The 236,045-nt window shown below is 36.5% G+C and overlaps 6 protein-coding genes across 6 annotated transcripts; 2 read left to right on the forward strand and 4 right to left on the reverse strand.

Annotated features, from left to right (window-relative positions):
* Positions 1–24,366: 24,366 nt before the first annotated feature.
* LOC134650479 (uncharacterized) lies at positions 24,367–190,644 on the reverse strand. The gene is made up of 51 exons (XM_063505435.1): positions 190,639–190,644; positions 61,846–61,950; positions 61,072–61,259; positions 60,047–60,379; positions 59,313–59,520; positions 56,470–56,640; positions 54,201–54,323; positions 53,347–53,646; positions 52,830–53,003; positions 51,951–52,073; positions 51,355–51,660; positions 50,724–50,897; positions 50,071–50,205; positions 49,624–49,932; positions 49,177–49,350; positions 48,372–48,506; positions 47,620–47,931; positions 47,363–47,533; positions 46,730–46,864; positions 46,343–46,654; positions 46,009–46,182; positions 45,742–45,876; positions 45,204–45,503; positions 44,954–45,127; positions 44,734–44,868; positions 44,338–44,649; positions 44,068–44,241; positions 43,118–43,252; positions 42,723–43,034; positions 41,181–41,354; positions 40,711–40,845; positions 40,322–40,633; positions 40,070–40,243; positions 39,760–39,894; positions 39,371–39,682; positions 39,119–39,292; positions 38,838–38,972; positions 38,385–38,696; positions 38,133–38,306; positions 37,912–38,049; positions 37,521–37,832; positions 37,110–37,280; positions 36,371–36,502; positions 31,860–32,015; positions 29,337–29,480; positions 27,757–27,887; positions 26,848–27,399; positions 26,270–26,464; positions 25,406–25,668; positions 25,148–25,333; positions 24,367–25,067 (listed from the first exon to the last, which is right to left on the reverse strand). Exons 2-51 carry the CDS (start codon positions 61,940–61,942, stop codon positions 24,602–24,604), a joined length of 10,614 nt encoding a protein of 3,537 aa, XP_063361505.1. The 5' UTR covers positions 61,943–61,950; positions 190,639–190,644; the 3' UTR covers positions 24,367–24,601.
* On the reverse strand, positions 65,141–71,788 carry LOC134650207 (carboxypeptidase N subunit 2-like). The gene is made up of 7 exons (XM_063505146.1): positions 71,631–71,788; positions 69,775–69,925; positions 68,969–69,112; positions 68,186–68,642; positions 67,300–67,559; positions 66,025–66,150; positions 65,141–65,423 (listed from the first exon to the last, which is right to left on the reverse strand). The coding sequence occupies exons 1-7, from the start codon at positions 71,737–71,739 to the stop codon at positions 65,171–65,173; spliced, it is 1,500 nt and encodes a 499-aa protein (XP_063361216.1). The 5' UTR covers positions 71,740–71,788; the 3' UTR covers positions 65,141–65,170.
* Positions 65,295–127,015, forward strand: LOC134650480 (neuropeptide Y receptor type 2-like). The gene is made up of 8 exons (XM_063505436.1): positions 65,295–65,386; positions 99,340–99,437; positions 103,202–103,404; positions 108,866–109,014; positions 121,191–121,312; positions 123,889–123,983; positions 125,836–125,961; positions 126,800–127,015. The coding sequence occupies exons 1-8, from the start codon at positions 65,295–65,297 to the stop codon at positions 127,013–127,015; spliced, it is 1,101 nt and encodes a 366-aa protein (XP_063361506.1).
* Positions 143,049–156,040, reverse strand: LOC134650087 (glutamine synthetase 2 cytoplasmic-like). The gene is made up of 8 exons (XM_063504916.1): positions 156,004–156,040; positions 153,315–153,488; positions 151,679–151,840; positions 151,284–151,497; positions 148,651–148,723; positions 147,516–147,700; positions 145,450–145,589; positions 143,049–143,220 (listed from the first exon to the last, which is right to left on the reverse strand). Exons 2-8 carry the CDS (start codon positions 153,478–153,480, stop codon positions 143,072–143,074), a joined length of 1,089 nt encoding a protein of 362 aa, XP_063360986.1. The 5' UTR covers positions 153,481–153,488; positions 156,004–156,040; the 3' UTR covers positions 143,049–143,071.
* Positions 156,511–167,830, forward strand: LOC134650481 (kallikrein-15-like). Its single transcript, XM_063505437.1, has 7 exons — positions 156,511–156,541; positions 160,043–160,200; positions 160,692–160,914; positions 164,992–165,121; positions 165,829–165,930; positions 166,831–166,969; positions 167,711–167,830. Exons 1-7 carry the CDS (start codon positions 156,511–156,513, stop codon positions 167,828–167,830), a joined length of 903 nt encoding a protein of 300 aa, XP_063361507.1.
* Positions 176,137–206,453, reverse strand: LOC134650211 (vitamin K-dependent protein C). The gene is made up of 11 exons (XM_063505154.1): positions 206,355–206,453; positions 205,964–206,069; positions 205,039–205,153; positions 203,257–203,308; positions 201,826–201,938; positions 195,517–195,635; positions 194,639–194,871; positions 192,365–192,567; positions 187,235–187,391; positions 183,954–184,112; positions 176,137–176,264 (listed from the first exon to the last, which is right to left on the reverse strand). Exons 1-11 carry the CDS (start codon positions 206,415–206,417, stop codon positions 176,145–176,147), a joined length of 1,440 nt encoding a protein of 479 aa, XP_063361224.1. The 5' UTR covers positions 206,418–206,453; the 3' UTR covers positions 176,137–176,144.
* Between the last annotated feature and the right edge of the window lie 29,592 nt (positions 206,454–236,045).

A 236,045-nucleotide genomic window follows, 5' to 3' on the forward strand; every position in this document is an offset into this window, starting at 1 on the left:
CATATCCCGAGAGTTTTGTTTATCTGGTATAATCCAAACCCAAGTTAAGAGGGTTCAAAAAAACGACGAAGCGCTTCGAGAAAAGGTAGGTAGTGCCCTTGCGCTTCGCTTTGCTCGTCTTGGCGGGGGCACTACCGTGCCCCCAGATAACCACCAATATACTAATCCGCGCGCACGAAGTCGCGGGCAACTGCTAGTATACTAATAGTTTCATTTTAAACTTAAATTTTAGTGGTAATTTAAGGCCGTGCATCGAAAAATAACAGGATCTTAGAAACGTGGCAGTGGCTAGCCCCGGAAACAAACAGTAGTGATTTTCGGATATATGTTTCTTGACTATATGATAAGTGATTTCGTAGTAGTCGAAACACGAATGCTTAAAATTTTCTCGATAGAAAATAAATCCAAACTTACGTGTTCATTTTTCGGTTTTAGCTTCGTGCAACTAGAAAACACATCCATATCCAGCACAATCCACCTTACAGCAAAGGTTTTAATCTCGTCTTAACTTTCAAAGAACTAAATATTAACTTATTATCCTTTACCGATGGATTTATTATCGATTTTTGATTTTATGAATTCAACAGCAAACGCCCATTTTACGCAGTTCGGTTTCTCTTTCTGTCATGCGTCAAAGTCATAAATGCATCCTTTATGCCAGTAATGTTAGATGGCCGTCGTGCCTCAAAGAGGTAAGACCTATGTCACTTCGCGCAGCGCTCCGAATTACGTAAAATTTTAATATCCAATAAACGTTGAGTCGTAACTCCATTGAGTAGTAACGGAATCGGAGGTAAACCTATGATGGTGCCTTCTTACAGGCCTATACGTTACGCATGTGTGCGTGTTTGCTTAGCTACGTCATGCTACGTCGAAACGAAATCTATACTCTTTGTCAGTTACAACGGGTTAGGAAATTTCGACAGATATTGAAATGTATCGGTAGCTGTTTGGTATTTAGCCATCAGAATCTAACCGTAACTTTTTGCTTTATTTTTGTTTGAAAATAAAATATCTATAAGAATATATTTTTTGCTTTTTTTCTATTGTAATGATAAAAATAAATCTAGTATGTTTCATGCTCAAATAATTTAAAATAATTGAATAAATATTAAAAACTAATTGATATTATTCGTTTTAATTATTATATTATTAAGTTTGTTTGAATAAAATATTTTATTTCAATAATACGAAAAGTTATTATATTTAAGTATCACTAAAAAAGATCTACTTACAAAAACTCACTTGCACGGGCCGGGGTTCGAACCCGTGACCTCCGGTTTGAAAGTCGCACGCCACTACAATTTCACATAAGTAATTTACAATGACATGATACCGTGGAAAAAGTGAATTATTACAATGTACTGTGTTACTATCATTTTATAGTTTATTTTGGCTTGACAAGGAGGAATGAGAAAAACGTGCAGAGCGAGAGGATTAAATCTCTCTGTCCCTTTCTTAAAGTAGCCAATCCTAATTATGACATCTGTTTTGATATTAATTCTTTGAACATAATTTGTCGATGTTCTTTTCATCGAGAAAGATTTTTATTAAAAAAATGTGTTGAATTTATATGTTTTATTTATGTTTTTTGGCATAAATTTCATTATTTTGACAAATTTTTATTGTGATGACAAACGATTTGATGTGATGTGTGAAACGAACGATGTGATCAACGATTTATCTAATAAAACTTCATTTAGTCGAAAAAAATTGTTGTCTACTATACCGGGTGGAAAAAAATTATGGGCCCTGGAGGGAAAGTGCCTTAAAACCTTAAGTTTGCTCATTTTACTTAAATGAAACATTATTGTTTTTTAAAGAAACAACTGCATTCAAAGATTTTTGAAGTGAAAACTTCTTTAGCGGCGCTGGGCACTTTTTGAGGTGGGGAAAAAATGATAAACCCGAGACAGCGTAAGGCCATCACGTGACCGTAAGGTTTAGATGGCCACTCATTTAGATGGCATTTAAATCAATAAAGAAAAACTCAATGACATTACATGAAAAAGGTTATAATCTTGTACGGGCTGAAATACGAGGATCTCACAGTTACATTATAACTTTATATCACTCAAATATAAATAATATAATTCAATAAAGCTACATCTTGATGAAATCGCTAATAAAAGTGAACTCTAGTACTGGTGAATAAAACTCAAAATATCATGACCAAATATTAGATGCGAGGTCTGCAAGGTAACTTTACAATTTATATTCGAATTTAAAAAAATTAACGCTACAAATTTGAATTTAGAATTTTAAACAAGCTCACTGACCAGCAATTTCGGAACTAAAGTTTTTCAATAGAAAGGAGGATGGGTCAATTAGTTATTTTAGATTACAAAATTAGCGCATCAAAAAAATCAAAGTGCATAGAAAAAAGTCTCCTGAGTCATAATAAAATTGATGTCTCTTGGGTCACCAGAAAAGTCACCAGGGATAACGATGACCCAAAACACATTTAAAAGAAAATTTAAATTTTGTGTACTACCTACGAACATTTTTCAATAAACTATGTTTTTATAACATATTAGACCCAGGATAGATCTAATACCTCTTTTCGTACCCCGGATAAAATGGTCGGCGACTAAAAAAGTAACTGAAACGTTACGTTATTAGGTTCACGATGCCGCGTTGTACCCTTGCCTTCGTTGCGATATGTTTGGTAAGTCAGGAGACTTAAAAATGAGCCATGATTTTGGGACATACTAACAAATATGTTTTTGAATATATGTATATAAATTTTAGCGGACTTCAATAATTTACCAGTTAAATTAGATGCAAATACCTTTTTAGTTAATCGTTAATATGATATATTAGTAGCAGTAAAACACTTTATTGTACAAAAAGACACATAAAACATGAAAAAACACACATCCTTCGTATATGGTAGAATATATTTTTCACACTTATAAGTAAAAACCAAAACCGATACGCGATTGGGATACATTCTTTTTGTATGGGATACAAAAAAAATTCTCCTGGGTCACCAAGAAAAATCGACATATTAAAATAATTCTGTTCGTTTTTAAGTTCTAGTCAGATTGGTTTTTTGGTTATTTGAGATAAATTACAATAACGCTTAGATTTGAAAAATATGATTTTCTATTTTGTTGCGACACGACCCGGGTAATAAAAATACTGCGAATTTGAACTTTTGTTTGTTGTCGTTGTAAAATGTATTAAAAAATTATGTAGGCACCCCTGACAATTGAAATTCAAAATTATCCAGAAAATGGGTGTTTCAAAAAGACATCCTGTATTCCTTACATAAAATAATCTCTTATTCAATAAAACATAATTACTAAACACTGATTTATTTCAAATAAATGCAAATCGATCGGATAAAAGATATTAATACCTACCTATACAATGAATACGAGTACAGTCAGCTGCAATAATATGTTACACACCGAAGGCCGTTTTGCGGTAGATCGTGTTAGATCTTATTTGTAGAGCCATAAGAGCGTGTCACATATTTTTGCGGCCGTCGAAGAGTAACTTATTATTGCAGGTGACTGTACCTATGAAAAATTCGAGGGTTAAAAAGCATTTCAACCAAAGCATTTATAATAATAACGACTATGGACGCCTGCAACCCCAGGGGTATTGTAACCTCATAACAATAAGGTTGAAATTTGCATTTAGTGACCGCAAAGTCAGGTGAGCGTAACTTAAATCTGTTTTCATCATATTTTATCAAAAATAATCTCTTTTCTGTTCTTGTGCTATTTTCTTATTATCAATACTCTTAACTTATATGCTATCTACGCTGCTGCTTCTATGCTGTTAACATCTTCCAAAAACAACAATAAATATTTAGGTTTATTAATTAATTATTTTATTGTTTGCTATTATGAACAAGTAACAACGCCATCTGTTTCTATTTTTTCCGAATATAAGTTTCTGGCCGACCGCAGCGACCGCGTATAATGGTAGTTAACTTCTGTAACGTTAGATGGTGCTAAAAGGTCACACCAACTTCACGTGCGGCGCGAAGCGTTTCCATGTGTGCGTGTTAGCGGGGAGGGAAGAACTAGCGGGCGTGGTTTACAAAGCGCCAGACGCGGCTGCAGTAGGCCCTTAATGGGTCTCCACGGTTGCTACCACGGTTATAATAAATATCTCAAATAAGCAAAATGTTGTAATCTGATGGAAAGTACCTACGTACTACGTATTGCGTAAAATCCTATTCTACTCACTGCGTATTGCAAAGTAAGTAACTCTTTCAGATCATAGGGTGGGCTCTAACATAAAAATAATTTTATTCGTTCAGTCTTCAACATTTGTCTCATCACACACACATGTGTGTTTTTTGTGTTACTTTTAACGAACGGGGAAATTTATATTTATTATTTTATTTAGAAATTTTAATCTGGCAACAAGGCCCATATTACAAATACCTTACACATGTATTTTATAAACTTAAAACTAAACACAAACGCCTACATTATTTGAAGGGTCCACGGAAAGAACATGTCTAGTCACACTAATGACATTTTGAGTAATCGCGGTTTTAAAATTTGGAACAATGTCAAAACGTATGGTAATTCCGTGACCAGGTATTATTAAACTAAAAATAAAGTTGTGTTACATTTATTATACAGTGGTAGCAAGAGATATAACTACTTAATAGTTCATTAACAGCTCTTCATTTTAAGATAAAAATCTCATTTTCCGAAAAATGTGACTAGATAATTATGTTCTTTCCGTGGACCCTTCATTTATTTATTTACGAAGTCCCGGTTACGTAGGCGGCCGAAAGGAATTTATTTATGAATACCAATAAATAAACAGAAAAAATATACTTGTAAAAAATATTCTGTTCAATACAGGACTCGTAAAGAGGATTTGTATTTCATGCAATATTTCTCATCTTTTAATGATAATATCATAATATTAAGTAAGTAGGTATCATTCAAAGATGAGAAATATTTTGCAAAGCTAAACCTTTTGAAAAAGGAATTTCCCGAAACTTCTGAGGGAAATGACGACGCATACTTGCCTGTGTAGGTAGATGCCTGATGTATGCTGGTATACTTCGACCGATTCAGGTGATAGTCCACAATTTTTTTAATGGCCGTATCGTATGATCGTAGTTACTAATGTGTTGCAGAAAGTTTTTTGACATAAATTTGTATTGCATAATGTTACTTGGCAGAAATGTCGTTTGGCAGAATTACCTTTCGCATAGTATCATTTAGCATACAATCACTTCGCAGAATTTTATAATCCAGAACCATATTTTGGCATACTGTTGATGATCATAATAGTATTTTAAACGAATATTGATTTCGCAGATAAATGTATTGCATACTATTTTGGTGGCATAAAGCCATCAAGTTTAATTAAAGGTGATGTTATAAATAGTTTTATGTAATAAGAATACAAACTAAACTAAGTACATGCATTATAAAACTAAAAATAATCTTAGAAATAAACTTATAAATAAACTTAAAAATAAACTTATAAATAAAAAATGCTCCCTAGCTCGCTGTCCTGAGTTATGGTGCCGAGAAGACTGGCAGCGTTACCTCTTTGAATGGCCAGACTGTAATGTAATTGACTTACCAATGTGCTGTAGTACCTAGTAGGTATGCTCTAACACAGCGATCGGCAACCCGCGGCCCGCGGGCCGCATGCGGCCCGTGAACCTGTCACTTGCGGCCCGCGAGCCTCCCTGGCTATTTTGTATGTAATATTGACAAACGACAATGTCTGATAAAGTCATAAATATTAACACAGTGCGGCCCGCGTCAACTTCGTTAACTACTATGTGGCCCTTGGCTGATAAAAGGTTGCCGACCGCTGCTCTAACATAATCTGTTTTTATGGCAGTTGATCTTACTTTTCTGGTAGCCGTTCGTTTTTGTAGGAGGTCGCAGCTCTAACCTAACCTAACCTATTTTTCTGACAGCCATTCGTTTTTGTAGGAGGTCACAGCTCTAACCTAACCTAACCTATTTTTCTGACAGCCATTCGTTTTTGTAGGAGGTCGCAGCTCTAACCTAACCTAACCTATTTTTCTGACAGCCATTCGTTTTTGTAGGAGGTCGCAGCTCTAACCTAACCTAACCTATTTTTCTGACAGCCATTCGTTTTTGTAGGAGGTCGCAATTCTAACCCAACCTTACCAAAGAGAGAAAAGAATTCTGGGACACGTCCAATTTTGTTGGGAGCGCAGTTCTTACTTAACTTATGCCATAATAAGAGTATGCTGCAGGATGATTATGGTACATAAAATTATGCTAAATGAAATTCGGCAACAGTAACCTTCTGCTTAATAATATGCTGCAAAATGTATTGTATGCGTAGTAAATAGTAATGCCAAGTAATAGTTATGCAAAATTATCATTCGACTAAAAGTGTTTCTGCGATACATGTTATGCGAAATGTATTTCTGACAAACAATATTATGCCAGATGAGGAACCCGTGATTTAACTTATAGACAGATGATGCCAACATATTTGTAATTGATTCATGTTACTTATCACTAATAATGAAGATGTCGATAATTTTCTCATATTTAAGTTGTCATCAAAACACCTCCCCGCTCCCCGGTGACATTCACAATAAGTATGTCATTAAACACTAGGCTGACGAGTAGCGCTATCAGCCACAGCTACAGAATAGTAGCGATATGTAGGAATTGTAGGTAGTAGCAGTCAACAGACCAGGAATGTATAATAACAAAGAAGGCTTGCTGTTATGTTGTATTGCTAAAAATATTGATGATCCTATGGTCTTTATATGAAGCATGCTCATCCTTATTTACTCCTCGTGCTGATTGGCCTTGAGTTTATTACCTTATCTTGCTTTAAGACATCTTGGATTGAAATGAAAAGTGAAGATGCTCGAAGTGGGTTGTATAATATAAGTGATATTCATAATTATACTTATTATGATTTGAAATTACTTTTATTTGTATAGTTCTTATTCTTGTAGAAATTATTAAATTACAAAAAATATAAAACATTTTATCAACCTTCTTTTCATTTACACTGTGTAATTTTTAAAACCACTCTGGCTACATGGGTACAATCACGTGTTTCTCGTTGCAAATCAACCCTCATGTCTGTTATTGTGCCGAAATTTACAAGCGTTATTGTAGAAACATTATATGAGTTGATACTGAGTGGTAGAGAGAGATCCATCGTACAACCCAACAGACAGGCTCACAACATTTCAACTGACAATTTATTACTTTGTATATATGTATATAATATATTTTGGAAACCTGTCAGTTAAGTTGTCGACGAAATCCGGCTAACAATTTAAATGACAATGACTAGGAAATATTAAATGGTAAATATTAGCAAAGGTTCTTAAGATCTATGATCTATGATATATCATTTAGGTTTTACATTATTCAGAGTTCCAATTATCAAGAGTTATTGCGTGGGATGTGTTAATAAGCAATTAGATATTTCAGATGAAATGGACACATTAAAAGGGTTTATATGCAAAAATTTATTGTTAACATTTGAGGCGCAAATGTATAACAATAAATTTTTGTATAATGTATAACAAAAAATGTCGGTACAAGGAAACACGATACCCGCGTAAAAGAAGGATTTCCATTAAAATATTTCACGGGTCTCGGGGTTAAGAGTGACATAGCGGCATGTGCGAGAATAAAACGTTATTTTTGGGCACAACTCTGCGAAGGCACCAGGAGGGCCACTAGTTTTATTCGATACATATGGAAACTTTTTTCCTCATAATCGTTTGGTTCAGTGACCGAGCTAACCGCTATTTTTTCGGGCATATGCAGATGGCGCCCTGGGTGGATAAAGTCGGATGTGTGTGTAAAGTGTGTTGTGTTACGTTGTTGTTGTTCGGTCTGCAGCAGCCGAATTCGCGTGCATGGGATGTGGTGAGAGATAAACAAACAAGTTTCATTATTGGGCCGGTGCTGCCCGGTGCACATAGTGATGTAGGTACTGAGGAAATTCCCGTCCTGAAAATATTCCCATGAATAAGCTGGTATCAAACCCCGTTATAAATGTTGCAATTCACCGAAAATAAGGGTTGCGTGCTTTTAGTAGGTAGGTTAACTGAGTATTAAATCATAAGCCCACTGTAACTTATACTAGTATTACGGGCGTTTAATAAATCAACATTTAGGATTTAGGGTAAAACCTGTCGTCTGTTCTAATAATTACAGTTCATGCAGCATTTTCGTTTTCCCAGAAGTTGCTTCTGAGAAGAAATGCTTGAAGGCTTTTCGTAAGACGAATTGATGCACTATGGAATAAAATGATTCAATTTAACGTTTATCTATACTAGCTTCTGCCCGCGAATTTGTCTGCGTGTAATGATGATGATGATTATTATTATCTAAAAACTATCCTATGTTCTTCGTCGGGACGCATAATTAATATTAAATTTCTAATGAATCGGTTCAGCGGTTTAAGCGTGAAGAGGTAACAGACAGACGGAGTTCTTTTCGAATTTATAATATTAAATAAGTATCAATTAGTATCAATATTATAATTATTTAAAATTCCTTAATATTTCCTTGGGTCGGGAAAATTTACGGCACTGGTACACCACTATTTAGTGCGGGGCGTCGATAGTGACGTCATGACATGCTTGATAATAATGCATTGCAGATCATTTGATTCCCTTATCGCGATTGCTTTTATGAATAAAGGCGATTTAAAATTGATAATCGCTGGCTATTGAGCATTCAGTATGTGACTTTGAATAAGAATTTTAATAAAATTGAATTATTTGTTTAATATAATTGCATTTTTGAAACTGTGAGGATATTTATCAACATAATATAGAGATAGTGGAAAAAGCGAATATCAAGAGCGGATCAAGTTAAATTACTATTTTATTGTGTAGGTACATAGCGTACAGTCGGCAGCAGAAGTTGCTAAGCGGGCAAGGTGTTCAAAATGATATTGACGCGACTCTATTGTTAAGAGAATAAGAGCGTGTCAAGGTAATTTTGAACACCTCGCCCGCTTAGCAATCAATCAATGTATATTTTGTATTAAGCTAAGTTCACACACGGTCATAATAGCCGCGCGCCGCTGATCATGTACTGTTAGTGCTTGAAAATGGAGAGAGAAGCTCTCCAAAGCATGACGCGCGAGTGACTCAAAATACAATAGCTAAAGTATTAATTATGTATGTAAAGCAGTCCAAAAACTTTTAAAAAGAAATCACAATGGTTACGTCTTGATATAAACCACTTGCTATTAAAAACGGACTCGTATAATATAATATAATCCTTCATGCCGATACTTTAATAGCAAATGTATTAGTACATTACATACCTAGGGAGGTGAATTCGTAAATGCTCCAGATCGCAGGTGTTTGTGGCCCGAACCGAAGGTGAGGATCTGGTGAAGGTGTGGTGGGGGGATCACCTCCCTAGGTATGTAATGTACCTACATGTTAACAGCCAAAAATAGGTAAGAAAGACCATGAGCCTGTACCCTATAATAATCTTATATCTTATTTTAAAAGCATCGAAACAGCGGAAGATCGTAAAAAAGATATATAAACCTAAAGCTTTTATCTCCTCTGCAAATACAACGGTTCCTTCGAAGGACATTTTGCAAATATCTACCGGCGTAATGCGAGGCTTGGAATGGGGACCATGTAAGACAACCGTTACAAAACAGATTGTTTATTCTGTTTGTGCAAACACCAGACCCCTGTTTCACCACGGTGACAGGTGCGATAATTGTCGACATCACTGTTACTGACGTCACATGCGTCCATAGGCTACGGTGACCGCTTACCATCGGACGGGCGGTGTGCTTGTTTGCCACCAACATTTTAATAAAAAAAAACTCCATTATATCGCCAGTAAATAAAAATACTTATTTTGCGAAGCTAATGACAATTATAACACTTTAAACTCTCGCGTTTTGTACACATATTTAATTACACAAACGGGTCTACCGCGATATAATTTCATTGTTTAATGACAATTGGTCACAAGAAACACGACAATTGTCACAAAATCCCGACACAGAACTCATTTCCTGTCAATAATTACCGAAAGTTCTTTTAAATCTTGTGACAATTGCCATCATCATCATCATAAACTTCGCAAGAGAAATACCTGTTTTTTGCCGATATAATGTTTTTTTAAATAATACAATGATAGTGGCAAACAGGAATACGGCCCACCCGATGGCAAGCGGTAACCGTAGCCCATGGATGCCTGTGAAGTCAGCAACAGTGACATTTGTCGAATTGCCGCACCTGTCACCGTGGTGAAATAGGGACCAGGTCCAAGCCTGCATCTATATCCTTTTATCTTTTTACGACTTTCATGGTTAATAAAATCCTTACAGTCGAGAAAACAGGCTGTTTAAGTTTTATAGCGGATGTTAGATATGATGTTAAAATAAGATGTACTCGTAAATTATATATTATGTTAAAATCAAAACTAGCTTCTACCCGAAATTTCGTTTGTATAGTATAACAAGTACTTCTACTAGTACCTATATATCATTTTCATACTAAATGTTACCTCCATTCATACTCCCTTAAGGGATGTTTTCCATAATAATTAATATGTTAGAAGTATGATATGGTGTGCCCTTACATTACAGGATCCATGTGAGACATTATATTTGACATCTATACTGTACCATGGTTGCAATAAAGAATTATAAATAAAATTATCCTATCGGGACTCAAACGATCTCTGTACAAAATTTCATCAAAATCATTTCAGCGTGTAAACTGAAGAAATGTTTAAGAGATAGGTAGACAGACAGATAGATACACAGAGTTACTTCGCAATTATAATATTAGTATGGTTGTGACGGTTAATTGTGTCAATAATGTTTTATATTCCTTTTTATATTATCGTTAATTTGACATCATGTTAGGCTTCCGAGTTAATAGCTCGATGTTTACTGAACATGATGTGAAGGGATCAATTGTGTATTAAACGTGAATTAAGGCTGTAAAATGACGAACGACAAGCGTAGGTGAATTTGGCATGCTAATGTTTTTGCCATGTAGTTACCACATGAAATTATCAATGTATTACGACAGTGGTATATAACTCGATTCTGTGTAGCAATAACCCAAAAGTTGTTGATGGTACACTTTTAACTAAAAATGTCCACTTACCTAAATGTCAGATGCCGCACGTAAGATTTTTTGAATTATCAATTAGACTTTAGTGTGGGCTGTGATAAATGATGTTGATGTGTATTGTAATATTTTTTGACACTGATGCATTTTGAAATGTAATACATAGAATTAGTAAAATGGCGTTTTGTGGAATAAAGTGTCTCGTGTAAAACTACTAATAATGTCTTGATATACTCAGTTTCATGTCCCTATAACTAAAAAAAAAACATTGGCGAATCAGTAAGTCACTCAGAACACACTTCTTGGATCACTTTACCATAAATACGTATGCGTTCCATTTTGCTGACGATATTCCAGCGCGTGAAGGAAATCGTCTTTTATGACTTTAGTACCTACGAGTTCTCAAAGTGCACTAAAACACCAGACTTCTGAACTTCTACTAAAATATTCGATTTTCTAGAATACACCTGACTCAAGAACATCTGAGGAAAAGTCTTTACAAAGCTCAAAGTTTCACCAATTTAGAAGTTTTATTGGCCGTATACCTAATAAATCCAGAATTGGGTAGTATTTTTTAATCTGGTCTTTTGAGAGCAAAGTTCGAGATTCTATAAGTTAATGACAATCTAAATATATTCTATCTATTTTTATAGAGTCGCAACTGTTCTGGGGGCCTAGCCAAGATGACAATCGCGCCATAGCGAATGAAACGCTAATGTCTCTCTATCAGTTCTATCACTCTACCATAGTGCGATAGAGGGAGAGAGAGAGAGAAGTTTCGTTCTCTACGGCGTAAAAGATTGTCATTTTGGCTAGGCCCCCTGATAATACTTATTAGTGATGTCTACACATCGGTAACTCGTGGCATTTAGTGATGAGCACACATCGGTAACTCGTGGCACTTAGGTAGCACTTGACAGTTTCTAACAGACTAGTGATGTGACAATGTTCTTCCTATACGAGTCGAGAAAAAGAAACCACTAAAAAAAGGAATTAATCCTTTAAGTGCTACCTAAATGCCACGAGTTACCGATGTGTAGTGATATCGTTACCGCTGCCCCTTATATCTGACACCCATCAACTTTTGCGTAGAATGATTAATGACTGAAGCAGTGACGTTGCGCCGCGCCGCCCGAATCGATCTGTCCACGATCCCATCGTGGACATTCTGCATGGGCAAGGTGGCCAGTCAAGTATAATATACATTGTTATTTCTATACGTGAATGTTAACCTGTTCCGCCCGAAGAATGTCGATATATTTTGTCACTTTTATTACAATAGATATATAATTTAAGAACATGAGTTTCCTTTGACGTGTAAGTATGTTGAATATAAAATGTTTGAAATGCAGGTAAAATTGTCAAATCCAGCTCAATTTATTTATTCCTTGCATGAACAGTGATGTTTTTGTCGTATATCGAAAGTGTTTTTGCATTTCTTTCATCGAATTTAGGATTTGTTCGCATTTTTATTTTTTCTTGTTATGCAAAGTGATTGGATAAGAGGACGTTCCTTCGCTCCGATTGTTTGTTGTCAAACACATCCAATATTCATCTCTACGGCGGTAAAATGGGAATCGAATTTACAGAGACATCTATATGTTATAATCTTATAATAATGGTGTCGATTATATCGATTGGATCAACAAAAAGCTATTTTGAGAACACTAGGGTTGATACTCGTAGCATTGTTAATTGTTTTTAGGGCTCCGTACCCAAAGGGTAAAAATGGGACCCTATTACTAAGACTCCGCTGTCCGTCCGTCCGTCTGTCATCAGGCTGTATTTCACGAACCGTGATAGCTAGACAGTTGAAATTTTCACAGATGATGTATTTCTGTTGCCGCTATAACAACAAATACTAAAAACAGAATAAAATAAAGATTTAAGTGGGGCTCCCATACAACAAACGTGATTTTTGACCGAAGTTAAGCAACATCGGGCGGGGTCAGTACTTGGATGGGTGACCGTTTGTTTGCTTGTTTTGCTCTATTTTTTGTTGATGGTGCGGAACCCTCCGTGCGCGAGTCCGACTCGCACTTGGCCGGTTTTTTATGTAGGTATATTGGCCACGTCAAATATTATATTAACATTCAGCAGGATATATATATGATGCCTAGGTATCATTGTCCTTATTTGTAAGTAGTTTTCGCTTTCGCTATCTAGCACCAAAGCCATTCATTTAATTAAAAAAGCAAATAATATAATTATATGTAATAAGTAGCTACTATTCATAAGTGCTTGTTACTAGGCCTAAATAAATAAAGTATATTTGATTGATTGATTGATTGAAAATAACCCCTAAGGCAGCGGTCGGCAACCGGCGGCCCGCGGGCCGCATGCGGCCCGTGAACCTGTCGCTTGCGGCCCGCGAGCCTCCCTGGCTATTTTGTATGTAATATTGACAAACGACGTCTGTACTGAAGTACGTCTGTACTTACCTACACATGCGCGGATATTGACGGAAATCGAAGGTGAACAGGCAGTATATATCTAAATCCATTAACACTATCTTGGATGAAGGCAACGTCACAACATACCCTCTGGAGTTCCTAAACTCATTGAGTGCTTTAGGACTCCCAGCACACACATTAACCTACATTTATTACTGTTGTTCTGTGTTTAAGCACTGACAGCCTGGACGCTTCGGTCCATCGGCCCTACGCGGAGCACGGCTTTCGGCCTTCGCACTTAGACACTTATACTATTGTTCTGTGATTAAGCACTAACATCCAGGACGCTTCGGGCCTTCGGCCCTACGCGAAGCTCGGCCTTCGGCCTTCGCATTTAGACACTTATACTATTGTTCTGTGTTTAATCACTGACATCCTGGACGCTTCGGGCCTTCGGCCCTACGCGGAGCTCAGCCTTCGGCCTTCGAATTTAGACACTGATATCATTGTTCTGTGATTAGGCACAGACATCCTGGATGCTTCGGTCCTTCGACCTTACGCGAAGCTCGGCCTTCGGCCTTCGCATTTAGACACTTATACTAATGTTCTGTGTTTAAGCACTGACAGCCTGGACACTTCGGGCCTTCGGCCCTACATGGAGCTCGGCCTTCGGCTTTCGCATTAGATATCTATACCAAAATTTCACGTAAACCATTGCGGCTGTGTCCCTAGCCTCTCTCAATTTTTTATCTATCATAAAAATTTCGCGCTCGCTACGCTCGCGTTTTTAATACGATTTTAAAGGTTAAGCCTAATTTGATAAAGGTGGCACCTCTGGGCACCCTACCGAGCGACTACTACTACGACTTAAGCACTGACATCCTGGACGCTTCGGGCCTTCGGCCTTTGCATTTAGACATACTATTGTTCTGTGTTTAAGCGCTGACAGCCTGGACGTTTCGGGCCTTCGGCCCTACATGGAGCTCGGCCTTCGGCTTTTGCATTAAACATCCACACCCAAATTTCACGTAAACCATTGCGGCTGTGTCCCTGACATAGCCTCTCTCAATTTTTTTCCTATCAAATTTCGCGTGCGGCCCGCGTCAACTTCGTAAACTACTATGTGGCCCTTGGCTGCTAAAAGGTTGCCGACCGCTGCCTAAGGGATTAAAATATTAGCTATCGATAAAAAGAAGAACGTTCCACTTAACGATAATGCTTCGTCATACGCAGTGGCATTAAAATTGGAGCAGTATTTAAATTACGCACGGGCCACGGGCCACCCAACAGTACGTCCAGGCATCTTTATGATGTCTTTAGAACCATAAATATCTTTGACCTGAACTAAGTGCTTGTACGCCCCCTATCTGAACGTTGGGTATTCTTTAAACTTGCCAAAAGTTAGCGGCAGTAACTTACTAGACAACAATAAATATGTCCTGCCCAGTCTTATTTAGGACTTCATTTTCCGAGAATTTTTGAATATAGGTAAATAAATACATCCACGAAAAATGCTTTAATTAGGGATCAGTTTTCATTGGTTACAATTGTATGTATAATAATACTTAATTGTATGTATGTTAAGCGAAGTTCACTAAACCGATTGAATTAACAAATGTGTCCACTCGTTAATACTAAACGTCGTTATCAGTGTTTGAATAAATTAATATCTTATTTTAAGTAAAATGATTCGGCGGGTCAAACGAGGGTGAACGACCCAAAACTTGTGACAGCAAACAGCTACGTGTGTCCACCTACATTGCCTATTTGCATTTTAAAACTAGCTTGGAAATGTTTGTTACGCTTGCCTTTTTATTTACGGCTCCATCTTGGTATTAAATTTCAAAACCGCAGACTCCGGAATGCTAACTGGCGGAATCTTAAGCGCGAGGCAGAATACGTAATTTGCAAGGCTTTAGAAAAAAATAATGCAATTTATTTGTCGTCCTGATTTCTCCTTGATGGCGTAAACTATTTAATTAACTTCTCTGAAACACTATGAAACTTTTTAATTAATTGAATTATATCATGCATTGTTTACGGTTAGTTATCTAAGTTATAGTTCGTTTTTTTAGCATTAGAAAGAAGGTAAGCGATCTTGACACGTCTTAATTGAAAAACGCTTTTTACAAATCAGTAACTATTACTTATGAAAGCGGAAGAATATAAATGATCGTAGTAGATTCATAATTGTTACATATTTACCATTATTTATTTATAAAACGTGTTTTTCAATAAAAAGACACGTCAAAATTGTTTACCTTATTTCTAATGCTAAAAAACGAACTATAGCAATATAGTGCCGTTCAATATTGTCCTATTCAATTACTTTGGTAACATTTTTTATGCATAATTTTCTATTTAATTTGACATCAATGTCTGGCAAACACAACTTGTCGGTCAGTAAGAACCAGGAAAATTATACTCATCCCTTTCATTTGGGTGCCAGTAGTAGCGTAAGACAAAGACAGTATGATTCTCTCTGTCTATGTTTGAAATGAGACAGTCAAACTATATCATTGCAAATGCCATGTAAAGTTAGTGGTTGTAGTAGTGCTGTGCCCTGTTTATCAAAAGCTTGTAACTTGTAATACAAGTGGAAGCCCCTTTTTGTCAGCTTTTGTTAGAAAGGGACTTCCACTTGTATTACAAGTTACAAGCTTTTGATAAACAGGGCAGGTCTGATTCTACCTACCTACTTTATTGTGTCGCAGTGACGATATAATCAAAGTAATATAATCCCTCTGCGGTGCCTTTGTGTCTAGGGAGTATCTAGATTCTAGATCGACCGCTAAAGACATGTTTTGCATGTCAGTCATTCCAAATAGGCTTCTAGATTAACTGATTTTGTTCATAAGTCTAGAAAATGTCGTGGAACGAGTAACATCGACCATAATAGACAGATAGATCAGATGCAGTAGTATAAAATAAATTATTTTTTATTTCAGTAATTAACATTTTTGGATTATTTTACAATTCGTTTGCCGTAAAAAATAGCCGTAGTCTTGTTTTCAAATTAATTTACTCTAAGGCACTGCACCTACTTAATCTTTCTGGTTTGACCCATTGGTTGACTGGTAGAGAATGCCTTAAGGCCGCCATTTGTATCTTCATGTATTGTGCAATAAAGATTAAAATAAATAAATAAATAAATGTAATAATACAAATTAGTCTGTGTGGAAAGAGAAGAGTCGTGAAATGTATGGGGTCCAATACATTCTACGACTCTTCTCTTTCCGCACAGACTCTACTTATAGTAACATTAAAACAGCATATCTACGAGTATAAGTATGTATATAAGTTAACTGTAACAAAGATGGTATAGCCTTCTAAAGGTTGGACGAACGGTGTATATAGGTCTGATAATAGTGCCGTATTTGCACCCTCCGGATAGGGAATTCTAATAGAATCGAATTAAAATTAACTGTACTTAAAAGTCCCCTTTTCGCCAAATGAGGTCAAAATATTTACGAGAAGCACTCCAAAGTATATTATCTTGTTAACAAAGAAAAGGGTTTCCTGGGTCAGGTAAGTAATGTGTGTTTATTATGCATAACTTTGCATTAACCCGGCCCTAATTATGTACAACTTTGCATCGAGCACATTGAATCCGGGTCGCAAAGTTTTGAATGTACATTTGATGAGTCATTTTAACCGAACTTTTGCTAGGCGCGTATCGTGAGGTGCATGGTAATACCATGTAAAACTCTACCTATCTAAATTTAGAGCGTCCGCCAAACCAGAAAAGTACAAAATAACCCAAATTAAGAACTTAAGTAAACAAATACGTGTACACTTAAATTTGATTAATTTGAGCAGTTAAATGTTAATGTTTAAACACAAATGACAGAAATTTGTATTTAAGAAATAAATAAATAAGCCTTAAGACTTTTCTGTTTATTACCTACATGTTAAGCCATTTAGAATATTTTATATTAAAAATAAATCTCTAAACATCATCGTATTCAGCTAAAAAACTGCCACCCTGATCAGTTCAACTCCACTGCTATTTCCATTCAACCAAGAAACCAAACCTTAAATATTAACGAATTTGTCTTTTCTATAAAACACACAGATGACATCATGACGTATTACTTTACGAGTTACTAACTACAAGCTAGACCTAATATTGCAAGACAATGGGTACTAACTGCAAAATAAACCAACACCATTAACAGTGTCCCAATTAGATAGATATTTTATAGGAATAGTACGTACATACATGTCATACATACTGGACTTCCCTCAATTATGTAACGCCAAAATCACAGATCGCTTACTTAATAGATGGTGCGATTTGCGAATAAGTTAGTTTGGAGTCACCGTTAAGCGTCCCCATACTGGCTTAGTAAGAGAGCGACTGCTGTATTCAGTTGCAACTTTTGCACATGTACTTACATACTGCTTACAAATAACAATAATATCTGTGAAAAAGGTATTAACATAAATTATTATGCATAATATACAATGTGTAGGATGCTAATGAGTTGCATACACCACTCTAATTTATTTATATGTAAAGGGCATATTGCTGTCTTTAAATATATCAGTGATGTATTTAAAAATGACGTAATTTTGTACACAGGCTGATGTTTGTATTTAAACTTCCGTGTAACGCGTCGTGTCGCACGAAGTAGGTAACAAAATAATCGGGAGTTATTCCATGAAATTTATACAAGATTCTAGTAAAGATGACATTTTAAAGCGTCTTTTTATACATAAGTAAACATACAATAGCGAAACAATTACAGGGTTAATTTATTGTTCATCTGAATGACAATGTCAGTCAAAGGCGTTATGTACTCGGCTCATTTTAAGTGACGATATCATTAAAGAGGTAATAATACCATAAATGATAAGTGGTATTTGTTTGTTGTGAAAATATTATTTGAAATCATCCTATGAGTGGTTTGACGTCATCCGCATGAATTGTTCGAGCCCTGTACATCACTCAAAATATCGAGGGGATTATAGTATTTTGTTATAAATTATTTCATAACCTGGGTACAGTGACAGCTGTCATCTCAATTATATTTTGCATTTTATGATTATAAATTGTATGGTACCTGCTGCTGTCGCCATACCCAAACTATGTGAAAAATTGACATCGCCCTTTCCCCGTTGCATGTACCTTGAAATGCTGTGCAGCAATACTTTCACAACCCGAATGTAACCTGAACAACGCTTATGACTGGACACCGCAATTCGCCAGATGCCAGGGCTCGGATACCGGTTAAATTTCCAAACCGTTATGATGTACGATGTACTTGGCGTAAAACCTTTTCTTTTCGGTTGCGTTCGTAATACCGTTATTATTCAAGCGGTTTTTAGGGGAACGCTTTCATAAAATTCTTGTCAGATTAACCGGTTTAGAACCAGAGTTACCGGCTTGTCAGATTAACAATTTAAAACGGTTTATTCCGACGGCACGGTGTCTTTTATTTTTTTGTTTGGCAGATGTTTCAAATGCGGAGTCTATGGGAGTTCGTTTATGCTAACACCAAAACGGAACTGCGGCTATGTCACAATTGTTTACGATTCGGTCGGCCTTGCCAAATCTAATAACCGCGTGTCAATTCAATTAGCGGTATTTCGATATTTCTACGTTAAAAATACTTCAAACCACATTGCATTGGTTACTGTGCAAACATTTTTTGTTATAGGGAGAACGAGTAGTTAGAATGATGTGTGATGTGATTAATTTAAATCCAAATTCCATCTGACTATTATCATTTCGCACGTTGGCTATTCATTTGAGGTACAGTCGCCTTTAGATATATGTATAGGAGCGGCCAAGGTGCACAAAAGTATCTGAAGACTAAACGTCTTGACTTCTTGAGCGTCCCCGATATAATCTGAGGGCGATTGTACGAACGTTAGCAAAATCCGTGCATTCCGTGCAACCAACATTTTTTCAATACAATTTTAGAATGCACGTTTAAAGTTAGTATTACCTATGTTATATCGATCACAATTACTTCGTACTACTACTTTTAAACGTACTACGTATGTTCTTTATATTATTATTTTGTGTTGTTATCTAAGAACTCTGTTTTTAATTACGGGGGACCTAGCCAATATGACAATCATTTGCGCCGTAGCGAACGAAAGGCTATCTGTCTCTCTGTCACTCTTTAAGGCCTCTGTCTTTTCTCTGTCTCCCTTGTCATCATGGTTAGGTATCCTAATATGATTTGACACTTGACCAGATGAGAAAGAAAATACTATTAAAACTTTTAAGTACAAACCATAAAACAGTAATTAATCACGTCTCCCCATAGGTCCCAGTTATTGTAAGTAATCGTAATATAAGTGCCTACAGTATTATAAGTACTTTAATATATTGCACCTTTAATATATCTACTTGTCGGAGAATACAGACCATCACGGAATATCGGAATTGAAATACATTTAGCCTCATATAGTAACTCTAACCACTCACGATAATGGCCATGTTTACAGAGTTAATAACGCAACCAGGATACATTGGACGATATGTTACCTAGTCATAAATGCTAATAAGTCAAGTACTGTTTTGTCATACCTCATAGTAACATGAAAAATAGTACATGCTAGCTTCTGTCCGCGACTTACGTAGTAACTATTTATTAATCTGTGCCGCGACTTCGTCTGCGTGGAATGATATAATAGAAGCCTTAGTAATCAATTTAAAGGTACCGGGTAGCCGGGTACCAACCCTATTAATTTAGTGACGGCGACTGATGTTGCATACCTTGCACTTAATTTTGTTAAAAGAGGATAAATGGATGTATTTTAATTGATTTTGTTAACAAAGTTAAAAAAAAAATCGAGAGGCGCGTGTGCCCTTCCGGAACCAAGAATAAAATAAGTAAATACCTGTTTATCACTGTTTTGTAATTTACTCCTTGACCACATTGTCAAACCACGAAAACTTTAAATGCTTATGATTCAGTAAGTTTATTCATTTATTTTGTTGAGAAAAGTTTTCATGAATCGTGAAAAGTTGATTAGGTAGGTAGTCAACTTTCGAACGAACGACTAGCGGCCCATCTCGAACTTTAAGATACGTCAAACAAAAACGTCACTTTTGACACTGACATATCTAATCCATGTCGTATCTAGACGTAATATTTGACGTATCTTAAAGTTCGAATCGGGCCGTAGGTAGTCGATAGCAGTTAATGTATACTGCATCAGTAGATATTCAAATCTGGTGGTTCCATTTTATGCTAAGAGGTATTATTTATAGCTAGATTGTGTTTCATGCGGTATTCGTTAAAAAGATTTAATTTAGATAGGAACATAGAATTTTTCATACGTGTATCTTCCAAATGACTATGAATTTGAATGCAATGCCTGTTTTTGTTACAACCTGCAGTATTCACTCTGAAGTTATGAAAATGGATTGGGTACATTTTGTTACACGCTCAGCTTTTGTTTAAGGGATTTCATTAAGATAGTTGGTATATTTCTATACCAATTGTACCCGTCCTATTCGCTAGACTCTACGGGTTGGCCTTAATTTTTTTAGCAGTCTACTTACCTATATGTTATATCTTAGAGCGAGCGAGATTGCATATAAGTTACGCAGACGCTAGCGAATATGTCAGTATCAAACTGGTGGTAGCCGTACGTGTTTTTAGATGTAGACTGTTAATTAATCCTTATTAGTCTTATTACCTACGCCAATTTAGTGAAGGAAAGGCCGGTCGAGTATTTCTTTAAGCCTTACACAGCATTTAGTAACTGGAGACGCCTTGTCTGTCATTTTCTATACAAAACAGTCTGCCAATTTCTGCGGGGGAGGGGCACGTCAAATGTATGGCTATTTGTACGTAAAATTAAATGGCCATGTCAGATAAACGTCAGTCCATACAAAAGTATGCACATTAAAATTATGCAAGGTTTTCGGCAGAGGGGTAAGCTCTTAAAACCGACTCCGGTTATTAAATGCTCTAAGCTTTGCTGAAGCAGGCATAATATAGCCGCATTTAAACGTTGTTTGTCTTCATTAAGTACAAATTAACATAATGCTGTGTCCATGTGTCTGTAACAAGTTAAGTCCTTACAAAAATCGACATAATTGCAAAATTCGGACATGTTTCAGATGTTATCAAACGACTGTGACTCGAATAATAATTTAAATGACCATTAAAACAACCGCCCGAAACGTAACTGTACTCGTCCGGTCATATGTGACGTTATCTATGAAAAGGGACCTTATTGTCGATGGCGTTTACGCCATTATTAACGAAGCTCCGATATAAATACGAGGCCGTGCGGCGGAAGCGCCATCGACAATAAGGTCCCTTTTAATGGCTAACATATTTTGTGAGATAGCGGGCGTGGCTTTAATGTCATATCCTTTAAATTTATTGAAATAGGATTCGCAAAAACTACGCTAACATTTATATAATCTTAATAATATATAGTAGCTTTACCGTTAGATAAAATAATGACGAGGGTTCTTTTTATAACAGTAACAATATAAGGAGTGGTCCGGGAAAAAAGTAGCGGCACATTATGTGGATTTTTCATTTTATTTTGTAATAATTTGTAAGCAGTTCATTTCTATAGTGATCTGTAGATACTATTCTTTACAATTAAATACACTCGTATTTAATATAAAAGGGTGAATTAGAGTTTTCGCGTTTTATACCTATACTGGGTCAACCAAATCTTGTCAGTAAATAGGAACAAAAAAACTATACTCATCCTATTCTTTTGGGTGCTAGTACTAGTGTAAGACAAAGATAGTATGATTCTCTGTGTCTATGTTTGAAATTAAACAGACCTTTGACGTACTATATTACACATGACTTTTTGAACAGTGTATTTTGAAGGAAGGAAGGAAATTATAAGGTTAAATCATACACATCGTTTTTTCTATAAGTTTGATAAGCGAATTAATACTTACATTATTAAATTATTTTTCGTTCTATATAGAACTTTTTTTATTTGACTTCACTTTGAGGTAGTTTCATGGAATTTCTACGTTTGTGTATTTGCCATTTTTACAGATACCTATTTGTCTTCCATAGAAAAACCTCTGTCATAGGTTAGATTGGAGACTTCCTAACTACCCAAGATAATTTCCAGTTTATTGGAATAGCTTATTAAAGAGTAAAGGGTTGATCCGTTGTAATTTTCTAATTTTACTGTCACTTATGTCATGTATTTACTTATGTCGTCATGTTGTATCTCTTTTTTTTGTATTAGTTGTGTAAATTGTGTGTAATTTTATTTTTCGGCTTATTTTATGTTTCTTTTTTTTTTTTTTTTGTCTGTTACCTTCCGTGATTATCCTCACTTGATGGTCTCATCGGAAGATCAGCGCTGGAAGTCGCCAGCAACATGCTGAGATGGGGCCATTTCGTGACACTTTATTTTTCACTTTGTTATTTCTATGTATGTCTTTTGTCTGTGTGTTTACGAATAAAAATTATTCTATTCTATTCTATTCTATTCTTATTCGTTAGAAGATATCTGTCCCATAAGAAAGGCTAAATTATGTCGAGGCCAATCATAGTCACATCCCAAGAGTCTGGACGGGTATGCCGAAACACTCTCGTTTGATTGGGTACGGTTTTATTGTTAGCTTATACCACAGACAAGACATCCTCTAGACTGAGCATAGTACCGCTATCCCCCTCTGCCACAAATATACGGTAGTTTTACTCCATCTTCGAGTCAAAGTGTCTTTGTGTGACGTCCGTGTCTTTGAACGGACCAATCACGGCACGGGAACTCGCTCACCTCGTCCCCCCGCACCCCAGTATTTTAGGCAGCATCGGTTTCATGAAATAATTGCTCTAAACTCCGTCTAGAGGATTCCTATTCTATGGCTTAATACTCGTGTTAGTTGGTGGTAGTGTGTGTTTTAAATAATCCATGACATCAATAATACTGTAGGTTGCTATTGCTATAAAATAAGTCAGTCCAAGCTAATTCTAAACAGACTTGAAAGTCGCACCATAAACGTCGAATTTAAGACATTTATAATGGCACTATCACACTTTATCTACTGAGACTACAGTCTATATACTTCAGTATAAAAAAATAAAAAAATAATGTACTCACATTGCGTTACGCATCCATTTTCAATTGACTTAATTATCTCATATTCCCACTCCCACATCCGCAATACCGAGTTTCTATAATGAGCTAATTAGAGATCGCGCAATGAAAGAAAACGTAATTTTTTTACCTCTTTGTCTATTTTTTGTGGTATAATTTATTTGGGTGTGGTGTGTACCTATTTCAGGAATGCCCGAAGTTAGGAAATTGTGTCAAGCGTTTTTATAATTTATGCCGAGATATTTTTGTGTCAGTATTTTATAAGACTTTCATTAAACGTGCCCTCAGCCAATAATAAAGTTGTACCAGAACTTCTCGTTCATCTGTTTGTAGTAGATTTTACAATTTTAGTCGATTTCGTATTAATCTTACTAGAATAACTGAAAAGGACTTCTTTCAAAAGCGACGCTCTAAACTACGATCACAGTTGTGAGCTCAATGATAAAAGCTCAAAAATTATTGCTAATTAGCAGATTCAGACAACTTTAGGTATCCAACATAAAAACCTACATGTACACGTATATAGGTACCTCTGATAACATTAATCTAATAAATAGATACCCTACAAGTCCCACAACCGCCAGATACAAAAAGTGGCTGAGGAAAAATGGGCCATGTATCTACTTTTGAGGTTGATTCTATCGTAAACAAATTTTGTGCGCATTGCCAGTAAGAGTTAAGAAAAGCGATTATAATTAAAATACAGAGTGTTGCATATCTACTACAGTTTTTGATATTATTTATAGGAATTTTCAGTGTGAGTCAAAGTAATAAAAAGCATAAACCTTATTGTTGACTAAATGAATTATCGATTTAAGTAAAGTAAGTAAATGATTTTATAAAAAATACAGTGTTTATTGAGATTTAATAAAAGTGATAACATCTGTTAGTCGCTGAGAGGTCGTTGGCTCGAGCTTACTCACGCTTCTGGATTTTAACAAAAGGATGTGCATACTAATGAATTTATTTAAGGAAACAGATTAAACGTTTTAATCATATTATAAAAATGGTAAAAAAAGTGTTTAATAACATTATTTACCTACATGTATTTATTTGCACTTATTGCAGCTTAAAACTTGTATATTTCTAAGTCCGATGAATTATCATCCGGAATGTCTTCTACGTGAATAATCTTTTCCACATTCTCGTTAAACGTAACTACTGATTTCCTTCGGCTCTTGTTTTTCCTTTCGCCGAATTCATCTTCCTCTCCTGAATTCTCGTCGTCTTTTAGCTTGTCTATTGATTGTATTACTATGGGAAGTGTAACTTCGGTGGCACGAGTCGGTGCCATATTTATTACTGTATCGACTGATTCTTTTGGATCTACTACTTGCGAGGTTTGGGCTTTCGGGCTAACTTCTCCTACCGGAGCGTCAAGCATTTCTTGAAGCCTCCTTTCACTTCTTTTCAACTCATCTATATTGAGCCTTGGTTTTCTCAAACTGTCAATCTTTTGGGGTGATTGCAGTGGTTCATCATGAGAGGCTAAACTATTAGCGTCACTGAACTGTTCATAATTTCGTGCCTTTCTCCTGTGAACAATGACGCGAATACGTGAGTTAGTTTAGCTATGATAACACAAGCAAATATATGTTAGTAACTGTACTCTTACCATCTGAGGAAGAACCATAAGGCAATAAGCAGCATTAGTATGAAGAGCAGGATACTCAGGACTATTGTTGCGACTAATAGACCTGTATCACGTCCTCCGCCGTATATCTCGCGGCCTTCTAGATAATCTTCCAGTGATACTGTGCTCGTGACATCAACCCCGGTTATTAAGTTGTCGGTTATGTCGCTGAAATTAAAAGGTATTTTTTAATAATGAGAACGTTTTTAGAATAGCGAATCGAATTGATTATTATCTTACTTTGTAAGCTGGTCAACGGCCACCGGTTCGCGATCAATTAAGCCGTAAACATAAAGCTGCAATGACGCTCCTTCGGTGGTGACTTCTCGTTTGCGTCTTGTATTCGCAGAATCGCTTGGGTCATCGGATATGACCGCGGAGCTGAGAACTTTGACCTCGTACCCTACAGCCGAACTCAGATTTTCCAAAATAGTTTGCTCTTGGTCTAGGAATGCGTTGCGGATAGTAACAACAGCGATATGACTCGTATCTAATAGTTTTACCTAGAATGAGAAAGTTAAATATAAGTAGTCATAGGTTTTTCCAACCCATAGCTATTGACAAGTAAATATAAAATGATTTCATTTATTTTTTCCCAGATGATTGATGAGCTAGTGTTAACTATAACAAAATTTACTATCATTAGAAATAGGTGAGCTTACAATGCTCACGCCATACATGGCTATCGTTACTTGTTAATAATAACTTGTATATTAGGAGTTATGGTAAAAGTTATTAAATAATACGTTTTGAACTCGCTTAAAACTTTATCTTACTAAAATAAATTTTCGCAAAGCTCGCTTAAAACTTATTAGGTTAGGTATAAATAGGTTTTTATCTACATATGTATGGGGTGAGCTTACTTATATTTTTTTGCTAACACGTTGCCTTTTAGTAGGTATAATACGTATATGAAGTTATTATTAAACATTTTTATCCGTTTGTCTACATCCTGCACGTTGAAAATTGCGTTAGACGTTTGCAAAAATTTAACAGAGACGTTTTATGAAAAAGGGGGTCAAATGTACGCTATTATTCAGAAAATTCACGTGTAGGGCTTTAGTTTAACATTGTCAAAATATATTATATGTAAGTAACAATTACCAGAAGTTCTATAGATGTAGTTAGACCATCTTCCCTCCCATTAAGGTCAGTGACTGACACAACGAGGCGCTGGTCTTGCGACAGGCTGGCTCCATCTCTGACATGGACGTAGCCTGTAGTTGACGCCACCGCCAAAACTTCCGACGCACTCCAGAACGACAACGCCGCGTTCTCACCCACGTCAGCGTCAGTGGCCTGAGGTAATCCAATATCCCATAAAATACATGAACATTCATCCAACTTTACTTGAGATTGGAGTCACGAAATGACGCGTGACTTTTTTGCGGGAGCATTCGCAACAGCTTAAACATTAACTCAGTGGATTCACATTTGGTATGGAAATTAGTATTTCACTCAAAGGGTAAATTCAAAGAGGAGATTTAGGTGCGTGCTGATGTCTAAGACGTAAAATCATGTAAATGCCCACCTTTGTATGTTAGGTGCGTATTTTTAATCTCACATTATTTGTTACTGAAAACGCTTAAAGTATACAGTAACGTTTAAAGAAGTATAAAGTTATGTAAAATCAAACCCATTGCTCGTATAAAATTTAATCCTAAAATAAAAGTTAACTTTACCTTTAATTCTGCCAAAGCTCGAGGGAGCACAATATCTTCAAGTTCAGGAATAGGATATCCACACACAATGGGCTCGTTTTCATTCCCGACAAATATGGGGTAGTTGTCGTTAATATCGTTAACTATCAAGTTGACGAAGCTTCTTCGAGAGTTATATAAAATTGTGTCAGTAAGTATCCATCTGTTGCTGCCGTATTCGTAGGGCCCGAGCCAGTCTAGTCTGGGGTTTACTGTGGACCGCTTAGCCCGACTCTGTGTGTCACTGGCGCATTCCAATACCAGTTCCACCTGAACTTGCGACAATGCCATGAAAGCTATTCGCGTGTCTTCTCGATCGATTGCTCTTGCATGTAGACCAGTGTTGTCAACGTAGAGCCAGTCTTGGTCGAGGGGCCAGCGGTTGGTCAGCCTGAACTGGCAACCAGCTTGAGCTTCGCTGTCGAGGACTACGAGGTTAGTGTGTGGTTCCTCTTCGTCTCTGTCCAGGATTATGAGAGGCGGAAGCGCGTGGTCGTCTCCGCATGTTGCGACGACTTCTACTGTTAGTTGTACCTGCACAGTAACAATATTAATGGCAAGAATGCTCAGAGTAAAAAAAAAACATTACACTTAAGATAAAGAAATTCAGTCTAATGGACCGGAGAGCAATGAAGCGGAACATTCTATAGAAATTTACATATAAGTGGCCAGTATTCGTTGCTATTAAATGTAGTTAGGTATAGTTTGAAAATTAACACATTGAATTTGGAACGTGGATGAAACGTATAATAGGTAACTTAAGTTTAACTAGGCAGCAGTAAAAAAATTGCCTCTTTTTTCTTTTTGGAACTAATAAATATTTATGTAATTACATAGTTTGTAATTTTTAGCTAAGCTTTTACTTATTAGATATTTTATATATTTTCTTACCGCCGTTGTAGCGTGGACTTGGGTGATAGTTGATGTAGCTATCGCTTGGAAGCTATACACGCCAGTATTTGTTGGTGCAGACAAATGTATTTCTCCAACGCTGTTAATAGAAATCCGTTCTCGGAGATGAACTGGAAACAAAGACAAGTGAATAATAAGTGTTTTTGTCGCTGCAGATAATGGTTTTAGTGGGATGAATGCTAACAATTTATTGGCCGCATTAATAACAAAGATAGGGGGATAAGGAAAAATGTTTGAGCATTTTTAAAATAAACTTTCGCGTGAGTCGCTTGATACCTAATGAGCGTGGGAGTGAGGGTCGATGAATTGTTTTTTTTTGCGAGATTCCTGTACTGTTGAATTGTGTACTGTTTGGTTCCAGAATTATATAAAATACTTCGAAACCGAATCAAATACCTATATAACTACTCACGGTTAATTACGAAATATTAGTTTTTAAATCTTTTAATTAATAATTCAATAAATAAAATCTCGTGTTAATGTTAAACTTGCAGTAGGTAGGTATTATTGCTGGATAAAGAAACATATGAAGTTGTGTTAGGTAATAATAAGGGTAAGGTAGAACAATAACTAAATTGTTGCTTTTGACCTTATCTGAGACATCGCTATTTGGGCAGTATTTAAACATATGTACATTATAACAAAATACCTTTTATGTATGCCTAATCATTTATTAGGTACCTGTGGTAATAAATGCCGTTTGTGCGATTTTGCTAACGTGTTACGACCAGGCGCTCAATTTAATCACACCGTTTTGTGTTATAAAACTTATAAACAGGTAAGTACTAGAGTAATTTTATGATCTGAATTTCATTACGATTTGAAATCTAATGTGATATGTACATTAGATTTCAAATCGTAATGAAATTCATATAGCTAATTAATCAGGATAACGTATGTCGGCTTAACTTATAAGCTTATTAGGGATGTTAATCTGATAACCATACGCTTTATAATAACATATCCTTCGGATTTACGCGTTTAACGAGACTATGTTCCACACGTTAACCTATATCTGCTTAAAATTATAACTCGTCGAGTAAAAGTTACAGGGCCATCTTTACCTCCTGATAAAGACGGCCATGTAACTCGACATAAAGGTTTGCTGCACCTCAGTTTTAGGAATTGGGATAAAAAATAATGAAGATTATTTTAGCGGTAAACATGGCCAACAATTTTAACTCGTGGTTGGAAGTGTAATCTAGGCTCAGTTTTAGACATGTTGTAAAATTGAGTGTTGGTGACCTAGCCGTGTACTGGGTTCAAAACCACCATCGGTACACGGGTACACGGGTTTTTGAAACTGTTGTACGGAACATGATTTTCGGTTGTAGAGCCTATACCATATTTCCCATCTAGATTGAAAGATCCTAGTCATGTCCGTGTAATTTCTTGGGATTAGCTTGCTAAAGCAGACCTCGGTCACCTCGCCCTAGTTTAAGATGCAACCGGGAAAAAGTTAAGATGACGAGGAGTAAGTATGAAGATTTTTAAAAATACACCCTTTTAAAAATGTTCTTCTATCCGTTCTCCGGTCTCCGATCAATGTTACTAATTACCATCATCTACAGCTAGGGAGTATGCTATACTCTCGCCGTTGCTCGCTGTTGCTTGGACCAGTCCTAGTAGTCCTGTCTGCGCCATGTCAGCGCGCAGCACATATGATGGGGACTCGAACGCTACCGTCGGTAGCTCTGGGGGTTCTGTAAATGTTTGCAAATTGAGAAATACAATCAAAACTGGTATGGTAGATTTAAATAAAAGTTACGCGTTTTCGTTCTTGACGAATGACGAATCTGGACTTCGTTTGTTTAAGTTTTTATATTCATTTTGTAGTCATACTCATTCGATAATTTTCGATTAAATAAATTGCAAAAAACTGTAATGACTTAATGAGCCTATAATTGTCGGTTTTAAAAGCAGACCATATGATATGCCACTTTCGAGGCGGTCGTTGCAACGTGGTACCTATAATAAAATACATTATGATTTTAGAAGTTGGATGAAAAAAGCGGCCAAGTGCGAGTCGGACTCGCCCATGAAGGGTTCCGTATTTAGGGGATTTATGACGTATTAAAAAAAAACTACTTACTAGATCTTGCTCAAACCAATTTTCGGTGGAAGTTTGCATGGTAATGTACATCATATATTTTTTTTAGTTTTATCATTCTCTTATTTTAGAAGTTACAGGGGGGGGGGACACACATTTTACCACTTTGGAAGTGTCTCTCGCGCAAACTATTCAGTTTAAAAAAAAATGATATTAGAAACCTCAATATCATTTTTGAAGACCTATCCATAGATACCCCACACGTATGGGTTTGATGAAAAAATTTTTTTTGAGTTTCAGTTCTAAGTATGGGGAACCCCAAAAAAAATTTTTTGTTTTTCTATTTTTGTATGAAAATCTTAATGCGGTTCACAGAATACATCTACTTACCAAGTTTCAACATTATAGTTCTTATAGTTTCGGAAAAAAGTGACTGTGACATACGGACGGACAGACAGACGGGCAGACAGACAGACATGACGAATCTATAAGGGTTCCGTTTTTTGCCATTTGGCTACGGAACCCTAAAAAGCGGCCAAGTGCGAGTCGGACTCGCCCATGAAGGGTTCCGTATTTAGGCGATTTATGACGTATAAAAAAAAAACTACTTACTAGATCTCGTTCAAACCAATTTTCGGTGGAAGTTTACATGGTAATGTACATCATATATTTTTTTTAGTTTTATCATTCTCTTATTTTAGAAGTTACAGGGGGGGGGGACACACATTTTACCACTTTGGAAGTGTCTCTCGCGCAAACTATTCAGTTTAGAAAAAAATGATATTAGAAACCTCAATATCATTTTTGAAGACCTATCCATAGATACCCCACACGTATGGGTTTGATGAAAAAAAAATTTTTGAGTTTCAGTTCGAAGTATGGGGAACCCCAAAAATTTATTGTTTTTTTTTCTATTTTTGTGTGAAAATCTTAATGCGGTTCACAGAATACATCTACTTACCAAGTTACAACAGTATAGTTCTTATAGTTTCGGAGAAAAGTGGCTGTGACATACGGACGGACAGACAGACGGACAGACAGACAGACATGACGAATATATAAGGGTTCCGTTTTTTGCCATTTGGCTACGGAACCCTAAAAAGGAGGATTGCATTAAACATGTGAACTTTGGGTTACTTACTTATTTAAAAATAGAACGCTTGACACGTGTAATCATTAACAGAACTAAACGGCGTTATTCATTAACGTCTCATCAACAACGATCATCAACTGATTTAGTTAGCAGCCGTTTTTGAATAACGCCATAAGCCAATAAGTTAGTTTGAGAGTTAGGGATGTTGAGTTACCTATTTAGTTTGACCAAGCCCACCTTTATAAGCCGTTTCAACTTAAGTAAGCCGCAAGGGTAAAAGTGTTTGCTTTTATTATTAATTGGTCCCGAAATTTCCATTTGCCTCAGTACATAGGATTAATATTGATACCCTCGTGACCCTCGAATTATTTGGGAGTGACCAATGCCAATATACTAGGCCCTAGAGCGAGATTACTGACGGACAGTTTCAGGTTTATTCGTTCCCGATTGGTAACTTTTAATGCCATTCCTTAGAGGATAAATCTGCAATATTATAACTATTATAAGTCAAGCAAGTTGACCTCAGCGTTTATTAACTAAGTAAAGAGTCGGAGTAACGGAGTTCAATAGATGAGGAAAATTGAAAATAAATGCTAATGGCCGCACTGAGCTTTTGACAGATACCACAGAATAAATAATAGTACTAAGTACAGAAGACTCACTCTCTAACAAAACGTGTCTGTTACGATCAGCACCGATATGGCCGCTAGGTGGCGACAGCGCCACGCACGGCTTATGGCTTTCCCCAAAATTGGGGCCGAACGGATGCACTTTTAGCTACCTGTAGCAAAGCGACGAAATCGCGGAGTGAGACACGCCTGCAGATGTTGTGTTGCGATGCGGATAAGGGTTGAAAATTAATCCTTCCCTTAATCTTCAGTATATCTACAGGAGAATTGTAATTACCCAACTATGGCTTGGATGCATACGTGTTCTTACCTGATTGTGTAACATCGAAAATGACTACTGCGCTTGCGCTGCCCGCTCGTAGCTCGAGCGCCACGTGTGAGACTCCCTCAGGCAGATTCAGGGTGCCAGTCGCTCCGACTACTACCGTATCTCCCGATACAGAGGCGGAAAAGAGCTCCCTGTAAACTGAAGGCAAAGTCCCAATTATCCACTTTATGGATTTCATTCATACAGCGGATATGCACTTTTGCAGCTCGCTGTAAATTGCAGATTCTGGGGCCTATTGCATAACATTTTACAACTCATAATACAAGCGGAAGTCTCTTTCTAATAATTTAATAAAAGGGAATGAAAAGAGGCGTCCGCTTGTATGAGTTGTAAAATGTTATGCAATAGGCCCCTAGTCTCATGACCATTATTTTGTGAGGTTATATTATATTACATTTATCATAAGGTTGTACTTGTAGTTATAGGAAAAAAACTCAAGTCCCTCCTCAATTTAGTAGGTAATTAATTCTTAAACTTGGTAGTAGACAACCTAGAGAGGGAAACCTCATAATTATGATTAAACTAAAACAGAAAAAGACACTGTACATAAATAATAGGCGTTAAAGCTGTAACATAATTAAAAAAAAACCTTTATTATTCTCTTAGGTCATCTATATATAACAATAAAAATCTATACATGAGTTTTCTAAGTTGTAAGCCATAAATTTGTATTTTTCTTAGTTTTCTTAAAATAACATTTTTTTTTATAAACCCAGTAGTGTGCCGAATTATGGTCTTACAATACAAGAATACTGTAGGTACTAGTTTTGTATTCAATAACGCCCTTACTCGAATATAATCATTATAAATGTAGCCGATGCAAAAAATATAACTCGACATTGATTCAAATATATTTAAGTACCTAACCCCTATTCGTACGCAATCTTCTATATATATAAATGCAAGTGTCCTGACTGACTGACTGACTGACTGATTCATCAACGCAGAGCCGAAACTACAAAAGCTAGAAAGTTGAAATTCGCACACTAGGTTGCATTTATAAAGTGTACAAGAGATAAGAAGCGATTTTGAAAAATTCAACCCCTAAGGGGGTTAAAAAGGGGATGAAAGGTTGTATGGGGTACAAGTTTTATTTTAAGCTAGGAATTTGAAACTTTGTAAAAATGTATTATATTAAAAAACAAGAAAACTAATTTCAGCGTTTTTGAAAATTCATCCCCCAAGGTGGTGAAAAAGGGGTTGAAAGTTTGTATGGAGATCAAATATTTTTGTGAGTGTGGGACTTGAAACTTTGTATATAGGGATATTATTATAAGACAGGAAAAGTAATTTCAGCGTTTTTGAAAATTCATCCCCTAACAGGGTTAAAAAGGGGTTGAAAGTTTGAATCCATTACAAATGCCTTGAAACTTCTTAGAAAGGCATAGTAGCCGATTACAAAATAAAGTAATTGCGACGTTTTTGGAAATTCAACCCCTAAGGGGGTTAAAAAGGGGATGAAAGTTCGTTTTTGGGTTCAAATTTCATTTTAAGCTAGGAACTTGAAACTTTACAAATAGATATTAAATTTAAATACAAGAAAACTAATTTCAGCGTTTTTGAAATTTCATCCCCTAAGGTGGTGAAAAAAGGGTTGAAAGTTTGTATGGACATCAAACATTTTTTCGAGCGCGGGACTTGAATCTTTGTATTTGGGGATATTATTAAAAGACAGGAAAAGTAAATTCAGCGTTTTTTAAAATTCATCCCCTAACAGGGTTAAAAAGGGGTTGAAAGTTTGTATGTGGTTCAAATTTTATTTTAAGCTAGGTACTTGAAACTTCGGAAAAAGATATATTATTAAAATACAAGAAAACTAATTTCAGCGTTTTTGAAAATTCATCCCGTAAGGTGGTGAAAAAGGGGTTGAAAGTTTGTATGGATATCAAACATTTTTTCGAACGCGGGACTTGAATCTTTGTATTTGGGGATATTATTTAAACACAGGAAAAGTAATTTCAGCGTTTTGTAAAATTCATCCCCTAACAGGGTTAAAAAGGAGTTGAAAGTTTGAATCCATAACAAATGCTTTGAAACTTCTTAGAAAGGCATAATAGCCGATTTCAAAATAAAGTAATTGCAACGTTTTTGGAAATTCAACCCCTAAGGGAGTTAAAAAGGGGATGAAAGTTCATCTTGAGTGCAAATTTTATATTAGGTAGGAACTTGTAAATTTGCAAAAAGATATTAAATTTAAACACAAGAAAACTAATTTCAGCGTTTTTGAAAATTCATCCCCCAAGGTGGTGAAAAAGGGGTTGAAAGTTTGTATGGAGATCAAATATTTTTGTGAGTGTGGGACTTGAAACTTTGTATATGGGGATATTATTATAAGACAGGAAAAGTAATTTCAGCGTTTTTGAAAATTCATACCCTAACAGGGTTAAAAAGGGGTTGAAAGTATGAATCCATTACAAATGCCTTGAAACTTCTTAGAAAGGCATAGTAGCCGATTACAAAATAAAGTAATTGCGACGTTTTTGGAAATTCAACCCCTAAGGGGGTTAAAAAGGGGATGAAAGTTCGTTTTGGGGTGCAAATTTCATTTTAAGCTAGGAACTTGAAACTTTACAAATAGATATTAAATTTAAATACAAGAAAACTAATTTCAGCGTTTTTGAAATTTCATTCCCTAAGGTGGTGAAAAAAGGGTTGAAAGTTTGTATGGACATCAAACATTTTTTCGAGCGCGGGACTTGTATCTTTGTATTTGGGGATATTATTAAAAGACAGGAAAAGTAATTTCAGCGTTTTTTAAAATTCATCCCCTAACAGGGTTAAAAAGGGGTTGAAAGTTTGTATGTGGTTCAAATTTTATTTTATGCTAGGTACTTGAAACTTCGGAAAAAATTATATTATTAAAATACAAGAAAACTAATTTCAGCGTTTATGAAAATTCATCCCGTAAGGTGGTGAAAAAGGGGTTGAAAGTTTGTATGGATATCAAACATTTTTTCGAGCGCGGGACTTGAATCTTTGTATTTGGGGATATTATTAAAAGACAGGAAAATTTATTTCAGCGTTTTGTAAAATTCATCCCCTAACAGGGTTAAAAAGGGGTTGAAAGTTTGAATCCATTACAAATGCTTTGAAACTTCTTAGAAAGGCATAATAGCCGATCACAAAATAAAGTAATTGCGACATTTTTTGGAAATTCAACCCCTAAGGGGGTTAAAAAGGGGATGAAAGTTCGTCTTGGGGTGCAAATTTCATTTTAAGCTAGGAACTTGAAACTTTGCAAATAGATATTAAATTTAAATACAAGAAAACTAATTTCAGCGTTTTTAAAAATTCATCCCCTAAGGTGGTGAAAAAAGGGTTGAAAGTTTGTATGGATATCAAACATTTTTTCGAGCGCGGGACTTGAATCTTTGTATTTGGGGATATTATTAGAAGACAATACAAGTAATTTCAGCGTTTTGTAAAATTCATCCCCTAACAGGTTTAAAAAGGGGTTGAAAGTTCGTACGGAGTTCAAATTTTATTTTAAGCTAGGAACTTGAAAATTCATAAAAAGGTATTATTTTAAAACGGAAAAAAAATAATTTCAGCGTTTTTGAAAATTTATATCTCAAGGTGGTGGTTTGTATGGAGTTCAAACATTTTTGTGAGAACGGGGCTTGAATCTTTGTACAGAGGCATATTATTAGAATACAAGAAAAGCCATTTCAGCGTTTTTAAAAATTCATCCCCTAAAATGGTTAAAAAGTTCAAATTTTATTTACTTCAAACTTCGTAAATAGGTAGTTATGTAGTAGGTTTTATTGAATAGAGGACATGAAAATCTTCTAAAGAGGTTGAGAGGGATTATGTCGAGAACAATTTTATTTAGTTAGGGGCTAGAAACTTCGTAGGTTGTGAAAGACAAGTCTCATGCGTTGTATAATATTAATAATTAACAAATGATTAACCGTCCTACTGCAATATTTTGCTGCATAATGTTCTAAGCTAATGTAGAATAACCACCAATATACAAATCCACGCGTACGAAGTCGCGGGCAACAGCTAGTATAACATAATTTTTAACATTTTATAATGAATTAATGATACCTAGGTACTTATTTCTTTCAACTCAAACCTCAAACCGGCCCACGTGGGTCGGTCCACTCGGTCCGTCGGCGCCGTGTATTCAATACCCGAACGGAGCCGATATCCGGATCCGAACGCACTACACGGGGGAACGGACTACACGGGGGAACGGACTACACGGGAACGGACTTCGACGGGTTCGGGTAGTTCGGACGCTTAGCACCGCCGGGGCTAAGAACACGGACACACGGGTTGGCGGGTAGCACGGATATCGGGAGCCCTAGTAATTATATCAAATACAAATTTGACCACCCACACATACCTACAAGAAGGGGTTTTGTAGATTGTTTCACCTATAGTGTACCTACATTTAGATTTCACAGACACACACTCATACCGTATTAACAGATTTTCTTTGTAGCGTATCTACTGGCCTAAATATAATTAATTACATCATAATTTACCTCCAAGTATTTCGATGTCGATCCCAGCAGCGTGCCCTGTGATAGTAATCGGCTCATGTTGAACCACGTTATTGTTGATGGTTCCCTCGTACAGGACTTTATCAAAAGCCTCATTTATGACGGATCCCGAATCTGTAAAATTCAAAAAAGTTAAAAAACTTAAAATGACTGTGGGATTTTCCTTAAAAACTAGATCTATAGATTAATCCTATCATTTAAGAACGAAAACCACAACTATAAATATTGTTTAATGCGTTGCTGAAAATATGAGACGATTAATGAACAAGAAGGAAAATGATCAACAAAGGATATGCTCCTTAGTAAGAGACAACTATCGATTTATGTGTAATCGGAGATGACGGGCTCGAACATAAGTAATCTCAATCCCTCCCTTGATAAGATACGACAAACAAGGTACAAGCTAAGTTTGATATCTATAATGTAAAGTGGGGAATAATTTATTGTAATCAAACGTTATCAAAAGGACACATATTTTGTGTTAATGGATAATGTAGCGAGTGACAGGAAATGAAAAGATGACATGTCATCGATAACGAAAACAAGCAATCGTCGATCTCCATTCGCTGATTATATTAGCTCTATTGTGTAGAGTACTTGTAAATCTAAATCTTTAAGAGAGAAGAAAGCATAATGTCCGAATATATTGGTCCTTGAATCTCTGATAATGTATGGAAAAGGAAATTATTAATAAAATAACGAAACTAAAATGAAGACTTACCGTCAATTATGGATATGATGATAATTGTACTCGCAGTCGTCTCTGATTTTACTGCTCTCACAATCATAATAATTTTTCGAAGATCAACCAATAATGCAGGAGGAATTGGTTGCTCCACAACTAGTGTTATCGAATTTTCAATTATGGATAACGTAAACCATTGGGAATTATCTGGAAGAATAATAAACAAGCTATGGAAACTTTCCAATTTGTAAACCCTGCATTCACTTCAAAATTGATTTACTTGCATTCACTTAAAAAAGTATATTTTAATACAAATTCTCCTAAAATACCAGTGTGCTGGTAAATGAGACAAAAAAGGCTTTACTTATAAATAACTAAAAAAATGAATCCAAACAAACAGGAAATATGTGGTAAATGAAGGAAGTTTTGTTGACGTTGGAAACTAACCACCCTCCAAGGTAAACAAAACATCGTTGTCGTAGCCAGTGTCCAGTGAGATGGCAGTTTCGAAAGCGAGGCCACCTGATTCGCTGTATTCTCCGGTGTAGTAGGCAGCAGAAAAGGCCAATTCTTCTTCAATAGCAGCCCGTTGAACCTCGATCACTAAAGTTGCCGTAGCCGGTACTGATTGGGTTGCTGATGCTCGCAACTCCAACAACAATATGCCGTTAGCGGGTAACACCTGTCCGGGGATAGTGCTCTGCAGAACGATGTTTACTGTAGCACCTTGCTGCTCGAGATTGAAGTACGAGGCCAAATCTGAAAATAATCAACGTTGAGAAATATCATGGACTACGACAAAATAGAGTTCCATAACACATGATTTCAATGTACTTACCACCAGATAGAGTAAATGTGACAGCATCCGTGTACCCCTCGTTAAGAACAATTGGTTCTACTATACTTAACGCATTATTTTCAATAGAACCAAGATAACTTGATTGTTCGAAACCGAGAATTGTTGCATCGGTATAATCTGGAATAATATAGAAAATCAAATTATTATTTCTTAATTAAAACATGTGATACATACAGCGATGTATATGATAATTTTTTTACCATCAACCAATGATATCACCATGGTTGCTCTTGCAAGATTGCTATTGTCTTTCTGTGCAGTAACACTAAATACCAATTGATGGTTGTTGACTAAAACTGAAGGTGGAATGCCACTAGACAAAGTGAGCGTCGCAGCATTGCCTTGAATTTCCAGATCAAACCATTGTGCATGTTCTGGAAGAAAGGCGTCAGTGAATATATTTGACTTGCGACGACATTTGATCAATAAGTAGGTATATAACAAATTCATACCTCCCTCCAGGCTGAATTGAACGTTTTGGTCATAGCCCACGTCTAATGAAATGGTGGCATCGAAGTCGAGGCCGCTAGTTTCACTGTACTCTCCTATATAGTAGGCAGCACTGAAGACAAGCTCTTCCACAACAGTAGTCCGCTGTGTCTCGATCACTACAGTCGTTGTAGCGGCTATTGCTTGCAGCCTTGACGCTCGCAACTCTAATAACACTATACCGTTTGCAGGTAACAATTGATCTGGGATCTCGCTCTGTAGTACGATATTGACTGTGGAATCTAGTTGCTGTAGACTAAAGTATGAGGCTAGATCTAAAAATAACAAAAATACAAATTTTCATTTCAGTTATTCAAAATATACAATTACATCGTTTACCAACCCAATAAGGAAAAACGATAACCAGCTGTTTGAACACGAATTAGAATGACTAAATATGCGCTTTCAATACTCACCACCAGAAAGTGTGAACGTTACATCATTCGTGTAACCCTCGTTGAGGACAATCGGCTCTAAGCTTAAAGCATTATTGTCAATATAACCAAGATAGTTTGCTCGCTCGAAGCCGAGAATAATTGCGTCAGTGTAATCTGAAATAAATAAAGAGGAAAAATAGAAAAGCCTATTGAATAAATATGTGAGTATTGAAAATATAATTATAATTATGTTTATTATGTGATGTGATTTCATAAGATAATATTTTTAGATACTCAGTAATGTTTCATCTGCTGCTTACCGTCTATTAATGAAATGATAACGGTTGCTCTTGCAATATTGCTATTGGATTTCAGTGCACTAACAATAAATACTAGGTGATGGTTGTTGACTAAGATCGCCGGCGGAATGGCACCGGACATAGTGAGCGTGACAGCATTGCCTTGAACTTCCAGGGCAAACCACTGTGAGTGTTCTGAAAAGAGATTAAATTATAGCAAATTTAATTGTTTACTTGCGCTGATAATGGTTACAAATTGTATGAACCACGTACCGCCTTCCAATGCGAACTGTACGTTTTGATCGTAGCCTACGTCTAGTGCCATGATAGAGTCAAACGCGAGGCCGCTGTTCTCACTGTACTCTCCAATATAGTAAGCAGCACTAAAAGCAAGTTCCTCGATATCGGCAGCTCGCTGGGCCTCGATTACTATAGTTGTCGTAGCGGCTATGGCTTGTGATGCTGACGCTCGCAACTCAAGTAACAAAATACCGTTGGTTGGTATCGTCTCTTCTGGAATGGCACTCTGTAGAACGATGTTAACCGTTGACCCCTGCTGCTGTAGATTGAAATATGAGGCCAGATCTAGAAACGAAAAACATTTCTTACTAAGTATATTTAAACAGGGACAACATTTATTTACACATTACCGATGTACTTACCACCAGAAAGCGTAAACGTAACGGCATCCGTGTACCCCTCGTTAAGCACAATTGGTTCTATAGTTAATGCATCATTTTCAATAACACCAAGATAGTTTGCTCGCTCGAAGCCGAGAATAATTGCATCAGTGTAATCTGAAATAAAGAAGAAAAATATAAAGGCAAAAGCAAAAATAAAAGGAAGGAAGAAAGAAAAAAGGCAATTATATATGTGAGTATTGAAAATATAATTATAATTATGTTTATTATGTGATGTGATTTCATAAGATAATATTTTTAGATACTCAGTAATGTTTCATCTGCTGCTTACCGTCTATTAATGAAATAATTACGGTTGCTCTTGCAATATTGCTATTGGATTTCAGTGCACTAACAATAAATACTAGGTGATGGTTGTTGACTAAGATCGCCGGCGGAATGGCACCGGACATAGTGAGCGTGACAGCATTGCCTTGAACTTCCAGGGCAAACCACTGTGAGTGTTCTGAAAAGAGATTAAATTATAACAAATTTAATTGTTTACTTGCGCTGATAATGGTTACAAATTGTATGAACCACGTACCGCCTTCCAATGCGAACTGTACGTTTTGATCGTAGCCTACGTCTAGTGCCATGATAGAGTCAAACGCGAGGCCGCTGTTCTCACTGTACTCTCCAATATAGTAAGCAGCACTAAAAGCAAGTTCCTCGATATCGGCAGGTCGCTGGGCCTCGATTATTATAGTTGTCGTAGCGGCTATGGCTTGTGATGCTGAAACTCGCAACTCAAGTAACAAAATACCGTTGGTTGGTATCGTCTCTTCCGGAATGGCACTCTGTAGAACGATGTTAACCGTTGACCCCTGCTGTTGTAGATTGAAATATGAGGCCAGATCTAGAAACGAAAAACATTTCTTACTAAGTATATTTAAACAGGGACAATATTTATTTACACATTACCGATGTACTTACCACCAGAAAGCGTAAACGTAACGGCATCCGTGTACCCCTCGTTTAGCACAATTGGTTCTATAGTTAATGCATCATTTTCCATAGAACCAAGATAGCTTGTTCGCTCGAAGCCGAGAATAATTGCATCAGTGTAATCTGAAATAAAGAAGAAATAGTACATTACGTACCTTGGGAGGTGAATTCGTGAATGCTCCTGAATCTGGGGCTTTACGAATTACCGCCCGTGGTTTGTCTAAAGCTTTACGTCTTGCCTTGGCCAGGAAGTGAGATTTTCTCCTCGCGTAGCAGCCACAAATCAACACTCCCCAAATCCCATTTACGGGCCTAGGGTGACGTAAAATATATTTAAAGGCCTAAGTAATAATATGTAAGTACCTATTGAAAATATATCATCATATTTATGATGGAATATGACTTCATTAAACAATATTTTTAGCTACCTACTCATTAGTGTTTCATTTCCTACTTACCGTCTATTAATGAAATGATTACGGTTGCTCTTGCAATATTGCTATTGGATTTCAGTGCACTAACAATAAATACTAGCTGATGGTTGTTGACTAAGATCGCCGGCGGAATGGCACCGGACATAGTGAGCATGACAGCATTGCCTTGAACTTCCAGGGCAAACCACTGTGAGTATTCTGAAAAGAGATTAACAGAAAAACATTAAGAAACATAAACATGCTGTGCCCGCCCACCGCCTCCGTAAGGTTAGTACGTCTTTCGTCGGGAACTGTACACGTTTTTATAACAAAGTTCCCACTGATATAGCGAATTTACCACTTAACAAATTTAAGTCACATTAAGCGCTCCTTGTTGAGTAAGGCGTACTACACTGTAAATGATTTTATAGATGATAGAGATGCCTTTAAGCCGGCAGCTTGATTTCGATAGTATAATAAGAGTTAATATGTATTGTTTTTCTTTTGTTTTTTTTTCTTTTCATTGTGAATTAATCATGCTAGTGTCCAGTAGAATTGACACATGAGACCATCATGTTCTCGATTAATTAGGGATATTGTTTATATTGCTTAATTTAATTTTAGTTTTTGACACTTGGAGACCTTATACATCTCTAAGTTTTAATTTTATTTTTAATTTGTTTGTACATATTTATATTTTTAATGATTCTGACACTTGAGAGACCTATACATCTCTTAGTCAATATAGGGCATTTTGCTTAGTAATTATGTGAAGATATACCGTTTTTCATGTAACATACAAGAACAAAATGTTGTGTCTCACAGCTATACGTTATTAGTGTTATTACAATTTAAATATTAATATGGCCCGGCAGCTTGAATATGTCATGCTCGCTTAAAAGTCATTGCTTACGGTGGCGTTGTTGATCGGGTCGCAACTTTCCCGAATGAAGGTTGAGAGAGGCGATGGCTGAGATACGCGTCATACTCGTGAACGGGTGCTGTTTGTGGAGACTAGTCTATTTAAGCTAACACGAGCTATTATATTTAGTAACTTTATTTTTGAGTATAATTACATGGACACACCTCATTCGGTTCTCGTATGCTATTTTATTTTTACTATAATTTTCTTTAATTTAATGAATGTTTTAATTAGGTATACAGGATTTTGACTCTTGGAGACCCTATACATCTCTAAGGATAATTTGATTAACTACAATATATTGTAATTTTTTAGTTATGATGACACTTAGAGACATTTACGTCTCTAAATAATTTTAGATTATAGTTTTTGTATCTTTGTGTTTTTTTTTTCAATACTATTGTTATTGCGTTTTTTTGTAATTCGACATTTAGAGGATTTATACATCTCTATGTTAGTTTGATTAGATATTTACGGCTTAGTTGTATTTTATAATTATTGATGTGTTTTTTTTTGCTGTATGTAAAATCGATATTGACGTGTAAAAGTGCCCTTGTGGCCTATTTGCTGAATAAATGTTGATATTTGATATTTGAGATTAAATTATAGCAAATTTAATTGTTTACTTGCGCTGATAATGGTTACAAATTGTATGAACCACGTACCGCCTTCCAATGCGAACTGTACGTTTTGATCGTAGCCTACGTCTAGTGCCATGATAGAGTCAAACGCGAGGCCGCTGTTCTCACTGTACTCTCCAATATAGTAAGCAGCACTAAAAACAAGTTCCTCGATATCAGCAGCTTGATGGGCCTCGATTACTATAGTTGTCGTAGCGGCTATGGCTTGTGGTGCTGACGCTCGCAACTCAAGTAACAAAATCCCGTTGGCAGGCCTCGTCTCTTCTGGAATGGCACTCTGTAGAACGATGTTAACAGTTGACTCTTGCTGTTGTAGATTGAAATATGAGGCCAGATCTAGAAAAGGAAAACATTTCTTACTATATTTATTATTTAAACAGGGGTCAACATTTATTTACACATATTACCTATGTACTTACCACCAGAAAGCGTAAACGTAACGGCATCCGTGTACCCCTCATTAAGCACAATTGGTTCTATAGTTAATGCATCATTTTCAATAGAACCAAGATAGTTTACTCGCTCGAAGCCGAGAATAATTGCGTCAGTGTAATCTGCATTAAATAAATAAGAAAAATACAGGGTGTCCCAAGAAGTAGTGATATACTGAAGCTGGGAGGTAGAGGACCTAGAGGGCTATCTGAATCACCCCCATGTATGTTGCGCGATTTTTCGTATTTTCGGAGTTATGATTTTTTTTAATTTTTCACCTATCGCCGAGTACGATGAGATTTTTATTTATGGTGACGTGAATTATTGCGGTAGATGCTTGATTTTTTTTGTGTGCTACGCTGATAGATAGGCCAATTCAGTATGGTAACATTTACTATCGTTAGATCTTTGAATGGAATTAAAAAAAAAATTAATGCCAAGAAAGATAAAATTACCCAGTATGTTCACAACTTCAAGGGCGCTTAGAAAAATAAAACATACTGGGTAATTTTATCTTTCTTGGCATTAATTTTTTTTTAAATTACATTCAGAGATCTAACGATAGTAAATGTTACCATACTGAATTGGCTTATCTATCAGCTTAGCACACAAAAAAAATCAAGCATCTACCGCAATAATTCACGTCACCATAAATAAAAATCTCATCGTACTCGGCGATAGGTGAAAAATTAAAAAAATCATAACTCCGAAAATACGAAAAATCGCGGAACATACATGGGGGTGATTCAGATAGCCCTCTAGGTCCTCTACCTCCCAGCTTCAGTATATCACTACTTCTTGGGACACCCTGTATAAAAGCCTAAGTAATAATATGTAAGTACCTGTTGAAAATATATAATCATATTTATGATGGGATATGACTTCATTAAACAATATTTTTAGATACCTACTCATTAGTGTTTCATTTGCTACTTACCGTCTATTAATGAAATGATAACGGTTGCTCTTGCAATATTGCTATTGGATTTCAGTGCACTAACAATAAATACTAGCTGATGGTTGTTGACTAAGATCGCCGGCGGAATGGCACCGGACATAGTGAGCGTGACAGCATTGCCTTGAACTTCCAGGGCGAACCACTGTGAGTGTTCTGAAAACGTAATAAAGTTATAGCCAATTTCATTTCGCGCTCGCATCGTTACAAACATGTTAGCTTGTATAGTTACAAACTATGAGAACCGCGTACCTCCTTCCAATGTGAATTCGACGTTTTGATCATAGCCCACGTCTAGCGAGATAATGGAGCCCAACGTGAACCCACCAGTTTCGCTATACTCTCCAACATAATACGCAGCGCTAAAAGCAAGTTCTTCCAAAGAAGCGGTCCTCTGTGTTTCAATAACAACTGTAGTCGTGGCGGTAATAGCTTGTGGTGCTGACGCTTGTAAGTCAAGTAATACTATGCCGTTAGCAGGTAACGTTTGCTCTGGAATGGCGCTCTGTATTACAATGTTAACTGTTGATCCTTGCTGCTGTAGATTGAAATATGAGGCCAGATCTAGAAACGATTAATACGTTGAAACTGTATTCAGTACTTATATTAAAACTTAACCTATTAACCACTTACTATCAATCAACTTACCACCAGAAAGTGTAAAAGTGACGGCTTCCGTATACCCTTCGTTTAGGACAATTGGTTCTATACTTAATGCATCGTTTGCAATAGAACCGAGATAGCTTGTTTGTTCAAAGCTAAGAATGGCCACGACGGTAGATTCTATAATGAACAAGAAAACGAAACATAAATATTTTATTTGGTCAGTTACGTTAATTACGCGGTTCTGTAGGTTGTAGGTGCTTACCATCAATTAATGATATCACAATGGTTGCTGTGGCGTTGTTACTTCTGAATTTCTGTGCTGTGACACTAAATACCAGTTGATGATTGTCGGCTAAGATCGTAGGTGGAATAACGCTCGTCATAATGAGGGCGACCGTGTTCCCCTGCACTTGCAGAGCGAACCATTGAGCGTTTTCTGTAAAAAATGTTAAAAGTTACAGTAGTGTGTAATTAAATTACCACTTCCGAGATTTGTAAATCAAACTTTATACCTCCTTCCAAGCTGAACTGCACATCTTGGTCGTAACCCACATCTAGCGAGATAGTGCCGAAAGTTAGGCCTTCTGTTTCGCTGTATTGTCCAATGTAGTATGCAGCACTGAAACTGAGATATTCTCCATCTGCCACCTCAAAAACTATAGTCGTAGTTGCGGAAACAGCTTGGACTGCAGTAGCTTGTAATTCAAGAACGATAATACCGTTTGCTGGTAATTCTGACGCTGGGATAGTGCTTTGTAGTACTACGTTTAGTGAAGAACCTTGTTGGTTTATGGTGAAATAGTTGGACAGATCTGGAAACGGAATTTGTGCTTAATTCGGACTCAGATACCAATTTTAATGTATTCAAATTAATACAAAATCAAATGTTATATATTAAGCCCATAAATATACCTTAATACAGACTAACATACAAACAGCAATAATACCTAATCTTAAAACTAAAAATAATTTTGGCGACCACTTTTTTATATTATTACTATTATATTACTTACTATTTAGTTTTTTATATTACTTATTAATATTATTTACCTCCTTGTAATGTGAAATAAACTTCTGAGCTGTATCCTTGGGTAAGGATTATAGGCTGCAACGTTGATGTATCACTTTCTATTGTTCCAAGGTAACTATTTCTTTCGAATCCAAGAACAGTTAAATCAGATAATTCTAGAAAAATAAATATCTCGATTATTCTTAACATGGAACTAAATGATAAAGTGTATATTATGTATTTGGTGTTATTTAAATCATATTACTCGTAATAACTAAAGCGGACACAACTATAAAATATTGTCTTACCTCCTTCTAAAGATACTACTATCGTAGCTACTGCTGTACTGCCACCAGAGTTGACTGCATTGATGGCAAATATTACTGGCTGGTTGTCAATAAATAGTTCAACTGGTAAAGGAGCAGCTAAACTTATTGTCACCATGCTTTCCGAGTGCTGAACGTTAAACCAAGCACTGTTGTCTGAAATTTTTTTTTTGGATTAAATAACATTGTTTGCAACAGCGCTGCTGGTGGACGAAAACTTTATTTAACCTTTTGTACATATTTTTTTAATTTTTGGTTTAAATTAATAAAAAAACAATAAAGTAACTTTATTACTGTTTTAAAACACTTTACCAACCTCCTGGTACAGTAAAGACTGTCTCACTATCATATCCAGTAACGACTCGCAGCTGTATATCTGCCATAAGACCAGTTGTTGCAGAAAAAGAGCCAACATAGTAAGCTTCATCAAAAGCTATCGCCTCGATTACCTCATTGCTTTTAACCAGTTCTACAATAACTGTGGCATGGGCCCTTCCATTGCCTCCATTTGCTTCAAGAGTATATACCAACATAGTATGTGCTTCAATTATTTCATTTGGAACGTTAGACACTAGCTGCAATGTGTACGTGCCGTCCTGTCCGATCAACTGGAAATATTCCACATAGTCTAAAAGAAACTAGATATTGAATTCCCGAACTAATAAAAGCTTAAGTATAGTTTTAAATAATTGACACACTTTACCTCCACTTAACGTGAGATAGACATCCGAACCGTAACCTTCTACGATGCTGATTGCTTCCATGGTCAAAACATTGTCTTCCAGTGATCCCGTGTAGTGATTACGAGAAAAGCTAATAGTTCTAGCTGTGGAGGAATCTAAGAAAATCGTATAGAACAATAAAACGCATGGTTCAACGACAGAGGCGATATTTCCGTAGAAGCGTATCGCGTTATATTAGTTATTGTGTTTGACCGTAGCTTGGATAATAAAAAAGCAACGGTGAAAACATAATAGAGTCTGTGCGGAAAGAGAAGAGTCGTGGAGTGTATGGGGCCCAATACAATCCACGACTCTTCTCTTTCCGCACAGACTCTAACATGTTCAACAATCATGCAAATTATCATAAATACGTTTAAAATTAAATAGTTTGAAGTAAGTAGCTATTATTTCCTTATTTTCTGATTACCATATTTACCTATTCTATCTACGGAATAACTTGTAATCTAAAAGCTCATGTATCTACGGAAACAATAACTACTTCTTACTACGTAGACTTTGTGGTTTTCGTTCTAATTCTTATGTTATTATTATTACTACTTACCTGGCTTATACCTTATTTTCTTAGGACAGAATCATTCAGATAACTTTCTTACCCGTGTTATGAATGACAATAGCCGCGTGGCCTGAAACACTCCCAGGCTTGCTAGCCACAACAGAAAATACAAAATGGCTAATGTTTTCTATCCCTTCTATTCCTCCTTGAGTGATGGATAGCGATAAACTATTCTGTCCAGTTTGCGTAAGGATAAACCTATCAGATCCATCTATAATAACATATAATAATAGTTTATCTTACACATAATAACGAAGTCTTGTCAATAAATTTAGATATCGGCATTGACCCACTCACCTCCGCTGAGAGTAAATGAGACAGATTCATCAAATCCCTGGATCAATCGCATCGTATGCTCAAAGAGCAATTCGCCTTGCTCTGATATCTCACCAGTATAGTAAGCTTGTTCGAATACTGGTGTTACGATAATTGGTTCTTTGACTATACTTAAAATGAGAGCTGTGTAACCGCTAACAGCGTCTGTTTTTGAAGCAATTATGTCAAGTACTATGAACTCATTGTTGGTTATTACATCTGAAGGCAGTTCATTCACAAGCTCAACGTGAACGGTGTTTGAATCACGGGTTGCAGTGAAATAAGTTGCGTAAGCTGTAACAAAAATATTTATTATACAACTAAGTGTTAAAAGTTGGCGTTGCTATTTTATTTTAATAGGACTTAAGTTACCATTTCGATTATTTTCTAGTTAGCTTAGGCTAACTAGTACTAAACCTTAGGGTTGATAGTAACCCTGTCCACTAATTATGGTTATCTCGGGTTCAAATCTATATAAAGTACAGAACTTTTTCTACAACTTCGGGTTCAAATCTAAAGGCTAAGTACACACAGTACCTACACTACTATAATGATATCGAATAATATTTTACTTGTTTCGTATCTATGTTTCGTGGGTATATTTATAATATTTATTTTGCATATAGAATTACATTGTAGGTGCTTATAAAAGTGGATAAATTTGTTAAATAACGTAATTTATATGCAGACTTAAAAGTTCGCAAAGAAGACTTAATTAAAAATACACAACTTACCTCCTGACATTGAAACTATCACGTTCTCTGTTATTTCGTTGCTCAGCGTAATTGTTGGCACTTGCAACTGAGACCCGTCTAGCTGACCCTCGTAACTGCTTTGGGCGAAGAGTAGTACTTCTTGTTGTAATAAATCTGCCATGATAAAAAAACTTAATTCATAAAATTATGCCGGTTAATGAAAGAAAAGTATTATCGTGCCCGATATTTGACTGAAATAATACTTTTTATTTATACGAAAGAGGGAGATTTAAAAATTACGAATATTGTAAAAAAATACCCCAATTTTAAGTTTCAATTAGTTCATGACCATGATCAATTAAGTTACGAAAAATGTGGCGTTTATTACTAAACTTTAATATTTATTCCATTAACAGAAATTAGTCCTTCATCAGTAACTGGCCGGCACAACAACGGGAGCTGTGGAGATCAAGGGGAGAGGCCTTTGCCCAGCAATGGGACACTATAACGGGCTATTAAAAAAAAAATAGAAATACGGCATATTTCTTGAACACATTAAAAACAAAAACAATTTACTTATAAAAATATAGTGAATCAGAAATAGACTTAATTTTGTTAACTCTCCAGGCCTGTTTACAAGACGGCATCGGTTGTATCTCAAATTAATTAATTAATTATCACGAGTTTTATTAATGGTAACAAGTAGGTACCTACGCAGCTACACAGCTACTATAAACAATATTAAATGAGCAACTAATAAAGAAACTTTACCGACAAGGGCGGTTATTTAAATACAATATAAATATTGCTGTCAATCAACCGTGTGGATGGATGAGTCATTTACCTGTAGGTAATTCGACAGAAATGGCAGCGCGTCCATTGATGGAGTTAGGTTTGTACGCCACCACAGTGAAGAGAAGCTGGTGATAGCTGTCCAGTACATCCTGTGGCAAGGGAGACGTACTCACTACAGTAACGGAATTTCCATTCCATTCCACCGCAAACCACGCTGCAGATTCTAAAATAAATAACAAAAGCTTACTCAATGTTCCGTCTAAAAACTATAAAACGCACCACGTAATTGAATATAAAAAAAACCGTTTGCCGCGTAAGCACAGGGCTGATATTACACCATTAAAAGCGGAGATTCTTTCATAAACATTGTACTGAAGTATTTTGAAGATTTTTAATGGGACCTCTTTTTATATCCGCAAAGAAATTATGCAGGATGAATCCTGACCTTGGGTTGATATTCCGTTGTGAAAGGAAATGACAAAAAAAATATGCTTACCCCCTTCTAACCCGAAAGTAACGGTTTCGTCAAAACCTTGCATGAGAGTAATAGCATCTTGGAACTGCAAAGTATTTTCCTCAGTATAAACTTCGCTGTAATATGCTTGGCTGAACACAGGCGTTATAATTTCCCCTTCGACTATGTCTATAATAATTCCAGTGACGACTGGCACCGCCCTGTCTCTACGTGCTTCTAATTCTAAAACTATAAATTTGTTATTTTCTATAACTTCGGCGGGGAGCTCACTTGTCATAGAAAGAGTTACTATGTTTTCTGTGACTGTGTGCGTAAATGATGCTGCATAGTCTGTAAAAAAAACATTACAAATCATTAATAAGTAGGTAACGGAAATATTTTTGAAATATGTTTATTTACTTTGTACAAAACGTAAAAAATTCCAGTGTTACGGTTAGTATAATTAATGATGTTTATTAATTAACATACCTCCAGAAAGATAAAACTGTGTGCCAACAGCGAACCCTGTCTCGAGAGCGATGTTTTCCAGTGCGAATTCGTTATTTTCTAAGCTTCCAATATAAGTATTTTTAGCAAACTGCATAACAGTAGACTCTATTAGGTCTGAAAAAAAGAAACATATGACGTCATTGATATCCAATCAGTCTGGATCGATATACTGAAATTGCCTGGGTATTTCAGAAAGGGAGAGCAATTTTCTTGACAAAGAGACCTAGTTAGTAAGATCGATGGCTTTCAACGCGGTATTCCAAGAGGTACAAGCAATTTTGGAGATATACATTTTTTTTAGACACGTTACGTATTTGTATTTGTATTATTTTGTATATCGATTATAAATGATGTGGCTGTAATATCGATACTTTTGTAAAGACTGTACAGGCAGGCGACAGAAATAATTTTGCGATGTCACACTATGTCGGTACTGGACAAATATGCACTGTTTATAAATAATGATTAAATATATAAAAAGTTGTTGAGCGGTTTTAATAACACATTATATGTAATTAGAGTGTCAAAAGGGGCTCTACGTGTTGGCTTCGGCTTCGCGCACGCCTCATAAATTTCTAAAACCTCATTGTTCCGTGATGGACATAATAATATGTAATAAAACATGGACAAACCTTCCGAAAATCTTACGACGATGGCGGCGTTAGCGCCTACTGTCAGTGGTTTGTCGGCGAATATGTTGAAAACAAATGCCTTTTCATGGAATATAATCTCTTCAGGAATACTTGATTGGACAGTCAATGTTACACTATTTTGGTTTTGAGTAACAGCAAAATATTCAGAGTTTTCTGTAAATAAAATAAAATTTTTGTGTCGGTCTCTATAAAATAATGGGGAACGGCTAGGTAACTCAAGTCGCTAACGACGTGTTTGTCACGTATCGGATCCACCAACGCGTGCTTAGGTTGAAGCTTCTAGATATGGAGCGAAACATGTTGAGCAATTTTCGACTTAAAAAACGTGAGTTACCTATATGTCTTTAACATGTCTGAGTCTGTCATGAGTCTGTGTATTTGGTAGGGAAAAGGAAACAAACGTCACTGAGGCAATAAAGACACGAAGTAAAATTGGAATCTTATTAATACATATTTGAATTGAATTGAATTGAAGAAAATATACTGCAAAATAAGTGACTTGCATTGTAGGTACCTAATATATTTATGTTAGATACATTTTATGGAAGTCAGGCTCTGCACGGTGTACTGTAAATCATTATGTATAATAATTTACGCGTGTTATACGTACCTCCTTGAATCCTGAACGTGACGCTGCTGTCATATCCTTGAATTAGGTTAATATTCCCCAACTCAACACCTAATGAACCTAAGTAAGTGCCATCATAAATGGGCTGGCTAAACACAGGCGTCGTTGCGTCAACTTTGATTATCTCAAGTAACACAGCAGTGGTAGTCGGCAGAGCGTTCAGTCCTTCAGCCGACAGCGTCAACATTAAGAAATTGTTTTCTAAAATAACCTCTTGAGGAAGCTGTGCTGGCATATTTATTGTCACTTGATTTTGCACGTTCGATACAGCGAATGAGGTTGAGTAATCTGGAACGGCGCCAACATTAGTTAGTTGTGGGTAAAATTGCAGACAATAACTGATAGGCGACAAATATTGAATGATACTGATCTTTATTGGAATCCGCCCGTTTATGAGGTCAGGTTTGCTTTGACAATAAAATATCAAGACTAATTAGAAGACCATAATGTCTGTTTTGGACTTTAATAAAGCTTAAAATGCTCATCAAGTCATCATGTTTTTAATCCAAATTGAAATATCGTGCCAACCATACTTTAAAGTTTCCACTTAAAATTGTATTCAAGCAAAGTTTACTCACCGCCAGAGAGGGAAAAAGTCACGTCTTCTTCGTAACCGACACTTACAATGATCGTGTCTAGTGTTAATATATTATCTTGTATCGATCCCTTGTAAGATTGAGCTTCAAATTGCATTACCCTAGCTGAAATGGATTAGCGAAGAAAAGAAAAGGAGAGTCTTAGATTAGAGAAAGGAAGTTTGCAAGAAGAAACAAAGGAAACGAAAATTAGAAGCAGCATATTACTTCCTGCAGTCTGTTTTTTCATTTGTGGTTTTCGTTCTTAATGTTTATTTTTTTATAATTAAACAGCGTGTATTTGTGATACGATCACATATTGCAAGGGTTGGTATAGACCCAAACACCGCTCCAAAAAAAATACAAACAATAATTATTGACCGTTAGCTAAGGCTAAATATATTTTTATTTGTTTCAATTTGCGGTTGTATTACAAATACACGCTGCTAAGTCATAATGCGGATATATATATGTAGCTCTTCATCAGAGAAGGGTCCTTTTATGCTTCATGTGTATAAGGATCTTTCTTTCAGAAATAAGGTACTTTTGCTCCATGTGTATAAGGACGCTTTTGTGATGGAAAGCTACATATATATTAATAAAAATACTGTAAATTCTATGTTATACTAAGTACTTTTATTATTCTCTGATCCCGGCAAAAGCAACACGGTGCTTTGTTTTAGTTCCCGCATTATTCACTTCGCAGTTCGCACATAGCTAACATTCAGCAATCGATGCAGTGCGACTATGTGAACTGTCCAGTTTCACACCACAGATTTTTGGAACATCTGTTTCCTGGATTTATTTCGGCTTCCACACTTGGACTGAAAGTTCGAATTTATAGAATGGAAGTCAACCATTAGTTTAAACTTATTATGTCACCTCCGGGTAAAGTGATGGCGACCACAGCGCTCGCGCCGACAGTGCGCGGTTTTGCGGCCTCGACGGAGAGGTGGAGGTGGCTCTGACTTAAGATATGCGAGGGCAGGCCGTCTCCGGCCACCCGGAGCGTTGACGAGGGCCCGTCACGAGTCAACTCGAAGTAACTTTCGTATTCTGAAATGTGCCAAATTAAGTGTAACGGTCTATAGACTTTCACACAATTTTGCATTTTGTGTGCATTTTGCTTCGTTTTTATAGTTTTCACTTTAATTTAATTATTTTTTTTACGTTAGGTACATGAAGTACCTACTTTACCAATATGTGAAGGTAATTTAAACGACTGCAGTATAGGTAAATGCAAGAACTCTCAGGGTTAGTTGCACCAAACTGTTTGTCATCGTTAAAGAGTTAGCTAAATTTTATTGTATGGAAAGTGATCAGTCTGTCAAGTGCGGATGGTGCAACTGGCACTTAATACTGTTAAAACATGGTAACATGTGTACATCTCCAATCTTACCTCCAGAAAGGGTTACAGTGACGGTTTCATCATATCCCCGCGCCAACAAAATTGGTTCCACCGTCAGACCAGCGGCTGCATCGTACGTTCCCGTATACAAACTCTGATCGAATACTGGAGTTGTGACGTCATCTTTCACGATCTCTAACGTGACTATAGTTGTAGCCGAGCTATAGCCTGTAGACGCGGTGACTCTCAAATTTATAAAATTATTTTCTTGAATAATGTTATCATCCAAGGGAGTCATCGACAGCGTTATTGTGTTACCAACGACCGCGACGGAAAAAAATGAGGAGTAATCTGGAAAAATGTTACTTAATTTAAGATAAAGTTCCTTTGAACACGAAGAAGAGAACAAAGCACATCAACATGTTTTATTTTCTTGCCAGTCAGCCACACAAGGCTGACTTTCGTGTTTAGCTACCGTTAAAGCTCGCTCGCAAAATTCTGAAATGAAGACAATTACCTCTTTTTATTTAGATTAGAACTCTTTTTTAGATTTAGATTAAAATTAATTATGGTTCTAATCTAAATCTAAAGAAGAGTTCTAAAGATAGGTATTTAGTAGTAACAATGAAACAAATTATTGTCGTTGTTTGCTGCAATTTCACATCAAATCTGAGAGCTTTGGTCGGAAGTTTTTTTAAGCACAGAGTTCCTCAAATTTAAACTCAAAAGACTTTTGTGTTCCTACCAACATATGTAGTATAGTAAATATGTCAAGTAGGGTCTTTTTTGTGACACAACGGATTTTCCGTAATCATTTAAAAATAAGCCAATCCAAGTGGATCTCTCACGAGCTGGTTCTTTAATGCCATTTTTACTTTAATTATTATTTAATTTTTGTATATTACCTTCGACAGTGACAGTTACAACAGATCCTTGGTATCCTTGACTTAAAACTAGTTGCGTTAACTGCAGAGTATTGTCCACAATCTCTCCTTCGTAAAGAGGCCGTTCAAATTCCAGTTGCACGACTGAAAATTAAAGTTAGGGCTAAAGTCAAAGCTGTTACACATAGGAATGCCGCGAGCGATTACACAGTTTGTTGAAAACAGAGATAAGTTAAAGATATATACAGCGACCCACCCTAGCTTCGCACGGGTAGAACCTTAATATATTATACATCTGAACCTTCCTCAAGAATCACTCTCAATAATCAGGTAAAAATCGCAACAAATTCCATTTAGTAGGTACTTGAAATTCGAGCTCTATTTCTTCGTCGTTGTTGAGATGGATACTATCTGAGTGAATTCAAATAGACGGCATTACAGTTTTAAGCAGAATAAAACACATTAACATGTGGAAACCTTTAGTCTTACCAAGAGTTTGACACTGACATATTCGCTAACGTGTAACTTACTTTCTTTACATCTCGCTCGTACTAATATGCCAGTAGGAGCGAGATGAATAGAAAGTAAGTTACGCCACGCTAGCAAATATGTCAGTATCAAGTCAGCGTAAGGTGACAATGTTGAAAACGTAACTTTTTATAGATGTTACCAGTCTTTATTACATGTTCGTCTCTAGTTGAAACTGAGCGACACAATAAAACCTACTAACAACAATGTTAGCACATTTTTTCCGGCAAACAATTTACAGCACTCGTGATCACAAATTACGATGCGAACGGGCGGTGCTGAGACAAAACACACATTTCATCCTAACAAAATTACATAACTTTGGCTGTGAATTGTGCCGCGTTGCCTCGAATGTAGTCATAAATTAATAAAAATTGTCAGAGTGGCAAAAACATTTGTACGGTCTTACAACTTATCGCGTCTGTATTTTTACATTCGTATATTGTTCTTTATATTGATCGTACACTCACCTGCAAAATTATCTTACAGAAACGAAATATCCAAAAATATATGACTCGTTCTTACGGATCTACAAGTAAGACTGTCAGATATTTCGGCGCGCTTCGTTGTTCAACATAATATACAAGTGGGTGTACGTATGGTCAAGTAAACATAATATTTTAAGCGAAATCTGAATTTAAAAGGCTCGATGTAAAAATTTAAAATAGGATCAAATTTGTGTTGTTTCAAAATCGAACAAAGCAAAACAAATTCAACTAAAAATGATTTAATTTTCATCGAACTTTATTAATACAATTAGCAAAGTGAGTCGTAGGAAGATAGGTAGGTCGCTGGTAGGCGGGTCAAAGGATAAAACTAATTAACCTCGTCAATTACTTAACTTTCTGTTGAAAGTTTCATTTCCGCCTGTACTACCTATTTCTTGCTCAGTTGTTAACCAAGTAGGTATTTACTTATTTGTAAACAATTTGAATGAGTCCAAACGATTCCATATAGGTAAGTTTAAATGGAGAAACTTTCGGTCTTCATCATTAACCACAGATCACCTCAACTATATCCTGTACATATATATATATATAGGACTTTTTTCTGAACTCAAATGTAGTGGTATTTAACTTTTTTCCCGAAACGCTAGGGTTCCTATGATATTTAACATTGCGGTAGGTACAATAATATGTAAACGACACTGTAATTTAGTCAATGGTTACTCAGATTTAATGATGGAGAAAAAAGTTACGACTACTTTTGAGGACATAAAATTTCTAATCTGAAAATATAATAAAACGGATTACACAGGAACCGCTAAGACAACCCGCGGTCAACATACATAGGCGCTCCCGTATTAATTTTAGTATTGGAGTTTATTTTAGTAGTGTCGCGTTTTATAAAGATACAAGTAACAGTTTGACAAATGCAGCAACACTGACAAAAATATGAATACTGTTGGTCATGCGTGAATTGAACGTCGTTTTGTACCTTGTAATTTGTAGTTTCATAAAATGGGGTCCAGTACCTAAATTAAATATATGTCCAAGAAAATCAGTTCCAGAATGATTATGGGCTTTTACAGTATAAAATGGTATAGGAAGCAACTCAGCAGAGCGGCTCCAATAGTGACTTCACGTTCTCCGTAAACGCTATAAATAGCGGTGTCTGATTAGTCTCAGTTTGTTACTATTAATAGTATCATTAAAATATAATATATCAAAATAACAAAGGAGCGACTTCCTTACCTTTGAGAATATTTACAATATTATCATAGAATTTATTCAGACGTACACGTATTTAAGAGAGGTCTAACCTTCAGGTAACTCCACTACAATGGGCGCGGATGCGCCGCTGGTGTACTCCCGAGAAGCCTGTACCACTAAGTAAACCCGTCCTTCTTGTAACGCTGCTGCCGGTAGCGCATTAGTGACTGACAGAGTCACTAGATTGCCGTTGACAGTAATGGCGAAATGAGTGGCGTAATCTGTCGAAAAAATTATAAAATAATTTCACTAGGGTTTTGTAGGTACTTTTAGCAAGGGTTAAAATACTTTACGTCACCCTAGGCCCGTAAGTGGGCTTTTCTTTCCGCTACGCGAGAAGAAAATCTCACTTCCTGGCCAAGGCGAGACGTAAAACTTTAGACAAACCACGGGCGGTAATTCGTAAAGCCCCGGATCGCATATTTATGGCCCTCACCTTCGGTTCGGGCCACAAACACCTGCGATCTGGAGCATTTACGAATTCACCTCCCTAGGCTCGGAATAATAAACCAACAGGAACCGCCATTAACAGGCGTTCCCCTCTGCCAAAAGTCGGCGGCCGCCGGTCAAGGAGGTTATATAAAACTAGTTGCCATACGTCATACGCCATTCAGCAAACGTCAGTCTAAGCGGAATGTTAGGAGCAGAAAATGCCGAATTGTAGCGTTTTCTCCTGTAAAAACCGATCGGACACATCTAGCGTACTTAAAGAACACGTTTCTTTTCATATGTAAGTACTATTACATGTAAATATTATCAAATAGTGCACTAATTTAGCAAAAAACTAAAAAACATTGTCAGTCTGAAAGTGATACCACTTCATGGTACTAGATCTAATTTAGGGTAATATTTAAAGAAGACTTTCTAAATATTCATTAGGTATAAACTTCTAATTTGCGTTGCTTATTATTATATAATTATATAACACATTATTTTTCTATAACACCTTATTTTTATATCAACATAATCCATTCAAAGAAATAAATAGTATAAATCATAAGTAACGTGATATTACCGATCTGGTCATTGTGCTAGTTTCCGTCCATGCTCTAGTCTCTAGTTTTCGTCCACATAACAAAATAAATAAAAAATAGCAAATTAAATATCAAATATGTTATTTGCTAATCAGCAAATAACATATTTGATATTTAATTTGCTACTTGCCAAATACATTTTTTATGTAGATAGATACTCGTATATTGTCTCGACATTAAGGATTGCTTTAAGTCCAAATTTTTGCAGCAATGTAGATTTATATTCAATTTCTTCAAGTGGACGAAAACTAACGCACCTACCCTACTACTGTTTGAAAATTCATTTTTCTCTTAGTTTCTATCGTATATTTTTTATTTTACATGTCCAAAATTTGTATTGTATTTTATTTATTTTAAGGTATTTACTGCCGTCATTTTCCATAAATAGGCACTTTTAATTTATTACTCTGGTATCACTCTACCATAGTTAGCGATGGGACACCATAAAAACCAATATCGATAAAATCTATATGAACATTATAAATATATTGTTATTTTGATTTATTTTTTTAGATTTCCAAAAGATGCAATAAATTTTAAACATAAGTAGTTTTCAGCTTACCAAGCCATCGAAAACCTAAAAATATTGCAATATCAGTCACGTTTTAAAGTTCTAAGAACTGCATAAGTAAGTTTGTAATTCCATATAAATATATGCTATTACAAAGTTACTGTTGCAGTTCCTACAAATAGTAGGTAAAGTAAAGGTACACTACGATGATAACCGACTTGTTTCACATTAGCATTACATCTCAAAACTTTTTTGTAGTAGAAGCGTTGCGAGACTTGCACCTTTTTAGGGTTCCGTACCAAAAGGGTAAAAACGGGACCCTATTACTAAGACTCCGCTGTCCGTCCGTCCGTCCGTCCGTCTGTCACCAGGCTGTATCTCACGAACCGTGATAGCTAGACAGTTGAAATTTTCACAGATGATGTATTTCTGTTGCCGCTATAACAACAAATACTAAAAGCAGAATAAAATAAAGATTTAAGTGGGGCTCCCATACAACAAACGTGATTTTTGACCGAAGTTAAGCAACGTCGGGCGGGGTCAGTACTTGGATGGGTGACCGTTTTTTTGCTTGTTTTGCTCTATTTTTTGTTGATGGTGCGGAACCCTCCGTGCGCGAGTCCGACTCGCACTTGGCCGGTTTGCACATGTAATGTTTTTGATGGTTATAAGTGACTAAAGCAGACAGTTAAAATTCAGTCAATAAAATATCGACAATATTATCGACAAGTCCCTCGCACTTTTACGTTTACTTAAAACTGACATCATCTCGTTCACGGACAGGGTTGTCTGTGTTTGTTCTTGTATTTGTGTGAATATAGTTTATGCTAGTGTTTGATAATTTTGTGGTGTGCGTGTGTAGCGACGCATGCAAAAAATGCATTAGTGTTTACATTATTTGTGTGCGTTCCTCGCCCCCCGCGCCGAAAACGGCAGAATTTTTCACATAGAAATTAGTGCGTGTCACCACTCCATATTGGATTATTCCTCCGAGTCCCTAGGTATGTAATGTACTATAAATAAAATCCTCCTCACATCAGGATGCAAATAAAATATAACAGTAAATTTTTAAATTGTTCTAACGAATGTGTCAATAATTTGTTTAGTGACTTGTAAAAGACGTGATCAAATTCGGTGGTGCTAATTTAGCTGTCTTATTTGTGGGCAAAAAAAGCGCATGTTAAATTGTGTTACTACTCTATTTGGTGAGTTGTGTGAGCGTACAAAAAATAACAACAAACTAGTCTTTATAGCACTGTGAATAAGATTTAGTTTCCATTGACATTTGCAAAGGTTTATCTGCATGCCTGTGTAGAGTTAGCAGAACAATGTTAAGAAGATGTCATACCTCCTTCCAAACTAAACTGTACGAATTCATCATAGCCTTGCTCCAACGTGATCGGTTGTTCCACAGTGACTTGGTCGTTTGCGGTATAACTTGCTAAGTAGAACGCTTGACTAAATATCGGCTCGAGGGGTAGCTCGAAGTCAGAACTACCATGTATGGTAACTGTTGTGCTTCTTGTTATAGGAGGGTCTCCAGTTTGGTCGACGTCCTGAAATTTATTTTAAAGCATGTAAATGTCGTTCCTTGTACAGACAGCTGCAAATATTCATACCCACTTTATGAATGGAATTCACTCATAAAATGTGTACGACCACAAACTAGACTAGACTAGGTATTGAAAGATATCGTGGCCATAACGGGATTCCCGATAGCGCAATTAATTACCGGGGGCTGGGTTAGGTTAGGGGTTAGGTTCAAGGATTGAAAGGAAATAAAATACAGAACATTCGAAGCCGACTATCATTATATGGTCAATGCGTTTAATCAATAAACTGCTAGGGTAACTGTTAATAGTTATTGAACACTACATAGTAATTGGCCACTCTTAATAATAAGGCTTCCTTGTTGATTTGTTAGGAGTACCCAATTACTATGTAGTGGCCAACAACTATAGCAGTCACCCTATCAATTAACCAAAATCATAAGTAGGTACCATAACACATGCAACCGTCCATTGTTAAAGATGAAAAGCCGTACTAATTTCTTAATAGTTGCAATGTATGTTTGACACTCACCGTAGCACTGATTGTCAGAATAATCGGCTCAGGAATAGATCTTATAAACGCAGTGCTCTTCAACAGGGCCTTAAACTCTTTAGCATCGGTCGAGGCCGCCTCATCATACTCGATGCCAATATATGGATTGTCCTCGATACCGAAATCGATTCTGTACGTAGTGAGATCGATATCTCGAACGATTATATCGCTGACGCAGTTGGTGATGAGGAATCCGGGCGGCACGGGCGTAGCAATGGTGAACTCATACGCTGTGGTTTCCGATGCAGCGGTGTCTGGTGTCTTCCACAACGGCGGGTTATTGTTGTTGTCGTTTATTTCTATGCGGAACGTCTGTAATAAAACAACAAGATATTTTTATAGTATCTGGCTGGCAGATTAATGTCGCTTTAAAAACTAAAGTCGTTAAATGGGCGATTACTATCGTGATTACAATAAAAATTTCTAGTGTAAACCATCAAAACCATCAAAGCATTACAACATCTCTTTACGTAGTAGCGTAATAATATTACGTAATGTATCCAAAAAATATCTACATGTTCAGAAAATTACTGTGCAACTCCTCAAAAGTTACTTTGATCAACATTAAAAATCCCCAAAATGTATTATCTGTATCTGGGTCGTTCTCTGAAAATATGTCTGCGATCGCATCTAATTGCCACGACTCATTTTATACGTTTTGTATGAAAATATATGGGTCGCGGCAATTAGACTGCAGAGATATTTTTTGAGAATGAGCCATCATAATGTCATATTTTTTAATTATATTTTTTCTTTTATTATCTTCATCGTCGTAATATGCGGTTTTTGAACGTATTATATGTAGCGGGTTTATGATACGTATTTTGATATAAACTACTTACATTATATCGCGTTGATGTATACGTGTTACTATACTATAACTATTGACACTGACTGTACAAATGGGTACCTGAACTAATAAACAAATACAGTTTATGCTACGCAACCAGGAAGTTTAAGGTTGCATAAAGAGGAAAAATTCCTTGCTTTGAAGGTTAACTTACAAGTGGAGACGACGGAGTTTGTCCGTTCGTACATGTGAAGGCGTATGTCAAGCTAATAAGGTCGGCAGTCTCGTGTTCCTCAAACAGCCTATACGCATCGTTTGTACGAAGGACAAAAGCGGAATTTTCTAGTGATGCAACGATGTATGGACCTTGGTTAAGATCACTTGACGATGTAAGGGTGAAGCCTGAAATCAATTTTAGCGATTTATTGTTTGCTGTGTGTGCTTTAATTGAAAACGTTTGTATTTTGTCATGCGACTTCAGTCAACCTCAGTAGTTTTTGTACCGAGACTGACTGAAATAGCTACACGATCGTACGTTTCCGTGAAAATAGGATGGGAAATAATTATGCACTACATCTGTACTTAGGGGTACGCTTGTGAGTAGCCAATAGTTCGAAAAGTGGAATCTTGAGCATTATTGTAAGGGAAGAGGCAAGCAAACTGCTGCCTGACGATCAAAACACAATTTTGTGACTTAAACGAGCTATCAGCTAGCGTGGGAAATAAAATTATCGTCAAATTAGGTACTTTGAAGAATTCCGGATAAAATCGACTTTTGTTTGAACGCAAAGAACAAGGAAAGCTTTTTGGAGCCAGTGAGGCGTTAATCATTTTTTCCATTGACACGGTAATAACGAAACTAAAAAGTTACACGTGTGAGATATGTGTTTTTCTTAAACATTTAGTTTCAGAAACGGTGTTGTTTTTTGTTTTTAAGATCGTGTAAGCCAGCCATAAAATCCATTGTCAATTATAACTACAATCTCACCTCCAATATCAGCAACAGTACGTTGTAAAACAATGCCCTCATGATAATCCTCGATTCGAACGGTAATCGGCAGCTGCCAAGTCGTGACATCTTCCATTGTGCAACCTGAAATTTATAAATGCGTTTTTGGTGACAATCTTACACAAATTGAACTAGTTTCTTTTAAACCCATTTAGCGCGACTCAGCTTTATTTTTTTGGTGTTTTGTTTAGCTAATTGATAATATATATAGGTACCGAAAAATCATTAACCTTTTAACCGCCAGCAATTTTTGATCGAGCGTGCTCGTGTCGCCACCGACAGTAATTGTACCACGCAGAGTTACGGGAGTTATAAATGTGCTGTAAAAACCAAATCAGATCTTTTGTCTTATTTATCAGACTGTGGCGAAATGAGCTGGATATGTAATGTCTTATATATTATATATCAGACTCTGGCGGTTAAAGGGTTAAGCATCCAGGGGTAAGTATTTTTATGGCATAAAGGCTACGGTTTCCCCTAGTTCACCTATTATAAAGGGTAACTTTACTATACTAGGGCGATTGTCGAAGTCTTGAATAGCAGAGCTTACGTGGAGCTTACTGTATTTACTAAACCCCTTTACTGACCCCGGAAGACAAGTACCTACCAAGCCTTTAAGATTTATGAGGTTTACGATTTAAGTCATGTAGAGAGACAAAGCAAGTAGAGTGTTATCGTGAAAGCCTTTCACGATAACACTCTACTTGCTTTGTGGGCTTCTACCCTGAGAAAATAGATGCCTACCTACATTGAATTACAATGAGATTATAAGGATTTGCTCCGAAAGCTATAAATTGTTCAAAAAAGTTATCCCAATGTTCATGTATTTTGGTCGTAATAGTTAACGTCAAGATATGCCTACTTTGCTCTAAAATTGGCTTCAGAATTAGAAGTTTAATTTAAAATTTTACATTAATATATTGTGGTAGATGTTGATTTATAGTAGTAGTAGTAGTAGTAGTTGGTAGCAGGCCTAGTTTACCCTCTGGGTTGAAAGGTCAGATGGCAGTCGCTTTCGTAAAAATTAGAACCTACGTCAATTCTTGGGATTAGTTTACAAGCGGACCCCAGCGGGCTCAGCACGGTTCCATTTTTATCGACTATCACTATGCCCGTCACTTTCGCATACTTTTCTTTTCATTCTTTTCTTTTCTTACATACTTGTTAGAACGTGACAAACATGGTGATAAACGATAAAAATGCTACCGTGCTACTAGGGCAGGCTCCCATGAGCCGTGGCAAATGCCGGGATAACGCGAGGAAGAAGGAAGAAAGGAGTAGTAGTTGGTAGCAAAGATAATAGAGTGTAATAAATTATCTTTGGTAGTACGTATGTGTATGCTGATACTAATACACTTACTTTACTCTTTGATTCTGATTTAAAGTAGACCATCGCTACGATCATATAGTCTAAAATGAGGTTGTGATATGTAAAATGTTCATATTTAAAATAAAACTATTGGAGCACAATTACCCAGTTTGGAGCAAAGTAGGCACATTACTTATACGGTACCCAAAATTATTACGACTACGGCTCGTTAGTTTAGCTGGTTTATGGTTTATGGTTTTGTACTTAGTCTATAAAATATAATATTAAATAAAATCAATACTTGCCATTACTGCTGTATATAGATGCCAGGAGGCACCCGATGAATAAATAATTCATCCTAAATCCCATTTTGTTTGGATTACCATTATTGGGAAACCACTTTCAATTAAAATCACACAAAACTTGATATGTAGGTCGTAGGTAAATTACTGCTTACTGATTATCCTAACTTCGGCACACGTTATATAAATCTCTCACTTTCGTATACACAGTTTTTTAAATTAAATACTATTTATTGCACAATATTAGCTGTTATTTTATAATATACACTGTTTTGTGTACGTCAACGTGTACAAAAATTTATATGGAACTAACTCCGTGTAAGATAATCATTATTATCAATCGATTGTTATCATTTAAGAGGAAGTTGAGCGATAATAAAGCGATAACATGGAAATGCGACAAAATGTGATAATTAAGTATTTGTTTTTGAATGATATGCGATGAAATAACACTTATTATATCGGATAATGGTTTTAGACGTAATGCTTTTTGAGTGTACGTACTATTGTACGTACCTATTATAAAATACGAATATTTATTTATATTATTTCATAGGTACCTAAATAAAAATACGAAACAATAAATAGCCAAGATCTAAAACATCTACAAGTAGGTAGTAGGTAAGGAAGTCGTGTCTATATCCGATTTTATTTATTTTTACTCTTAAGGGTAGAAAATATAAATCTGTCACTCCCATGCCATAACGGTATCGACAATTTACGGATTTAGCCAATGAAATCTTTACAACTACAATAACAAAAATACTTAACAACATCAAAAGCAAATACTCTTACCGATGTAGAATTGCTTTAGTTTTGCTTACACATTAGGAAAGACTTTTGTTTTTCAGCTCTGTATTTATTGAGTTGAATTAAGAGATTTTTATGTTATAATTTTTTTACTAAAATTCTTTGATGATAACGCGGTGTGACATGCGTGATAGGAATTTAGAAGTCAATTAACTTTGTTATTACCGATATCGGTGTAATTGATTTATGCAAAATGCCGCTTGATATGATACTATCGAAACTTTTATCTTAAGCAGGTTCTGCTGATAATGTATAAAGTTAAAGACGGTACTCATTAATCTGAGGTTATTTTTAGGGGAAAACCCTTTAATGAAATACGACAAAAATGTAAATTACAATGCATAATAACACTCCAAAAGCTCTTAAAAACTACGGTCCAAAATGAGTTGTGTTTAATGTTTCCGAGTTTTTATAAGAAAAACATCTGAAAAAAATTACTAGATTGATAAAAATGTATAATTAGTTTATTAGGTTTCCTTTTGTTTTAAGACCGTAATTGTTTTCCGGACAAGGATTGATTACGACGTTTAATGGATGACTTTTTTATTTTGGTTTTTCCTTGCCTATTTCTACTAATACAACTTATTTCTATGTGACAAATTTTATTAATAACACGTATATTTGTATACCTATTTTATAATTCATTTCTAAACTCCAAACCCTTGGTAGGTAGGCTCCAAATAAAAGTTGCCAAACCGATACTGTAACTCTTGTAAGAAATATATAAGCATGTTAGAAACAAAAATCCTTATTGGCGTCGAAACAAACAAGGTCATATAGTTTATCGCCTGTAAACAGCCCGTAGTTTACAGCTACAGTGCTAAATAAAATAACATATAAGTAGTCCTAAGCCGTCTTGGACAAGTGTAACGTAGAGGTCGTTTCAATGCCAAGGATCAACAGTGGTGACGTCATGATTTTGCTCCATGCTTTCCTGTGGTTTCCTGTTAACTGTGACATTGAGCGAGAGAAGTTGCTGTATCGGCAGGCGAGGGGACAGGTTCACCATGCTAGCCCATTGGCCTGAGCACAGCTCGGGAAACTTTAGCTTCCTCAGGAAATGGCCCTCCAAATACCAGGGCGACACGCAGGTCGGAGAGTAGTCCCATATTTTCATCTCGTTAAGCCGCACCCATCTGTAACGTAGGCAACGGAGTTTAACAAATATACGTGGTCTTAATTAAGGTGGTGTGTGTTTCATCAAAATGAAGCTGCATGCATAATATATGCACCTAGGTATTTTTAATCATTCGAAATTGCGCACGGTGAGTAAAAGATATAGCTAAAAAACAGTTGATTAAAGGTAGAGGCAGACAACAGGCGGTCTTATAAAGCGATCTCTTCCAGACAGCCTTATAGTAGATAATGCTATGTAGTAATTCTTCGAGAAAATCGATTGCATGAACTGATTGTACATTTAGATACGTTAAAGGATTTATTAAACTTATTAAGACAAGAACTTACATAAAAAAAAAGTTAACCACATTATATTTATAAGGACGATAAGCGATAAGTTAATACAATTACATACAATTTAGAGTTGTGTTAATGAGATTTAATATTATTTTGAGAATTATTCATTAGGTATTCGCATTGGGTCCTATTATAAATTAAATATTTAGGAGTACACAAGCAAACTTAAAAGGTTGCATATTAACATTCTCCACATTCAATGTAAAAGTGTGTTTTATAACGATTTTAAACTTATTTAAAACATGTCAAAAGTTAGATACTTACGCCGATATATACAGTGTGTGGCAGTCGCAATGCCAAGGGTTGCCCGAAAGTTTTACGATTGCTAACTTTGGCATATAGTCTAACGTGCGGGACGGCAGAGATGGGAACATGTTTCCGTCTAAGTATCTAGAATATATAATAGAATAAAATAGAAAACCTTTATTGCCCACCTCAGTAGGTAAAAGAAAACGATACAACATTTAAATATTTCTGTGTGGCTACCAGTTTGGCACTGACATTAATGCTATCGAGAACGTTACTTACTTTCTATGCATTTCGCTCGTACTCGCATATGTACCTAAGTGCGAGCGAGATGTATAGAAAGTTAATTACGCAGATATGTCAGTTTTGACACTGTCAGCGACTCATGGTATGGGTACTGACGTATATTGACAAAAGTAAGTCGTAAAGCAGTAATACTAATAACGCTGTTACGAGAGGCAAACTGAAAGTTTTTAGAATAGAGATAATTGTAGTTAATAGGCCGTAACTCTTCATTTTAATGTTTCCTTTAAATTTTCACGCATACACGGCTCCTTCTCCCAACTACAAAAGCAATTAAAATTGAAATTCTAAATGAATCTCTAAACGAGAACTAAGCTTCATTTTAAAATATAACTGAAGCTTATTATAATTCTGTTGTTGGTTGAACCTATACAGAAAATCGTATAAAAATATGACAACGAAAAAATTCTCGGGTCAAAATTGGAATAACGCACAAGATAGAATTTTCAAATTGCCAACAATTCTAAAATATAAATGATACCCGAATAATATAAACTCAAAAAATTATAAAGAGTTATATTTTAATAAATGATATGATATAGAAGCGCTGGTGGCCTAGCGGTAAGAGCGTGCGACTTCCGATCCGGAGGTCGCGGGTTCAAACCCCGGCTCGTACCAATGAGTTTTTCGGAACTTATGTACGAAATATCATTTGATATCCAGTCGCTTTTCGGTGAAGGAAAACATCGTGAGGAAACCGGACTAATCCCAATAAGGCCTAGTTTACCCTCTGGGTTGGAAGGTCAGATGGCAGTCCCTTTCGTAAAAACTAGTGCCTACGCCAATTCCTGGGATTAGTTGCCAAGCGGACCCCAGGCTCCCATGAGCCGTGGCCAAAATGCCGGGACAACGCGAGGAAGAAGAAGAAGATATTTTAATAAATGATATGCCTATTTTTTTATAATTATGATATCCAAGTGGCCCTTTCTAAGAACTTTCAGTGTTGGCTACACAAATTAAAATTAGAACTGCTTAATATTAACTACTTACAATGTTGTGAGATTCTTTAACATCGAAAAAGTTTTGAAGTGCACTTCGTACAGTTTGTTTTCCGAAAGCATAAGAGAGACCAATTTGTCTAACCCGTGAAAGCTTGTGATGTTTAAAAAGCGCATCTTGTTTTTGGATAAATCGAGCTTTTCAAGTTTTGAGCAATTAGAAAATGTGTAGTCTGGCAGAACTGTCAAAGAGTTGCCTTTCAAATCCAAGTTTCTTAAATGCTTTAGATTTTCAAATTCCACACCTGTTAGCTGAAACAATATTGAATAAAATTCTTAAGAGCACGAGTAATTGTATAATTTGTACGTAAAATTGAGTAGGATTTTCCTTCAAATATGTATATTGTAACGCGTTTAATTAAGTTTTTGCAACTCTCAAATTAATATTTAACAATACAATTTTGCATGTATTATTAGCAAGTACTCGTATGTCAAGGTATTATACAGTAAATTCTTGTTGTCGAAATTGAAATATCATTATATCAAAATCACCACAAATAAAACACTACCTTACTAGGGTCAATTTAGTAAAGATTTTATAAATAAAATAAGCAACCAAACAGGAATCAAACTACTTTAAACGAGAGATAAATATCAAACATTATAATTATAAGAAACTAACTGGCAAAAAGACTGATCGACCTCACTGGTGACCGAAGAGCTGGCAGCTTTCTCGCGCAGCGTATTAGCCTCGCTATACAGCGGGGAAATACTGCCAGCGTCTTCGGCACCATGCCAAATGGGGTCCAATTTTTTAGATTTATTTTAATTTTATTTACTTAGTATTAGTTTTTAGTTTTAATTTAGTTTTATTTAGTTAAGTTAGTTTATTTCTTTATTAATTTACAATTATCTGTTAATTTATTTATTATACTTACGCTTTGTAAGTTGTTATCCGACAAATCCAAGTAAACGAGACAGCTGAGCTTGCTAAACAACCGCTCTGGAATGTTCTCGAGATTGTTTTTATCCAGCAGCAATGTCTCTAATGAAAGGAGACTTTCGAAAGCGTTCTTAGTTATATTAACGATCCTATTTTCTGACAATTTCAAAATTACTAAGGTCTTGAGCAAAAACGTGCCGTTTTGGATTTGTTGTATTTTGTTATTAGATAAATCTAAAATGCGTAGCGATTCCAATCCTATGAAGCTGTCTGACGGGATATAAACGACTTGATTATTTGAGATGTCGACGGTTTCTAGATATGAGTTATTGGCAAATAACTTTTCAGGCAGCGTGTAGAGAAAATTGTTCGATAGATCTACATGGAATAGTTTCTTAGTGGCTCGGAAAGTTTCGCTGTCAATTTCCTCTAGAAAATTTCTTTGCAGTCGTCTGAAAAAAAAAAATTAAGTTCTTAGGTACCTACTTAATAATGTATTTGATGATGAATTTTAAATAAATATTTTAGATTTTTTTATTGGATCCAATGAAAACGGGGTTCAAATGAAGTTACTAGTTTTATGACCCTCATTTAAGTTTGTTTTTATTTTAGTAAATGTACCTGAATATAACTTTACTATTGTCACGGTAACGGAATTTATTACATACCAGTAAACTAATATAAGCTCAGTCGTTATACGGGACCGCAAGCATCGCGGATTGGAAATCATTGTAAGCAGACAATTCTACTAAGGATTCAACAAAGGGCCCATACTCACAGTATCCTCAGACTGACGAGAGAGTCAAAAATGCCGGCCGGCAGATACTCCACATGGTTATCAAACATGTCCAGTTCATTCAGCGACCTCATGCCCTTGAACGTTGTCTTGTGAAGCGTGCGCAGTTTATTTGTACCCAGATCGCTTAAATGTAAAACTAGGTACTTACTTACCATTAAACCGAAGAGAATAGAGAGTTATTGTCATATATATTTTTAAATCTGATTTCTATTACACCTTATGTGTATAATTGCATGAATTCTATAGTAATTTAAATTGTATTTCTTTTTCCTTATTTTCTCGTAATGCATGTTAATTATAAGATGTATTTTTTTTTTGAAAAGATGTGTCCCGCCGAGTTTGTTGCCGGTCCCATATTGGGATACCCTCCTCCAATTGAGGGGGGATTTAAATCTTCTCGGGGCAGAGGTGTAGGGTTGGAGCCGGTCTACCTAGCTTTATTTGACGTTCATAAGCGCATTGTAATTATGCCTACTTGAATAAACTATCTTTTATCTTTATCTTATCTTTATGGTAAATTATGTAGCCACAGTAAATTTACTGTCATCTTTCGACAGAAGATTAAAACTTTTAGAACGCCATTTGACTTTGATCCTATTATTATTTCACTAATATGTGTTACATTTGTTAAATATCAAAAAGTAACGGTATCTACTCAAGACTAGGCCAAAGGTATGGCGTCATCGCTCAAAAAGATTGATTGATTGATAAAAACCTTTTTCAACTTCAAAAAAGATAAATTAAGATATCATGCGACGACATCTACAAGAACCTTCATTACTTACATATTGACAAGGTCCGATGGGACCAGGAGGTCACTTGTGAGGGTGGTGAGGCCAGCACGCCAGCAGTTAAGGGACCGTCGGGCCACATCGCAACGGCACACGCTTTTCCCGCACTGCCGCCAGCGGGATTGAGAAACACTAATTGTCCATGCTGTGAAATTAGGGGAAAGTGAGGAGATTTGATCCCCAGTTTCACAAATATAGATAAAACGTACATATATGTTTGTGTGTTTTATAACATTCTTGATATTTCATTTGCAAATGGATTTTTAGGGTTCCGTAGCCAAATGGCAAAAAACGGAACCCTTATGGATTCGTCATGTCTGTCTGTCTGTCCGTCCGTATGTCACAGCCACTTTTTTCCGAAACTATAAGAACTATACTGTTGAAACTTGGTACGTAGATGTATTCTGTGAACCGCATTAAGATTTTCACACAAAAATAGAAAAAAAAGCAATAAATTTTGGGGGTTCCCTATACTTAGAACTGAAATTCAAAATTTTTTTTTTCATCAAACCCATACACGTGTGGGGTATCTATGGATAGGTCTTCAAAAATGATATTGAGGTTTCTAATATCATTTTTTTCTAAACTGAATAGTTTGCGCGAGAGACACTGTCAAAGTGGTAAAATGTGTGTCCCCCCTGTAACTTCTAAAATAAGAGAATGATAAAACTAAAAAAAAAAAAAAAATTATGATGTACATTACCATGCAAACTTCCACCGAAAATTGGTTTGAACGAGATTTAGTAAGTAGTTTTTTTCTATACGTCATAAATCCCCTAAATACGGAACCCTTCATGGGCGAGTCCGACTCGCACTTGGCCGGTTTTTTATTCTAGGAGGTCTAAGATAAAGCTAACAGGGTATTAGTCTTTAATAGGAAGCAAAGATCACAAAAGCATAAGAAATATATGTAAGAATGTAACGCAAGTTATTTAGGTACTCTTGCCATAGATGATAGCCATCATTAACCAAAAAATTGTGTCCATGCAAAATAAAATAGTAACAGAGACGACGACGACTAATAGAGAATTTCTAGCGAAAATTCTTATTAAAAAAAATTACGCTTTTCGAATATAAATCAAATTCTTTGCTTTGTAGTTAATAACCACTTTTATTAATCAAGAAAGTAGAAAACGAAACTTTTACGGGTCATAAATTAGTTCGAGAGTCTTAAAAATACAAGCTATTGGGAAAACCCCAAACGGGTAAGAGTTCTTTTAAGTTTCAAAATGCATTATTTATTAGGGATCCTAATAAAAGTAAGCCTGCGTAACGAGCAAGAATATCTTTTTATAAGTGTTTTTTTATTAAATACAAGTTTATACGGGTCAGAGTTGTAAAGGTTGAGGTCACGCTCTCAATTGTGTTTTAGTCTTGTTATATTTATCAATTCCTATAGCTTCTGCCCGTGAATGCGTCTGCGTGAAATGATGATGATAATAGTTGATAAAAACTATCCTTTGTCCTTCCTCAGGCCTTAAACTATCTCCTCTCCATACAAATATCATCTAAACCAGTTCAGAGGTTCTTGAAGAGGTAGGTAACCGACATACAGACGAAAAATAACGATTGTTATTATAATAATTATAATAAACTAATAATTGGAGTCCGTCAAAGCTAACTTTTCACCGACTTGAATAAAATAAAGTGGATGAGTGTGATAATAAACGTCATGTTTTCATAGAAATTAGACATTAATAATGACATTGCCACACTTTGTCATTGCAAATGCCACGTAGAGTTAGCTTGGTCTATATGAAATGAAAAATTAAATGAAAAACTTTATTTTCAGGCAACTATTGGGCCATAGATAAATATAGTGGTTGTGGTCAAAACGAGAAGTCTCTAACTCGACTGTTCAATAGCGCGTAGTCGGCGGTCCAGCTGTCTCCACTGCAGGTCTTCGACGCAATTCCTGGGGCCCTTAGGATCATGGACCTGGGTACCTCGAGCCACCATGTCCAGTACTTCGCAGGCAGTTAAGGAACATTGGGCGTGAGTCAGATGTAATACTGTAAATTAAACGTTAAAAATAATTGAGTTAATAATTAATGTATTTTTACGTCTGTGGGAAATTTATTAAACATTATAATTGAAGATTTTGGGTAGGACAAATGCTTCTGATAAAGATACTAGCTACTAGTAGTTCTGTGAGCTGTAGACCTCGCGAACCACTTTGAAAAAAATCTAAAACTACATCGACAAACAAATTGTACGTATTTAATCATCGAACCCACAAAATTTCAAGAGAATCGGTTGAGAAACTTGAGAATAAATTGCGCCCAAACCATTATTTCCCAAGCTGAAATGGAGACCTTCAATGACATTCGCGGCAGTACTGTTACCCCGTCGTTATACACACGTGGAAGCCGTTAACTACGACGTTTGTGTTCAAATCTTCGATTAAGGATAAAGAGATAAAGATAGTTTATGTTTCATGTCGGTATATTATTACAAGCAGGAGAAGCAGTGGTGGCCGAGTGGTATATAACGTCCGACTTTCAATCCGGAGGTCGCGGGTTATCCTGGCTCGTACCAATGAGTTTTTCGGAACGTTTGTACGAAATATCATTTGATATTTACCACTAGCTTTTCGGTGAAGGAAAACATCATGAGGAAACCTGCATACATCTGCGAAGAAATTCAAACTATTCAAAGGTGTATGTGGTTCCCAATCCGCATTGGGCTAGCGTGGGGACTATAGCCCAATCCCTCTCGCGCATGAGAGGAGGCCTGTGCCCAGCAGTGGGACGTATACATATAGGCTCAAATTATTATTTTTATTATTTATATTCGAATTTAAACTGTTGTGAGACACGCGAGTGACATAAAAACAAGTGAGTTTAAACCGTAAAATTATTTATATTATTCCAATGCGCTTATGAACGTCAAATAGTAGTTCAATTTAAGAATTTCACCTAAATAAAAGCTTATACATATATAGTTTCTACGAGTACTTTCTGGTCTACCACTTCAGGCAGTTGATGGTAAAGATTTTGTGCTGTAATGATAAATTAGAAAGTAACTGAGTTTTGGGGGTAAAAATATATGTTTATATTTATACATTATTTATAACATTAAATAGTACAAATCAGCTTTGTGCATCAGCTAAGCCTTCAACCAGTAAAGCTATAGATAAAATACAAGTGTTTTTTGAGATGTCTTTATAAAAATCCACTGTGTACTGACTGTGAAAATATTAACCATGAAAGGTAGCTAGGTAGCTTTTTGTTGATCATCTAACGGTGGTTCTCCATAGGAAAGTGACTGAGCGTTTTCTTTTCATGTCTTTTCATTATAAAAGGGTGCTTTTGATGTATTAATTTGGGACACGATAACCTTAAACGAAGGGATAGGCTGTCACTCCCACTCTTGAATAACATTTTTTACAACGACACTTTATGGCGCGTGCTCGCTTTAAGGCCTGTGCACACCGGCTGCGTGTGCGTGACGTGCACGTGCGCGTGCGGGGTTGTAGTATACAGATCCTTATGAGAGACGGCACACCGCTTGCGTGACGTGCGCGTGTGCGGCTCCAACATCCAACAGTGCACGTTACGCACCCGCAGCCATTGTGCACAGGCCTTTAGGTGGCCGATTCTGTTTTAAGCGTTTTATAACTTTATTTTATCTTATTTTGATACAACCTTCAGTTTTGCTATGAGGTATATCACGTCCATCAATAAGGCCAGCGAGATGCCTTACATGACTAACGCTAGAACGGTTAGGGCCCGGGCCGGGTCGCCTGACACTTTCTTTTTCTATGACAGGTGATGCTTTCTATAGAAAACTAAAGTGTCGGACGCCTCTCTGATTGCATGCTATCGATGATTGGTGTGCGCGAAACGCAACTAAAATCATCTTATTAGTAGTAGTAGGTACTCGCATTTATTGGTATGCGTGAGATGCTTAACGGCATAACAGATTTTTAAATCAGAATCGGACACCAGAACTCAATTCCTCTAAATGGACGCATTGATATCAAATAATTTATTTACAAACGAGATATATGGTGGTATTACTAAAAGAAATTAAAAAGAGCTGGCGGCTACCTCGCACAACGTATCAGCATTGCGATACAGCGAGGAAATGTCGCCAGCATCCTTGGTACAATGCCTCAATTAGATTAAAGCTAGTTTTTAATTTTTTTTAGTAATACCACGCATTGATTGATATTATATTTGTTTCTCATTTCATTTACGTATTTCAATGCGGCTGTAAGTAGAAATGTTAATGCGCCGTCTGTTATAATAATTGATGAAATCTTTTAATATAATTTAGTTACACGAGTAAAAGACGTCAAAAATAATGAATCTGAAAATACTGTCAATGTAGTGTTTTTTTAAGGATGTCAAAATGTTTTCCCGTTTTTACCATTATTTCTGAGATTGTTAAAGGATCTTGATATTTAGAATTCATTAAATTTGGTAAACTTAATGGAAACGAAAATAAACAACCCAACTGAGATTGTTTCAAATTCCAAACGATTTCGATTTTAATCGTACCTAAAGATTTAATGGAATTTCAAGGGAAAATAACCGTAGCACCGTTGTTATAGTCCTAATACATACTAGTGGCTCTGTGAGCTGTAGACCTCGCGAACAGAGCTTAAAACTGAATAAATGTATGGCAAAAATATTTATTAAAATATAGGTATAGTACATGTAATATAAACAAAAAATTAAAAATTACATAAAGCTACAAACAAAAATTAAACGAATACGCTTAACCCGCGCTTGATAAAAAAAAAATACGAAATTTTTAATTTTTTCAAAATAAAAAAATAAAATAAAAAACAACTATACGAAATTTAAGTATAAAAAAAATACAAAAAGTTATGTAGCAGTATACAATTCCTGGGGATGGAACCAGGGACCTGCCGATGCAAACAAAAAAAGCGAACGTTTGCAAAATACGCCATTATAGTTCTTACTAAAGCTGACGAAATTTAGCTACTCATTCTCAAGTAAAAACTAAATATCTAAATACCGCCAAAACCAGCGATACAAATTTTCTGAATTTTTGACCATTTCATCTATAAACATATCTCAAAAAGAAAAAACTCTTATGATACCGATACGACTATTTGTTTAGGCGGGAGCTATTACAACTCCGCCATTTTGAAAAATTTCCAAAAACCGGATCGACAAAAAAAATTTATTTAGTCATAGAATTCGGTCACAAAATTTCACGAAAATAGGTTAAGAATTGCGACCTGTAGAGGAGAACATCCGGACATACAAAAGCAAAATGCCCGAGTCAAAACGTAGACCTTCGCTACGCTGCGGTCAATAACATGACATTGAAAATGTCAACAGAATTTTAAATTGATTGCGTGTTTGCCAGCATACTTCATATTTCAGTAAAAAATGCGCTTAGTCGCTTGGTATTGTAAAGTTTATAATTAAAATATACAGTTGTTCTACTGCAGAGGTTGAAAGGACATTTCAACTTTTTTCTAAAATAGGTAAGTTTAATGTATTTTTCTACTCGTAATCACGAGCTCTTTCGGACCTAGTAGAAGAAAAAAAAAAAGCGTCCCAAATTTTGTTTTTCCAGTCCGTAACCATTTCTCAAACACTTTGTACGGCGGTTACAAAATTTTCTCCTACCTTTTTTCTCCTAGATCTAAAGAGCTCGTTATTCCGAGAAGTTTATGGAAACGTTTGAGGAATTGTTTCTTGCAAAGGTCGCGCTAATGCCTTGTGTAGGCCTACCCGGTATTGTTTTTTCAACAAGTACAAATATTATGAAATCATTAGGACACCACCAAGAAATTATTAAGGTGACAAATTCGAGCGTATATACCTTATATTATTGCGTTATAGTGGAAATCGATACCTTTGGGTTTAATTGTCGTAAAGGATATATTTTATACAGTTTTGTTGAGAATTGCAAGCGCTTTCGTTCTGTATAGTTAACATTTCGATATCTCTTATAAAGTTGTCTTTACGACCCAATTTTTGTAGTATGAGCTTGCAAAAATAGCTTAGCTGTAGGGACGTAAATGACCAGTTATCAAATGGAAGATCCTATGTCCTTCCCCGGGACTCAAACGGTTCACAAAATGCAATATTTCATAACGAAAATAAACAACCCAACTGAGATTGTTTCAAATAACAAACGATTTCGATTTTAATCGTACCTAAAGATTTAATGGAATTTCAAGGGAAAATAACCGTAGCACCGTTGTTATAGTCCTAATACATACTAGTGGCTCTGTGAGCTGTAGACCTCGCGAACAGAGCTTAAAACTGAATAAATGTATGGCAAAAATATTTATTAAAATATAGGTATAGTACATGTAATATAAACAAAAAATTAAAAATTACATAAAGCTACAAACAAAAATTAAACGAATACGCTTAACCCGCGCTTGATAAATAAAAAATACGAAATTTTTAATTTTTTCAAAATAAAAAAATAAAATAAAAAACAACTATACGAAATTTAAGTATAAAAAAAAATACAAAAAGTTATGTAGCAGTATACAATTCCTGGGGATGGAACCAGGGACCTGCCGATGCAAACAAAAAAAGCGAACGTTTGCAAAATACGCCATTATAGTTCTTACTAAAGCTGACGAAATTTAGCTACTCATTCTCAAGTAAAAACTAAATATCTAAATACCGCCAAAACCAGCGATACAAATTTTCTGAATTTTTGACCATTTCATCTATAAACATATCTCAAAAAGAAAAAACTCTTATGATACCGATACGACTATTTGTTTAGGCGGGAGCTATTACAACTCCGCCATTTTGAAAAATTTCCAAAAACCGGATCGACAAAAAAAAATTATTTAGTCATAGAATTCGGTCACAAAATTTCACGAAAATAGGTTAAGAATTGCGACCTGTAGAGGAGAACATCCGGACATACAAAAGCAAAATGCCCGAGTCAAAACGTAGACCTTCGCTACGCTGCGGTCAATAACATGACATTGAAAATGTCAACAGAATTTTAAATTGATTGCGTGTTTGCCAGCATACTTCATATTTCAGTAAAAAATGCGCTTAGTCGCTTGGTATTGTAAAGTTTATAATTAAAATATACAGTTGTTCTACTGCAGAGGTTGAAAGGACATTTCAACTTTTTTCTAAAATAGGTAAGTTTAATGTATTTTTCTACTCGTAATCACGAGCTCTTTCGGACCTAGTAGAAGAAAAAAAAAAGCGTCCCAAATTTTGTTTTTCCAGTCCGTAACCATTTCTCAAACACTTTGTACGGCGGTTACAAAATTTTCTCCTACCTTTTTTCTCCTAGATCTAAAGAGCTCGTTATTCCGAGAAGTTTATGGAAACGTTTGAGGAATTGTTTCTCGCAAAGGTCGCGCTAATGCCTTGTGTAGGCCTACCCGGTATTGTTTTTTCAACAAGTACAAATATTATGAAATCATTAGGACACCACCAAGAAATTATTAAGGTGACAAATTCGAGCGTATATACCTTATATTATTGCGTTATAGTGGAAATCGATACCTTTGGGTTTAATTGTCGTAAAGGATATATTTTATACAGTTTTGTTGAGAATTGCAAGCGCTTTCGTTCTGTATAGTTAACATTTCGATATCTCTTATAAAGTTGTCTTTACGACCCAATTTTTGTAGTATGAGCGTGCAAAAATAGCTTAGCTGAAGGGACGTAAATGACCAGTTATCAAATGGAAGATCCTATGTCCTTCCCCGGGACTCAAACGGTTCACAAAATGCAATATTTCATAAGGTACAACGGCGACTATATATAACTATTCTCAATTAAATGAAAACGCGCAAAGCAATAACAACAGATTAGCCTCATTACCAGCGTTTAAATTTGGAGGGCTTAATACAGTATAATTAAACTGGATTTAACAGAATGTTTATGAAATTCGATTCAGTACGATTAAAGATTTGGCTTGAATTCCGAAAAGTTAAAGGAAGATTTATCTGTCGTTTTGTTTAACAAACTGTGTCGTTATTAATACCTTCATTTATCGAGCGCATTGCTTCGGGAAAATTGGAATGATTTCAAGATCCATAAGTCCTAACCTTTCCAAGTACCTAACCTTTCATTATTACCTTTAGCTAAAGTGAATATATCGGAAACTCGCTACAACGTGTATTTTGAGAAGATACTGTTCCTTGATCAGCCTTTTCTATATCCTTATTACAGTGATGTGTGCTCTACAACTATGGTGTCATACAATAAAATAATGCTCAGAATAAAAGCTTTCAAATGAGATACGTTTTAAGTTTTACCTGTATTGCATCTACCTACCTACTCTACCCGTACAAAAATGCGCATTCTCCATTATATTCTAAAATATAATATATCCCATGTTTAGTTAAGTTAATTCATATATCTTGTCGTTACAGCTTGCTACTATGGGTACATGCAATGGTTACATTAACTTAGAATCTCTTTGTAATATAATGGTTATTTTGTATACCCACCTATATAAAACAAATATTAAGTAGCATAGGGGCTGTAAAATTTTTACGCGAGGCGTGAATGTGAAGTTCATGCTTCCGATGTAGTCCACAAGATGGCAGAACCTACTATGTGTTACTAAGCACAAGAAAACTTACGAGAACGGTAGACGGCAGCACTTGCTGTAGCATGTTTATGTTTCCGATTCAGGCCACAAGATGGCAGACCCTCCAACGCGCACGGTCCCTATATCATACAGCATGTGCTTATCATCGGGTAGTACGTAAGCTTGAAAGTTAAACATTAATTCCTAGCCCCGCTTATTCGATTTCTGTAACGCAGGCGCGGTTGTAGTCGCTAGCGTTTGCGTAAAGTGGCGTAAACTAACTCGCAAACCATCTCACTCGTACTGATGTAGGTACTTGTATTACATAGTGTGAACGATATTCATTGCGAGTGAGTACTGCCACGGTAACCGGATAAAGATCACGTAGACGAGATCGCGTTAAGTCAATGCTCCCGATAACGATGAGATTTAATGACCTGTACGCTTTGATTGATGATGTAGATGTCGAAGCCAAAGGAAGTATATATCATTTACTCCGATCCGGCGTAAGACCACCTAATTTTAACTCAATATCGAATTTACTGGTCTTTTGTTCTTATGAAGTTCACTATAAATTACTCTTAAGGAAATAATGTAAGGGCTGAAATACAAATTTAAAAATGTCTAGAACAAAAACAACTAGGTAGATAAAACTATGAGAGTATACCTAAAAACGGAATACGTAAAATTAAGGGTAAATTATATAACTAATAGACTTAAAGTGAAATAACATTGATTAAGCAGTAAATAGTTGTAAAAAAAAATCAGAAATCGGTAAGCTACATTTAACGTTCATAAGCGCATTGTATCTTTATCTTTAAGCAAATTATTAATTTTGGGTAAAATACAAATTATGCATTTACTTATAACTTATTATTTATTTAACCTATTTTAGTTATTACTTATTAGTAGTAAATATAGTTCATATTGATTGTCTTCTAATTAAAAAATAATGCTAGGTACCAAATAAATTAAAATTAAACTAATCTAGAGAAATAAAACTACACCTTTGATGATCAAAACTATTATATTTTTAATAGGTACTACTCGAATAAGCAACACCAGTAGTGACCAGTATTAGTGTTAATTATATAAACTATAGTCCTGCTAATAAAAAATCAAAGTAATTACGCTTAACCTTTTCGACGCCGTGTCAAACACAAAAGCTGTCACGCTGACGCCACGTCACCGAAGTGTCAAAACTGTATGCATATGCACGTAGGTCTATGTTGCTCTGTGGTCTGTGACCGATTAATCGGTCTTTGGCGTTGAACCTACGGTGCGGATATATCGGTCATTGGTGTCCAAAAGGTTAATGAGGTGAGCGTGTAGGTACTGGTATTTTATAACTCCTGATCATAATCTTAACGGTGGTTTTGAAGCCCGATTTCGTTTGTCAAGGGTAAAATTACGTATCATTAATAGTTATAACTTTAATTCCTAACTATTTATAGTGGCCGACATGACCACCAGCGGCAATGAGAAACATGCTTAAGCTATTTCCGAAATACCAAAAACCTTTAATATAAAAAAAAAACCAGATGCACCACACATTTTGAAAATGTTGTGTATTTATACCGCTTTATGCTTGACCGGCGTTTAAATTTTATTTGTTATTTCGCTTTATAATCAATTAATCGTATCCTGTCTGATATTTATATATTTTACCATCTGAAGAATAGCTAAAACTTCTAAAAACTACGTTGTCTCTACATATGATAAAAAATTTCAACTGTCGATCCAGTCGATATTATACGGTAACCAAGGCTAAGATAGAAGGTTCCATCGGAATCCTTAGAATGAATTTAAAATAATTATAGTGAATAAAAGTTTTCCGATAAAATTATGTTATTGGTAGGTACTGCCTGAAGAGTGGTCAAAAATAAACTCATAATATCGAGCTTAAAGTAAATGTAAAGAATATGCATCATATCATTACGAGCTACATGTTGGAAACCAATGGGTCATTTGCAATTTGTTTGTACCTTTGTCTAATTTTTTCTTAACATTCTCAGTTTCGTAACGAAAATTAACCATACAAAAATGCAAATTTTTATAGCTAACATTCGTAACGAAACTGAGAAAATTCAGAAAACTTAATGTCTTCTTTTCTTAATTTTCTTAGTTTCGTCACAGAATAAATAATAGTACTAAGTACAGAAGACTCACTCTCTCTTCCTCCACTCGTCTGTTACGATCAGCACAGATATGGCCGCTAGGTGGCGACAGCGCCACGCGCGGCTTATGGCTTTCCCCAAAATTGGGGCCGAATGGATGTACTTTTAGCTACCTGTAGCAAAGCGACGAAATCGCGGAGTGAGACACGCCTGTGGCTTCGTTACGAAAGTTAGCTACTTATACAAATTTGATTTTAGTATGGTTAATTTTCGTTACGAAACTGAGAATGTTAAGAAAAAATTAGACAAAAGTACAATAAATTTGTAAATGACCCCAATACGTCTTTCCTGTATTTCCGGCCTACATTTTATAAGGGATGTAGTCCTCCGGGACAACAAAGACCCTCACACGGTGCCTAAATGTGCACGGTAAAAGATTAATGTTGGTTTAATCGGACTATTACATACCTCCCTTTTTCCCCATCGGTTTTAGATAAAAAGGTATAAATACAGGGTGATTCAGGAGACGTGAGCAGGATCAAGCCTACGCATACAGTAAGTTATAAACAACTGTTTCGTACCAGTATTTGTGAGATTAACTTTAATTTATTTTATACTGAATAAAAAAAAATGTTTTAATTTATTTACGACATTTATGGTCACCCTCTTTGTTTTATCCATAACAAGATGATAACAAGTGACAAATTGAATGTCATTGGAGTCTGGTAACTTTTGAAAAATCGTATCTCACTCAAGTGTGATATTTTATTTTCTTCATACTCAAAGTGCTGTCATAACGGCTAAGAAGGTTTTATCTTTGTTAATTAAATGTTGTAGGGTATCCATGATTGTAGATAATTAAATTTGTCCTTACCAAAAAGTATAACAACAGAAAAAAGCGTGATTGTTTTACTTAAATAATTGTGGTGAACGATTCTTTTACATTTACGGATTGTGTAGGCTTAGTCCTGCTCACGTCTCATGAATCACCCTGTATACTTAATTGATGTGTTGTTAGGGAATTAAGTACTCTGTTTACTTTGGAAATTTATTTCACTGGGAATATTGTGTTATTCGACCTTAATAATAATAATGATGTTTTTCTACCGCGATGACGTTGAATTTGGGAAGGACGGTAGCACAGAGTAGGTAGTTAAAAGTACTTATTAATTGCTAAGCTTTTATTTTTTCTCGTACATCAGCTATGTGCATTGTGTGGAAGTACCGTAAGTCCCAACCTTATTCAAACACAATTATTTGTAGGTACATAGGTACATGTATTTTATAACTTGCAGTACGCTGGCGTATACTCTGCGTACCTGGGCGTTTTTTTTTTAAGTTGTCCCCTACACTTTTTTTTCAAATTTGGGATTTTTTATGTTATTTCTACTCAGAATCACGAGCTTTTTCTATCCTAATAGGAGAAAAAAAGTGTCCCAAAATTTCCATACATTTTTCGATCTTTCCATTCCGCGACCGCCATACAAAGTCTATGAAAAATGGCGACGGAATGGAAATAAAAACCTTAGGACACTTTTTTCTCCTATTAGGATAGAAAGAGCTCGTGATTCTGAGTAGAAATAACATAAAAAATCCCAAATTTGAAAAAAAAAGTGTAGCTGGCAACTTTAAAAAAAAACGCCCACCTGCGTTCAGTAATTGTTGAAAAAAAAAACATGGGATAACGATCTGCAAATAAGTTCCTTCCAATTAAAATGTTAATTACACGTTTCGTCACGTGGAAAACGAGCCTATTAATCATCTTATGTAAATGATTACTACCATAATAAATACCTACTATAATTTGTCATCAAACACACCCGAGCCCGTACCATGAGTCACTGACAGTGTCAAAACTGACATTTACGCTATCGAGGACGTAACTTACTTTCTATACATCTCGTTTGCACTAATATGCGAGTACGAGCGAGATGTATAGAAAGTAAATTACGTTCTCGACGGCGTTTATGTCAGTGCCAAACTGATGGTAGCCGTACCGGACCATTAAATACATACTTGTATATATAAACGCAAAAATGTTAACCTAAATTAAACTTAGCCCGTACCATGAGTCACTGACAGTATCAAAACTGACATTTACGCTATCGAGAACGTAATTTACTTTCTATACATCTCGTTTGCACTAATATGCGAGTACGAGCGAGATGTATAGAAAGTAAATTACGTTCTCGACGGCGTTTGTCAGTGACAAATTGATGGTAACCGTACTTAAGGCTACATCGTACTAAAACCTATACTTTATATGTAAATTGTTGAATTTTGTCGTAATAAAAATTGTACGTAGGAAAATAATTGTTATTATTAGCAGTTTCTAAAAATGTGCTACCTATCTAAAACCTTTATTTATTTATAGCTACTCTAGAATATAATCAAATTTTTTCGCAAACTATAACCGGTTCACAAGAAAAAATACAGTGTAAAATAGCTTGTTGAGCGCAAAGGGTCGTCTCCATTTCAGTTTTAGTCAATAATGCTTTCGCATGGTAAGCGATTACCATGGCACATGGACACCCGCAACACAAGAGGGGTTGTAATTTGTAATTGCATTGCCGGAATTTGAGATGGGAGTATGCTCTTTTCTTGAAAGTTTTAAGGTCAGGTAAAGGTTGACTGGTAGAGAATGCCGTGTAGCATTAAGTCCGCCTTTTGTCACTGTATATTTTTACTGTGCAATAAAGTTTAAATAAAATAATAATAATAATAAAGTTTTAAGGTCATATCGGTCTACAGTACAGTACCTATATATATAATATACGGATACGGTAACAAATTTGGTTGAAATTTACCATCGTTTTATTTTCATATTTAAAATTACAGGTAACTACTATCAAAACAAATAGGTGACCTATTTAAAATAATATATAAAAGTATTTATTAACTATTTACCTTCAACAAACAAGCAGTACAAAACGAAAAATACTACACTTTGTTTCATTATGACCACTGCACTGACCAAATAGAATACCTACCATTCCCTTTGCCGACATTTGTTATGTGGACATTATGCAACAATGAACTATTTGAATTATATTAGGTATACATTTAGAATTTGTTGTAAGAAACACATAATAATGTTATTTTGTATACAAATGTTTTTTTTTAACGCAAACGATCAAGGAAAAGTACTTATTAATTTATACTTGTTATTTTATGTATCCCTTGTATCCAGCTTGAAACATTCGTTTGAATTCGATCGACTTTAATATTTAATTTTCAATCTCTCAAAAAAATGCTGATTGAGAAATGTGGTGGTTAGTGGTTACATAGTTAATAATAAGTGTATACACACTGGTTTGAACCCAGGAAGTGGCTAATCTGAAATTTGGCATTTGGTTTAAGTCGTCATAGAAATAAAGTTTGTCTTTAATCATTTATTGAAAAAAAAAATATATATATAAAATAATGAGTCTGAGAAAAAGTTTACTCTTCGTAAAAATAAAATTGTGTCCCTGTAAAGTACGTATAATCTTCTTAGCAAATTTTGTTCTACGTAAGAAACCCTAAATAAATTAGAGCCATTCAATCAATTAAAAGTTTTAAGATGCTTAAGCTACCACTTAGAAATACCAAGGATAGTTAGTGAAAATGCTTTTAGTTTCAGAGTTATTTGTTATCTGTTCGACATTTAAATAAGGCCTTTAAGTGCTTTTATTTTTTGGGTACTCTTTGCTTGGGTGTAAGTACTTTTATATGTTTCACTGGTGGAGCTACGTATTTTCTAATTGTAGGTTTTTAAAGGTGGCAAGGCACAATTCTTAAATTAGCCTACTTTCAAGGTTTCATACTTTTATAAGTGTGAATGGGTTCAAATTGTGCGTCCGTGCTCGTTACTATTTTTAAAGCTGTCCAATTTATTCCGTCCTTTATTTATCAGAATACTTGTATTTTTATGTGTATAATACACAAACGCATCCGGTTAAAATAAATATGAATATTACATATTGTAATATTCTCTGATACACTATTGTCACTATTTCCTTACTAAGTTCAGTCATTCAGTTTTATTAAATTACGACTCTATATTATATAAGGCCATCTAAAATCTATTGATGTACAATTAACCAGTTAGCCAAATGGATGACGTCCGCCGCTCAGCAGATAGCCGAATGGGCGTTGGGGGGTGCTGGCCCTTGCCTATACTTTCCTGTTGTTATTAATACTAAAAACTATCAAAAATACGAAAATACAAAATGTCAATAATCATTAAAATCATTTTATATTAAATTTACTACTTATATTATTATGTAGAATTTACCTTACCGTAAATCGTTATTTAATTAACCTTGAATTAGCCTTGCCTTGCGTTATTTAGCCTTGTCAATCAAATACGCTTTAAACTTTTTCCATTAAATTACGTATGAATACCTATTCTGTTTATTTAGATCCATAACTTAAATAAAGGGTTTCACCTCGGAGTGAGAGATAATAAGCTGGAAACTTGTATAGAACTTAATTATGGCATTCTAAAAGTTTCTTATTGAGTCTCATTCCGAGGTTAAGCCCTCTTTTCAGGTTAAAGTAACTGTATTATCATACATAAGATGTTGCTCAAGTCAGGACAGATATTAAAAGTTTAAATGTACAGTCAGCATCAATAGTAACGGACGGATGAAACAACGCGACAAAAGTATCTGACACCCTCTAATACTTTTCAAATTGAGATCTACAGTTCTCATTTACAATTGTCTGCTACGGTCTAATTATTATACGTAGGTACTTAGATGACTGTCTCTTTTTGATAGCTATTACAGAATTATCTACATACCTTTAACGCGTATTCTGATTCGTTACTTTTCTTACGAATTAGAATACGTGTTCTAATGTGTCAATGCGTGGCTGTCATGGTACTTATAGTATTCGTCAATATGCGAAACACGCTAGAGAACCGGATGAAAATGTAATCGCTCCGGCCCTTAGGCAGTATATAAGTAGTAATTGAAGTGCAATAAAAGGGGAACTTTATTGGCTTTATTGCTTGAGCTATTGCACTGGATTGCATTGTTGAAACGGTCACAATTATTAAGCTTTATTGTATTGTTTCTCTATAATGTTTATGAAATAACTGTCGCACTAAAACGAAACGAAACGGCTGGGTGTATGAATGCGTAAATATGTCTTAAATAAATTGATACTCCCTAGCAAGCTGAAGCTTTGTATCCGCAACAAAGCTGCAAATTGCATTGCTGCAGGAAATAACTGCCAATATCTACACTGATAGGGATCATATAGACGATGCGAGACCTCGCATGCGAGTTTCATTACATTGCGTCATTTGATCGGTCGGCTGAATTGATGTAACCTCAATGGTCCGCAATGTAACTAAAATCGTATACGAGTTCGCGCGCCGCGCCGTCTAAATGAGCCCTTACTTTTGCTGGGTAAGATGAGCAATATCATTTAAAAAAATGAGTGACGTTTCGAGAGTTGTCATCGCTACAGTAAATCAGCAACGGCAGTAACGTAAATTAAGTTGCCATCAAGGAAATTCACAGTGTCATCGCCCGCGTCAGTGATACGGCATGCAGTAAAACTGTAACAGCAACACTATCATCTGAATGTAGCATTTTGTGTGTCGGTAGCACTATTCGAGGCACGTTATTAAATTGCTGTAAAAGTGCAACTCAGCAATTAGTGCGAAGAAATAGTTCTACAAGCCAATTTGATTATCGAGATCAAAAGTTCTCCGATCGTCAGAAGTTGAATACTACATCGAACGGCTTTCAATTTCTAAAGTTCCGGGATTTATCATTCAATCGACCGTTCTCTCATTCATCTCAGTTGGCAGAAATTTGAATTGCATCGCTTTGTGTTAACTTCATTACATTTGATTGAATTCTCGCTGTTATTGTCAGAGGTATCTGCTAAATATAGCAGGTGGACAATTACTGTAATGTAAATTCATTCATTAAACATATTTTCCATCTAATTACAAATTACCTTAACTTTGAGTCTGTGCTGTGTGTGTGTAAGCGGTGGTGGCCGAGTGGATATGACGTCCGACATTCAATCTGGAGGGTTCAAATCCTGGCTCGTACCAATGAGTTTTTCGGAACTTATGTACGAAATATCATTTGATATTTACCACTAGCTTTTCGGTGAAGGAAAAACATCGTGAGGAAACCTGCATACATCTGCGAAGAAATCAAAGGTGTATGTGAAGTCCCCAATCCGTATTGGGCTAGCGTGGGGACTATAGCCCAATGGGGACTCTCGCGCATGAGAGGAGGTCTGTGCCCAGTAGTGGGACGCATATAGGCTCACATTATTATTTATTATTATTTGAGTCTGTAATTTTAATAATTGACATACTGTCTGTCAAATTGTAAGAGTTGGCATTTTACAAACGGCGTCGTCATTTTTCAAACGTGAAACTTTATGTAAATTTCCGAAGGCAAATTGTTAGTGCGATCAATATTGTCAACGCATACTCGTATTTCATGGTTGTCGTCAATTTAAAATATTAACTTTTATACCACGGGTCCTGGGTTCAAATCCGGAAAGGGCATTTATTTGTATGATGAGCTGACTCATGCGTGTTTTCTATGTATTTAAGTATTTCTATGGTATATAGTTAAGTACCTTAAAATAAAATTTGGACCACATACAAACTTTTATCACTTATTTTGCCCCTTAGAGGTTGAATTTTTCAAAATCCATTCCAGTGTCTTGTACACATTATAAATATATACTCGTAATTTGATATACTTAAAAAAAACAACTTTATAGATAGATTTTATAGTAATAATAATTGGCCACTTTACCACAGAAATAAATATTGTATTAGGTACTATTATTAGTGCGTTCTGTTATCTGTTCTGTGGTTAAACTCATGGAATGTCCGATGCGTTAACATCAAAACAAACATGACCTATATTTTCACCCAAAATATAATGTAAACACATTTCCCTTCATTTTCGGGAGTATAAGATTTTATTTAGTGAAGTTAGCGGCACTGTATTATTGATTTGTATTCATTGCCAGAGCCCGGTGTGGAAAAATCAGTATTCACTGTGCATTTTAGGAACTTACTGAAGGCTACAAATTGTGTTACTTACTTCCCGACAACTTTTTACTGAATTCAATAAAAAAACAAACATCGACATGCCGAATATTCGTTTCACTATTTGTTATTTACGTGTTAAACAATTTTTTTTAAGAAAGTTGGTAATAAATATTATAGTGTCGTATTTTATATGTTAGGTTTACTAAAATTATAAATAGATAGCTGGCGAAACCTTAGGTACTTATAGGCGCTTATCCCAAGAGATATATAATATACAAAGCAAATACTATAATGTCCATTTAGAAGTCAAACGCAAACGCTAAAAATAAACTATGACTTCAATACTGTTAAAAAAACAGTTTAAGAATAACTGACCAAGAAAGCAAATAAAATTGTTTGAATTCCACATCTTTCTGTAAAATATATGGCTTCCTCGGGTAATTTGCACGTCTGTGTATATGAGCCAGTAACGTACTACGGCATGAAAAGTTCAAAGAAATGCATTTTAAATTCATTGCAGTAATTTAAAGCATCCAGATCCAGACATTCAATTTGTTGTATTTCAAGAGTGGATAACGCAAAATTGTAGTACCTATGTAATTGAATGAGCCGGTGCTCCTTGTATATGTTATATGCATTGACGTATATTAATGTCTAAGGACCGGCTAATGGGGCACTAAAAATCGTACTAGTTCAGCGGCGTTACTCACTAATTCCAGCCAGTCGTGCAGTCTAACGCAACTAGTGGCGACCAATAGCGCGCGTAATGCGAACTCGTCAACCAATCGCGCGCGTTGGCGAACTCATCAACCAATCGCGTTGTAGCGGTTTCACACCGCTGTACTGGCCCCTGTCATGCCTCATTTTTATTTCCCGTAAAGCCAGTCCCTAGATATTTATGTCAATGGTTATATGTAGGTACAATACATAATTATTGTCGTAATTGTCATTGCATGAATACTTATCGTTAAAAGTACTCTACCCTTTTAGGTCTTATTAAAACACTACGTTGTTCTGTAATTAGTCAAAGCAAAAGCTAGGTATCCCACAAAGTCATTCCTCTTATACAAGTATTTTAGTTAAAACAATTGTAAATATTAATATCCCCCTTGGCTTGTTAAATGTCTACTAAATTTTTTAATCTTTGTTATTATATTTGCCTTTGTATAAATGGACCTGACCCGACCTGAGTCTTCGAAAACCGATCCCGATTTATTTTAGGGCTTTAATTGTTAAATCCCGAGAGATCCAGAAAAATCTTCAAATAAACCTATTCAGTATAGCCAAGGTGAAAATTATGAAGGGCGTAGGGATAGGGGGACTATACCGGATAGTTAAGGTAGTTAGGTTATGATCCATTATTTTGAATCTGTCGGTCGCCGATCGTAAAGCCCGCCAGATCATGAAATGATCGTTCATCCACCGTAATATTGTCCAAGCGTTATCATTTGAAGATTAGCCTAGCCTTTGGATGCCTGTTCCAAAGCTTCAGCCAATGAAAGTATTTGATAAAAAAGCGGCCAAGTGCGAGTCGGACTCGCCCATGAAGGGTTCCGTATTTAGGCGATTTATGACGTATAAAAAAAACTACTTACTAGATCTCGTTCAAACCAATTTTCGGTGGAAGTTTACATGGTAATGTACATCATATATTTTTTTTAGTTTTATCATTCTCTTATTTTAGAAGTTACAGGGGGGGGGGGGGGGGGACACACACATTTTACCACTTTGGAAGTGTCTCTCGCGCAAACTATTCAGTTTAAAAAAAAATGATATTAGAAACCTCAATATCATTTTTGAAGACCTATCCATAGTAGACCTATCCATAGACCCCACACGTATAGGTTTGATGAAAAAAAAATTTTTGAGTTTCAGTTCGAAGTATGGGGAACCCCAAAAATTTATTGTTTTATTTTTATTTTTGTGTGAAAATCTTAATGCGGTTCACAGAATACATCTACTTACCAAGTTTCAACAGTATAGTTCTTATAGTTTCGGAGAAAAGTGGCTGTGACATACGGACGGACAGACAGACGGACAGACGGACAGACGGACAGACAGACAGACAGACAGACAGACATGACGAATCTATAAGGGTTCCGTTTTTTGCCATTTGGCTACGGAACCCTAAAAATGAATGAATATGAACTGAATAAACTTATGCCTAAACTTAGCTATATTTAAATTTTTTATTTAAATATTATTATATTGTTCAATTATACAATACTTCGGAAGCTTTAGAGCGATAAATACACTTTTTAAGTGCAGCAGAATTCTCTGACACCTCTTTTATTCTACTCTAGTGTGCAGTGAAAATATAATGACTTTCTCCGTGGAGAAATGTTTTCTGAGCACCGTTGTTTGCTAAGGGTGGTGGGTGTATTATGAAGCGAGCAGCGGCAGTCGCGGCTGGCCATGCGACGCGGCACATCGCTTGTGCCGACCCGCCGACGAGCGTCTGAAAACTTTCAGCCGCTTCCCGCCCAAAAGACATACGAAACTAAGTTTTAAGTAATTTTTAAATTGAATAGTTGTGTTTATAATACTGTACATGGTATGTTTAAAAAACCTGTTGAAAAAGGTAGATGGAAAAGTTTTTCGCAACTTTTAAATTGGGTGAGCTTAGTTAGAAGATAAGTGATTTAAATATCCAAAATTTAGCTTCATAATAGTGAATGTTATAAGTGTATAAATATATCAAGCGCTAAATGTTTTAAGTGCACATATCTGAGTGTATAAAATCACAGTTTGCAGAAATGATTTCTTTCAGAAGTGGCAAGGTTGAAAAATCTGTGCAATGTCAACTTTGGTTGTGAGTCTAATGTTGTTAATCGCAGTGTAAATACCGCGTAGCTAGTGCTCTGTGTGTGTTGAGTGTTATCACGGTAGGCCACGAAAGGCCTCGCTGCAAGAACAAAGGACCTATCTGTTATCAGCAACGATCCAGCTCTCCGCCGTGACCTCTTATCTCAACATGGATTCAAGGCAAGTGATGTTAAACTTATGTACACAACAGTAACGAAAAAAAAATGTTTTCGAAGTTAAAAATATCGATTGAGCAAATAATAACAATTTTAATACACTCTAAAATTACATCGGGACTATTCGGTACTGGTTTTGGGTAACGTAAGTCACAATCGAAAATCAGTAAAATTTATTAGGTACAATTTGGAGTTCTTAAACTTTCATTAGGTATGTTGTAAAACTTACGCAACTAATTATATTATTAAAGAATCTGTTATAAAATTCAAGATTTACTTTTACTTGCATTTATCTTGATTACCTACTTCTCGGTGCCTGTTTGAGGTAAAGTTCGGTATAGGTACATACCAGTGGCGGCGTGTCAAACATATCCATAGGCAAGCCGGGGCTAATTTGGCTTACAACATTTCCTTTACAACTCTGCTCAAACGTCCAAAAACAGGCAAGCCGGTGGGAATCGGCTTTTATGGACGCGCCGCCACTGGTACATACTTCCGTAATTTAATACAATAATATGTATAGGAAAAGTGATTTCATCTGACAATACAGTCAGAAGTCGACCAAAGGCTCTCCTCGATAAAAAAACCGCAATAATAACGAGTTCGGGTAATCAGAAAGGTCTAGACGCGGAATGGTAGGAGTTAATCTTAACTATTTTTGTTTGCCTGGTTTTTTGTTTCTTGTGGAATAAATTAGCACTGGGCCATTAGATTCAAACTTAATATAAAGATGCACCGGAGCTTTACTGTTGATTGCCACTCTCACTCTTAACCTTTTGGACGCCAATGACCGATATATCCGCACCGTAGGTTCAACGCCAAAGACCGATTAATCGGTCACATACCACAGAGCAACATAGACCTACATATGCATCAAGTTCAATTTCAGTTTTGACACTTCGGTGACGTGGCGTCAGCGTGACAGCTTTTGTGTTTGACACGGCGTCGAAAAGGTTAACAGCCAAATATCTCTAGCAATATCGAACAATGATTTCGGACAGTGGGTTCCGCACGTTTTCCTTATTATCTTCAACAAAGAATCCTTATGTTACTCCGACAGTTATTCTCGGTGAATGTATGTAAGCAAAATCTAATCTTCAAGCCCTAGGGGTCCAATTTTTATGATTTATTCTAATTTTATTTAGTATTCGTTTTTAGTTTAAATTTTATTTTATTTAGTTAAGTTTATTATTCTCTAGTGTTTAACAGCCTCCTTTATATAAGGTAACATTTATTCTAGAAACTTAAATATAAATTGTATATGGTTAAGTTAGTTTTTAGGGTTCCGTAGCCAAATGGCAAAAAACGGAACCCTTATAGATTCGTCATGTCTGTCTGTCTGTCTGTCTGTCCGTCTGTCCGTCTGTCTGTCCGTCCGTATGTCACAGCCACTTTTCTCCGAAACTATAAGAACTATACTGTTGAAACTTGGTAAGTAGATGTATTCTGTGAACCGCATTAAGATTTTCACACAAAAATAGAAAAAAAACAATAAATTTTTGGGGTTCTCCATACTTCGAACTGAAACTCAAAATTTTTTTTTTCATCAAACCCATACGTGTGGGGTATCTATGGATAGGTCTTCAAAAATGATATTGAGGTTTCTAATATCATTTTTTTCTAAACTGAATAGTTTGCGCGAGAGACACTTCCAAAGTGGTAAAATGTGTGTCCCCCCCCCTGTAACTTCTAAAATAAGAGAATGATAAAACTAAAAAAAATATATGATGTACATTACCATGTAAACTTCCACCGAAAATTGGTTTGAACGAGATCTAGTAAGTAGTTTTTTTTTATACGTCATAAATCGCCTAAATACGGAACCCTTCATGGGCGAGTCCGACTCGCACTTGGCCGCTTTTTTTAATGAACACGATCATTATTATTTCACACTAAAGTATTTATCTATCTTCTAGTCTCATCTACGAAACTAGCAATACATTATTGGGACTCAGACAGTAAACCATGTAAACAGCAGTTAAGTTCATCCATAAATTCGGCTACGTTTATTTTAATTATGCCGATTGCCGAAGCAAATAGAAAACGAAGCTACATCGCGCCGTAAATATTCAAAGATATCGTCTGCCGCGATATCTAAGGTAAACATTACATACCCAGTTGTGTCTCTAGCTGTTCCATTTATTTACATTTCTAATGCACGATTAAAGGAACCAGAGGGCCTACCGCGAACCACGTTCGACGTGTTGCCTCCCTGTCACACTTACGTACGAATTTACAAGTGCGACAGAGATGCAACAGGTCGAACGTGGTTCGCGGTAGGCCCTCAGACGGCCTAGCCAAGGTGACGATGCGCTTCGCTATCGAATCGATTTGTGTCTCTCTATCACTCGTCCATATTAGTGTGACAGTGACAGTTCCGCTTCGATGCTACGTAGCGTTAACGTCTGGCATGTTGTCTACGAGGCCAGGAGGTCGATTCTAATTTATATTTAGGTATTTTGTTTTTTGAGCCGGTTTTGATACGATCTTGACGATAGTGTTGGTAATTGGCGCGCATCTTACGCACAACTTACACTTCATTTCGCATCCATCAATGAGCGTGAGCGATTATCAAGGTCGTATCCAAATAAGACCAAAACCGTAACAAGTTTTTAAATCAGAATCGGGCTCAAGTGACCAGTATATATCGGGTGTTGCCTGTAACACGAGCAAATAATTAAAACATATATTGTACTCCTTAAACTATAAAACGTTTGTTAAACAACTTTTAAAAATTATGAATCCTTTAGACTTCCTCTTTTTCATACAAAATAAATATTGCCTTCAATGTACGCTGACATCAGTTGCTTGTCACGCTTTAAACGAAACAAAATTTGCAATACATTGCGCCTAAGAATAAACTTTAAAGTGTAATAAGAATAAAAAATAAGCTATTTTTAAAAGTTGCTGAACAAATATTGGTCAGTTTGAGAAGCATAGCCTACTGTTTTATTTATTGCTCCTTTTAAAGGAAACACCCTGTATATTCACTATTATATCAGCTGCTACAATTACGTAGTTACTGGCTGGCATCTTAATTAGTTACCTACATATCAATGTACTTGTCAGACCAACGGCTCTTGCACCTAAGCCTTATTCAAACACAACTTTTCTTTATCTTTTCTGCAAACGAAATGTGTTGATTACGGAAAACATAAAACACAAATATTATTTTCAGTAAAAACCTTCAATTTTATTTGTGTTGTCACTGTGCTGTACTTTTTTTTTAATGTTTTGTCATTCTACTTAACGACCGTTACTTAACGAACGAACTTTCCTAATGAGCGTTAACGACCCTCTATTAGACCCTAAATTAGAATTCAGTGTTAACAGCTGACGGTCTAGCTAAGATGACAATCGCACATCGTACGAAAAGTTACGTGATTATTTCTGTAAGTACATTATTTCGATTATCGTTGTCTATCAACGATCATCACTTGGCTAGGCCATCTGTCCGGGAAAATGTAGGGCTCTCACCATAAATACGAGTACATTGCATCCGCCAAAGCTTTGACAAATTTAATTAGCGTTTGAAACATCAATTTTACGTTATTAGAAACTTACAAGTCTAAATCCGGCCTTGAGCTATAACTATTAGAGCTGCTATTATCATGCTGTTCGGGCTGGATCGAGAAATTGGCCGAAAGAAACTAGAGCCTCTGACTTAAACTTCGTTTGTCAGAAATACGAAAGATCGAGCGGTTCTCGTAAGTACCTAACTATATATGCCTTTATAACCACCAAAACTTTGTCTCTGATAATTTAACTAGCCGTTGATAATCGTTTGTCCCTATCTTCTGTTAGGTAGTAAGAAATAAAAAACAGAGTTTGCTAAGTTTTATTTATAATTAATTTTTAACACACTCAGTTGGCGGTAACATAGAAATATTTCCCAATTTGACTCCTAAGAAGACAGAAACCTTCCGCTGTGTCCTCCTCTCCAAAAACCAGGTTTGACATTAGGTAATTGATAGTCATATTACGTCACGCCAAAGCAAATCTATAAATAGGCTATAATAGTGAGGAACTACCTATCCCATGTAGGTTTGTTCATTAGGTTATGACTTGCTAGCTTTATGGGGTGCGGTTTTTACCGCGTTTTTATATGTCTGAGGGCGAGCCGCTACTTGAGTTGGCTTTAACCATATATCAATATCACTTGACGTACTGAGTACATAATGCGACATCAGTCAAAAGTTTGGCAGACGGGCTTTGTAAAAGCCTGCTAATGAGTTTATTTACGAGTAACCGAATAAGGGACAGATTGAACGCTTTTGAAATGTGGACATGGAGAAGAAGGGAAGATATAAGCTGGAAAGAGAGGAAAACAAATACGGAAGTATTAGATTTGGTAGGTGAAAAGAGAACCTTGCTAAAAACGATTGAAAACAGAAGGGGAAACATTGGGCACATTGGGGCACCTGATACGGCATAGTTGAAGGAAGAATAGAAAAAAAGAGAGGCAGAGGAAGGCCGAGACGTGCGTTTTTGGAACAAGCTACAGAGAAAATCAGTGTAGTGACGTATCAGGAGCTCAAAATAGTGGCAGAGAGAAGAACGGAATGGCGATTACTCCACCGATAAGAGCCAGGCTCTTGAAATTGTGATGATGTGATAATGAGCTGAATGCGTGGTGCGGTCACGTATGGTGGAAGAGTCGTCGTTTTCTCTGAATTAGAGGAAGCTAAGCGGAAACTTGGTGGACAACTCCTCAGAATCCTCAGATACAAAGATGTACAATGTGGAATTCTGGAGCAATTTGGAGTAAACTAGGCACATTTTACGCTATGTCTCAATAACAGAACATACCTACGAAATGAGAATTCTAACTTTGCATTAAGTACCATAGAAAAATAGTTGCCAATACAACTAGACTTTTGGCAAACTTTCTTCCCTTATATGTGTAACAAACAATATCCATGCGTGCATGTCCTAAGACGGATCGAGTTACAAATTTGTTGTTCTAAATACGATAATAACATGATTGATATCGCTTCTTAGCCTAAAAAAGGCGACAATAGACATCGCAAAGTATAAGTACCTATAGTCGGCCTCCAGGACTTTTATTTTGATTGCTTTCCAGGTATATATTTAGCATTGAACTGGCATAAATCCATGCTCACGATCCGTAACAATTTTTCGTAATAGGCGATCCCTCTATGCAAACTTGTAAATGATCGGTATAATAAAACCAAGCTTTTATAGATTTTCTGAGGCTTTGGCTGAATTGTATTTTGCCATTCTCTTTGCTAGCTTATATTATGAAAATCCCGTCGATTACTTTGAGCATTAAGTCATAATGGATGGAACAATAGCCGATAATACTTTGATAATGTCTTTTAAGGGAATTATTCTAGTGAACTCTACCTTTTTAAATGTATTAAGATTTTTTTTAGAGCTGATGCTGCATGATAATTTGATAATGATAAGAAATTATAAATAATGACTCTTAAGGTGCTTATTATGATCAGATATTTAGGTATTGCATATGTATGTGTCGAGACTGTCTCACGGTGATTTAACTGATCTGTATTCACTCACACGCGTCGAATTAGTGTCTAAAGAGGTTAATTTAAGCGTCGTGTTATACATATAAAGGATACAGAGGCGTCAAACATTCGTTGCTGAGTGTTGTTTGAAGATTAGATTTACACCTGTTCTTCAACTTTGAATACGATGGCATTGTTGGAGTTGTTGGTGTATCATATACGGTATACATACATTAAGGTCTCTGCCCACTACACCGTATCATACCATGACCGTGCTATGAACGTGTCAGGCAAAAAAATATCTTTGTATTAAAAAGTATGAGACTATGCCCACTAGCCCGTTCCGACACCGACCATACCCGTAGCGTGCCATGCACGGACCGTCAAAATTTGTCGGCGAGGATATTTTGCCGGTGCCGAAACGCTCCGTGCATGGCAGGCAACGTTGCTAGAACGGTGCGTGCAGGCGGCGAAACGGTGAGCATACGGGTTATAACCGCGTATGGTGACCGTTCTAAGCCCGTTATAAACGCGTTGCCATATTTATTTGCTCGCTCTTGCCAGTCTAAAACTGTCAGTCTTCTAAAACTGACACGTTTAACACGCACGTTAATTTGAATAATAAATTGGATGACAAAAAGTAATAGTCCGAAAATACGAATTTTTAAACAATTTAAATATTTTTTTTGTCAAAAGTATTCGATTGCTCTTCCTAAAAGTCTGGCTCAGGCGAAAACACAGATGAAACTATATTATACAAATACGGTAACGCCGGGTATGAACGCTGATACTACGGGGATTATAGGCGGATGCTACGGGGATGATATGCGGATGCTACGGGGATGATACACAGTTACTACGGTCACTAAACCCGTTATGCACGGATATGAAACGATGTGGACACGGTGTAGTGGGCATAGTAGTCCGTGTCGCGTTACATTCCGTGCTTGATACGTTCATAGCACGGTCATGGTACGTATGATACGGTGTAGTGGGCAGAGACCTTTAGAAGTTTTATATTCATTTATCGCATACAAATTTAACATATGTATTATTAATAAGGTTTTTCTTTTAATAAATATTATTCTTATTCTTATTCTTATTCTTACATATGTAATTTTGAACGAGCCCGATAGTATAAACTTAATAAAGCTTATGTTGTGGAAACTAGACGACGATATACGATGACACAGTTTAATTGCAGTGACGTTTAATGACATTATTAACAATTCCCGGACTTTCCAAATATTTGACACCTATAGTTTGCTTGCCGATGATGACGCAATTAATTTAACCCTGATTGATGAACCTATTTGTAATATGATTTAGAACATTACCTATATAATACTACGGTAATTATTTAGGTATATATACGGTAATTATTTAGGTAGTATGTTTGAACATGTAGGCTACATACAATTGTAGTTGTTAGCCAACAATGGCAAATAACCATTGATATAGTATAAAGAACTGGATATCCAATCAGCCGCCAAAAATGGCCCCACAAAAGTGATGTCAAAACAGATCATGCATTACTTTTTCGTTTAGTCTTGTTTGAAACGCTCAAATGTGAAGTTGTCAACAATTACGAAATGTGCCGTTAAAATATGTAAAAATAACAATGATAAAACAAGGAAAAAGGATGGAATGTATTTCTTTCGGTTAGTTCTTTGGATAGCATTACATAATTTATGTAATCTGGTGGTAATTTTATGGTTTTGAATAAATTAATTTGTTAGTACCAAAGAAGGGATGTCAAGGAACAAAAATCTAATGAGTCGATGTGAGGTCAATTTTTTTATATTTTTATATGGAATTCATAAGAAATAATATTATGTTTAAATTCAAGATTTCCATGAAAACCTATGCGACGTGCAAAGTGGACTGCTATTTAATTATAGCAAGAGATAGGGGTGATGCAGTTTTAAACAAGGCAAAATGGCACTTGTGTGTTCGGCCCATTTCCCTGTTTCCGACATATACACCACCAATAAGGGCTTATATCGACTAACTGTAAATGCTAAACCTGTCGGAACACAGTGACAACCACCGGATTTTTTTTATAAAGTATAGGTAGACTTCATAAAAAAAATCCAATCAATATCTAAATGTCCCCGTGCACCCGTGCTATGAGTAAATGTAGATCTTAAATACACAGTTATTTAATAAGTAGAATTTATTTCAAGGAAATTAGTATTTAAAGACGTATACTTACGAATTAAAAATTTAATTTGTTTGAATTTGAACCACGAATTAATTTTATTTGAGCTCCCGATTAAATTAAATTTGTTTTATTTATTACTTCAATTGGTTTTCCTGTACAGTAATACATATTAAAGTGTACCAAAGTGACTCCATTCGTTCATTATTCTCATTTGACGTTGTTTGACGTAAATACGTTACGTTTAGTGCCATCGGACTAAATTTTTTAACAGTGTTGGTACTTATGTTTGCAAATTTGACACTTAATGCTTACGACATTAAGCTCTTTTCTGTACGAAACATTTATCTTGACTCAAAATTTACGTAAGCGTTTTTATCATCAATGCAAATGGTGCGAAACGTCATTGGGATCCACATTTCTTGACGTTTTTGTTCTGCTTTGTGTGTCTATTTCTTTTATATTAAGTCAGTGCAAATAACGGGCATATTGAGTTACAAAACAATCAAAATATTGCAAAGATTCTGGTTATTTAAAGTTTGATATTGATTACGTATACCAGAAAAAAAAATAGTTCGTACTAATACCAATTTTGTACCTTATTATGATTTGTCACTAGGTATGTGTAAACAATTTAAAAGCAGTTTTATCCCATACTCAAAATGGACTACTTAAACATTTTTAGCACTGTTTATAAACTCACCAAATCTATAATGTTGCTTACCCCGGTGAAAGCGCGATCGTAAAACATTAAAGAAACGATAAAAGAAAGAATGTATATTTTGGCAGGATTTCCTTAAACAAACAGGTAATACAAACTTATTTATTTGATATCGACCAAAATAATGTATATACCTAGGCACTCGTGACTCGTCATTCTTTAAATGATTGCTACCAAATTGTGTCTAGGCTTGTAATAAATATTAACATGGTGTAATAAATATTAACTTTTTTGTCATAGTGGCGATAGAAATTTCAGCTCTCTGTTTGTTACGGTTCTAGAGACTCATTTTCACTATTAATCGGGTTCTTTTAGTAAATCGGCCCTTACATTAAATAGACTGCGTGTTTTTTTTTGTGAGAACCTGATAGGTACCTAATTTTCGGTATCAGATTAGAACATAGATCTGTTTGAAAACATATAACAAAAAAAACCCTAATAGATACACAACAGCAGCTAAAATATGCAAATAGACAAAATGACTAATTTTTAAAAATGTAATATACCTAATTATTTGTACTAGTTTTTAATTGATGATTTTTGTTACAGTACAACCACTTCTTCTCAAGATGACGACGCGGACTGGCCGAGAAGCATTTTATTCGAAGAGTACTTAAGTCAAAATGGCACACTAAACACTACGCTGGGTTAGTACCTTAGTATTTACTTAACTATATTAACTAACTTTATGAGGATGCTATATTTATTTAACCTTTAACATGAAAGTCGTAAATTTTACAATTGCCAAGATTGTGTTCTCTTGTTCCTTGAATGACAGAGCAAATTTATGACGTCACCTGAGCTGCACAATATTGCTATATATAGGCTGTTTTGAAACAAAACTCACCAATTATTTTACTATGATGATTTATTTATCCAACATGAATTTACCAGGAGTAATCTTCTTATAACTACTGTTCACAAACCGTCCACAACCTCGTCCGTCAACCGTTATAGTACATTAGTTACATTATATACCTAGGGAGGTGAATTCGTAAATGCCCCAGATCACAGGTGTTTGTGGCCCGAACCGGTGAGGGCCATAAATATGCGATCTGGGGCTTTACGAATTACCGCCCGTGGTTTGTCTAAAGTTTCACGTCTTGCCTTGGCCAGGAAGTGAGATTTTCTTCTCGGGACGAAAATCCCACTTACGGGCTAGGTGATGTAAACTTCTTTTTCTCCATTCAACGCCCAATCGTTTACATTATTCTTAATCTTAAGTACCCTCCTTTGTTATTTTTTTATTTTCAACCACAGAGAAGGAAGCACTATATAACACCAGTGTTGCCACATTAAACTTATAAATTACCCAAATAATCAAATAAATATTTAAAAATCATGACAATTTAATATTGCAGTATTATTTTATGTGGCCGTTAGATTACATAACATTGTCTGGGCCATTTTATTTTGAGTGGAATTCTACCAGGATTGAATAGAGTAAAACATTATTTGTTCAGACAGAAAAACGATATATATGTCGCAGTCGGATCGTATAATCCGCCGTATTACATTACGGCTAGCCATTTTCTAAAACAGGGGCGTTTTGAAATGCGGCGGTTTAACGATTAGCCAGATTGAATGCGGCTGAATGAGAATCCGCCGGAATGTATTCGGCGCCATACGTTCTTCAACACGGCTAGCCGTAATGTAATACAGCGAGTCATTAGCCGCCGCTTTGTCAGTTTTTAGTTCCCATTTTTAACACTCGTGGCGCTGCCTGACATAACAACAAACTATGAAAAACGCTGGGGTGTCCATTAGGGTGTTTCACTTTTGTATGGAGAAAAAAAGTTGTGATATTTTTCCTGACTTTGCTCACCAATCGAGTCTCCCCACTCTAAAAACTATCTATTTCAATTTTCATAATAATCGATTAACGTTTAAAGGTTGCACAAATTGAAAATGTGGAGGGAGAACCCCATACATTGCGTGAAAATTAACAATTTTTTTTAATAACAAAATATAATGATTTGATACTAAAATCTAATGAAAAAACTGAATTTTGCGTCTAAAACACGATAAAACCACTTTTCCTTTGGAAACAGGTAGAAAATCTGAAAAATCTTAATTAGAACATTTATCAAGTACCAAAATCCATGTTAACTACTAATTTTAAAATTGATTTATATGTAGAAGGTTCAGTATCACACTACTCACCGCTTTGATGGTAGCCGCTTAAACCATTTTCTACCCTCCGATGTAGAGTTGTTGGTTATTTGAGAAAACTTTGTTGATGTTGTGCAACCTCTAAATATTCGCCGATTTTAATTTTTTTTGGTATATAATATTTTTTAATCAGGAAGAACCAGAATTCGAGCAAAGTCAGGTGAAAATCGAAAATTCGGAAAAATTAAACACCCTAGTGTCCATCAAATCTGGAGTTCGTCGGACTGTTTCTTTTCAAAAAACATTTCCTTCGCAACTTAACTAGACGGAGCCCCGCTTCGCGGGGCTCCTATTTCTGGGCGGTTTGCCCTTCGGGCATCTGAAGCTACCTAACGAACCTAACCTACCTACCTATTGATTTAGTGAGATGTCCGTGAAAACATAACACTTTGGGGAAAAAAGCGAAGGTAGGTAAGTAGGTTAGGTTCGTTAGGTAGCTTCAGATGCCCGAAGGGCAAACCGCCCAGAAATGTTTTGAAAAAGAAACACATGTAGTGCGGTGAGACCATGGTAAAAATAACTTAAATTGCAAACATTTTCAAACTCCGGTTACGTAGGCGACCGAAAGAACTGGTCACTCTACAATCTAAATAGTATTACGATGCGGCTAAACGTGGGCCGCCTTATTGAAGAACGTATCGCAATGACAATCCGGCTAATCGTCGAACCGCCGCATTTCAAAACGCCCCTGTTTTAGAAAACGGCTAGCCGTAATGTAATACGGCGGATTATACGATCTGACTACGACATATATATTCATTTGTTCAAGTAAACTGACAAAATAGAAAACCACAGACAAAACCAAATAGGTAGTCGCCAGCTCATGGCATAAGGTTTACAACCTGTTTGGTTTATAGGTAAGTTCCAACTGGAATAAAAGCTCTCAAACTATCAGGCAGCTAAATCCGTGGGATGCTCTCATATAACGAGGAATTTTAGTTGCTTCGCAAGGACTTCCTTTTGTGGCACTTCTGCATATGTAATGAAATACTCTATTTCCGGAAAGTTTGATGACAACGGCAAATCCTCATTACATTCAGCTTAACCTGTGTGATAATACTTCGCTATTGCTCGGTTAATTTCAGTTTTCAATGTATTTTGTCAGTTAATTGGAGTACTCAATAGGAGTAGTTACTGCATTTTGTATTTTACTAATTTTATTTCTTATTGGTTTTTATCTACATACGATTACATTTATCTACATACGTTTGCCCAGCCAGTAGACATTACTTCGACAAAATAGGGTGACTGGTTATTGGCCACTACATAAAATAATTGGCCACTCTTAAAAATAAGGCTTCAATTGGCTTGTATCTCTCAGATTTGTTAGGAGTGTCCAATTACTATGTAGTGGCCAATTAAACTATAGCAGTCACCCTATGGCTCCAAAACCTATTGAAGTTTTTAACTTTTTTTCAATTAAATACTGTCCATTAACAAAAAACGGTGTACGGTCTAGTCTATGTATATTGTACAAATTGTATATTGATATTTTTCAGTTAGTTATTGCACAGGGTAAGCTTTATTTTGTATAGTATAGACTTTTTTTTTAATACTGTAAACAAACTAATTTACTTCCATTAACAACGTAATCTCGCACTTTTGAAGTCAAACATGGTCCTATCATTAATTTATGTACTTAACCTAAACCTTGTATTTACACTTACTTACCTATATTGTGCCTACATTATCTGATAATTTGAATATATAGTTTTTTAGGGTACCGTACCTCAAAAGGATAAAACGGAACCCTTATAGGATGACTTTGTTGTCCGTCCACGTGCGTCCGTCCGTCTGTCTGTCTGCAAATACCTTTATGTCTGTCAGATCTCGGGAAGGCGTGAAGGTATCGAGTTGAAGTTAAAACCATATACCTACTCAGTCTTTAGTCACTTCAAGCTGTGAAAAAAATCTAACTTCTACGTTAACGTAAAAAAAAAATACGGCCGTTTATGCCATAATAAACGTATAAATATTTCGACACACTCAATAGGGTACTCCCCGTTGACCTAGCCTAGAACTATGAAATTTGGCAAGTAATATCGTCTTAGACTACAAGTACAGGAAGAAATCAGAAAACTATAAATTTGTGAAAAAAAATACAAGATAAATTTGAATGTAACCCTCGGTGGGCGAATCCGATTCGCACTTGTCAGATTGCTTTTATCCCGGATTTAATCACTATTAAGGGGTATAGGGGGTGGCAGAATAAACAATTTTAAAGTCTTTATCGTTTCAGAAACGTTGTACGACGTGCCGACGGGCATGATCGTGCTCCTGTCGTTCCTGTACGGCTCGATATCGGTGCTCGCCGTCGTTGGCAACCTCCTCGTGATGTGGGTGGTCGCCACCTCGAGACGGATGCAGAGCGTCACCAACTGCTACATAGCGAACTTGGCGCTTGCTGACATCGTTATTGGACTCTTTGCTGTACCGTTTCAGGTGCGTCAGTTACTTTGCTCAAAATGTTTTATTTTATTTTTTTATTTTAAATTATTTTATTTATTTAAGGATCACCAACGGATAATACATCTACACAATTACATAGGAACAAGGACATTTAACATTAACAGATGCTTAGACACTTATAGGTGACCACAGCTCACACGCGTACATATCAAAGAGAGTATACAATACATATGATAATGGTTTCGTATATTTTACAAGTTTGGAATGCAAAAATGTACAGTCAAGGAATTTTATTTACCTATATACCATTTTGTACCTCGTCGCAGTGACCGTCAATATGAAAGCTGCTAGAGATTATTAGAGATGCCACGAATATTCGGCAACATTTGGTATTCGGCCGAATGTTGCCTACTATTCGGCCGAATACAGAATATATCTTACACATACCTACCTAAAAAGATAAATTACACAATAAAAATAACCGCAAACCACTAAATTAAATATTTAAAATTATTTTTTGCCGGGGAGCCGAGAGGCCTCGTCGGCGATGGCGGGATAACTTGTACTCCTTCTTGAGAGGCTGGCCAGATATTGCACTAAATAGAGACGAGTGGAGGAAGAGGGGGGAGGCCTTTGCCCAGCAGTGGGACACAGTGGGCTCTGAATAATAATAAATAATAATAATATATTTTTTGGAAAGATGTTATATACAAAGACTGTTTTTTTGAGCATTTGTTGGTTACTAATAGTTTGATTTTTATCATGGGTTCGATTTTATTGACTCTGCCTATATTCACTAGTTCTGAGCAACAAAAAATAAATCTTAGCAAACGCTGTGCATTGTTGGCTAACAGTTACCATTATAAATGGACTCAAAATGTACAAATGTTATGCCGAATATTCGGTCGCCGAATATTCGGGGCTTCGGCCGAAAGAGGGGCCGAATATTCGGTATTCGGCCAAAACTACTATTCGCGGCATCTCTAGTCTATATTATTGTCACTTTTACTCAAATATGAAAATCAGTTATAATTAACTCAGCATGCACCCTTTGACGCTACGCGTATCGTGTGCGGCGCGGCATCGTGAACCTTGTCGGAATGCACAAAGATTGATTGCTATCCCGCAGGATATTGGGCTGGCTGTTTCATAAATCATAATGTACATTCCGTCTGATCTGATTTAATACCGCTAATTTCTATGGGACAGCGAATTTTATTTCGCATTTTCGGCATTGGTCCAAGTTGTTCAGTAATTATGACTTATAAATTCACTACGCAGAATATGGCTGGTGAAAAAAAATAACAGCCCTGTATCTTAACTATCAGGGATGTTGCGGATGCCGATTTTTTGACATCCGCGGATGCAGATGCGGATTTTTAAAGGCTCACATCCGCGGATGCGGATGTCATGATAGGTACATAAAAACGTCAAATATTACATTTTAGTAATTTTTATTTCAAAAAACCGGCCAAGTGCGAGTCGGACTCGCGTTCCAAGGGTTCCGTACATTAAGTCCGACTCACGCTTGACTGCTAATTTCTAATAGGTTTATTGGCTAATGACTAAATTACCTAGCAGTCTAGCACTTACGCCGATGCTAAGACGTTCCTGTACCGACCTGTTCCACATCCGCATCCGCATTAAATCCGCATCGTTTATATACGGATGCGGATGCAGATGCGGATGTTGAAAATAATGCGGAAGTTCCGCGGTTGCGGATGCGGATGCGGATATTCGCAACATCCCTGATAGTTATCATAATACTAAATACAATTTATACATAATATATTCAGCATTAACATACTGAGAAAATCATATATTATTATTATTAATGTTATTTATTATCGCATGTCTCGTATTAAATATTACAACAATAAAAAAAGCGCTTACATGCATGTTGTTTCTTAATATCAAATTGAGATCAAATTTTGAAACTTCGAATGGTGCACTAGTAAACGAGCAAAGCAGTTAAGTAAAGAAGGAGGAAGGTTTATTAAATTTCACTTGTCCAGCCCCTTGAAACCTTTCTCAACCTTGGCCAATTTTCTGGGATACCTACAACTGTAACTCGTTTTTCCTTATTGGATTTAGGCGGTTGAGATTTCGGGCACGTGTAAATGTGACTTAAGGGAATTCCTCAGGCAAAAAGCCGCATAAAACAAAGGAACACATTTTATTGGCGTAGTAGGCACGTCGGAGACAGACAACAGTTAACACGTTCACTGCCAAGAATACTTATCATTGTTCATTTTGTACTGGAAATGGGGCGCCCGGCTCCGGAAGTGTTTTTAAGCACTCGTATGCTGGAACGCGGAGTAAACTATTTGAAAAATCGCGGCACATGGGAGGTAAAGTACCTACCTGTGGTGGTCTTCAAAGCTAGATTACGCAAGTGGCATCTTGGTCATACATTTTATTCAGTAAAAGAGTTCTACGAACGAACTATATAATTTTTCTTGTCAGAATTTAAATTTTTTACTGTTATATTTAAATGTGTAGATTTAAATAAATAAAAAATGTTCCAATTTATTTTTAATTCGATATAGAATGTACCTACCTGACATGTAACTTGGCGTTATTAATAAATTATTTCTATTTGTATTTGTACATCATATTGTTCTCATTAACCTTTTGGACGCCAATGACCGATATACCCGCACCGTAGGTTCAACGCCAAAGACCGATTAATCGGTCACAGACCACAGAGCAACATAGACCTACGTGCATTGCATAAAGTTCAATTTCAGTTTTGACACTTCGGTGACGTGGCGTCAGGCGTGACAGCTCGAAAAGGCGTCGAAAAGGTTAATAATATGAACACAGTTCAGTCATTGGAAAATACGTAGAAATAACCATAATAAAATACGTAAGAAAACGAAGAACAAAAATCAATAAGAAAGAAACTTTTTTACTACAGACACTAACTAGTTTTGAAAGTATTGAGACCAAGCTAACCATAATATTAGTACAAATATATTTTGTCTCGTGCCAGTGTCACAGTGCGTCTCAGATTTTATGTACGAAATGTCCGCTAGGTACCTTTTCGCTCTCTCTTTTCTTTTCGCTTTTCGGTGAAGAAAAACGTGGCGAGGAAATAATCCCAATAGGTACGACCTAATTGCCCCTCTGGGTTGCAAGATCAGATTTGCTGCCGATGCTTATGATAACTAGGCTTTTATTCTGAAAAGAGATTTTATTCTGAAAGTTACATGGTAAGTAGAGACAAACCAAAGAAAGTCTGCAGCGCAATAATTTGACATCGAATTAAAAAACTACATATGGCAATGTTTTTTAAGCAGTCAGTAAACGTCATGCACTATGGTATGTGTTTGTCAAAATCGTTTAAATATTCATTGTGTTTTGTGATGAACGGAATAAACATGGTGAAACCTTACAAAACCGGCGTGCGGGAGTTACTTTTCCGCATGACGAATAATTTTACACTTGTAAAAAGTCAGCACGAGGCGATTCAAGCTGAAAAACGACAATGTTTACAAAATTTGGAGTTGATGACGGGTAAGTGGAATGTAACATCTTAATACTTCACCATATGTACCTACTTAGATAATATAATATTGGTTTACACTAAGGTTTCACAGCAAATTGAACACACCTAATAGGTATAGGCATACTTATGAACTTCCTCTAACATTTCGAGAAACTCATTGGTACTAGCCGGGTTTTGAGCTCGAACGAACCCACAACCTCCATGCTTATGCTCACGGCATGGGTACCTACTAGTTAAAGCTAAAATTAATTTTTAATATATGTTTATTGTTTTAATGGTTTATTTCGTTTTTCCGAAAACTTTAGTTCGCAAATTGCGGGCAATTTCTCTGTCAATCTAATTACGCTTTAATGGGAGTAAAAGAGAAAGATGCTCGCATATTGAGAACTTCGGTGTTCGCGGTAGGCCCTCTGTACCTATTTACCGCCGTCGCGGATATTACAAAAGCTTATTAATTTTGATGAAGCCAAATGTCACATTCTCCCAATATTATTTATCAATATTAGTATATGTCTACATATTAATAGTGACATCTATTGTTGGAATGAAATTTATTTTACCATAAAAATTAAGCTGTGCATATAGCTTAATTTTTTCATAGACGGTAAATATGGTAGAAATTTCACAAGTATCAAGACTATTTAATCCATTTTCAGTGGTGTTGTCGCATACTGATTTTTAAAAACTACTTTTAATCTAGCGCTGCAGACTTTCTTTGGTTTGTCTCTAGTAGTTAAATTAGACCAACGACTAGGTACTAAAAAATTTGGAAAATAATAAATCTGAAGATAGTATTTATCAAATTAAACAGAGTAAAATCGGGCGAATATGTCTGAAATTTAGACCTTAAATTCGTCTTAGGTTAAATTTGTGTTCACCTAGGAATTTAGGAGATGCTCGCTCGCACAAACATTAATCCGGATATTTATGACTCCGGCCAGGGGCTGCATTCAGAAACATGAACATTTTAGCGTCGCGCTTGACTAGAAGTTGCTACACTCCAACGAAGTCAAACAACGTAAATAAACAATAAATAAATAATTATCAAAATCGGTTTAACTTGGAATTGAATGTGCGAGAATACTGTTTTTATACTAGGTTGGACAGATGTAGCGTGGATGTAGCTAAAACATTTTAAATATCATTACGATTCATCAAATGCATATTTGAGAATAAGACCTTACAAAAGACAGCTTGTTACCTACCAGTTTAACGTTTACTATAGCTTAGTGGCTTTGCAAATGGTCTTGATACGACCTACGTAAATAGTACGGATATTAAATAGTGTATTAAATAGTGTTTAGTGTTAAGTTTATAACAAACAACCGAATTGATAACCTCCTCCTTTTGAGATTTGGAAGTCGGTTAATAAAATATATAGGTAATGTATGTTAGTCTGTAAGGTATTTGTAATATGGGCCTGTTGCCTGATTTAAATTTTAAATAAACAAATAAATTAATTAATGCTATTCTGTTTGAGATAGTTAGTGTGATACAGTTTAATTCGTATGGCGACTGCTGCAGCGACGTTGCTGTTGTAGTCTTACTGCTGCAGGGCTGACGCGGGCGATGTCGCTGCCAATATCCTTGACAAAATTAGTGACAGGTTAAATGTTCTGAGGCCCATGAAAAAGCAAAATCGAAATTTCTTTATCTCTCTCTCTATCGCTCATACGTACGTGGGATAAGTGTGTCCCTACCTTCACAGTTGCGTTTTGTTTGCTACTAAGCGTAAACGATTGGCATGTTGGCTACGCATCCTGGTGGCTTTAACTGGGCGACCTGTATGTTTTAATTTCTTTTTAGTTTTAGGTTAAATAGGTAGGTAAATACTAACCATAGTTATTAGGTACATACTTATTGTTAGCTAAAATAAACTAACGAAATCTCTAGATTCTAAAGATCTGAATTAAACCTATTATTTAATTTAGCTTAATTTCGTGAACTTATGCTAATGTTTGCTAATATATTTTTTGTCTCCAGTTCCAAGCTGCGCTGTTGCAGCGATGGCTGCTACCACACTTCATGTGCCCGTTCTGCCCGTTCGTGCAGGCGCTGAACGTGAACGTGAGCGTGTTCACGCTCACAGCCATTGCCATTGATCGACATCGCGCCATCATCACACCACTGAGGTAAACTAATCATTGTACCATACTCCATTTGATTTGCAGATTGTCGACAGTGACAGAACGTTGCGTTTCGTTCGCTACGGAGCGTAAACGATTGACATGTTGGCTACGCACCCTGTATAATCTAGTATTTTATTTTAATTAAAAACTGAATACGCCTCTACTTCTAGATTGCACTACGTCATATTCCTTTCTATAAATCAAATTAATGCCACAGATACCTAGACCGATGATAGGTTTACGGCTCAATTACATTAGACCATTTAGGTACCTCCAGTGGCGGATTTCCCATAAGGCACAGTAGGCACGAGCCTAGGGCGGCGAGATATTAGGGGCGGCAAATTGTGACAAAAAATTCGCTGTTGATAACAAGAAATAACTCAAAATTACGCCAGGCAACGAATTCTCAAAAAAGGTACCTCTACCTATACATAGAGGGAAATGCTTGGAACACAATTTTTGACTTCGTAACTTTGTTTGAACTAGTTAGGAGGTGAACATATCAAAAATTCAAAAGTCCCCGGCCGTATCCCTTGAGTCAGGGGTAGAGGGGGGTTTGAAGGTCCCATTTTTCGGTTTTTCGCTTATATCTCGGAAACTATGCGTTCTAACGACATGATCATTATACAAAATGAAAGTCGATTAAATTTGCTATAAGTTTTTTGATATCTTGAGGGCCCTCCACACTTGTGCGCGAATCGCGGCGCGAGCCGTCGACGCCGTGGCGTCGATTTCGCAGAATGTTCACGCCTTGTTACCCGTCTTTTGTCGGTTTTTCGGCCAGCGTCAAAGGAAGCGCGAACTTGCAAGACTCCACATTACATACTATTTTGGCTCATCAGTTGCATTGCAAGATAAATATTAATTGGGTACTTATACCTATTATATATAGCAGCTATATTTTACGGTTTACAACAAAACAAAATGAAAAAATAGCTATAGCAAGTATGATGCCATAGATAAATGACAGTTAAACTTGATCAGCTGATGCTTTTCAGCCATCTTGGCGCGAACTAAACTGCGAAATCACCGTGAAGTTTGCGAGTGTGGAGTCATACGTCAACGTCGCGATATGTTCGCTCCGAGAAGTGGCGCCGCGATTCACGCACATAGTTTAGAGGGGGGCTTGTATAGTTTTCGAGATATCCGCTCTTGAAAAATGTAATTTTGCATTGATTTTGCTTTAATAATATTCACGGTGCTTACGAAGAAAGGAACCTGAAAGATTTTAACAGCTTATTACTGATCATATTTAAAGACTAAAATGTCCTTTCTACTTCTCTGGAATTCGCTGGAAGCCAAAAGAGGGAAAAAATTGTTAGTTATTCTTGTTTCTTATTAAAAAAAACTTGAATGTTTTTGTACATAAAAAGTAAATGTTATGTATGTATGTATAAACTCTTTATTGTACAAAACACAAATTTAATTTGTTATTGGTAAAACTGTCACTTAAAATGAATAAGTAGCTGTTTTTTTTTGTAAAACCTATTTTTTTTTGCAAAGCGTTACTAGATACATTCTGACATTTATCAATAAAGATAATATAGCTTGTCAAGCATATCTTGTCAGTAAAAAAAGGCGCGAAATTCAAATTTTCTATGGGACGATATCCCTTCACGCCTACATTTTTCAAATATGCCGCTTTTTTCTACTGACACGATCTGCTTGACCAAGTATATGTACCTAGACTACGTCGCAAAGTGGCAACATCGCTATCGTAAATGCGTTTTAGACGTTTTGTTTTTTAATTGGTAATAACTGGTTAAAATCTTACACCACCGTAAATATACATATTATGTATTGAAGGAAATTTAATGCAAAATTACAGACATAATGATCATGTCACAAGGACGCATAGTTTCTGAGATATAATAAGCGAAAAACCTGGGACTTGGGACTTTTAATATGTTCACCACCTAACGAGTCCAAATAAAGTTACTAAATTAAAAATGTGTCCCATGCATTTCCCTCTATATCTTTTCGTTGCCTGACCTAAATGTAGTCAATATGATGGGGGCTGATGCTGAGAAAGGGGCGGCTACAAGGCCTGGAGCCTAGGGCGGCAAAGACTGCAAATCCGCCACTGGGTACCTCGCGGAATATCGGTCTAGGTGTGTCTTGATGTAGCAGCCCACGTGAACTGTGTAAACACACGTTTCTTGGATGCGGAATTAAATCCCTTCGCTACTGTAATTTTCTGTCGTTATCTTAATGTTTTTGTTTAATTTCCTAGCGGGGACCGTATTTATTAAATCCATCTAATAGGTATTGAGAATTGGATCTCTTGTTTTCTATCTCATACTTCAGACTTCCCAATCCCTAAATATAAATAATAGAGTAAGTACATATATGGTTTACGGTAAAAGATATATTGCAAACGTGACAACACGTGTCGTTGAAATATTGGTTCGCATTTATTTTGACTTAGGTACAATATGATTACCTACCTAGATTTTGCAGAAGTGAAACTGAGATATTGTTATACCGACTATAGCCATAGCCAACGAGGTTACCTGCCTATACTAACGAAGTTACCAACCAACCTCCAAAATTGTTATCATCTCCCAATTTTCTTCGTAAATTTATCGATTTGTTACGAAACATAGATCGCGTGCGTGATGTCAGTAATAAATAATGTTTGTTAAGCACATACCTATTACATTCCTCGTTAATACAGGGTGACATTTGAGTCGTGATCAGTAATATGTTTTTCTAACTCCATAAACAACGAGCAATTTAATGCCCCTACTCTTACTAAAATCAGACAAGATTTTTTTTATTTTTTGTTTATTTTTTGTCATTAATTTTACTTTTATAAGTGGATTTAGGATATTACAACGGCTTATTAAGATATTTAAATTAGTAAATTGAATCGCCTCTTTGAATCGGAACTGTCATTGACATCAATTTTGTCATTTGTCCCAGTTAGAAATAAAATTTACTTAATTTGAAATATCTTACAAAGCTGTTTAAATACCACATTGCCACTTGTAAAAGTAAAATAAATGACAAAAAATAAACAAAAAAAAATCTTGTCTGATTTTAGTAAGAGTAGGGGCATTAAATTGCTCGTTGTTTATGGAGTTAGAAAAACATATTACTGATCACGACTCAAATGTCACCCTGTATACTCCTCCTCACTGACGCCATCTGTAATTAAAGATACGTTATCAAAAATAATGATCAAATTCTTTGAACAATTAAACAACTTAGAAAAAATATTATTTTCACATTCCCGTATTGTAAGGAAATGTCAGAGACTGTAAAATTAGACTAAGTAGGTACATATGTAGTAGTAAGTTTAGCATAAATGACAATAACTGTTAGTAAATACCATGCCCATGGTTTTTGCAAAAGACAAATAGTTTTGCTTTCTTCACATCCATGGTTCAAGTCAACACCAGACGCTAAAGGCGGTGTCTGGCCTATTGCAGTTGCTGGCTCTTGTTCACATCTTAAACACATGGTTTTCCTTAATAATCACAGGGTTCTTTATTGATCCGACGTTCTGCTGACGGACAATAGCCTCGAATCCTCTTTGCACTCCATTAAATAACCTCGATCTCCGCTCCCATGGGAACGCCTAAATTGGAGAACCTTTAGTACCCTTGCATATTATTGGTATTTTTCATTCCCGCGTATTTTGATTTATCTGCCCTACAACAGATGGCATCTGAAGATAACATGAATAGAGCCTGTGCGGAAAGAGAAGAGTCGTGGATTGTATTGGGCCCCATACATTCCACGACTCTCCTCTTTCCGCACAGACTCTAAATTAAAAAGCTCAATCAGGTAATTTATTGTATTTAATTAATTAAACAATAAATGTTGATTTAATAATTATATATTATATAATAATCATTAGGTATATTATATTTAATATTATAATTTCACAGGTTAGTAAAGCGTGAATCAAAACTAACTACCTACTAGTGTACTCATATGCTATATGGAGCCCTACTGTCAAAGTAATTATAGTAAATAAATTAAGGTAGATTCTATGTCAGTCTGTTACAAATGGAATGTAAAGGGTTCAAGCAAGTTGGAAGTTAGTAAAAGATTACGTCACTCTAACGAAGAGAAGTGAAAGGCACAGTTTGCGCAGATTTTCCGCTATTAAAGTTGATAGCCAAAATCTGTGAACTAGATGGCGTTTGAGAACGTTACAAATGACTAGTTATTTATCTTTAAACTTGTAGCAGTTACAGTGAGCGCGGAGTGGTCGCAGGTGTCTACGAGGGTATCCATTATTGCACTGCACAGTGGTGTTCTCGTACAGGTACAGGTGAGTTGCGAAATTGCATGGAGAAATTATGAATGAATTCATTGATAAAGTCGCCATGCACTTTTGCTGCTGATGGTACAGTTGGAGGAAAAACTGTTGTAACCACACTGTTAGGGTTCCGTAGCCAAATGGCAAAAAACGGAACCCTTATAGATTCGTCATGTCTGTCTGTCTGTCCGTCTGTCCGTCTGTCCGTCTGTCCGTCTGTCTGTCCGTCCGTATGTCACAGCCACTTTTCTCCGAAACTATAAGAACTATACTGTTGAAACTTGGTAAGTAGATGTATTCTGTGAACCGCATTAAGATTTTCACACAAAAATAGAAAAAAAACAATAAATTTTTGGGGTTCCCCATACTTCGAACTGAAACTCAAAAAATTTTTTTTCATCAAACCCATACGTGTGGGGTATCTATGGATAGGTCTTCAAAAATGATATTGAGGTTTCTAATATCATTTTTTTCTAAACTGAATAGTTTGCGCGAGAGACACTTCCAAAGTGGTAAAATGTGTGTCCCCCCCCCCGTAACTTCTAAAATAACAGAATGATAAAACTAAAAAAAATATATGATGTACATTACCATGTAAACTTCCACCGAAAATTGGTTTGAACGAGATCTAGTAAGTAGTTTTTTTTTATACGTCATAAATTGCCTAAATACGGAACCCTTCATGGGCGAGTCCGACTCGCACTTGGCCGCTTTTTTTGTATGAAATAATAAAAATCTGACAAGTGTAAAGATGCCTTTAGCTCCTTTGTACGGACCCTGGGACTATTTAATTAGCTACTTCTAACATTTTTTCTTCTAACATCATTTCGGATGCCCCAGGAGAGAATAGCAGATTTCGAAAATTCAAAGAATAGGCTTAGGGCAACTTACGATAGTTATGATCATCATCATCATCCTCGCTTTTGTCCTGGCATTTTGCCACGGCTCATGGGAGCCTGGGGTCCGCTTGGCAACTAATCCCAGGAATTGGCGTAGGCACTAGTTTTTACGAAAGCGACTGCCATCTGACCTTCCAACCCAGAGGGTAAACTAGGCCTTATTGGGATTAATCCGGTTTCCTCACGATGTTTTCCTTCTCCGAAAGCGACTGGTAAATATCAAATGATATTTCGTACATAAGTTCCGAAAAACTCATTGGTACGAGCCGGGGTTTGAACCCGCGACCTCCGGATTGCAAGTCGCACGCTCTTACCGCTAGGCCACCAGCGCTTTTTTTATGATAGTTATGATATTTATTTATGATAGTTATGATATTTATTTATATTTTATAAATATTCAAGGAATATATGAACTAGTTTTTTTATTTTCTTTATAGGTTAAAAACAACAGAATCATAACACCCTACCTAGCATAGATCTGACGAAAGATCACGCGATTTAGACCTGTTAGTGAATAACTTTTTCTACTGCTGTCAAATTATACAAGGCCTAATATATTTTAAATCAGTCTGCATATATATAACAGAATATGTCCCAGAAAACATGTACTCATAGGTTCTGGTAGTATTAAATATTACAAAATTATTTCATTGCTCTTACTTTCATGTCAATAATTATTTTTGATCTGAAACATCCGCGATATTTTATAATACTATATCATTGAGTAAACATTCTATTGTCAATTATGTGTCCATTTTATATGACATAAATATCTGGGAGATCAAGCTTTGCTCGGAAAACATAAAAACTGCGAGTTTTCCCAGAAATAAGATCTAGCTATATTGATTTTTCGCCCCTAAAAACCCCCATTATAGCAAATGTCATTGAAATAGTTAGAACCGTTTCCGAGATCCCTGAAATAAATAAATACACATAGGTACAAGAATTGCTCGTTTAATAGAATAAGATTATGTGCGCTTTTGAATGCTCGTATTTATTGTACTGTCCCGAAATTATTCTAATGTAATATGCAAACCGCCGACCGTTTCCAGTTGAGATATGCAAATAACCTACTTGGAAATGTTAAAAAGCGACCTTTCTAGCTTGTCAACAATAACTAGGAAAATAACTGAACAAAATTCTCAATGCAATGGAACTTGGTTAAGGCATTTTCAACGTCGGGTGAGCAATGTAAGGAGTAATCCGGGTTTTTTTGAAGTTTATATGTGGGTTTGGGTAAATTGAGCGGCCTACTAGGGGCAGCAGTACGAGCCTTTTACTGGCCAATCACGTTCCGGGAGGGTTCTCGGATAGGGCAATAGGGAATTCTAAGGTTTGCTCGTTCCCATAGAAACGTTATACATATGGCATAAAACCGTGCAACATAGTTACTTAGGCCCACTTGCACCATTCTACTAACCCGAGGTTAACCGATTAAACCTAGAGCTACCATGGTTACCAGTACAACTAGACACTAGGTTAACGATTTCACCGCTTAACCCCGGGTTAGTGGGATGGTGCAAGTGGGCCTTATAGGTCTAAGTCTTCACTAATAAAATTGCATCCTCGTCGTTTTTGTATTCATGGAAATAAATTATAACATTATAACACCTACATCATTTTGTTTATCATTGTTATTTCATCTCATTGTCAGACTATTCATGAAAATGTAGTAAGACGTGAAATATCAAAATACTTTATGATGAGGAGGTGCTAAGAAGAGTGAATGAAAGGAGAGCTATCCTGAACACCAATGCAAATAGTCGCGGAAAAATGATTGGACACTTAATACGACACGACCACTTCTTTAAAACTATCCTGGAGGGGCGGATAGGACGCAAGCGGGGTAAAGGAAAACCCAGACGCAGCTTTCTAGACCAAGTGAAAGAAAAAGTGGGGGTCGTGTCGTATCAGAAAGTCAAAGAGCTGGCGCAAGATAGGGAATGCTGGAAGATACTCCACCGACAAGAGAATAACTCTTAAGTTAATGATGATGACGTATTATGGTTCACATACATTTTTGTTTACACTTTAAAGTTTATTCTAAGACGCAATGTATTGCAAATTTTGTTATTTTTAAAGCGTGACAAGCAACGTCAAACACACTGATGTCAGCGTACGTTGAAGGCAATATTTATTTTGTATGAAAAAGAGGAAGTATAAAGGATTCATATTTTTTAAAAGTTTCTGAATAAATGTTGGTCAGTTTGAGGAGTACAGCCTTTAGTTTAATTTATTGCTCCTGTTACAGGAAGCACCCTGTAGAATATACGCGACAGAAAATGCACACAATCACGTTGCCCACATGAACTTTACGTATAGCCTGTATGGTATAGGTATCGTAGGTAGATCTTTAGACAATGATAATGTACCTACATGTAAAAATATGTTGCTTGTACGTGGGTTGTGATCAGGGAGCTTTAATATAGTCACCTTATTTAAACATTTCAATGTGCTGGCTTTACATAGGGCATGCACACTAATATTTGTAAAATGGTTAGTTAGGTACCCGACAGAAATGGGTCGTCACAATTAAATTATTTACACAAGTGGTTAACATGCCCGAGCCCTGATCTTTAGACCGCACCTTGTACCCATTCCGTTGTTTAAAGACGCATGGTTTTTTGTTTTTTGACATGTCGAGGTAACCCATAAATTGTATGATGGGAAATAAAGTAAATCTATTTACGTGAATAGGGAGAATCACGCTAGTGTAAATTTCATTCAATAGCGTGACGACCATTCGCGTTTGCGTTGTCTATTTTTGTATGGTACCTACCTATTTTGAACAGCGTGCTAAGCGGGACGTTTTGGAAACACAAAATCCCATACAATATGACACTTAACGAAAACACGGACGTCACGTCACGCTATCAAATGAAATTTACAGTAGGGGTACAGAAAGAAATGTTAAAGTTATTGCTTACTGTACATTTTATGCGAGCGATTTATAGCTTCAGTGAATATGATAATAAAAAGTGAAATAAAACCAGCGAAGAGGACTTTTGAAGGCAAGATTGACTTTGTTTTCTTAAAAAGAATTTTCCCCATTTATATGTAATTATAATTATGATTGTTACAGCTTATTTTCACATGCTTTTTTTTTATTTATGTACAACCATAACAGTGCCGAAGCCAACAATTATGTAGAATCCGAGTTAGTAGCCTTTTTAATTAATAATTCCTGTAAAGCGAGAGTAGCGATTATTTCCCGAAAATTGAATTTTACTGGAAGCAATAAGTATTTCCATTCGCAAAATTTACCATTTTATTATTTCTCACTAGCTTCCTTTCCCGGAAACTTTTTTAACCAATTTGCATATTTTCCTATATAATTATATTTCAATAGCTTATTTTCCTGATACGTTTTCAAACCATTCGAATAGTTTGGATAACTTTTCTTATTATCTGTAATGTAAATCAATATTGTTCAATAAAATATGTTGGTTCTGGCGCTCGCCGGCTGCTGCCGCGGCACGCTCGCTTCGCTCGCTCGGCTTCGCGCACTGTTTTGGTCGCAGTTCACCTAACACACTCCTCCTCGCTTCGCTCGTCGTCGTACCTAACTAGGCTCTGTCAAAATGACACTCTTTAGTGATTATAAACAAATGAAATATAGCGGGAAATTATGCGAATGGTTATAAATCCTGTTAGGGAAATAATCTATTGAAAAATAAATATATAGGAATTGCAATATATTGGAATATATTGCGAATTGGTTAGAGATGCTATCGGGAAAGAAACTATTGAGAAATTAAAAAGTGGTAAAATTTGCGAATGGCAGAAATCGCAACTAGGAAAAAACGAAAATATGGAAAATAGTAGCACCACTCTGTAAAGCTTGATTTTAATGTTCATGTTTAAGAAATAGTAGGTACTTACCTTCCTCTATTTATTCTAAACAATAGTGATATTAATTAGTTATTTTTTTATCACGGGCTTAGCTACGCAGCAAGCTTCGTGGCCTTAACGCGCTACTCAATTTAAAAGATGTAGGTATAATCACGATTGTATATTATACTATTTCAAATTTCCGTCAATTTACTCTTCAGTTCACGTCAAAACATCCGCGCAGAGATCGGAAGATACGTCGAGGCCGATTCAAAGCTAGATTTTGATGTCAAAAGCATATGGAAATAATTTCATTTTGTTATTCGTCTTGCTTAAATACATGTATGGATATGGACAAGTGCGAGCGGAATGCACGAGATAATGATAACAAAATACCATCATTTCGATATCATTTTGACGTCAAAATGTAAGTTCAAATTGGCCTCCTGGCTTCATCTTCTAAATCACTGATCCACAAGTCGTTAACACAATATGGCATACCCAGTGAAATTTATGAGGTATTTCTTGATTTCAGTCACTACTCATAATATCCGTGTTTATATTTGGTGGGCGTTAGAGTGTGTATATAAATGATTTAGATTTATTATTGGATAAGTAGGATTTAAAGAAAATATGAATTGATGTTATACAGAAAAATACTAAGAAAATATGGTATTTCACGATCTATAAAATCACAATATCGATAGCTAATATAATGGTGACCTCTGCAGGTTAATGTGTTCATATTCATCATACCGTATCTAAAGCACACAGATAACATTCACACGATAAAAGTTGTTTAGCAATATTATATTCGACTATTCAAGTACCTAGCTTCTAGTACGTAGGTACTTCCAAAACTATAGGACATGCGATAAAAAACTGATAACCTAGAGCTTTTGGTACACGAAACTTTAAGCGCTAAGAGAAAATGACTATATTAGTGGTTTAATAGTGGTGTAAGTCTACATTATTTACCATTTTCAACTCGTTAAGGTAGGTAAGAATTGGACATTATCAAAAGAGATAAAAATAAATTAAACTAAACATTTTGCTTATACTATTTATGTATGAAAATAAATTATCTGACCTAAGTGGCAGCTGACGTAAGCGGAATAATTCGTTACCACGAACATCACTTCATCAGAGCCCCAAGCTTAACAAATGTCAATTTATCGGTATAAGGTTATAGGTAGTAATTATTGTTAATTTGAATTGGTGTCCATTACAATACACTAATTATTAGACTAAGTTTCAAGAAATATATTGACGACCAGTCTGGCCTAGTGGGTATTAGTGACCCTGCCTGTGAAGCCGCGGTCCTGGGTTCGAATCCCAGTAAGGGCATTTATTTGTGCGATGAGCACAAATATTTGTTCCTGAGTCATGGTTGTTTTCTATGTATTTAAGTATTTGTATATTGTATATATCGTTGTCTGAGTACCCACAACACAAGCTTTCTTGAGCTTACCGTGGGGCTATAATAATGTCCTATAATATTTATTTATTTATTTATTATATATCATTTCATTACATTTTAAGAAAAAATAGGTAACAAATTAAGCTAGAATCACTAACTCCATAACATGTTCAGAACAAAAAATAAATGCTAACGATATTTAGCTGGAATGTTTTTATTTTATCTGTTTCAGTCTGGTTTCACTAATTGTATGTCGTAATAACAACGATGGCAATGCAGCTAATTTTTATAACAACTAGGAATAAACATTATTTTTTGAATCCACTCCCTGGATAAGTGTTAGAAATATAAAATAAAAATAAGAATGACACAGACCAACCGCGGGTGTAGCCGCGCGTACAACTTGTTTGATACATATTATAATTTGCTTGAGCGGGTCACATATTTACATGCTGTACTTAATTGTAAATTTCGGTTATTAGTGAAGCCATCTGAGAGTAATCATTATAATATTCCATACTTAATATATATTATGCTAATTAACGTGTTTCTTAGGCCTTTAGGTTAATTAGGTTTATTTCTACAAACAACTAATGTTAGCTAAACAGGACTATGTACATAGTACCTACAGTAGAATCCGCTTATATATTATTCAATGTCATCGAAGGGAAGTGACAAACACGTCATAAGCGGATGTCATATAAAGCATAGTGGATTAATTTCTTATTATTGTTAATTTTTCCGAATTAATCTCGAATTCCTTTGTAAGAAATGCGTGTTAATAACCTGGAACCAATTGTCAACTTGTCACCGAGAGTCAAAACTAAATCAACTTAAACGCCACGCACGCACCAAACGTCCTCGCAGGGAAAGATCCACGGGGACGGCCACGAAAACCAGCGAAGTGTCAGTATAACCGGACATAATTTCATGAAAATAGGATTTTTAGGTCATAGTAAGCGGTTTGTCACTATAAGCGAAGTCATCTTATCCGACTTTGTCACTAAGAATTTTATATGAAAAACAAACTTCGCACAGTAATTACGTCATAGTACGCGGTTGGTCAGTATAGGCGGAGTCATAATAAACGGATTCCACTGTATTTACCTATTCGTATCTCTAATCACCGTAATGTTACGTTAATTCCCAAATAAGAAATACTCGTAGAAATACTACTTGATACAAGCAATATAAGAACGACTCTGTAATTACATGAAACTAATCACGTAAGTTCCCGAAACAAGGCCAATGTGTACTTACTTCAAAGAAAACCACTGTATTTAAGTTAGAAAGTTTAAGTTGTGTTCACCACAGTCAGCAAAAGAAGCAGCTAAGCAGGCGAGGTATTCAAATGATCTACTCACTCACCACACTTTATTATCTAAAGCCCGATTCAGATTTAACAATTTGTTATGGTTTTGATACGACCTTGAGGCCATAAAAATATGACAGTTTTTTTATTTGACGTTATTGCTACTTAGAATTACGAGCTCTTTACATTTCAACGAGAAAAAGTATCCCAAAACTATGTTTTTACATTTTTAAGCTTTCCTTTGCAACACAATAGGAAAAAGCTTAGGGACCTTTTTACCCAACTACGGCAAAGCAAAAGGAGGGTGGGTTATTTTACAAGGGTCATTTCATAAAAGAATCGAAATAGCTCTGATTTCGAGTAGCGTCAGACACACAGGCTTTGTCCGCTTAGTCAGTTCTCTTGTGGACTTTACGTTACCAAAATGTTTTTTCTTTGTTACAGTGCTCACACTTCCAAGAGGGTGGCAAAAGTTATAATAGTTTTGATATGGATGTTGGCATTTCTGCTAGCGGCTCCCATGGCCATGTCGTGGGAAGTGACTATGGTTCCAGAACTAGACCCAGGTATTACTATAATAATTTGTTACTCGTAGCTACCAGGCGACAGACTAGTATTAACCAGTGTTGGCCGAAACGTTAATGCAATTGAAAATGTTGGCCATTAACCATTATAAATTGAACCTTAAACCGTAACGGACGATTACAGTTTACGGTTCAATTTATAATGGTTAATGGCCAACATTTTCAATTGCATTAACGTTTCGGCCAACACTGGTATTAACGCATTCACTGCCAGCGCCAGCGCGCGCTTGCGCTACGAGCGTAGGCGATTACGTGTGGTTTATCCGTTTTGTGGTGAAAAGCGCCTACGAACAGAAAAGTACGAAGTTCTCTCAACATCTCCAAGACCCTGTAGAAAAAAAAATATTTCTCCATTTTCGTCTTAAATACCTACACGGTTCAAGTAGGTAAATATTTGAAAGATCTTTATTTGCTACCAAGAATAAATACTCACGTATTTTCATTTATCACCTCAAATAAAAGTAAAAGACCTAAAGGGTTATTGTCAGTACCGTTTAATTTGAACCTCGCTTTTTTAGGGTTCCGTAGCCAAATGGCAAAAAACGGAACCCTTATAGATTCGTCATGTCTGTCTGTCTGTCTGTCTGTCCGTCTGTCTGTCCGTCCGTATGTCACAGCCACTTTTCTCCGAAACTATAAAAACTATACTGTTGAAACTTGGTAAGTAGATGTATTCTGTGAACCGCATTAAGATTTTCACACAAAAATAGAAAAAAAAAAAAAAAATTTTTGGGGTTTCCCATACTTCGAACTGAAACTCAAAAATTTTTTTTTCATCAAACCCATACGTGTGGGGTATCTATGGATAGGTCTTCAAAAATGATATTGAGGTTTCTAATATCATTTTTTTCTAAACTGAATAGTTTGCGCGAGAGACACTTCCAAAGTGGTAAAATGTGTGTCCCCCCCCCTGTAACTTCTAAAATAAGAGAATGATAAAACTAAAAAAAATATATGATGTACATTACCATGTAAACTTCCACCGAAAATTGGTTTGAACGAGATCTAGTAAGTAGTTTTTTTTATACGTCATAAATCGCCTAAATACGGAACCCTTCATGGGCGAGTCCGACTCGCACTTGGCCGCTTTTTTTTTCTTTATTGAGGGGCTTTTTCGATTGAACGAATAAATCTCGCTCTTGATACCTTCAATTGTTAAATTCCCTTTTTAGGGTTCCGTAGCCAAATGGCAAAAAACGGAACCCTTATAGATTCGTCATGTCTGTCTGTCTGTCTGTCTGTCCGTCTGTCCGTCTGTCCGTCTGTCCGTCTGTCCGTCTGTCCGTCTGTCCGTCTGTCTGTCCGTCCGTATGTCACAGCCACTTTTCTCCGAAACTATAAGAACTATACTGTTGAAACTTGGTAAGTAGATGTATTCTGTGAACCGCATTAAGATTTTCACACAAAAATAGAAAAAAACAATAAATTTTTGGGGTTCCCCATACTTCGAACTGAAACTCAAAAATTTTTTTTTCATCAAACCCATACGTGTGGGGTATCTATGGATAGGTCTTCAAAAATGATATTGAGGTTTCTAATATCATTTTTTTCTAAACTGAAGAGTTTGCGCAAGAGACACGTCCAAAGTGGTAAAATGTGTGTCCCCCCCCCTGTAACTTCTAAAATAAGAGAATGATAAAACTAAAAAAAATATATGATGTACATTACCATGTAAACTTCCACCGAAAATTGGTTTGAACGAGATCTAGTAAGTAGTTTTTTTTTTATACGTCATAAATCGCCTAAATACGGAACCCTTCATGGGCGAGTCCGACTCGCACTTGGCCGCTTTTTATTTACCCCTTAATAGAGACGTTGACAATAAAGGGATTCTATAAAAGATCCCACCCAAGACAGTGAATTTTTCCACTTTTAATTTATTTCGAAGCTTAATAGCATCGTTCGCAGACGTTTCTGCTTAATACAAAATTAATCTATAAAAGATTTTAGTGACGTTGGCGCGCCGTTTTGTTTTACTGGGAAAAATGATTCTTAAAGAAGCTACAGAATAAATAATGGTAATAAATAAGTATTGGAAAGTTTAAAAAAACACTATGCCAATTATACGGTACCTATAAATCAGGTATTTTAGTCACTCGCGCGACATGTTTCGGGGAGTTTACACTACACGCAGCACGTAGTCATATTAGAATAAATAATAGTACTGGTACAAAAGATTCACTCTCTATAACACAACGCGTCTATTACGACAGATATGACCGCTAGGTGGATGGCGCAAGCCCGAGCAGGCGTCCGTTCCCTAGCCGCAGGGGTTTGTTATACGGTATAGGTATATTGGAAGTTCTTTAAATTCACATTCTCGTACATTTTACAAACTTATAAAAAAATATGTTTTTAAAGATTCAGTTTTACGTCGATACCTCATTTTATCTTATTTTAGGTGGAATGAATAACTTCACACCGCTCAAGTGATCTTTTTTGCCTATCACTGTCACATTTTAGGTCTGGTCAAGCATTCAGCCATTCATGCATCCCTAATATCGAGATTGTTTTTAAATTTAACATAATTTAAAATTCATTATAATGTTTTGTTACAGTTACCAAGTTGTTGTACAAGAAACCATTTTGTGCTCCTAGTGAATTTGGATTACATTCCTTGGCAATTTATCGACTAATATTATACATTTGTCAGGTAAGTTATGTTTATTTTTTATTACTATATGCGACTTTTTTAATTTTATATCTTTTACAAATTCTAACAACCGATAAATCTGGCCTCTATCCTCTAGTACAGCGGTCGGCAACCCGCGCGGCCCATGCGGCCCGTGAACCTGTCACTTGCGGCCCGCGAACCACCCTGGCTATTTTGTATGTAATATTGACAAACGACAATGTCTGATAAAGTCATAAATATTAACAAAGTGCGGCCCGCGTCAACTTCGTTAACTACTCTGTGGCCCTTGGCTGCTAAAAGGTTGCCGACCGCTGCAGTCTAGTAGATAACCGTTAGGAATATGCACATAAAGTACAATGGAAGTGGTAGATAATTATTTCCACAATTTTAGTGTCTAAAATTACGCCTTGGGCGATTTGAGCCTATATTTCACAACCAGAAATTAGGCCTCGTTATCCTATTTCTATAATTTCAAACCCAATAAAATGTTTCAGTTGCGGTATATCCCAGTACCCTCAGGAGCTTTATAAAGCCTTTTTTAAGGGGTCGGTTTATTAGGTTCTGTAAAATATTAATATTTTAATTAATCAAACTATAGTTGGAAAGTATATGTATGTGCACTTGTGCAGGGCTATTTTTTATAGCATCATTGTATAAAATTACCACAGGAAGTCATTGCGTTCCCTATATTTATGTAGATGATTCTAAGAATAGGAACTGTGTGTTTATTTAGGCATTCGATGTAAACAGATGTGATAGATGATATCGACTCATTAATCATTTTTTTACAACCGTTGAGATGCAGGCTTGGTTTCATTACATCCTGTGATATTTTGACAACATGGTTCCATGAAAGTAATAATTCATTCAACGCTAAAATTGCCTTTTAAACGGGCTTGATCCTTCTCAGTAGTCACCGCGGTGCACAAAAGAAACAATGCCTTTTTTATACAGCTTAGGGTTTCAGGCGTAAAAACCATTTTAGATTATGTACCTTTGAACCGCTCTTCTGTAAAAACCGGATTTTTCACTTACTTGAGTATTTAGGCCTGCCATCTTACGCCTTGGTTTGGACCTTACCTTGGTATGGAATTTAAAATTTCAGTGTACGAGTATCAATGGTGATACTCGTACACTGAAATTTTAACCCTTAAATGCATGATTTTTTCTGTTTGCCCGAAATTAATATATGTGTTACGTAATTGTTTGCTGATTATGGGAAAAATGGTAAAAAAAATATAACATCGATTTTCACTGCGAAATCAGTGTTAGAAGTTGCATAGGCTAAATCATATTTATGTAAATATATAATTTTCAGTAAGAGATATATGATAAGATAAATACTACTATCATCAGAAAGGTACACTATTTGTGATACACCTATGATAGAGTTTTTAAATATAAAATAATTACTAAACCCAAAAAAACATACAATATCACATACTAAAAATCATCAAATTATGAATTTTTTTCAAATTTTCTGACATATCGTCTTAAAAAGAATGTAATTTTTATAAATTAAAATATTGCGTAAATTTATATAAAAAATCGGAAACCGGATTAGTTTTTCTTATGATATCACTCATTGTCATTTATTTTGGATAGCTGCATATTGAGCCACGGACCATCAAATATACGATGCATATATACATCATTATGCATTTAAGGGTTAAATAGAACATCGGTTCACCTTGGTGGTTTCTTCTTTCTTAGCTTGGCGCTTTCTGACGCATGGTCGACACTCAACAACGTTTATATTCATTGGTTATTACCACAGAGCAATGTGCCACTGCCATGTGTTTACTGTCACTAAAGCTTAACAACCTCTGTCTGGCAAAAATAGAAGACTAATGTAACATTTCTCCCCCAGTACATCATTCCTCTGTGCGTGATAACGTTCGCATACGCACACATGTCCTTGAAGCTGTGGGGTGCCCGAGCGCCAGGGAACGCGCTGGAAATACGGGACGCGAATCATATGAAAAACAAGAAAAAGGTAAGTCACATGATTTTGTCCAACTGAATGAGAAATTTTTGTTATACGGCAAATTAACTAGTCTTGCAGGCTTATTAGAAGTTTATAAAACAACGCGTGGTGGGCTGCAAGTACGAAAGTTCCCTTTCAATTCTTAAAATTAGAAGAAAATTCTTTGAATGTTTTATTTAACCCTGGTTTCCATAAGTAATATTAGCGCCTAGGAGGAATTCGGGTTCAGATTCAGAAAGTCTGTCTGGAATTTACCATATAAAACACTCAGTTACTAAAAATCCTTAGTCTGGATGGACCACACGACACGTTGCGATGCAAGTCTCGTGGAACGACTAACGGCGCGATTCAGAAAATGAATAAGAGATTCACTAGATATGATAATATATGTGACGTTCCACGGCAAAAGGTACCATTGCCCGGCTGAATATTGGAGCGGCGTTAATAATAGCGTAAGCCCCAGCCGCCATAAGGTAGGTACCTTTTGCCGTGGAACGTCACATATATTTACTATTTCATATCTAGTGAATCACTAATTCATTTCCCGAATCGCGCCGTAAGCCGCCGGTGGTTACATAAAAAATTAAATCTGTAAGTAGTAAAATCTTTAAATTACTACCCATCGTTGGACCCGGGTATGTCCTTAAACTACGTCCAAACCAGCGGTGGTAGGTCCCGGAAGGGGCCGCCTGGTTTGCTACCACCCTCCCGCCGGAGTCAGGCGCCAAGTAGCCTAGCTGCGTTCCGTCTGTGTGCGGGAGTACCAGAGCCTTTGGGGGATGATTGGTTGTCAGTTGTGTTGCTTAGTACCGGTTTTTGGATCCTTGAGTGACGTCGGGCCGAGTAGCTCACGCTGGAGGGTAGCGGGATCCGAGGCACGGTCTTGCCGGTGGCCGACCGCAGGAAGTTGGGGGCCCAATTGTACGACAGCCACGTGCGAGAGGCTGCCCTGCCACCTAGCGAAAAATCCTGGAATAGCTCCACCGTGCCAGTTGGCGACTGGACGGGAGGACCCGGTGGGCTATTTCAGGGGGGCTCGGGCGTCCCCGCAGTCTCCAAGTGAGCTCCTCATTGTCTGGATTAGCTCAAGTGATCCAATTGGTAAACGCAACACCTCGACAGCCATTCTTCACCCATCCCACACCCCACAAACATGAAAGTAAAAAGAAAAAAGAATAGGATTAAATACCGGCGGCACTTCCTCCCATTGAAAGTGCACCTCACCAACATCAGGGGGTTGCACTCAAATATCGATCCGGTCCACCACCATCTCGAAACCGAAAAACCGCACCTATTCTTTTTGACGGAGACGCAAATCAAAACTCCAGCGGACGCGGCGTACCTCAACTACCCAGGCTACTCACTGGAACAAAAGTTCAGAGCGCGTGCTGGGGTCTGTGTGTACGTCCGCGACGACATTTGCTGCAAGCGTCTCCGTTGCTTTGAGGCTGCCGGGTTCTCCACTTTGTGGATTATGGTTGACACGGGCTCAGAGAAAACTCTGTATGCCTGTGTCTACCGATCGCACAGCGGAAACCAGGAGACAACTAGGCTCTTTGACCACCTTACTGAGATGGCAGATAAAGCCCAACAACGGTACCCTGCGGCTCAACTCGTATTTCTCGGGGACTTTAACGCCCACCACGAGGAGTGGCTGTTCCCGTATGAGAAAACTTGCCACGCTGGAAGGGAAGCGCGCAAATTTGCTGTATCCCTAAACCTTACCCAGCTGGTAAATGTTGCGACGCGTATACCGGATGTTGCTGACCATACACCCAATTGCCTAGACCTTCTGCTGACAACTGACCCAGACAGGCACTCGGTTTCGGTCTCAGCTCCGCTGGGATCATCCGACCACTGTCTGGTGAAATCCGTGTCGATCCACTCTCCTCCCGATCTCTGCCCTAGGGGCACGAGGAGAGTATGGCGGTACGAGTCAGCGGACTGGGATGAGATGCGGCATTTCTTTGCGTCTTTCCCCTGGCAGCAGGTCTGTTTTTCTTCGGGTGACCCCTCGTGTTCTGCTGAGGCTGTTGCGGATGTGATTCGGCGGGGAATGGAATATTTTATTCCGTTCTCCGACCTATCACTTGATCACAGGGCCCAAGCATGGTACGATTCAGAGTGTGCTCGGGCCGAGGCCCTTAAGCAGTCTGCGTACCAGGTTTGGGCACTGGCCCGCGAGACTAAAGCTGGAGCACGGGGGGTTCGCGCGAAGAAGAAAGCCTTTAACTCAGCTGCCAAGTCCTGCAAACGGGTGCTTCGAAAGGCTCGATTCGACCACGTCAGTCGTATAGGGGCCAAACTCGCCTCCTACCCTCCTGGTAGTAAGCGGTTCTGGTCCCTGTCGAAAGCGGTCGAATCCAACTTCTGCCGACCCACACTGCCACCTCTGCAGAAACCTGATGGTACGTTGGCCCACTCCGCAACGGAGAAAGCAAACTTGTTTGCTTCTCTGTTTGCGAGCAATTCACGTCTAGACGCAGGCTCAAAACTTCCACCTACGCTACCTCAATGCAGTTCCTCTATGCAAGGAATTGCTATACATCAAAAAGAGGTACGCCGAACTTTGCAGAATCTTGACGTGAATAAGGCTAATGGGCCAGACGGTATACCTGCACGTGTACTAAAGCAGTGTGCGCCTGAGTTGTCTCCTGTACTGACACGCCTGTACCGCCTCTCTCTCCAAACTAGAACAGTGCCGAAATCCTGGAAGCTTGCAAACGTGCAGCCAGTACCCAAGAAGGGTAGTCGTGCTGATCCTTGCAATTACCGACCAATCGCCATTACCTCCATGCTCTGTAAAGTCATGGAAAGGGTACTTAATGGCAAGTTGCTGACATACCTCGAAGAAAAAGATCTGCTCAGTGACCGTCAATATGGCTTTCGCCGGGGTCGGTCTACTGGGGATCTTTTAGCGTATGTCACACACTGCTGCGGCGAGGCCATCGAAAGGAACGGTGAAGCGCTTGCTGTTTCACTGGACATCTCGAAGGCCTTTGATAGGGTTTGGCACGCAAGTCTCCTTAGCAAGCTTCCTGCATACGGCATCCCTGCTGACTTTTGTAGCTGGCTATCTGACTTCCTGAGTGAACGGTCGATCAGAGTAGTCATTGATGGCTGCTCTTCGGACCTCATGGCCATTGACGCCGGTGTTCCTCAGGGGTCTGTTCTCTCCGCAACCCTCTTCCTGCTCCACATTAACGACATGCTGCAACCCAGCATTGTAGGTTATGCAGACGACAGTACGGTTGTTGAGAGATATTTGGCTAGTTCAGGGGACAGCAGGGACAAGATACGTTCAGAGAGAGAGGCCATGGTTGAGCGGATGAACCTGACCCTTAGTCTCGTTTCCCAGTGGGGGGACGACAATCTGGTCGCGTTCAATGCCTCAAAAACGCAGGCGTGTCTGTTTTCCGCAAAACGGAGTCCATTCGAACTGACTCCTTCTTTCCGAGGTGCATCTGTACCTATTACTGACAGCCTGGAACTCCTCGGCGTGGAGTTGAGTTCAGTCCTCAACTTCGGCACCTTCATCGAGTCTAAAGCACAGACTGCGGCCAGAAAGCTGGGCGTCCTAAATAAGGTGAAGCGATACTTCACACCTGGACAGCTTCTAACACTTTATAAAGCTCAAGTCCGATCGTGTATGGAGTATTGCAGCCACCTGTGGGACGGCTCAGCTAAATACCAACTCGCTGCTTTAGACTCAGTGGAGCGCAGAGCCAGGAGGATGATTGGTGACAAGAAGCTAACGGGTAAGCTTCAGTCTTTGGCCCATCGGCGGAAAGTCGCCAGTCTGTCGGTGTTCTACAGATTGCACTTCGGGGAGTGTGCTCAAGAGCTACACGAGCTTATTCCACCGTCCCCATTCTACCATCGGACTTTTAGACGCACGGCCGGTTTCCATCCTTACCTGGTAGATATTCCACGAATCCGCACGAAGCGCTTTGCTTCCTCTTTCCTTATGCGCACTGCCAAGGAATGGAATTCCTTGCCGGCGTCTATATTTCCGAGCTCATATAACCCGGCAACCTTCAAATCAAGGGTGAACAGGCACCTTCTGGGCAGACTCGCTCCATCGTAGGCCACGTCTTCGCCTCGGCTAGTCTGTGGCCATGAGTAAGCCCATTTTTAATAAAAAAAAAAAAAAAAAAAAAATCGGTAGTCTACCATGTCTCAGTCTACCGTTGTCTATATGAAAATCGAATGAATTCCCCCAATTATTGGCAAAAACATATTTCAAAGCGCCCCACGCTTCTCGGTTAAGCCCTTAATACCCATTTTACGAAGACTTATTGTTCTCGACAAAATATTACCACTTCCGCCTCTTGATTTGATTGTTATTTTAACGATAAATTGGCACAGCTAATATTCGTTTTGATTTCTTGTTCATATACCTAATATTTAAACAAAGGATCTTTTACACCATGCAACAAAAAGGTGGCTAGTGCGGTCATCCTATATTCACAATATGTGACTTTAGCAATGAAAAGGGACCTTATTGTCGATGGCGCTTACGCCATTATTAACGATGCTCCGATATAAATACAATGCCGCCTGACGCTGTGCGGCGTAAGCGCCATCGACAATAAGGTCCCTTTTCATAGATAATGCCCCATATTTCATTAAACTCCAGTTAAATCTACCTACCTGATTTATTCTATTAGCCTATGATACACTTGTAAGTTTTGCTTACGTAAGTAGGGACAAAGCTATTTGTTAGAATGAGATAAGAAAGAGATACGCAGATAATAATATGTACATACATTCAAAAAAGATCCATAACTCAGGAATATCTGTGATAAACGCACAAATAAATGCCCTTACAGATGTAGTGTAGTGCATAATCCTTTAGCATCGTATTTTCTCGGATAGGTTCGTATTTGTCATGCTACTTCAGTCAACCTCAGTACTTTTTGAGCATAACACGTTCGTACGTTTCCGTGAAAATATAATGGTAAAAGATTATGCAATATGTACATCTGTACCAGGATTGGAACCCAAATGTGTAATGGCTTTATATAAATTGAGCCACCGTTCTGGCTTTCAGTATCTGTTGCTTAAATTATTCGTTTCGTTGAATGGTACAGTTAGTGCCCCAACATAATTAATTACGTCTTAGTAATTATTATTAACGGCACCATAAAAGGTGGAATACTATATACAATCTTTTTACATTAATATCCCTCTAACTCATCAAATATTTACAAATAAAACATACACCTAATATGACATAGCCTTTACAGCGCAAAACGGAAAGTTTCCTTTCCTGGTACCTATATACTCCATGGGCGTTAATAACCCGAAAGATTTAAACCAACGATTTTAGAGCCTAATTAGAGTATATAAAGTTATATAACATATAGTCCAAAAACCCATAATTTAACAGATATTAATTATTTAAAACAAATCACAAGTTAAAAAATCTCAATTCTAACACACCCTTATGCGTGACGTAGCCACCAACAAATTTTACACGCAGACGCACTAACTGCATGGTTATTAGCCAGTTTCACTTAATTAAGTTTGGTATCTATCCTACAAAAAGGTTTCACTACCGAAATTGTGTTCTGTTCTCAATCGCGAGAGTGCAAACTATTTACCTTCACGATAACTGGCTGATAGTTTGAAATTGATGTCAATAAAATTACATATTTCATATTATTATTGATTGTCACGCAAGATAAAATCTTAAACATTTGATTGACTGTAATAAATAAAATTCGCCATGCCGCATTATCCTCCGACTCATTTAGCGGATATTCACATTGTGTACGGATTTGGAAAGCCGAAGAACTATGTGGTTCCGGCACGACGGACCCACTTCAGCCTAGAAGTTCGTAAATTGGCTAGACGAACAATACCCTGAGAGGTGGAAGCAACGTCCTAATCCTACCTAACCTGGCCCGCCCGGTCGCCCGACTTAACGCCATTGGTTTTTTTTTCTATGGGGAACTCTGAAAGATAAGGAATACTCAACACCAGTGAACTCTGGAGAAGAATTATTAACCTGTCAAATCCCACGATGTGACGTCACCATAAGCGTTCTGGCTCATATATGAGCCGTGGGAGCGGACGAGTTCGGAAGAATTCGAACGGCTTCCGAAGAAATAAAGAACACTTTTGTAAACCTAACTAATGAAATCTGTTTAAAATTAAATCTTTGTGCTGAAAACGGTGGTACACACTTCGAAAACCTAATTAACACATTAAACAGAAAACAGTATAAATCAATACATCGAGAATTTAAAATACGTAGTGATAAGCATGGTCGATATTTTAACAAAAGGTCATTGATTTTAACAAAGTAATCATCCCTTTCCAGCTGTAGTACGAGTTAAAACAATAAGAGGCATGATTTCTTTCGGATATAATCATAGTTATTGGCTTTGGTTACCTCAGTTAAAGGAAAAGATTTTATCGCAAAGTTTCAACAATAATAACTGCACTGTACTGTTGTAGTAACTAATGAAGTTTTGATTAAATTTTTGGTATTTTGAGGTGCCAATAAAATTGAAATAACTTCAACGTAAACATAATCCCTAGACATAACTTGACACTTCTTGTCATTCCATTCAATGCAAGTCACTGCATTCGCCGTGCATCGTATGATATCGGAGTGATTCGTAAAATGTCATACTCGTTCTCTGTTTCTCTACTTGAGATTAATTAAACTCGCTCACTCTCTGAAGTAAAGGTTTGTTCACAAAGAAGCGGTAAATTAATATGATTTAATTTGTACTGAAATAGTAGTTTAATTAAAACACATAATTGGACCCATATTGATATAACATTATTTACTCGTACTGCCGTCAAATATACGTGGTTTAAATCTTTCGGGTTATTAAATTCCGCGGTGTATATTATTAAAGAATGTCTCTTTTGATGCAGGATAAGGGCACATTCAAATTATTAGGCGTATAATTTGCGGCTACTATACACGCTTTCGTTTCAAGTACTCTCAGGATTAACCGTCCGCGTCACATATACGTAATATTATATGAGAACAAATTGACTACGGAAACCGACGGAATAAACGAAATGAAACCTAAAACCAGTATCATTAATAATACGCTCCGAGTGAATCTCTCTTTACTGAAACGGGGGAATCTGGGAAACTTATTGATGCGCGTGAGATGATCTGCGACGCGTGTCAAGCTCGTATCGCTCGATATAACAATATCAACAATTTTACATAATGTTAAATCAGAACATTTCGATTATTAATACTATATAAAATTTATTATTAACTCATTTAATGGCACGGGAGGAATAATCTTTTTGTGTGTTAATTGTACATAATAAAATTGATACAAAACACCGCTAAACGATACAATCCCGATGTGTGCCCATAGGTCGGGCTCAGCAATTTACCATAGCCATCGCCGTAACATGACACGACAGTGGCCATCGGTATTGGTATCATATTTTCAATACATTCACTGCCAGTGAAAAGAGCTAATAACTTATTATCGGCTACTACAAACGTAGCTCTTATAGCTCGTGCTAACAGTGAATGTTTTAAAATATAAATTAATCTTCTAGCTAAATTGGGTGATATCGTTTTGCTAAGCTTTTTCGTGACGGTTAATAAATAGTTTGATAAAGTTACATAAACACGCTTGTGATGCGAGAATTATTCGTCTTGACACAAATGTTTTCTGTCGGTAAAACATTCGTTTTGACGGATGTTACCCTAATGCTGTAAAGTGTACTTGTACAAGTAGGATTTTAGGACTCAAGAAGCGGGAAGGTTAACGTTTCACTGTGCTCCGAGCGCGAAGCCGTATTTAATAAACTAAAATATGTCTGATAAAATAAAGAGAATATCCTCCACTTTGCAGTCTTTTGATCACTTCATAACGTGCCTCATGCACGTAGTTAATGGCTGCATGCGGATTAAATTTCACATGAGCTTGTTACCGGCCGGTATGCATTATTCGGGAGTACCTACTGTTACTGTACGGTACAATTTTGAGTGTATCGCACACTCGTAAGTTCCAAAACATTCGTACTAATAGACGTACTGAACATCGGCAACTATAGTGGATGATGTTTCACGGCAGAAAGGATTATTTAAACATACAGTGCTTCCTAAGCGCATTGGGAGAACCTGTGTAACCGAGGACATCGATAACGCATAGTTAGTTATTACCGATCTACGAGTCGATATAAGTATTGGGAAGTTTCAAAACCAATATGCGAATTATGTAATAGCCTGTTGTAAATGCTCCACATCAATCGAGTATTGATAAAGTATTGAACAGATTTGAATATATGTCTAAACAAATAATTTATTTTGACATTGTTGTTCCAAATTGCGTACATTAAATCAAAATATAGTAAGAATATTATTATGAACATTTTAAGGCAAATAAAGTTGCGGGCGTAAGCATTAGGTACATATTATTATGCATGTAAATAAATCATAATTTTACCGCTTGTAAATCATGTTTTATTTTCCTTGTTCAGGTTATAAAAATGCTGGTGTTGGTCGTGGCGCTGTTTGCGCTCTGCTGGCTTCCTTTGCAGAGCTATTTATTGCTTCAATCGTTTTTTCCTTCAATAAACGAGTAAGTTTATGAAATGTATTACATTAGAAAAACAAATAGCCCATGTTATCGTTTTACATTGATTTTGGTTATGTAATACCTAGATAATTTTTAAAATGTAAACTTGTCTATCTTTGAGTTTAACTTTGATGCGTAAATTATAAACATATAAGATCAACTTCCCATATCGATAAACTCAATTATCGACGCTCGTTCTATATACTAGTGATCGCCCCAAACATTGTGTGTGTTTTTTGTAACTATTGTTTTGAACACAAGTATGAAATTCACACAATATAGCATATTTTAAATAATCGCTAGGTTATATAAAGCCGTAATAAGCACTATAAAATTGTTAAAATTATCTTAACCTCTTTATTGGTTGATTATAAATCAAAGCAAATTGAGTTATTATTTGATTTAATTTTTTCTTTTAATAAAAACATATTTTTACAAGCAAACCTTTGAGTGATCACTAGTATATAGAACGAGCATCTATAATTGAGTTTATCGAGAAAGGAAGTCGCTACCTGTCAAGAAAATTTGCTCCACGGATTCCTATGTCTGATCATCAGCATTGTAGAATATTTTACCGTCTGCTAATAATATTGTTATGTTATATGACTTGTTTCCTTTCAGATACAGATACATAAACGTAATATTCTTCTGTTTTGACTGGCTGGCCATGAGCAACTCGTGCTATAACCCCTTTATCTATGCTATTTACAATGTAAGTACCTTACTCTTAATGTCAGTAACTTATTTGTTGCTTTTCTATTCGGAAGGCGTATTCGCCTTCATTATACCAAGTTCTACTATTTCATATTGTGTAAAATAATTAATCTCTGCCGGTACGCAGGTCATATTTTCTTATTAATCGAAGTACGGTGTCTTGAGATTCATTTGCAAATTAATTTCCCTGGCATCGATATTAAATTTATCGCACGTAATTTGTGCTCGTTTATGGCACGTGGGACGTCGTAAGTCGTAAGGGAGCACTGACTAAGTCATATTAATGTTGTAATAAGATAGGTATCCCTGTTCAATAGAATTTGAGATAATGAGTTCGCTGGTTTATTTCTATATTAGTAAAGAATTTGAATAAAAATATTATTTTTGTTACAGGAAAAGTTCAAAAAGGAGTTTAAGCAGCGATTCACATTTGGAAAAAAGCCGATGCGATTTGACAGCTACGAGGTACTTATGAATATTAAAATATATATGGCTACCTAATCCAAGGCAACATTTTCACAATCGGTAGGAAAAGTATATGTTAAACCAGCTCAATTTCTGGTAAAGAAGAAAGCAACTTTAATTTCCTGTTTAGAAAGTCTTAGTAAGTATTTTAGGGAAAGTAGATGAAAGTTCCTAAAAATTGAGGTAATTTGTAACTTTGTTCCAACTTATTCGCCAGCTGAGAATACGTTCGTGCCATATCCATTTTGGAGCAAAATCGTTTTTTAATGGTTTCTTAACACGTTCGCTGCGTTACGGGGGCTTTTGAACCCCGTTCGATGTTATCATTCAGTGCGGAGGCTAAAAATCGTGTCTTACTCGCTGGTGCGGAAGCTGTATCTTGGTTATTTTTATGACTACGATAAAGACAAATATAGTTTTGAGTTTCTTGTTAAAAGTATAACCAAGTGGTATATTCAAAATATACGAGGTCTCAGGAACCCCGTACCGACCAGGGAACAAAAATTTCATTCTAGTGCGATACGGGTTCCAGTGAACCCCGTATAGACTTTAGCTGGCCCGTACGGGGTTATGACCACAGAGTCACTAGTGCAGTCATCATTGCAAGACTTTTTATCGGCAAATTAAAAATAATGCGTTCGAGAGGTATGCTATAATGGTCTCATTGCGAAAACAATGTAGTTAACAATTGGTATAGTTTAGAACAACTAATATACTTCACGACATATCATATCACTGAATGTTACGTATTGTTGACTGGTGCTCAGAAGTCAATTTTGACACCAATCAGTTCCATACATGTTGTGTCGGAAAGTGACGTTTTTATTATCAAAACTTTAGGTTTCAACCTGAAAAACTATATCGAATTTTTGATATAGTAAACACTAAAATATCGATTGTTTTATTTTCCATCTCTATTGATTTATTGATATAACTAAGGTATGTGCGTTACGGGGTTTGCTAAGCCCCGTAGGTTTTCAATTTTAGTGCGATACGGGGTGAAAATAACCCCGTGATTTCATTTCTATATATTTTCATGCGTTTTTATCGTGTCTACGTGCGAAGCGAACTTGACGTAGGTAATTTCATAGTCTTTAAACTTGTCAAAAAATAAATTATACAATATAATATTTCAGGACTTTATCGCCGTTTCAACAGACTTGGGTGTACGGGGCACTTTTATACCCGTACCGCACCACGGTGTAAACCACTACGGGGCGGATTAGGCCTCGTAACGCACTACATTTTAGGTAAAGGCTTGCCGCAGTGAACGTGTTAAATAACAAAAAACATGCTATAATTGACACTGCAATGCGGATATGGCACAACATTTTTGAAAAACATATTTTTCAAAAATGTTGTGTCATATCCGCATTTTACTATAGGATAATTACACTCTGTTAACAGAAAATTATCACAAAAGTGTGACATATCCAAAGCTTTTGTGTCATATCATACATTGTACGTTTAACATTTACTCATCAAAATGGATATGGCAATAATAAAAGTGCTTTTATTTCATGATTACCACTATATTCACAATATTTGTATAGTACTATAAATAGTAAACATATGTGCATAAATGATAAATAAGTTCAATACTTCCTAAATGTAAAACTTTTCGAGAATTTTTTTTTTTGCTTCTTTTCGCTCTCCTGTAAACCAATGTAAGTGGCGTATGGCACAAACATATTCTCACCCAGCGTATTGGCTAATGGTTTGAGCAGAATACTTTTACTCGTAGTGATACATAAAACGCAACAAAAACGTGGACTATGAGCAGTATGAAGAATTCCAGGGAGTGTGCGACAGCTGCCAACCCCATCTCAGGCAAGCTGTCGTTATCAATCTGTGCCTTAAAAGGGGCACTTTTATACACGTCCTACATGACGTGACATATCACATATATATCTGAATTATGCCAATACTGGCGACTGTGTAGGTTATCTGATAGAAAATCCGATGGCTGAAATATGTTATAGAAAGTGACAATGTTATATATATGACTCTTTCATAAATGTTTACAGAATTCATAATTCATAACTGTAGATAGATAACATTTTTGGTATACAGCGGTTTAAAATGTAAATAGTTCTCATTCCTATAGGATTATTATATTAAGTACACTGTTAAGCCAATAAAGGCTAAAATGTGTAATGATGAAAACGTGTGTGTGAGACTTTTTGATTGTCGAAAATTTGCGGTGAAATGGTTAGAAATTTAACTTACGATATTTTTCACCAAGAAGAGTATTAACATTCTTTTTTTCCTAGGATGGACAGTCGTATCGCACGCGTGTTTTATCATTCCGCTCGACGAATGAACGCAGCGTTTACTCGGCGAGAAAATCAGCCAGCCTAGCGCCCGTCGACGGCACGCGCTCCACCCGCTCTTCCTGCCATTGTATCCGTCAAGACTCGCAGAGGGAAAATGGTTTCCAATCAATGAAGGACCTTGATGCTCACAATTTAAATCAAACGTTCAATGGCACTAAAAGGCGGCTCGAAACGAAAATATCCGGAAACGACTTACCCGTAGGCGACGAGAGAGTCAGCGAGTTGTACATCTTCCCTAACAGCAACATTGTCGAGTTCACAGACATATCCTATGATGATAAAGTGTAAATGAACTTTTCATATAATAAATGTGATTTTTGTCATAAAATAAGTATAGTATAGTATCTATGATCGCTAAGAAAATGTGATTTGTTACACTAATTGTAACCGACACCAAGTGTCACAACGTAGAAAACTACGATAATGTAATCAATATGTAAATTGTGTACAGTAAACATATATAGGTATATGCCCCCTTATTCATAAACGTTTACTCATATACCAATACACCGGAAAGGGACAAACGATTATTATCGGCTTGTCAACTTTAACCGGAAAGGGACAAACGATTATTATCGGCTTGTAAACGCTTATGGATAAGGGGGTTAAACTTTACGTTATTGTAACTGTTAGATAGTATTATTTTTAAATTAAGCTAAACGTTTAAAAGATCGTTTGCGAAAGACTGTACAATTCCAGATTATTGTAAACTGTGTAGAAAATAAAAATTTAGGTTAATATCCATGTTTTCTGATAAAGTCAATCTAGGCGTAAACTGGCGTAAAGAACACAAGAATAGAATGCTGTGAATTATTCCGCCATAAATCCAACGTAACGATGTGGATAACCATTAATTCATTCGCGCTGCAATAGGGTATTTCGTCTGAACTGACATGCTACAACACTGTCTGTTTCACATGACTTGATATTGTTCAACATAGTTCAGTAATACGCCCCCTAGTCTTTGTTGTAGTCAAGTAAGCATTTTTAGACATCCGATGCTTAGAGCACAGATACAGACCGAAAATGTTAGTTAATATTTATCAAGCTAACCTCCTATTAGCATTTCCATAGATAAGAAAAGCCTTGTATCAAAGGCGACGTAGAATCTCAGCAACTAAAATCTGGCAACTTGCCACCACTTCTAGTAAGTAGCCTGTTATTCTATCTTAGATATCGCTATCGGATTTCGGACTACTCTTTGGACAATAGAACTGTTTTCTTAGATACAGTTTCGCCACGTTTGCAAAAGTTTGTTGAATGGAAAAGTGACTTGGATATGTAAAAATAGCAGTAACAATAAACACCACGATTGCCGGGAATCATCCAGATCACATTGGCTATTTCTGTTGTAGTTGTAAAACTTTTGATAATTTTAGTTGGAAACGAATATTAACCGAAGATCATAGAAATGACTAAAAGTTTCATTGTTTATAAATATATCATACCTATGTCACTTAACATGACGTTTGATTCATGAACGTATATGCCATCAGGGATGAAACTGCGTTTACAAATTAAACATGACACATACATGTACATTAATACATGGTAACTATTAGAACCCCAAATTTTAATACTTAAAGATTTTTATTTACCTATCCTAATAAAAGTGGATTAGAAAGTTTGTTTTACAAACACTACTGAAAAGTTTTCGATTGTACAAAATAATATTTTTAGGACAAATGAAAGTTATTCGCCGTGTGAAATTATGAAACAAACAAGATTTAGTAGATACGTTAATAAAATTATACTTCACGTCAAAATAAACATTCACAACTCTGCTCGTCGTTTTTTATTGATATTTTGTTATTTTAGTAACAGTTGGAGGAAAAACACCGCAAATGCACATACCTTGTGATTTTATAGACGGCAATAAAACTTTTTTACGGAGAATCAACCAGCCGTTAACTGAAGAATTTCATTTCAATGAAATTTACGATGAATGAGTTTTTTGTCTCTTTGGTAAAAACAGCATATCTTAAAGAATAAAGGGTTTGAGTGGCCAGCTGCCACTCTTGAGGTATTTTTACTCTTAATCTAGTTTTATGACGAAATACGACACTTTCCTTGTTTGTTCATTTTGCGAAATTTGGCGTTTTTAGGTTATTGATTATATGGAGATACCTGTCATCCTACCCATCGAGTTTGAAAAATACTATAAGTGGCTAGCACTAGCACAGACGATATCAATGACTGTGAATTTACTTATACTTAAAACCTACTACGGTTAGAAAGTTCTTAACATTCGGACCGGTGTTCCGAAAGGTCGCAAGTTCGAGTTTCGCCCGAAGCGGTGAATTTTTCCATTTTACCTTTAATCTATAGGAATTTGCTCAAATAAAAATAAGACACATAAACCCAGAGTCAATATTGGAGAAAAATATTTTGCATGCTTTTGACAAAGATAATGTCAGTCTTCGTCAACCACAGCCACATCTGAAGTTAGATAAATTCATGACAAGACAGTCACAGAGATAAGCCATCATGGACTCATTTAGACGACGCGTGAACTTGCATGCGAGTTTAGATACATTGCAGACTATTGAGGTAACATCCAATTCAGCCGACTGATCAAATACCGCAATGTAAGTACTTAATGAAACTCGCATGCGAAATGTGTGTGGTGCTGGCGGCGGATAGAAAGGATTAGCTGGAAGGACAAAAAATTTAATTAGGTATATAACTTAGCAGACGTTTATGAATAACGCCGTTAATATCTTATGCGTACTGTTTTCAAGCTGTCCAGTATTGGGCCTCGGCTTCGGATCCATTTCCGAAACAAACGAGCGACATCCGGGCACAAAAAGTGGCTCATTAGCTTTGCCGCGTATATATATATATATATAAAATTGAAAAACCAGAACGGGATAAAACGCGAGGGAAAAAGCGAGATGGCGCCTTACAAATTTCTAAGAAAGTTTTTGACACGTTTCTCGAATACGACGCAAGTATGATAAGAAAAAACTGTTTAAATCTAAATATGAGAATAGAACAAGAGCATAAAAAGTATCGCTTTCGCTGCGTATTTGAGTGGTTCTTGATATGGTAAATGAGAATAGGCACCTTTTGAATTCCATTGACAATAGAAGGGCAAAGATGTTAAGACACCTTTAACGACACTATGATTTCATAAAAAAACTTATATCGATCAAGTAAAAGAAGAAGTAAACGTCGTGTCGTATTCGTATCATTAAGTCAAAGATATGGCATTGGATAGTAATAAATGGAAATTGCTCCACCGACAAGAGGTTATCACTTGAATACATGATGAGGGTGCAACTAAAGCCATGTAACTATCATCGTTAAAGTATTTTCTACGATAGCGACTGCCACACACTTTTCCAACGAAAACTAAGCCTTATTGAATTTAGTAAGGTTTCCTCAAGATGTTTTTCTTCATCGAGAAGCAACCGGTAAGTATCAAAAAGTTCAAAGAAACCTATTGGCCCACATTAAATGTGGTCCGTGTGTCCGTGGCACAGACAAGACATCCTCCAGACTGAGCATAGTAGCGCTACCCCCTCTGCCACAAATATACGGTAGTTCTACTTCATTTTCGAGTCAAAGTGTCTTTGTGTGACGTCCGTGTCTTTGAACAGACCAATCACGGCACGGGACTCGCTCACGTCGTCCCCCGCACCCCAGTATTTTTGGCAGCATCGGTTTCATGAAATAATTGCTCTAAACTCTGTCTAGAGGATTCCGAGGATTCCTAGTCTATGGTCCGTGGTCTCCGAGAAGACTGGCTAAGGTTGACATCAACATCTAGCCACACGAGTTTTTCGAACTACCTGAACTTAAATACGCGATTAAGTCCCGTTTTACAATTTAATTATGAGTAAGCGAAAGATTTCAAAATTTAACTTAGCAAATGGTTTTAAGCGTTGAGAGGATTGCAAGGCCAGAGAGGCAAAAAACTTTGCCGGTGAAGTAGAAAGAAAACAAATTATAATGTAAATGTAAATAATAATAGAGTTAAAATAATATGTGTTAACTGTCATTCTCATCAGGTAATGTGAATCAATAATCATGCAATTTGTATCAAAATACTTTGCGCTCTAAATGATAAAATTAAACTGCATAAGTGCACATTGATTTCAAAGAACAAAGAGAGCCTTTTCAAGCAAGTGTGGAGCAAAAAAATTAGTACCTAATACATGCCATAACTAAAGTAAAAAAAGAAAATAAACTTAGTTCATTTCGTCTACATATATTTTCTACAATAACATGCCACAGAAAAGTATACAAACGAGTAGAGAGAAAACGCATTTTTTAATGAACCAACCAATAAATCAATGTACAGTCACGCTCCGTGATTGTTACGCCATTTAGGGTTCTAGCTAAATTGGACATTTCATAGCGTAAGTATGGAACAACCAATTTAGCTAGGACCCTAAATGGCGTAACAATCACGGAGCGTGACTGTACAACGTAACAATAGAAAACAATTAAACACGGTAAATAATATGCTATCATGCGGTATTTGTAATTGTCTCTTTCTAAAACAGATCGTGACAACGAGAGGCAAACAGAGATACATACTTACATTTAAAATACGCGACAAGCGTATTAATGTTCGGCAATTTCGCTTTGATCGAAAGCCAAGTTATTTAAAACTTTTCATTATTCTTGACGGCTCTTAGAAGTGATATTAGCAATCAAAAGTTCGTGAAATTTATTCCAGTTCTTGAGGTCAATTCATAAAGTGATTTCGTAGGATTTGATTTTCGGTTTTAATGGATCAAGTTATGGTAAAACTAAGCCTTGTATGTTGTAAAAGACGAGTTGAGCCTTCACGGCTTCGTTGGGCCTCACGTACCTACTGATGTGCTGTCGGAAAGTTTACTAAATTGCGAAATTTCCACATGGAAAATTTTCGGAGACTTTTCATATTTTTGTAGCGGATCGATTTCCATAATGGGAATCTTGTACCCTGTAAAATTTTACTGTAATTTCCTAGAACTTCCCAAGTTTTTGGAAACTTTCCGCAACTTGCACATCACTCTGTAGTCACTCGTTTTAGGGAGGCTACTCGTCCATGATGCAAGTCCTGAGCATAATGTTGATGACGCGGTAAGGGTCCGCGTTGGCGGCAGGTCTCCGGTCTTCCAGGTACCCTTTCTTGTCCTCCGCCACCTGACGAGGGATTCTGACGCTGCAGCTTCGGTTGGCAACACCTTCAACAAACAAATATTCCAAGTAACGGATCAAACGTTATTTTAAAATGAGAGCACCAAACCAGACTGCCTAGCCAAGCTGACAATCGCCATCGCTTCGACAACGAAACGCTTTGTGTCTCTCTATCACTCTTCTATATTAGTGCGACAATGCTAGTTGCGTTTCGATCGCTACGGAGCGTAATCGATCGGCACGTTAGCTACGCCTGCTAGCATGTGTTGCGTTCTCGCGCGCGACTCCATACATCTAGCGCGACTTTATGTACGGACTCGCGCGCGAGAATGCAACTTATGCTAGACCGCCAAAAAAAATTTGAAAAACCACACTCATTATTGCATTCCGTTTATGTAACAAACATATTCCCTCTAGAACCCGATATCTAGAAAATTGGTCCAATGTCGATAAGTATCGAGTGTAATTAATGATGCAATGACTTCCCATTACTTCCGCTCTATTAATCACTTGGCTACTTCCTTATTTGTAGTAATTTGTTTACGTACACACAAAACTTAATTAAATAAAGGTCAACGTAAAGGCGCCCACTGATTAACAGTCCGCCGGACGATATCGGCCTGTCAGTTAGAACAAAAAGTTGACAGCTTCGAACAACTGACAGGCCAATATCGTCCGGCGGACTGGTAATCAGTGGGTCCCTTAACACAATGTAGGTACCTAAATAACAGAAACTATTATAATGAGAATCCGCAAAATATCGAGTAGCTTTGTGTGGAAAATCCAATTGAAAGCAACAAACAAATATTGTTCATGTAAAGCGTTATTATTACATATATTTTTTTATTGGAATTTCTCAGTTCAATATACAGTTTCTGTCAAATGTTATCTATTGAAAAACGAGCTTTGAGTCCCGTTTATGATGGATTTTAATTGCTCACTTCTACAACCTCACAGCTCACTTCGCAGTTTTAAATTTTGAACGGTAAAACGTAGAGAATAAGGTTCTTTTAACAAAAACAAATTTAAGATGGTGAGTAATTATTGGATTTTGATTGATCTATTACGGAATCATAGCTAAGGAATCAACCACTATTGAAAGTTGAATAGTGAAATGTAAACCTTTTGATGTCTAAAAGGTATTTTACAAATTGTGACACGTTTTCCGATAGAATATCTTGATTTAAGCCCTTACCAGCAAAACCAAAAAACAATCTTGAGAGTATAAATTTAGATCTAATTGTATTGTATTTCATATCTGCTATACCGTATATCAGTTTCCTTTTCTGTGACAAAGGGTTGATCAAAAAAATAATTATCGACTCATCCTCGCAAGTCCGCGTTAAGTCTACGACAACAACTGTTTACATTTTTTACAAAGTATAAATCGAATTTCAGTTACTAAAATAAAACCAAGTTCCAAAAGTAAATTCAAAAGCGCAATAATTACCTTGGGTCTTATGAGGTTTAATTAAACACAGAAGAAAAAAACGCTTTGTACGGGACAGCACGTGGAATGCTCCTAAATCACCCGCTGGAAAACTCTGTTGACTTTACAGTATAAAGGGAAACAATGTCCGTTACCTGCAGTCTTTAATATGCAAGTTGCCGACGAGCGTTCTCATCGCCGTTGTGAGCGCCGTTCTTTTTCATTTGCACTAATTTAAAGCCAACGTAACAAAATAACTTTCCGGGATAAAATAGTACATAACATACCTAGGGAGGTGAATTCGTAAATGCTCCAGATCACAGGTGTTCGTGGCCCGAACCGAATTGTAAATTTGATTTGAAATTTTTCGATCATAATTATACTCTATTGTACAAATTGGCTTAGCATAATTCATTTTTATAAAAAAAAAACAACGGGTTGCACTCAGGGAGTGCCGGCAGAAGTGAAAACTCAATGACTAGTGCAAAATGTCTGCAGCACTATGGATAATTATAGTTAACGCCATCTAGCGTTATTTCGTCGCATTACTTGAAACCCCTAAGCACATCACTGTTAGTACTCGAGTTATATTAATACCAGTTAGAGGGAAACTCACTAGATGGCATTTAAATCAATAAAGAAAAACTCAATGACATTGAACTAACAGTTTTTCGACCAGGTCACGTGTCCGTCTTACAAATCAAAGCTACCTTGTACCATGCAACAGCTTTCAACATTATTGAGTAAGGGGAAATAAGGAGACCTTATTATCTCGATTCGTTGACCTTACTTTAGTTTGATTATTTGCGATACTACGAGGGATATATAAAAAGGGAGAGATATTTACCTGCCGTGAAGTTTTTGATATGAGAGATATTATGCTTCCCAGTGAGCCGCTTGACGTTGTCGGCGCCATTGTTGGCGTCATACTCGTTGATGTGTACGCCGTGCCGTCGAGCCATCTTGTCGATCGCGCGCTCGATCACCCTGTAACACGGCTGATTTAGAGTAATTTAGACGGCGCGCGCACTCGCATGCGATTTTAGTTACATTGCGGACTGTTGGTTACGTCCAATTCAACCGACCAATCAAAACCCGCAATGTAATGAAACTCGCATGCGAGTTCTCGCATCGTCTAAATGAGCCCTAAGAGTTAAGCCAAGATAAGTCTGCAACTATTTTGATAGCACACGCAGTGCAAGTGTTATTTGTACGTCATAATTTCATAAAAGATTGACGTTTAAAATAACGCTTGCACTGCGTGTGCTATCAAAATCGTTGCATACTTTTCTTGGTCTAACTCTACGCGGTTAGAGTGGACGACCGCTTTTCAGAAATTATTTTTAAACTATTTATTATATATTAGGGCGTACCTGGGTCATTCTCTAAGAATTTGTCTGCGGTTGCGTCTAATTGCCACGACTCTTTCCGAACATTTTGTATGAAATTATATGGGTGGCGGTGATTAGACCGCAGACATATTTTTTGAGAACGACCGACCTGGGAACGACTTAACTGTGCACCATTTGGTACCATTAACGGCTGATTAGAAATTGTCACAAATTGTATATATGTATCACTAAAGGTAAGTACATACATACAATCTGTTGCACTCTGCCAACAAGCAAATGGAACAGCGTACACCCAATTTGCATCACAGAAGGTGTCAATAATGAAACACGATGAGTTTTTACGGTGTATTCGATGTATTTCAATAGTTGTTTAGCTGACGCTATAGGTATAAGGAACTGTTATCGATTTAAATTGGCTTTCCTTTTTACGCTGTCTCTTGTAGATTAAGTGACCCAACTTAAATCCCACGTCACCATACACATACCAGGTCTGTATAGAAAAGTGGATACTTAGGTATATTAAGACACTAACTATACCATGCAGTAATTTCTTTTGAGTTTGTTATGGTACTTATGGTAAAATACAATGGCAACAGAAAACGATGATGAAAATAGATGAAAGATTGCCAGTTAACCTTTGTTAAAATTAAGAAAACACATCATTAAAATCGTTTAAACGAAAATTTATTAATTACATTAAACTAAAGTGAAAACCGCATTTATATGTAAAGGTAAAATGAGGGTTTATGGTGGTTTAAATGCTTGTAAGCAAATATTAACTCGGTTACTATCAAAGTTGCACATTGCGGACAATTTACGTACTCATTTATAATTTTTATTTAATATTTCGTGATTTATGTCTTACACGCCATTGATTTCGGTTCAATTTGTGTTAAAACTGATTATTTCAGTTAATTTTATGACGTAACGATGGAGTTATAACGAAATTATAGATAAAAATATATGATAGTTTTGTGGGGCAGCAATGACGGACTCAGTGTATCTTGATTAATTAGATTATCCGAAAACCGAATGATTGCACTACGGCCTTTGCACGCTGCAACATTATACAGCGATTCAAAAACGCGTTTTACGGCCGCGCCATTGCATTGCGAGACTGGCAGTACCTATTTAAATTACTGTACATATCGCTAATATAGATAACTATGTTTTTCAAACTGGAAGGGTACGATGATAGATGTTAATTCAATACAATTTTGCGACATTTGGCTTTTTAAGGTTATACTCGTAAGTTGTATGGAAATGTCATCTATCATCGTACCCTTCCAGTTTGAAAAATATTATAATGCATCGAGACTTATAGAGAAAAAGTTGCAATACCTAGACCACACTTTAGATATTATGAAATAGTGTTCCTTTTTGTCACTTTTCTAAAGGTAGGCTAAATTTAAATTCAGTCAGAAAAAAAATCTAGCGCACAACAGGTGTCACAGTCCCGTTTGTTAATACCTAACATTTTTTTCATCCTGCTCAGCATTATACAGCATCAGCGTCGCGACCTGACGACCATATCATAATATCCATAATATCCATAACTCACAGTATGCCGTCTTCTTCCCGCATATCCTTGGTGGAAAAGTAGCAGAAGGTGCCGTTGCCAGGCCAGTCGGGCACGGGCTGGGGGTCGAAGCAGGCCACTGTGCCGTACTCCTCAGCCAGCCGCGCCAAAATGTAACGCGCCATCCAAAGGTCGTCGGCCGAACACATGCCAGGACTAGGCCCCACCTGTGGTATTATCATCGATAAATAAATAAAATAAAAATAATAGAGGTGTATGTGAAGTCCCCAATCCGCATTGGGCTAGCGTGGGGACTATAGCCCAAGCCCTCTCGCGCGTGAGAGGAGGCCTGTGTGCCCAGCAGTGGGACGTATAAAGGCTGAATTATTATTATTATTAAATAAATAAAAATCTTAGATGCAGCCAACGGCAGTCTTCCAAAATACGTTGAAACGACAAACTGTACTTGTAGTTGTACTGTATTACTTAAATTAATTTAATTTTACAAATAAATCTCTGTACACAAGTTAAAATAATAAGTCTTCATTGAAGATCCACTTAGGCATCCCTGCACCACTAGAAAGGAGCCTAGGCCTCAACAGAATGATAGATGTGTATGAATTGTAGACGTGTATGAATTGCACACGAACTGTGTGGAATTGTACATGTACAAATTGTACAGGAACCCAGCTTGTCCCCAACATTCCCACGCAATCAAGCTAGGTGCACGGCGCTTCCTCAGTTGGAAAACTCATGCAGCTCGGGTGGGTAGAAAGTCGGAAAGAACTACATCTGTTAATCCGTTTTGAAGTTATACAGAAAAACTTATTTACTTGAACAAATAAATCCGCTCAACTTCAATCAAAAATCAATGTGTATCAATATGTCTATAGTCATTTCTTCAACATTGTTGTTAAATTTGTACTTCATTGTCACGACAAAATACTAACCCCATCTTGCGCGCGATTGTCAAAACATTTTAGACACGATTAACTGAAACGAGCATACAATTTGTCCCCAATTTACACCTCTCTCCTATCTCTAAAACGCGAGGCTATTTTCTTTACTGTGCGCCAATAAGCGCGTAATGGCTGGCCTCCATAAAGCTTAGAGCGTTCATTTGCCATCTTTTTGTCTACACATTAATTGCAGGAGAAATAAATGTCGTCATGCATACCTGGAAATTCCACTGAGATGGAGTCGTGCCGGGATTGATACCGTTCAAACTGACGCCAGCATAGAGACAACATCTGTCGACAGATATTATAGTTAGTGTAATAATAATGGCGCAGTTTGGGCCCAGGTTATTAATTCTGAGCCAGCGCGGCCTGTCAAGAGCATGCCACAAGCCCAGTCGTATGCTACACGAGTTGTAATTTTGTTTGAAACTCTGGTAAATAATTAAAGTGTAATTTAAGTTGATACCCAGTTTACCCGGAAAGTCTGTAACGGATCACATTTCAAAATACTTCAAGCAGCTAATTTTATCTTAGAATAGAAGCCTCAATATAATGTATCTAGATGTAGAGCGGTACGTTTAATTAACGTTTTTGAATAGTAACTTTGCTCGGCCCTCCATATATTTTAGCATTTTAGGTACTGCGGCGCTGGGGTTCGGTTTTGACAACATATTATAACCTAAGCTAACCTAATCCCAATAATGAACACAAGCGCTGAATTTCCTAAAAGCGACTACCTAGACCTACCAATTGATTTTGTTGATTCTCCCACGCAAACTTATGAGGAATGTCTACCCGCTAACCTAATTTATTTTACTATCTCTTAATAAAACCGAAGGTTGTTGTCGTTGTTAATTAGGATACATTTTAGAAGTATGTCGACATTTTTATTCTATGCGTACCTATTTTTATTTTTATATTAAGTATTAAATGATATATTAAAATGCACAATTACCAACAGTAGAATATTTTCTTAATAATTTAATACGCTTTTCTTGGAAAGTTCAGACAAACTTTGTAGATTTGGCAACGACTTTCAGAGTTAAATGGCGGCACAAATATAGCAGCAGCAATTGAACTCAAATGACACATGTACCTAATGGACTTGGCGTGTAATTGCTGATGCTATAACGCCGATTATTTTCACGCGCAATCAGCCAGTGGGTCTGATTCGGATTTTGTAATAGATATCTATTAGACATCGCTAAGATACGATAACGATATGTTTAAGATCTAACCTGTCAAATTTGACATTTCCGCGGTTCTGGAGATACTTTTGAGATATTACTTAGAGATCTAATTCATATCTAATAGATATCTAACACGATCTATCGTAAAAGTGGCATTGGTTGCCCGAATTGCGCTGCAAAATAGAACTAGTTGAAATCTAAACTATAACGTATCTAGTACGTGTCGTCTCTTGTGAATATCTTGAAGTTCGAATACGGCAGAGTAACTGAGTGAGTAACAAGTTGAATGGTTAATATTACAAGCTTTTATTTAACTTGCCCTGTTATTTACATGTGTTAGTGTGGGTCAAATCTTAGAAGCTAAATTTGACCCACTTCACGATTTCCGATTGACCTGAAATTAAGCATTCATATATGTAAATTTGATGACAATGCAATATTATGACGACATAGAGCTGATCTGATGATGGAGACAGAAGGTCAAGAAAGTGCGCTGGCCATGGGAACTCTGTGATAAAACAAAGCAAACTAAGTGTGTTTGGGGTTGATAGAATTGTCTCCATGAGTATTAGTTGTATGTGGAAAGAAAAGGACAGTCAATGATAAAAGCTTGAACCAAAAAATTTTTTTTGCCAAAAACATATAATTTAATGTACTTATCCAAATTCATCTTAGATAAAATTAAGACGCGGTAACTTGAAAAGGGGGATAATTTTGAAAACGTTAAATAAGAAACAAGAAGAACTTTCATCTGTAGCTCCAGTAAGCAAGATGCCTTAGTAGCGTTGCAGTAGCGTCAGTGTTGCTAAAGTATGAAGTACTTCTGGTTTTAAAGGTACTTATTTGCCATTGTCAACATTACCCCGCTTTCGAAGTTTCCCGATGCACCTTAAATACTTTACAATCGAATGATCCCAGCATGAAACCTTGTCGAATTGATAAATAATGAAACATATAGCTGGTCAACCAAATCTTTTCAGTAAAAAAAGGCGCGAAATTCAAATTTTCTATGGGACGATATCCCTTCGCGCCTACATTTTTCAAATTTGCCGTCTTTTTCTACTGTCAAGATCTGGTTGACCAAGTATAATAATATATTAAGTAAATGGTAACCTAAAATGTCATTATTCCATATATGAGAAACGTGAAGTTTCATTGACATTTGGTAGCTAACTTTTGGAGGTAATCTAAAGTTTTGTGTTGAAGGTTAGCCATAATGAAATATTATAGTTTGTCTCAAAGCCATAACTTGGATATTGCGCGCAATATAGACAAGTGTTAGTAGTTAGTAAGACCTCATAGTTATTTTTATATGCGGTCGGGGTTTCGGGTACAAATTTGACATTTATCTCTAGAAATTAGGTAAAATTAGATGATAATAAAATAACTGCAGCGTAATACAATAAAGAATAAATAATAATATTTTCAGTCACGTGTGACCATAGTTTAAAAGATCATTGTATTGTGTCGTGTGATATGCTAAAGAGTTGAAATAGATATCTTACACTAAAGAAAAACTAGACCAAAGAATTCCCCAGTGACCGGATTCGCTTTCACGGCTAACGTCATAACCCACTCACGGCGGCACCAGTTAATTACTTAGACAACAAAATAGTTGTAGTAAAGTATTTGTAGTAGTAGTTGTGGTATTTTGTCAATACCTGTAGAAAGCTTCCATGAGGTCTCTGGCCACGATTTTGTTGGCACCTATAGCGCAGTAGTATGGGCCGGGTGGGGAGGGGAAGCCGCCGGGCGGCCAGCCCAGTGGCCTGTTGTCAGTCGTCGTAAGGAAAAACTCCTGGTTGAAACCGAACCAAGGTTCTTCCACGTCGGTTTTCTCGCACGACATCACGCATGCTTTGCGACGATTCGATGCTGCATAAAAAAAACTCTGTTAGAAGATTTCAGCTAAGTACATACATATAATTTTATTTGTCAACTGTCAAGTGGTTTTTTTTTAAATTAAGTATATGTATTTATACATTTTTTGTATGTTTGAAATATTCCTAATATTCCTAGAGGTTGGCTAGGGTCTAAACAGGTCTTTATAACTAACGTGTGGGCTGGTAATCGTGCTGGTAAGTGTCCCCGAGCACCAGGATGTGACTGCCGCGGCGGAAGGGATCGTGGTAGATTCTCTGCGGGAAGATGAACGTGTCGGCGTTGTCGGCGGATGCCTGCCCGGTGTTACTGCCGTCATAGTACCAGACAGGTAGGTCTGTGAAACATTTAATAATTCAAAATTACATATGGCATATGTGACTTGAAAGAAGAGACCGTGCAACGGGTTTAACCCTTTGAACGCCATGCCTATCGTGCGCGGCGCGATCTCGTGACCTTGTCAGCATGCACGAAGGTTGATATTGGGCTGTAGTGAAGTTTGATATAGTGCACGTCAGTTAATGTCTTTGACGGTCAAAGGGTTAATAAATACCTGTACCTATATACATTGTCAAACGAATGGCAGCGGTTTAAATGTAAATCATTCGAATTACATGATAAGAACTCAATAACTCATCCATACTGACTACTCAGCAGTTCCTAAGATACTTTTTCAGCTAGAAGGCACTGACCAGCCAATAACAGATACAGACCAATTTCCCTTGCCCGTCAATTTCCGCTGGATCATAATTTTTTACAACCCGACAATACTGAAGAAAAACAAGGTTTCTTTCCTCGTTGCTGCTACCGCCACGCATTGAGTAGAATAATTGAGCAAGGCACTTGTCTATCACATTATGTTATGAATTTTATATAAACGTACAACCAGCCGAAAAATTGAATGGCCACTTTATGGCACGCTACGCAATATAAGGATTATTTGCGATACATGTCGAGTTTTATTCGAATTTTTATACTAGCATAGTTTTCATTTCCTTTATAACTCTCATTTTTGACCTTCAGCCTAAAACCCCGTAGAGTGTAGATAGCTCTAATAATCTATTACTTGTAGTTCAATCTATTTAGTTTTTTATGATAACTTTGCGTTGAATAAAAATGGGTGACACAATAGATATTCATGAACTAAGGCATTGAAGTGGTGGTTATTGGCCAATAAGATTGATAGAACTGATAGGAGGGAATAGGCAGAGCCTTGTAGGCTTGTGCGGGATCTAGTAAATTGCGAAGGTAACATTAACCTTAATATGAAGGCCTCAATTCTCCTACTTTATGTTGGGGCTCTACATAGAGGGTTTTGTACTTATTGGCCTCCAACACTTAAATATTTGTGGGTTGCACTTAACATACATGGAAAGCGTCATTAGTATGACAGGTATGAGACTAATAACCTTCAAGCGTATAGTATAAACTGAAGCTTTAATCTTATATAAGGTAAACGTACCAGTGCCCGACGTGCTAATGCCCAATAGAAGAGAATAGACGGAGTTTAGAGCAATTATTTCATGAAACCGATGCTGCCAAAAATACTAGGGTGCGGGGGACGAGGTGAGCGAGTCCCGTGCCGTGATTGGTCCGTTCAAAGACACGGTCGTCACACCTTTGTGTCTTTACACTTTGACTCGAAGATGGAGTAAAACTACCGTATATTTGTGGTAGAGGGGGTAGCGCTACTATGCTCGGTCTGGAAGAAGTCTTGTCTGTGCCCTGCTGTCACCTCTATTGACAATGACTTAAGTTTCAAGATGACATGTACTGATACCGCGTCGAGACCAGTACGTTTACCTTATTACCTTTTGGTTTTTTAGGAACGTAGTCAAAAGTCCTGTCCTTGGATCGTAGGTCGATACCGCTGCTGTCCACCCAAACATAGGAAGCCAAGATACGTTCACACGGGACTTCCAAGTCCTCGTACTTTCGCATCCCCGCCTTATTCAGCGCTATTGGAACCGCGTTCATCTTGATGCCTGGAATAGTCTTTATTCTTTATTTCATTGTAGTCATGTTCATAATACAGTAAGGTGTTACAAGTATAAAGCGGTAGGTACATGACACCCTGTAAGGGCACACAATATGATTGTCCTTAAACTTAAAACGTATATGTACAATAACTTAACTTATTTTATATTAGGTATATTGCGAATGTAGTCAAAACTCGTTAAGCACAAATAAATCGTTACGACACAATTACGAGTATCTACTTGAAACAAAGCTTGTCAGAGTGAGATTGAGTTTTGTATGATATACGCGTCATACTGCCGTATTCGAACTTCAAGATATTCACAAGAGACGACACGTACTAGATCCATTCTAAATACGTTATAGTTTAGATATAAACTAGTTCTCTTTTGCAGCGCAATTCGGGCAACCAATGTCACTTTTACGTTAGACAGAGTTAGATATCTATTAGATGTGAATTGGATCTCTAAGTCATGTCTTGTGGAAATCGTTCAAGGGTATCTCCAGAATCGCGGTAATGTCAAATTTAACAGGTTAGATCTTAAACATATCGTTATCGTCTAAAAGATATCTAATAGATGTTTATTTCAAAATCCGAATCGGGCCCATAAACGAATTTAGGCACTTCAGGCTTTGAGAATATTGTTTGGTAGCATAACATACAATATTATTTGTATATTTTATTGTTCATCATAACAGCAGAAATCTACATATTCAGGGAAGAAGAGAACAGTGGATACCCGTTGTTTGCTCGCACGGTCTGCGAGTTTTCCCGGAAGCTGCTGGGAATCATATAAACATACGTATATGACTTATTTTAATTTGTGTATCTGTATAAAGATCTGAACATTAGTCGTCATCGTCAGATACTGTGCGTGCAATACAGATTGCATACATTCATATTAGCACATTCTACCAGCAAACGTTTTACCAAAAAGTGCCCGAAAGGTCATTCAATGATATCATCTAAATTGCGTTTGTTTTGCAAAGAATAAGAAAAGTGTTCTGTTTTAAGAGAAAAAAATAAAATTAATTTCATCAATTTATTTTTCTAGTTGCCAATTGGACTTTAGTTTTTTAGTTTATTTATAAAACCAGCCACTGAAAAATTAAGAAATTATCTCTAACGCCACATTATAAATTTCTTTGCTCAACCTAGCGTAATAAAGAAAACAGTATAATTAGCATTTTTCATTGAGTAAAATTTACTCAATTGTAATTCTACTACAATTACAACTAGAATTACAATTGAGTGTAGTAGTTCCACTGTGATAAAAATAGAATAATTTATATTCAACTAAAATTCTGGGATTCGAATAACATCTTTTAATTTCATGTTGCAATACTTACAACTTATTATTTTTAATTATTTTCGTTATAAAACTCGACATATCTAAGTAGGTAGTCTCTATCGAAGTATTTTACGTTATAGCCTAATAGTAAATCTTTAGACCGGGAGATTACCGCTCAATTAAATAAGTAGGCCTTACACCCTGGCGGGTGCTGACCTGCTGACTCCTTGTGGGTCCTAGTTGTATGAGCAAGGCCGCACGGTCACTATCCGTGCGGTAAGCCCCTTACATTTCGTAAATGTGTGTGTTGGCTCCGACTCTGCGCATAATGCCAAATTTTCGGAACACCATGCATTACATCGCAAGAATGATGTTACGGAACAAAATTATAAGGTTACGGGAGAGATCCCTATACAAAAGGTCAATGTGGGGAAGACCTAACCTAGCTATCTAGTAGGAAAGCCCGGTCTACAAGCTCTAATTCCTCTAATTCTTGCGATTGTACACATACTCCACTTACAGACGGTCGGTAGAGCAGAAGGAGCGAAGCTCTTCCTTTCTAACTGTCTGTGTCTGAGCGAAGTACCGACATACACAAATACGAGACTACTTGCCGTATGACGATCTTCCCCGACAAAAAAATTATATTCCACTCTCTGTCATCCTCTACACTCTAATACTGTAATTAGAATTACATCAACTGAAGGGTTCCTCACAAAAGAATTCACATTCTACCACAATTACGTATTAAGTAGCCTGTTATAAAACATAATTAACTCTGAAAGCTTTCATTTAAGCTTCTTTTGAAGCTTGTTTTTAGGATAATCATTCTTTGGACACTGAAAATGAATATTTAAACGTGTTTAATGTTTCGTAAAAATGCACATCCCTCGGTAAAAATCCAATCTAGTAACATTTATACGGCAAACTCTATTTTAATTCTAATTTATTCAAATAGAACTGCCTTTCTTTTTACTATATTCCCCTGCCGTAAAATTTTCTAACGGCCATATTCGAACTTTAAGATACGTCAAATACTAGAGATTGAAACGATATGGAATGGATATGTCAGTGTCAAACAAGTGTCTAAAGTGACGTTTCTTCAAACAAACGCGTCACTTTTGACACTTGTTCAATCTTATCCAATCCATATCGTTTCAATCTTTAGTATTTGACGTATCTTAAAGTTCGAATATGGCCATTGGTGTCGAAAAATAATCGCCTATCATACCTTATTATATCTGAAGGCTCTTGTCAAAAGAAACACTGAAACAAAGGATGAAATAAGGAATGAATTGCTACATAATTTATCATATGTTTAATATTAGAAATTTTATGCTAAGAAAGTAACGTAAGAAAGTAAAGAACTCGTCCATTCTGTCTGATAGGTACTTAAATAATGGACTGATTTTCATTTGGCATGCGAAGTCAAATACTTTGGATTACATTGGCTACTTTTTTCAATCTGTTCCCTCCTGGGGGCAGGAAGTGTAAATAAATAACATGGACCCAATGCCTCGAGGGTGTGCTCAAATCTCAGCCACTCGTACCTATCTAATTAAGTATTCAAATGGAGTACGTACGGTTTTTCTACCACTTCTTGACTAAATGATTCTCGCACATTGGTTGCCTTGGGGAAAAGGGGGACCACAAATGTATACTGAAGATACTCGAGATTTACGTCCAAATGATTCACCACAATTTATTGCAGATTGTTTGGAAAGAAATGCTATTTAAAATGTGGGAACATTGGATCAAGCAATCAGCCAGTCAGTCGTTTAGAGTCAGTGCGGAAAGAGAAGAGTCGTGGAATGTATGGGGCCCAATACATACATTCCACGACTCTTCTCTTTCCGCACAGACTCTAGTGTAGCTCTAGCTCTAGTGTAGATCTTTCGCTCAATTGAGATGTTTTAAAATTCAACTTGCATCTCGCTCTCATTATTCCGATCCTTAACCTTTTCGACGCCGTGTCAAACACAAAAGCTGTCACGCTGACGCCACGTCACGTCAAAACTGAAATTGAACTTTATGCATATGCACGTAGGTCTATGTTGCTCTGTGACATGTGGCCGATTAATCGATCTTTGGCGTTGAACCTACGGTGCGGATATATCGGTCATTGCAGTCATTGGCGTCCAATAGGTTAAGAGTATCACTTTAAAACGAAATGCTTAAATTACTATGAAACTTAGCATAAAGTTTACGTAACATTTTATAATATTGTAGAAGCTATGAAGCTTCTACAATATGAATTCAGAATATATAATTTATAAATGAGAACGTTAGTTTGACTGTATTGCGGAGGCTCGGTTCGCGCCTCCAGAACGTACTTAATTAGGGTTTGCACGACGGATCCGAAATGTATGGGAATATCCACGGATCCGGATCCAGATAATTTCATACATTTCGGATCCGGATTGCAAACCCTATTAGGCGTAATATATATAATACTAGCTTAGAAGCTAAGCTAAGCTAAGCTAGTTAGAAGCGGGTAGACCGTGACTTCGTCTGAGTGGAATGATGATGATGATATTGATGATTGATAAAGACTATCTTATGTACCTCTTATTAGGCACCGGGCCTCAATCTATCTTCATATTAAATATAACATTAATCGGTTCACACGTTTAAACGTAAAGAGGTAACAGACACACAAGGGTTACTTTTGCATTTTTAATATTATGTAGTATGGATTAGTAACGATATACCTTAAGAGTCCTTTTATACTTCGTAGATAGTTGTACCAAGTTAATTGATAGCTAAAGTTGATTTTGTAAATGTGGTTTACCAAGCAATTTTTAATAAATTCACTGTATATAATTTTAGTAAAATTTGATTTATTTAATTATCCTAAGTATCTTTACTGTCAATTTTGAAATTCAGGAGGTCTCGATGTCATGCATAAAAAAAAGTTCGGAATATTTAAAACATACTTAAAAACACATTCCTATAGAGGTTTTAACCCCTCCATGTAATAAAAAGTATTTGTTTCAATTTGAACTTTAATAGCTGGCAATAGAGTTGAATGTCATATATCCGCCATATATGGCTACAAATGCGGTAAGGGGTTAATATAATATAAAGTGGTATCCAGACGGGACTGATCAAATCAGTCGATTTGATCAGGAAATTTGCATTCCATAGATCATTACTATGAAAATTGGCATTTATGTGTCCGCACCTGCTGATTCGATCGGATAATTTCATCAGATTGATACCACTTTAGTGGGATCACGTTTTTTTTCTAAATAATGCGTTATATCTGGATCAACCAAATCTTGTCAGTAGTAAAAGGCGGCAAATTTGAAAAATCGCGGGTTAGCAACACTGTGTTCGAATAATTCCAAAATCGCGTGTCATCTGTGTGTTATCTGTGGAATGTGGATCGTGAATGACAGCTATCATCTTATTGTTTACATTCTGAATCGTTTCTATTTCAAGAGAAATTTCTGCTGTCACCATTAAATACCAAGATTATGCATGACCTCAAGCAAAGCTAAGGTGCCTACTATGTACAATCATACTCGTTGACGGTAAACATTACTAAAATTTGAGGTTATGATAATTCACTCGAACTGACGTATGAAAGGCGGAAAAATAAACACGTTTTGTTCAATGTAGTGCTTTTCCTAGCGCAATTATGCTCTTTGAGTGTTACATGGTGTTACCCTACTTTAATTTGCAGTACATTGCTACTGACAAGATTTGCTTGACGCACTATACTTTATCTAGGGAGTATTACTCAAAGAGTAGTATAATATATATATTACTGCAATGTTTTTCCGCCAGAGTGCAGCACTAGTGACTTAAGTATACCATAGAGTAACTTATACATACTGTACCTTAAACTGTTTTTTGACAAGTTTTCACAGACAATCAAATATGACATTGATACAATACATCAAGGCGGTTTGTTTACAAAGGCAAACTCAGCTATCTGCCTCTTTATCGCTCGAATATATACGCAGGAGTGATAGAGAGGTTAGATAACAAAATGTCGACTCTCTCGTTTGCGGTAGACCCTTAGATTGTTTACTTGTTATCAGAGTGGCGCCCCCTACGCAGACTTTCGCGTAATATTCCCTAAATGTCAACTTAATGTCAGCTATCAATCAACTATTTATGTTGGTCAGAAATCAAGTTGAAATAATAAAATTATGAGTATTTACTTATTAAATTAATATTTACGTATTAGTTTTAAAATAATGTTTTACCTTAAAACGACAAATTCCTTTAATCCCAGTTAAAAATGGGACTACATCAATTTGTAAATTATTTGCTCATTGTTCATGTATCACAAGCAGTTGTTAATTGCTTTGCATTCGATCTAAGGGACAGAAGTTTTAGAAGATCACAATTTACAGGATCACGTGATGTTCAGCATTCATTCTCTAATACTTACAGCAACACATCACGACAACCCTTTTATTGGAAAAGAAAAAATGACACCAATCAAAATAATCACAAAGAAAGCAACTATCTCTGGCGAAACCCAAAAACTGTTACAATCATAAAAACCTCCACTGCCAAATCTAAAAGAAAGTATTACATTGCTTTGGTATCCCGTCACAAGTATCTACCATCTACTCCGAGTAATATAGAATTCGATTATTTAGACGAGGATCAATATCAAACCAAGAATACCAGTTTGAAAAGGTTAAACAGTATTGACTCTAATAACAGAGGAGCTATTCTGGATGAATTCAGGACGAGGCTATCTTCCAATTCACGCTCTTCTTCTAATTCATTTGGCATTAATGGTCCATACAATATACAGGAATTGTTATTACCCATATCCAAACCTCCGAAAATTCTTCAAGAGCCTTCTTTATTTTCCCACCGCCAAGCTTTAAACAGGTTTAAAATTGATTCAATTAGCAATGATGCCTACTTGAATGGAAAGATGTTTACGGTAAAGGATTCTCAAGTACAAACCACCACTGTAAAATCACCGGTACAATCTACAAAATCTGCATCAACCACTGTCTTCACAACTCCTAATGACAGAGTGAAATTCTTTGAAATATATGATACAAATACCTTACGACCTTCGTACAAAAGAAAAAAATTAAATTATATTAGTCAATACCAGAGTCAGAGAATACCAGAGGTTACATCAATAACAGAGAATTCTACAAATAATAAAAACAACGAAGAGAGTATCATTCCTAGTCAATTTTGGCGTATTGATAACACGAAAAAGGCGAAATTTGAGAGAAAATATAAGAATTTCAGAAAAAGGTCTTTTAATGCGGATGGTAATTCAGATATTTTACACCAAATTCCGGAATTACATGCCAATTCAAAAACATACAGTGAAGAAAAAAATATCGTCTTCTCTAAATCAAAACCTTTAACAAAAACTTCCGTGGCTAAATGGTCCAGCTATCCTTATGCATCTGTTTACATCTACGAACCGACGCAGGTAAATCATTTACATTGAATTGATCTAAATATACTTCTATTCATAAAATATGTCTGCTGTATTTAATTGTACAAACCTACAAAGTTATAGTTTAGATTAGAACGGCATATTTTTTCTTATTTGATTACTGCGTCAATATAGTCAGTTATTCCACAGATTCTAGAATCTTGAGCGTTGCGAGGGTTAAAGAAATTTTTTTACCGAGTGAAACACAAAGTTTTTCACCGCACAAACCCGAGGAAAATACTAACTGTAAAATATCAAACAAAATCAAACCACATCATATACAAATGAATTTTATTAAATAGGTATTTATCATTAAAAATCATCATTAAGAGTAAAAAAGCAGCATAAGGAAACAACTCAAAATTTGCATTAACTTTGCCGCTCTTGTGGATAAAACGTAATTTTCTCATTCGTTTTTGAACAACCAAGAGAGGCTTTACTAGCTGGAGTGGTGAAAAAATATTTACCTATTATCTCCCTTTTAGACACATTGCGATGCATCAGGTATAAGTCCACACTGGCTGCTAGCTGCCGGGTCTTGCCTATCGCGACACAACTTGGTATACTCGGTCGACGAAAGGTCGGCGTATGTGACATACTGCGGAGAGCACTGGCGATCGCCTGAGCGTATCGCTTATGTCAAAAGAATTGTGGTGCATCCAAAATTCAACCCAAAGGATAAAGAAAGAAGATTTCTTTTTAACATTGGTAAGGCAAGTTTCAAACAATTGCTTATTTTATAACACTTTAAACTCTCGCGTTTTGTATACATATTTAATTACACAAACGGGTCTACCACGATATACGAGGGGTGTTCAAAATATTCTCGGTATGAGAATGAAAACAAACAAGTACGAAAAGTTTGATATTTTTATTTTTCAATATACTCCCCCCCTATGTTCATACACTTAAAAGATCGATCAATTATTTTTTTTTAATCCCTTGTAAAAATATTTTTTATCTTTCGTGTAAAAATGCTCCTCCACTGCCGCCTTCAATGCTTCATCGTCAGAAAATTTATTTCCACGCAGATCCTTTTTAAGATTGGGGAGCAAAAAGAAGTCGCTGGGGGCTAAGTCCGGACTATACGGTGGGTGAGTAACAGTTTTAAACCCACATTCAACAATAGCTGCCTTGGCAATATGAGCAGTATGGACGGGGGCGTTGTCATGCAGAAGCAGAATACCTTTGGTTAACTTTCCTCGCCTCTTTTCTTTAATTACATCCTTTAATTGACGTAGAATGTTAGCGTAGTACTGTCCTGTGATATTTACACCTTTTTCTTTATAATCGATTAGTAATACTCCTTCACAATCCCAAAATATCGTGGCCATGACCTTGCCAGCTGAAGGGATGACCTTGAACTTCTTGGGATGAGCTGAACCCTTAATGTGCTACTGCATGGACTCTTGTTTACTCTCTGGGTCATAATGATGAACCCAGGTTTCATCTCCAGTAACTATTCTTTGCAGCACCTCATCAGGATTTTCACCGCACAGGTCAATAAAATCGGAACAACAAGCTACACGCATGTCTTTTTGAAGCCGAGTCAGCATTCGCGGAACCCATCTTGCACTTACTTTTGACATATTAAGATGGTCATGTATAATATCATGTACGGTACCAATAGAGAGATTGGTTACTTGTGCTATAGATTTTACCTTCACTCGACCATCTTCCAATATAAGTTTTTCCACTTTATCAATATTTTCTTGTGAAGTAGCTACTACAGGCCGGCCAGGTCTAGGGTCATCTTCAATACTCTCCCTTCCGCGTTTAAACTCGCTTGACCACTTTTGAATGGTAGATAAAGAAGGAGCAGACTCACGGTAAACACAATCCATTTCCTCTTTTATGGTTTTTTGATTTTTACCCTGTTTTGTCAAGAATTTTATCACGCATCGATGTTCTAATTTAGTTAACATTGTCAATTCGCACAGGATGTTCATGTTTGTTCAGCAATTGCAGAAAAACAAAAGACTATCTCGGTTCGAATTATACTTTTTTTTAATGTCAATGAATAAACCTTAGCGGCCAGTAACGAAAGAAATTTTAGAAGAGGTCGTAAGATATCAATACCGAGAATATTTTGAACGCCCCTCGTAGCTGCAATTTCTTTGTCTACCCTGAACATTTTTATAAGCTAATTTTGGGTAGTTCAGTGTTGTTTTATTTATATCTCCATTGACATTTGCTGGGACGTCAGTCCTTCCGTGACCACAGCAGAGCTGGTGCAACTCAGCTGAAACTTCGGAATTTAAGGTAAAAACAATAAAACTACATATATCGCGGTAGACCCGTTTGTGTAATTAAATAATTGTTTATTTTTCCACCCAATTTCAGTGGAATAATATAAAATAGTTTTATACCTGTTTACTATTTAGTTCTTGTTAAGGATAATCACTGATAGACAGCGTATGGTGGCGGGATGTTTAATTTGAATTTAGTTAGCGAGTTTCAAATCATATCGGCCATGAAAGGCATTAATTATTGAAATTCCACTTAAAATTTGATCTAAATGTAGTCATAGCAACATATCAAGTAACTTTCTATTTCATTAAACAAACTTGATTTGAATTAAGTTTTCTAAAATTAGGAAAACTTCAAAGCTTTGTAATTTACTTTTGATTTACCCTCTAAAACTTTAATATTTTTATATTTATCCTTGGAGTTTTTATGGTTTTTATATATTTGCTGTCATGAAACAAATTGAACATTAATGAAACGAAAACTTAGCTGCGCTTGAATTCAGCCCTACCATAGAGAAATATAGTAAGACAAGAGTGCTCACTCCATACATCAGTTAGACCAGCGGTCGGCAACCTTTTAGCAGCCAAGGGCCACATAGTAGTTAACGAATTTGACGCGGGCCGCACTTCAGTAATATTTGTGACTTTAGCAGACATTGTCGTTTGTCAATATTACATACAAAATAGCCAGGGAGGCTCGCGGGCCGCAAGCGAGAGGTTCGCGGGCCGACTGTTGCCGACCGCTGAGTTAGACTATTAATTTCAGTGTCTACATCTAGCATCGAGTAGCGGAACTAACAGTACTGCTACTTGACAATAGATTTAGCAGCGACCGGAAAGTCTTATCTCAACAGCATAAGACTTTCCGGTCGGTGCATCTATTGTCAAGTAGCAGTACTGATAGTTCCGCTACTCGATGCTAGATGCTAATAGTCTTTTTGTTACTAAAACTGATGTATGGAGTGAGCAATCTATGTATTTTTTTCTCTATGGCCCTACCAAGCCTAACAGCCTCAACAGTCAACCACAGAACAAGTAGAATGGCGATGCGAGCAGGGTACGTGTCGCCGCCGGTTATGAGCAAACGCTCGCATGCTAGTACTCGCCCGCGCTGACCGAAAAACGTAAACATGCCTTTTGCGCCACAATAACGTTCAGATTAAGAAGCCAGACATCAAATCTGTCTAAAGGAGGCGTATCCATTCACCAGGCACACAACACAAGTTTTTACTACCGTTGCGCGAGAAATGTGGAAATGTGAACAGGAACGAGCGGCGACACCGGTTCCGATACTAACTGCGCGCGATAGCCGTTCTAACACTTCTAACCTCTTTAATAATGTTCTGTGCAGTCAACAGTCGTCATAGGAAAACTTATTCATTTATTTAACATAATCTCGCACAAAAACTTTCAAAGTTAAACTAGTTTTTCAATGGCTATTACGGCTTCTATTCGTGTGATGTTCTGTTAGGGCAGAACTATAGGTATCAACTTTAGTATTACCGGTAATATGAATTTTCAATTGGGTTAAAAGTCTAAAGTTTGACCAAGCTTACTCTGAATGGCATTTGCAATGAAAAGTGTGGCAATGTCATTATCAATGTTAAACAGAGCGTCTACCGCGAACCACGTTCGACGTGTTGCCTCTCTGTCGCACTTGTAAATTCGTACGTAAGTGTGACAGGGAGGTAAGACGTCGAACGTGGTTCGCGGTAGGCCCTCTGCTATCAAAAGCACGTTTACAATGACACTCCCTCACTTTGTTCTGTTCAAGTCGGCGCTTAGACGGACTCTAGTTTCGAAGCCGATGACTGTCATTCGTTTCTTGAGCGTTTCTTTTTTTTTGCCATTTTTATTTATTGTGACCTTTTTTGACACTTTTGTGCTATTTCTACTCAGAATTACGAGCTCTTTCGATCCTAATGGGATAAAAAAAATCTTATTGTGCTACCATTTCCCCATATACTTGGCTCGTGATCCTGACTAGAAATAACACAAAAGTGGCAAAAAAGGTCACAATATATAAAAACCGGCCAAGTGCGAGTCGGACTCGCGCACGGAGGGTTCCGCACCATCAACAAAAAATAGAGCAAAACAAGCAAAAAAACGGTCACCCATCCAAGTACTGACCCCGCCCGACGTTGCTTAACTTCGGTCAAAAATCACGTTTGTTGTATGGGAGCCCCACTTAAATCTTTATTTTATTCTGTTTTTAGTATTTATTGTTAAAGCGGCAACAGAAATACATCATCTGTGAAAATTTCAACTGTCTAGCTATCACGGTTCGTGAGATACAGCCTGGTGACAGACGGACGGACGGACGGACGGACGGACGGATGGACGGACGGACGGACGGACAGCGGAGTCTTAGTAATAGGGTCCCGTTTTTACCCTTTGGGTACGGAACCCTAAAAATGGCAAAAAATAAAAGAAACGCTCTTTTGTCAATCAATGTATACTTTTTTGGACGATGTTAAAATGTTATTTACTGCAAAACCTATGAAGTTCATATACTTACATTCCGTGATACTTGCAGGGTTGATCCAAGTTTCGAATTCAATGTCCACGTCTTGCCCTCGTTGGGCGCCAATCGCAATGATGTCACATCAGTTCTCGACGAGCTCGGCGGGTACCAAGGCCTCTGCAGTAGGCTGGGGCTTAGACAGGTGATTATTTAGATTTATACAGACTGTAGTTTTAGTTTTTAACTTATTTTGTACTAGTTATATAAGTACTTAATAAAATAATTAGAAATAAATTGTCAACGTATTTTTGGGCCATCCTATAGTTAAGTTCGGGGTGAATCTAATACCTTTAAATGAGCAATTCTTGTTTATTTATTTATTTATTTATATATATATATATATATATATATATATATTTCGGGGATCTCGGAAACGGCTCTAACGATTTCGATGAAATTTGGTATGTAGGGGTTTTCGGGGGCGAAAAATCGATCTAGCTAAGTCTTATCTCTGGGAAAACGCGCATTTCCGAGTTATTATATGTTTTCCGAGCGAAGCTCGGTCACCCAGATATTAATAATTTAATGATGACAGCCTGTCAAATAAAATATTACCGTAAGCTGGATTTAACCATTTATAGCGCACAATAAGTTATTTTAAGAAAAAAAGTACCACCTTATGTTTTTTTTTAAATCGATTTTTTAGGGTGGCAATGTGGCTTGAATTGAAGATTACATAATCCAGTCCGTTAACGGGTCCATTTATTTAATAAAGCCTGCTTTTCTGTTTAACTTTTGAATATTATGGGCTCAATTTATTATTTGTCTCTGTATTAATATAACAAATTTAGAATTTCCTAAATTCAAGACAATACAAATTTAATAAACTTTGTTATTCTTTTGATTCAGACACGGATCGAAATATCCGACTGCAAGGTTACCACACTGGCCGCTAACTGTATACGAAGCTCTGGTCTATCACAACACATGCCCAGGGAGTCCCGCGATTAGGTAAATATACAGGAACACAGACCAACGTGTTCTGTGTACAGGAATAATAAATCAAACGATTACTTAAAGGAAATATATGTAGGTTTAGACCTGTAATCGTCCATTGTGAGAGTTATTAATTTAATATTCGAAACCACGTCCGATTACGTACCTATAAAATTGAAAACGAAACAAAGACGAACTTTAACGAACGTTAGAAATGTGACGAAAACAGCTCACAGGAACCCTAATAATTTATATGTTTTCTTGTCAAATAAATAATATGTAATTATGTCCTAATCTTGTCTTATTTCAGTATTTTAATTTACTCATAGATCATGTCATGAATCAATGTGAACAATAGCTTGGGTTTGGACTAAAAATGAATTTTACACTAATGAAATGAAATGAACACTAATACTGTTTTACTGATTACGTTTTCTGATTCCTTATACTCTAGCTTAGCGTGAAGCGTCAAACTATTTTAGCTAAGTGTTTTTAACCTTTTCGACGCCGTGTCAAACACAAAAGCTGTTCCGCTGACGCCACGTCACCGAAGTGTCAAAACTGAAATTGAAGTTTATGCATATGCAAGTAGGTCTATGTTGCTACAGAGCAACGCCAAAGACCGATTAATCGGTCACAGACCACAGGGTCTGTGACCGATTAATCGGTCTTTGGCGTTGAACCTACGGTGCGGATATATCGGTCATTGGCGTCCAAAACTTAAGGCGCCATCCAATGCATATGTAACATAAGCACCAGAGGCGGCGCGTCCATAAAAGCCGATTCCCACCGGCTTGCCTGTTTTTGGACGTTTGAGCAGAGTTTTAAAGGAAATATGTGAGCCAAATTAGCCCCGGCTTGCCTATGGATATGTTTGACGCGCCGCCACTGAATAAGCACGTTCTTTTTATACAGCACGGCGAAACGCCAAGCCGACAGTGGCGCCAGTAACGTCTACTGTCTCCTGCTGCCGGAGTACACTGGAGAAGAGAACGACTCCGTGCACGGCGGACTGTTGATGGTCGACGGGAAGCTGATTGCTCTTTATTTGCAGGTATTTATCCGTTAAAAGTATTTAAGTGTATTGTAAACGACTATTTCTTCATTTAAAAGTAAGGTATCTTCTTTCTAACTGGATAATAACTTTAACACAGCTTTAGGAGTTAACACTGCAAATACAATATATTTCTACTGACTTAACCTAACACAAATCAACTTTATGCGGCCAAAACTTCAACCAGGTCGTAGCTGTTCCTACGGCCCCAGTTAAACGGTAGACCTGTAGAATAGTTTAATGTTAATCGATTATCCTTGGCCGCCCGCCCAGTCAACGCAGTCCGTAGCTTGCAATTATCTCAGTCAGCAATTATCTTTAAATTAAATCCGTTTCATGCTCCGTCAGCACTCTAACTATCATTCGCTTAAATTGGCTGACGCTGACTTTTGTCTGCACAAAGACCTAATGGCGAAAACGCATGGAAATGATTGTTTATTACGAAGAATGGAAAACTGGCAGTGTACTTAGGCTTAGAGTTATTACAGTAATAGTCGGGGATAATTGGAACTAACTCCCAGAGAATATACTAGTATCGGCCCAAAAAGACAAATTCTAATCCACAAAGAAAATTTTGTTAAAATGACACTGGATATAGGCATTATCTGTTATTACAACTGTCTGACTGCCATACAAATAATAAATAAATCAATTAATAATTTTGAAAAATGGAACCTGCCTATAACTACTGGCTGCTTTGCTGACGATCTATAGTTATAGTTTAACTGTGAATCATTTTAGGAAGAACGTCGTTCCCGGGGCAGCCAGTCAGCGCAGTACACGGGTGTGTGGCGGCTCGTCCCGTGGATAACAGATGTAGCGCACGAGCCTGACTATGAGGATATTACTTTGGACGTATAGATTTTTTTAAAGTAATACATATAAAATAATAGATCCAGTTTTAGAATTTTTTAATCACGATTAGTTACACTAGACAAAACTTCAAACGTAATTTAGAATTCCTAGATTCTTGTATCGTAATATGACTAGTTAACTAGTAGCGGTCGTTTAGGCCTTTTAGTGTCCCGCTCAGATATTGCCTACCTATACTAGAAATTTAGACGGTTGAAGTCCATGTTATGTCGTTATAAAATATATTCTCCATATAATTCTCACCAAGTAAGCCTTAGAAACGCGCATTTTTTCTATATATAAGGCAAAGTACCTACCTGTTTTAATCGTCGACTTTGCTACACCGAGGTAATTATTCGTGTCTAACATAATGCTGCCGCGCTACAAACAATCACGATTTAATGGTACGACTGGTGTCTAATGACCCATGATTTGTACCAGCCAATTTCTGATTTGCATTAATAGAGGCACATCCGATTGCACTACCCGTGTTGAAGCTTAAATATGAAAGTTGATGTATCTGTTGATATATATATTAATAAATAATTTATTCGGCATTTACAAGCACGGCTTCATTTTGTGTGATAATTTACACGAAAAGAAGACATGGTGGCCGGTAATGGATTTTGCGAAGTTAATAATAAATTATTGACGCTCGATTGTGAAATAATTCGATTCAGCGGAAAGTTCAAAATAAGTAATCAGTCACTCGGTGGAGTTTACAATGTTTACGTACAATTTTCATTTTTGTGTTATTTGATTAATACGTATTTCCTTTTTTAAAACTTGTTTTGTGTTATATAATTCCTTTATTTGAATACGGTATTGTTCTAAATTTTGTAAAAAAAATGTATTAAATTTCTACTCGTTTCTTAACTGCGTATTCATTTTTGTAATTCTTCTACAGTCTGCATTAAGTAGATAATTGCTGCCAAAGTGGCCTAAAATTATATTTAGTATTTGAAGTACCTATTTTACTCAAGTTATTAAAGTTATAAAACACAACAGATCTTTAATATTGATGAAAGCAACCAATAATATAGTTATAGATATTCCGCAAAGTTTAGATAAGAGTCTAATCACAAATGAATCACAATCAGATTAAGTCCTTATCCCAAATCAGGGCACAACAAAGGGTGTAAAAGAAAACTACTGAATACAAATTTAGAGAGACTTTATTTACTATAAACTAGGAAGTTAACGCATTCAGTGTCTTAATCGCATATGATACTATATTGTATGAACGCATGTATGCGTTTATGTCACTGATTGAACGCACTGAGGGAGCTGAATGAGATACACTTGGGGGTAAATCCACGGTGACTCACGTTACTTTGTAGTCACTATTCCTAACAATCTTGTCGTATATTTGAGATCAAGAGCTTTCTACGTCGAAAACTTGATAATAATATCACAGAGTACATTACTGCGAATCATTTATCGAAGTACTTTTTCTCCATCAAATTATAAAAATTGGAGAAAAGTGGAAAATAACTCCATGACTCACGTTACAAGAAATGGACACGGAGTTTTACGCCTTTTGTGTTTATTGATTTCCCTTTGATTATTGAATGAATTAGTTTTAACAAAATAACAAAACAATGACATAAATATGCAAGCTTCTTTAATAGTTAACCAAATAAAATCAAAGATACACCCTTATTTAAATAAAATATAAAACCTTACGAACTCACGTTACAGCGATTTCGTGAATCACGTTACTTGCGACTACCTAGAATATTTTGATATTTTTTATCATTTCTAGCAAACAAATAGCATATTTATTACTTATTATTATTAGAATTAGAACTTTTCTGATACGTTATTTAGCTCTACCCAAAGCTTGGCGATTAATTAACATCGAAGATGAGGATGCAATTGAACTATCTAAGGCTCTTGCTTATTCAGCTTTTTTCTTTGATCTATATGTTTTTCAACTCTTTTTCTGGTTTTTTCTCTTTCATCCTTTATAAATTGGTTTTTCTTTTTTTGAGTCATGTTATCTAGCAACTTCTTCTTTTGCCTGATTTTTTGGCGGCAAGCCTATGTTTTTTCTTATACTCTTCGTACTTTCCGTCGTCTTTCAGCTTCTGTCTTCTTCTTTTTGCCCTTTCTGCCGCTGATAGAGGCATTGTAGCTACAAAATACATTCAAATATTTAGTTACTCGCTTTACAGTTGCAACAACGCGATTCACTGTGACTCACGTTACAAGTATCTCAAGTCATGTATTTCTATAAAATAACACTTATGCGGAGAAATAAACCGCGAGAATGACACCATCTAAGCCCAATCATACACATAGTTCAATATAAGTTCGTTTGTCCAAAACTTCAGTACAGTAAATGAAAAATATTGTTTTTTACGTTACTCACGTTACTCAACGACATGCAATTTTCATTCACCTCTTACATATTTTTCTTTCAACTTATGATAATTGTAATCAAAGTAACGCGTGAATAATTTAATAGACAACAGATAAATAAAGGTTACTTACCTCTTCTTTGCGTAAAAATCAATTAAAGTCGTAATATTTATAATCACTTATTTTACGTTCGTAGTTGATTCCGCAAGCAGCACTTACAATGTCGGAAATTATGACAACCGTTGACTTATTATTGACTTAAGGTTATAAAATTTGTTCTGCTACCCTCATTTGATTATTCTACATTCAAACACATTCTAAATTCAATAGTTTATTTTTTCGTTGTCATGTCCGAGTTACGCGGAAAGACCCTTGGGCGTTTTTTTTTTGTTGCCCCTACACTTTTTTTTAAATTTGGGATTTTTTAATGTTATTTCTATTCAGAATCACGAGCTCTTTCTATCCTAATAGGAGAAAAAAAGTGTCCCAAAATTTCCATACATTTTTCGATCTTTCCATTCCGCGACCGCCATACAAAGTCTATGAAAAATGGTGACGTAATGGAAATAAAAACCTTAGGACACGTTTTTTCTCCTATTAGGATAGAAAGAGCTCGTGATTCTGAGTAGAAATAACATAAAAAATCCCAAATTTGAAAAAAATAGTGTAGGGGACAACAAAAAAAAAACGCCCACTTACACCTGGCGAAAATTCACAAGAGGATTGCCGGTAGAAAATGCGATAATCCCTTTGTAAAGGAAACGAGCCCTGAGGCTTAACGTTTCACCAATTACCAAGCATTTTATTTACAAAGAGTACATAATGGAACAATATTGTAATTTATTATAAATAACATTCAATTGTGTTATGTTCATTCAACTGTATTTCTCGGTGAATAAATTAATACTTGTATTAGTAAATTAAACATTTCACAGCACAGAAAAATTACGTAAATAATAAATATTCGTAAAAGGTACCTGCACGCCCAAGAAGGCCCTTCGGTTATTTTATTTATCTTATGTTTTATATGCAAACATACACGCAAAATTTTAACCCATTCACACTTATAAAAGAATGAAGTTTTGAAAGTAGGTAAGCTTCATAATAATAACCGGGTCTTCTTTGGCACAGGTACCAATTTGCATAAAATAACTCTTTCAACTTGTGATTGTAATATAACTTATATAGTAAATATAAATTATTTACATTTATTCATTTAAAACGATATCATGTCACATACTTACAAAGAATTAAGTAGGTAATATTATTTTAAATTGATCATAAATGAAAACATTATTTCAAACATATCATAAAATACTCATTTTTAACTAGACATATTTATCGGACTTTCCGCTTCAGTTCATTCTGAGCCAAATGTGTACCTTAACTCATTAATAACGTACCTATAGTTTTTGGATTTAATGAGAATTTATATCTATTTTATAAACTGGAATTGTTTAAAATTCTGCTACTTAAATTAAGGCTTGTTGCAGTTTGGAAAAAAAAATGCATGAATATTATCTTGTTTGAAGTAACTACAGAGTCACGTAGCAAATTTTAACCCATATTTACAGTAGGTTGCAAACGTGAACCTTTTCGTGAATTTGTAATATTTTTCATGCACGTCTTTTCATTTCGTAACAAAATAGATTTCCTTTGAGTAATTTTATTCGGTTGCAACGTTCCGTGGAGACTCGGTCGTTCCGCTGACAACGTTGACGTCTTTACTCGTGTTTCAACCGCTATATTGTGTATCCTATACTAGGTATTTGATCGTAAAATAACGAACTTACGAGATTGAAGCTTGTTGGTTTTACGTTTTACTTATGTTTCTTTTTTGTGTTTTTAGCCGAGCAGCTAGAGACCTTGTGTACGAAGTGACGGTCCTAAGCTCGAGCTCATAATTATTCGTGTAATAAGCACTGATTTTTGTTTCCGTTTCATGTTTTTGTAAGCATATATTTTAAATGTATTGTCATACAAGTTTTGCTTAGTTTCGTACTAAGCATTGATTGTCCTTATGTGTGTAATTGTTTAATTTTGAAAAACGAGCGACGGCAGTGATTAATTAATAATCTTTTACCGCCATTTGCCAAATCATAAAATGTCACACACCCGCCAATGTATATGTCGGCGGCCGATCGTAAGATCGGCAGATCGTAATATATATAGGTAGGATAGGTTCGTTAGGTTGCTTTAGATGCCCGAAGGGCAAACTGCCCAGAAATAGGGAACTCGGGGAACGGGTCAAAGATTTTCACGTTTCACGATATGCCTGATCTTACGATCGGCCGCCGACATATACATGATATAAATACGAATATAAATACGAGCCGGCAAAATATAAACCTTACTTCAAAGGACTAAAGGTTAGCGTACGCCATATCATCATTGTTCATTGTACAATAATAGGCACTAACAACAGTTTTTTGTATCGGGATTAAAAAAAAGAATAAGTAACTCACAGTTGTTTGTAGTTGTATGTGTGCGTATAGAAAGATATAAATATTCTTAAAATGTCTGCAAGTCTCTAAAGGACATCTGACTAACATTAAGATTTTTTTTTCTTCAGCGCTTGCATTTTTTGCGCCGTGGTTAAAGCGCAACGATGAGTACAGTTACAATCTGCATTTAAATCTGCATTACCTGGAGCTTTCATTAAAACTCGAATTGAAGCTAAGAAACGCTGTTGGGATTTATGAAAGCACTGTTAAAAAATAGCCTTTAGATTTAAAAATACTCGTGTTTAAAAATACGACCACGTGTGTGAGAATACAATTGGTATTTTTAACAGGGCAGGTACCTAAATAGTAAAAAAGTGACATTATGTTATATGCATATGCATAATAGTCCTGTTTTCCGGACAGCGCGATGTCGGATAAACTTATTTAGCCAGTGTGTTTTTTTTTAAATCTCGTAACCACCCCATCGTTTCACTGTACGGAATTCTGAACAGACGTCACCTCGATTAAATTTGTCCCCAAAGGTGTAATCAAATTTTATAGGTGCCCTTTAGGCATTGTAGACCTCCAGATATGCACGATAAATGCCAATACCATTACGTTTCTGCGTAGGTGGCTCACACATTGCTTAGTAATTAAATTACTTCTTTATGGCCTTTCATTGAAATTTGATGGCTTTTCTTAATTGCCTTATTTGAAGTACTCTTATAACATTTATATGAGGAGGAGGCAAATAATTAATTAACCTCGTGACCTTACCTTACCTATCTAAAAAGAAATATACTAGCTTCTGCCCGCGACTTCGTCTGCATGTGATGATGATGATTGATAAATACTATCCTACGTTCTTCCTTGGGTCTCAAACTATCTCTATACCAATTCGAAATTCGAAAATCGGTTCTGCGGTTTAAACGTGAAGAGGTAAAATACAGATAGACAGACATTATTTATAATATTAGTAGGGATTTTCTTGCTACACATTCACGGCTTAGTAGGCCGATTTGTGCATGTGTGTGTGTGTCTGTGTGTGTGTGTGTGATTTGGTATTGATATTCTCGCACTTGGTACGCGTTAGATGCCAAATGATACTACTCAAATTCCAATCAAAACAGAAACGGCCACCTTTTCCGTCTAAATTAAGGGTGGACCAACTTTTTTTTGGTGTTATTCTGTTCCGTCAGCCTGCAGACGATACATATATTAGCATAGTTTGTTAGAAGAAATCTTATACTACCTTCTCCATGCTAGTATATGATCCATTATGGAAAAGGCTTATAATTGCCATAATACCAGGGTTATAAAAGTGACCCAGGAGACCGTAAATGGGTTACGGTCTCCTGGGTCACTTTTATTACTATTACTAGGTGGGTTGGTATAGACCGAGTGACAAGAGAAAGTTGATTCACCTATTTAAAAACCCATTATTAATTTATATCACGTTGGTAGTATTTTATAACTCCAGAAAAGTAATCAGCGAGTTTCGAACAAGCTATTTAAAACGTGCCGTGTTGATCTTAAGAAACAACTGTCTATCTTTATTTACTTTAATGAAGCTAACTTCCTATGAATTTATTCTAATCGAAACTCTATAAATTGAAACTGAGTGTGCCGTGAAGATATTTATCCATTTTCCTTGTTCACAAGGTTATAGCAATACTCCACAAAATAGTATTTTATACAATCGTGATATAATGGAGAGCTTTTCAGTCGAGTACCGTGTTTAGGCAACGAAGCTTGCTGAGTTGCCTAAGTAAGGTACGAGATTGAAAAGCTTGATTATATCACTATTGTATACAATACTTTTTCTACGAGTCAACAAAATAAACTTAAAACTAGTAGAAGAATCATATATGTAGGTAAAAAAACCAAAAGTATACAGCTAAGATGCGCGAGCAGCCGCGATACCTTCATACTCGTACGCGACCCGGCCCCCGCGCCCCGCGCCCCCGGCCGGTTGGTCAACGACACCTTCTCGTAACTCATGAGGCCCTGGTACTTGCTCCGCGCTTTCGATTGGTCAATTTCATTATAGTTGACTAAACAGTATCGAAATGATTATTATAGTTGACTAAACTGTATCGAAATGAGTATTATAGTTGACTAAACTGTATCGAAATGAATATTATAGTTGAGTTGGGGTCCCATAGTGAAAAAAGTATGCGATTTCACTTTGGTATACTTAATTCAAGCATTGCAGTCGACGAGTAGAAAAACATACTTAGAAGTTTTCAAGCTAAAAATTTTTTTCGGGTGTACAATAACCATGTTAGCGGATAGCATCATATGAGCACTTGCAAATAAAGTGAGAGAAATCTTTCACAATGGCAGTCCTTGTTCAATTGACAAATTATGAATGAATTTCGCCTGGCTTGTGTACTGTGTGTTGTGATTCATTAAACCTGGGTGCTTAGCCAACGTGCCAATCATTAACGCTCCGTAGTGTAGTCATCTCTCTCTATTACTATTCCATATTAATAGTGCGACAGTGACAGTTGCGTCTCGTTCGCTACGGAGCGTTAACGATTGCCGCGTTGGTTGGTTGGTTGATTTATCATACTCGCATTCATTTGATAGCGCGAGAAGGACGCAAACAGATTAATTATCAAATCAAAGTCATATTTATAAAGTTGGTAAAAAATCAAGTTTAAAGATCAAAATGCTGCTCTAGATTTCCATTAAATCGCTGGTTTATCCAGCATAAGGCCGCGGTCTGGATGCTAGCGGGTAAGTAACGGTAAATATCATAATAAATAAATGTACCTAATGCCTATGACTTATTTAGTAACTAAATATGAAAAGGTTTCACAGTGGGTCAGGTTCATCATATTGTTCGATAGAACATATCTAGATTTGAGTGGTTAAAAATATGGTGACTGCCCCGCTTGCGGCCCGCGGCCCGCTGGCATCCAGAACTCGGCCAACGAGCGATCTCTGATTATTAAATTATAGTCAAACCTGCTTAAGAATATTCTGACGCGGGGGTTCTACTGTAGTTCTAATAAATCTCGGGTTACATTACAATGTTCTCTCAATAAGCTCCACTTGCACCATTCCACTAACCCGAGGTTAACCGGTTGAACCTGACCAGCTATCATGGTCGCATTTTTATCACTTGTCATGCCATGCGTCACTTTCGCCCTTAGATATTTGTTAGAACGTGACAGCTATGGTGACAAATGATAAAGAGCCGGCCATCTTAGCCCTACTGGAGTTACCATTGTTACCAGTACAATTTGACACTGAGTTAATGGCTTAACTGCTTAATCTCGGGTTAGTGGGATGGTGCAAGTGGCCCTAAGTTTAAGGCCTGAGTGGACGCTCGAAGCGGAGCGTTCGGCGGGGCGTGCAGCGTGGCGTCGGGCTCACAAGTAAGGCCGCTATGGCCGCTACTATACGCGTGCATTTGTTTAACATGCACGCCGCGCGCCCCGCCCCGCTGCACGCCCAACTCGAGCGTCCACTCAGGCCTTACACTGTCACGTGAAACACAGGGGTGGTCAATCATCGAAATATTTATTGTCCATAACGTTGTTGATCCACGCGACGTACCCGCCGGTGCGCGTGTAGATGCCATACTTGCCTCGTTTGCCGCAGCCGTCGCCGAAACTCGTGATCCCCTGGAACACCAAATTATCCATAAATAAAGGGTCAGTGCCAAAGGACATGAATATAACAGTAAACTTTGATTAAAAGGTCGCGTATATGATTTGAAAGGGCCGGCCCTAAGGCTTGTGGGTCTAATATATGTAATATAATAATACAAGCTACTGTAGCGTTCATTGTTCTTATCTCTGTAGGAGATCCGTGAACCCATATTTTTTACATACAGGTTTACATATATTTTTTTCTTCAGAATATGTACTTATCTTGAATTATCTATTTCATAAAGTAACTATAAAATACAACATTTTTAATTACCTACCTAAACTGCGTGTTTTAGGTAACACTACTACAGTTTATATGTGAAAATTGGCGCATAGATAGTTTAATTTCATGTACGAATAATACGCTAAAAACTCCCGTTTCCTAAATAATAGGTCCAATACACCATTTTCACTGATCATCCTCAGTTAAACTATATGGTATATGTATCCAGTTTGTAGTTTTTCCGTTGCCAAATCCGTTTTATCTATCTTCCAAAGTTATCTCGTATGCCAAAATACTTGTTTCACGCTAACCGATTCCAGAAACATCCATTTCAAAAATTCAATTTTGCCTAACAACCGTTTGCACGGCGGGAGACCGAAATCGGTTGCGTTATCTAGATAGCATGGTAAGAGGACAGCGTTAATAGTTTTGGGTCAGTTAGAAAAATTGTATTTTGGGAACCTACTCTGAGAAAAGCATAAAATATTATCAGAAAATAATGACTTAAAAATACAATCTTGGTAACGAAAACGTATTGAGAACCGATCGTTGAGAAAAAATGTAAGCACTTCGACGTAAATATTATCTTGAAAGTGAATGGAAGTAAGTATGGTACAAAAGCTCTCTATTAAAAGAAATGGGTTTCCTGTTTTTTTATAATATCCATTAACAATTAATTCTACATAAAAAATTGTCCATACTTTGTGATTCTATAAAAATTATAATATGTTTTTATAGTAAACCTTAAAAAAAGTCCCTTATTTAGTAGCGGGATCGCTTCACGTAAACATGTATGTAACTTTTAATACTAGCCGAAGCTTTCTAACTTCTTTTGTCAATTATAAGACAAGGCTTAGGCGGTTTTCATATAATTATTTTGTGTAATCGTCGCGTTTGTAAGTTACGACAAAGTTAATCTTAGTTGTAAGTTAATCTTACACGGATCCTTATAACAAAATACGACACTGTTCTCATAAAGCTACGATTCATTATTTCATGCTCTTTGACAACCCGACATCATGCCATTCATTATATATACTGATACTGATACTAGGGGTAACTCCAGCCAGCAGATCCTGCAGCAAGCTAGGAAGAGGAGACTACAGGGGGGAGGCGAAGTTGAGGCAAATAGCCCTGTAAGCTCGTATGACTCTGCTGATTCAACCTAAGCGGCATCGAGTCAGTGGAGGGGTCAGCGTCACCTCACACCGGCTAAGCCTCAAACGCGAAATCAAACAAAGTACGCGCGCAAACCAGCTTATTACGCAACAACCCCTGCCACCCCTCCGTAGGCGCCCGCAGCCTGCCCGAGACACCGGAGCACCCAGTAGGGTAACAGCACCAGTGGCCAGCCGGTTACCAGTGGTCAGCCTTTTGAGTCGTTTATTGGTCATAAATATCTGGTATATTCGTTTAAACAAATCGCGAGTACTCAAATAGGAGCTTTGATTCCTTATTGGTTAATACGTCACACGACAGGTGCGGTGAGGGAACGGGGGGAAGAAATATACTCGTTCATACAGGTGCTGTTTGTCGACGAGTGCAATTGTGTCATGTCCGCCATATTTTTTACTGCACGTGGTGTTCTCTTAACAGGCAAGAAAAACTATGTTTTAATGTTAAAAGTTATTGTTTTTGTTAATGATTGGTTTATTTATTAGTTTATCTATTAAATTGCATTATATATGAATGAAAATATCAATAATTTACTTATAAATTGTGGGGGCTGGCCACTGGATAACCCTTTTTTCCAAAGAATCCAGTGCCCAGCCCCCCACGGCTGACCTTTGGGTTATTCGTTTATTTTATTATTTTCGAGCCAATGCGACCGTTAGGACCGTTAAATTTACATTTTCAAATTTAGTTAGGCATGCCCTAGTCAATTTAAAGTAAAACCCAGTAGTCAGCCGCATTTGAAATAACGTTTTAATGCGGCTGAGCACTGGGTTTCGTGGATCCAGTACTCAGCCATTGACCTTGCTTGGTACGTCGCCGCCAAAAATATGTCTACATTTTTAAACCCTATCCCATTGAAATAAGGTTCAAAAGTGTATACATATTTTTAACGTTAACTATACATAACTTTCTTTTTGCTTTTTCCTGGTCGGTATATGACTTTGTTTATTAATGATAATTAGTAGATCTGCATAGACTCGATTAATTATTTTTTACCGAATACTTACTAGGAACATAATTATATATTCGGTTTAAAGAAATTTTATTGTCTAAGAAATTACAGAAATTTCACTTATAAGACAACTTATAAATAGATAACTTACAGTATTTACAAGTTACGCAATAAGCAAGCACTTAATGACAGTGTTTAACAATAAACAGTTGCATTTAGATTTAAACTAATAATTAAAACACAAGAATAAGACTAAAAATCGACCCTAATGGTCTTAACATAAGGTTTAGATTTAGTTGGTTAGTAATAGGAACATGCGAGGGTATCTTTTTTGTTCGACTCATGACGGCCAGACTTGTTTATAGGGCCAGTTAAACGAGACATTTAAGCTGTAGTTAATTATCGGTTATCGATATGACTTTTCTATTTTTATTTTTATAATTGTTAACGCGATACTGGCGTTAACTATATTCTTGTCTTTGTTGTAGAATTATTGAAACTAGTTTTATGATGATAAATTAGCAATATTTATTGTAGTTTTTACATTAAGATGTTGACATTAAGTAAATTGTTTTTTCTTGTCCTTGATATATTTCAAGTATTTCAAAATTAGAATGCGCGCCGCATCGTAGATTCTTCTGGCGGCGCTAATGTATAAAGGTTGGATCATTGACAATAATATTATTATTTTAAATATACTTAAGTTATTATAACTATTTTATCCTATATATTTATTTTTTATCTTTTCTATTTTATTTTATTTATTATTATTATTTTATGTATATTCGTTTATTTTACACATTTGATAAAACCAGTGTACCTATGTGTATTAATTGAACTGAAGTAAGCATTTTAAGCCTTTTTTTTTCACATACATAGTAATTTTATATTACGTTATATTTCTAGGTAGGTATATTTTCTTTTTTATTATTTTAAGTATGTTAATTAGTTTCGCATTTTAGATCTACGGTATTTTTTTTTTCATCTTCGTATACCTAAATGAAATACATATTATTATTTTAGTTTGACAGGTGTTTATAATTTCGATTTATTTATTTAAGTATTTTTGTTTTAACTGATGTTAGTTTAGATGGTACTTTTTATGTTGTGATATTGTTTATAATATGTAATTTTAATTTGCTTTTAAAAGTTTTAAATGGTTTGATATCTTTCAGAGTTTTGGGTAGGTTATTATATAATTTTGCACCATCATGCATCAAATTCAGGGTTCCATATCTGGTTCTAGGGAAACGTAGTGCTAAGTGGTCCGCGTTTCTGAGTTTCATTCTCTGGTATTTACTTTTGGTGTTAAAGGTAATATTACCTGATTTACCTCGTTAATTTTTGACGGACTAATTATTAGAAAATAAATATTGCGATTCTTAGTTTGCAAGAATAGTGTTAGTTAATTAAGTACCTATGGCCAACAAATTTCGTGTCATAAAAATTGTATGTACCTATAAGATTTTTTACAATAAGTAAACAAGTAGGTAAGTAATACATACTCGTATAATATGCAAAAAAATTATAAACTAAAATTAAAAACTAGAACTAACTACAATAACAATAACTAAAATTATAAATAAAAAATAGATATTATAACATTGTTGATATATGCAAAAAATTATAAACTTAAATTAAAAACTACAACTAACTACAATAACTATAACAAAAATTATAAAGAAAAAATAAATATTATAATATCGTTGATTTTGATATAAATATCAGTGATTTTGATCTAATTATTATGAATAGTTTATATAGGCTGAGTACTGGGTACAAAGAGGCTGCTTACTGGATTTTGGAGGCTGACTACTGGAGAAAAGTGCCACTTTTTGTTTAAACTTAATTAGAGATATTATAAAGAGGATTGTTATTTTTTTAAATATTTTGTTTTAAAACTATGATAAACAATTGATCTAACCATGTCATCTTTTTAATTATCCGACTAATCCTGTAGAAATGCCGAACGTTCAAACTTAAAAAAGTCGTTATAAGGCTGACTACTGGTGCCTTTACCCTAGATAGAACTGGAGTGTAGGGTTTGCAGTCAGGATAGTAGGAGAGACGAGAAATTTTTAGCCGACCCGAATACAAGGCATCGTAACACATCATGCCATTCATTACATGAAGATTTAGCATAAATCGGCATTTAATTTGTACTTGAAACATTCGTATCTCTATATTTTCATAGCAGGTACAGTTTTTGCTCATAATTCTCATAAACAAAAAAGAGGATCATTGCCTTCGTGGTCTCGGGGTTTTCGCTCCATTAAAAAATGTGATATAGATTCGTTTTAATTTTGAATTTGAGTTTAATTACAAATTAAAATGACAATAGCGCCGTTTCCACTTTATTCTACTTTTTAAACAAGCTAATTTTTTAACTGAAATGACAAACTACAAAACCGACACGATATACTGTGACAATACTGTGTTTCTATCATTCAAATTAATCCTTTGCGTGCCATGATTGTATGTAAACCTTGAAAATTATCAAAGGAGGAATCTGTTACAAGTTAAATACCTTAACTTGGTGAAAATTAAATCATGGTTAGTGTCGGCGGTTTCAAATTGTCATGCCGCACGCTACTAATGCAGAATGCCGATTCTGATTTAACAATTACTTAAGGGTTTGGTCTTGTTTTGATACTACCTTGAAGAACGTTTCTGTGGCTTTAAAAGTTGAAAAAAAAACCGTACCTCAGGTAAAACTTTTACAATCATTCTAATTTTTTTATCTCAAATATCGGTTACATGGTTAATAAGAGCGAAAGCTGTCTTCCTTATTTTCTGAATTTCCCTTCCGCCATTTATATGTCAGCCTGTAAAATGTTGGTACCTACCGGAATTTAAACTTGGGCACTTCGTTGGCAGCGTCACAAGTTTCACGTTGACAAACGCCCTGTTTTCGCATTTCCTTTTAAAAATCTCCGTATATATGTTACCTAATCGTAACTCGGTGATTAGTTTAACTGGATCAGATATATTTAAGTCCGAGGAGGTTTGAGAAGATATTTATTTTTGTTGTAACTGACAGTCCGATATCGTCCGGCGGACTGTTAATCAGTGGGCCCCTTTACGGTAAATACGCCGACACTATACGGTTTGGTAAATGTGAGAGTTCAAGTCACGCCCAAGACAGTGAATTTTCCCGTTTTTCCTCAGTACAAATTTATCACTTAAAGGTTACACGTTAAAAATATTTGTTCAGCTAGTGCTTATGTGGCAAAGTTACTGCCGTTACCCGCCAAGGTAATTTCGCGGCTAAGCCGAGGAATTATGGCTGAACTTATTTTCCGTCGCCTCGGTTTATCTTGAAAGCACCGGATGCATTTATTACTCTTTAAGTAACGGTTAACCGCACTACTGTACATTCTATTATTAGTTCATTTTCTATTTACAAATTGTTGTTTGTTGTACTTGTTGACCTTTTTCTGCTGGCAATATTTGTTTACCATAAAAAAAGCCCCCCACAAAGCACGTCAAATGTTGTAAGGATTTTGTTTTCATGTAAAAGCAATATTGCTGTTTAGCCAACTGATTACGTTTTCTTACGGGTAGGTATGGGTATGTTTTTACAAAATAGGTTTGCAATAATAAGTATGTATGAAAATATAAATTATTATGTAAGGCATCAGGCATCGCAATATTTTAGGCTATCTGTAAAACATGCTAAAATAACGAGAGCAAAAGCCCGCGGTGGGTATAAATTGGAAGAAACTCATTGGAAGATGGCCACAAAAACCCAGCGACTTTTCTCCAAGACGTGATAATTGTATCTCACTGTGAATATTTTGCTAAGATATTATCCTAAGATCCATTTTCTTTTTAACCGCTTAAAAAGTTATTTTCTGGATTTAAATGAGGTTTTATTTATAAGTATATTATCCAAGAAATAAGTGTTATGGCACGTTACTGGCTAAGAGCTAAGAATAAGAATGTACCCCGATAAAAGCGAAAATTATTTGCTGTGAAATTGGTAGCGAGGGAGTGGGGTCCTTTGTCAATCATTGTGCTATTAATTGCCTTTTGGTTATGAATATTTAATTTTAATAGTGCATGGCAAAGGTTACGCTACGCCCCAATAATGTTCTGTTTATGATTACTTCTCTTCCCTCTTCTGAACCCTGTACTACTTTGGCAGCGGGGTTTGGTATGCGTACTAAGGTGTTGGGATTATTGTAAATAAAAGTGTAGACTCCGGAAAAATAATTACTGTATATTAACACTACTCAAAAACTAAACTAACAAAAATTACAATATTTAACTAGTAGTAGTAGGGAGCGATATAAAATCAAACTCGACCTGTGATAATAAAGGTACGAGACAACTCGACGAGTTGACGTCTAACTCAGAACTGTCTTCTGACACCCCGCGATTCCGATGACCATAACTTTGCAGGTAAGCATCAGGCTCATCGGGATAGCGGTACAGGACCGATAACGGTTTGCACATGCCGGGTCCTAGCGTTTCTCACGCTGGCTACAAATTAGTTTATTACTTAACTTAACTATAGTTATTCGGACACCGATAAAGAAATAAAACAAAAATGGACAAACAAAGAGTCAGTGCCGACAAGGAAAAGGAAATGCATTTTACAATACTTTTACAAGCTTATTCCTAACGGTAATAAATAAACAAAGTCACCGTTACGAATGCTATGCACATTGCGTATAACGGGAAAAGCTAAAATTTAATTAATTTAATTATTTATTTAATATCGTCCCTACACTATCAAAGAGTTATTTGTAGTTTGTAGAGGTAGAGCCCCGTACCTCAAAAGAAAAAAAGCTTCCTTATTGATTCCTTAAAGGATCACTCGTCCAGGTCTGTCTGTCCGTCTGCCAATTTGCTGCGAAAATACAGGACCGATTGAGTTGAAATTTGGTATATATACCCGATTTGGTCGATTACCCGAAGACGTAACGTTAATAAATGAATTTGAATTTTGGCGGCCATTTTTGGGGGCATGATCATTTTAAATCACGCAAGATTTAAAACCGCTAGATTTAACATGCTATTCCTATACCGCCGCTGCAGTGCCAACAGTCCAAATTGCCGACACGTCGTGTTACCTGTGATCGCATACAGCTAGTTCGCGTAGCTTGCTATATTAGTTTTTCAAAGTTATTTCAAACATAGACAGAGAGAATCATACTATATTTGTCTTACACTAGTACTAGCACCCAAAAAAAAGGATGAGTATTCGTTTTCCTGGTTCTTACTGACTGACAAATTGGTTTGACCAACTATAGTTACTCGTATCCTGTACACCTGTCTATAGGAGCACTGTAGTCCACAAACTCACCTGTAAGTAATAGCGCGCGTCTTGTCCCCTACACAGCAGCGGGCCGCCCGAGTCTCCGGCGCAAGAGTCACGGCGCCCGCGCCCCGCGCACACCATGTTCTCCGTGATCGCGTACTGCCAGTACGAGCGCCGGCACACGCCTTGCTGGATTGTTGACACCTGACAATTAGAATACATATTATTAGAATAAAAAAACTTAAAGTGAACGACGCACCGTTTGACGATCTGCAGATGAACTGCAAATCACTATTAGCGCCCATATGTGCATATAGTGATTTGCTGAACATCGGTTTGCTACTGTAAAGCGGTCACGCATTCGCCAATCGAGGCATAAATATAGTTAACATAATACTTATAACAAAGCGTCTCTGATTATTCCGCACACATTATACGCAGGCGTAACTACACCATACATACTTTTTTTATTTATTTAATCTTCAAACGCTAAAAAATTAATTATTTCATAACCATAACCTGCGAATCATATTATAATACCCTCCAAGATTGCAGCTCAAACAACATGTCACAATTGCTTAAACTTTGTAATGTGACTCTCGTAACTTGTATCCCCACATAATTCTTAAAGAGTCGAAAATTCCACAAAGACGGTGGCGTACTCCAACTTCGCACTTTAAAGTTTTAACACAAGTGTCTCAATACGATGTAAATTAACATTAGTTATTGCATGTCAGATTGGCGTGAAAAAAAATGAATTGTGTACACTCAAGCGCGTTTTGGCTCGCTTCCACTGAAATTTCAAATCGGATGTTTCTTTTGTTTTGGCAGAGTACACTCATTGGGGTTGGCTAATACTCTTACTTACCAGACATTTGTTTTTATTGTTAATACGTTTTATACTCGTAAAGGCCTGACCACCAAAGCATTAAGGGTCACAGTAAAAAAATAAAGTAAGTACCAATAATATACACAATACAATACTCTTTATTTATTTATTCTTTGATTTCTAGGTAAAACTAAAAATGGTTGCACTTAGGTTTTTGCAGTTAGTTTCAATCATGTTTCAATATCGATCTAGGATGGTAAGAATATTGCGATCGCTTGCACAAAGGGAAATGATTTTCGCAGATTATTTCCAGTGACAGAGTTGCACCTGGTGCATCTTTTCAATTTCCGCTACGAGCGGAATTATTAGAGTTAAGATAAAACCGTTTTATCTGTAAACAAACTGCGCCAATATTAATTAATAAGAAGGTATTGTGGGAGATTCAAACATTTTTTTTATTATCATTATTACCTGAGTGCCTGAGTGAGGGCATAGAGAAATAAGTAAGACAAGAGTGCTCACTCCATACATCAGTTCAGACTATTAATTTCAGTGTCTACATCTAGCATCGAGTAGCGGAACTATCAGTACTGCTACTTGACAATAGATGTAGCAGTACTGATAGTTCCGCTACTCGATGCTAGATGCTAATAGTCTTTTTGGTACTAAAACTGATGTATGGAGTGAGCACTCTATGTATTTTTTTCTCTATGGTGAGGGTTAGTAACACACTGTCGGCTGATTTTAACATCGACCTAAGGTGGAGTGGGGTATATTTTTACTGGAAAAATCAGTTGATCGGTTCTTACCATACTCCAGAATGACGTAGATTAGTCAAGTGTACGGCGGTAGGGTAGGCTACTCTTTATGAAGACAATGGCTTGTTAGACCTGGCCCCTATTTCACCACGCCGACATTTGTCAGTGACATATGTCGAGTGACAATTGTCAAGTGACAGGTGACAAGTGACAACTTCGTAAACTGTTTTTGTATAGAAGTGCTTATAAACATGACAGGCATTTAGTTACAATTGTCCATCTTTCATTTAATGACAATGATTTGGTGAAACAAGAGTAGTTTTTATAAGTCGACATATTTGTCGATTTGTCGGTAATTCTTGACATGAGATCGGAGCTGTGTGACAATTGTATTGTTTTCGTTGTTAGCAAACCCCGTTATCATTGTTGCAGTTCATTGAAAATAAACGTTGGCAAAACTGTGTACCTTAAATTCGCCTTTAGGGTACAAATAAAAATCGCTTTAAATCGCTTTTAAACTAGCATTAAATCATAATTCCATTATAAATTGTAATTGTTACCTATGAAGGCGTTTAGTAGGTAATTCAACATTTAGGACTTGGAATAAGTCTCAGTATAGTTTTCATAATTTAAAAAATATATATAATGCGAAGTTGGGGACCGGTAGCGAAATTAGGTATGTTTAGGTAGATATTGTTTTTTTAATAATTTACATGGGCGAAGTTGGGCACTAACAGTAAAGTTAGGGTTTTGGTTAGTTAGAAAATGAATCTCCGCGAAAGCAATAGTGGTGATATTCTTATATATACAAGGGACGAATATATAAAGTACGAATAGATTCCTACTTTGACGTCACTGACTTTGCATTTGCACAAAAAAATACTTAAAACAAACAAAAAAATAATGCTTTGACGCCTTGTCAACAAATAATGTAGGTATATGCTGCATTAGATGGGGTCGGGACACAGAGATGGGATCTCAATCAATATCATGTTAGTGATGACAACACGGCACATCGAAAGCAATTAACGATCTCTTGTGAAGAATTGATAAATATGTCGACTAGTAAAAATTACCCTTGTTTCACAAAATAATTGTCATTAAATTTAAGATGGACAATTGTACCAAACTACCTGTCATGTTTATATGAAGTTCTATACAAAACAATTTACGAAATTGTCATCTATCACCTGTCACTTGACAATTGTCACTCGACATATGTCACTGACAAATGTCGGCGTGGTGAAACAAAGGTCTGTCATTTTTTTGACAATTGTCGTACCTGTCAGCTTGGTGAAATAGGGGCCGGTAACCTGATCCTTTTTATCTTTGATCTCAGTCAAAGGTTATGTCACTTATGTCAGTCCACCGCATGACGTAGCAAGTAGACGATAAAATCGGCTACTTATCAGGCAGACACACAGGGCCGTTTCGATCGAAACGGCCCTGGTAACCTGATGTAGTTTTTAGGGTTCCGTACCCAAAGGGTAAAAACGGGACCCTATTACTAAGACTCCGCCGCTATAACAACAAATACTAAAAACAGAATAAAATAAAGATTTAAGTGGGGCTCCCATACAACAAAAGTGATTTTTGACCGAAGTTAAGCAACGTCGGGCGGGGTCAGTACTTGGATGGGTGACCGTTTTTTTGCTTGTTTTGCTCTATCTTATGTTGATTGTGCGGAACCCTCCATGCGCGAGTCCGACTCGCACTTGGCCGCTTTTTTATCTTCTCACCTGCGCTTCATGCAGTATCCTGGTCCCGTGGACGTCAGTAGACCGCTTCTTGCCCCAGCCAAGGATGACGCAGCTGGTATGCGGCGCCAGGGTTTGCTGCTCGCCAGGCAGACACGCGATGCCGTGCCCCATATCCAAACGGGCGGGCCCGGGCAGCCTGACACAGATTTAATTTGACCGTTTTGAAAAATAAACTTAAAAATTGGTATTATTTCAACTGTAGTGACAACTTGGTTTATGAATTTTGTCTAAATTACAGTAGTCATAAGCTAGAAGCATGTTCAGTTTTTGTCCAAATAAATATTAAAACATTAAGAGACTGAATAGGTGCAAATAAGGCGCTAGCCGTCGAAGTGCGGTAACCTGGAATACAATAATATACGACCAGGGTTCTAAAATCAATTACCTATATAAGCTAATGCTTTAACTTTAAACTGTAGAACTATTCTCCCGACTTTTTCTAATAAAATCTATAACTAATTTGCCAATTTGACCAAATTGTATTTTAAAATTAGATTTATTCGCGTTATTTATTAAAGTATTTGAGTTTAACAATCACTTGTACATAAATTATAAAAAAATAGAAACGCGTTTCTATTGTGCATTTCCTTAACATCTGACCCAAGTACCCCTAGCTCAACTTCTTTTTAAAAAGTTGTGTAATAAGAAGGTATTGCTCGCAGACAATTACCTACTAAAACAAAAGGCGACAGAAACTCGTCAATATTATTAGAAACTTTCCTGAGTTTTTACCAGAATTTTCTCCCTCATTCGGATCTTTTTCTGAGAATTCATCTCAAGCGTAGATAAGTCTGCTGGTTCCCAAGTTTTTATTCCTTCTTATCGCACAACATTTCACAGTATGGCTTCGGTGTTTTACTTGAAGCAGAAAATAGGAATATTTACCTACTTATCTTTGTTTTCCCGGAAAATGTGTTACATTCGAAACTATCAATTGTTTAGTCCAACTATACAAACAGTAGATAGTTCCACCCAAACAAACATACAATCCAATCCAATCATCCAATGTATCCAAACATGTTAGGCAATTTAGAAAACGTACAGTGTAGTACCAATATACCTACTAATGTTATATTGAAATAAATCAGATATGTCATATTATAATATGCGCTGCGTTTAAATGTGGATCCCTAACAGTAGGCCTAGCACATGATCGGCGCGACAGTCTCTCGCGGCGAGATGACTACCCGTCTTTGAAATGAAATAAAAAGTTGAAATGAAAGTTTATTCACGAGAATGTTCTACAGTAATGGTACAGTAGATGTTATTAAGTGTACATATTGACCCATGATAATTATGTTCGGCCTTATGGCATGTGAAAATTATTTGTATTGACATAGTTCATGCATGTCAAAGGAAAATACGTTACAAAATGTCGCGTTTACTAAAATATTATCAAAATAACTATTTTTTTCTAACTATTTTGATAAAAGAGGGACGGGTAGTATATCTCGCCGCGGGATACTGTCGCGCCAATCATGTGCTAGGCCTACTGATAAAATTAATACTTCTCAGACATTCTTCTTCGTTTTTCTCAAATACGACTTTAAAAACAAAATCAAAAGTTTATAGGAAAAAACCCTGTGTAGTTAATATTCTATAAAAAAGAAAGTAAATTAGTTATGAAAATCATAAATCATTTATTCGCAAAAAAAAAGAAGTGTTTGACATATTACACACATGTATTATTTTTAAGTCTAATGTAATAATATGACGTGCTAAATGTAATGTATATAGGTACCTATAGTCATCTATATATATAAATGCAAGTGTCCTGACTGACTGACTGATTCATCAACGCAGAGACGAAACTACAAAAGCTAGAAAGTTGAAATTTACACAGTAGATTGCATTTATAAAGTGTACAAAAGATAAGAAGCGATTCTGAAAAATTCAACCCCTAAGGGGGATAAAAAGGGGATGAAAGGTTGTGTGGGGTACAAGTTTTATTTTAAGCTAGGAATTTGAAACTTTGTAAAAAGGTATAATATTAAAAAACAAGAAAACTAATTTCAGCGTTTTTGAAAATTCATCCCCCAAGGTGGTGAAAAAGGGGTTGAAATTTTGTATGGAGGCCAAATATTTTTGTGAGTGTGAGACTTGAATCTTTGTATAAGGGAATATTGTTAGAATACAAAAAAGTAATTTCAGGGTTTTCAAAAATTCATCCCCTAAAAGGGGTAAAAAGGGGTTGAAAGTTTGAATCCATTACAAATGCTTTGAAACTTCTTAGAAAGGCATAATAGCCGATCACAAAAAAAAGTACTATCGACGTTTTTGGAAATTCAACCCCTAAGGGGGTTAAAAAGGGGATGAAAGTTTGTCTTAGGGTTCAAATTTTATTTTGAGCTAGGAAGTTGAAACTTTGTAAAACGGTATTATATTAAAAGAAAAGAAAAGTAATTTCAGCGTTTCTGAAAATTCATTCCCCAAGGTAGTGAAAAAGGGGTTAAAAGTTTGTATGTACATCAAATATTTTTTTTAGTGCGGGACTTGAGTTTTTGTATAAGGGCATATTATAAGTATACAAGAAAAGTAATTTCAGCGTTTTTAATTATTCATCCGTTTAAAGGGTTAAAAAGGGCTTGAAAGTTTGTATGGAGATCAAATATTTTTTTGAGTACGACACTTGAATCTTTGTTTAAAGGCATATTATTAAAATACAAGAAAAATAATTTCAGCATTTTTGAAAATTCATCCCTGAAGTTAGTAAAAAAGGGGTTGAAAGTTTGTATGGAGATCAAACATTTTTTGAATACGGGACTTGAATCTTTATTTAAAGGCATATTATTAAAATACAAGAAGAATAATTTCAGCATTTTTGAGTGCGAGACTTGAATCTTTGTATAATAAGGGCATATTATAAGAATACAAGAAAATCAATTTCAGCGTTTTTAAAAATTCATTCTTTAAAGGGATTAAGAAGGGGTTGAAAGTTTGTGTGGATTTCAAATTTTATTTTAAGCTAGGAACTTGAAACTTCGTAAAAAGGTATTTTATTAAAAGAGAAAAAAACTCATTTTAGCGTTTTTGGAAATTCATCTGTCAAGGTGGTGAAAAACGGGTTGAAAGTTTATATCCATGGAGATCAAACATTTTTGTGAGTCCGCATGTATCTTTGTATAAAGAGGAATATTATTAGAATACAAGAAAACTTATTTCAGTGACTTGAAAATTCATCTCTCAAGGTGGTGAAAAAGAGTTTGCATCGGAAGCGAAAATTATTTTTATTTAAGTTCTTAAAAAAATTAAATCTTCTAAGGGGGTGGAGAGGGATTCTATCGAGAAAATATTTTTCAGTTAGGGAAATGAAACTTCATAAGTAGATAGTTTGTGACAGACAAATCTCATGCTTTGTATAATTATTAACAAATGAGTGGGACGGTTACTGCTATCTTCTTTAGGTGGTCGCCGACATCCGTTAGGACATGGCAAAGAAGAAGAAAAAGAAGACTGCTATCTTTTGCTGCATAATGCTCTATGCTCATATAAAAAATATTACCACCAACATACAAATCCACGCGAACGAAGTCGCGGGCAACAGCTAGTATCTTATCTTACTAAAAATAAAATACGGTTTGTGATCCTTCCGAAAGTTATAGCCACAAATCAGTCCCGTCCCAGTTCACACAAGAGCAAATCAGACCACAAAGACTTTATTGATAAATGAAGCTATTCTTGCCAGTATGTCGATGATGTCTTTCCACTCTATTAGCTGGTGCATAAATCCATTGCCTGGTGTAACAAAGGAGTATCTTGCCATTTTTATAGTCGCCGTTTCCTTTGTCCCATTATAGGTTAAGCTATCCAAATAGATCATAAGAGAGACTATATAATAAACATAAAACTTGTTGTACAAGAAGCCGTGACATCGATTTCGGATTTAAGGTGCAGTGGGTTCAGCCAACAGTGTTTTTAAAAATCCCTAGCGCTATTTTAGATCAGTATACGGTTACCAAAAAATATACAGCAATTTTGGGGCCTTTTTCTATTAACAAATAGAAATTGGATTTAACAACTTTCGCAAGACATAATAAAATTACGAACATAAATAGATCTAAAACGCACGATTAAAAACTTACAACTATTATTGCCCAAAAACTATAACATAAACATAGCTTCTAAAAATGCGTAATTTATTTTTCACCTCAGCAGCTCGAACAAGGGTACTTTGCTACTTAAAAACAGTGAGCAAAATCGCATTTTGCTCACTGAGTGGGACAAAATGAGCAAAATGCTATTTTGCTCACTCAGTGAGCAAAATGCGATTTTGCTCACTGTTTTTAAGTAGCAAAGTACCCTTGTTCGAGCTGCTGAGGTGAAAATTTAATTGTTGGTATATCTTAAGAAAACATGAGTGAATAGAGGTAAGTGATGAAGAAGGAATACATTTGTCGGGTTCTCTAATATGTTCTCACTGCTGAGGTGAAAAATGTTGTGTACTACACGAGATCAAAGTTATTTACATCTCGTGCGCTTTTGAGTCCCTTACTACGCTCAAGATTCTAAATTAGATTCACTCGCTACGCTCGTGAATCTATTATAGAATCTTTCGCTTGCACGGGACTCAAAATAAGCACTCGAAGAAATATCAAACTTTGATCTCTTGTTGTACAAATAACTATTTATCGAACTACTTTATCCCTTACCCGTTTGTTTTCTTTAAATCTGTGAGTGCTTATTTTAATTGACTGCGTAAGTACCTATTAAAACCACCTAATTGTGTCGAACTTCCCATTTGGAATCCTTCTCCTTCCTTCTCCTCGTCGGAGATGGCGGGACGAGTGTGTACTTACTGTCTTTTCCGGAAATCGTTTTTTGCTATTCGCAATTTTTACCATTAATTTTTTTATCAATAGTTTCCTTTCCCGAAAGCATTTCTAACCATTCGCATATTTTCCCATTAATCTTATTTTCCAGTAGCTTATTTTCCTGATAGGTTTTCTAACGAAAACGATTTTTGGAAGAGACAGTACACACTCGGCGGGACGCGCTTGATGCCTTTGACAGACTGGTGGGAGACTTCAGGGAATAGGGATACGTGGAGAAATAAGAGGGAGGCCTTTGCCCAGTGGGATAATATGGGCTAATAATAATAATAAAGCTTACCGTAGCATCGCGACGTCGTTGACGACAGTGTCAGGGTCATACAGAGGATGGATGACGGCCTCGGTGACCCTCATTTCGAGTTCACCGCGGTTCCGAAGAAGCAAATCGTGTTCGCCGAGACGTACGTAAAGGCGCTTTCGAACGCAGTGCGCCGCTGTCACTACCCAGCGGAGCGATATCAGCGTACCTCCGCAGAATGCTTCCTGTGAATAGCAAAAAAATGTTATTAAATAGGATATTCAGTCTAATTTGTAAATTAATGTCAATTTGATCTCATTTTGACTCGCCCGTGCATCTCTGTCGTACTTATATATTTGAACGAGTAATAAACGTAGGTACGGCGTTATTCATAAACGTCTGATAAGTTAATCAGCTGATGATCGTCGTTTGTCCCTATTGTCATAACGACAGAGGGACAAACAACGATCATCAACTGATTAAGTTAGCAGGCGTTTATGAATAATACCAGTAGAAAATGTAACGTACGAAACGCAATAGGTAATACTCTCCGCTCCTTCATTAAAAGGATTCTGGTATACAGCTGCATTTTGATGTAGGCATAAAGATGGATAGTTGTGACCTAAATAACATGTCAGTATCGCGGCCAGCAAGCTAGGTTCGTCGTGCGAGGTCGGTATCGAGTAATAAGAGTTCCTGTTCAAAATATTCTCCGCCATTGTTCTACACTTGACGGTTGCCTGACGGGCGATAAAATGGCTTTATTCTTTGGAAAATTCAAAATCATAGCCGCTAACAAACTGTCTGTAAAACAAAGATGGAGGAGAGATGGACTGTCAAACGCCTATGAATATCCTGAAGCAGATTATGAATAAACAACGAAAACATTGCACGATGAAATTTGAAGATACTTAGTTTAGCTTTTATATACAGCACCCTTCCTATTATTAATGGATCTATGGAATAGCCGGATGATTTGAACAATCAAATCGAACCAAACGGCAAACATGACCGACCGTTTCTTTCTTTATAGGCGATTAGCATAAAGTGCTGTCCCGAATACGCAATAAAAGCGTCTTTAGGTTTTTACCTACAAGTCATGTTTGGTCTACACTCAGAAACACTTTAAATGTGTTTGTGTAATTTTTATTTTATTTTTAGGAGCGCTTTCATATTTTAGTAAAACGATTTTCAGCCCGTTGAGTGGTTTCTGTCTACCTACCTATCAGGACGTTATATCGGACGAAATATCTAAAATTCAATATGTAGCAATTATCGTTACGTAATCCCATTTTCCAGGAAATGCAGGACCAACACAGACGCAATGCGTTACCAATATTGAATTCTTGGAAATGAATATAGGTGCCATGAAGGAATACGTAATTAGCTATGTCGTTAACGAGAGATTTGTTTTTTTTTTTAAGCATAGCTACGTCGTAAATAAATCTATCGCTTTTAAAGCTGAAAGAAAGGTAAGGTTTAATTATTATTTAAGAGTTAAGAGCATTTAAAAAAGTGTATGAAATCTGTTTATCGCTCCAAATTTTTATTATTATCAAAAAAAAAAAACGCAGGGGCATTGCTATGGTTAATATACATAAAATAATGTAAAAATATTTTCCATGATGTCAATATCCAGAGAAGAAAATGGGGAGTACGTTTGTATGGAGAAACGGTCGCCCCCTTTCCTCTTAATATATTGTACTAGTACAAGGGACGTATGTTTGATGTTTAATACATTGTACTTATTTACAACTTGCTGATTTGCTTAACCATAACTCACGTTCTCTTCAATTACAATTAGGTATAACTTTCCGCCGAAGGGCAGAAATAATAATTTATTATGAAAATTTTCGAGTTAATAACCCACAGCTTAATTTCCAAGTACCTATCGTAATTTCGATCCTTCCTTAGTAAAGATTATTTTTAAGGTAATAAAGAGAGGTAATGTAATTATTTCGTCCTATGTACATATTTACTGGCTTCAAGCGCTGAAACTGCCTAGGGAATTAAATTATAGCTCTGCTCGTCTAAATTTTTCTAAAGAAGATATTGTTTCATCTAACAGGTAACAACCGCAACCCTAACGTTTGTAAATTATAATTTCAATAGCAACTTACCCCCTTTTTTATTTAATTCTTAACAAGCAGAAACGTCTGCGATCGATGCTATTAAGCTTAGAATAAATTTAAAAGTGGAAAAATTACCGTCTTGGGTGAGACTTGAACTCCAGACTCTTGATCCAGAGGCCGTGAGTTCAAGTCTCACCCAAGACAGTAATTTTTCCACTTTTAAATTTGTTCTAAGCTTAATTACCTTATACCGGTTGAGTACGGCGACCTGCCACGGCCACTTCCCCGGCGGCGCCGGCCTGCCGCCGATGATGCGCAGCATGCCGCGGAGCCGCGCTCGCGCAGTGCCGCGTTGCCCTATTCTACCACATTCGAGCTTCACGTTGGGTGTCACCCGCGTGTCTTCAGGATGGAGCGCTAGCGCTGGTGGCGGCATTGTTTCTTCTACGTGCGAGTGCGTGTTGGGTGCGGTTTTTTCTGAAACAACCCATTGATAATTGTTAAGTTAGGTTTGTTTATCATGATATTCGCGACACTGAGGCTCAAACTCAGTTTGCAACATCTTATTTTCAAGTACCATTAAAATATGTATGGCAAAACCGATCAAACAATGGTCGAAGCTTTTACTTATTCCGATTATGTGTATAACAGAACATATTAAAGAGGTTAGAATGGCTATCGCACACAGTTAGTATCGGAACCGGTGTCGCCGCTCGTTCCTCTCCACATTTACTAACACTCGCGCAACTGTAGTCAAAACTAGCTAGCGCCTTGTGTGCGTGGTGAATGGATACGCCTCCTTTAAACAGATTTGACGTCTGGCTTCTTAATCTGAACGTTATTGTGGCGCAAAAAGGCATGTTTACTTCATTTTCGGTCAGCGCGGGCGAGTAGCATGCGAGCGTTTGCTCAAAACCCCGCGGCGACACGTACCCTGCTCGCATCGCCATTCTACTTGTTCTGTGATGTATATGATTTATTATATCAATTATAATTATGACAATGAAAAGATTACTTTTATCCGTGTACAGTCTTCATAATAAGCTATATTAATCGATCAAGCACTAACTCAAGTATATAAACTAGGTTAGGTAAAGTTAGAGTACCTATGTGGAAGTTCACCTGGGTCCTTGCGGCGCATGCGGCCGCGGATCCAGCGGTGGCAGAAGCTTCCCTCGAGGTAGCAGAGTGCGCTCTGCCGGATCACCTTCCGCCCACATAAGGCTGGCCGGCGGCAGTGCCTGCACCAATTATATTATATGTTGTTTACACAATTTATCAACGTATCTAATAGAGTCCAGCCAGCCTATTATGGATAGCTTTATCCACATCTTTATTCACGTGATAAAATAACTGTCACTGTTTAACACCGTGGGAAAGAAAGTGACGGACACCGTTTTATCACGCTGTCACGTAGACAAGAACGACCATCATATCCGTACAGCGGCGGAAGCATGGTCACATTTTTACCATGCCTGTCACGTTCTAAGAAGTATGTAAGTGCGATAGTGACGGGCATAGTGACAGGCGATAAAAATGGAACCATGCTGCGCCCGGAGGAATCGCAAACCACGGCTCTTGGACCAACAATTACGGTTCTTCATGACACTAAAACAAATAACACTTCGAGGACTTCGAACATTAGAAATACTTTTAATTTGTGACTTTTTGACATTCCTTAAAATTGATGATTTCTAAGTACTGTGGCTCTTTTGTTCAAAAGTTATTATTGGTAAAAAGGTATTACCGGTCACGACAGATTTATTTCAATAAACAACTAATTCCTTTTAACTATGTATATGAGCCAATTTTATGTTTATTATGTAAAGTTATGTAAAACATTACAAATTGTCATGTACGTATGTAACATTACCCCTTATTAATACAACTTTTCATATTCATATAACATAGAATCTAGGTGTTTACATTACCTAAGTACTCGTATACTACACCAAGAGATTACTTCACAAACGATCGTCGACTGTTTAATATTACTAGGTAGGTATGTATCCTATAATCACGAACATCAGAAATTACCTCTCGCACTAACAGGAAACCTTATTCCCGAATACGTACTTGACGTGTCGAATTATATCAAAAATGTTTCGGCTGCGTACGATGCTTCCATAAAGCACAGACAAATTTGTGTGCAAACGTGACGCATGTAAAGGGGACCACTGATTACCAGTCCGCCGGACGATATCGGCCTGTCAGTTGTTCGGAGCTGTAAATTTTTTGTTCTAACTGACAGGCCGATATCATCCGGCAGACTGTTAATCAGTGGGCCCCTTTAGATGCATTGAATTTATGTTTTATTGGTATTGGATTTTCGTTTCTAAATGTTGCCCAGGTTTTAGTGTTGGTAATCCATTGTTATCAAAGCATTAAGCGCGGTTTGAGTCGATTTACGTAATTTATTCCACCCACTATGAATACCGTTTAGTGAATTTATGCGATACGACGAACAATTCCATCACAGTTAAAATGTACTTTAATAACGGATTTAACTGGTATTGATTTTGGCTTCCAAACTAAAAATAGATGCTTCAAAACCTGGCTATGCCCAATGATTTTCTTAGAATTTATGTTGACATTTATCTACTTTAATTCCTTACCAAACTTGTTTGCTTTAATTACCAAACTGATCTATTTTACTGAAGTTTGATAAATTAATTTATTCGTAATTTGTTATCGCCAATTAAAAGTTACCTTAGCGAATAAATCATTTTTAGGGTTCCGTACCCAAAGGGTAAAAACGGGACCCTATTACTAAGACTCTGCTGTCCGTCCGTCCGTCCGTCTGTCCGTCCGTCCGTCCATCCGTCTGTCACCAGGCTGTATCTTACGAACCGTGATAGCTAGACAGTTGAAATTTTCACATATGATGTATTTCTGTTGCCGCTATAACAACAAATACTAAAAACAGGATAAAATAAAGATTTAAGTGGGGCTCCCATACAACAAACGTGATTTTTGACCGAAGTTAAGCAATTAACGTCGGGCGGGGTCAGTACTTTGATGGGTGACCGTTTTTTTGCTTGTTTTGCTCTATTTTTTGTTGATTGTGCGGAACCCTCCGTGCGCGAGTCCGACTCGCACTTGGCCGGTTTTTATTTTTATTTTCATTCCTTGCATCTCTCGCTCTCGTTCATGTTCTACTTACTTCTTTTTTCCTTTTAATTTAGACAGCCCTTTGACTTGAGCTAATACCCCATGAAAAGATTTATGGCCGCTGACTCCGTAAACGATAACAATTTTAGTACAAAAACAGCGGCATGGAAGCTTATCGCTCGGGATCTCGCTGCCTTCACTACGTTGCAATTAAAAGATAGAAGGGACTTTAAAATACCTGTTAAAAGCCCTGGTTGGAGTAAATTTGAATTTAGGGAGACTGTTTTATAACAAGATATATGGCAAGGTCGGTTTGTGGTATCGAGCGAAATTTATACTAGGCATCGTGTTGCCATTTTAATAGACTTGCTAGTTCGGAACTTAACTTGCAAATAGTAAGTACATATAGGTACGTTCTAAATGGTTACACAATCATATCAAACCTAGGAGAAAGTGAAAAAAAAACCGGTCAAGTGCGAGTCGGACTCTCGTTCCAAGGGTTCCGTACAATACCCTATTTTTAATGTTTTTTTTATGTGGAACGTCAATGAAATGTCTTTAAAAAACCCGTAGGGGTCGGATCAAAAACTAACTAATTAAGTCCGACTCATGCTTGACTGTACATTTCTAATAGGTTTTCCTGTCATCTTCAACTTCAACATTTATTCAGCAAATAGGCCACAAGGGCACTTTTACACGTCAACATTGAATTTACATACAAGCAAAATAATAATAATAATACATCAACAATTATTAAATACAACTACAACTACCAAATCAAACTAACGTAATACAATTACTTAGAGATGTATAAGGTCTCTTAATGTCGAATTACATAAAAAAACTATAATAATAATATTAAAATAAAAACAAAACAGATACATGGAAAAAAAAAATCTAAACTTATTTAGAGGTGTAAATGTCTCTTAAGTGTCAGAACTAAAATAGTAGTTTATGCAACAGTGATATAATAAGGGTTCTTAAAATTCAAGGGTCGAAGTTACAAAACGAGACGTAGTCGAGTTTTGTAAAAAAAGACCCGAGAATTTTAAGAACCAATTATGAGCTGTTGCATACATTACTTTTTCTATGACAGCTGCAGCAAAAAAAAAAAAAAAGTTATTATTAAAAAAAAAGAGTTATTATTAAAAAAAAGAGTTATTATTTAAAAAAAATTGAGTTATTATTTAAAAAAAAAGAGTTATTATTGTAAATGAAAACATACCTCTTTCAATCAAGATGATCGGAACTTGTATCTTTAAAAAAAATAAAGCAGTTGTATTATACTCATAAGATGACTGCTAGCAGTCATCTTATGAGCCTATAGACAAAGCATTCAAATGACATTGCTTTAGATATCACTGTCAGTCATTTAATTGACACATTTAAGTGCTGGAGTAGAAAAAATAACATAGATTATCAAATTATCCTTAGAGATGTATAGGGTCTCCAAGAGTCACAATCCTGTATGATGACATTACGAGAAAAAAAAGGTATAAAGGCATCTATAGGTAAATAACTATTTTGTGTATTGTTTTCAAAATTTTAAACCCAGTAGTCTCGGAGATAAAGAGGAGGAATGGTCGGACAGACAGACGCACGAGTGATCCTATAAGGGTTTCGTTTCTTCCTTTTGAGGTACGGAATCCTAAAAATTAAACAAAAGTGTGCCATTATTTCACAAGAGAATGCATTAGAATCTGAAAGAAGCGCAAAGTAAGTTTTGTCCCTACAACATTTTGGAATAGATCAAAATAGCTAAAATACCTGGAAGTAAAAACGAATACCCAAAAAACGTGGGACGCAGAGTCCTTCAACGTAGGTAGTTACCTACCTACGTTGAAGGACTCTGCGTACCCAATGAAATTAATAAAAAAGTGTGACATGTGAAATAAAGAACGACATTACTTTTGGTGATATTATAAATTAAATCAAAACGAACGGAGTAATAATAAAATGGAACGAAGAGATGAACAATATTGTTATTGTACAACATATAAGAATAATCTTGTTGATAATATCTAGGTATTCCGCATTCGATTCTCCAATATTCTGTTTGACCATCCATAAATCAAGTGATTAGAAAATGGAGTACCGCACATTTTGAATTTTATCCACATTTTGCTCCACGTAGAATTTCAAAAGTGTTCATAATAAATTATGCACCCACGTCAGCCAGTTTAAAGCTGAAGCCACGTATTAGGTTACGTATATCAAGTACCCGAGTCTGTTTCCGATTTTCGGATCCAGATTTGAAACCAATTAGAATTTGAAATTAATTAAAATAAAATTAGTACAGTCGACGTCAAAGATATATTTACAATTGAAAGTTACAAAAAAATCTTTACATTAAAATAAGTTGCCATGTAATGTGACAAGTACTTGTTAACGTGATATATTACAGTTTTATATTTTCACACAATGTGCCCAAAATATGTTTACACTATTTAATCCGCGTAGTTTGCCCCTTTTTATGACGTATGTTCGTTTACATGACAAGTTACAGAATAATATTTACTCTTAATGTACCAAATTAAATTGCATCTAAAGATCTAATGTAATATTTACAATCAACCATATATAAACAGTTTTATACCTGCTGCTAAATAAATATCTTTACAAACATTTGAAAGCTGCATTCTAATTTCAAATAATGACAATCGTCGAAAAGAGTACCATACTGTCAAATGGTCTGTTTGTCTCGTTCGTTTAGATGACGTCAATGCTATGTCGAGTATGTAATTCCGATGTTTACATTTAAACCATTTTCAGTATTTTTGATTTTCAGGGTTTCGTACCCAAAGGTTAAAACCGACCCAATTACTAAATCTCTACTGTCCGTTCGTCTGTCTGTCTGTCACCAGACTGCATCTATCTCACAAATAGTTAAAACTTTCAGACGATGTATTTCTGTGCCGTTAAGTTTAATAACAAATACTAAAATCAGAATAAAATAAATATTTAAGTGGAGCTCCCATACAACAAACGTGATTTTTTGCCAATTGTACAGAACCCTTAATGGACGAATCCGACTCGCCCTTGGCCGGTTATTTTGTAAATGCATAGATACTGAAGAATTATAAGTTAACCCTTTTCGGCGCCATGTCAAACGCAAAAGCTAATATGAATATTCTTAATATGAATTAATAAAAATAAGTAAGAAGGTAAAGAAAGTTATAGCAAGGAGGTTTCATAAATAAAAAGTAGGCCAGAATGAAATAGGTGAATTACAAAGAAATTAGTAAATAAACAGGTGAATTGTGTAAATATGTTTTTGTAGCAGAATGCGTAAAAGTTTTTATGCATCATGAAACGTAAAAACAGAAATGTTGCTCTTGACGTGTATCACGTTTGACACATTGGGTGTAAATATTATTCTGTAACTTGTCATGTAAATGAACATACGTCAGAAAAAGGGGCAAACTACATGGATTAAAAAGTGTAAACATATTTTGGGCACATTGTGTGAAAATATAAAACTGTAATATATCACGTAAACCAGTACTTGTCACATTACATGGCAACTTATTTTAATGTAAAGATTTTTTTGTAACTTTCAATTGTAAATATATCTTTGACGTCGACTGTACATAATAATAAATTTTAGAAATCCAAATCCATAATCATAGAATACGTTTACATGGATTTGAAGTATCCACTTCAGTAAAAACAAAAAGATATCACTGCTTATATTTGTTAAAAAATGGGCATTCGGTATCAAATTCGTCTGTACGGATGTTATGTTCTGTACGACGGAAACGCAGCCTTATAATGGCAAACCTCACTCTGTTCTGTTCACGTCTCTACTTAAATATACATATTTACATATTTATTTCTCTCTCGTCTTCAATATTTGTCTCCGAGAAGAATTAATGGGGAGTGCTGGTGGCATAGCGGTAAGAGCGTGCGACCCCGGCTCGTACCAATGAGTTTTTCGGAACTTATCTACGAAATATCATTTGATATGTACCAGTTGCTTTTCGGTGTGGGAAAACATCGTAAGGAAACCGGACTAATCCCAATAAGGCCTAGTTTCCCCTCTGGGTTGGAAGGTCAGATGGCCGTGGCCTTCGTAAAAACTAGAGCCTACGTCAATTCTTGGGATTAGTTGTCAAGCGGACCCCAGGCTCCCATGAGCCGTGGCAAATGCCGGGAATGCCGGGATAACACGAGGAAGTAGAAGAAGAAGAAGAGAAGAGAAGAATGAATGGGAAAAATGGAAACTATAGGTCTAGATTAAGAGAAGAAACTGTAACAATATTTTCTGTACGACCGTTTGTTTCATACTTAAATAAAAAAAAAAAAAAAAAAAAAGGGTACCTTTTTCTGACGGTAGTACATCGCCGGGAGCAGGTACTCCACGGAGTCCACGTCGAGAAACCTCGGAATCTCTTCTGGACGTCCTCGTTCATGTCTAACTGGCGACTTTGGATCTGTTAATAAATATGAACTTTTCATTTGTAATACATTTTATTATTGTTTAAACATTAATCAGTACTTAATAGGTTGGTATCGTATTCGTTGTATAATTACTTACCTATATACAAAAAAAACATATATTTAGATATTACGAAAACCTAGTCACTTTTACTTTGGAATATTTTCTTAAATAATTATATAGGTACAGGTACAGACAACTTCACAAACTTGAAAATTTTGGCTATTTTGCATACTTGAGATAATATTTATCGTCTAAAAACTTGTAAGCAGTATATTATTCATTACAAAGTAAATTACTATTCAATCTCCTGTAACTTATGTTAGCTTTCCGCTATGAAAAGTAATTCACGGTTCAATTATTTTGACTTATAAGTGGCCTTGTTGTCAACCAAATTCGTGTTTTTATACTTTTTTCAAAACATTTGCTCAGAATAATAGTTTAGAACAGATAATATTTATTATCGACCAAAATTCAGAATTCATAGCATATATTTGAAAACAAACATTCGCTCGAGTTTTATTTGACGTATGTTTTGTTCTCGATCTACATTGTTGCTTTGGGCCCGATTCGGATTTTGAAATAGACATCTGTAAGATATCTTTTAGACATCGCCAAGATACGATAACGATATATTTCAGATCTAACCTGTCAAATTTGACGATTCTGGAGATACTTTTGAACGATTTCCACAAGATATGGCTTAGAGATCCATTCACATCTAATACATATCTAACTCTATCTAACGTAAAAGTGACATTGGTTGCTCGAATTGCGTTGCAAAAGAGAACTAGTTGAAATCTAAACTATACCGTATCTAGAATGGATCTAGTACGTGTCGTCTCTTGTGCATATCTTGATGTTCGAATACGGCAGTTTGTTTCTGATATTTAAACTACATCTGCTGCTGTGGGATAATTCAGACGATGTATTGGTTTATATTTATGTGTATCTGTATAAATGGTGATCGATGTAGTTGGTGATTTTCATGAAACGGAAAACTTTATAGAAAATAACCTGCGAAGAGGAAAATTATAAGTGCGGAGAGAGAAGAGTCGTGGAATGTACTGGGCCCCATACATTCCACGACTCTTCTCTTTCCGAACACACTCTAAGCCCTTTAACTGGACGTCATGGCATACATAACTCGGTCGAATTTAACAAACCGTTGATAATCGTTTATCCCTATCCACCATTTTGACATTTCTGTTTGTTAGAAAAAGACAAACTTTTACAGAGGTTTGAGAGGTTGCTAAGTTTTATGAATAAAGTAAAACTAGGTATCCCTACAGAAGCTGGGATAGAATGCTCACTGATTGTATATGCAGCGACGCAGGTGGCACGAGGCTTCTCGGGAACTCGCAGCTGTAAACAAAGTTACTGTCAACATCAACACGCTATGTTTGTAAACAAACGGTGCAGTCATAGAGATGCGGTGAATTCCGGCCCGGAACTGTTGTCGATGGAATTGAATTTCGGCGCGATTCGGGAAATGAATTAGAGATTCACTAGATATGAAATAGTAAAGATATGTGACGTTCCACGGCAAAAGGTACCTTATGGCGGTTGGCGCTTACGCTATTATTAACGCCGCTCCAATATTCAGCCGGGGCAATGGTTGATATGTTGTTCTTTGATATGTTGATACGAAACAGGGAAATAATAGTTGAGTTAACAAAAATAATGCATTTTTATCAAATTCTGAAACAATAATTTAATAAAAGTTACCTATGAAAATATTATTTTTTGTACAGTTTCATAAATAAATAAATAATATGGGTCAATCTTACACAAATCGATTTAGTCCCACAGTAGATACCTATAAGCTCAATAAGGAAGGTATTATGTGGTGTGGGTTGCACTATTCAACGATATATAATTATATATAATAGTACACACAAACAGTAGCCTTTACCAGGATTCGAACCCGGGACCTCCAGCTTCATATACTTCATAAGCAGGGTCACTACCGACTAGGCTAAGAGACAGTGCCGACTAGACTCACATCATTGGCCTTAGCGTCAAATGCAGACGATTTATGGCGTAAAACCGGAGAAATATCCTATTACACCGCCTAGGACGAAATTAAGGAAACGCAGGGATGCCCAGCACCTGCATTACCCTCTCGGCTTCACTGTCTTATCCCACAGGAAAGGCGAGCCAATACGTGTGGAGACAGGTCAGCTGCAGGAATCTGCCGCTTATTTCAGGTTGGACCCTACTCGCGCCTTACGGAAACTCCATTCCGGGTTTTATTTGGAGTATCCTTCTCCTAGATGGATCGCAAACCAATGCTAAGAGGACGACCATCTCCCCTGACTCACATAGAATGTTGAAAAATATAGATATTCATATTTTAATAATATATTATAAATCACCTCTAATAAACTATAAGGAACCTCTCTCAATTGTTCCAATCTGACCAATTTCAAGCCCATGCCCGGTTTAAGTATCCCGGGCTTGACCCATTAGAGATTCGTTTCTGCGAAGGCCGTATAATAGGTATGCATAAAATATAATCTGTTCGCCTAATGTAAGTTACATTAGGCGAACAGATTATATTTTGAATACAAAAGCTGCTTTATTTCCCTCAACAACCTTATTTCCTTACAGGTTTTATTCTAAAGTATACTTTACTGTTCTTAAAATTCGTTCTACTTTCGAAGAACAGAGAATACGAGAGCGCGTAGTTTAGGAAAGTCATTCGATATCGCAACTAGTACTTACTCCAATGTCTCGAGTTTGTACGTTAGGTACTTACTACGTTGGGGTCCTCATCTTAAGACTGCATTCAGCATTTCTGAGCTGCGGCGTGGCGCATTCACTCTCGCTTCATAAGCTTAGAAATGCTCGGAACTTGGGCGTATACCTATACTTACTATGTTAACTATGATTACTTAAAATATTCGTTCATTTCATTTGACTGTGTTAAATCTTGTATCATATATTACAATTATTAAAACAAAATAGCATCTTTGGGCAACTATATCTCAAGACATTGGTTTATGTAAAGCAAACAGCAATCATTTTGGTGTACATGTAGTCTGCTCAGAAGATTTTCTAGTGACTTTTGCCGTAACAAACTGTAATCCCACCTTGCCACTTGGACCTGCAGCGCGTCGCCGCAGCGCCCGCGCCGCAGGCAGTGCCGCCGCCGCGAGCGCCGCCCGTCCCGGCACCCACTCCACGCGCTCCACGCCATCCAGGGACCTGATTCGGAATACAAAAATGTACTGATGCAACGGGCTTACTAATTGAATGAGTTACATAACACAAAAATATGATACGCGGTTATCACACTGGACTGGATGCCTTTACCGCAGTGCTCCCAAACCAGAATACGGAAGGAAACCACATCAGTATGATGACCCTTTAAAAAGACTTGAAGGACTTTGCAAAGGCAAAGAGAAACTTGGAGCTTACAAATAATTGACTGCTATAAGTAATATCATTACTACCAAATTGGAAAACTTTCGTTGAAGGACTTCGCATACCTATCAAAATAAACATAAAACACAACTTACAGAATAAAGTTGTGTTTTATGTTCACTTTAAGTGACTATTTATTGATCGATTTAAACTTGGTTGTAACAATCTATTCTCACTTTAAGGTAATTAAGTTTTTCGCTGTCGGGTTTTCTTTATTTTTTGCTTGTTTCTACTGTCCAAGGGACAGTCAAGGACAGTCAGGACAAGGGACAGTGTCAAATGCACATTTCGGAATAAAGCCAATGTGCACTCCATATTGAACACCTGGAATAAGTGCTGACTTACTGAACTTACAGTGCGCGCTCTCGACTTAAGTCGAAATTATTTTTTCGCTGACGCTTTCGAAAGAAGTGATCTTTGGATAAGGCGCTAGTGCAGCCAAAATTCAAATTCATGTCGCCTTGATAATCCACAATAAGTTTTTTTATTACCTATTGTTTTATTTGTGTCATTCCTATTTGGTAACATTTTATATTGCCGTAACAATAAAAACTCTAATTCTAATTTCACAATATACTTTGTGTTCCTTACCAGTATGGCTCCCGTTATCACTTCCTTTTTTATGTCTTAAATTAACCTTCCCCCTTCTCTCTTCAACATAACTGTGAGCACTCATGTCTGCCGTTTCTACTCCAGCCTGAAAAGGAATTGACAAATCTCTCGCTATTAAACGACATTTCAACAATAAGCCATTGTGATTTACGACAGCAATTTGTTGCCATTTAGGGCAACTAGGTTGCTCTTTTCAACTTCTATTCTCCATACAATAGGTGCGCCAGTTGATCAAGCGGGGCATATTTCAATTTGGCAATGCGCCAGACGTTTTTCATGGAAGGTGCGTTGTCAGTTGCATTGGCTATGCATGATCGGGCAGCTGTGACGTTACGTGATATATTGAGTGCATCGAGAGGTAGGTACTCACATAATACGTTGCTGCAATTTCCGTGAATATTAAAAGAGATAATAGTGTGCATGTCCGCTTCATATTCTTCGGCACAATGTCAATCTCCAGCCGAATTCTGCATCTATAAAAAAAGATACAATTTTCAGGATATTTCAGGTTTTTAAAATATTTTTTTTAAAGATATTAAATAATGCTGTTACGTATTTCTATAACTGTCGCATTGCGTTTTTTGTTGGATTTTTTAAAGTTTTCATCTTAAGGATGACTCACGCTAGACCGGCCCGGGCCCGGCCGAGGCCTCCGACATGTCGTTTTCTATGACGGCTGATCGGTGATCACGTGGTGATTTTCATAGAAAACGAAGCGCCGGAAGCTCGGGCGCGGGCTGTTATATCCGTTCTACCCTAAGGCATCTCAAATAAGAAAGACACGCAAAAAAAAAATTGGTGATTCCGGCTCGCTTCCACTTGATCCCACAGAATAAACATTGCAAGGGATCATGAAAAGCGGAAATATAACTAAATTAATTTAGGAGTCTTTTGGGAAGAGTTGCCAGATAAAAGTTTTTCAACTTTTCCAACTCTCACAAAGAAGCCGACTAAGAATTTAATTCAGATACTTTAATCAAGTTAAGTCACTTGCTAACTGTTAGTACCTATGCAATAAAAATACTATAGAGTTCTGGGTAAAGGTTTAGGTTCTTGCTTTTTATCGTTAAAACTTTCCTTTTCTGTTGAGATTTCGTCCAATTTCCCGCAAGATAGTAGCTACTGACTAAACGCTGGGTCGTCGTCTCCACTTTTGAAAAACGTAAATAGATTCACGTATAATTTTTAGGGTTCCGTAGCCAAATGGCAAAAAACGGAACCCTTATAGATTCGTCATGTCTGTCTGTCTGTCTGTCTGTCCGTCTGTCCATCCGTATGTCACAGCCACTTTTTTTCCGAAACTATAAGAACTATACTGTTGAAACTTGGTAAGAAGATGTATTCTGTGAACTGCATTAAGATTTTCTCACAAAAATAGAAAAAATATTGAGGTTTCTAATATCATTTTTTTCTAAACTGAATATTTTGCGCGAGAGACACTTCCAAAGTGGTAAAATGTGTGTCCCCCCCCCCTGTAACTTCTAAAATAAGAGAATGATAAAACTAAAAAAAATATATGATGTACATCACCATGCAAACTTCCACCGAAAATTGGTTTGAACAAGATCTAGTAAGTAGTTTTTTTTAATACGTCATAAATCCCCCAAATACGGAACCCTTCATGGGCGAGTCCGACTCGCACTTGGCCGCTTTTTTTTAATTGCATTCAAATGATTTCAGCATTTTATAACCATTACTTATTATTAAGAAATAACTGCATGTGGTGGCTCGTGAGCCTTATCAGCCGCCTTTTAATTTAGAAATGGAAGGGACACTCTATATATTAACATGATTACTTAATCCTAACATTTACCTATATAATTTATCTAAATTACCGTCGAATTATTCCCATAATTTCAAAGAAATACCTAACGAAATTAACTAAAGCAGAATTAATGACGCAATTACCAAATTTTATGGCAATGCCCCATCCTTCACTTTCTCATGGTCGTTAACCTGGAATGGACGAACAAATTGTTGCCAAGACTGCTTCAACAACGACACAATTAGTGGGTATACGACAAGTATACGATAGGTGGGCTACGCCTACACCATATTAGTAAAGAAGTATTATTATTAACGGTAACCGAGAGCACCTCAAGTTACTTAATGTGATCTCCATGACATTCGGCCTTGACGCCAAATTATTAGGGCTACCGACACTAGCGTCTCTCGGGCGTCGGCGTCTAGTCAATACTATGGCTGCTGCTCGACGCAACGTTGGCGCAACGGCGCAGCAACGCCAATTTCCATAACACTGAGTAGACGCCGACGATCAAAAGACGCTAGTGTGGGGTGGTGCTTAGTGTAGAAGGTGGTAGCTCTCGAGAAAATATGCCTGCGGTTGCGTCTGATTGCCACGGCTCTTTTCATACAGTCGCGACTCACCAAAAACCAGGGCAACCCGGTGGACTTGTTCAACCTAGACAACAATGTCACCCAATGGATCCAGCAATTGGGCGTACTGCTATAATTATATATATACCTGTTAGCTATATCATAAAACGAACGATTGTATTTTTTGCCATACGAATAAATAAAAGTACAGTCACGACAATTAGACCGCAGAAATATTGTTTTGAGAGTGACTGAAAAATATATGTGAATCAGTCAAAAAGTTTATGAAACAAAGTTCGCGCAAATATGGCCTACGTATGTATGTGATGGATTCGACAAATCCCTCTTTGTGTTATTCTGTTCAGTTTTGGCAAAAGGTTTCCTGGTGAAAAGGTGGCCTGTATAGGTATTGGTTGAATTTATTGCGTTTCGTCTAAAATCTGTATTGGTTTCAGAATTCATCTAACGTAACTGGTTGGATTTTTTATTTGTTTACGTTTTTAAAGTAACAGTTTGAAGCGCTTTGGTTATTTTTGGCAAAGAATTTTTATACACTAAATCTGTTACACTGCCTATATTTAACGAGCAAATTATATTTTATTTTTATATTAATTGATGAGTGTTTCGGAAAACCTCGCAGAAAAAACTAGACAAGTTTTCCCTCTGATATATGTATTAAATCGTATGGTATGGCGTCATCTAGAAGGATTATATAGGTATTACTTATTTTTATTTGTTTTTAATTATATATGTAATTTGTTGTGTATCTAATATTATAATATGGACTCTTTGTCTGCAACAGTGTTGGCCGAAAGTTAATGCGAATTGAAAATGTTGGCCATTAACCATTATAAATTGAACCTTAAACCGTATCGGACGATTATAGTTTACGATTCAATTTATAATGGTTAATGGCCAGCATTTTCAATTTGCATTAACTTTCGGCCAACACTGGTCTGCAATAAACGTTTACATTGCATTATATTAGGTACATAAGTACCAATCGTTGTACAGTTGTATTTGTATAGCTATTAATCACCCCATTAAAATTATACACTGTCCAAAAAAATTAAACTCATATATAATCGTAAGATTCATAAGTAATTGTAATAAAAATGTAGTGGTAAACTCAAATTATGAGGTTCTTGTGATAAGTTTCTCTGTTTAAGTCATAACTACCATTAAAAACGGATGCAATTAGGTATAGAGGTATAACTACATGAATTACGCTTCGACTCGAGAAGCTCTTGCTTTTTAACACGCTTTTATTAGGTCGACCTGTACGTGTATGTAACTAACTTGTAATGGAACCTTGCAAGTTAAATTTGATCCACTTTCCGGTTTCCGATTGAGCTGAAATTTTGCATACACATGTAAGTCGGGTGACAATGCAATATTAAGGTACCATCGAGCTGATCTGATGATGGAGACAGGAGGTGGCCATTATTAGGTCGACCTGTATGTAACTAACTTGTAATGGAATCTTGCAAGTTAAATTTGATCCACTTCCCGGTTTCCGATTGAGCTGAAATTTTGCATACACATGTAAGTTGGGTGACAATGCAATATTATGGTACCATCGAGCTGATCTGATGATGGAGACAGGAGGTGGCCATAGGAACTCTGTGATGAAACAACGCAACCTAATTGTGTTAGGGGTTTTTAGAATTGTCTCGATGAGTATTAGTTGTCTGTCGTAAGAAAAGTACAGTCAGCGTTAAAAGCGTGTACCAAAAATGAAATTTTTGCCAAAAACTTATTTGTTAGTGAAAATCCTCATTACTTGGAAACTTTGTTACCTTAACTTACCTTAACTCAATATAAGGAAAACGCATTAACCGGCTGACCGTTACGTTACTTCCGAGTTGGAAGTAATTTGGGTTCTAATAAGAATTCCCTTTTCTCAGCGACTGCCACGGCATCTTTGCCGAGCGACGAAATTGTAGCACTTGGCCTTAACGGCTGGGTGGGTTCACCAACCTTTGACTTTATACATGTCGGCGGCCGATCGTAAGATCAGGCATATCGTGAAATTCCAGGGCATATCGTGAAACGTGAAAATCTTAGACCCGTTCCCTGAGTCGACGCGGGGCTCCTATTTCTGGGCAGTTTGCCCTTCGGGCATCTAAAGCAACCTAACGAACCTATCCTACCTACATATAGGTTTAATGTCACTATCGTCAAAACATTCATAATCATAATCATAAATTTATTTCATAGAATATGGTATGTACAATTTTGGTCTCGTTGTTTTTTGGTGTACACAGGAACATTACGATCTGCCTGATCTTACGATCGGCCGCCGACATACATATAGGTAAATACGACAGGCTCGTACAAACCCCCCTTTCATTACGTATCGTAACGGTACGACTGTTATCATCAAAGAGAATATAACCACTACGTTTTAGTTATCACTATGGTTGTCAAATTAACCGCGTTGATGAGACATACCTAACAAGCGTAATCTGTTTTCCTCAGAAGGAAGTGTATAGTCTAACCCACAATTAATTTACTCTTTTAGACTAATTGGAACAATCGACCTTTGCCGAGGCAAATGTAACAAGGGAGCAACTTTGATATTTGCCCCTCGAGCGAAAGATTCAACCTGGCAGCAACGCAACATTGATTTTGACATTTGTGGTAGCAATGCAGTCGGAACTTGGCAGTAATGTGCACCAGACTGTAGTAGTAATGCGAATGTAAACGTCATAAAGGTCATTTTATCAAGACAGTAACGCTGCTGCAGTCTGAATCCGAACGGTACCTTTAGAAGGCACGCTGACTTTCGCGATAATTATACTGTTTAGAACAATCATCAAAAATTGTTAGTCAAAGTGGTGATCAAATTGTTCTTAGGGTTCCTACCTGGTCCAAATACCCAAAACATAAAAAAAAATCTTGTTTTTCACCAGCTAATGTTTTCAATCTCCATTTTGTTTGTATTTTCATCCCACATCACAGCAGGAAATTAACGAACATAAATTGCAAGCGGTTCCCAGTCTTTTCAATCAAATGCATAATTCTCTGTTCGTGATTGCTTACGGCACCCCGTCTTCCACGTGAAATCAAGAAACATCGAGTGAAATTTGTAAAAATAATGTCGTTTTCGTCGTACTTTCTAAATCGAATACAGTAAAAATGAAAAATGCTTACGGTTGAAAATACATTACATACCTACTTCAACTATACAGTATACGTCCCCTTTAATATCCCAAAACGTTCCTTGCACAAAATAGGCCACGTCAGCCACTGCTAGTCAGGGTTTAATCCAGTGACCTTAGTCGATCGGCAAAAACGAGATCAAATAAAAGTAACTTAACCTAACCTAGTCTATGTTCCGAAGTATTTTTCTCCGGTGTAAACCTATCGTTTACTGAAATTAATTTGTTGAAGTGCATATTTTTTGAAAACTTGTAATAATACTCTTTTATTATACAAGCAACATTAGATCAATTGGGTTTGGATAGATTTATGACGAATTGTGACCTGAATATTTCATGGTTATGTTCAGACAAATGAATATCTGACTAATTCAGTATCGTACCGTACAAAAAATATTTGGAAGTATGAGTCAACAAAAATCAAACGTAGGAGTGTACTGACACTGTAAATATGTGAAAGTGTTCAGTAACTAAATTTGACATCACCTACTTATATATATACTATACAACTAAACAATAACATAACTGAAGGTCAGTTCATAACCTCGAAGATCCCCTAAATTCTACGGCCGTGCGAACGATAAACTTTCCAATAATGACGGGTGTGGTGATTCAGCTACCGATAACAGTAAATCACACGCACTTGTTCGAAAACTAGCAATACTCGTCCCTCGCAAAGTACTGATTTTACCAATACTAGTTAACATAGGTACCTGAATAGTCGCGACTCAACGCACACGGTCGTAAACACACGCATCACTACCTCCGCATGGTCACCAGTTTTTCCTGGATATATAACACGCGACGGATTTACAACAATGCGTCATAATCCTAAGCTACAATGACGCTAAGATGACGTCGCTAGGGCTAGATCGTTACTTTAAGACAGAAAACTGCCTATACCTACAAGCCTAATAGAACTATTATATAATCTGTGGCCTAATGTTACTCACTATTGTACGGTCGATGCCCCAACTTAAGTACCCAAGTTGCCATACATTGCCATAATTGTATAGAAAGTGGAAACTTGTTAGGGAACGCGGCGCAAGTCACCAAACTATAAGGAAGAGGCGAGGGGTGGTTGGTCTGCGCTTTAAGAGGTAAGTAAGGGTATGTAAATTCTTTATTATCGTATGGCATGTGTACATGTCACTGGATTACATATAAAAAAGTAAACAAATCTTAGCTATTTCTTTAACATTTCTAAATATCAAACCGATAATATTTGTTTTGAAGTCTGTCACTTAGTGTTAATACCATCCACGACATCCACGTGTATCTCTCAGTAGAAATTCTTATTCAAGGCTCATTGTTAGTCAAAGCATCGTGTATCTCATAAGAATTTTATGTGTATTGTCAATTTTATTATATCTTGAACATTCTTCAGCAACTCCGTAAAGCAAAGAATATCTGATTTCTAATGAAAATATTCGTGGTTATTTACTTGGTATATTTTAATAATGTAGGTCCAAAACCTGATCAACGTAGCGACGGTATTTGAAAGATAGGTAATTAAAAAGAACTTTCAATATCGAGCAAAATTACACTAGTTAGTCTCTAATGTTGGGATTGATATTTATACAGACTTACAAAGACATACAGAGGCCTCTGGCCTAGAGGCGAATTCAAATATATATATTTTTAATTGATTTGTCATTAATATCTTTACGTCCCACGAGCAGCAATAGGTAGATAAAATCAACGAGAGAGAGATGCACTGTAGTAAATATCGAATAAATATCGTATTTTTACAATCTGGATACGCCTCTCGAGGCCTACATTCGCCTCACTGTTGCATAAATTACATAAATTAATTGGCAATGAACGCGAGTACTTAACCCGAGCGAAAATGAATTTATGTCACCATAAAATTACGGCCTATCGTCCGCTTAGATCATTTTCAGACTGATCGTAAAAATATGATTAAGTATGCTGGGAGATGACTCCAAAGATAGATCTGTATGTACTAGTAATTATCGCAATATGTCTTTTAGATAAATATATAAGTAAATAGCAAAAAATATTGAAACTCAAGCACGTTGCTGACCGCACACTCCGCTGATAGGAAAAAGGACAGCAGGCCACTTATATTATTACAGCCATTACTACATTATTACATTCTTACATTATTAGTGCATCCATGGACATCATACAATGTTTATTAGTTTATTATAAAAATAAAAATGATTTATTCGTTAACTTAATTTAAATTACAATATTTGATCCGGTGCCTCTTTTTAAGTATTTTAAATACTTGTGTTAAGAGAACACCGCTCTTCCACAAATTGTAGCTTAAAGTAGACGTTATATAATAAACAGGTGGTTTACAGTAATTTTAATTTTAAACATTTGGAATAGACGCGCTGAAGGCGTCAGTATAAGGTTTACAATATAAAATAATAAGAAGAGGTACCTAGATAAGTAGAGGTACAGTAGGTACTCGAGTACAATATAAGGAGAAAACATATTTGTGGTGTGTGTACGTGTGTGTGTGCGTGTGCGTGTGTGTGTGTGTGTGGGTGTGTGTGTGTGTGCGTGTACGTTTGTATTATTCTAACATTTGTTCAATTTCATTATAACTTAGGTTTTTTAGCCAGTTACATACTTTTTCCTTACATTCCTTATGGACGGTCGGACAAATATTAATTTTACTGTTTATTAACCGACTTCAAAAAAAAAAGGAGGTTCTCAGTTTGACCCGTATGTATGTATGTATGTATGTAGGTATGTATGTATGTATGTATGTATGTATGTATGTATGTATATTTGTTCGCGATTATCTCGCGTTTGGCTGAACCGATTTTGATGCGGTTTTCAGAAAAGTGTTTGTTACATTCTGGAGAAGGTTTTAGTATACATAGATCTGAGCTGATGCTGAACCCTGGATGTAGCTAGTGGAACTCAGGTTTGGTGCAACATAGGCCCACGCTGTTTTGGTCATCCGACGCATCTTGATGAGCACTTAGGAGAGCAGTACCCAAGATAGAGCTGATGCTGAACCCTGGATGTACCTAACGGAACTCAGGTTTGGTGCAACATACGCACACGCTGTTTTGGTCATCCGACACCCCTTGATGAGCACTTGGGAGAGCAGTACCCAAGATAGAGCTGATGCTGAACCTTGGATGTACCTAGTGGAACTCAGGTTTGGAGCAACATACGTACACGCTGTTTTGGTCATCCGACGCATCTTGATGAGCACTTAGGAGAGCAGTACCCAAGATAGAGCTGATGCTGAACCCTGGCTGTACCTAGTGGAACTCAGGTTTGGTGCAACATAGACCCACGCTGTTTTGGTCATCCGACGCGTATTGATGAGCACTTGGGAGAGCAGTACCCAAGATAGAGCTGATGCTGAACCCTGGCTGTACCTAGTGGAACTCAGGTTTGGTGCAACATAGGCCCACGCTGTTTTGGTCATCCGACGCGTATTGATAAGCACTTGGGAGAGCAGTACCCAAGATGAAGCTGATGCTGAACCCTGACTGTACCTAGTGGAACTCAGGTTTGGTGCAACATACGCACACACTGTTTTGGTCATCCGACGCGTATTGGTGAGCACTTGGGAGAGCAGTACCCAAGATGGAGCTGATGTTGAACCTTGGCTGTACCTAGTGGAACTCAGGTTTGGTGCAACATAGACACACTCTGTTTTTTTAACCGCCTTCAAAAAAAAAGGAGGTTCTCAGTTTGACCCGTATGTATGTATGTATGTATGTATGTACGTATGTATGTATGTATGTATATTTGTTCGCGATTATCTCGCGTTTGGCTGAACCGATTTTGATGCAGTTTTCAGAAAAGTGTTTCTTACATTCTGGAGAAGGTTTTAGTATACATCGATCTGAGCTGATGCTGAACCCTGGCTGTACCTAGTGGAACTCAGGTTTGGTGCAACATAGGCTCACGCTGTTTTGGTCATCCGACACGCCTTGATGAGCACTTGGGAGAGCAGTACCCAAGATAGAGCTGATGCTGAACCCTGGATGTACCTAGTGGAACTCAGGTTTGGTGCAACATAGGCCCACGCTATTTTGGCCATCCGTCACATCTTGATGAGCACTTGGGAGAGCAGTACACAAGATAGAGCTGATGCACCAAACCATCCTGGCTGGCATGGTTCACCCTGGCTGTACCTAGTGGAACTCAAGTTTGGTGCAACATAGGCCCACGCTATTTTGGTCATCCGTCACATCTTGGTGAGCACTTGGGAGAGCAGTACCCAAGATAGAGCTGATGCTGAACCCTGGCTGTACTTAGTGGAACTCAGGTTTGGTGCAACATAGGCCCACGCTATTTTGGTCATCCATCACATCATGATCAGCACTTGGGAGAGCAGTACCCAAGATTGAGCTGATGCTGAACCCTGGCTGTACCTAGTGGAACTCAGGTTTGGTGCAACATAGGCCAACGCTATTTTGGCCATCCGTCACATCTTGATGAGCACTTTGGAGAGCAGTACCCAAGATAGAGCTGATGCTGAACCCTGGCTGTACCTAGTGGAACTCAGGTTTGGTGCAACATAGGCCCACGCTATTTTGGTCATCCGTCACATCTTGATGAGCACTTGGGAGAGCAGTACCCAAGATAGAGCTGATGCTGAACCCTTGCTGTACCTAGTGGAACTTAGGTTTGGTGCAACATACACACTTTGTTTTGGTTAACCGAATTGTCCTCGTGTGCCTATGTTGCGGAGTTCGACTAGGTGGGTCGATGAACTTTTTTCTAACTGCCTTTAAAAAAAGGACGTTCTCAGTTTGACCCGTATGTATGTACGTATGTATGTGTGTATGTTTGTTCGTGATTATCTCGCGTTTGGCTGAACCGATTTTGATGCGGTTTTCAGAAAAATGTTTGTTACATTCTGGAGAAGGTTTTAGTGTACAGTACAGTACATGGATGGTTTGAAAAACCAATTGGACCCGGTAGGTGGCCATGCTATCGGTATACCTACCAACAAATTTATGTTGCTAAAATCGATTTAGATAAAATAGTGGGAGTGGGAGTGGGAGTCGGACTCGGACTGGGACTGTGAATGGGAGTGGAAGTGGGAGCAATATACATACAAATCGTTTAGCACCAAAACGTCATAATAAGTTGTGTCGCGATTATCATCGAGTTAGAGGCCATCACCAACATTAATAGACTAAATGGAGAGCCTAACAAACTAGTATTTTAGCCCAAAACCTAAAATAAATGAAGTATCTACCTATCACTAAAAAGTAAAAAAAAATAAAATAAAATAAATAAAAAAAAATTAAAAAATTAAAAATAAACAAAAATAAAACCAAAATAAAATAACTTAATATAATATCTTTTTAAAAAAAAGGGAACCGCCTTCAAAAAACCAACCCACTGAAAAGTACAAAATAATTTTTATATGGCACCCCTTTACGTGTTCAGTCCCTATCCCACGGCGTAAAGCAATTTTTTGCCAAAAAGTAATTAATACCTAATAACAAGAAAATTAATAATCATCCGGGTAATTACTTAGTTTTTGAAGGCGGTGCCAAACCAACAAAAACAGTCTTTACTACCAATCAGAAAAACAATACGAGTACGTAGTACCTACAAGAACTAAATTAATGAGTAAACTAAGTATGTCTTTATAATGCAAGTAAGTACAGCGTTCTTCGTTGTCTAAAATATCGGTTCTCAAAAATGTTGGTTTGGCACCGACTTCAAAAACTAAGTAATTACCCGGATGATTATTAATTTTCTTGTTATTAGGTATTAATTACTTTTTGGCAAAAAATTGCTTTACGCCGTGGGATAGGGACTGGACACGTAAAGGGGTGCCATATAAAAATTATTTTGTACTTTTCAGTGGGTTGGTTTTTTGAAGGCGGTTCCCTTTTTTTTAAAAAGATATTATATTAAGTTATTTTATTTTGGTTTTATTTTTTTTATTATATAGATTGGCTGAACGAGCCTCATACTGTCTCTTGGCATATTTGGAATTAGTTTTGGTTACTTTACTTTACTTTATTATGTTAATCTTTAAAACAAAATGTCAAGTCATGTTATGGTAGGTACCATGCAGGCCGAATTAAGGGTTTTCTATAATAAAACCCATCATCCGCCGACGCGACTTATTGGCAACTAGTGCCAGCGGCTCGCAGTTCTCGCACTGTGTCGCGTAGGAACTCGCCACTTACTGCCGTATTTGAACTTCAAGATATTCACAAGAGACGACACGTACTAGATCCATTCTAGATAAGTTATAGTTTAGATTTCAACTAGTTCTCTTTTGCAGCGCAATTCGGGCAACCAATGTCACTTTGACGTTAGATAGAGTTAGATATCTATTAGATGTGAACTGCCGGCCTATTATGGATAGCTTTATCCATCTTTATCCACGTGATAAAATAACTGTCACTATTTAACACCGTGGGATAGAAAGTGACGGACACCGTTTTATCACGCTGTCACGTAGACAAGAACCACCATCATATCCGTACTGGATCTCTAAATCATATATTGTGGAAATCGTTCAAGAGTATCTCCAGAATCGCGCAAATGTCAAATTTGACAGGTATTAAACATATCGTTATCGTATCTTGGTGATGTCTAAAAGATATCTAATAGATGTCTATTTAAAAATCCGAATCGGGCCCTGAGTCTTGTTCGTGCTCTCACACTGTCGAATGCGCTCCTGACATCAGCTACTGACTGCGATGTATTTGCGTGGCGATGGATGGCTGTGTGCAGTGAATGTCTGAGGTTTTGTGAGAGGATGGATAATAGTTGTTCAACTCTAATAAATTAGGTCTATAAATGTATAATACTACCTATAACTTAAATGTAACTGACTTTCATGGCGCATTAGTTGTACACTGTAATGTCATCATCATTGTACCTATTATGGGCTGTACAAAAGAAAGTTAGGTACTGGCGGCATTAAGCTTATATGTAGTATCGAAAATGGAATTTATATAAAAACTTAATTTAATCAACGTCCATATATTTCACAAAATATTTTCGTTCCATGAAACTGGACTTAAATAAAATACATACTTCTGCAATTTATATGTTGGTAGCCGAGATATCCATAGTTATATAATAAGTATATTCATTATGTATATTTTAGTCTCTGTACGTGTAATGGATAGTTACCATTAAATCTTAATTGGACCTACGTTTACTCATATATTGAACGCGAGACTGAATATATATATGTATATTATACTTGTATATGTAGGTACTATATTTGAGTATTCGTTTTGGGAAACGTCTGATATGATTTTGATAGGATACGTTCTTGTGAAAATTAACTATCCGAGATTTTTCTATCAATATCTCGGTTACCTACCTACCAAGATACAATTTGCATAATAAATGTCTTTCGTTAAAATTTTTATCGAATATTCCAATGAATATACAGAAAGCTTTGCTTTCATGGCTTGGCTAAATTCCGACTTGGCTCGGTTTTTTACTAAGATTATGTTCGTGGTTCATGAATAGTTTTGAGACTGTCGTAACTTATTGTATTAACTGGGTACGTTAAGTTGTTCTAAAGTAGATAAGGTATGTAATGTATAAAAAAATGTTTATTAGAATTATTAGTCTGAAGACAGACAATACATAATTATGTCAGTTGACACAAAAAGTGCTCTTGATTAAGTACACACCCTGGCTAAAAATATGTAAACAAGCTTGTATGACAAAAAAAAACTGTGATTTTCGTTCGATGGATTTTTATACTATGTACTCAACTCATTGACAATTAGTAAAATAAATAATTGATCAATTTAAAAGTAAATAACCCAAATTCTAGTTACGATGATATTGTTCAACATTTTGTAATATGCATATGTTGAAACAAGTTGCTACGTTACCAAACATTTATTCACATATGTACAGTTTCTTTTATAGGTTCTATGATAAACTAGCGTTACTCAGTTTTCTTATGTAACAGCGACATCTTTTAGGGAATTTGTACAACAAACTAAATATACTTCATATCGGCTCGAACATACTCCCGCCTAAATGACAGAATGTCATTTCTTAATAATAAAATAAACATTACTAAAATAAAAAATCTTCTCTTCGATAGCTCATGTGTATACTGTCTTCACTTCCACCTTTCTTTTAATCGATTTAGGAACTTAGACTGCCAGGGCTTCCAGAGACAAATTCTCAAAATTGGAAGGTTTACTTCGGCACGGAGGCTATTCAAGGATTGTTTAGAGGCCATGAATCGGATGTTTGTTTGAATCTTCCTCTCTCTGTGTATCACGCTTTTGTTTCTCCTACACAAAACATTCTCAGTAGACCTCCAGCGGTTTGACGCTATCTCTCGATAATCGTCCTCTTCTTTTATGACTCCTTTCTCGTACAGTTTTTCTCCTGTCTCTCCTGTTATATGTATCTTTATCTCTATTTCTCTGAATTCTAACTTCTTTAGCATGTGGTTAATCTCATCTCTTAAGTACATGCTAATGAAAGTTCGATCTCTTTGCACGTCTTCGTGAATCTCTATTATTCTCTCTCGCTTATACTCGGGTTTGAAATCTCTGTTCGTCTCCGTATCTATTTTAGGTTTGTGCTTTGATTTTTCGCTCGTTTCTACATCTCGCTTGAATTCTTGCTTGTTTTTTATCTCGTAGCTTGATTCTATGCTCTTCAACTCCATGTTTTCTGACTCTTGAGATTGGTAAGATGTTCTTTTGTACTCTCTCCGCAGCAACGAGTGATAGCTTTTGTATATTATTTCTTGAAACTCTTTACTTAGTGAATGATTCTGCTCGCATAACTCAGATTTAGCTACTGGTATTGTGTGAAATGACTGTGACTTGACTTGTGATTCTTTCTGGATGTCGACTTCCGCTATCGTGTCAGTATGTGTAGGCTCGAATGATTGGGGCATGGATGGTAAATTGAAAATACTTAAGGTGTTTGCTTCTTCTGCCCATTGCTCTAGGATATCTGTCATGTCTGCTTTCAACTCAATATACACTTCCTCGCACTCGAAATAGATGTTTTGCTTAAAATAGTGAAAAGCGTCTCGTTCCTCGGGCTTCACTTGCTTCACTATTCTTGAATGATTCGCTGAGAATCGGCTCCAATATTCTTGTAAGGATTCTAGTCTGGTTTTGACATGACCGATCGTAAGCTTCTTGTTTGATATATTTTTGAAAATTTCTCTAGCTTTTAGTATTCTACCATACGTAAATTCTTGTTCCGCTATTAAATCTTGCAACGACATCTTTGTGTTTTAGAAAACATGAAATCTCAACTTGAAATATATCTCTGAAACTCGGAATCTCTTCTCTTCTAGAAAAAGAACATGGCAGGTAGCTCATTTGCACTTTAAGGATTAATTTACACACACGTTGTCACTCAGCTATTCATTCTTGTAAATTCTTGAAACATTTTTCTTGATTTTGTTCATACGACGGAAAATTCAGATGGAAATTATTTTTTGTTTTGTTTGACGTGTAAAAATTTTCACATGTTCTATTTCTAAAATTGTATTTTTCCAAGTCAATGAATTTCGATCTTGTAAATAACACTAATTTGAAGCGGCGAATTTTCTGCGTTTGCTCGTGTGTTTGAAAATATGCGTTATTTATTTAATCTTTCCGAAATCTTGAATTTTAATTTTGTAATTTTTTATGACAATTTTGATGGATGGCTTCTCGAAATACTTCTAAATGTTCTCACTGACACTTTACTTGATTTTAGACTCTACTAACTATACTTTAAAGATCACTTTTGAATGCACTGTCTATGTCACTTAAGTCACTTCTCTTCTCAACTCGAAGGACCACTTTGTTGAAACAAGTTGCTACGTTACCAAACATTTATTCACATATGTACAGTTTCTTTTATAGGTTCTATGATAAACTAGCGTTACTCAGTTTTCTTATGTAACAGCGACATCTTTTAGGGAATTTGTACAACAAACTAAATATACTTCATATCGGCTCGAACAGCATATTAGTTCCAGAATAGCCCTACACACTTTTGGTTTTCTCGCCAATTTTATAAACAGCTTCCGGCCCCCATTTTAATCGCACCCCCATCACTTGCAGAGCGTGTGGGCCGAACGCTGCGAAAAATTGCATGCAGCTAAATAGTAGTTGTGGATTGTGGATCTAAATTGCGCGAATTTTCGGAATTACGGATTAAATTGCGGCCCGCAGCGGTTTTCAAAGCTTGTAAATATGGATAACTTCGCTTAACGTTATTAATGCTTAACGTTAGGCTAGGAATGTTTAATAACCGTTTTCTTTTGGCGCGTATATGTTTAATTTCAGAAATCGTATGGATTATTTTAAAATTAAATTGTAAAGGAAATTTTACGCTCGTGTTGTTATGTCTTTGTAAAGGTTTCTAGGATTAAGTACAATATCTGGGAGACCGGGCTTTGCTCGGAAAACAAATAAAAACTCAAAAATGCGCGTTTTCCCATAGATAAGACCTATCTAGATAGATTTTTCACCCCCGAAAACCCCCATATAGCAAATTTAATCGAAATCGTTACAGTCGTTTCCGTGATCCCCCTAAATATAAACAAATATACAAGAATTGCTCGTTTAAAGGTATAAGATAATTAGTAACTAGCACACTAAAGAGTAAAAATATAAATTAATAATTGACAAGTCTATAAAAATTCAGTATTACAATTAATGAGATCAAAATTTCTTTACACAAAATTTAAAATAATTATGTATTAGATTATCACTACTATGTATTAGATTTTACCGAAAGTGACTTACCTCAGCAAAGTAAATAATTCATCACGTCATTCACTCGCGAACCACGAAGCGGGTCACTAACACACAAGTTTTGGGGGTTACTCCCGTCCGTTGCTAGGACTAGATCAGTACTGCGGGCGGCGTGCGCGCACGGCCCAGACGCGTCTTTCAATAGTTTCAATACCATATACGACCGAATATAGAGAGAGTAAAACTCATAAAGGGCTAGTATTTTTTGAAAAAAAAAATGTCTGGATTCGATCACGATTTAAGGATAACGTGTTGTCTACCTTTAACTATCATAGCTATGTTCAATGTAGATATAATTTACTTTTATTCAGGTTGTCAGCACAAAAACCGTAACTTACGAGTTTATAAATGATAAAATCATAAATCTTTATTTGCGATAAATATAGTATATACAAGATATAGATATATAGAAGATAATAATGTACGACGTAAGATTTAAAATAAATATGATAAAAACAAAAAAACCCGACTGCTTAAAAAATATATCTGAAAAGGGAAAAACAAGTATGTATCACAATACGAGATATAAAATTCTACTGAGTAATATTTTGAGGTTAAAAGTAGGTACCTACTGTGCCGCATCCGGTGACAAACGTAGTTTTGGTGATCTTTCTGTGTGCTGGTAACAAAGTAAGTATTGTTTGTCTCAGTCTGCAGCACCGTAAAGTATTACTCAGTCCAATTTTATTATAGGTAGGTATTGTGATACTTGATTTTCCCCGTCCAGTATTTTTTTAAGCAGTCTAGTTTTTATTTTTATAATAGTAATTTTATTTCAGACGTTTTATTGTAATGTTACATTTATATATTTCAAATGGTTTTTTGCACAAATGGGTTGAAATAAAATAATCGTACATAATAATTACATAGACATGAATTTAGGGAATAGACTAGGGATTCCGAACAGTAGCAGGCTGATCAAATATGGCAACAGTTTGCTTACGTTGTCTACGGTTTTAATCAGTTTCAAACTGTACTAGGTAGTAAACAATTTAATTTTAACTAGTACAGAGGATTTTTAAATATTTGGGTTGTAGAGAAATAAAATTGTACTATGGTAGACAATTTGCCGACTTCACATGTAGTTTACCTATAAACAACTAGTCAATCAGACTATGTCATGATCATGAAACATTCCCGAAGTATCCATTTACATCCTCACGGTTCACTGGGCTCCTAGTACCGAAGGTTCACAACTATGTAACGAATATTTTTAGACTTAAAAAGTACAGTTTTCTTTTTAAACACGACCTTCTTGTACCATACAATTGTAGATACAAAAACATTGCCACTTCCATGTGAACTAAGATCCTAGTCACAGGTCTGTGACTCTATTTTTTTTTCAAACACGTTATTCCACTTAATTGGCTTTCAATACCCACTAATCAAAGATTACGGCATTCAAATATTAAACCGTTAACCGATTAAATGAAGCAGGCGGCTCCGTAAACGCTTCCGCGGATGATAAGCGGCGCAATGACCGGCGCAATTAAATATTTATACAGTTTGGCTGAGACGGCGCAGGCGTTGAGTTCATGGACATATTCGACGAGCCAGTTTAACGTGATCTCGTAATCAGTTATAAATATGCGTCTTCGGAGAGCGTTCTTATACTGGTCCGTATGAACGATCAACTCGCAAGTTCTCGGTTAGCGGAATGGTAATACAGCGAGATCCAGACGAGGAAAGCGTGGTGACAAAAGAGATTAAGAGCTATCTCACTTTTCAAACTTTATTCTGTTTTAAATAAGACTTGTCGGTTTTTAGTTCACTTTTATCGAATAAAGACGCTCTGATTTAGCCAAAATATAGTTGAAAATAAAAGTGTATTTAGTGCAAGACGAGGTTCAGAAGGTTATCATGAACATTGTTATCGACCGGAAATAAGGTTATTGGGTGATGCTGAATAATTAAACAATGAGAAAGCTATCGCCAGTAGATTAGTCGGTACCTAAATATTTAATGCCTCTATCACATTTCGTGCGCTAAATAGTTGCCGCGACGTATACCTAATTCGTATTATGTTTAAGACGTATCGGCCGTATACCCAATTCTAATTGTAATTTATGCTCACCTGCTACCCTTTTCCCCGTATGTTATTTTTAGTTTTTTTTTTGTTTTTTCTCGGTTGCCCTGAAATCTAGCAACTTTGTGTTAGGTATTTAATAGAAAACGATGATAGCTAGGGTAAGCTTCTTATTACACACTAAACATACAATTTCTATTTCTAACCTACCGGTTTCCTCACTTCCCCATTTAGATTTATCGCTCTTTTCGTCGATGTATGCTGCAATCGGGTTGTCACGTAGGTACTTATGTCATTATATATGTAATACAAACCGTAAATTGAAATTATTTTAATAATGTTTTTTTTTTTAATTTAGCCTTAACTAACAGAGTGCAATTAATATTTGATTTTTAACGATTTTGTGACAGTTGTGATATCGAGTTAGATGCGACGTTCTGAATAAAAACAAAGTACCTACCTATAGATACCTACATTTCGCGCTAAAATAATAATTATATTTTATTTCATTACGTATTTCATTACGGCCTATTCTAATTAGCCTTAGAATATGTGGTCGTATCAAAAATACTTTTGGGCCGTTGTTTCATCCGCTACATGTTTCATTCAATATCGGCATTAATAAATGCCGATTTTACGTTTGTAAATACCTTTCCTCTTGACAATAAAACACGTGTTTTTGTCAAAATGAAAAATAATATGTCACGAAAAGCTCCTAAGATAGATTTCTTTCAATCTCAGGAGCTTTTATTTTCAATGAATGTTTACATGAGGCACCTATCCCATAAACGCCGGAAATAAATCGCACTCGGAATACCTAAGTTTATCGGAAACTATTTGTCTTGAGCCTTTGTATTTGGTCACAGCACAGATCACTTACTTGTATGTATTTATATCTAAAATAGAATAGAATAGAATAAAATAGAACATAATTTATTCATGAGCACAAACAAACAATACTTACTACATGTAACATATTCGTATGGGCCTGTTGGTATGGGTAACGTGCGGTAACTGCGGTGTTCGCGGTGTAGCGATAATGGGAAATTTTGTGGGCCCTAATTTATAATGTATTTTGAATTTATATTATTTGAAAGGTATCAACTTGTACGTACAATTATTATCAACTTAAATTAGGTGAAAGATGTACCGGATTAATGTAATACGATCGACGAGCGCGTTTCATACTCGTATAAGACGGAGTCCATGAAAGGTAGGTAGTCTTTTTTAAGGTTAGTGATTTAGAAGAAACGAAGCGCTGGCACGGTTTTTGAATTGTATACGCTTCGGTAGAGCATAGTATAGGAGTATATTGAGATACGTGTAAAATTATGGCCTAAAACGCTTTTTCGTCATGAGATATCTTCGGAGTGCTTATTAAATTTATTCGCTTTTTGTGTAAATTGGTCTAAAAGCTTTCGCTCTACCAAAAAATACAAAAGTAATGTTCACTGTAAGTAACCTTTCTTCGTCTTCATTAATCTTCGAGAACTTCATAAAAAATGCAGCAAAAAAAATATGCCCAATTTAGGAGGTACTTTGCAGTATCGTTATCGAACCAATAAGTAACAGCTGCCCTAGTAGCACGGTAGCATTTTTATCGTTTATCACCATGTCTGTCACGTTCTAACAAGTTTGTAAGTGCGAAAGTGACGGGCATAGTGATAGTCTATAAAGATGGAACCGTGCTGAGCCCGCGGTCTCGGCCCGGCTGGGAGCGTACGATACAGCTGAGGTAAATTAGACGACCTAACAACGCGTAAGTTAAGGGTACTCTCTAGTTTATGTTGGTACAGTATAAGCAGCAATAGTTTTTTTTTTATTTATATATTTAAATTACTAATTATATTATTAATTATATTATTTAATTAATTAGTTGCTAAGAGGGCGAAGTGTTCAAAATAATCTTGAAGCGACAAGGGAGGACTAACTACCTCCCAGTCATGCAAAAGCAAACCTGATCAATGATCATGTATCGTAATGTAATTCGTCGTTTTCCACTATCACGACTCATTAATCTAGGCATTTTTCCAATATCGTTGTCTTCAAATGACACCGAAAATACAGAAATGTTACAGTGTATATTTTAATAGCAGATATTGATGAGTTTTTTTTTGATAGCTGCCAATTTATAAGCCAAATATTTGATAATCAGATTGGATCATTTTATCGATGGACCATCAGAAAGCAATCAAGTTGCGATACGCTCGGTTAGATAAAATTGTGGTTTCTCAAAAGTTGTGTTTATTTATGTGACTTGTTAATGTAGGTTATGTAGCATCGGGGGAGCATCGTGGTAGAATATTAGTGACCTCACGATGCTCCCCTATAACGGCAGAGAGGGTAACGCCGCAGGGGTTTTAGTGGGTATTCTCCTCCCCTCCCTCTGATTAGCAGAGGGAGTTACGGGAGGAGCGAGTCCCACATACCACCCATAATGGGAATCTCCAGCCCGGGGTGGATGCGTAAATGCATTTCCCCTGCGACAAAAAAAAAAAAAAAAAAAAAAAAAAAAAAAAAAAAAAAAAAAAAAAAAGGTTATGTACCATAATTTCTAAAATCAAATTTCCTAAGTACGAAATTCCTAAAACAGAACATCGAAAATCAAAATGTCTAATGTACGAAATTCCTAAAGATGGATGTGAGCGTTTTCCAAAAAAAGTGTACATTTCATTCATGTCTTCAAAATATTGACTTCTTGGGCTCATTTTACTCAGAATCATTTGTACATTCACGCCTCATACATGAAAAAATGTGTCCCAAAATTTTGTATGAAAAAAATGTTTTCCAGTGCGTCACGTTCATACAAATAAAAAAAAATCATACAAGAATGTGACGATCAGGAAAGGAAATAATACACTTTTAATCGAACGATCTCATTTTCGAAAATCAAAATTCCTTTTCACCTCAGCAGCTCGAACAAGGGTACTTTGCTACTTAAAAACAGTGAGCAAAATGCGATTTTGCTCACTAAGTGAGACAAAATGAGCAAAATGCGATTTTGCTCACTCAGTGAGCAAAACGCGATTTTGCTCACTGTTTTTAAGTAGCAAAGTACCCTTGTTCGGGCTGCTGAGGTGAAAATTTAATTGTTGGTATATATTAAGAAAACATTAGTGAATAGAGGTAAGTGATGTAGAAGGAATACATTTTTCGGGTTCTCTAATATGTTCTCACTGCTGAGGTGAAAAGTTTTGTGAACTACACGAGATCAAAGTTATTTACATCTCGTGCGCTTTTGAGTCCCTTACTACGCTCAAGATTCTAAATTAGTATAGAATCTTTCGCTTGCACGGGACTCAAAATAAGCACTCGAAGAAATATCAAACTTTGATCTCTTGTTGTACAAATAACTATTGTACAAGATGCCTAATGACAATACTTCGAAAGTCAACATGTCTAGTGCTCAAAATAGCTACGTTCAAAAAACCTAATGACAGTACTTTGAAACTCAATATTTCCGAGAACATTTACTTACTAACCTGACTCAATCGGGGCTCCTTTTTCTGGGCGTTTTGCCCTTCGGGCATCTGAAGCTACCTAATGTACCTAACCAACCTATTGATTTACAGCCTTATTCGAACTTTAAGATACGTCAAATATTCGTTATAGAAACGATATGGATCGGATATGTCAGTACGTTTCTTCAAACAAAAATGACACTTTTGTCACTTGTTTGACACTGACATATCCCATCCATACAAGTGTCAAAAGTGACGTTTTTGTTTGAAGAAACGTCACTTTTGACATTTCACGAACGACCAAAAGTCGTGATATTCAATAAAATTATCAGTTTCGTACGGTAGACTTTTTAAACTTAGGAACATTTCGAGGAACGTAGGACACATGTTGTTAGAAATTTCGCAATTTATACATTTTAAACTTAGGTCAACTGGACGTAGGAAAAAAGGTCGTTAGTATTTTCGTGCACTAGCAGTATTGTACTTTAGACATTTAAAACATAGGTTAATTAACCGTAGGACATGCAACTTTAGGAATTTCTTACATTAGACAATTTGTTTTTCAATGTTCTGTCTTTATGAATTTCGTACTTAGGATTTTTGATTTTAGAAATTATGCTACGTAACCTTAATGTACCTATCACCACAGAGACATAATTAATTAGGTAACCTTAGAGGGCTCCTTGCACAACGTGCATGGCGACTGTATCAATGAATCCATTCATAATTGGCTTTCGTTACGTAATAATAATAATGTATTATTAGTCCACCCAAACTTCAATCCATAGACCGGTATACTGTTTACTCTTACTCTTTTTCTACAATACCTAGTCCCAATGCCTGCTGAGACCGGTTCATGGGTGTCTATTGTTGCACCTGGGAACGGGTTCCAGCAGGCATTCTACATGACATAAAAGCTCTCCAAAGGGCCTCTACGTGTTGGATCTGTGTCCCCACGCAAGCCTATCAAAAAACCGGGATTATAGGCCCGTGATATCCAAGGAGATACAAATAATGAATGGTAGGTACGGTAAACCTGCTTAAAACTTACTACGAGTAAGCTTAAACCTTATAATAAATAAGTCTTCGCAAAGCTCGCTTAAAAATTATTATAAATGGGTTTTTATCTAATAAGTAAGTATAAAGTCTATTTTTTAATTCGGTAGACTGAAATGACAGTTCATAGTATGAACATAAAATGTCATTTCATACTATGAAATGTCATTTTAGTCTACCGAATTAAAAAATAGACTTTAGAGTGACCACTCTGCTTATTTGTTTTCTCTATAATTATATCTACTAAGTATGTTATCACATATATAATTATGATGTAGCATGGGCAATAATAATACGGTTCTATTAAGCGATCAAAAAAATCATCTAATTCGTCGTCTGAAAACGCATTAAATAGATCTATATTACGAGTATTTTTCGATTTCGCGAGTTTCACGACATACAAAACTTTTTAAATTGATCTGTCAAATAACTTCCTTATCTGACAGGTGATCTAACCATAAATTTACTTAGCACTTTATTTACCAGTTAATCCATAGTTAATCTTATTTGAAGATTCTGAAACGCCATCAACGATGACTTTATTCTCCAGATAAGTGCCAAGTAGCTTATTCAGGACTTTACTTGGACATTGTGAAACAGGCCCAGCTTATTTGTTTTCTCTATGATTATACCTACTAAGTATGTTATAACACATATATTATGTGGCATGGGTAATAAATACAGTAACATAACGCACGCGCACGCATCGATACGCACGGAGATGCGTACATGAAACAGAGCTATAACCGCAAAAATCGAAGTTCGCAAATTGCGGGCATTTTTCTCTAATTACGCCTTCTTTGGAGTAACAGAGAAAGATCCCCGCAGTTTGCGAATTTCGGTTTTCGCGGTAAGCCCCAGCCTCAGGCCCCTCAGGGTATTACGACGGTCTTAGAAGGGATGCAAAATAGATTTAAGTAGGGTAAATAGGTCTATACCCGTTTTATGCCTACTAAGTTTCCATTGTCATTAAGTTCTCATCTGGGCTTACACCAGTTATACCATCGTCTTAATTTAATTCTAAAATTAACATGCATAAATTGTCGAGTAGGTACAAGAATCACTACTCGAAAATGTGGGCGAATAATTTATTTTGCTTACCTATAAATCATTCGCGAGTAATTGTTTATTTTATATTTTTGCATGTAATGCCCATCTCTCTTCTGAAGTACGGTCAGCCAAGAAAGTGGTCTACCACTTTTCGACTCTATCTATCAGATGATAGAGTCGAAAAGTGGTAGACCACTTTCTTGGCTGACTGTACATACCTAATACCTACTCATGAATTACGGACCCTTTTAAACGTGACTCGGATATTTACGAGCGATACAATACGTTTACCTTTTGTTGTTGGGCAGGTTATTTTAATACCGTAAAACGGGGTGAGTAGGTTTCGCGGGGAGACGTGGGTTATGAATGGGGAGAGAAGGTTTGAGAGGGGGGTGAGAAGGGATTTTAAGGCTACTGCTACAAAAATAATGTATTCCAATTTAAAATGGAGCTACGCATAATAAAAAAAATCGATCCAACAATCTTCCAAAATCACCTTAATGTATGAAAACCCCTCCAAATACGAGGCACTACGGGGTGAGGTGGGTTTTCCTCTTTATCGTCAAAGTTATGAAATGGAACTACCCAAAATAAAATAAAAACTAAAATACAAACGTCCGGAACGCTTATCATATACACCATTCAGTTTTCATATGTAAGAATAAAATGTTATCGAGGTTTAAATTTCAGTTTTGACCCTACTCACCCCATTTTACGGTACATTAAATATTCTACCTTGTTATAATAACCAACAAGTTATAGGTAAGTCTCACAATCATGGTTCAAATGGGCGACGTATAACAACATTGAAGCTTTATTTTGTTAAAGTTCAGATAGAAAATAAAGTAAATCAATAGTGTCAATCTCCAACTAATAACTTTGAAATACTAGGCGGTTTGCTCGAAGTCTCATTCCAATAGCGACCGGTTCAGGGTGGGCATACCTAAATAAGCATAGTCATAAAAATGCGCTCTCCAATACGCATACCTAGGGCTCGATTCGGATTTTGTAATAGACATCTAATAGATATCTTTTAGACATCGCCAAGATACAATAACGATATGTTTAAGATCTAACCTGTCAAATTTGACATCTCCGCGATTCTGGAGATACTCTTGAACGATTTCCACAAGATATTACATAGAGATCTAATTCACATCTAATAGATATCTAACACGATCTATCGTAAAAGTGACATTGGTTGCCCGAATTGCGCTGCAAAAGAGAACTAGTTGAAATCTAAACTATAACGTATCTATAAGGGATCTAGTACGTGTCGTCTCTTGTGAATATCTTGATGTTCGAATACGGCATCTAGTCTTTTTAATTCTCTCGGATTTTGAACTAGACATCTATTAGACATCACCAAGATACGATAACGATATGTTTAAGATCTAACCTGTCAAATTTGACATTTCCGATTCTGAAAATACTCTTGAACGATTTCCACAAGATATTATTACGATATTTTAACGTAAAAGTGACATTTTTGCCCGAATTGAGCTGCAAAAGAGAACTAGTTGAAATGTAAACTACAACGTATCTACTACATATCGTATCGTTCTCTAGTCTAGAACGGATCTTGTTTTCCGAATACCGCGGTCGGTCATGTTGTGCTGGTTTATCCGAGAACTTGGCTTACCAATGCTCGCGTAATCAATAGAAATACATGCCTTGGAAACAATACACTCTCGCTGCTCCTGAAATGAAGCAGGTAAACAATCGTTTCCCAGTAAACTCAGGAAGCTCTACTCTCATAACAAAGGCAAGCTCGCCTTGACTTTTTTCAAGTGATGTAGGTTTTACTTTAAACTTTTTTACTCAAAATCGAGTAATTCAGTCACGTTTTGGACTGTGAAACATTTCAGAAAGTCGTTTACTGAAGTAATCATCAGACTTTTATGCTTTGCTTGTAAAATCTACCTCGGTAGGGCACGGATATTAAAATATTAGCATATTATTAGGTAAGATTTCAGCATGTAGGGATGCCAAAGTGATACCTACCTAATTAATAATCATAAACATTTTACATTATTTACAGGCCAATTCGAATGTACACCGACATCAGAATGGTATTTAAATGATCTAATGTAGGTATCGTGCGTTTCGCTCCTACTCGCCCGTAGGTACATGTACCTAATAGAGTGAGCGAAACGCACGATAACTAAATGACATCATTTAGATTTCAATCAGATGTCAGTGTAAGTTCGAATTAGCATGTTACTCAACAAGTACAATCAATTGTAAAATTATTATTCCAACTGAAAATTAAATGAAAGTTATGAAAAAAAAATCTAGGTATAACAAAAGTATGAATGTCTCAAATAAATATTTTCATTTCATTTCATAACGTAATTCTCTTTATACCTATTACAAAATTTTACTATTTTATAAAATATTAACATTCATTGCCACCCAGCCAAACAAGACATCCGCGCCAGGCCACAAAAATTTCTTCATAATTATAAAGGTGTAGGTATTACCACGATCCCGACTATCGGGTCGTCTGACCTGGGAACGAAATCATAAAATATCCGATAGTCGGGTTTTCGGCACTGAATGTGTTAAACTGAGGTGTCATAGATACCTAGGTACTTTTTTAACTTTTTTTTTAAGCATCTTATTATTTGCAAACAAGATATATACAGTGTATTACTAAAAGAAATTAAATACTAGCTTAAATCTAAAATAGGCCCTTGAGGCATTGTACCAAGGAAGCTGGCGACATTTCCTCGCTGTATCGCAATGCTGATACCTATGTACTTTGAAACTGGTTTTATTTTATCGTCAACCTTTGGCAACATTTGCATAGGCTCATGAAAACCGTAGGCAACCCTAACTAATAATAAGCTATAAAGAATGTTTACGACGTATTACCATATTGGACGCGTTATCGAGCGCCTCTAGGGCTGCCTCGAATTACCGCACGCAGAGCACGTGATAACGGCGATATGTTTGCGATTCCGACACCGTGACGCTGACACTTGAGCTGTTTTCGCTTTAATTTGCCAAAGTGGGAAAGAAAATATACTGATATTTTATGAAACGGAGTAATCGGGTCATAGTAGAATTATTTCTTATTAATTACGAATGTCATTCCTGTTTCTGATTGTTAAAAATATTGATGAATGCCGAATTGGATCAGACCAAAACTTCATCAGTTTTTCTGATATAAATCACAAGTTTGGCAGTATCAGTATCCTTAACTTTTGGGATCGATATTAACTAACTTTTGTTTATATTTATAAGTGTATGACCCTGGTTCCTTCGTGTTCAGCTGAGTGGTTTTAAGTAAATCTCACCCCGTCGGCTTACTAACTTATGAAAAAAAGTCGGGTATCTCTGCAGCTGACAGGCCATTAATGTTTTTTTTTATTTCACGATCAAGTATAAAGGAAAGCGGGTCTTTACACATTTGCAACCCCTCAGAGGCTAGCATGATCGCCTTTATGCGGTGTATTAATTCCCATTTGTCCCCGCCCCACGTGACCGCCGCCATACATGAGGCAGGTACTAATGGGAATAAAATAATTCATATGGTTGCACCTATTAAATACCATCTGCGCGTGGCGGGGACAAGTGGCTATAGGACATAGGTACACAATTTACGCCAGTTATAAAATAAAACATTCGATAGGTATTTAAAAAGTACCTAATACGAAAAGAAGAAATTGTATAGGTATCAGACGTAACGCAACCAACGATCTGCATAGATAGGTATATATACGTAACGATTTCCAAATAAAGTTTCTGAGTACTTAAAAACCTCATAACAGTGATAACTTTTCAGAAACACTTCGCACATCAAAGTGTGTTAAGTTTTTACCGGCATTTGATCGCCCCGTTTATTCCCTTATTTGTTTCTCACTAAGTCACTACGCTCTTGTTACTTGTTTAACACGCCGCGAAATGTACTAAGTACTATAAGTACCTGCTATAACGGTTTGTAGCGATCCCTAATGCCGTTGGAAAGTTTCTCCGTTGATACCTTACTATTAACACCTGTTAATGGTCTTGAAGTAGGTCCGAAATCAGAGTTCATGCCGCGTGTTTTCAATTATTACGTGCTAATTAAGTTCTTCAGCGAGCCACTATAATATTAATTAAAAATAGAATTATGCGTAATCGAAGAGACCATTTGTAATTTGTACAATCTATGTGAACTTGGGTCTACATGGAATACCTTTTGAATTCGGGAAAGGGAAAATGGCGTGTAAAAGTATTTTTCATCCTAATAAAAACTGCTTTAAGTAAAATATCCATTGATATTTCGTCACATCTATCAGGCTCTCGCAAAACAGAAATAAAACTAAAGCAATAAAACATTGAAAACCACTTACGAGGGAACATTTTATCGCGTAATTCTATAGATAAATACGAGTGTAGTGTTAGAAAGGAATCCCTATTATGTATGTTGGTTTCTCGGAAAGGAAGCCATATTATACCTTTGAACTAGTACATTATTCCCACAGCTTACCGAATGCATCAACTCAATCGAGATAAGTCCTGAGTTTTTAGATAATAAGCATGAATCTCGCTCGTTTCTTCCCAGAACGTACAGAATGTGGAAAGAGTTGCCTCCTGAGGTATTTCCTTTGCGCTACGACATGGGATTCTTCAAGAAGCGGGTACTTAGGCTTCTCAGGGGTCGGCAATGATTAAGTGGCTCCTGTGATGTTGCTTATATCCATGGGCGACGATGACCGCTTCCCATCAGGCGGCTCGCCTGCTTGTTTCCAGACAATCACATAAAAAAACAATTGTATGGGAGCTACTTTTAGCCGGCAGGTTCCTGTGACTCTTAAAACCAACCCACTGAACAACGAGGCCAACTTATACTGGTGGTTATCTTCCGGGAGGTGTCTTTACCTAACTAAGCAATGTTAATATCAGTATTATATCACTGATATGAAAGCGCGAAGTTTAATTTCTGTTTGATGACCGAAGATCCCTCGCAGCTCGGCAATCTAAGTTCTGTTTCTATGCCGTAGGTCAAAGGGAACCAACTAGTGTTGTGAATTTAAGCTTCGAGGCGTAAACTACAAGACTCGAGTCGCGACTTCCGAGTCTAGAAGCCTCGACCATAATTATAAGCCTCAACTTAATAAGTTCGCGTTGCTGCTTACGAGCACAGAAACCTCGAGTCTTTAGGCCTCAAGCTTTGAAGGTTTAAGTCTATAAGGTTTGTAGCATTTAAGTTTTAAAAGCTTTTAACAAATTAGATTAATCTATGCCATATTTGATAGTTATACAGGGTGCCCGTGAGAAACCCGAGAGATTTGATTGAATTGTTTTTTTCTTTTTGTTTTTAGTACATATTTGTTGTTATAGCGGCAACAGAAATACATCATCTGTGAAAGTTTCAGCTATAAAAATATTAAATTTAAATTTAATTCGGTTCATGAGATACAGCCTGGTGACGCGACGGACGGACGGGCGGACGGACAGTGGAGTCTTAGTAATAGAGTCCCGTTTTTACCCTTTGGGTACGGAACCCTAAAAATTAGGTAGACCGCCACACCGGACACCGTCAAATTAAGGGTTTAAAATAAATACACAATAATACTTTCTGCCTATAACGCTCGTTATTTGAGCTCTTAACGCTTGACTCAGGCCTTCGAGGTTCGGGGGCTTGAGCTTTCAATAGGCCCGAGTTTTTAAAGCTTGAGCTCTCTACGAAGCCCGAGTCTTAAAGACTTATTCTTAAGAGCTCATAAAAAACTTGAGTCGTTAAGGTTCTGAACCGTTTCTGAGCTCAAACCTTTAACGCTTGAGTCTTCAAAGCTTGAACCTTCAAGGTTTGCAAGTCTTTAAGGTTTAAAAGTCTTCAAGACTAGTCTTTTAACAACACTAGAACCAACCCAGGTGATGAAATTAGTCTAAAGTTCTACCTATAACAAGTTGCAACAGGAGTTGACCTTAATGGACTTAAGGCTACTAAGGTTTCGAGAATTCTGAGAAAGCAAGTCTAGGTCGCCTTAAGCACAGGCGCTTCTATTGACCGAGCGTATATTAGTTATACGTACTTACTCTGTACTCCGAACCGAACCGAATCGTTTATTATACGTCGTTTTTTTAGCATTAGAAAACCGGTAAACATTCATGACGTGCCTTTTTATTGAAAATGATTGAAAAACGCTTTTTTTTTATTAGTTTATATTACTTATGAAAGAAAAGGAATGTGAATAATCGTATATGATTTATAATTGTTACATATTTTCTGTGACTTATATA

Source organism: Cydia amplana, chromosome 8, assembly GCF_948474715.1.
Source record: "Cydia amplana chromosome 8, ilCydAmpl1.1, whole genome shotgun sequence".
NCBI classification, from domain to species: domain Eukaryota; kingdom Metazoa; phylum Arthropoda; class Insecta; order Lepidoptera; family Tortricidae; genus Cydia; species Cydia amplana.

What these genes read in the sequence shown, in the direction of transcription:
- LOC134650207 (XM_063505146.1), bottom strand. Translation starts at nt 71,739, where the DNA reads ATGGTGGCTCGAGGTACCCAGGTCCATGATCCTAAGGGCCCCAGGAAT. An exon ending in TTAAAGAATCTCACAACATT is followed by an intron (nt 66,151 to 67,299) that starts GTAAGTAGTTAA and finishes TATATATTCTAG; the next exon opens with ATACTTAGACGGAAACATGT. An exon ending in CACACACTGTATATATCGGC is followed by an intron (nt 65,424 to 66,024) that starts GTAAGTATCTAA and finishes CCTACGTTACAG; the next exon opens with ATGGGTGCGGCTTAACGAGA.
- LOC134650481 (XM_063505437.1), top strand. Translation starts at nt 156,511, where the DNA reads ATGTGGGAACATTGGATCAAGCAATCAGCCA. An exon ending in TTGGATCAAGCAATCAGCCA is followed by an intron (nt 156,542 to 160,042) that starts GTCAGTCGTTTA and finishes ATGGTAATTCAG; the next exon opens with ATATTTTACACCAAATTCCG. An exon ending in CCAGGGAGTCCCGCGATTAG is followed by an intron (nt 165,931 to 166,830) that starts GTAAATATACAG and finishes CTTTTTATACAG; the next exon opens with CACGGCGAAACGCCAAGCCG.
- LOC134650479 (XM_063505435.1), bottom strand. Translation starts at nt 61,942, where the DNA reads ATGGAAGATGTCACGACTTGGCAGCTGCCGATTACCGTTCGAATCGAG. An exon ending in AAACTCCGTCGTCTCCACTT is followed by an intron (nt 60,380 to 61,071) that starts GTAAGTTAACCT and finishes GTTTTATTACAG; the next exon opens with ACGTTCCGCATAGAAATAAA. An exon ending in TGTGATATCATTAATTGATG is followed by an intron (nt 44,869 to 44,953) that starts GTAAGCACCTAC and finishes TGTTCATTATAG; the next exon opens with AATCTACCGTCGTGGCCATT.
- LOC134650087 (XM_063504916.1), bottom strand. Translation starts at nt 153,480, where the DNA reads ATGAACGCGGTTCCAATAGCGCTGAATAAGGCGGGGATGCGAAAGTAC. An exon ending in CGTTCCTAAAAAACCAAAAG is followed by an intron (nt 151,841 to 153,314) that starts GTAATAAGGTAA and finishes AATGTTTCACAG; the next exon opens with ACCTACCTGTCTGGTACTAT. An exon ending in CTCATGGAAGCTTTCTACAG is followed by an intron (nt 148,724 to 151,283) that starts GTATTGACAAAA and finishes ATCTGTCGACAG; the next exon opens with ATGTTGTCTCTATGCTGGCG.
- LOC134650211 (XM_063505154.1), bottom strand. Translation starts at nt 206,417, where the DNA reads ATGAAGCGGACATGCACACTATTATCTCTTTTAATATTCACGGAAATT. An exon ending in GGATACTGCATGAAGCGCAG is followed by an intron (nt 184,113 to 187,234) that starts GTGAGAAGATAA and finishes TCTAATTGTCAG; the next exon opens with GTGTCAACAATCCAGCAAGG. An exon ending in ACGCGCGCTATTACTTACAG is followed by an intron (nt 176,265 to 183,953) that starts GTGAGTTTGTGG and finishes TTGGTGTTCCAG; the next exon opens with GGGATCACGAGTTTCGGCGA.
- LOC134650480 (XM_063505436.1), top strand. Translation starts at nt 65,295, where the DNA reads ATGCTAGCCCATTGGCCTGAGCACAGCTCGGGAAACTTTAGCTTCCTC. An exon ending in TCTTTGCTGTACCGTTTCAG is followed by an intron (nt 103,405 to 108,865) that starts GTGCGTCAGTTA and finishes TTTTGTCTCCAG; the next exon opens with TTCCAAGCTGCGCTGTTGCA. An exon ending in ATATGAAAAACAAGAAAAAG is followed by an intron (nt 125,962 to 126,799) that starts GTAAGTCACATG and finishes CGGGCCGAGTAG; the next exon opens with CTCACGCTGGAGGGTAGCGG.